Consider the following 227,849-nt stretch of genomic DNA (forward strand, 5'->3'; position numbering starts at 1 on the left):
AGTGGGAATTCTGAATGGGAGTGGGAATTCCAGCCTGGAATCCCTACTGGGAGAGGGAATTCTGACAGGGAATTCTGACTGGGAATGGGAATTCTGACTGAGAATTCCAGTGGGACTGGGAATTCCAGATGGGAATCCCTACTGGGAATTCCAATGGGAATTCTTGATTGGGAATGGGAATTCTGACTGGGAATGGGATTGGGAACGGGAATTCTGACTGGAACGGGAATTCTGACTGGGAGTGGGACTGGGAACAGGAATTCTGACTGGGAATTCCAATGGGACTGGGAACGGGAATTCTGACTGGGAACAGGAATTCTGAATGGGAACGGGACTGGGAATGGGAATTCTGACTGGGAATTCCAGATGGGAATCCCTGCTGGGAATTCCACGGGAAGTGGACTGGAAACGGGAATTCTGACTGGGAATTGGGACTGGGAATGGGAATTCCAACAGGAATTCTGACTGGGAATGGGAATTCTGACTCGGAGTGGGAATTCCGACTGAGAACTCCAATGGGACTGGGAATTCCAGATGGGAATTCTGACTGGGAATTCCAGATGGGAATTCTGACTGGGAATTCCAGTGGGAATTCTGACTGGGACTGGGAATTCCAACTGGGAATTCCAACCAGGAGAGAGAATTCCAGGCAGGAGAGGAAATTCCAGTTTGGGAATTCCAGCCGGGAGAGGGAATTCCAGCCATTAATTCCAACCAGGAGAGGGAATTCCAGTTGAGAATTCAACCAGGAGATGGAATTCCAGCCGGGAATTCCAGCCGGGAGAGGGAATTCCAGCTGGGAATTGCAGTTGGGAATTCCAGCCTGGAATTCCAGCCAGGAGAGGGAATTCCAGTTGGGAATTCAACCAGGGAGAGAGAATTCCAGTTGGGAAATTCCAGCCAGGAGAGGAAATTCCAGCCGAGAATTCCAGCCAGGAATTGCAGTTGGGAGCAAGAATTCCAGCCGGGGAATTCCAACCAGGAGAGGGAATTCCAGTTGGGAATTCCATCCAGGAGAGGGAATTCCAGCCATTAATTCCAACTGGGAATTCCAGGCAGGAATTGCAGTTGGGGAGCAAGAATTCAGTTGGGAATTCCAGCCAGGAGAGGAGAATTCAGTTGGGAATTCCAACCAGGAGAGAGAATTCCAGTTGGAATTCCAGCCAGGAGAGGAAATTCCAGTTGGGAATTCCAGCCATGAATTCCAACTGGGAGAGGGAATTCCAGCCTGGAATTCCAGCCAGGAGAGGGAATTCCAGTTGGGAATTCCAACCAGGAGAGAGAATTCCAGCCAGGAATTCCAACCCGGAGGAGAGAATTCCAGTTGGAATTCCAGCCAGGAGAGGAAATTCCAGTTGGGAATTCCAGCCATGAATTCCAACTGGGAGAGGGAATTCCAGCTGGGAATTCCAACCATTAATTCCAGCTGGGAATTCCTTCCAGTTCCATCCAGCAGTGGCAACCCCAGCTGGCAATTCCACCCAGAGCTATAATTAATTAATTACTCCACTTAATTACTAATGATTATTAACCCTGTTTGTATAAATCGCTGTGTCCGTACACACAGTTTTTATAAGAACGAAGTTTTAATTTAAAAAGTAATAAAAAAGAAATTAATAGTTAATAATTAATAATCACCAATAAATTGATTAATTTATGATTAAAAATAAGTAATAAGAATGAAATAACATGAAATAAGTACAGTTTAAAATTAATTAATGCGGTTAGTTATTAATAATTATTTGCTCATTATATGTATATATTTATATATAAAATACGCACATTTATTAATAAAATCTTACTGAAATTTTAATAATTATTGGATATCATTCATATTTTGTAACTGCTTAATTAGCATTATGAATTTAAATTAAGGATCTTATTTAAATGTATAAATTTAAATCTTATTTAAATTAATTAAATATTAAATTTAAATCTTATTTAAATGTCAGTTATTAATAATGAAAATAACATTAATTAGTTGTTACGGTTAGGGATTAATTATTATTAAACTTATTATTAAGCATTTATTGTTCCATACACGTATTTTTAATAAAATAAAAATTAAATTACCTTAGCCACAATTAATCAATACTCTGAATTATTGGTGTTAATCACTTTAATATATTTATATATAAATCTGCATATTTATTAATGAAATCTGAATTAAGTTTTAATTAACAGCAGTCATAAGTGATATTTTATCACCACTTAATTATCAGTAACTAATTAAAGTTAAGAATCCCATTCATAATTAATATCATTATTAATAAATCTCCATTTTTTCCCATTCCAGGCGAAAAAAACGGTGAAAAAACGAGTTTCTGAACCCCAAAAAAACTCCAACAAGCACCAAGTAAGACCCTCGTTAATTAATTAATGTTAATTACAATAAGTGGGAACCCAAGGGGCTCAAACTCTCACCTTTAATTGGGGGTTAATGATTAATAATTATTAATTAAATTGAATTTTTTGGTGGTTTTTTTATCCTCCCAGGAAAGTCCCGAGCAGCAACACCAAGAGCCCCAAAGTCCTGACAGGTGAGGTTGATCTTCATTAGCTAATTAAGAATTAATTAGTAATTAGTTATTAATTAACTAGCTTAATTCATTGGCTTTTAATAGGAAATTAGCTGGTGCCAAATCATTGATTTTCTTTCTCATTCCTGAGCTCGTTTAATTATTAATGAATTATTAATGAATTGTTAATGAATTATTACTCAACTTAATTAATTAATTAATTATTGGATTAATGAATTGGCTTCATTCATTTTAATTTCATTGGCTTTTAATAGGAAATCAGCTGGTGCTAAATCATTGATTTTCTTTTTCATTCCTGAGCTCGTTTAATTATTAATGAATTATTAGTCAGTTTATTAATTAATTAATTATTGGATTAATTAATTGGCTGAATTAGTTTTAATTTTATTGGGTTAGAATAGGAGATTCTTGGCTTATAAATGAATTGATTTTCATCCATTCCTGAGCTCAGTTTTCAGATTAATTCCAATTTTTGGATTAATTCCAATTTTGAGATTTATTTACCCTAAAAAAAATCTGAATTTCTCCTCCAGAATCCCCAATTTTTTTCAAAAAAATCCTCCTTTTTCTCCCCAAATCCAAATCCTTCTAAAATCCATTTTTTCACCTAAAATCCAATTTTTTTCACCCTAAAATCTTCTTTTTTTCCCTCCCAAAATTTGCCTGGATTTAATTGAAATTTTGGGATGTTTTATCTCCTAAACCCCACAGAATTAATTCAAATTTTGGGTTTCTTTTACCCCAAAAATCCAAATTTTTTCCCCCTAAAATCTCCTTTTTTCCCCATAAATTGCCCTGTATTTCATTGAAATTTTGGGGTTTTTTTTCCCTAAAAAAATAATTTTTTTTCCCCCAAATCCTTTTTTTTTTTTTTTTTTTTTTTTTTTTTGCTTCTATCCCTGGAATTTTCTTGGAATTTTTGGGAATTTGTTGCCTTGGGAAGGAATCACTGATGGGAATTGGGAATTTTGGGAATTTTGGGGATTTTTTTGCAGGGAAAAAGGAAAAAGTGAAGAAAACGGTGGGAGAGAAGAAAGTGAAGAAAGCCTCGAATGTGGAAGGTGAGGGGGAAAAAATGGGAAAAATTGAGAAAAATTGAGAAAAAATGGGGAAAAATCTTGGGGAAAAAATTAGGAAAAAATTAGGAAAAAATGGAAAAAATCCCATGGAAAACGGGAAAAAATGGGGGAAAAATCTCGGGAAAATGGGAAGAGAAAATGGAAGAAAAAACTCAGGAAATTGGGGAAAAAAGCTCTGGAAAATGGGGAAGAAATGGGGAAATGGAAAAAATCTTGGGGGAAAAAATTGGGGAAAATTAGGAAATGAAATTTGTGAAAATTGAAAAAAATCTTGGGGAAAAAGGGAAAAAATGGAAAAAATCCCATGGAAAAAGGGATGAAATGGGGGAAAATGGGGGAAAAAATCTCGGGAGAATGGGAAGAGAAAATAGAAGAAAAAAGTTCAGGGAAAATGGAAAAAAAGCTCTGGAAAATGGGGAAGAAATGGGGAAATGGAAAAAAATCTTGGGGGAAAAATGTGGGGAAAAATTGGGAAAATGAGGAAGTGAAATTTGGGAAAATGGGAAAAAATCTTGGGGAAAATTTGGGAAAAAATCCCTTGGAAAAATGGGAAGGAAATGGGAAAAAAACTTTGGAAAATGGGAAAAAATCTTGGGGAAATTGGAAATTAAAGTTTGGGACAAGAAAATGTGGGAAAATGGGAAAAGAAAATGGAAAAACACTTGAGAAGATTGAGAAAAATGGGAAAAATGGGAGGAAATGGGGGAAAAATTTGGGAAAATCAGAAAGTGAAATTTGGGAAAATGGGCAAAGAAAATGGAAGAAAAACCCTTGAGAAGATGGGGGAAAATGGGAGGAAATGGGGAAAAAACTGGAAAACGAGAAAGTGAAATTGTGGAAAATAGGGAAAAATGGAAAATAGGGAAAAATGGGGAAATGGAAAATAGGGAAAATGGAAAATGGGGGAAATGGAAAATGGGGGAAATGGAAAATGGGGGAAATGGAAAATGGGGGAAATGGAAAATGGGGAAAATGGAAAATGGGGGAAAATGGAAAATGGGGAAAAATGGAAAATAGGGGAAATGGAAAATAGGGAAAATGGAAAATGGGGGAAAATGGAAAATGGGGAAAATGGGGGAAAATGGAAAATAGGGGAAATGGAAAATAGGGGAAATGGAAAATGGGGAAATGGAAAATAGGGGAAATGGAAAATAGGGAAAATGGAAAATGGGGGAAAATGGAAAAGGATAAAAAAATGAATAGGATTGCAAAAAAAAAAAGGGAAAGGGGAATTTATGCTGTGCAGATCTGGAGGTGCTGCTGTTCTCTCCCCACAGGGAAAGAGGCCGGGGAAGATTCCGGGGCTGCGGCCGAGGAAATTCCGGAATCGGAGCCCTCGGATCCCAACAATCCCAAAAATCCCAAAATTCCCAACAATCCCAACAATCCCAATCCCAACAATTCCAAAAATCCCAAAAATCCCAATCCCAACAATCCCAATCCCAAAAGCTCCCCGGAGCCAGACAGACCGGGGGACGCCGGGACAGCGGCAGAGGCGGGGCCAGGTAATTCCAGGGAATTCATGGAATTCATGGAATTTTCCAATTGGTAATTCCAGGGAATTCATGGAATTCTGCCTTTGGTAATTCCAGGGAATTCAGGGAATTCTCATTTGGTAATTCCAGGGAAAGTTTGGAATTCTCAGTTTGGTAATTCCAGGCAATTCATGGAATTAATGGAATTTTCCCTTTGGTAATTCCAGGGAATTCATGGAATTCTCCATTTGGTAATTCCAGGGAAAGTTTGGTAATTCCAGGGAATTTATGGAATTCTCCCTTTGGTAATTCCAGGGAATTCATGGAATTTTCCATTTCGTAATTCCAGGGAATTCATGGAATTCTCCCTTTGGTAATTCCAGGGAATTCATGGAATTCTCCCTTTGGTAATTCCAGGGAATTCATGGAATTCTCCCTTTGATAATTCCAGGGAATTCATGGAATTCTCAGTTTGGTAATTCCAGGGAATTCATGGAATTCTCCCTTTGGGGTCATTCTGGGATTTTTGTGGGGCTGGGGGAAAAATAATGGGAAATAATTCCTTGGGGAATTGGGGTTTAAAGGGAATTTGGGAATTCTGTGGGGTTGAGCTGCTCCTTTCCCTTTCCAGAGCCTGCGGAGAGCGAGGAACCCACGGAGCCCGGCGGGAAGGTCAGCGGGGCCGGGAATTTTAGGGGATTTTGGGAATTTTGGGGGTCTGGGAATTGTGGGAATTGGGGAATTTTGGGGGTTTGGGAATTGGGGGATTTGGGGAATTTTAGGGGTTTGGGAATTGTGGGAATTTTAGGGGTTTGGGAAATGTGGAATTGTGGGATTGTGGGGATTTTAGGGGTTTGGAAATTGAGGGAATTGTGGGAATTTTGGGGGTTTGGGAAATGTGGGAATTTTAGGGGTTTGGGAATTGGGGGATTTGGGGAATTTTGGGGGTTTGGGAATTTTGGGATTTGTGGGAATTTTGGGAATTTTAAGTGTTTGGGAATTGTGGGATTGTGGGAATTTGGGGGGTTTGGGAATTGGGGGAGTTGTGGGATTTTGGGAATTTTGGGGGTTTGGGTATTGGGGGATTTGGGGAATTTTGGTGGTTTGGGAATTGAGGGAAATGCGAGATTTGAGGAATTTTAGGGGTTTGGGAAATGTGGGATTTGGGGAATTTTGGGGGTTTGGGAATTGGGGGAATTGTGGGGATTTTAGGGGTTTGGGAATTGGGGGATTTTGGGAATTTTCGGGGTTTGGGAATTGGGGGATTTGGGGAATTTTAGGGGTTTGGGAATTGGGGGAAATGTGGGATTGTGGGAATTTTAGGGGTCTGGGAATTGGGGGATTGTGGGAATTTGGGAATTTTAGGGGTTTGGGAAATGTGGGAATTGTGGGATTTGGGGAATTTGGGGGGTTTGGGAAATGTGGGAGTTGTGGGATTGTGGGGGATTTTAGGGATTTGGGAATTGGGGGAGTTGGGATTTGGGGAATTTTAGGGGTTTGGGAAATGTGGGATTGTGGGAATTTTGGGGGTTTGGGAATTGTGGGATTGTGGGAATTTTAGGGGTTTGGGAATTGGGGGATTTTGGGAATTTTAGGGGTTTAGGAAATGTGGGAGTTGTGGGATTGTGGGGATTTTAGGGATTTGGGAAATGTGGGATTGTGGGGATTTTAGGCTGACCCCACAGGAGGATGATGACCCCGAGCAGTGCTGCGTGCTGCTGGTGTCCAACCTGCCGGGATCGGGATGGGGATCGGGATCAGGATCGGGACTGGGATCAGGATTGGGATCGGGATCAGGATTGGGATCGGGATCAGGATTGGGATCGGGATCAGGATTGGGATCAGGATCAGGACTGGGATCAGGACTGGGATTGGGATCAGGACTGGGATATCGGGATCAGGACTGGGATCAGGATTGCGATCAGGATTGGGATGGGGATCAGGATTGGGATCAGGATTGGGATTGGGATCAGGACTGGGATCAGGACTGGGATCAGGAATTCCGTGCCCCCACAGGATGATGACCCCGAGCAGTGCTGCGTGCTGCTGGTGTCCAACCTGCCGGGATCGGGATGGGGATTGGGATGGGGATCAGGATCAGGATTGGGATCAGGATCGGGATGGGGATCAGGATTGGGATCGGGATCAGGATTGGGATCAGGATCAGGACTGGGATCAGGATCGGGATTGGGATCAGGATTGGGATCGGGATCAGGATTGGGATCAGGATTGGGATTGGGATCAGGACTGGGATCAGGATTGGGATCAGGATGGGGATCAGGATCAGGACTGGGATCAGGATTGGGATCAGGAATTCCCTGACCCCACAGGATGATGACCCCGAGCAGTGCTGCGTGCTGCTCATATCCAACCTGCCGGGATTGGGATGGGGATCAGGATTAGGATTGGGATCGGGATCAGGATCAGGACTGGGATCAGGATTGGGATCAGGAATTCTGTGACCCCACAGGACACTGACCCCGAGCAGTGCTGCGTGCTGCTGGTGTCCAACCTGCCGGGATTGGGATGGGGTTTGGGATCGGGATCAGGACTGGGATCAGGATTGGGATCAGGATCAGGATCAGGATCGGGATTGGGATCAGGATCGGGATTGGGATCAGGATTGGGATCAGGATTGGGATCAGGAATTCCGTGCCCCCACAGGAGGATGATGACCCCGAGCAGTGCTGCGTGCTGCTGGTGTCCAACCTGCCGGGATCGGGATGGGGATCAGGATCAGGACTGGGATTGGGATCAGGATTGGGATTGGGATCAGGATGGGGATCAGGATCGGGACTGGGATCAGGATTGGGATCAGGAATTCCCTGACCCCACAGGATGATGACCCTGAGCAGTGCTGTGTGCTGCTGGTGTCCAACCTGCTGGGATTGGGATGGGGATGGGAATGGGGATCAGGATTGGGATCGGGATCAGGATTGGGATCAGGATTGGGATGGGGATGAGGATCAGGACTGGGATCAGGATCAGGATTGGGATGGGGATCAGGATTGGGATCAGGATTGGGATCAGGAATTCCGTGCCCCCACAGGATGATGACCCCGAGCAGTGCTGCGTGCTGCTGGTGTCCAACCTGCCGGGATTGGGATGGGGATCAGGATCAGGAGTGGGATCAGGATCAGGTCTGGGATCAGGATTGGGATTGGGATCAGGATCAGGATTGGGATGGGGATCAGGATCAGGATTGGGATCGGGATCAAGATTGGGATCAGGACTGGGATCAGGATCAGGAATTCCGTGCCCCCACAGGAGGACGCTGACCCCGAGCAGTGCTGCGTGCTGCTGGTGTCCAACCTGCCGGGATTGGGATGGGGATGGGGATCAGGATTGGGATCAGGATTGGGATCAGGAATTCCGTGCCCCCACAGGAGGATGATGACCCCGAGCAGTGCTGCGTGCTGCTGGTGTCCAACCTGCCGGGATTGGGATGGGGATTGGGATTGGGATCAGGACTGGGATCAGGACTGGGATCGGGATTGGGATTGGGATCGGGATCAGGATTGGGATCAGGAATTCCGTGCCCCCACAGGAGGACGCTGACCCCGAGCAGTGCTGCGTGCTGCTGGTGTCCAACCTGCCGCCCAAGGGTTACTCCCCAGAGGAAATCTCCAACCTGGCCAAGCCCTTCGGGGGCCTGCGGGACCTGCTCGTCCTCTCCTCCCACAAAAAGGTGCGGGATCCCTGCCTGGGAGCGCCGGGAAACGAGAGAATTCCCCTTGGGAACTTGGGGAACGTCTGGGGGAATTCTGGGGGTTTTTGGGAGCTGTGGATTTGTGTGTTTGCCAGGCGTGCCTGGAGATCCCTGGGGAACATTTGGGGGAATTTTGTGGGAATTTTGGGGGTTTTTGGGAACCATGGATTTGTGCATTTGCCAGACGTACCTGGAGATCCCTGGGGAACGTTTGTGGGATTTTGGGGGTTTTTGGGAGCCGTGGATTTGTGTTTGCCAGGCGTACCTGGAGATCCCTGGGGAACGTTTGGGGGAATTTTGTGGGAATTTTGGGGATTTTTGGGAACCATGGATTTGTGTTTGCCAGGCGTGCCTGGAGATCCCTGGGGAACGTTTGGGGGGATTTTGGGGGAATTTTGGGGAACGTCTGGGGGTTTTTGGGAGCCGTGGATTTGTGTGTTTGCCAGGCGTACCTGGAGATCCCTGGGGAACGTTTGGGGGAATTTTTGGGGTTTTTTTTGGGAGCTGTGGATGTGTGCATTTGCCAGGCGTACCTGGAGATCCCTGGGTATTACCACACCTGAGTGGGTCGCAGCTGGTGATAGAGAGACGGTGAATCTTGTATCTTGATCAGAAGGCTGATTTTATTAAGATATGATATATAATACATTATTATACTAAATAAAATATAGAGAGAGGTTTGCAGAGCAGCTAGGCTAGCTAAGAATAGAAAGAAAGAATCTACAACAAAGTTGTGTTCAAGGACTCAGTCCCCTGGCTTGCACTGGTGATTGGCCCTTCATTATAAACATAGGAAATTATAAACATATTAATTAATTATAAACATAGGAAATTAATTATAAACAAAGGAAATGAGCCAATCAAGGTGTCCCTGTTGCATTCCCCAGCAGCTGATAACAATTGTTTACCTTGTCTTGTGGAGCCTCTGGCCTCCTGAAGACACAGAAATCCGAAAGAAAGGATTTCTGTGGAGAAATGTCTGCGACACCTGGGGAACGTTTGGGGGAATTTTGGGGGTTTTTGGGAGCTGTGGATTTGTGCGTTTGCCAGGCGTACCTGGAGATCCCTGGGGAACATTTGGGGGAATTTTGGGGATTTTTGGGAACCATGGATTTGTGTTTGCCAGGCGTACCTGGAGATCCCTGGGGAATGTTTGGGGGAATTTTGGGGGTTTTTGGGAGCCGTGGATTTGTGTGTTTGCCAGGCGTACCTGGAGATCCCTGGGGAACATTTGGGGGAATTTTTGGGGTTTTTTTTGGGAGCTGTGGATTTGTGCGTTTGCCAGGTGTGCCTGGAGATCCCCGGGGAACGTTTGTGGGAATTTTGTGGGAATTTTGGGGGTTTTTGGGAGCTGTGGGTTTGTGCATTTGCCAGGCGTACCTGGAGATCCCTGGGGAATTTTGGGGGAATTTTGGGGGTTTTTGGGAACCGTGGATTTGTGTGTTTGCCAGGCGTACCTGGAGATCCCCCGGCGAGCGGCCGAGTCCATGGTGAAGTTCTACGGCTGCTTCCCCATGTGCCTGGGCGGGAGCCAGCTCCGCATCCGGCACGAGCCCCGGCACCCGTCCCTGCAGGATGAGGTGGGCAAAAACGGGAATCCCCAAAAAAAATGGGGGATTTGGAGATCGAGGGGATTTGGGGAATTGTGGGGATTTGGGGGGTTTGGGGAATTGTGGGGATTGGGGGAATTTTGGGAGTTTGGTGATTGTGAGGAATTTGGGGATTGAGTGGATTGAGTGAAGTGTGGGATTGAGAGAGGTTGGGGGATTGGGGGAATTTGGGGGATTGGGGGAATTTGGGAATTGTGAGAAGTTGGGAGATTTTGGGGGATTTGGGGGGATTTTGGGGATTTGGGAATTGTGGGAATTTGGGGAATTGGGGAATTCGGGGATGGAGGGGATTTGGGGAATTTGGGGAATTGGAGGAGTTGGGAACTTGCAGGGTTGTGTTGGGAATTTTGGGAGTTTGGTGATTGCGAGGAATTTGGGGATTGAGTGGATTGAGTGAATTGAGAGAAGTTGGGGGATTGGGGGAATTTGGGAATTGGGAGGTTGGGAGAAGTTGGGGAATTTTGGGGATTTGGGAATTGTGGGAATTTGGGGAATTGGAAGAATTGGAGGAGTTGGGAATTTGCAGGATTGCGGGGATTGGGGGAATTTTGGGAGTTTGGTGATTGTGAGGAATTTGGGGATTGAGTGAAGTGTGGGATTGAGAGAAGTTGGGGGATTGGGGGAATTTGGGAATTGTGAGAAGTTGGGGGATTTTGGGGAATTTTGAGGATTTGGGAATTGTGGGAATTTGGGGAATTTGGGGATTTGGAGGAGTTGGGAATTTGCAGGATTGTGGGGATTGGGGGAATTTGGGAATTGTGAGATTGGGAGAAGTTGGGGGATTTTGGGGATTTGGGAATTGTGGGAATTTGGGGAATTGGAGGAGTTGGGAACTTGCAGGATTGTGGGGATTTGGGAATTTTGGGAGTTTGGTGATTGTGAGGAATTTGGGGATCGAGTGGATTGAGTGAAGTGTGGGATTGAGAGAAGTTGGGGGATTGGGGGAATTGTGAGAAGTTGTGAGAAGTTGGGGGATTTTGGGGATTTGGGAATTGTGGGAATTTGGGGATTGAGGGGAATTGGGGAATTGAGGGAGTTGTGGGGATTTGTGGAACTGTGGGGATGTGGGAATTTGGGAATTGGGAGATTGGGGGAAGTTGGGGAATTTGGGAGATTGGGGAAATTTTAGGAGTTGGGGGAAGTTGGCAATTTTGGGAATTTGGGGATTGTGGGGAATTGCAAGAATTTGGGGGATTGGGGGAGTTGGGAATTGTGAGGATTGAGGGGAATTTGGGAGATTGAGGGGAATTGGGGGAAGTTGAGCACTTTGGGAATTGAGGGACTTGTGGGGATTTAGGAGTTGGGGGGAAGTTGGGAAATTTTGGGATTGTGGGAATTGGGGGAGTTGGAAATTTGGGGGACTGTGGGGATTTTAGGAATTTTGGGAATTGTGGGAATTTGGGAATTTTAGGGATTGTGGGATTGAGGGAAGTGTGAGAATTGCAGGATTGAGGGAAGTTGGGGAATTGGGGGAAATTGGGGATTTTGGGGGATTGTGGGGATTTGGGGATTGAGGGAAATTGGGGAATTGTGGGAAGTTGGGGAATCTGGGAATTGAGGGAGTTGTGGGGATTTGTGGAACTGTGGGGATTGGGGGAATTTGGGAATTGGGAGATTGGGGGAAGTTGGGGAATTTGGGAGATTGGGGGAATTTTAGGAGTTGGGGGAAGTTGGGAATTTTGGGAATTTGGGGATTGTGGGGAATTGCAAGAATTTGGGGAATTGGGGGAGTTGGGAATTAGGGGGATTGTGAGGATTTGGGAATTTGGGGGATTGTGAGGATTTGGGAATTGTGAGGATTGAGGGAAATTGGGGAATTGAGGGGAATTGGGGGAAGTTGAGCACTTTGGGAATTGAGGGACTTGTGGGGATTTAGGAGTTGGGGGGAATTTGGGAATTCCAAATTGGGGGAAATTGGGAAATTTTGGGATTGTGGGAATTGGGGGAGTTGGAAATTTGGGCGACTGTGGGGATTTTAGGAATTTTGGGAATTTGGGAATTTTAGGGATTGTGGGATTGAGGGAAGTTGAGCATTTTGGGGATTGGGGGAATTGTGGGAAGTGTGAGAATTGCAGGATTGAGGGAAGTTGGGGAATTGTGGGAAGTTGGGGAATTTGGGAATTGAGGGAGTTGTGGGGATTTGTGGAACTGTGGGGATGTGGGAATTTGGGAATTGGGAGATTGGGGGAATTTTAGGAGTTGGGGGAAGTTGGGAATTTTGGGAATTTGGGGATTGTGGGGAATTGCAAGAATTTGCGGGATTGTGGGAAATTGGGAATTGTGAGGATTGAGGGAAATTGGGGAATTGAGGGGAATTTTGGAAGTTGAGCACTTTGGGAATTGAGGGACTTGTGGAGATTTAGGAGTTGGGGGAATTTGGGAATTGAGAGATTGGGGGAAATTGGGAAATTTTGGGATTGTGGGAATTGGGGGAGTTGGAAATTTGGGCGATTTGTGGGGATTTTAGGAATTGTGGGAATTTGGGGATTTTAGGGATTGTGGGATTGAGGGAAGTTGAGCAGTTTGGGGAATCTGGGAATTGTGGGTTTGGGGGAAATTGGGAATTAAGAGGATTTGGAAATTGTGGGAATTTTAGGAATTTGGGGAATTGGGGTTTTGTTGGGGGAAGTTGGGGAATTTGGGGAATTTCGTGATTATGGCAATTGTGAGAATTGGAGGTTTGTGGGAATTGGAGGAATTGTGGGAGAAACTCTGGGAAAAAAATCCCAATTTTCTGCTTCAAGCAAGATTTTAGTATTTAAATGGAATTTAAATAGAGTTTTTAGCACTTCCTGGAGTTTAAAACAAGAGATTTCTCCCTAGGAAAAATTTTTTTTTTGACATGACGAACACTTTAATGATGATTAATTATTGATCAATTATCAATTATTATTAACTAAACTCCAAACCCTTTTTTTTCTCCCTAAAGGAAGCCATTTTCATCTCTCTCATCAAGGAGTCTGATCCCAAGGTGGGTTTTCCCTCATTATCCCAAATTTTTCTCCTCATTGTCCAAATTTTTCTCCTCATTATCCCAAATTTTTCTCCTCATTATCCCAAATTTTTCCCCTTCCCTCCCCCTTTTTTTCTTTTCCCTTTTATCCCCTTTTCCCCCCTCATTTTTTCCCTTTCTTTCCCATTTCCCCCTTTTTTTTTGCTTTTTCTCCCCTTTTCTCCTTCCTTTTCCCCTACTTTCCCTTTTTCCTCTTCCCTTTTCCTCTTTTCCTCCCTTCACTCTATTCCCTCTTTTTCTCTTTTGTTCCCTTTTCTCCTTTCCCCTTCCCCCTTTTTTCCTCCTTTTTTCTTCCCTTTATTTTCCCTTCCCCCCCTTTTTTTTTTGCTTTTTCCCCCTTTTCCCCTTCCCTTTTCCCCCTTTTTTCCCCCTTTTTATTTTCCCTTTTTTTCCCATTTTTCCCCTTCCCCCCCTTTTTCTCTTTTCCCTTTCATCCCCTTTTTCCCCCCCTCATTTTTTCCCTTTCTTTCCCATTTCCCCCCTTTTTTTTTGCTTTTTCTCCTTCCTTTTCCCCTCCTTTCCCTTTTTCCTCTTCCCTTTTCCTCTTTTCCTCCCTTCACTCTATTCCCTCTTTTTCCCCTTTTGTTCCCTTTTCTCCTTTCCCCTTCCCCCTTTTTCCTCCTTTTTTCTTCCCCTTATTTTCCCTTTTTCCCCCCTTTTTTTTTGCTTTTTTCCCTCCCCCTCCCTTTTTTTTGCTTTTTCCCCCTTTTCCACTTCCCTTTTTTCCCCTTTCCCCCCTTTTCCTCCTTTTTCCCTTTCTTTCCCATTTTCCCCCTTTTTGTTTGCTTTTTCTCCCTTTTTCTCCCTTTTTCTTTTCCCTTTTTTCCCATTTTCCCCTTCCACCCCTTTTTCTCTTTTCCCTTTTATCCCCTTTTTTCTCCCCCTCATTTTTTCCCTTTCTTTCCCATTTCCCCCCCTTTTTTTTTTGCTTTTTCTCCCTTTTCCCCTCATTTTTACCCTTTCTTTCCCATTTTCCCCCTTTTTTTTTTTGCTTTTTCTCCCTTTTTTCTCCCTTTTTCTCCCTTTTCCCCTCATTTTTCCCCTCATTTTTCCCCATCACCCACGGCTGCTCTCCCTGCAGGTGGACGCCTCCTCTCTGCGCTCTCACCTGGTGCACCTGGGGAACCTCCCGGCCGAGGGTTACCGGGAGCTGGAGCTGGTGTGTGCGGGGCTGCGCTTCGGCAAGGTGGAGCACTACGCCGTGCTCAGCAACCGCCACCGGGTACAACAGTGGGGGGAAAATGGGGCAAAATGGGGGAAAAATGGGGGAAAAATGGGGTTTTTGGGGGGGTTTTTGGCAGAGGGATTCAGGGATTGGCACTGGTGTGCGCGGGGCTGCGCTTCGGCAAGGTGGAGCACTGTGCTGTGCTCAGCGACCGGCACCAGGTACAGCAGAGGAAAATTGGGGAAAATGGGAGAAAATGGGGTTTTTGGGGGGATTTTGGGGGATTTTTGGCAGAGGGGTTCTGGGAAGTGCAGCTGGTCTGTGCTGGGTGGAGCACTGCGCCGTGCTCAGCAACTGGCACTGGGTACAACTGGGGAAAATGGGGGAAAAATGGGAGAAAATGGGGTTTCTTTGGGAAATTTTGGGGGATTTTTGGCAGAGGGGTTCTGGGAAGTGCAGCTGCTCTGTGCCCCATTGTGCTTGGTGAGGTGGAGCACTGTACTGTGCTCAGCAACCGGCACCGGGTACAGCAGGGGAAAATTGGAGAAAATGGGAGAAAATTGGGTTTTTGGGAAATTTTGGGGGATTTTTGGATGAGGGGTTCTAGGAAATGGAGCTGGTGTGCGCTGGGTTGTGCTTGGCAAGGTGGAGCACTGCACCGTGTTCAGCAACTGACACCGAGTACAGCAGGGGAAAATGGGGGAAAATTGGGGAAAATGGGGTTTTTGGGGGATTTTGAGGGATTTTTGGCAGAGGAATTTGGGAGCTGGAGCTGGTGTGCGCGGGGCTGCGCTTCGGCAAGGTGGAGCACTGTGCTGTGCTCAGCAACCGGCACCGGGTAAAACTGGGGAAAATGGGGGGAAAATGGGAGAAAATGGGGGTTTTTTTGGAAATTTTGGGAGATTTTTGGCAGAGGGGTTCTAGGAAATGGAGCTGCTGTGTGCTGGGTTGTGCTTGGCAAGGTGGAGCACTGTGCTGTGCTCAGCAACCGCCAGCGGGTACAACAATGGGGGGAAAATGGGGCAAAAATGGGGGAAAATGGGGGAAAATGGGTTTTTTTGGGAAATTTTGGGGGATTTTTGGCAGAGGGGTTCTGGGAAGTGCAGCTGGTCTGTGCTGGGTTGTGCAAGGTGGAGCACTGTGCTGTGCACAGCAACCGGCACCTGGTACAACTGGGGAAAATGGGGCAAAAATGGGGGTTTTTGGGGGATTTTTGGATGAGGGGTTCTGGGAAGTGCCGCTGCTCTGTGCCCCGTTGTGCTTGGCAAGGTGGAGCACTGCACCGTGCTCAGCAACCGGCACCGAGTACAGCAGAGGAAAATGGGGGAAAAATGGGGGAAAATGGGGTTTTTGGGGGGATTTTGGGGGATTTTTGGCAGAGGGGTTCCAGGAATTGGAGCTGGTGTGTGCTGGGTTGTGCTTGGCAAGGTGGAGCACTGCACCGTGCTCAGCAACCGACACCGGGTACAGCCGGGGAAAATGGGGGGAAAATGGGGGAAAATGGGGAAAAATGGGGTTTTTTGGGGGGATTTTTGGCAGAGGGATTTGGGAGTTGGAGCCAGTGTGCGCAGGGCTGCGCTTCGGCAAGGTGGAGCACTGTGCTGTGCTCAGCAACCGGGCCCCGGGTACAGCAGGGGAAAAATGGGGTTTTAATGGGAAATTTTGGGGGATTTTTGGCAGAGGGGTTCTGGGAAGTGCAGCTGGTCTGTGCTGGGTTGTGCAAGGTGGAGCACTGTGCTGTGCTCAGCAACCGGCACCGGCTACAGCAGGGGAAAATGGGGCAAAAATGGGGGAAAATGGGGTTTTGGGGGGATTTTTGGATGAGGGGTTCTGGGAAGTGCAGCTGCTCTGTGCCCCGTTGTGCTTGGCAAGGTGGAGCACTGCACCGTGCTCAGCAACTGGCACCGGGTAAAACAGGGGGAAATGGGGGAAAAAATGGGGGAAAATTGGGTTTTGGGGGGTTTTTGGCAGAGGGGTTCTGGGAAGTGGAGCTGCTCTGTGCCCCATTGTACTTGGCGAGGTGGAGCACTGTACTGTGCTCAGCAACTGGCACCGGGTACAGCAGGGGAAAATGGGGCAAAAATGGGGGAAAATGGGGGAAAATGGGGTTTTTGGGAAATTTTGGGGGATTTTTGGATGAGGGGTTCTAGGAAATGGAGCTGGTGTGCACTGGGTTGTGCTTGGCAAGGTGGAGCACTGTGCTGTGCTCAGCAACCGGCACCGGGTATGGCCCTGAGCCTGGGGGGAATCAGAGTTTGGAGGAGAAAAAATGGGGGAATTTGGGGGATTTTTTGCAGAGGGGTTCCAGGAATTGGAGCTGGTGTGTGCTGGGTTGTGCTTGGCAAGATGGAGCACTGCACCGTGGTCAGCAACCGGCACCGGGTACAGCTGGGGAAAATGGGGGAAAAAATGGGGGAAAATGGGGTTTTTTGGGGGGATTTTGGGGGATTTTTTGCAGAGGGGTTCTGGGAAGTGGAGCTGGTTTGCGTCAGGTTGTGCTTGGCGAGGTGGAGCACTGCACCGTGCTCAGCAACCGGCACTGGGTACAGCAGGGGAAAATGGGGGAAAATTGGGGCAAATGGGGTTTTGGGGGGATTTTGAGGGATTTTTGGCAGAGGGATTTGGGAGCTGGAGCTGGTGTGTGCGGGGCTGCGCTTTGGCAAGGTGGAGCACTGTGCTGTGCTCAGCAACCGGCCCCGGGTACAGCAGGGTAAAATGGGGGAAAAAATGGGAGAAAATGGGGTTTCTTTGGGAAATTTTGGGGTATTTTTGGCAGAGGGGTTCCAGGAATTGGAGCTGGTGTGTGCTGGGTTGTGCTTGGCGAGGTGGAGCACTGCACCGTGCTCAGCTAACCGGCACCAGGTACAGCAGAGGAAAATTGGGGAAAATGGGAGAAAATGGGGTTTTTGGGAGATTTTTGGCAGAGGGGTTCTGGGAAGTGCCGCTGCTCTGTGCTGAGTGGAGCACTGCGCCGTGCTCAGCAACCGGCACCGGGTAAAACTGGGGAAAATGGGGGAAAAAAGGGGGGAAAATTGGGTTTTTTGGGGGGATTTTGGGGGATTTTTGGCAGAGGGGTTCTGGGAAGTGCCGCTGCTCTGTGCCCCGTTGTGCTTGGCAAGGTGGAGCACTGCACCGTGCTCAGCAACTGGCACCGGGTAAAACGGGAAAAATGGGGGAAATGGGAGAAAATGGGGTTTTGGGGGGATTTTGAGGGATTTTTGGCAGAGGAATTTGGGAGCTGGAGCTGGTGTGCGCGGGGCTGCGCTTCGGCAAGGTGGAGCACTGTGCTGTGCTCAGCAACCAGCACCAGGTACAACTGGGGAAAATGGGGAAAAAATAGGAGAAAAATGGGGGTTTTTTTGGGGGGATTTTTGGCAGAGGGATTTGGGAATTGGAGCTGGTGTGTGCAGGGCTGCGCTTCGGCAAGGTGGAGCACTGTGCTGTGCTCAGCAACCGGCACCGGGTACAGCCGGGGAAAATGGGGCAAAAATGGGGGAAAATGGGGCTTTTTGGGGGATTTTGAGGGGATTTCTGGATGAGGGGTTCTGGGAAGTGGAGGTGGTTTGTGCCAGGTTGTGCTTGGCAAGGTGGAGCACTGCGCTGTGCTCAGCAACTGGCACTGGGTACAGCAGAGGAAAAATTGGGGAAAATGGGGTTTTCTGGGGAATTTTGGGGGGTTTTTGGCAGAGGGGTTCCAGAAATTGGAGCTGGTGTGTGCGGGGCTGCACTTTGGCAAGGTGGAGCACTGTGCTGTGCTCAGCAACTGCCACCGGGTAAAACAGGGAAAAATTGGGGAAAATGGGGTTTTTTGGGAAATTTTGGGGGATTTTTGGATGAGGGGTTCTGGGAAGTGGAGCTGCTCTGTACCCCGTTGTGCTTGGCAAGGTGGAGCACTGCACCGTGCTCAGCAACCGGCACCGGGTACAGCAGAGGAAAATGGGGGAAAATGGGGTTTTTGGGGGGATTTTGAGGGGATTTTTGGCAGAGGGGTTCCAGGAATTGGAGCTGATGTGTGCTGGGTTGTGCTTGGCAAGGTGGAGCACTGTGCCGTGCTCAGCAACCGCCACAAAGTACAGCCCTGGGCCTGGGGGAAAACTGGAGCTTGAAGGGAAAAAATGAGGTTTTGAGGATTTTTGGGCAATTTTTGGTGGAATTTTCTAGATTTTTTTGGGAATTTTTGGGAGATTTTTTGAGGGTTTTATTAAAATTTATTGGGATTTTTTGGAAAATTTTGGGGGGATTGTGGAATATTTTTTTTTTTCTCTCCTTATTCCCATTTTTTCCTTTTCCCTCTTCCTTTCCCCATCCTTTCAGTTTTTCCCCTTTTTGCCCCTCTTTCCTCTGTCCCACTTTATTCCCCCTTTTCCCCATTTCCTTCTTTTCCTCTTCCTGTCCCTTTTTCCCTTTCCCCCCCTTTCTGCCCTTTCCTCTCTTTGGTCTTTTCCTTTGGGATTTTTGGGGATCTTTTTGGAACTTTTGGGAGATTTTTGGTGGATTTAGTTGGAAATTTTAGGGGATTATTTCTATTTTTTTTTATTGGGGGATTATTTTTAATTTTGGGAGATTTTTGTGGAAATGTGGGGGATTTTTTTTTTTTAATTTTTGTGGATTTTTTGGGATTTCTTGCAATTTTGGGGGGATTTTTTTTTAATTTTGGGGGAGTTTTTGGTGGATCTGGGGGAATTTTTTTTAAGTTTTTGGGAAGGTTTTAGTGGATTTTTGGGGGATTTTTTGGGGGAATTTTGGGGACTTGGGGATAAGGGGTTTGGGAGTTTTTGGGAATTGGTAAGAGTGGGAATGGCAGAATTGCTGAGGTTTGGGGGGGATTTTTTAGGTCTTTGATCCCAAAAAAAGAAGGAAATGGTCTTTAAATAAGGAAAAAAAATTAAGAAAATGTTTTTAAATCCCAAGAAAAACAAGGAAAATATCCTTTGAATCACAGAAAAGCCAAGAAAATGTTTTTCAAGTCCCAAAAACAAAAAGAAAAGACCCATAGAAATATTCTTTAAAATCCAAAGCAAATGTCCTTTAAATCCCCAATAAACAAGGAAAATGCCCTTAAAATCCCAAAATCCATTGAAAATGCTTTTTAAATCCTAAAAATCCAAGGAAGTAGTTTTTAAATTCCAGAAAACCCAAGAAAAATCCCCCAAAAATTAAAAAAACCCAGAATATATTTTGAAAATTGCCAAATCCAGGAAAAATATTTTAAATCCCAAAAATCCAAGTTAGTTCCACCTTTAGGACCCAAATTGAGCCATTTTAAAGTGACTTTTAACCCTTTTTACGCCTGGAAAATGACAGGGAAAAAACAAGACATTCCAGCAGGTTTAAAAATTCTCATTTTATCCATAAATTAAGGAATTACCAAGATTTTTTTTCCCTCAGGCAATCCTGCACCTGGACAGCCCCAAATCCGCGCGCTCCATGCACAGTTTCCTGCAGCAATATCCATATTCCATAGGAGAACACACACTCACCTGCTCCTTGTCCTCCCACGGAGACATTCCTGAGGTAAAAATTCCGTATTTTCCACCATTTGGGGTTTTTTTGGGGATGGGAGAACCTTCCTGCAAAGAGCTGTGGGATGGGATTTCCTTCAGGGTTGGGATTTTACCCTGAGGGCCAAGATTTTCCCTCATGGTTGGAATTCTTCCTCAGGGTTTGGATTTTTTTTTCCCTCGAGGTTGGGATTTCCTTCCCCGCCCCAGGGCTAGGATTTTTCCCCCTCAGGATTGGGATTTTTCCCCCTCAGGACTGGGATTTCCCTCTCAGGATTGGGATTTTCCCCCTCAGGGCTGGGATTTTCCCCCTCAGGATTTGGATTTTTCCCTCAGGGTTTGGGATTTTTCCCTCAAGAATGAGATTTCCCTCACAGTCAGAATTTTTTTCCCTCAGAATTGGGATTTTTCCCTCAGGGTTGGGATTTTTCCCTCAGGGTTTGGGATTTTTCCCTCAAGAATGAGATTTCCCTCACAGTCAGAATTTTTTTCCCTCAGGGTTGGAATTTTTCCCTCAGGATTGGGATTTCACCCTCAGAGTCGGGATTTCCCCCTCAGGATTGGGTTTTTCCCTCATGATTGGGATTTTTCTGTCAGGGTTGGAATTTTTCCCCCCAGGGTCAAGATTTTCCCTCAGGTTTGGGATATTCCCTCAGAGTTTGAGATTTCCTTCAGGGATTGGGATTTTTCCCTTCAAGGATGGTATTTTTCTCTCAGGATTGGGATTTTTACTCAGAGGTTGGGATATTTTCCCTCGAGGATAGGATTTTCTTCAGGGTCATGGTTTTTCTCTCAGGGTTGGGATATTTTCTCTCAAGGATGGGATTTCTCTCAGGATTGGGATTTTTCCCTCAGGGTTTAGGGATTTTTCCTTCAAGGATGTATTTTTCCCTTAGGATCATGATTTTCCTGTCAGGATCATGATTTTCCTGTCAGGGTTGGAATTTTTCCTCAGGATTTGGGACTTTTTTTCCCTCTGGGTTGGAATTTTTCCCTCATGATTGGGATTTCCCCCTCAGGATTGGATTTTTCCCTCAGGATTGCGATTTCCCCCTCAGGGTTAGAATTTTCCCTTAGGGTTTGGGACTTTTCCCTCAGGATTTGGGATTTTTTCCCTCAAGGATGGGATTTCCCTCAGGACCAGGATTTTCTCTCAGGTTGGGATTTTCTCCCTCAGAGCCTGATTTTTGCCTCAGGGTTGGGATTTTTCCCTCACAGTTTGGAATTTTTTTCCCACAAGGATGGGATTTCCTCCTCAGGGTTGGGATTTTCCCCTTCAAGGACGGTATTTTTTCCTCAGGACTGGGATTTCCCCCTCAGAGTTGTGATTTCCCTCTCAGGATTGGGTTTTTCCCTCATGATTAGGATTTTCCCTAAGGGTTGGGATTTTTTCCCCCCCCAGGGTCAGGACTTTCCACTCAGGGTTGGGATTTTTCCCACAGGGCTGGGATTTTTCCCTCAGAGTTTGAGATTTTTTCCCTTCAGGGTTGGGATTTTCCCCCTCAGGTTTGGGATTTTTGTCTCAGAGTTGGAGTTCTTCCCTCAGAATTGGGATTTTCCCCTCAGGGTTTGGGATTTTCCTCTCAAGGATGGAATTTTTCCCTCAGGGTTGGGATTTTTCCCTCAGAGTTTGGGTTTTTTTCCTAAAGGGTAGGATTTCCCTCAGGATCGTGATTTTTCCCTCAGGGTTGGGATATTTCCCTCAGGTCTGGGATTTCACCTCAGGGATTGGGATTTTTGTTTTCCAGGCTGAAACCGGGAAAAAGGAAGTGAAGAAAGAGGATGGGAGCAAAGGAAGGTACAGCCTGCGAGGATTTTTGGGAATTTTATCCATTTCTTTTCCCTCTTGGAATGTTCATCCACGATTAGGGATTGCTGAGCCTCCCTCCAGCTGTGTCCTGCTGCTCCTCCTTCCCACTCCATGTCCTCCAGAGCCAAAATATTTGGGATTCATTAAAAAATCATGGAAAAATGGCGTGAAACCCCAATTTCTGTGGAGTTTTTCCTTGTTTTTTCCCCTGCTCATGTCCTGGCTCCTCTTGTTGCTTTTATTCCATCCTGCAGCTCTTCCCTCTATCCCTGCCTCTGGAATGCCTTTTCCTGACTGCTGCATTCCCAGAAATTTTTAGGAATTTTTGTTAAATATGGCTTCGATCCCTTTTTTTCTGTGATTCCAACTCGGATTTCTGGATGAGTTTTGTTTTTAAAACCCGCAAATTGTGTAAGGATCATCCTCAAATTTAAGGAATTCTGTTATGGAAAAGCTCTGTATTCCCAGATCCCATTTCTTTCCTTGTCATTCCATGAAACTGCTGAATTTTGGGAGCATTAATTCCCAAATTAATGGGAATCTCTTCCTCACAGCCACTTCTTGATTCCAGACAAGTGGAATTAAAAATTAAAATTAAAATGTGGCTTTTCCATGAGTCCCAGCTTCTGAAAAGTTGGAAAGTTGACATTTCTCCCTGCTCCACATGCACACAATTAATTTATTCTATTTCTTAGGGAGCAGAAAACAGCTGAATTATTATTTTAATTATTAATGATTTTTCTGAAACTTTAATTAATTAAACTTCACCCCTGGGCTTTGCTTTTCCCAGGTCACATTTTCCATGAATCCGAGGTGGGGGGGGGGGGTTCCATTTAATCCCAGGAGTTTTCTGTGCATCCCAGTGGAAAACAAACTGAGCACAGTCAGAAGTGTTGAATTGATGGAAAAATCCCTTTGGAGGATCCCAAATCCCGCTCTCCTGGACATTCCTGATTTTTCCAGGTTTTGGAGCAGAAATTCCCTGCTGGAATTCTGCTGCAATGCGTGCTCCAGGCACAGCCATTGAAACACTTCCCAAGCTCATCCTATGGGATTCTTTCCCTCAGGGAAGTCTGAAATTCCCTGGAAAGCTCCATCCTGTGGCACCTTGGGCTGCGTTATCCCAGAGGGTTCTCCATGGAAATCAGGGATTTTAAACCCAAACGAAAACCTGATCCCAAATCCAAACCTGCTCTCTCGGGATTGGGAGCTGCAGACAGAGCAAAGCTCCTCTAATTCCCTTATCCAGGAGCATCCTTTTGGTGGGACACTCCCAATTTCCCTTCTGTGGGACGGAAATTTTCCGAGACATGAGGTCTCCAAAATGTGAATTATTCACCTCAAGTGTCGCCTTTTCCCACAGAATTCCCAATCCCATTTCCTCATGCTCCAGAAAAAACTCCCACCGGTGGCATCCGGAGCTTTCTGAGACTTCTGGAATTCTCTCCCCATGGTTTGATTTTTGTTTCTTTTAAATGCTTCTAGCTCTGGCTTGAAAAAAATCCCAGAGGGATCAGGAACGGTGCAAAAACCAGCTGGGAATCCATCGGGAGAGGCCAAGAAAGGCCAAATTCCCACCCCAAATGTCCCGGAGGAGATTCCAGCGGGACAACTGGAGATTCCCGAGTCGCAGGCCGGAGGAGCAGCGAGGGAATCACCCACAGGGATGGACGTGGAGGGGTTGGATCCTGGAATTCCTGTGGATCCTGCTGGCAGCAAATCGCCCGCAGCGGGGTCGGAGGAGAAACCGGCGCCGCTTTCCCGAGTGGGGACGGACAAATCTCGGGATGGGCCAGAGCTGGAAATCCTCCAAAAGGAGGATGAGGAACCCTCTGCTCCCGCTGTGGAACCTCTGGAATCATCCAGCAAGGCCACCCCAGCAGCCGGAGGAACGCCGGGAGCCATCCCTGGAGTGTCCCCGAGCTCGGAGGAGGCTCCCGCGGTGTCACCCGGTGTCACCCAGCCCAGCGCGGAGCCGGCTGCTCCGGAGAAAACTCCCGTTCCCGAGGCTGGGAAGAGCAGCCAGGAAACGTCCACGGAGAGGAAAGCTGTCCCAAAAACTCTGCACGCTCCAGGGAATAAACTGGATGTGGCTGGAGCAGAGAGAGAGGCGACAGCGGAGGAATCCGTGCCCAAACTTGGGGAAAATCCAGGGAAGACTGGGGGCAAGGCTGGGACAGAACTGGAGAAAACACCGGGAAAAACATCCTCCAAGGGTGGGGAGAGCCCTGGGAATGCTGTTGGTGAGACGCACGGGGGAAGTTTGGTTAAAATCCCACAAAATAAAGGGATGGGAGCTGCAAAATCAGAAGAAAACCACGCGGCCGCTCCGGTAAATCCCGCTGCGTCCCTGAAGGAATCTTGCATTGGGAAAACCCTGCTGAAGGCTGTGGTGTCTGTCCCGGACATCCTGAAACAGAAAATTCCCGTCAGGATCACCGAGCCTTCCCTGGGAAGAGCTGGGGAGCAGAAAATCCCCCCCAAAGCAGGACTGGAGAAGAAAATCCCACCCAAAGCCGCGGCTCAGCCGGGAGCCGGGAGCAGCCAATGGAAAGGGAACGGAAATTCCGGAGTGGAAGCACAGGGAGACGGCGGGAAGAGCTCATCCCAGCAGGAAAAGGATTCCCAGCTGGAATCCCCGACGAGTTCAAAGCAGAGCCAGCAGGGAGAGAGTGGAACTTCTGGCACCAAGGAAAATCCTGGTGGGAATCAGGTGAGGCGGGCAGGAGTGCCCAGGTGTTCCCTGAGCTTCTCCCACTCTGGGTTTCTGGGATCACCCCTTTTCCATAAATCCTGGGGCCACCAGAGGAGCTGCTGGGTAACCTGTTCCTTTCAGCTGCACCAGGAGGGTGGAGCTGGTTGGAAAATCCTATGGAAGTTGTTTTGGAAGCAAATCCAAACTGAATTCCTTGGAGCAGCTCCAAGTGGGAATAAACCCTGTGTCCTCTGGGGAGCTGAAATTTGCTTTTCCAAGCCCTGCACAGATGGAAAAGAGGCTCCTGAGCCAGGTGTCACCCGTTGGTGGCAAATCCCCGGAGCTGTGGGGACATCCCAGAGCAGCTCCTTGATCCAAACAAAGCTGTGCTCGGTGAGGATTGGGATTTCCTGGGATTTCATGGAATTTTTTGTCCCATTTTGCAGGCTCCTGGTGGGGGCGGTGCTGCAGCTTTGAAAAGCAGCGCCAGCAGCACTGGAAAACAGAAGGAGGTAAGGATGGAAAACCATGGGATTAAAAGGATGGATGGAGTGTATGGAAATGGGGATTTTTGATGTTCCAGGATGTGGGATTGGATGGGATTTAGGATCTTCTCCAACCCAAACCATTCCAGCATTCCATGATGTTCCTGCTCTCAGGAATCTTTCCCCTCTTCCCAAAATGGGATCACCAAATTCCTGCCCTTTTTCCTTCTGGTGTCCATGGATCCCGTGGGCTCTGGGATGCTGGAATCCCTTTGCATCCATTCCCTTTGGATCTCTCCAGTCCCTATTTCCAGGCTCACAGAGCCGGGACCACCAGTAAACCCCAGCTGGGATCAGATCCCATAAATCCATCCCCAAATCCCAGTTTCACAGTTTGTGTTAAATATCCATGAAAATGTGAGGGTAGGATGGAATAATTTGGCAAAAAAAGTAAATAAAAAATTCAGAATTCTCAATGGAAGAAATCAGAGGCATCATTTGGGATGGGGCACCCGTTCCTTTGGACCCAGAACTTTGAATTGGCAGGAATTTTATCCGTTGACTTTTATCTGTTGAACTTTACTGAATGAATTTTATCCACTAAGTTTTGTCCCTTCAGTTTTATCCGGTGGCCTTTCTCCACTGAATTTCATCCACTGAATTTTTTCCATTGAATTTCATCCACTGAATTTTATCCATTGAATTTTATCTGTTAAACTTTATCCCCTGAATTTTATCCCTTCAGTTTTATCCTTTGGCCTTTCTCCACTGAATTTCATCCACTGAATTTTTTCCATTGAATTTCATCCACTGAATTTTATCCATTGAATTTTATCCGTTAAACTTTATCCACTGAATTTTATCCCTTCAGTTTTATCCTTTGGCCTTTCCCCACTGAATTTCATCCATTGATTTTTTTCCACTGAATTTTATCCGTTGAATTTTGTCCCTTGAAATTCATCCACTGAATTTTACCTGTTGAATTTCGTCCCTTCAACTTTATCTGCTGGATTTTATCCAACTAATTTTGTCCCTTTAATTTTATCCACTGAATTTTGTCGATTGACCTTTATCCCACTGGATTTTATCCATTGATTTTTATCTCCTGAATTTCATCCATTGAATTTTACCCATGGAATTTTATCCTCTATTGACCTGCTGCGATTTTTCCAGAGGACTTTGGCTTCCTGAACTAAACCTGAGTTAATTTAAATTAATTACTCAGAAATGTTGAATTTCTGAGTAATTAATTTAAATTAACTCAGGTTTAAGGTGCAATTTAAGCCCTGACCAGTTTTTTTTTTGTTTTTCACTCTGAAATTAAATTTGGGGTTATTTTTTATATCCTGCTGGTGATGACAGTTAAATATTCCATTTCCAGGATGAAGAGCTCTTCCCATTTAACCTGGACGAGTTCGTCACGGTGGACAAGGTTAAACCTGAGTTAATTTAAATTAATTACTCAGAAATGTTGAATTTCTGAGTCATTAATTTAAATTACCTGAGGTTTAAGCTGCAATTTAAGCTCTGACCACTTTTTTTTTTTTGGTTTTTTTTCACTCAGATTAAATCTGGGGTTATTTTTTGGATCCAACATGTGTGGATGTTCCTCCTGGAGAAGATGACAGTTAACTATTCCATTCCCAGGAGGAAGAGCTCTTCCCGTTTAACCTGGACGAGTTCGTCACGGTGGACGAGGTTAAACCTGAGTTAATTTAAATTAATGACTCAGAAGTTCAACATTTCTGAGTAATTAATTTAAATTACCTGAGGTTTAAGCTGCAATTTAAGCTCTGACCGCTTTTTTTTTGAGTTTTTTTTCACTCAAATTAAATCTGGGGTTATTTTTTGGATTCAACATGTGTGGATGTTCCTCCTGGAGAAGATGACAGTTAACTGTTCCATTCCCAGGAGGAAGAGCTCTTCCCGTTTAACCTGGACGAGTTCGTCATGGTGGACGAGGTTAAACCTGAGTTAATTTAAATTAATTAATCCAAAATATTGAATTTCTGAGTCATTAATTTAAATTAACTGAGGTTTAAGCTGCAATTTAAGCTCTGACCACTTTTTTTTTTGTTTTGTTTTTTTTTCACTCAAATTAAATCTGGGGTTATTTTTTGGATCCAACATGTGTGGATGTTCCTCCTGGAGATGACAGTTAACTGTTCCATTCCCAGGAGGAAGAGCTCTTCCCGTTTAACCTGGACGAGTTCGTCACGGTGGACGAGGTGCTGGAGGAAGCCGAGTCTCCGGTGATGCCGCGGCGGAACCCCCCGAGGGGGAAGAGAAAAGAAGCGCCCAAAGCCAACCCTCCGGAGCCGGCGCCCAAGAAGAGGAAAGGGAAGAGTTGCGGAGCCGAAGGTGAGCTGTCCTTTGTCACCTTGGATGAGATCGGGGAGGAGGAGGAGGAGGCCCCGGTGCCGCTGCCGGGCGTCGACCCCCAGGGCCTGGTGGTGGTGGATGAGGTGGTGGAAGAGGAGGAGCTGTCGGAAGCGGTGAAGGATCCGCAGGCGCTGCTGACGCTGGATGAGATCTCGGAGCAGGAGGAGCCGGGCTCCCACGGGAACGGGCCCCGGGGGGAATTTGAGGAGCGGGATCTGAAGGCCGAGCCCTTGGTGACCGTGGATGAGATTGGGGAGGTGGAGGAGCTGCCCCTCAACGAGCCCGCGGAGCTGAGCGCCGCCGAGGAGGGGAAAACCAACGCCGGGGATGGCGCGGCCTCCCAGGTGCCCGACGATCCCAACGCCTTGGTGACCGTGGATGAAATCCAGGAGGACAACGAGGACAATCCTCTGGTGACTCTGGATGAGGTCAACGAGGATGAGGATGATTTCCTGGCCGACTTCAATCACCTCAAAGAGGAACTGAACTTTGTTACAGTCGACGAAGTCGGCGATGAAGAAGAAGAAAGCACTTTCCCAGGGAAGAACCCGCCCGAGGACGAAGATGACGAAGATATTGTTGCTGTTGCAGGACCAGAAGAAATGGGAATTCTAGGAGATACAAATCCAGAGGATGAAATGGCTGAAATCTCCAAGCCAAAAGGTGAGGAACATCAAGGCCAGCTTGGACGAGGCTTGGAGCCGCCTGGGCTGGTGGAAGGTGTCCATGTCTCTTAGGTGCCTCCCAACCCAAACCATGCCATGGTTCCATTCCATCATTCCGTGATTCTGTTCCATGCTTCCATTCCATCACTCCATGATTCCATGATTCCATCCCAACATGCATTTCTGTCTCCAGCAGCTCAGCTGGGATCAGAAGATGCAGAACCAAAGCCTCAGCAGAAGAAAACGACTTTTCCAGGTGTCCCCAAGACGCAGAGCACTCCCAAAGGTAAATCCAAAGGAATCCCCTGAAATGCTCCAGGTTTTCTTGGCTGGAAGATTCTTTCCTGCCCATTTGAAAACTCCTCCTGTGCCTCACCACCACAGAGAACCTCAAAGTCAGGGCCCAGAATCCATGGTTTTCCTTGGCTCCTCCAAATCCGTGTTTAACTAGTTGGTTAAACTCAGAAGCCTCTCACGGAAAGTTTTTTTCCGGAAATTTCCAAATCCAGGTGGAAATATTGATTATTAGTGGGGTGCAGTGTGGGGTGTCCTGAGGGTTCCCATCCCGTGGTGAGTTTTATTCCCAACATTCAGTGTCTGGAAAGGAGGAAATTGCTGCCAGGCCTGTGAAATGAGGATGTAGGGATATACTGAATTCTCCATGGGGTCAGGAATTGTTCCAGCTTCCTTGGGGTCAGTCCTTCAGGAGCTGCTCCAACATGAGTCACTTCCATGGAGTCTTTCCTTCAGCAGCTGCTCTGTTGTGGGTCACTTTTTCCGTGGGATCAATCCTTCAGGAATCAATCAGGTCCCTGCTCCAACTTCTGTGGGGTCAGTCCTTCAGGAACTTCCTGAATTTCCATGGGGTCAGTCCTTCAGGAGCTGCTCCCACTTCCATGGAGTCAGTTCTTCAGGAACTGCTCCACCATGGGCAGTCCTTCAGGAGCTGCTCCCACTTCCATGGAGTCAGTTCTTCAGGAACTGCTCCACCATGGGTCACTTTTCCATGGAGTCTTTCCTTCAGGAACTGCTCCAATGTGGGTCATTCTTCCATGGGGTCAATCAATCCTTCAGGAACAGACTGCTCCAACATGGGTCGCTTTTCCATGGGGTCAATCCTTCAGGAATTGTTCCTATTTCTGTGGGCTCAGTTCTTCAGGAACTGGCCCAACTTCCATGGGGTCAGTCCCTCAGGAGCTGCTCCAACATGAGTCACTTTTCCATGGAGTCAGTCCTTCAGGAATTGTTCCAACTTCCGTGGGGTCAGTCCTTCAGGAATTGTTCCATGGGGTCAGTCCTTCAGGAATTGTTCCAACTTCCATGGGGTCAGTCCTTCAGGAACAGACTCCAACGTGGGTCACTTTTCCATGGGGTCAGTTCTTCAGGAACAGACTGCTCCAGTAGGGATCATTTTTCCATGGGGTCAGTTCTTCAGGAACTGCTCCAACTTCCATGGGGTCAACCCTTCAGGAACAGACTGCTCCAGCATAGATCACTTTTCCATGGGGTCAGTTCTTCAGGAACTGCTCCACCATGGGCAGTCCTTCAGGAGCTGCTCCCACTTCCATGGAGTCAGTTCTTCAGGAACTGCTCCACCATGGGTCACTTTTCCATGGAGTCTTTCCTTCAGGAACTGCTCCAATGTGGGTCATTCTTCCATGGGATCAATCAGTCCTTCAGGAACAGACTGCTCCAACATGGGTCGCTTTTCCATGGGGTCAATCCTTCAGGAATTGTTCCTATTTCTGTGGGCTCAGTTCTTCAGGAACTGGTCCAACTTCCATGGGGTCAGTCCCTCAGGAATTGTTCCATGGAGTCAGTCCTTCAGGAATTGTTCCAACTTCCATGGGGTCAGTCCTTCAGGAATTGTTCCATGGAGTCAGTTCTTCAGGAATTGTTCCAACTTCCATGGGGTCAGTCCTTCAGGAACAGACTGCTCCAGTAGGGATCATATTTCCATGGGGTCAGTTCTTCAGGAACTGCTCCAACTTCCATGGGGTCAGTCCTTCAGGAACTGCTCCAGCAGGGATCATTTTTCCATGGGGTCAGTCCTTCAAGATCTGCTCCAACTTCAATGGGATTGGTTGTTTTATTCCCAGAAAATGGAGTGTTTATTGGAAATGGAGATGACCTGGGGATTGAAACGGGTCAGGGACCAGCTTGGGTGAAAAACCTGATTTTTTGGAATGTTTAAGAACTGTAATTTCCCCTTGAGGAATCACAGATTCCCCAGACTTGGCTAGAGGAAGGTGAGGTTGGAATATTTCTGGGAGCTGTGTGTGGTGACTGTGGTGTATCCTCAGCTCTGGACATCCTGGTCCCCAAGGCCGGATTCTTCTGCCAGATCTGCTCCCTCTTCTACGCCGACGAGCCCTCCATGATCAACCACTGCAGGACCCCCCTGCACCGGCAGAACATGGAGGTACCACCACCAGAAAAACGGAAATATCTCCCCAAATCCTTGGATTCAGGGGTGTTCACGTGTGATGGGGTTTGGGAATACAGTGGGAATGTGGAATATTTTTATTCCATGCCCAGATTGTGGGGAATCCTGACCCCTGAGATTTGGCCACGTTCCCCTCAGGAGCTTCCCATGTGGAACTTGGGGGGTTTTATGGGACAAATCCCACCTTGGCCGTGGGAGGAACTGACTGAACGTGGCCCAGATATTCTGGCCCAGGTTTTAGGGGATAATCCTGGAATATCCCTGCAGCACCATCTCTCTCTTCTCCCTTCTCCACAGAAATTCATGGCCAAGCAGCAGGAAAGCGGCGGGGAGGAGCCAAGCTCCAGGTGATGGAGCTTCCCAGGAACCACACTTGGGGGCCAGTCAGTTCTGTGTGCTCGGATCTCCTTCGTCATTCGGGGTCGGGAAGGAGCATTCACGGTGTAAAAAATCGGAGCCGGGAACAGACCAAACCCAAAGCAGGAGAGGGTTGGAATTGTGTCTCCGATCATCCGACGTGGGAGAGACTGTTCCAGGTGTCTCCAGGAAATAAATGTTCTTACTGTATAGTTACCCCAGGGCTCGTTGAGTTTGGGGTCGTTCCTTGGGGTTTGGTGACTCTGGATGGACATTGGAGATCCAGGCGATGGATGGAGAGAGTCAAGGGAAGGGGCTGGAGCTCCAGGAGCAGCTGGGGGAGCTGGGAAAGGGGCTCAGCCTGGAGAAAAGGGGGATCAGGGGGAGCTTCTGGCTCTGCACAACTCCCTGGATTCCTGGAGCCAGGTGGGAGCTGGGATCTGCTCCCAGGGAACAGGGACAGGAGGAGAGGGAACAGCCTCAGGCTGGGCCAGGTTGGATAATTTTGGGAAAATTCCTTCTTGGAAAGGGCTGTCCAGCCCTGGCAGGGGTGGAGTGCCCATCGCTGGGGCATTCACCAGCCCTGTGCATGTGGCACTTGGGGACATGGCAGTGGTGGCCTGGGCAGAGCTGGACTCGGTGGTCTCAGAGGGATTTTCCCAACCCAAACAATTCCATCAGTCCCTGCCCCCAGCCCCCTGAGTTCCGTGGTGACATTCCAAACTTGGGGACACCCCTGGAGCACTCAACCCCTCCTGGGGCTCATTAGCAGCCGACAGAGCCACAGGAATTCCGGAATTCCTTTAATTCCTTTAATTAATTCCTTTGCCTGTGGCTGGGCACCCCTGCCTTTTTTGGGGAGCACATGGGAACCATTTCCTGTGAACTTCAGGTGAGTCAGAAGGGGAAACTGGGAAACTCGGATTAACTCCCTGGGAATGCTGAACTTCTCTGAGGTGGGGTCAGTGCCGGGCTCCACGTGGCAAAGGCCCTGGAGGTCGGGATGGGCAGGGTGGAGGGAGCTGACGCCGGCACCCACGGTGTGGGTGAGGATGTGCCCCTGCTCTGTTGGGCACAGCTCCTGGTCAAGAAAGTCGTTCCCACTGGGACGTCTCTTGGTTGGTGAAGTCTTCCCATTGGGACAGAGTTTTGTGTCCCCTGACATTCCCGTGACACTGCTCTGGGTGTGTCTCGGTGTCCCCTTGGCACAGGTCTTGGTCAGTGAGTTCTTCCATTTGGGACATCTCGTGGTTGATGAATTCTTCCATCTGGCACATCTCCTGGTGGATTAAGTCTTCCCATTGGGACAGAGTTTTGTATCCATTGGTTTTCCCTTGGTGCTGTTCTTGGTGTCTCTTGGCTTTTTCTTGGCACGGGTCTTGGTTGATGGATTCTTCCATGTGGGGCATCTTGTTGATGGATCCTTCCATGTGGGACATCTCCTGATTGATGGATCCTTCCATGTGGGACATCTCCTGATTGATGGATCCTTCCATGTGGGACATCTCTTGGTTGGTGAAGTCTTCCATGTGGGACATCTTGCAGTTGATGGATTCTTCCATGTGGGACATCTCCTGGTTGATGGATCCTTCCATTTGGGACATCTCCTGGTTGATGGATCCTTCCATTTGGGACGTCTCATGGTTGACGGATACTTTCATCTGGGACATCTCCTGGTGGATTAAGTCTTCCCATTGGGACAGAGTTTTGTATCCCTTGGCGTTCCCTTGGCACCGTTCCTGGCATCTCTTGGCGTTCCCTTGGCACCGTTCTTGGTCAGTGAAGTTTTCCATGTGGGACGTCTCTTGGTTGAAGAGTTCTTCCATCTGGAACATCTCCTGGTTGATCAGATCTTCCCATTGGGACACACTTTTGTATCCGATGGCTTCCCCTTGGCGCCACTCTTGGGATCCATTGGATTCCCCTTGGCGCCACTCTTGAGATCCATTGGATTCCCCTTGGCACCACTCTTGGGATCCGATGGCTTCCCCTTGGCACCGCTCTTGGGATCCGATGGCTTCCCCTTGGCACTGCTCTTGGGATCCGATGGCTTCCCCTTGGCACCGCTCTTGGGATCCGATGGCTTCCCCTTGGCACCGCTCTTGGGATCCGATGGCTTCCCCTTGGCACTGCTCTTGGGATCCGATGGCCTCCCCTTGGCACTGCTCTTGGTTGGTGAATTCCTGCCATTGGGACAGATCCTGGCATCCGTTGCCTCGCCCCTGGCACAGCTCCTGGTCTCCCCAGGCTTTCTCCTGGCACAGCTCCTGGTCGATGAATTCTTCCACGTGGGACATCTCCTGGGTGATGAGGTCCAACCACCAGGAGAGATCTCTGTGCCCATGGGCTGTGCCCTGGCTCGTCCCTTGGGGACACCCTCGGGATCCCCGTGGGTCTCTGCCGTGTGCCCCCTGGCACAGCTCTGGGGGACAGCAGAGTTCCCACTGCTCCTGCTCCATGGCCAACATGCCCTGTCCCTCCTGGCACCGCAGCCCCCTCAGCCCCTGGGCCTGCCAGGAGTTGGGATTTGGCTTCTCCAGAGGGATCCGGCAGCTGCTGCTCCTGGGAATGGACCTGAACCCTTTGGGATCACGCTGGGACTGGAGCATGGCACAGCTCCGGTGACACAACGGGACATCCTGGCAACCATGGAGCCCTCTGGAACCTTCTGGAACCTTCTGGAGCTGCAGCTCTGGCTACACAACACCAGGGTGTGCCAAGGGGGTCGTCCCCCCCGGGTGACACTGGAAGGACACTGGTGGCACCCAGAGACACCTGGAGAAGTGGCACTGTCAGAACATGAAGAGATTCATCCAGGCTGGATGAGATCCCAGACCGGAGCACAGGCTGGGAGAGACTCCTTGGGACCATCCCTGCAGGAATGACTCGGGGACACGGGGACAGTGACACGGCCCTGGGCAGGACTGTCCCGGCACTGCTCGGTGGCTTCGATCCCGCTCCGGTACGGGGAACCGGAGCAGCTTCCCGGTGGGATTCCTGCCGGGAAAAGCCACGGCGCCTTTAAGGCACCTCCGCGCGGGCTCCGGCAGCCGCGGGCGCCGCACCAGGAAATTCCTGACATCCCGGGAAGTGCTGAGCCAGCGCGAATCGGGCCGGGAACGGCGCCAGGAGCGGGGCCGGGAATGCTGCAAACCTCGAAAGAGCCGTCACGGGGCCGAGACACGGCCAGAGCCTCGACAGAAGGCAGAGCTGCCTCAGCCCGGGACAAAACCCGTGCCGGCATCCAGCCCTGGGAACCGGGCACGGAATGCTCCGTCCCCGCTGTGCCCGCTGTGCCCTGCTGTCCCCCGGGATGGCGAAGGAGCGTCCCAGGGTGATGCGGATCCAAAGGATCCCGGAGCAGAGCACCGAGCCAGGGGGGTCTGTCTGTCTGTCCCCCTCGCTCCTCGGCCCCGCAGGGCTCTGGGACACCCCCAGGGACAGCACAGGGATGAGGACAAGGGACAGGGATGGCACCAGCCCTGCCCGCGGGAAATCCCAATAAAAGAAGGGAAAGTCGAGCCAGGAAAGTTCTTTGGGGGCGGAAAAAGCGCGTGTGAGCCCCCGCGCAGGGTGGGGGGGACAAGCAGGACCCACAGCCCGGACCCGCGCCCCGAGTCCCACCCGGGGCACCCCCGAGGGGTCGGGGCAGGGCCTGGGACCGCCCCTGGCCGCCGGGTTCGGCCCCGCTCCGCCCGCGCCGGCGGCTCCGGGACCTGCCGGGTCCCCGGGCTCGGCCGGCAACGCCGCTGCTGCGGCGGGAGGAGCCCCCGCGGACCCCCGGGCCACTCCCCGACCGGCGATGGGACACTGGGGACACTGCGGGGGGCTGGGGACAGCGGGGACGCAGTGAGGGGACAGCGGGACACGGTGATGGGACAGCGGGGACACGGTGGGGACACGGCAGGGACGCAGGACAAGACCCGCCGGTGAGCGGGCAGGACCCGCTGTCCCCCGTTCGAGGGGTCCGGTGTCAGGGAGAGCGGAACGGGGCCGGTTAACGGGGCGGGGCGGGCAGGGCGCGGCCGGGGGTCCCGGGCAGGAGGAGGGCGGGGGTCGGGGAGGGGCCGGGACCGGGACCGGGCCCAGGAGCGGGCAGGGACCGGCAGGAGCGGGCAGGGACCGGCAGGGCCGCGGCCATGCGGGGATCGCCCCTCGCCCCGCTGCCGCTGCTGCTGCTGCTGCTGCTCCTGCTGGGCCCCCCGGCGCCCCCCGCCCGCGCCGCGCCCCCCCCAGCCCGGCCGGCCCCGCGGCACCGGGGCGGGCACGGCCAGCGGGACCCCCAGAGCCGCCGGGGCCACCCCAACCAAGGGCACGGCCAGCGGGACCCCCAGAGCCGCCGGAGTCACCCCAACCAAGGGCACGGCCAGCGGGGTGTCCCCCAGAGCCACCGGGGCGACCCCAACCAAGGGCACCGCCAGCGGGACCCCCAGAGCCACCGGGGTCACCCCAACCAAGGGCACCGCCAGCGGGACCCCCAGAGCCGCCGGGGCCACCCCAACCAAGGGCACCGCCAGCGGGGTGTCCCCCAGAAAGGGCTCCACGACCGGACCCCCCAAAGGCAGCGGGGTCACCCCAACGAAGGGAACGACCAGGGGACCCCCCAAAGCCAGCGGGGTCACCCCAACGAAGGGCACCGCCAGGGGACCCCCCAAAGGCAGCGAGACGCCCCCCTGGCCGGGCACCACGGCGGGACCCCCCAAAGGCAGCGGGGCACCCCCTCCGAAGGGCACCACGGCCGCCCCCTCGAGGAGCAGCGCCACGACGGGACCCCCGAAGGGCAGCGCGACCCCCGCCAGCCCCGGGGAGCCCGCGGGCACCGGTAGGACCGGGGGGGACGGGGTGTGAGGGACGGCAGTGCAAAGGGGGTTCGTGGGGGGAAACGGGGTGCCAGGCTGTTCCCGTGTCCCCTCGCAGCCCCCGCGCCCTCGGTGAGCAAGGTGGCGGTGAGGAGGAGGAAGGTGGTGAGGAAGAAGGTGGTGAAGAAGAAGGTGCTGAGGAAGAAGCCGGAGGCTCCGGCCGCGCCGCAGGAGCCCCGTACGTGCGCTGGGCGCGGGTGGCACGGGCATTGTCACCTGCGCACGGGGCTGGCCGTGTCCTGGGGACACCTGGGGGCACCTGGGGGCACCTGGGGGTTGGGGTGGCGAGCCCAGGCTGGCACGGTCCCCATGGCACAGCTCGGTGGGGACACAGGGTGGGGACGGCCCCTGCTGCTCAGGGGTGGCGGTGTGAGCGCTGTCCCCGCTGTGTCCCCAGCGTGTCCCCCCCTGGGGCTGGAGTCCCTGCGGGTGCTGGACGAGCAGCTCCGGGCATCGAGCCACAAGCGGCACGGGCTGGGCGCGCACCGCGGCCGCCTCAACATCCAGGTACTGCCGGGAACATGCCAGGGGGTGCCAGGAGTGTGCCAGGGTGGGTCAGGGTGGGTTAGGGTGTGTCAGGAGTGGGCCAAGGGGTGCCAGGAGTGGGCCAGGAGCATGCTAGGAGTATGCCAGGGGGTGCCAGGAGTGTGCCAGGGTGGGTTAGGGTGTGCCAGGAGTGAGCCAAGGGGTGCCAGGAGTGGGTCAGGGTGTGCCAGGAGTGGGCCAGGAGCATGCTAGGAGTATGCCAGGGAGGGCAAGGGTGTGCCAGGAGTGTGCCAGGGTGGGTCAGGGTGTGCCAGGAGTATGCCAGGGTGTGCTGGGAGTGTGCCAGGCTGTGCCAGGCTGGAGGGATGTTTGGATGTCACACGAGGCATGCAGGTATGGCAAGTGCATGACAAACACAGAGTAGGTGTTGCCTGTTCGTGGCGAGTTTGTGGCATCTTCATGGCACGTGGGTGACATTTTGTGGCGAGTTTGTGGCATCTTCGTGGCTTTTTTTATTTTTTAACATTTTGTGGCGAGTTTGTGGCATCTTCATGGTACATTTTTGATATTTCGTGGCGAGTTTGTGGCATCTTCGTGGTACATTTTTGACATTTTGTGGCGAGTTTGTGGCATCTTCATGACGTGTCGGTGACATTTTGTGGCGAGTTTGTGGCATCTTCATGGCTTTTTTTTTTTGACATTTTGTGGCGAGTTTGTGGCATCTTCATGGCACGTCTGTGACATTTTGTGGCGAGTTTGTGGCATCTTCATGGCGTGTCTGTGACATTTTGTGGCGAGTTTGTGGCATCTTCGTGGTACATTTTTGACATTTTGTGGCGAGTCTGTGGCATCTTCATGGCACGTCTGTGACATTTTGTGCCGAGTTTGTGGCATCTTCATGGCACGTCGGTGACATTTTGTGCCGAGTTTGTGGCATCTTTGTGGCACGTCTGTGACATTTTGTGGCGAGTTTGTGGCACCTTCATGGCCCGTCTGTGACATTTTGTGCCGAGTCTGTGCCATCTTCACAGCCCGCGAGCGTCCCAGGCGCTCTCCAGCTCTGCCCGTGTGGCTCCCATCGATCTCGGTGCCACCACCCCGGTGCCACCCCAGGCTCGGGGGCACGGCGGGCGGTGGGGCCCTGTCCCTGAGCGTGTCCCTGAGCGTGTCCCTGTGCGTGTCCCCTCCTGTCCCCACAGTCAGGGCTCTACGACGGTGACTTCTTTGACGGCGGCTGGTGCGCGGGGCGCGAGGACACGCGGCAGTGGCTGCAGGTGGACGCGCGGCGCCTCACGCGCTTCACCGGCGTCATCACCCAGGGCCTCAACTCCATCTGGACGTAAGGGGACAACGGGGACAAGGGGGGGGACAGCGTGGGGGACCCCCTGACCCCCCCTGCGCCCCCCAGGTACGACTGGGTGACGTCCTACAAGGTGCAGGTCAGCAACGACTCGCACGCGTGGCTGCCGAGCCGCAACGGCACCGAGGAGGCGGTGAGTGGCACCGGGGGTGGCACCGGGGGTGGCATCCCCAGACGGGGTGGGGACATGGGGAGGTGACAGGGCTGGGGGGCAGGAATCACCTGGGGGGTTATGGTGGTGGGGGGGGTTGATGATGCTCTGGGGTTAATTGTGCCAGGTGGGCAATGATGCCAGGGTGGGGTTAATTAGGCCAGGGTTAATTATACTGGTGTTAATTGTGGTGAGTTAACCGTGCCAGGTGGGCAATGATGCCACGGGGTTTAGTTAGGCCAGGGTTAATTTGCCAGGTGGATTAACCATTCCAAGAGTTAACCGTGCCAGGGGTAACGATGCCAGGAGGGTTAATTAGGCCAGGGTTAATTATACTGGAGGTAAACCATGCCAGGGTTAACCATGGCAGGTGGGATAACCGCACTGGCAGGGCGTTAAACCACACTGGGTTAACCACACCAAGGAGGGTTAACCAGCCCAGGGAGGAGTGCCCATGCCGGGGTGCCCATCCCAGGGTGCCCATGCCGGGGTGCCCATCCCGGGGTGCCCATCCCGAGGTGCCCATCCCAGGGTGCCCATGCCAGGGTGCCCGTCCCAGGGTGCTCATCCCGGGGTGCCCATCCCAGGGTGCCCATCCCGGGGTGCCCATCCCAGGGTGCCCATCCCGAGGTGCCCATCCCAGGGTGCCCATCCCAGGGTGCCCATCCCGGGGTGCTCATCCCGGGGTGCTCATCCCGGGGTGCCCATCCCGAGGTGCCCATCCCGAGGTGCCCATCCCGGGGTGCCCATCCTGGGGTGCCCATCCCGAGGTGCCCATCCCAGGGTGCCCATCCCGGGGTGCCCATCCCGAGGTGCCCATCCTGGGGTGCTCATCCCGAGGTGCCCATCCTGGGGTGCTCATCCCGGGGTGCCCATCCCAGGGTGCCCATCCCGGGGTGCCCATCCCGAGGTGCCCATCCCAGGGTGCCCATGCCGGGGTGCCCATCCCGAGGTGCCCAATCCAGGGTGCCCATCCTGAGGTGCCCATCCCGAGGTGCCCATCCAGGGGTGCCCATCCCGAGGTGCCCATCCCGGGGTGCCCGTGCCAGCTGGCTCCGTGCCCGGGCTCTGTTGCCCTTGGCCTGGCCCCGCCGGGCGCCCTGCAGCATTTCCCCCCAGCACAAAGGCTGCTTGTCCCCACCTGGGCACCTGCCAGCCCCCCTGGCACGGCCGTGGGGACACGGGGACACGCGTGGGTGTGGCGTGGCACCGGGGACAGCACGGCAGCCTGGAGCTGGGGAGGGGCTGGGGTCCCTGTGCCAGGGCCGGGTTTGGGGTCCCTGTGCCAGGGATGGGTTTGGGGTCTCTGTGCCAGGGCTGGGTTTGGGGGTCCCTGTGCCAGGGCCGGGTTTGGGGGTCCCTGTGCCAGGGCCGGGTTTGGGGTCCCTGTGCCAGGGCCGGGTTTGGGGTCCCTGTGCCAGAGCCGAGTTTGGGGTCCCTGTGCCAGGGCCGGGTTTGGGGTCCCTGTGCCAGGGACGGGTTTGGGGGTCCCTGTGCCAGAGCCGGGTTTGGGGTCCCTGTGCCAGAGCCGGGTTTGGGGTCCCTGTGCCAGAGCCGGGTTTGGGGGTCTCTGTGCCAGGGCCGGGTTTGGGGTCCCTGTGCCAGGGCCGGGTTTGGGGTCTCTGTGCCAGGGCCGGGTTTGGGGGTCCCTGTGCCAGGGCCGGGTTTGGGAGTCTCTGTGCCAGGGCCGGGTCTGGGGTCTCTGTGCCAGGGCCGGGTTTGGGGGTCTCTGTGCCAGGGCCGGGTTTGAGGTTCCTGTGCCAGGGCCGGGTTTGGGGGTCCCTGTGCCATGGATGGATTTGGGGGTCCCTGTGCTGAGGTGGATTTGGGGGTTCCTGTGCCAGAGCTGGCTTCGGGATCCCTGTATCAAGGATGGATTTGGGGTCCCTGTGCCAGGGTGGATTTGGGGCTCTCTGTTCAGAGCTGTACCAGGATCAGATTTGGGGATCTCCATGTCAGGGGTGGATTTTGGGGTGCCCCTGCCAGGAACAGATTTGGGGCTCCCTGTGCCCATCCCGGCTGCCCTTGGGCTCCGAGCGGCGCCCGCGGCCCCGCCCAGGCTCTGCCCTGCCCATGCTGGAGGGCACCGGGCACACCCGGGCGGCTCTCCCTGACCCCGCTGTCCCCTCCTGTCCCCGCTGTCCCCGCTGTCCCCGCTGTCCCCGCAGGTGTTCCCCGCCAACACAGACCCCGAGACGCCGGTGCTGAACGCGCTGCCCGCGCCGCTCGTGGGGCGCTTCCTGCGCATCAACCCGCAGAGCTGGTTCCGCAACGGCTCCGTGTGCCTGCGGGCCGAGGTGCTGGGCTGTCCCCTGCCCGGTGCGTGTCCCCTGCCCTGTGGGGCTGTCCCCTGTCCTGTGGGGCTGTCCCCTGTCCTGTGGGGCTGTCCCCTGCCCTGCGGGGCTGTCCCCTGCCCTGTGCGTGTCCCCTGTCCTGTGGGGCTGTCCCCTGCCCGGTGTGTGTCCCCTGTCCTGTGGGGCTGTCCCCTGCCCGGTGTGTGTCCCCTGTCCTGTGGGGCTGTCCCCTGCCCGGTGTGTGTCCCCTGCCCTGTGGGGCTGTCCCCTGCCCTGTGGGGCTGTCCCCTGCCCGGTGCGTGTCCCCTGCCCGGTGCGTGTCCCCTGCCCTGTGGGGCTGTCCCCTGCCCTGTGGGGCTGTCCCCTGCCCGGTGCGTGTCCCCTGCCCGGTGCGTGTCCCCGCCTGTCCCCTGCCCTGTGGGGCTGTCCCCTGCCCGGTGCGTGTCCCCTGCCCTGCGGGGCTGTCCCCTGCCCTGCGGGGCTGTCCCCTGCCCTGTGGGGCTGTCCCCTGCCCGGTGTGTGTCCCCTGCCCTGCGGGACTGTCCCCTGCCCTGCGGGGCTGTCCCCTGCCCTGTGGGGCTGTCCCCTGCCCGGTGCGTGTCCCCTGCCCTGTGGGGCTGTCCCCTGCCCTGTGGAGCTGTCCCCTGCCCCGCAGTGACCCGCTGGTGTCCCCCCGGCTGTCCCCTGCCCGGTGCGTGTCCCTGGCTGTCCCCTGCCCCCTGGGGACCCGCTGGCTGTCCCCTGCCCGGTGCGTGTCCCCCCCGCTGTCCCCTGCTAGTGGGGCTGTCCCCTGTCCCGCAGTGACCCTGTGGCTGTCCCCATGCCCCGTAGGCACCCTCTGGCTGTCCCCTGCCCACCCTCAAGCTGTCTCCATGCCCCGCAGTGACCCTCTGGCTGTCCCCTGCCCACGCTCTGGCTGTCCCCTGTCCCTCGGGGACCCGCTGGCTGTCCCCTGCCCCGCAGTGACCCGCTGGCTGTCCCCTGCCCGGTGCGTGTCCCCCCCCGCCTGTCCCCTGCCCTGTGGGGATGTCCCCATGCCCCGTAGGCACCCTCTGGCTGTCCCCTGCCCACCCTCAGGCTGTCCCCTGTCCCTCGGGGACCCGCTGGCTGGCCCCCGCCCCACAGTGACCCGCTGGTGTCCCCTGTGTCCCGTAGGCACCCGCTGGCTGTCCCCTACCCCGCTGGTGTCCCCCTGGCTGTCCCCTACCCCGCTGGTGTCCCCCTGGCTGTCCCCTGTCCCGCAGTGACCCGCTGGTGTCCCCCAGGTCCCCACACGCCGCCCCGGTAGCGCCCAGCGGTGTCACCAGAGTGGCGCTCTGGGCTGCTCGCTGTCCCTGACCGTGTCTCCCCGGTGTCCCCCCGGTGTCGCCCCGGTGTCCCCGCAGACCCCAGCGATGCCCACGCCTGGCACCCCCCGGCCCCGCCCGAGCCGCAGCTGGATTTCCGCCACCACAACTACAAGGAGATGAGAAAGGTGCCACCCTCCCCGCGACCCCCGGGGTGGCTCCGTGTCCCCAAGCGGGGCCGGGGGGGGGCTGTGCCACCTCGGGGTGTCCCTGACGGTGCCACCACCCGCAGCTGATGAAGAGGGTGAGCGAGGAGTGCCCCGACATCACCCGCGTGTACAGCATCGGGCAGAGCTCCCGCGGGCTGCGCCTCTACGTGATGGAGATCTCGGACAACCCCGGGCAGCACGAAGTGGGTGCGTGCCCAGGGGACAGCTGGGGACAGCTGGGGACAGCTGGGGACAGCCGGGGTGGGACAACATGGGCCTGGGGACAGCGGCCAGGGATGCCCAGGTGGGGATGGGGCGACTGGGGGTGCCCAGGACGAGGACGGGGCGTCGGGGATGGCCGGGCTGGTGCTGGAGGGTGGGGACTGTCACCAGGGCTGGTACAGGATGGGGACAGTCACCAGGGCTGGCTCAGGATGGGGACAGTCACCAGGGCTGGTGCGGGAGGGTGGGGACAGTCACCAGGGCTGGTACAGGGGGTGGGGACAGTCACCAGGGCTGGTGTTGGAGGGTGGGGACAGTCACCAGTCACTGTCACGGGGACAGTGGCCAGGGTGGCACAGGGACAGGGACCAGGGCATTGCAGGGACACGGGGACAGTGACCAGGGTGGCACAGGGACACAGGCACAGTGGCCAGGGTGGCACAGGGACAGTGACCAGGGTGGCACAGGGACAGTGGCCAGGGTGGCACGGGGACACGGGGACGTTGGCCAGGGTGGCACAGGGACAGTGACCAGGGTGACACAGGGACAGTGGCCAGGGTGGCACGGGGACACGGGCACAGTGACCAGGGTGGCACAGGGACACAGGGACAGGGACCAGGGTGGCACAGGGACACAGGGACAGGGTGGCGCAGGGACATGGGGACAGTGACCAGGGTGGCACAGGGACAGTGGCCAGGGTGGCACGGGGACAATGGCCAGGGTGGCACAGGGACACAGGGACAGTGTCCAGGGTGGCACAGGGACATGGGGACAGTGACCAGGGTGGCACAGGGACAGTGGCCAGGGTGGCACAGGGACAGTGGCCAGGGTGGCACGGGGACACGGGCACAGCGGCCAGGGTGGCACGGGGACGCGGGCACAGCGGCCAGGGTGGCACGGGGACACGGGCACAGCGGCCAGGGTGGCACAGGGACACGGGCACAGCGGCCAGGGTGGCACGGGGACACGGGCACAGCGGCCAGGGTGGCACAGGGACACGGGCACAGCGGCCAGGGTGGCACGGGGACACGGGCACAGCGCACACCCTGGTGCCCCCAGGAGAGCCCGAGTTCCGCTACGTGGCTGGCATGCACGGGAACGAGGTGCTGGGCCGGGAGCTGCTGCTGAACCTGATGCAGTTCCTGTGCCGCGAGTTCCGGCGCGGCGATGCCCGCGTGGTGCAGCTGGTGACGGGCACGCGCATCCACCTGCTGCCCTCCATGAACCCCGACGGCTACGAGACCGCCTACAGCCTGGTACGGCTGGCACGCACCGGCCCCTGCTGCCCGTGACTGTGCCCATCCCAGGAACCCCGCTGCCCATCCCGGTGTCCATCCCCATGATCCCAGTGCCCATTCCGGTGCCCATCCCGGTGTCCATCCCCATGATCCCAGTGCCCATCCCGGTGCCCATCCCGGTGTCCATCCCCATGATCCCAGTGCCCATCCCAGTGCCATCCCGGTGTCCATCCCAGTGTCCATCCCCATGATTCCAGTGTCCATTCTGGTGCCCATCCCAGTGCCCATCCCAGTGTCCATCCCAGTGTCCATCCCCATGATCCCAGTGCCCATCCCAGTGCCCATCCCAGTGCCCATTCCGGTGCCCATCCCGGTGTCCATCCCCATGATTCCAGTGCCCATCCCGGTGCCCATTCCAGTGCCCATCCCAGTGCCCATCCCCACAATCCCAGTGTCCATTCCGGTGCCCATCCCAGTGCCCACCCCAGTGACCGCAGTGCCCATCCCAGTGATGCTGGTGCCCATCCTGGTACCCATTCTCGTGCCCATCCTGGTGATCCTGGTGCCCATCCTAGAGGCCGCAGTGCCCATCCTGGGGATTGCAGTGCCCATCCCAGTGCCCATCCCCATGATCCCAGTGACCCTGGTGCCCATCCCGGTGCCCATCCCGGTGCCCATCCCAGTGTCTATCCCCACAATCCCAGTGTCCATTCCGGTGCCCATCCCGGTGTCCATCCCAGTGACCCTGGTGCCCATCCTGGTGCCCATTCTCGTGCCCATCCTGGTGATCCTGGTGCCCATCCTGGTGTACTGGTGCCCATCCAGAGGATCCCAGTGATCCTGGTGCCCATCCCAGTATCTATCCCAGTGACCACGGTGCCCATCCCAGTGCCCATCCCGGGGATCCCAGTGCTCATCCAGGTGACCACAGGTTTCACCCAGGTGACCATCCCAGTGCCCATCCTGGTGATCCCAGTGCCCATCCCAGTGCCCATCCCAGTGACTGCTCTGCCCATCCCAGTGATCCTAGTGCCCATCCTGCTGCCCATTCTCGTGCCCATCCTGGTGATCCTGGTGATCCTGGTGCCCATCCCAGTGATCCCAGTGCCCACCCTGGTGCCCATCCCAGTGATCCCAGTGCCCATCCCAGTGATCCCAGTGCCCACCCCGGTGCCCATCCCAGTGATCCCAGTGCCCATCCCGGTGCCCGCGGTGCCCATCCTGGTGATCCCAGTGCCCATCCCAGTGATCCTTGTGCCCACCCCGGTGCCCATCCCGGTGCCCATCCCACTAACCCTGGTGCCTGCGGTGCCCATCCTGGTGATCCTGGTGCCTATCCCAGTGCCCATCCCGGTGACCCCAGTGCCCATCCCAGTGATCCCAGTGCCCATCCTGGTGATCCCGGTGCCCATCCCAGTGATCCTAGCACCCTTCCCGGTGCCCATCCGGGTGATCCCAGTGCCCCTCCCGGTGATCCCAGTGCCCCTCCCAGTGATACCAACGCCCATCCCGGTGCCCATCCCGATGCCCATCCCGGTGCCCATCCCGATGCCCCTCCCGGTGACCGCGGTGCCCGCGGTGCCCGGCAGGGCTCGGAGCTGGCGGGATGGGCCGTGGGCCGCTGGACGTACGAGGGCATCGACCTCAACCACAACTTCGCCGACCTGAACACGGCGCTGTGGGACGCCGAGGACAACGACCGGGTGCCACACGAGTTCCCCAACCACTACATCCCCATCCCCGAGTACTACACCTTCGCCAACGCCACGGTGAGACCCCAAAACGCCCCATCCTGTCAGGGTGACACCCCAAAACATCCCAGCCTGGGGGGGTGCCACGGTGAGACCCCAAAACATCCCTGTCCTATCAGGGTAAGACCCCAAACATCCCCATCCCCGAGTACTACACCTTCGCCAACGCCACGGTGAGACCCCGAAACATCCCTGTCCTATCAGGGTGACACCCCAAAACATCCCCATCCTGTCAGGGTGACACCCCAAAACATCCCCATCCCCGAGTACTACACCTTCGCCAACGCCACGGTGAGACCCCGAAACGCCCCAGCCTGGGGGGGGTGCCATGGAGAGACCCCAAAACACCCCAGCCTGTCAGGGTGAGACCCCAAAACGCCCCAGCCTGTCAGGGTGACACCTCAAAACACCCCAGCCTGTCAGGGTGACACCCCAAAACCTCCCCATCCTATCAGGGTGAGACCCCAAAACATCCCCATCCCCGAGTACTACACGTTCGCCAACGCCATGGTGAGACCCCGAAACGCCCCAGCCTGGGGGGGTGCCATGGAGAGACCCCAAAACCCACACCCTATCCGTGTGAGACCCCAAAACATCCCAGCCTGGGGGGGGTGCCATGGTGAGACCCCAAAACATCCCCATCTTATCAGGATGAGACCCCAAAACACCCCCATCTTATCAGTGTGAGACCCCAAAACATCCCCATCCTGTCAGTGTGACACCCCAAAACACCCCCATCCTATCAGTGTGAGACCCCAAAACATCCCAGCCTATCAGGGTGAGACCCCAAAACATCCCAGCCTGGGGGGGTGCCACGGTGAGACCCCAAAACATCCCCATCCTGTCAGTGTGAGACCCCAAAACATCCCCATCCTATCAGGGTGAGACCCCAAAACACCCCACCCTGCTGGGGGGTGCCTCAGTGAGACCCCAAAACATCCCCACCCTATCAGTGTGAGACCCCAAAACATCCCAGCCTGTCAGGGTGACACCCCAAAACATCCCCATCCTATCAGGGTGAGACCCCAAAACATCCCCATCCCCGAGTACTACACCTTCGCCAACGCCACGGTGAGACCCCAAAACACCCCATCCTGTCAGGGTGACACCCCAAAACATCCCACCCTGCTGGGGGGTGCCATGGAGAGACCCCAAAACATCCCCATCCTATCAGGGTGAGACCCCAAAACATCCCCATCCTATCAGTGTGAGACCCCAAAACATCCCCATCATCCTGGAGTGGTGCCACAGTGAGACCCCAAAACATCCCCATCCTGCTGAGGGGGTGCCATGGTGAGACCCCAAAACATCCCCATCCTGTCACATTGGGGAGAGACCCCCAAAACCCTCACCCTATAAGTTTGAGACCCCAAAACATCCCCATCCTATCAGTGTGAGACCCCAAAACATCCCCATCCTGTCAGTGTGAGACCCCAAAACATCCCCATCCTATCACAGTGGGGTGAGACCCCAAAACATCCCCATCCTGTCAGTGTGAGACCCCAAAACATCCCCATCCTGTCACATGGGGTGAGACCCCAAAACCCCCATCCTGTCACATTGGGGTGGGACCCCAAAACCCCCATCCTATCAGTGTGAGACCCCAAAACCCCCATCCTGTCACATTGGGGTGGGACCCCAAAACCCCCATCCTGTTACATCAGTGTGAGACCCCAAAACCCCCATCCTGTCACATTGGGGTGGGACCCCAAAACAGCCCAAAGTGCCCCTGAAACCGCCCTGAAACCCCTCAGAAAGCCCCAAACCCTTCCCAGTCCAGCGGGCGGGTGCTGCCCACCCACAGGGGCTGAGCCCGCCCAACCCAGGGCGTCACCAGAAGCCACAAGGACACGGCCACCACCACCACGAGTTGCTGGTGACAGTGGTGTCACCAGGCCCCAGTGGTGCGGGTGACAGCGGTGTCACTGCGTGGGTGGCCCCGGTGGTGTGGGTGACACCGCTGTCACCGCACAGGCAGCTCCGGAGATGTGGGTGACAGCGGTGTCACTGCACACGTGGCCCCAGAGATGCAGGTGACAGCAGTGTCATTGCGTGGGTGGCCCTGGAGGCACGGGTGACAGCGGTGTCACCACATACGTGGCCCTAGAGACGCAGGTGACAGCAGTGTTATGGCACCGGTCGCCCTGGAGGCAAGGGTGACGGCAGTGTCACCACACACATGGCCCCAGAGACACGGGTGATGGCAGTGTCACCGCACACATGGCCCCAGAGATGCAGGTGATGGTGGTGTCACCACACAGGTGGCCCCAATGGTGTGGGTGACTGCAGTGTCACTGCATGGGCAGCCCTGAAGATGCAGGTGACAGCGGTGTCACTGCACACATGGCCCCAGAGACGTGGGTGACAGTGGTGTGGTGTCACCGCACAGGTAGCCCCGGTGGTGTGCGTGACAGCGGTGTCACCGCGCACATGGCCCCGGTGGCGTGGGTGACAGCAGTGTCACCGCACAGGTAGTCCCAGTGGCGTGGGTGACAGCGATGTCACCGCGCACATGGCCCCGGTGGCACGGGTGACAGCAGTGTCACCGCGCACATGGCCCCGGTGGTGCGGGTGACAGCAGTGTCACCACGCACATGGCCCTGGTGGTGCGGGTCACAGCGGTGTCACCACGCACATGGCCCCGGTGGCATGGGTGACAGCGGTGTCACCACGCAGGTGGCCCCAGTGGCACGGGTGACAGCAGTGTCACCATGCACATGGCCCCAGGGTGATGCGGGTGACAGCAGTGTCACCACGCACGTGGCCCCGGTGGTGTGGGTGACACCAGTGTCACCACGCACACGGCCCCGGTGGCACGGGTGACGGCGGTGTCACCACGCACATGGCCCCAATGGTGTGGGTGACAGCGATGTCACCGCGCACATGCCCCGGGGTGATGTGGGTGACACCAGTGTCACCATGCACATGGCCCCGGTGGTGTGGGTGACAACAGTGTCACCGCATACATGGCCCCAGTGGTGTGGGTGACAGCAGTGTCACCATGCACATGGCCCCAGTGGCACGGGTGACAGCGGTGTCACCATGCACATGTCCCCGGTGGTGTGGGTGACAGCAGTGTCACCACGCACACGGCCCCGGTGGCACGGGTGACAGCAGTGTCACCGCATACATGGCCCCAGTGGTGTGGGTGACAGCGGTGTCACCATGCACATGGCCCCAGTGGTGTGGGTGACAGCAGTGTCACCACGCACATGGCCCTGGTGGCACGGGTGACAGCAGTGCCACCATGCACATGGCCCCAGTGGCGTGGGTGACAGCAGTGTCACCACGCACATGGCACGGGTGACGGCGGTGTCACCATGCACATGTCCCCGGTGGCACGAGTGACAGTGGTGTCACCGTGCAGGTGGCCCCGGAGACGCGCGCGGTGATCGCGTGGATGCAGCGCTACCCGTTCGTGCTGAGCGCCAACCTGCACGGGGGGGAGCTGGTGGTCACCTACCCCTTCGACATGAGCCGCACCTACTGGAAGGCGCAGGAGCTCACCCCCACCCCCGACGATGGCGTCTTCCGCTGGCTGGCCACCGTCTACGCCACCGCCAACCCCGCCATGGCCAGCGCCGAGCGCCGGCCCTGCCACCACGACGACTTCACGCGCTACGGCAACATCATCAACGGCGCCCACTGGCACACCGTGGCTGGCAGTGAGTGGGGACAGTCCCTGAGATCAGGGGGCATGTGGGGGGTGGCAGTGAGTGGGGCATGCCGTGAGACCAGGGGGCACATGGCAGTGAGTGGGGACACACTGAGACCAGGGGGCACATGGCAGTGAGTGGGGACAGTCCCTGAGACCAGGGGGCGCATGGCAGTGAGTGGGGACACACTGAGATCAGGGGGCACACCGTGGCTGGCAGTGAGTGGGGACAGTCCCTGAGATCGGGGGCACGTGGGGGTGGCAGTGAGTGGGGCACGCCGTGAGACCAGGGGGCACATGGCAGTGAGTGGGGACAGTCCCTGAGACTAGGGGGCACGTGGGGGTGGCAGTGAGTGGGGCATGCCGTGAGACCAGGGGGCACATGGCAGTGAGTGGGGACAGTCCATGAGACCAGGGGGCACATGGGGGTGGCAGTGAGTGGGGACAGTCCCTGAGACCAGGGGGCACATGGGGGTGGCAGTGAGTGGGGACAGTCCCTGAGACCAGGGGGCACATGGGGGTGGCAGTGAGTGGGGACAGTCCCTGAGATCGGGGGCACATGGGGGGTGGCAGTGAGTGGGGCACGCCATGAGACCAGGGGGCACATGGCAGTGAGTGGGGACAGTCCCTGAGACCAGGGGGCACATGGCAGTGAGTGGGGACACACTGAGACCAGGGGGCGCATGGCAGTGAGTGGTACACGCCATGAGACCAGGGGGCACACGGTGGGTGGCAGTGAGCAGGGACACTGAGCTCAGGTGGCACATGGCAGTGAGTGGGGACATTGAGCTCAGGTGGCACATGGCAGTGAGTGGGGACATTGAGCTCAAGGGGGCATATGGCAGTGAGTGGGACACACCATGAGACCAGAGGGCACACGGTGGGTGGCAGTGAGCAGGGACACTGAGCTCAGGTGGCACATGGTGCCTGGCAGTGAGCAGGGACACTGTGAGATCAGGGGGCACACGGTGGGTGGCAGTGAGTGGGGACACTCTGAGATCAGGGGGCATATGATGGGTGGCAGTGAGCTGGGACATTCTGTTAGCTCAGGCGGCACATGGTGGCAGTGAGTAGGGACACTGAGCACAGGTGGCACATGGCAGTGAGTGGGGACAGTCCCCGAGATCGGATGGCACATGGTGGCAGTGAACAGGGACGCTCTGAGATGGTGGCAGTGAGTAGAGACACTGAGCTCAGCTGGCACACGGTGGCTGGCAATGAGTGGGGACACCGTGTGAGATCAGGGGGCACACGGTGGGTGGCAGTGAGTGGGGACACTTTTAGATGGTGGCAGTGAGTGGGACACTCTGTGAGCTCAGGTGGCACACGGTGGATGGCAATGAGTAGGGACACTCCAGGAGCTCAGGTGTCACACCATGGCAGTGAGCAGGGACATTCTGAGATAGTGGCAGTGAGCAGGGACACTGAGCTCAGGTGGCACATGGCAGTGAGTGGGGACACTGAGCTCAGGTGGCACATGGCAGTGAGTGGGGACACTGGGCACAGGTGGCACACAGTGGCTGGCAGGGAGTAGGGACATTGAGCACAAGGGGGCACATGGCAGTGAGTGGGGACAGTCCAGGAGATCAGGTGGCACACGGGGGGTGGCAGTGAGCAGGGACACTCTGAGATAGTGGCAGTGCACAGGGACACTCTGAGCTCAGGTGGCACACGGTGGATGGCAGTGAGTAGGGACACTCCATGAGCTCAGGTGGCACATGGCAGTGAGCAGGGACACTCTGAGATAGTGGCAGTGAGCAGGGACACTGGGCTCAGGTGGCACACGGCAGGGAGTGGGGACACTGGGCTCAGGTGGCACATGGCAGGGAGTGGGGACACTGGGCTCAGGTGGCACATGGCAGGGAGTGGGGACACTGGGCTCAGGTGGCACATGGCAGTGAGCGGGGACACTGGGCTCAGGTGGCACATGGTGGCTGGCAGGGAGCAGGGACATTGAGCTCAAGGGGGCACATGGCAGGGAGTGGGGACACTCCATGAGCTCAGGTGGCACACGGTGGCAGTGAGTGGGGAGACTCTGAGGTGGTGGCAGTGCACAGGGACACTCTGAGCTCAGGTGGCACGCAGTGGCAGTGAGCGGGGACACTGAGATGGTGGCTGTGAGTAGGGACACTGAGCTCAGGTGGCACACAGTGGGTGGCAGTGAGTGGGGACACCTGGATTTTTGATTTTTTGTTTCTCTTTTGTTTCTTTTTTTGTTTCTTTTTTGCTAATTTTTGGGGGGGGGTGGTTATTTTTTGCTTATTTTTTGTTTCTTTTTTTTTGTTATTTTTTGGTTTTTTGTTTCTTTTAGAAAGATGGTTTTCTCCTTTGGACTCAGATATTTATCAGTTCTTACCTACAATACAGGATCACAAACAGTGAATTTTATAGTAAATTACTCTAACAAGCTGAAAGTGGAGCCCCATCTCTCCCTTTAGAAGGCTTTTTAAGGCTAAAGTATCCAATTAAGAAATGACACCTAAATTATTTTGATTTTTAAATAATTAATTTAGTTATTAATTAAATGAATTACCTGTGACTTGCAATGTGGAATTTTTTATCCACTTACACCAAACCACCCAAACCCATGGAGAAGAAGGTGATGTAGGACAGGACCAACCTCTGCCCTAAAACTTCTATTTTGCTTTATAGATATTATTATATTTTAAACCTTTAAATTGCAAGTTTTCCACCCTGTGATATCACACATTTCTAATCCAACTGCACATTCATAATTTTAGTTCTATTATTTAATTTTGGAAGCTTTCTCCAGGTTAAATGCAGTGTTCTCCTGGGGGGTCAGTGCTGCCAGCACAGAAAGTCTGAAATTCTCAGTATCCAGGGAATTTCTGGAATTTTCCTGTCACTCCGGGATTTTTCTGTCCCTTTGTCCCCTGCTGCCACCCTCGCTGTGCCCCCAGGCATGAACGACTTCAGCTACCTGCACACCAACTGCTTCGAGATCACCGTGGAGCTCTCCTGCGACAAATTCCCGCACGCCTCGGAGCTGCCCGCCGAGTGGGAGAACAACCGCGAGTCGCTGCTGCTCTTCATGGAGCAGGTGGGGCACGGGCTGGCACCGCGGTGGCACCGGCGGTGGCACCACCCGGGCCTTGGGGACACGGCTCGAGGGTGGCAGGAGCCACCGCGGGTCTGTCTGTGAGGAGGGGATGGGGTGGGATGGGGATGGGGAGGAATGGGGGGAATGGGGCGCTGGGATGGGGGGGCAGTGGGGAAAGGGGGGGCAGGATGGGGGATTTGGGGGGGTTTGGGACATGGGGACACTGGGGGGATCCTGGGGGTGCTGGGGGCAGTGGAGAATGAGGATCCAGGATGGGGGATTTGGGGGGATTTGGGACATGGGGACACTGGGGGGGTCTGGGGTCCTGGGACCAGTGGGACACTGAGGAAGAGGAGTCCAAGATGGGGGATTTGAGGGATTTGGGACATGGGGACACTTGAGGGGGTCCAGGTGGTTCTGGGATCATGGGGATATGGGGAAGGGAAGTTCAGGAGGGGGGATTGGGACATGGGGAGACTGGAGGGGGTCCAGGTGGTTCTGGGACCAGGGGGACACTGGGAGATCCAGGATGGGGGATTCGGGGGGATTTGGGACATGGGGACACTGAGGGGGTCCAGGTGGTTCTGGGATCGTGGGGACACTCTGGGAGTTCAGAGTGGGGGATTTGGGGGGCTTTGGGACATGGGGACACTGGGAGGGTCTGGGGTCCTGGGACTAGGGGGACACTGAGGAAGGGGAGTCCAAGATGGGGGATTTGAGGGATTTGGGACATGGAGACACTGGAGGGGTCTGGGGGTGCTGGGGGCAGTGGAGAATGAGGATCCAGGATGGAGGATTTGGGGGGTTTTGGGACATGGGGACACCGAGGGGATCCAGGTCATTCTGGGATCATGGGGATACTGGGAAAGGGGAGTTCAGGATGGGGGATTTGGGACATGGGGAGACTGGAGGGGGTCCAGGTGGTTCTGGGACCAGGGGGACACTGGGGGATCCAGGATGGGGGATTTGGGGGGTTTGGGGACATGGGGACACTGAGGGGGTCCAGGTGGTTCTGGGATCATGGGGACAGTGGAGAAGGGAAGTTCAGGATGGGGAAATGGGAGCTTTGGGACATGGGGACACTGAGGGGGTCCAGGTGGTTCTGGGATCGTGGGGACACTCTGGGAGTTCAGAGTGGGGGATTTGGGGGGCTTTGGGACATGGGGACACTGGGAGGGTCTGGGGTCCTGGGACCAGTGGGACACTGAGGAAGAGGAGTCCAAGATGGGGGATTTGAGGGATTTGGGACATGGAGACACTGGAGGGGTCTGGGGGTGCTGGGGGCAGTGGAGAATGAGGATCCAGGATGGAGGATTTGGGGGGTTTTGGGACATGGGGACACCGAGGGGATCCAGGTCATTCTGGGATCATGGGGATACTGGGAAAGGGGAGTTCAGGATGGGGGATTGGGACATGGGGGGACTGGAGGGGGTCCAGGTGGTTCTGGGATCGTGGGGACACTCTGGGAGATCCAGGATGGGGGATTTGGGGGTTTGGGGACATGGGGACACTGAGGGGGTCTGGTGTCCTGGGGACCAGTGGGACACTGAGGGAGGGGAGTCCAAGATGGGAGATTTGAGGGATTTGGGGCATGGGGGACACTGGGTGTGGTCTGGAGGGTGCTGGGACAATGTGGACACTGTGTCATGAGCAGGGCAGGGCCAGGGAACCCCCAGGGGTCTCTGTAAGGCTTTGGGGATGGGGGTGACACGCTGGGGACATTGCGGGGTGGCCATGGGCACGGCAGGGTGGGGGCTCAGCGGGATGGCAGCGGGACGTGGCTGTCCCCAAACGCTGAGGTGGCACCGGGAGCGGGGGACACACCCGTGCCACCTGTGCCACGCCCTGCAGGTGCACCGGGGGATCAAGGGCGTGGTCCGGGACAGTGACACCGAGCTGGGCATCCCCAACGCCATCATCTCCGTGGATGGCATCAACCACGACGTCCGCACCGGTACCGGGACACCGGGACACGGAGGGGCGGGGTTTGGGGGGACACCGGTACCGGGACACCGGGACATGGAGGGGCGGGGTTTGGGGGGACACCGGTACCGGGACACCGGGACACGGAGGGGCGGGGTTTGTGGGGACACCGGTACCGGGACAGCGGGACACGGAGGGGCGGGGTTTGGGGGGACACCGGTACCGGGACACCGGGACACGGAGGGGCGGGGTTTGGGGCGGGATCGGGATCGGGCTGGGAATGAGGGTGGGATGAGGACAGGGACGGGATGGGGATGAGGATGGGAATGGGGACGGGGACAGGGAAAAGAATGAGATGGGATTTGGGACTGGGAATTGCAGATGGGGATGGAAATAGGATGGGATGGGGACAGGGATGGGATTGGGATGGGGAGAGTAATGGGATGAGGTTGGAAATGGGGATGGGACAGGCATGGAGATGGCATTGGGGATGTGAATGGGACGGGGCTGGGACAGGGAAAGGAGTGGGATGGGATTTGGGGGTGGGATTGGGAATTGCAGGTGGGGATGGAAATAGGGCTGGGAAAGGGGATGGGAACAGGAATGGGATGGGGCTGGGGACAGGAATGGAAGGGGAGTGGGATTGGGGATTGCAGATGGCAAAGGAAGCAGGATTAGGTTGGGAATGGGGGTGGGATCGGGACAGGAATGGGATTGGGGATGGGGATGGGAATAGGGATGGGACAAGAACGGGACTGGGGCTGGGGACAAGGACAGGAATGGGATTGGGGATGGGAATTCGGGATGGGACAAGAACGGGACTGAGGCAGGGGACGAGGACAGGAATGGGATTGGGGATGGGAATTCGGGATGGAGATGGGACAGGAACGGGGCTGGGGACAAGGACAGGAACAGGACTGGGTCTGGGGACAAGGACAGGAACGGGGCTGGGGGCTGGGGACAAGGACAGGAACAGGACTGGGTCTGGGGACAAGGACAAGAACGGGACTGGGGCTGGGGACAAGGACAGGAACAGGACTGGGGCTGGGGACTCGCACAGGGTGGGGACAGCAGTGTGACACCCACCCCCGCAGCCTCGGACGGGGACTACTGGCGGCTGCTGAACCCGGGCGAGTACGAGGTGACGGCGCGGGCCGAGGGCTACGAGGCGGCCACGCAGCCGTGCCGGGTCTACTTCGAGAACGTTCCCACCCCGTGCAGCTTCCGCCTGGCGCGGGCGCGGGGCCGCCACCGGCCCGGGAGGCCCCGGCCGGGCCCGGACCCGGCGCTGCGGCTGCAGCGGCTGCGGCTCCGCCGCCTGCGCGCCCACGGCCGCGGGCAGTGAGCGGGGCGGCCCCGGGGCCGCGGGATCGGCCGGGGGCGCGGGAGAACGGGCGGGACAGATCCAGTAAAGTTTGGGTGCGCTGCGGCTGCGAGTGTGCGGGGCTGGAGCGGCGGAGGGACCGGGAACGGGAACGGGAATGGGAATGGGAGTGAGAAGGGGACCGGGAATAGGAACGGGAACGGGAATGGGAATGGGAATGAGAATGGGAATGGGAACGGGAATGGGAATGGGAGTGAGAAGGGGACCGGGAATAGGAACGGGAATGGGACCGAGAATGGGAATGGGAATGAGAATGGGAATGGGAACGGGAATGGGACCGGGAATGGGAATGGGAACGGGAATGGGACCGGGAATGGGAATGGGGACTGGAACAGGAACGGGAATGGGAACGGGAATGGGAATGGGGACGGGAACAGGAGCGGGAATGGGAATGGGACCGAGACCTAGAAAAGGACCGGGAATAGGAACAGGAGCGGGACCAGGAAAGGGACCGGGACCGGGGCTCGATTCTGTCCCGGAGCCTGCCGTGGGAACTCGGCGAGGCCACGCCCCTCACCAGGCCACGCCCATTCGGTGCTGACCAGTAGGAATTCCGCTCCGAGCCGCGCCCCTCATTAGGACACGCCCATTTCCGTGGTGTAAATATTCACCATGAGCCACGCTCGCTAAGCCACGCCCCTTTCTGTTGTCGAGTGCTCCGCACGGCCCCGCCCCCTTCCTCCCATTGGATAGCCTGGCCCCGCCCCTGATGGGCGCGTGAGCGCTTGTCCCGCCCCTCCCCTCATCCCTGGGCGCCTATTGGCTGCTGCCGGCGGCGGGGGCCAATAGGATGCGGGATTCATGGGCGGCGCGGAGGGGGCGGGGCTGGGGGGACACGGAGGGGGTCCCTGGGCAGCGGGGACAATGGGGACCTGCAGCGGGGGTGTCCCCACAGTGCTGGGGCTGCTCTGGGGGCTGCAGGGACCTGGGCGGGTCTGCGGAGCTCTGGGGACCCTGGGGACAATGTCCGGCAGGGCTGTGACACTGGGGGCGTCTCCAGGGTGGGGGTCCGTGGGTGTCCGGGCTGTGGGGTTCGGGAGGTGCCGGGCCATGGGTGCACTGGGAGGGTCCTGGAGGGCACTGGGGGGTGTTGGGACTTTGGGGACACCGAGAGAGGGTCGGGGATGGGGTCTGGGTGACCATGGGGTCAGGGTGGGGCGATGGGGCACCGCCATCAGAGCCAGCACCCCTGAGCCCCCAGGAGATGGGGGGCACCAGCATGGGGCACCCCGAGTCCCACGGGAAGCCGAGGGGGCACTGGGGGGTTGTAGGGTACAATAAAGGGGTTGGGGTGACCCCCCTTAGCCCCCCTGCGGTCCTGCAGGGTGGGGGGCTGTGCCCTGCTGGGCCCTGATGCCACCGTGTCCCCCTCCCCAAATGCGGGGCTGTCCCCAGCGCTGGGCTGAGCCGTTCATGGGGGTCCCCAACACACCCGGGCCCCCCATGACACCCCCAGGGAGGCTCCAGACCGGGGCTGGGGGGGCGAGCATCATCATGGGGACCCCCCAAGCCCCCTGGGGTGACGCTGGGCAGGGCTGGGGGGTCCCCACAATTGTGACACCAACACTGCGAGGGGCTGCACCCCCACCCCACTCCCCCATCGCTGCCCCACCGCCGCGATTTGGGGGTGACAGGGTCCCGTGCGGTGTCCCCCCGCCACTCCCCGGACCCCCCGTGCCCTGCGCTCCCCCAAATCCCCCTCCCCGTGACCCCACCACCTTCCGGGATCTCTTTACGGCATCATCGGCAGGGGCAGCAGCGCTTCCCGCTCGGCGCCTGCGCTCGCCGCTCACCGGAGCCTCCGCCGGCCTCGGCACGGCCCAAACCGGGGGTGTCCCCCCCGCTACCCCGTGCTGCCACCGGAGCCCCCCAAATCCTGCCGGGCCCCCACCCTGAGCGGCGCAGAACGATGGGCTGAACGCACCCGGCAAATCGCAGGCACAGGCCGGGCTGGGGGTGCGCCAAACAAAGACCCCCCACCCAAAACAAACCTCCCCTGGGGGTGCTCAGGGGGTCACCGAGCCCCCCTCGGGCCGTGAGGGACCCCCCGGTTGTCCCCGAGGAGCCGCCGGTGCCGGTGTGAGGAGCGACAGCGCCGGGAGCAGCAGGTGGGGGGGGCGGCCGGGAGCGATTTTGGGGGGTGGGGGTTGGGGCCGGGCACCCCCCGAGAGAGGGTTTGGGGCACTGTGGGGACCCCCTTGATGTGCCCTGCATGGGTCTGACCCCCCAAACCCTCCGGGGGGCTGTGCCCCCTTCTGTCCCCTCCTGTCCCCTGTGTCCCCGTGTCCCCCCCTGTCCCCTCCTGTCCCCGTGTCCCTCCTGTCCCCTCCTGTCCCCCCTGTCCCCTCCTGTCCCCTCCTGTCCCCGTGTCCCCCCCTGTCCCCTCCTGTCCCCGTGCCTCCCCCGGGCCCTTTGCCCCTTTGTCCTGTCCCGGGCACAGCTCGGTGCCCACGCTCTGCCCACCTTTGCCCGGGGCGGGTCGTGCCGCGGCTCCCGGTGAGTACCGGGGTTCCGGGGAGGCGGGCGGCACCCCCAGATCCTGCGGCTCTTCCCCTGTGCCCCCCACAGTTTTACCCCTTGTTTTTGGGGTACCCTTGGTGGGAGCGGCACTGGCACTGCCCTGATCCCCCTGTGCCATGCCAGGGATGGGTCTGGGGGCAGACTGGGGGTCCCTGTGAGGGCGGGCACTGCCCTGACCCCCCTGTGCCATGCCAAAAATGGGATCTGGGGGTATCCTGGGTGGTCCCCATCCATGGCACTGTCGTGACCCCTTGTGCCATGGCCAGGGATGGGTCTCAAGACACTCTGGCTGTCCCTGTGTGGGTGGGCACAGCTCTGACCCCCTGTGCCATGCAAAAGATGAGGTCTGGGGGTATCCTGGAGGGTCTCCATCCATGGCACTGCCCTGACCCTTTGTGCCATGCCAGGGATGGGTGTGGGGGCACACCGAGGGTCCCTGTGAAAGTGGGCGCTTCTGTGACCCCTTGTGCCATGGCCAGTGTTGGGTCTGGGGGTCCTCCATCCATGGCACTGCCCTAACCCTCCTGTGCCACACCAGGGACAAGCCTCTGGTCACTCTGTCTGTCCCCGACCCCTCTGTACCGCCCCAAGATCCATCTCCCCCTGCCCACCCCCCCTGTATCACCCCCTAACCCCTCTCCGTGCCCCCGCAGGTGCCCCCATGGCGTCGTTCCGCATCCGGCAGTACCAGGATCAGGACTTTGAGGCCGTGCGGGCGCTGTTTGCCCGCGGCATCCTGGAGCACGCCCCGGCCGGCTTCCGGCACATTCTGCGGGCGGCGCGGGTGCGCCTGGCACTGCTGGCCGTGTTCGTGGCGGCGCGGGCGGCCGCGGGCTCCTGGGTGCTGGGGCTGGGCGCGGTGGCGCTGGCGCTGGTGCTGCTCTGGGTGCTGGTGCGCTCGCTCAGCGCCGACTACGTGCGCGAGGCGCTGGGCACCGACCTGTGCGACGTGCCCGGCACGTACCTGCGCCCGCCCGACTGCCGCTTCTGGGTGGTTGAAGAGGCCGGCACCGTGGCGGCCATGGTGGCGGCGGTGCCCACGGGCCGTGGCGAGCTGGAGCTCAAGAGGATGTCGGTGAGCCGGGAGCACCGGGGCCGCGGGCTGGCGCGGGCGCTGTGCCGGGAGGTGCTGGCGTTCGCCCGTGCCCGCGGGTACGGTGCCGTGGTGCTCAGCACCTCCATGGTGCAGGTGGCGGCACAGCGGCTCTACGAGGGGCAGGGATTCCGCAAGGTGGGCGCCTCGTACCCCTCGCTGCTGGGCACCTTGCTGAACTTCCAGATCTTTCACTACCGCTGTGACCTGGGCGATGCCAATAAGTAGGGCCTGGGTGGCGCTGCCACGGTGGCATGGCACCCCAAACCTGGCACTGCTCCGGCCCTGGCACGGCACCGTGAGCCCGGGACATGAGGTGTTGCCACGGCACTGCCGTGGCACCCGAACCCTGGCACTGCCGCTGCCCGTGAACCCTGGCACTGCTATGGCACCCCAAACCCAGCCCCAGGACACCACCCCAGCACTCCGACCCCAATCCTGGCACAGCAGCACCAGCACAGCACCTCCATCCCAGGACACAGAGCACCACCGTGGCACCCCAACGTGGCACTGCCTTGGCACCGTGACACCGGGACATGTGGCGCCACCTTGGCACCGTGACACCAGGACGTGTGGCACCACCCTGGCACTCCAGCTCTGGGACTGCACCACAGCACTCCACCCCTGGCACGTGAAGCACCGCCATGGCACCCCTGATCCCCACCCCGGCACAGGGGGCACCTCCGTGGCCCTTCCTGGGTTTCCAGCAGCAGGAAATAAAGAGAGACCTGTGGGAACAGTGTGTGTGCCAAGGGACATCTTGGGGCATGGGGACATCCCCTGGGGGTAAGGAACAGCCTGGGGGACAGTTAACACGCTGAGGGAGGACGGATACCTTGAGGGACAACTCGGTGGAGCAGGGGACATCTTGGGCGACACCTCTGGGGATAAGAGGCCTCTTAAGGAACTAGAGACACACTGGGGGACAACGGAGATTGTGGGGGAGAGGGGAAACCTTTGGGGACAGGCGACACTTGAGGGACAAGGCCTGTGCCCTCACCCAAGATGTCGGCGGTTCCCCTTTCCCACAGCCCTCATCCAAGATGGCGGCGGTTCCCCTTTGTCGCTGCCCTCACCCAAGATGGCGGCAGTTCCCCTTTCTCGCTGCACTCACCCAAGATGGCGGCTGTTCCCCTTTCCCACAGCCCTCATCCAAGATGGCGGCGGTTCCCCTTTCTCGCTGCCCTCACTCAAAATGGTGGCGGTTCCCCATTTACTTGTCCGTGTCCTCACCCAAGATGGCGGCGGTTCCCCATTCACCTGCCCGTGCCCTCACCCAAGATGGCGGCGGTTCCCCTTTTTCGCTGCACTCACCCAAGATGGCGGCGGTTCCCCTTTCTTGCTGCCCTCACTCAAGATGGCGGCGGTTCCCCATTCACCTACCCGTGCCCTCACTCAAGATGGCGGCGGTTCCCCGTATACTTGCCCGTGCCCTCACCCAAGATGGCGGCGCCCGGCCTTGCGTCACGGCGCGACGCTCGGGGCGTGGCGCGCTGAGGGAAGCGCCGGGACCACCGGGTCCGGATCCCGGTCTCGGTCCCGGTTCCCCTCGGCCCATCTCGGTTCCCCCATCCCGGCCGCGCCATGGATTGTTACACGGCCAACTGGAACCCGCTGGGCGAGGAGACCTTCTACCGGTGAGGGGCGGCGGGGGCGGCACCGGCCTGAGGGTGCTCGGGAGTCCCGGGGCTGCTCGGGGGTCCCGGGGCTGCTCGGGGGTCCCGGAGCTGCTCGGGGGGCTCGGGGAGATGACAGGGCTGGAATGGGGATCCCGGAGATGGCTGGGGTGTGGTTATGGGGTTACTTTGGATGTTCTGGGGTAGCCACGGGGCTGGCTGGCGATGGGGGTCCCGGGGGATTAAGGGGGTCCCTGGGTGGACACGAGTCTTGGGGCTGGCTGGGGATGGGGGTCCCGGGATGGCTGAGGGGTCCCGGGGGTGGTTGAGGGGTCCCGGGATGGCTGAAGGGTCCCGGGGTGGCTGAGGGGTCCCAGGATGGCTGAGGGGTCCCATGGTGGGCTTGGGGTTGGCTGGTGGAGGGTCCTGTGGGTTGCTGGAGGGGTCCCGAGATGGCCCTGGCTCCTTGCGCTGGTCTGGGGGATTTCTGGGAATCTTTGGGGGTTCCCGGGGTGTCTGTGGATCTTGGGGCTCCTGAGGTTTCTTGGGGGTCTCAGGGCTGGTTTGGGGATGGGCATTGTCCATGGTTCTCCTGTCCCTGTATCTGTTGCATGTCCATCCATCCATCCATCATCCATCCATCCATCCATCCATCCATCCATCCATCCATCCCTCCATCCATCCATCCATCATCCATCCATCCATCCATCCATCCATCCATCCATCCATCCGTCCATCCATCATCCATCCATCCATCCATCCATCCATCCATCCATCCATCCATCCATCCATCATCCATCCATCCATCATCCATCCATCATCCATCCATCATCCATCCGTGTCCCACCAGGAAGCTGGAGCTCTACTCCATGGAATGGGGGCTGCGGGAGGATCTCCGTGACTGTGTGGTGGCAGCTGCCCCGTATGGGGGTCCCATAGGTGCGTGCAGCCCCCCGAGCCCCCCTCCCCGAGCCGGGGCTGTGCCACCCATGGCTCAGGGACTGTCCCCTCCTTGTCCTCGTCCCTGTCCCAGCTCTGCTGAGGAATTCCCGGCGGGACAAGACCCCCAGCGCCCGCCCGCTCCTGGAGATCTACTCGGCCTCAGGGCTGCTCCTGGCCAGTGTCCCGGTGAGCTGGGGGGGATGGACAGCCTGGGCGGGGGGACGGGGGTGTGGGAGCACGGGGAACGGGTGGCAGCTGCCCTGGGATGGGAGAAGAGGGTGGAATGGGTTCGGAGCAGGAGAATCCTCTCCCTGCTGATGAGGGATGGAAGAAGAGGATGGAAAAGGGTTTGGAGCAGGAAGGTCCTTTCCCTGCTGATGAGGGAGAATCCTTTTCCTGCTCCCCAGGAATGGGACAGGAGAATGGGATGGGTTTGGAGCAGGAAGATCCTTTCCCTGCTGATGAGGGATGGAAGAAGAAGATAGGGTGGGTTTGGAACTGGAGAATCCTTTTTCTGCTGCCCAGGAACGGGACAGGAACATGGGATGGGTTTGGAGCAGGAGAATCCTTTCCCAGCTCCCCAGGAATGGGACAGGAGAACGGAATGGGTTTTGAGCAGGAGAATCCTCTCCCTGCTGCCCAGGGATGGGACAGGAGAATGGGATGGGTTTGGAGCAGGAGAATCCTCTCCCTGCTGGTGAGGGATGGAAGAAGAAGATGGAATGGGTTGGGAGCAGGAGAATCCTCTCCCTGCTGGTGAGGGATGGAAGAAGATGGGATGGGTTTTGAGCAGGAGAATCCTTTCCCTGCTGCCCAGGGATGGGACAGGAGAATGGGATGAGGACTGGAGCCACAGGAACGTCCTCCTTCCCCCCTGCCTGGGGCTGAGGGGCACATGGGGCAGTTGAGGGACAGTGCCAGGACTGCAGGGACCTGCAGAGCCGGGTCAGGTGGGGTGCTGGACCTCTGGATGAGGTGCTGGACCTCTGGATGAGATACTGGACCTCCAGGTAGGGTGTCAGTTCCCTGGATGAGGTGCTGGATCTCTGGATGAGGTGTTGGACCTCCAGGTAGGGTGTTGGACCTCTGGATGAGGTGTCAGTTCTCTGGATGAGGTTTTGGACTTTTGGATGAGCTGTTGGACCTCTGTGTGAGGTGTTGGACCTCCAGGTGAGGTGTCAGCCCTTTGGATGAGATGCTGGACTTTTGCATGAGGTGCTGGACCTCTGGATGAGGTGTTGGACTTTTGGATGAGGTGTTGAGCCTCCAGGTGAAGTGTCAATGTTGGACTTCTGGGTAAGGTGTGGTGTCAGCCCTGTGGATCAGATGTTGGACTTTTGGATGAGGAGCAGTCCTCTGGATGAGGTGTTGGACTTGTGGACAAGGTGTTGAACCTCTGGATGAGAGGTTGGACCCTCTGGGTGAGATGTCAGTCCTCTGGGTGAGGTGTTGGACCTGTGGGTGAGGTGTTGGATCTCAGGATGAAGTGTTGGATCTCAGGGTGAGGTGTTGGACCTGTGGGTGAGGTGTTGGATCTCAGGGTGAGGTGTTGGACCTCTGGGTGAGGTGTTGGATCTCAGGGTGAGGTGTTGGATCTCAGGGTGAAGTGTTGGATCTCAGGGTGAGGTGTTGGACCTCTGGGTGAGGTGTTGGATCTCAGGGTGAAGTGTTGGATCTCACGGTGAGGTGTTGGATCTCAGGGTGAGGTGTTGGACCTCCAGGTGAGGTGTTGGATCTCAGGGTGAGGTGTTGGACCTCTGGGTGAGGTGTTGGACCTCCAGGTGAGGTGTTGGATCTCAGGGTGAAGTGTTGGATCTCAGGGTGAGGTGTTGGATCTCAGGGTGAGGTGTTGGATCTCAGGGTGAGGTGTTGGACCTCCAGGTGAGGTGTTGGATCTCAGGGTGAGGTGTTGGATCTCAGGGTGAGGTGTTGGATCTCAGGGTGAGGTGTTGGACCTGTGGGTGAGGTGTCCAAGCTGTGGAGAAGCTGTCGGAGCTCCGGCAGCCCCGGTGTGTCCCCGGAGGGCCGTCCCTGGCTCGGGCTGACCCTTCCGTGCCGTTCCCAGTGGAAGAGCGGCCCCCTGGTGCACCTGGGCTGGACGGCGGGGGAGGACCTGCTGTGCATCCAGGAGGACGGCACCGTCCTGGTCTACAACCTCTTCTGCGAGTTCAAGCGGCACTTCAGCATGGGAAACGTGAGGCAGCGGGGCGTGGGATGGATTTGGGGTGGGATTTGGGATGGGGCAGGTGGGAAGGGACCTCACAGCCCGTCCCATTCCACCCCTGCTCTGGGACACCTTCCACCATCCCAGGCTGCTCCAAGCCTGTCCAGCCTGGCCTTGGACACTCCCAGGGATCCAGGAGTGGAATTCCATCCAGATGGAATTCTCTGGGAATTCCATCCCAGCCCCTCTTCACCCTCAAACCAGGAATTCCTTCCCATAATCCCACCCCATCTCATCCTCTCCATTTCCTCCTCCTGAGATGCCCTGGGTGGGGTTTGGGGGATGCAGAACCGGGGCTGTCCCGTCCCTCGGGAAGGAGCTGGGATCCGTCCCGGAGAGCAGCACATTCACTGCCTGCCCCAGCCGAGCCCCGGTGTCCCCAGCGTGTCCCCAGCGTGTCCCCTCCCCGGCGTGTCCTGCAGGAGGTGCTGCAGAACCACGTGCTGGAGGCGCAGGTGTTCCACACGGAGTTCGGCACGGGCGTGGCCATCCTGACGGGAGCGCTGCGCTTCTCCCTCGCCACCAACATCGACGACCTCAAGCTGCGCCGCCTGCCCGAGGTCCCTGGTGGGTGTCACCATGTCCCTGTCTGTCCCTCTGTGTCCCCCTTTGTCCCCCTCTGTCCTCCCTGTTCTCCTTCTGTTTCTCTGTCCCTCTGTCCTCCCTATCCCCTTGTCCTTGTTTCTCTGTCCCTCTGTCCCCAATCCCTGCTGTCCCACTGTCCCACGTGCTCCTCTGTTTTGTCCCTCGTGTCCCCCTCTGTCCTTCTCTGTGCCCTCTGTCCTCCCTGTTCCCCTTCTGTTTCTCTGTCACTCTGTCCCCCCATTCCCTTGTCCTTGTTTCTCTGTCCCTCTGTCCCCAATCCCCACTGTCCCTCCTGTCCACCTCTGTCTACCCCTGTCCCCACTTTGTTCCATGTGTCCCCTCCTTGTCCCACCATCCCTCAGTGCCCTCTGTCCCCCGTCCCCCTCTGTCTCTCTGTCCGTCCCTGTCCTTCTCTGTCCCTTGTCCCCCTGTCCACTTCTGACCCCTCTGTCCCTCTCTGTCCCCTTTGTCCTCCCTGTTCCCCTTCTGTTTCTCTGTCCCTCTGTCCCAAATCCCTGCTGTCCCTCTGTCCCACATGTCCCTCTGTTCTGTCCCTCCTGTCCCCCTCTGTCTCTCCCTGTCCCTCTCTGTCCCCTTTGTCCTCCCTGTTCCCCTTCTGTTTCTCTGTCCCTCTGTCCCCAATCCCCACTGTCCCCTTGTCTCACATGCCCCTCTGTTCTGTCCCCACTGTCCCTCCTGTCCTTCTTTGTCCTTCTCTGTCTACCCCTGTCCCCACTTTGTTTCATGTGTCCCCTCCTTGTCCCACCATCCCTCAGTGCCCTCTGTCCCCAGTCCCCTTCTCTCTGTCCTTCCCTGTCCCTGCTGTCCCCGTGTCCCAGGGGTGTCACTGTCCCCGCAGGGCTGCAGAAGGCCCCGCCGTGCTGGACCGTGCTGGCCCAGGACAGGGTGACCATGGTGCTGCTGGCCATGGGACAGGAGCTCTTCCTGCTGGACAACACCTCCTGCTCCGTGCTGGTGAGGCCCTTTGGGAATTTGGGATGGGGCTGCACTGTCCCCACTGTCCCCACTGTCCCCACTGTCCCTTGGGGTGTGCCCAGCTCCTTCCCCTGTCCCCTGGGATGCTCCCAGCTCCTTCTCCTGTCCCATCCCAGGGGATGCTCCCAAATCCTTTCCCATCCTGGATGCCTCCGAGGTCCCCATTGGTGACCCCCCTGTCCTGACCACACCCTTGGTGTCACTCTGAGCCCCTGGTGGTGTCCCCTGGTGACCCCCCTGTCCTGACCATGTCACTTGGGGGTCACTCCAAGGCCTCCATTGGTGACCCCCCTGTCCTCACCATGCCCCTGGTGTCACTCTGGTCCCCTGCTGGTGTCCCCATTGATGACCCCCCTGTCCTGACCGTGCCCCTGGTGTCACTCTGGTGCCCCGTTGGTGTCCCCATGGTGTCACTCTGGTGCCCCGTTGGTGTCCCCACGGTGTCCCCACCGGTGTCCCTGGTGTCCCCACGGTGTCCCCACGGTGTCCCCACGGTGTCCCCACGGTGTCCCTGGTGTCACTCTGGTCCCCCGTTGGTGTCCCAATTGATGACCCCCCAGTCCTGACCGTGCCCCTGGTGCCCCGTTGGTGCCCCGTTGGTGTCCCCACGGTGTCCCCATTGGTCTCCCCCCGGTGTCCCTGTCCCCGCAGACGCCCCCCGGGCTGAGCCCCTCGGCGGGGCCGTTCCTGCGCGTGGCCGTGTCCTTCACGCAGCGGCTGCTGGCGCTGTTCTGCGACTCCGGCTGCGTCTGGATGGGAGCGGCCTCGCTCAAGGTGAGCCCTGGCCAGGGGAAAGCCCCTGCCTGCCCCTGAGAATCATTAATTAAAACTAAATTAAAAACCTTTGCTGCCGTTGATAATAATAATGATAATAATAAAAAAAAAAATCTTTGCCTGCCGTTGGTAGTAATAATAATAAATATTTCCTGCCATTGATAATAGTAATAATTTAAAAAAATCTTTGATTGCCATTGATAATAATAATAAAAAAGTCTTTATCTGCCACCGATGATGATTATGATGATGATGATAATAATAATAATAATAATAATAATAATAATAATAATAATAATAATAATAATAATAATAATAATAATAATAATAATAATAATAATAATAAATCTTTGCCTGCTGTTGATGATAAAAAATATAAAAATTTTTGACTGCCATTGATAATAATAATAATAATATTAACAATAATAATAATAATAATAATAATAATAATAATAATTTAAAAATCTTTGCCTGACATCGATGATGATAATAAATAATAAAAAAATCTTTGCCTGACATTGATAATAGTAAAAAAAATGTTTTCCCCATCTTGCTTGGAGCCCTGGTTGCTCCCAGAGCTGGATCTGGAAGTTCCTGTGGGACCTTCTGGTGGCCCAGCACCCACCCCATTCCCAGTTCCTCCATTCCCAGTTCCCCCATTCCCAGTTCCCCCCATTCCCAGTTCCCCCATTCCCAGTTCCCCCATTCCCAGTTCCCCCCATTCCCAGTTCCCCCCGTTCCCAGTTCCCCCATTCCCAGTTCCCCCATTCCCAGTTCCCCCATTCCCCCCCAGTTCCCTCCATTCCCAGTTCCCTCCATTCCCAGTTCCCCCCATTCCCCCCCAGTTCCCCCATTCCCAGTTCCCCCATTCCCAGTTCCCCCCATTCCCCCCCAGTTCCCTCCATTCCCAGTTCCCCCCATTCCCAGTTCCCCCATTCCCAGTTCCCCCCATTCCCAGTTCCCCCCATTCCCAGTTCCCCCATTCCCAGTTCCCCCATTCCCAGTTCCCCCCATTCCCAGTTCCCCCCATTCCCAGTTTCCCCCATTCCCAGTTCCCCCATTCCCAGTTCCCCCATTCCCAGTTCCCCCCATTCCCAGTTCCCCCATTCCCAGTTCCCCCCATTCCCAGTTCCCCCATTCCCAGTTCCCCCCATTCCCAGTTCCCTCCATTCCCAGTTCCCCCATTCCCAGTTCCCTCCATTCCCAGTTCCCCCCATTCCCAGTTCCCCCATTCCCAGTTCCCCCCATTCCCAGTTCCCCCATTCCCAGTTCCCTCCATTCCCAGTTCCCCCATTCCCAGTTCCCCCATTCCCAGTTCCCCCCATTCCCCCCCAGTTCCCCCATTCCCAGTTCCCCCCATTCCCAGTTCCCCCATTCCCAGTTCCCCCATTCCCAGTTCCCTCCATTCCCAGTTCCCCCATTCCCAGTTCCCCCATTCCCAGTTCCCCCCATTCCCCCCCAGTTCCCCCATTCCCAGTTCCCCCCATTCCCAGTTCCCCCATTCCCAGTTCCCCCATTCCCAGTTCCCCCCATTCCCGGTTCCCTTCATTCCCAGTTCCCTTCATTCCCAGTTCCCCCATTCCCAGTTCCCCCCATTCCCAGTTCCCTCCATTCCCAGTTCCCCCATTCCCAGTTCCCCCATTCCCAGTTCCCCCCATTCCCCCCCAGTTCCCCCATTCCCAGTTCCCCCCATTCCCAGTTCCCCCATTCCCAGTTCCCCCATTCCCAGTTCCCCCAGGGGTGTCCCTGACCTCTCTCCTCTCCCACAGGAGAAGTTCTGCGAGTTCAACACCGGCATCCGAACCCCGCCCAAGCAGATGGTTTGGTGAGCTGCCTGTCCCTGTCCTTGTCCCCGTGTCCCCTGTCCCTGTGCCCGTGTCCCTGTGCCCGTCCCTGTCCCCATCCCCGTCCCCGTCCCTGTCCCTGTGCCACCCCCAGCCCCGTGGGACCCCCGCGTGTCCCTGTCCCCGTTTGGGGTCCCAGGGCTGTGGTCGATGTTGGGGTCCCAGGCTGGGGCTGATGTTGGGGTCCCAGGGCTGTGGCTGATGTTGGGGTCCCAGGCTGTGGTCGATGTTGGGGTCCCAGGGCTGTGGTTGATGTTGGGGTCCCAGGCTGTGGTTTATGGGTTGGGGTCCCAGGCTGTGGTCGATGTTGGGGTCCCATGGCTGTGGCTGATGTTGGGGTCCCAGGGCTGTGGTTTATGGGTTGGGGTCCCAGGCTGTGGCTGATGTTGGGGTCCCAGGGCTGGGGCTGATGTTGGGGTCCCAGGGCTGTGGTTGATGTTGGGGTCCCAGGGCTGTGGTTGATGTTGGGGTCCCGGGGCTGTGGTTGATGTTGGGGTCCCAGGCTGTGGTTGATGGGTTGGGGTCCCAGGCTGTGGTTGATGGGTTGGGGTCCCGGGCTGTGGCTGATGTTGGGGTCCCAGGCTGGGCTGATGTTGGGGTCCCAGGGCTGTGGTCGATGTTGGGGTCCCAGGCTGTGGTCGATGTTGGGGTCCCAGGGCTGTGGTTGATGGGTTGGGGTCCCAGGCTGTGGTCGATGTTGGGGTCCCAGGCTGTGGTAAATGTTGGGGTCCCAGGGCTGGGCTGATGTTGGGGTCCCCAGGCTGTGGTCGATGTTGGGGTCCCGGGGCTGTGGTCGTTGTTGGGGTCCCAGGCTGTGGCTGATGTTGGGGTCCCAGGGCTGGCGCTGATGGTTTGGGGTCCCAGGGCTGGGGCTGATGTTGGGGTCCCAGGCTGTGGTTTATGGGTTGGGGTCCCAGGCTGGGGCTGATGTTGGGGTCCCAGGGCTGTGGCTGATGTTGGGGTCCCAGGCTGTGGTCGATGTTGGGGTCCCAGGCTGGGGCTGATGTTGGGGTCCCAGGCTGTGGTCGATGTTGGGGTCCCGGGCTGTGGTCGATGTTGGGGTCCCAGGGCTGTGGTTTATGGGTTGGGGTCCCAGGCTGAGGCTGATGTTGGGGTCCCGGGCTGGGCTGATGTTGGGGTCCCCAGGTGCACGCGGCCCCGCAGCCGGCAGCGCGCCGTGGTGCTGGCCTGGGAGCGGCAGCTCATGGTGGTGGGCAACTCGTCGGAGTGCATCCGGTATCCTTTGGGGACAGGGACACGCCCGGGGCGCTGCCACCTCCCCTGGCACCCGCGCTGCTGCCCCCCTTGCTGCTCTGTCACCAGCGATGTCCCCAGGTCCTTCCCTTGTCCCACGGGCTGCTCTCGGGTGGGCTGGAATCTCCAGGTACCTTTCTGTCCCGTGGGATGATCCCAAGTGTCTTCCCCGTCCCATGAGATGCTCCCAGATCCTTTTCTGTTCCCTGGGATGTTCCCAAATCCTTTCCCCATCCCATGGGATGCTTCCAGGCCCTTTTTCCATCCCATGGGATGCTCCTGAGTCCTTTCCCTGTCCCATGGGATGCTCCCAGGTCCTTTTTCTGTCCCATATGATGTTCCCAGCTCCACTCTGGTTTCCAGATCCTTTTCTGTCCCATGGGATTCTCCCAAGCCCCACAAAGGCTCCCAGGTCCTTCCCTTGTCCCATGGGATGTTCCCAAGTCCTTCCCCATCCCATGAGATGCTCCCAAGTCCTTCCCCATCCCATGGGATGTTCCCAAGTCCTTCCCCATCCCATGGGATGTTCCCAAGTCCTTCCCCAACCCATGGGATGCTCCCAAGTCCTTCCCCATCCCATGGGATGTTCCCAAGTCCTTCCCCCCTCCCGTGGGGTTCCAGTCTGTCCGCGCTGTCCCGGAGCCGTGTCCATGGGCACCCTTAGCAGGATCCCAGCTTTGTCCTGGATGAGGATTCCTACCTGGTGCCCGAGCTGGACGGGGTCAGGATCCTGTCCCGCAGCACCCACGAGTTCCTGCACGAGATCCCCGGTGAGTTCCCTGCCCTCCTGGGCCCCCGGGGTGTGGGATCCTGGCACAGGAATTCCCTGAGGAGCTGTGGATGCTCCGTCCACGGGAATGTCCCAGGGCAGGTGGGACGTGGGGCTTGGAGCACCCTGGGATGGTGGGAGGTGTCCCTGGTGGGGATGAGTGGGATTTAAGGTCCCTTCCCACCCAAACCTGTCTGGGATTCTGGAGCCAGGCTGGCAGAGCTGGGAATGTTCCCCTGGAGAAGGGAAAATTCCAGGGAATCCTCAGAGTGCCTGCAGGGGCTCCAGGAGAGCTGGAGAGGGACTGGGGACAAGGCCTGCAGGGACAGGAGCCAGGGAATGGCTCCCACTGGGAAAGGGCAGATTGGGCTGGGATCCTGGCAAGGAATTGCTGTCTGGGAGGGTGGGCAGAGGCTGGGCTGGAATTGCCAGATTTTCTGTGGCTGCCCCTGGATCCCTGGCAGTGCCCAAGGCCAGGCTGGATCCACCAGGGACAGTGGGAGGTGTCCCTGCCCATGGATGGGGTGGGAATGGATGGGATTTAAGGTCTTTTCCAACCCAAACCATTCCAGGATTGTGGAGCTCTTTTCCTCTGGGAGAGCTGGGAATGTTCCCCTGGAGAAGGGAAAATCCAGGGAATGCTCAGAGTGCCTGCAGGGGCTCCAGGAGAGCTGGAGAGGGACTGGGGACAAGGCCTGCAGGGACAGGAGCCAGGGAATGGCTCCCACTGGGAAAGGGGAGATGGGGCTGGGATCTTGGCAGGGAATTGCTGGGCTGGAATTCCCAGATTTGCTGTGGCTGCCCCTGGATCCCTGGCAGTGCCCAAGGCCAGCTTAGATAGACTTGGATCCACCTGGGACAGTGGGCACTGTCCCTGCCCATGGATGGGGTGGAATTATTGGGCTTTAAGATCCCTTCCCACCCAACCCATTCCACGATCCCGGTGCTGGAGGGGGATCACGGAAGGAGCTCATGGGAGCTGCAGGGCGCTGCCAGGTGCTGGCAGTGGCGCCGGGTGCCACCGCCAGGCTGGAGCAGCCCCTGATGCCCGCTGTGTGCCCGTCCCACAGAGGCCAGCCAGGAGATTTTCCGCATCGCCTCCATGGCGCCGGGCGCTCTGCTGCTGGAGGCCCAGAAGGAGTACGAGGTACATCCCCCTCCCAGAGAGCCCCCCTGGGCTGGCATCCCCAGGGATCTGCGTCCCAGGGCTTCTCCTTTCTCCTCGTCCTGCAGAAGGAGAGCCAGAAGGCCGACGAGTACCTGCGGGAGATCCGCGAGCAGCAGCTGCTCCCCGAGGCCGTGGGCCAGTGCATCGAGGCTGCGGGCTACGAGCACGAGCCCGAGACCCAGAAATCCCTGCTGAGGGTGAGCCAGCTGCAGGAGGAGGAGGAGGAGGGAGCTGAAGGATGAAGGATTTTCCCTGATTTCCCCCCCCGATCCCACAGGCAGCTTCCTTTGGGAAGTGTTTCCTGGATAAGTTCCCTCCGGAGGGGTTCGTGCGCATGTGCCAGGAGCTGCGGGTGCTCAACGCCGTCAGGGATTACCAGATCGGGATCCCGCTCACCTTCACCCAGTATCCTCTGCCTGCCGTGGGGTCGGGGCCTTCCCGGGCTGCCGTGATCCCAAACGTGCCTTGACTGTCCCTGCAGATACAAGCAGCTCACCATCGAGGTGCTGCTGGACAGGTGAGAGCATCCCGAGCCTTCCCGTGGTTCCCATCCCGAATTCTGTGTGTCACAGTCCCTGCCCTGACGTCCTCATCCTGTATTGCATAGCCCAAAATCCCCACCCCACCTTCCCCACCCCACCTTCCCCATTCCGAGGGTCCCATCTTTCAATCCCTATCCCAAATTCCCCATCCCAAATTCCCCATCCCACAGTTCCCATGCCATTCCCATATCCAGGGGCTGAGCAGCTCCCAGCACCCCAAATTCCCTATCCCACATTTCCCATCCCAATACCTCCATCCCACATTCCCCATCCCAAATTCCCCATCCCAAATTCCCCATCCCAAATTCCCCATCCCAAATTCCCCATCCCAAATTCCCCAACCCACATTCCCCATCCCACATTCCCCATCCCACAGTTCCCATCCCAAATTCCCCATCCCACATTCCCCATCCCAATACCTCCATCCCACATTCCCTATCCCAAATTCCCCATCCCAAATTCTCCATCCCAATGCCCCTATCCCACATTTCCCATCCCAAATTCCCCATCCCACATTTCCCATCCCAAATTCCCCATCCCACATTTCCCATCCCATATTCCCCATCCCACAGTTCCCATCCCATTCCCATGTCCAGGGGCTGAGCAGCTCCAAACACTTGTGGACCCCTCTAAATCCCCTCTGTCCCACCTTCCCCATCCCACATTCCTCATCCCAAATCCCCCATCCCAAATCCCCCATCCCACATTCCCCATCCCAATGCTCCCATCCCAAATCCCCCATCCCAAATCCCCCATCCCAGTGCCCCCATCCCAAATCCCCCATCCCAAATCCCCCATCCCAAATCCCCCATCCCAAGTTCCCCATCCCGTTCCCATATCCAGGGGCTGAGCAGTTCCCAGCACTCGGGGATCTCCCAAACCCAACCCAACTCCTCCATTCCCTGTACCCTCCCTGTGTGTCCCCCTGTCCCCCACTGGTGTCCCCCTGTCCCCCACTGGTGTCCCCTGACCCCTCCATGTCCCCCCCTTGTGTCCCCTTGTCCTCTATCCCCCTCGGTGTCCCCTTGTCCCCCCATGTCCCCTGACCCGTCCCTGCCCCCTGACCCCTTGTGTGTCCCCCTGATCACTCCATGTCCCCTGTCCCCCTGTGTCCTCCTGTCCCCTCCATGTCCCCCAACCTTGTGTGTCCCCTGTCCCTCCTGGTGTCCTATGTCCCCCTGTCCCCCATGTCCCCTGGCCTCTCCATGTCCCTGTGTCCCCCATATCCCCCTGACCCTTCCATATCTCCCTGACCCCTCCATGTCCCCTGACCTCACCATGTCCCCTGGTGTCCCCTGAGCCCTCCATGTCCCCCTGAGCCCTCCATGTTTCCCTGGTGCCCCCTGTCCCCCTGTGTCTCCTGTCCCCCCTGATGTCCCTTGTCCCTCCTGTGTCCCCTGACCCCTCCGTATCCCCCTTTCCCCCCATATCCCCCTTTCCCTCCCTGTCCCCCTCTCCCCCCATGTCCCCCTGACCTCTCCCTGTCCCCCTGATGTCCCCGTCCCGCTGTCCCCCCTTTCCCCCTGTATCCCCCTGACCCCTCCATGTCCCCCTGATGTCCCCTGATCCCCCTGTGTCTCCTGTCCCCCCTGTTGTCCCCTGATCCCCCTGTGTCTCCTGTCCCCCGATGTCCCCTGTCCCTCCTGGTGTCCCCTGACCCCTCCATATCCCCCTTTCCCCCCATATCCCCCTTTCCCTCCCGGTCCCCCTGATGTCCCTGTCCCCCTGATGTCCCCTGTCCCTCCTGGTGTCCCCTGACCCCTCCCTCTCCCCCTGATGTCCCCGTCCCCCTGATGTCCCTGTCCCCCTGATGTCCCCGTGGTGTCCCCGTCCCCCTGATGTCCCTGTCCCCCTGATGTCCCCGTCCCCCTGATGTCCCTGTCCCCCTGATGTCCCCTGTCCCCCCTGATGTCCCCGTGGTGTCCCCGTCCCCCTGATGTCCCCGTCCCCCTGATGTCCCCCTGATGTCCCCGTCCCCCTGACGTCCCTGTCCCCCTGACGTCCCCGTCCCCCTGATGTCCCCCTGATGTCCCTGTCCCCCTGATGCCCCCATGTCCCCGTCCCGCTGTCCCCAGGCTGGTGCTGCGCCGCCTGTACCCGCTGGCCATCCGCGTCTGCGAGTTCCTGCGCCTGCCCGAGATGCAGGGCGTCAGCCGCATCCTGGCACACTGGGCCTGCTACAAGGTGAGGGCACAGCCCAGGACAGCCCGCCCCGCCTCGGGGACACCCGGGGACGCTCCTGGCTGTCCCCACAGGTGCAGCAGAAGGACAAGTCGGACGAGGAGGTGGCCCAGGCCATCAACCAGAAGCTGGGGGACGCCGCGGGCATCTCCTACTCGGACATCGCCACGCGCGCCTACGACTGCGGCCGCGCCGAGCTGGCCATCAAGGTGGGCGGGTGGCACGGGGAGGGGACCCGGGGTGGCACTGCCACCACCCCCCCCGGGTGACAGGGTGACAGCGCTGTGCCCCGGGCAGCTGCTGGAGTACGAGCCCCGGAGCGGGGAGCAGGTGCCGCTGCTGCTGAAGATGAAACGGAGCAAACTGGCCCTGGGCAAAGCCATCGAGAGCGGGGACACCGACCTGGGTGAGGGGACAGGGCGGGCCTGGGGGGGGAGTGGGGTCTGGGGGAGCCTTTTGGGGTGTAATGGGGTCTGGGGGAGCCTCTTGGGGTGTATTGGGGTCTGGGGGAGCCTTTTGGGGACATTTCAGGGTCTGAGGGAGCCTCTTGGGGTGTTTTGGGGTCTGGGGGAGCCTCTTGGGGGTGTTTTGGGGTCTGGGGGGGCCTTTTGGGGGCATTTCAGGGTCTGGCAGAGGCTCTTGGGACCATTTTGGGGTCTGGGAGAGCCTCTTGGGAGTGTATTGGGGGGTGTATTGGGGTCTGGGGGAGCCTTTTGGGGGCATTTCAGGGTCTGAGGGAGCCTTTTGGGGTGTATTGGGGTCTGGGGGAGCCTCTTGGGATGTGTTGGGGTCTGGGGGAGCCTCTTGGGGGTGTATTGGGGTCTGGGGGAGCCTCTTGGGGGTGTATTGGGGTCTGGGAGAGCCTTTTGGGGTGTATTGGGGTCTGGGGGAGCCTCTTGGGATGTGTTGGGGTCTGGGGGAGCCTCTTGGGGGTGTATTGGGGTCTGGGGGAGCCTCTTGGGGGTGTATTGGGGTCTGGGAGAGCCTTTTGGGGTGTGTTGGGGTCTGGGAGAGCCCCTTGGGACCATTTTGGGGTCTGGGAGAGCCTTTTGGGGACATTTCAGGGTCTGGGGGAGCTTCTTGGGGTGTATTGGGGTCTTGAGGAGCACCTCGGGAAAGTAATAGGGTCTTGGAGAGCCCCTTGGGAACATTTTGGGATCAGGGGGAGCCTCTTGGGAGCATTTTGGGGTCTTTAAGGAGTCCCTTGGGAACGTTTTGGGGTCTGGGAGAGTCTTTCAGGAGCATTGTGGGGTCTGGGAGAGCATCTTGGGAACATTTTGGGGTCTGGATGAATTCTTTGGGACCATTCTGGGGCCTTTGAAGAGTCCCTTGGGACCATTTTGGGGTCTGGGAGAGCCTCTTGGGAATGTTTTGGGGTTCAGAGGAGCCTTCAGGGGGGCATTTTGGGATCCTGGGGAGGCTCTTGTGAACATTTTGGGGTCTGGTTGAATCCCTTGGGACCATTTTGGGGTCTGGGAGAGCCTTCTGGGGACGTTTTGGGGTCTGGGAGAGCACGTAGAGGATCAGGGGGCACAGAGGGGATTGGGAGGCGCAGGAGAAAACCCCAACAAAACCCTTCTGTCCCCTGTCCCTGTCCCTGTCCCTGTGTCCCTGTGTCCCTGTGTCCCCTGTCCCTGTGCCCGTGTCCCTGTGTCCCCTGTCCCTGTCCCTGTCCCTGTGTCCCTGTGTCCCCTGTCCCTGTGCCCGTGTCCCTGTGTCCCCTGTCCCTGTCCCTGTCCCTGTCCTGTCCCCTGTCCCTGTCCCCTGTCCCTGTCCCTGTCCCTGTCCTGTCCCCTGTCCCTGTCCCCTGTCCCTGTCCCTGTGCCCTGTCCCTGTCCCTGTCCCCTGTCCCTGTGTCCCCTGTCCCTGTCCCTGTGTCCCCTGTCCCTGTGTCCCCTGTCCCTGTCCCCTGTCCCTGTCCCTGTCCCCTGTCCCTTTGTCCCCTGTCCCTGTCCCCTGTCCCCTGTCCCCTGTCCCTGTGTCCCCTGTCCCTGTGCCCCTGTCCCTGTCCCTGTGTCCCCTGTCCCTGTCCCCTGTCCCTGTCCCTGTCCCCTGTCCCTGTCCCTGTCCCCTGTCCCTGTCCCCTGTCCCCTGTCCCTGTGCCCTGTCCCTGTGCCCTGTCCCTGTCCCCGTGTCCCCTGTCCCTGTCCCTGTCCCTGTCCCCAAACCCTGTCCCTGTCCCTGTCCCTGTGGCCCCTGTCCCTGTCCCCTGTCCCTGTCCCTGTGTCCCCTGTCCCTGTCCCTGTCCCTGTCCCCTGTCCCTGTCCCTGTCCCTGTCCCCTGTCCCTGTCCCCTGTCCCTGTCCCTGTGTCCCCTGTCCCTGTCCCTGTCCCTGTCCCCTGTCCCTGTCCCTGTCCCTGTCCCCTGTCCCTGTGCCCTGTCCCTGTCCCTGTGTCCCTGTCCCGTCCCTGTCCCTGTCCCGTCCCTGTCCCTGTCCCTGTCCCTGTCCCCTCAGTGTACACCGTCGTGCTGCACCTCAAGAACGAGCTCAACCGCGGCTCCTTCTTCATGACCCTGCAGAACCAGCCCGTGGCCCTGAGCCTGTACCGCCAGGTGGGCACCTCAAAAACCCCAAAACACCCCAAAAACACCCCAAAAACACCCCAAAGACACCCCAAAAACACCCCAAAAACCCCTGAGCACCCCAAAAACCCCCTGAGAGCACAGCCTGCACCGCCAGGTGGGCACCCCAAAACACCCCTGAGCACCCCAAAAACCTCCTGAGAGCACAGCCTGTACCGCCAGGTGGGCGCCCCAAAAACCCCTGAGCACCCCAAAAACCTCCTGAGAGCACAGCCTGTACCGCCAGGTGGGCGCCCCAAAAACACCCCAAAGACACCCCAAAAACATCCCCAAAACACCCCAAAAACCCCCTGAGAGCACAGCCTGTAGTGCCAGGTGAGCACCCCAAAAACCCCAAAAACACCCCAAAAACACCCCAAAAACCCCTGAGCACCCCAAAAACACCCTGAGTGACCCCAAAACACCCTAAGCACCCCAAAAGCCCCTTGAACAACACGCTGAGCATCCCAAAAACCCCCTGAGTGACCCCAAAACCCCCTGAATAACCCCAAAATCCCTGAGAGACCCCAAAAACCCCCTGAGAGCACAGTCTGTACCGCCAGGTGAGCGCCCCAAAAACCCCTGAGGGACCCCAAAACCCCTGAGCACCCCAAAAACCCCCTGAATAACCCCAAAACCCCTGAGTGACCCTAAAAAACCCCTGATTGATCCCAAAAACCCCCTGAGAGCACAGCCTGTGCCACCAGATCAGCACCCCAAAAGCCCCAAAACACCAAAAAACCCCAAGTGACCCCCAAAAAAACCCTGAGTAACCTCAAAACCCCCTGAATGACCCTAAAAACTCCTGAGCACCCCAAAAACCCCCTGAGAGCACAGCCTGTACCGCCAGGTGAGCGCCCCAAAAACCCCAAAAACATCCCCAAAAGCCCCTCGAACAACCCTAGAAACACGCTGAGCATCCCAAAAACCCCCTGAGTGACCCCCAAAATACCCTGAGCACCCCCAAAAACCTCCTGAGAGCACAGCCTGTACTGCCAGGTGAGCGCCCCAAAAACACCCCAAAAACCCCTGAGCACCCCAAAAACCCCTGAGAGACCCCAAAATCCCTGAGAGACCCCAAAAACATCCTGAGAGCACAGCCTGCACCACCAGGTGAGTGCCCCAAAAACCCCTGAGCACCCCAAAAACACCCTGAGGGACCCCAAAAACTCCCTGAGAGCCTGCACCGCCAGGTGAGCACCCCAAAAACCCCAAAAACACCCCAAAAACACCCCTGAGAGCACAGCCTGTACTGCCAGGCGAGCGCCCCAAAACACCCCAAAAACACCCCAAAAACACCTGACTGACCCCAAAAATACCCTGAGCAACCCAAAAACCCCCTGAGAGCACAGCCTGCACTGCCAGGTGAGCACCCCAAAAACCCCTGAGCACCCCAAAAACCCCAAAACACCAAAAAACCCCAAGTGACCCCAAAAAAAACCCTGAGTAACCTCAAAACCCCCTGAATGACCCTAAAAACTCCTGAGCACCCCAAAAACCCCCTGAGAGCACAGCCTGTACCGCCAGGTGAGCGCCCCAAAAACCCCTGAGCACCCCAAAAACCCCAGGAACCCCATAGCACCCCAAAAACACTGCACACCACAGCCTGTACCGCCAGGTGAGTGCCCCAAAAACCCCTGAGTGACCCCCAAAACCCCTGAGCACCCCCAAAACCCCCTGATGCCACAGTCTGTGCTGCCAGGTGAGCACCCCAAAAACCCCAAAACACCAAAAAACCCCTGAGTGACCCCACAAAACCCCATAGCATCCCAAAAACCCCCCGAGTAACCCCAAAAACCCCCTGAGAGCGCAGCCTGTACCGCCAGGTGAGCGCCCCAAAATCCCTGAGCACCCCAAAAACCCCTGAATAACCCCAAAATCCCTGAGAGATCCCAAAAACTCCCTGAGAGCACAGCCTGTACCACCAGGTGAGCACCCCAAAAACCCCAAAAACACCCCAAAAACATCCTGAGGGACCCCAAAACACCCCAAAAACACCCCAAAAACATCCCCAAAACACCCCAAAAACCTCCTGAGAGCACAGCCTGTAGTGCCAGGTGAGCACCCCAAAAACATCCCCAAAAACACCTCAAAAACCCCTGAGCACCCCAAAAACCCCCTGAGAGCACAGCCTGTACCGCCAGGTGGGCACCCCAAAAACCCCAAAAACACCCCAAAAACATCCCCAAAACACCCCAAAAACCCCTGAGCACCCCAAAAACACCCTGAGTGACCCCAAAACACCCTAAGCACCCCAAAAGCCCCTTGAACAACACGCTGAGCATCCCAAAAACCCCCTGAGTGACCCCAAAAACCCCTGAATAACCCCAAAATCCCTGAGAGACCCCAAAAACCCCCTGAGAGCACAGCCTGTACCTCCAGGTGGGCACCCCAAAAACCCCAAAAACACCCCAAAACACCCCAAAAACCCCTGAGAGCACAGCCTGCACCACCAGGTGAGCGCCCCAAAAACCCCTGAGCACCCGAAAAACATCCTGAGGGACCCCAAAAACACCCTGAGAGCACAGCCTGCACCGCCAGGTGAGCGCCCCAAAAACCCCAAAAACACCCTGAACACCCCAAAAGCCCCTCGAACAACCCTAGAAACACGCTGAGCATCCCAAAAACCCCCTGAGTGACCCCCAAAAACACCCTGAGCACCCCAAAAACCCCAAAAACATCCCCAAAACACCCCAAAAACCCCCTGAGAACACAGCCTCCACTGCCAGGTCAGCACCCCAAAAACCCCAAAAACACCCCAAAAACACCCTGAGCACCCCAAAAGCCCCTCGAACAACCCTAGAAACACGCTGAGCATCCCAAAAACCCCCTGAGTGACCCCAAAAACACCCTGAGCACCCCAAAAACACCCTGAGGGACCCCAAAAACCCCCTGAGAGCACAGCCTGCACCGCCAGGTGAGTGCCCCAAAAACCCCTGAGCACCCCAAAAACCCCTGAATAACCCCAAAATCCCTGAGAGACCCCAAAACCTCCCTGAGAGCACAGCCTGTACCGTCAGGTGAGCGCCCCAAAAACACCCCAAAAACATCCCCAAAACACCCCAAAAACACCCTGAGGGACTCCAAAAACCCCCTGACAGCTCAGCCTGTACCGCCAGGTGAGCGCCCCAAAAACACCCTGAGCACCCCAAAAACACCCTGAGTGACCCCAAAAACCCCTGAGCACCCCAAAAACACCCTGAGGGACCCCAAAAACTCCCTGAGAGCACAGCCTGTACCGTCAGGTGAGCGCCCCAAAAACCCCTGAGCACCCCAAAAACCCCAGGAACCCCATAGCACCCCAAAAACACTGAACACCACAGCCTGTACCGCCAGGTGAGCGCCCCAAAAACCCCAAAAACACCCCAAAAACATCCTGAGGGACCCCAAAAACCCCCTGAGAGCACAGCCTGTACTGCCAGGTGAGGGATAGAGACACCCTAAAAACCCCAAAAAATCTTCTGAGCACCCCAAAAACCCCCTGAGAGCACAGCCTGTACCGCCAGGCGAGCGCCCCAAAAACACCCCAAAAACCCCTGAATAACCTCAAAATCCCTGAGAGACCCCAAAAACACCCTGAGAGCACAGCCTGTACTGCCAGGTGAGCGCCCCAAAAACCCCAAAAACACCCCAAAAACACCCTGAGGGACCCCAAAAACCCCTGAGCACCCCAAAAACATCCCCAAAACACCCCAAAAACACCCTGAGCACCCCAAAAACCCCCTGAGAGCACAGCCTGCACTGCCAGGTCAGCACCCCAAAACCCCTGAGCACCCCAAAAACCCCTGAATAACCCCAAAATCCCTGAGAGACCCCAAAAACCCCCTGAGAGCACAGCCTGTACCGCCAGGTGAGCGCCCCAAAAACCCCTGAGCACCCCAAAAACCCCAGGAACCCCATAGCACCCCAAAAACACTGGACACCACAGCCTGTACCGTCAGGTGAGCGCCCCAAAAACACCCTGAGCACCCCAAAAACACCCCAAAAACATCCCCAAAACACCCCAAAAACACCCTGAGGGACCCCAAAAACTCCCTGAGAGCACAGCCTGCACCGCCAGGTGAGCGCCCCAAAAACCCCTGAGCACCCCAAAAACCCCAGGAACCCCATAGCACCCCAAAAACACTGGACACCACAGCCTGTACCGCCAGGTGAGCGCCCCAAAAACCCCAAAAACACCCCAAAAACATCCTGAGGGACCCCAAGAACCCCCTGAGAGCACAGCCTGTACCGCCAGGTGAGCACCCCAAAAACACCCTGAGTGACCCCAAAAACACCCTGAGTGACCCCAAAACACCCTGAGTGGCCCCAAAAACACCCTTAGCACCCCAAAAATCCCCTGAGCCCCCCCCAAAAACCCCTGAACACCCCCAAAACCTCCCTGAGTGGCCCCAAAAAACTCCCTGAGTGACCCCAAAACCCCCTGAGTGACCCCAAAACACCCTGAGCCCCCCCCAAAAACCCCTGAACACCCCTAAAACCTCCTGAGTGGCCCCAAAAACTCCCTGAGTGACCCCAAAAACTCCTGAGCCACCCTGAAGCGTTTTGGGAAAGCCATTCTTCCAAAACCCCAAAAGTATCCCTTGACCCCAAAAAGCGTCCCTTGATCCCTAGGATGTCCCCTTGACCCCAAAAGTGTCCCCTTGACCCCCTGGGTGTCCCCCTGAGCCCAAAGGTGACCCCAAATGTCCCGTGTGCCCCCCAAGTTCTGCCGGCACCAGGAGCGGGAGACGCTGAAGGATTTGTACAACCAGGACGACAACCACCAGGAGCTGGGCAACCTGCACGTGCTGGGGGGGTACGGCCAGAAGGTCTGTGGGGGCTGGGGTTTGTGGGGTTTGGGGTCTGGGATTTGGGGTTTGGGGTCGGGGATGGGTGAATTGTGGGATTGGGGTGGAGAATGTGGGGTTTTGGGGGGGTTTTGGGGGTGCTTGGGGTTATCAGGAGCTGGGCAACCTGCACTGCTGGGAGGCTTTGCCAGAAGGTCTGTGGGGTTTGGGGTTTGGGATTTGTGAGTTTTGGGGTCAGGGATTTGGGGTCTGGGATTTGGATTTGGGGTCTGGGGTTTTGGATTTGACGTTTGGGGTGGGTGAATTGTGGGATTGGGGTGGAGAATGTGGGGTTTTGGGGGAGTTTTGGGGGTTTTGGGGGTGCTCGGGGGTTACCAGGAGCTGGGCAACTGCACGTGCTGGGGGGTACGGCCAGAAGGTCTGTGGGGTTTGGGGTTTGTGGGGTTTGGGGTCAGGGATTTGGGGTTTGGGGTCAGGGATTTGGGGTTTGGGGTGTGGGATGGGGGAATTGTGGGATTGGGATGGAGAATGTGGGGTTTTGGGGGGGTTTTGGGGGTGATCAGGGTCACCAGGAGCTGGGCAAGATGCACGTGCTGGGGGATACGGCCAGAAGGTCTGTGGGGTCTGGGGTTTGGGATTTGTGGGGTTTGGGGTCAGGGATTTGGGGTTTGGGGTTTGGGGTGGGTGAATTGTGGGGTTAGGATGGAGAATGTGAGTTTGGGTGTGGAAATGTGGGGTTTTGGGGGTGTTTTGGGGATTTTGGGGGTGATCAGGGTTACCAGGAGCTGGGCAACCTGCACGTGCTGGGGGGTACAGCCAGAAGGTCTGTGGGGTCTGGGGTTTGGGGTTTGTGGGGTTTGGGGTCAGGGATTTGGGGTTTGGGGTGTGGGATGGGTGAATTGTGGGATTGGGATGGAGAATGTGGGATTTTGGGGGGGTTTTGGGGAGTTTTGGGGGTGCTCGGGGTCACCAGGAGCTGGGCAAGCTGCACGTGCTGGGGGGGTACGGCCAGAAGGTCTGTGGGGTCTGGGATTTGGGATTTGGGATTTGTAGTTTGGGTTTGGGATGGGGAAATTGTGGGATTGGGATGCAGGAATGTGGGGATTGGGATGGATCTGGGAATTGTGGGATTTGGGATGGAGGGAATTGAGGGATTTGAGGTGGGGGAATGACAGGGATTTGAGATAGAGGGAGTTGTGGGATTTGGGATGGATCTGGGAATTGTGGGATTTGGGATGTGGGAATGGCAGGATTGGGATGGATCTGGGAATTGTGGGATTTGGGATGGTGGGAATGTGAGATTTGGGATGGATCTGGGAATTGTGGGATTTGGGATGTGGGAATGTGGGGATTGGGATGGATCTGGGAATTGTGGGATTTGGGATGGATCTGGGAATTGTGGGATTTGGGATGGATCTGGGAATTGTGGGATTTGGGATGTGGGAATGTGGGGATTGGGATGTGGGAATGGGGCTCTGGGTGTGGGAATGGGGACCCCCAGGGCTGTGGGGGACCGTGCCCATCCCGTGCCACCTGTGCCAGGTTTGGGATCCTGCCCAGGGAGTCAGGGTCAATCCAGGGATCCCACCCAGGGAATGACGTGTCTGTGCCATGTCCCCGTGCCATGTCTGTACCGTGTCCTGTGCCATCCCTGTGCCATCCCCGTGCGTGTCCCCATGTCCCCGTGCCATCCCTGTGCCATGTCCGTACCATGTCCTGTGCCACGTCCCCGTGTCCCCGTGCCATCCCTGTGCCATGTCCTGTGCCATGTCCTGTGCCACGTCCCCATGTCCCCGTGCCATCCCTGTGCCATGTCTGTACCATGTCCTGTGCCATGTCCCCATGTCCCTGTGCCATCCCTGTGCCATGTGTGTACCATGTCCCCATGTCCCCGTGCCATCCCTGTGCCATGTCTGTGCCATGTCTGTGCCATGTCCCCATGTCCCCGTGCCATCCCTGTGCCATGTCCGTGCCATGTCCCCATGTCCCTGTGCCATGTCTGTGCCATGTCTGTGCCATGTCCCCATGTCCCCGTGCCATCCCTGTGCCATGTCCGTGCCATGTCCCCATGTCCCTGTGCCATGTCTGTGCCATGTCCTGTGCCATGTCCCCATGTCCCCGTGCCATCCCTGTGCCATGTCTGTGCCATGTCCTGTGCCATGTCCCCATGTCCCCGTGCCATCCCCGTGCCATCCCTGTGCCATGTCCCCATGTCCCCGTGCCATCCCCGTGCCATCCCTGTGCCATGTCCCCATGTCCCCGTGCCATCCCTGTGCCATCCCAGCGGATCGAGGGCCGCGTGGCCGCCCTGCAGAACGCCCTGGATGAGTTCTACAAGGCCAAGAACGACTTTGCTGCCAAGGTGAGAGTGCCCAGGGGACAGCGGGGACACCGGGGACACCAGGGACAGCAGGGACACCAGGGACACTGGGGACACTGGGGACAACAGGGACACCGGGGACACCAGGGACAGCAGGGACACCAGGGACAGCAGGGACAGCAGGGACACCAGGGACACTGGGGACACCGGGGACAGCAGGGGACACCAGGGACACCAGGGACACTGGGGACACCAGGGACACTGGGGACAGCAGGGACACCAGGGACACCAGGGACACTGGGGACACCGGGGACACCAGGGACACCAGGGACACTGGGGACACTGGGGACACCAGGGCACCAGGGACACCGGGGACACCAGGGACACTGGGGACACTGGGGACACCGGGGGCACCAGGGACACCGGGGACAGCAGGGACACCGGGGACACCAGGGACACCGGGGATACCAGGGACACCGGGGGCACCAGGGACACCAGGGACACCGGGGACACCAGGGACACCGGGGGCACCAGGGACACCAGGGACACCGGGGACACTGGGGACACCGGGGATACCAGGGACACTGGGGACACCGGGGATACCGGGGACACTGGGGACACCAGGGACACCGGGGACACCGGGGACACCGGGGACACCAGGGACACCGGGGACACCAGGGACACCGGGGACACCAGGGACAGCAGGGACACCGGGGACACCAGGGACACCGGGGACACCAGGGACACCAGGGACAGCAGGGACACTGGGGATACCAGGGACACTGGGGACACCGGGGACACCAGGGACACCAGGGACAGCAGGGACACCGGGGACACCGGGGACACCAGGGACACTGGGGACAGCAGGGACACCAGGGACACCAGGGACACCGGGGACACCGGGGACACCAGGGACACCGGGGACACCGGGGACACCAGGGACACCGGGGACACCGGGGACACTGGGGACAGCAGGGACACCAGGGACACCAGGGACACCGGGGACACCAGGGACAGCAGGGACACGAGGGACACCGGGGACACTGGGGACACCAGGGATACCAGGGACACCAGGGGTACCAGGGACACCGGGGACACCAGGGACAGCAGGGACACCAGGGACACCAGGGACACCAGGGACACCAGGGACAGCAGGGACACCGGGGACACCAGGGACACCAGGGATACCAGGGACACCAGGGACACCGGGGACACCGGGGACACCGGGGATACCAGGGACACCGGGGACACCAGGGACACCGGGGACACCGGGGACACTGGGGACACCGGGGACACTGGGGACACCGGGGACACCAGGGACACCGGGGACACCGGGGACACCAGGGATACTGGGGACACCAGGGGACACCAGGGATACCAGGGACACTGGGGACACCAGGGACACCAAGCAGGGACACCAGGGACACCAGGGACAGCAGGGACACCGGGGACACCCGGGACACCAGGGACACCAGGGACAAGGCCACCTGTGCCTGCCCTGGGGACAAGGCTGGGGGGGTGGCTGCCTGTCCAGGGGCATGGCTGGAGTGGGGACACTGAGGATGGGACAGGGACATCAAGGATGGGACAGGGCTGGGACAGGGCTGGGATGGAGACCCTGGGATTGGGACAGGGACCCCAAGGGTGGGACAGGGACATCAAGGATGGGACAGGGCTGGGAAAGGGACCTCAGGTTGGGATGGGGACTCTGGGGCTGGGATGGGGACATCGAGACTGGATCAGGGACCTGAGGGCTGAGACAGGGACATCAGGATGGGATGGGGACTCTGGGGCTGGGCTGGGGACATTGAGGTTGGGACAGGGACACCAAGGTTGGGACAGGGACACCACGGCTGGACTGGGGACCTCAGGACTTGTGCAGGGACCCCAAAGCTGGGATGGAGATCCTGGGACTGTGACAGGGACCCTGGGGCTGGGACAGGGACCCTGGGGCTGGGACAGGGACACCAAAGCTGGGATGGAGATCCTGGGACTGTGATAGGGACCCTGGGGCTGGGACAGGGACCCTGGGGCTGGGCTGGGGACATTGAGGTTGGGACAGGGACACCAAGGCTGGATTGGGGACCTCAGGGCTGGGATGGGGATTGGGCTGGTACAGCCACTCCAAGGCTGTGACAGAGCTGGCAAAGGGACCCCAAGGGTGGGACAGGCCCGGGGAAGGGACCTCAGGTTGGGATGGGCACCCTGGGGGTGGACTGGGGACATCGAGGCTGGGACAGGGAACTTAGAGATGGGACAGGGACATCAAGACTGGGACAGGGACCTCAGGATGGGATGGGGAGTCTGGGGCTGGGCCAGGGACATCGAGGCTGGGACAGGGACTCTGGGACTGGACAGGGACATTGGGGCCGGATCAGGGACCTCAGGGCTGGGACAGGGACTCTGGGACGGGGCTGGGGACATTGGGGCTGGGACAGGGACCTCAGGGCTGGGACAGGGACTCTGGGGCTGGGACAGAGGATATTGAAGCTGGGACAAGGACATCGAGGTTAGATCAGGGACCTCAGGGCTGGGACAGGGATATCCAGGCTGGGACAGGGACTCTGGGACTGGACAGGGACATTGGGGCTGGGACAGGGACCTCAGGGATGGGACAGGGACTCTGGGACTTGACAGGGACATTGGGGCTGGATCAGGGACCTCAGGGCTGGAACGGTGACATCGAGGCTGGGACAGGAACCTCAGAATGGGATGGGGACTCTCGAGCTAGGCCAGGGACATCAAGGCTGGGACAGGGACTCTGGGGCTGGGCCAGGGAACTCAGGGATGGGCCAGGGACATCGAGGCTGGGCCAGGGACCCCTCAGCTGTCCCCGTGTCCCCAGGCCACCGAGGAGCAGATCAAGCTGCTGCGGCTGCAGCGGCACCTGCAGGAGGAGCTGGACAAGCCCTACCTGGACCTGTCCCTGCACGACACCGTGGCCACCCTCATCCTGGACGGGCACCACAAGCGCGCTGAGCAGCTCTACCGGGACTTCAGGATCCCCGACAAGAGGTGGGGACAGCCCTGGAGGAGCTGGGACAGCCCTGGAGGGGTCGGGGACAGCCCTGGAGGGGTCGGGGACAGCCCTGGGGGGGTCAGGGACAGCCCTGGGGGGGTCAGGGACAGCCCTGGGGGAGCTGGGGGCACTCAGGGACAGCCCTGGGGGGGTCAGGAACAGCCCTGGGGGCTCAGGGACAGCCCTGGGGCACTCAGGGACAGCCCTGGGGGGGTCAGGGACAGCCCTGGGGGCTCAGGGACAGCCCTGGGGGGCTCAGGGACAGCCCTGGGGGCTCGGGGACAGCCCTGGGGGGCTCAGGGACAGCCCTGGAGGGTCAGGGACAGCCCTGGGGGGGCTGGGGGCATTCAGGGACAGCCCTGGGGGGCTCAGAGACAGCCCTGGGGGATCTGGGACAGCCTTGGGGGGCTCAGGGACAGCCCTGGGGGCTCAGGGACAGCCTTGGGGGGCTCAGGGACAGCCCTGGAGGGCTCAGGGACAGCTCTGGGGGCTCAGGGACAGCCCTGGGGAATCTGAGGGGCTCAGGGACAGCCCTGGGGGAGCTGGGGGCATTCAGTGACAGCCCTGGGGGCTCAGGGACAGCCCTGGGGGCTCAGGGACAGCTCTGGGGGGGCTGGGGACACTCAGGGACAGCTCTGGGGGCTCAGGGACAGCCCTGGAGGGCTCAGGGACAATGCTGGGGGGCTCAGGGACAGCCCTGGGGCACTCAGGGACAGCTCTGGGACACTCAGGGACAGCCCTGGGACACTCAGGGACAGCCCTGGGACACTCAGGGACAGCCCTGGGGGGCTCAGGGACAATGCTGGGGGGCTCAGGGACAGCCCTGGGGCACTCAGGGACAGCTCTGGGGGGGTCAGGGACAGCCCTGGGGGGCTCAGGGACAGCCCTGGGGGCATTCAGGGACAGCCCTGGGGGGGTCAGGGACAGCCCTGGGGGGCTCAGGGACAGCCCTGGAGGGCTCAGGGACAATGCTGGGGGGCTCAGGGACAGCCCTGGGGGGCTCAGGGACAGCCCTGGAGGGGTCAGGGACAGCCCTGGGGTGGTCAGGGACAGCCCTGGGGTGGTCAGGGACAGCCCTGGGACACTCAGGGACAGCCCTGGGACACTCAGGGACAGCCCTGGGGGTGTCAGGGACAGCCCTGAAGGGCTCAGGGACAGCCCTGGGGCACTCAGGGACAGCCCTGGGGGCTCAGGGACAGCACTGGGGGGGTCAGGGACAGCCCTGGGGGCTCAGGGACAGCCCTGGAGGGGTCAGGGACAGCCCTGGGGGGCTCAGGGACAGCCCTGGGGGGGTCAGGGACAGCCCTGGGGGGCTCAGGGACAGCCTTGACCCCCTGTGCCCCTGTGCCAGGTACTGGTGGCTGAAGATCAACGCCCTGGCCACCCGCGGGGACTGGGAGGAGATGGAGAAGTTCTCCAAGAGCAAGAAGTCGCCCATTGGGTACCTGGTGAGAGCTTGGGCTGCCTCAGTCACCCCCTCCCTGCCCTCCCATCCTCTTCCTCCCCATTCCAGTTCTCCCCCTCCTTCCTCCCCATTCCCACTCCACCATCCTCTTCCTCCCCTCTCCAGCTCCACCATCCTCTTCCTCCCCTCCCTGCCCTTCCCACCCTTTTCTTCCCCTCTCCAACCCTCCCGTAATCTTCCTCCTTCTCTAGAGGTCCCATTCTTCCCATCATCTTCCTCCCTGTTTCTGTTCTCCCATCCCCTTCCACCCCTCTTGAGCTCTCCCATGCTCTTCCTCCCCTCTTTATCTCTTTCCATCCTCTTCCTCCCTTCTCCATCTCTCCCGTTCTCTTCCTCCCCTCCCCAGCTCTACCATCTCCTTCTCTCCTTCTCCCTCTCCCCATCCTCTTCCTCCCTTCTTTCGCCCCCATCTTCCTCCCTCTCCAACCCTCCCATCCTCTCCCTCTCATCCTCTTCCTCCTCCTCCTTCTCCAGCCCTCCCATCCTCGCCTTCCCATCCTCTTCCTCCCCTTTCCACCACTGCCATCCTCTTCCTCCTTCTCCATCTCTCCCATTCCCATTCCTGCTCTTCGACCATTTTCCTTCCTTCTCCATCTCCCCATCCTCTTCCTCCTTTCTGCACCCCCATCTTCCTTCTCCAAGCCACCCATCCTCTCCCTCTCATCCTCTTCCTCCCCTTTTCACCTCCACCATCCTCTTCCTCCTCTCTCCAACCCTCCCATCCCCTTCCTCCTTCCCCAACCCTCCCATCCTCTTCCTCCCTTCTCCATCTCTCCCATTCTTCCTTCTCCAGCCTTCCCATTCCTGCTCTCCCACCCTCATCATCCTCTCTCCAGCCCTTCCACTGTTTTCCTCCCTTCTCCATCTCCACCATCCTCTTCCTCCTTCCCCAACCCTCCCATCCTTGCATTCCCATCCTCTTCCTGTCCTTTTCACCTCCACCATCCTTTTCCTTCTCTCTCCCACCCTCCCATCCTCTTCCTCCGTTCTCCATCTCTCCTGTTCTTTTCCATTCCTGCTCTTCCACCATTTTCCTTCCTTCTCCATCTCCCCATCCTCTTCCTCCCTTCTGCCCTCCGATCTTCTTCCCTCTCCAACCCATCCATCGTCTCCCTCCCATCCTCTTCCTCCCCTTTTCACCTCCACCATCCTCTTCCTCCTCTCTCCAACCCTCCCATCCTCTTCCTCCCTTTCCCAGCCCTCCCATCCTCTTCCTCCCTTCTCCATCTCTCCCATTCCCATCCCATTGCTGCTCTTCCACCATTTTCCTTCCTTCTCCATCTCCCCATCCTCTTCCTCCTTCTCCAGCCCTCCCATCCTTGCATTCCCATCCTCTTCCTCCCTTCTCCAACCCTCCCACCTCCCTCCTCTTCCTCCCTTCTCCATCTCTCCCATTCCCTTCCCATTGCTGCTTTTCCACCATTTTCCTTCCTTCTCCCTCTCCCCATCCTCTTCCTCCCCTCTCCAGCCCCTCCATCCTCCATCCTCCACCTCTCCCTGCTCTTCCTCCCCTCTCCCTGCTCTTCCTCCCCTCTCCCTGCTCTTCCTCCCCTTTCCCTGCCCTTCCTCCCCTCTCCCTGCTCTTCCTCACCCCTCGCTGCCCTTCCTCACCCCTCGCTGCCCTTCCTCACCTCTCCCTGCTCTTCCTCACCTCTTCCTCCCCTTTCCCTGCTCTTCCTCCCCTCTCCCTGCTCTTCCTCACCCCTCCCTGCTCTTCCTCCCCCCCAGCCCTTCGTGGAGGTGGCGGTGAAGCACCACAACCGCTACGAGGCCAAGAAGTACGCGCCGCGAGTGCCGCCCGAGCAGCGCGTCAAGGCCTTCGTGCTCGTGGGGTGCGTGGGGACAGCCAGGGACCCGAGGGGACACCCTGGGGGACATCCAGGGACCTGAGGGGACACCCTGGGGGACATCCAGGGGGGACATCCAGGGACTTGAGGGGACATCCTGGGGGACATCCAGGGACCTGAGGGGACACCCTGGGGGACATCCAGGGACCCAAGGGGACACCCTGGGGGACATCCAGGGACCTGAGGGGACACCCTGGGGGACAGCCAGGGACCCGAGGGGACATCCAGGGACCCGAGGGGACACCCTGGGGGACAGCCAGGGACCTGAGGGGGACATTCTGGGGGACATCCAGGGACCTGAGGGGACACCCTGGGGGACATCCAGGGACCTGAGGGGACATCCAGGGACCCGAGGGGACATCCTGGGGGACATCCTGGGGGACATCCAAGGACCCGAGAGGACATCCTGGGGGACATCCAGGGACCTGAGGGGACATCCTGGGGGACATCCAGAGACCCGAGGGGACATCCTGGGGGACATCCAGGGACCTGAGGGGACATCCTGGGGGACATCCTGGGGATCCTCAGTGGGGGGACATCCAGGGGATGCTCAGGGAGTAGATCCAGGGGACCCTTAGGGGGTATCCCGGGGACCCTCAGGGGACATCCAGGGGACCCTCAGTGAGGGGACATGCAGGGGATCCTTGGAGGACATCCTAGGGACACTCAGGGGACATCCTGGGACCCTCAGGGGACATGCCTGGGATACTTAGGGGGGGACATCCAGGGGACCCTCAGGGGACATCCAGGGAATCCTCAGGGGACATCCCCGACATACCCAGGGGGACATGCAGGGGACTCTTGGGGTGGCAACCAGGGACCCTTGGGGGGGACATCCTGAGGACACTCAGTGGGACATCCTGGGGACCCTTGTGGGGACATCCTGGGGACTCTTGGTGTGGCATCCAGGGACCCTTGGGGGGGACATCCTGAGGACACTCAGTGGGACATCCTGGGGACCCTCAGTGGGACATCCCGGGGACCCTCAGGGGGACATGCAGGGGACTCTTGGTGTGGCATCCAGGGACCCTTGGGGGGGACATCCTGGGGACCTTCAGGGGGACATCCCGGGGACCCTCAGGGGACATCTGGGGACCATCAGGGGGACATCCTGGGGACCCTGGTGGGAACATCCCGAGGACATTCAGGGGACATCCAGGAACCCTCGGGAGGGGACATCCTGGGGACCTTTGCAGGGACATCCAGGGGATCCTTGTGGGGATGTCCAAGGGACCTTTGTGGGGACATCCAGGGGATCGTTCCAGGGACCCTCAGGGGGACATCCCAGGGACCCTCATGGGGCATCCCAGGACACTCAGGGGGACATCCCAGGGACCCTCAGGGGGCATCCCAGGGACACTCAGGGGACATCCCAGGGACCCTCATGGGGACATGCAGGGCACCCTTGTGGGGACAGGGGATGTGGCAGCACGCAGTGGAGCTCCCTGTGGGGCAGCAGTGGGGATTTGGGGGTGACCCTGTGGGAGGCTCTGGGGACACCGGGAGCTGCCGGGGCAGTGGGACAGCGGTGGGAAGGCGGGGCTGCCCTGTGTCCCCGTGCTGTCCCCTCTGCGCTGTCCCCTCACGGCCGTGTGGTGTCGCAGGGACCTGGAGCAGGCGGCCGAGGCGGCCGTGGAGCGCAAGAACGAGGCCGAGATGAGCCTGGTGCTGTCCCGGTGCTCCCCCGGCACCGACGGCGCCCTGGCTGAGAGGCTGAACCGCGCCCGGGCACAGCTCCTCAAAAAGTGACACTGGGGACACGCCGGGGACACCACCGGGACATTGCAGGGACAGCACCAGGGACACGCCGGGAACAGCACCGGGACACTGCAGGGACACGCCAGGGACAGCACAGAGACACCACAGAGACACCACAGGGACACCACCAGGGACACCCCAGGGACACTGCAGGGACACCCCAGGGACACTGCAGGGACAGCACAGGGACAGCACAGAGACACCACAGAGACACCACAGGGACACCACCAGGGACACCCCAGGGACACCACCAGGACACTGCAGGGACACCCCAGGGACACTGCAGGGACACGCCCAGGGACACCCCCATGGATTCCCCCCAGGACATCCCCGTTGACGCCCCCATGGACACTATGGGGATATTCCATGGACACCCCAGGGACACCCCAAGGACACCCCGGGGACACTGCAGGGACACCCCAAGGACACTCCCAGGGACACCACAGGGATACTCCATGGACACCCTGGGGACACACCATGGACACCCTGGGGACACACCAGGGACAGTCCATGGACACCCCAGGGACAGTCCATGGACACCCCAATGACACCCCCATGGACACCCCCATGGACATCCTAGGGACACCACCAGGGTCAGCCCAGGGACACCCCAAGAACAGCCCAGGGACACCCCAGGGACACTGCAGGGATGCCCCAAGGACACCCCAGGGACACCCCATGGATATCCCGGGGACACCCCCAGGGACAGCCCACGGACACCCTGGGGACACACCAGGGACACTCCATGGACAATGCCAGGGATAGCCCATGGACACCCTGGGGACACCCCAGAGACACCCCATGGACACCTTGGGGACACCCCATGGACACCCTGGGGACACCCCCAGGGACACCACCAGGGATGCCACCAGAGATGCCACCAGGACACCTCAAGGACACCCCAGGGCTACCCCAGGGACACCCCAAGGACACCCCAGGGCTACCACATGGACACCCCCATGGACACACCAGGGACACCCCTAAGGACACCCCAAGGACACCCCAGGGACACCCCAAGGACACCCCCAGGGACACCACCAGGTACGCCACCAGGGATGCCACCAGGACATCCCAAGGACACCCCAGGGCTACCCCATGGATACCCCCAAGGACACACCAGGGACACCACCAAGGACACCCCCAAGGACACCCCATGGATACCCCCATGGACACACCAAGGACACCCCCAAGGACACCCTGGGGACACTCCATGGACACCCCCAAGGACACCCTGGGGACGCTCCATGGACACCCCCAGCCCCCCTGGTGTGTCCCTGTCCCCTGGCAGCTGCTCCCGGCCGTGTCCCTGCTGGATGGGTGGCAGAGGTGGCGCCGCTGGGGACAGCAGGGTCCCCTCCCTGCCTGTTCAATAAAGACAAGAGCTCTGTGTCCTGTGTCACCAAGGAGGGCTGGGGACACTGGGGACACCGGGATGGGTGGCAGGGGACGGGAGGGGACACAGCGGGGTTCAGGAGCGGCTCCGGGGGCCTGGAAGGTCACTGGGTGTCCCCAAGGGTCACGTGGGGGGACATTGTCGGGGTCATTGCAGGGACATTCGGGATCCCTGGGGGGACATTAGGGGGACATTGGAGGGGTCCATGGGGACACTGGGGGGATATTGAGGAAGTCCCAGGGGGCACATTGGGGAGACGTTGGGAGGGTGACAGGGGGACATTGTGGGACATTGGGTGTGTCCCAGGGGGTTATTGTGGGACACTGGGGGGGTCCCGGGGGGACACTGGGGGGACATTGGAGAGGTTCCCTTCCCTTGGGGGAATCCTTGGGGGGACATTAGTGGGGTTCCCAGGGGGACACTGGGGGGACATTGAGGAGGTTCCAAGGGAGACACTGGAGAGACATTGTGGGGGTCCCAGGGGGACACTGGGGGGACATTGAGAATGTCCCAGAGGGGACACTGGGGAGTTCCTGAGGGGACACTGGGGGAGGTCCTTGTAGGTATACTGGGGACTCCCTGGGGGGACATTGGGTGGGTCCCAGGGGGACACTGGGGGGTCCCTGGGGGACATTGAGGGGATATTGTAGGGGTCCCAGTGGGACACTGTGGGACACTGAGGGTGTCCCAGGGGACACTGTGGGATATTGGGGGTGTCCCAGGGGACACTGTGGGACACTGAGGGTGTCCCAGTGGGACACTGTGGGACACTGGGGGGTCCCCGGGGGACACTGTGGGACACTGAGGGTGTCCCAGGGGACACTGTGGGACACTGGGGGGTCCCAGTGGGACACTGAGGGTGTCCCAGGGGACACTGTGGGACACTGGGGGGTCCCAGTGGGACATTGGGCGGTCCCGGGGGACACTGTGGGACACTGAGGGTGTCCCAGGGGACACTGTGGGACACTGAGGGTGTCCCAGGGGACACTGTGGGATATTGGGGGTGTCCCAGGGGACACTGTGGGACACTGAGGGTGTCCCAGTGGGACACTGTGGGACACTGGGGGGTCCCCGGGGGACACTGTGGGACACTGAGGGTGTCCCAGGGGACACTGTGGGACACTGGGGGGTCCCAGTGGGACACTGAGGGTGTCCCAGGGGACACTGTGGGACACTGGGGGGTCCCAGTGGGACATTGGGCGGTCCCGGGGGACACTGTGGGACACTGAGGGTGTCCCAGGGGACACTGTGGGACACTGAGGGTGTCCCAGTGGGACATTGTGGGACACTGAGGGTGTCCCAGTGGGACATTGTGGGACACTGAGGGTGTCTCAGGGGACACTGAGGGACATTGAGGGGGTTCCCGTTCCCGCGCTCTCTCGCTCGTCCGCCAGGGGGCGCCACATGCCCAGCGAGGCCCCGCCCCATGACGTCACTCCGCGCCCCGCCCCCTGCCCGCGGTGCACTCTGGGCTGGCAGCGATGGCGGCGCTCAGCGCGGGCCGGGCGGCGGCGGCGGTGAGGGGGGGACGGGACACGGGCAGCGAGGGGACAGCGGGCTCAGCCGCGGGGACTGAGGGCACGGAACGAGCGGGGACATCGCTCTGGGGGGGGACACCGGGTGTGGGGGCGCGGGGCAGGGTCAGGGGGGTCAAACGGCGTCTGACCTCTTCGTTCTCTGGGCTAGGAGGGGTCAGTGAGGGCTGGGACGGTCTGGGGGGGTCCGTGAGGGGTCACTGAGGGCTGGGGGGGTCCGTGAGGGCTGGGGGGGTCCGTGAGGGGTCAGTGAGGGTTGGAGGGGTCAGTGAGGGGTCAGACGGGTCTGAGTGGTTCAAATAGGTCTGGGGGGTCCGTGAGGGGACAGTGAGGGCTCAGATGTGTCCGGGAGGGTCAGTCTGGGTGGTTCAGACTGGTCTGGGGGTTCAGATGGGTCGTGGGGTTCAGTCGGGTCTGGGGGGTCAGTGTGGGGCAGAGTGTGAGGCGAGAGCCGGGGGGCTTCGCTTTGGGGTGGAGGAGTTTCATGCTGGCTTGTGGGGGTGTCATTTTGGGGGTGACATTTTTGGCTTGGGGGGGAATTTTGGGGGTGGGGGTGGGCACCCCCTGATGGGACTCTGTGACCTGTGGGGGATTGGGGGGCACCCCCTGTTGGGACTCTGTGACCTGTGGGGGATTGGGGGGCACCCCCTGTTGGGACTCTGTGACCTGTGGGGGATTGGGGATCCCCTCTCTGACCTGTGGGGATTGGGGGGCCCCCTCTCTGACCTGTGGGCATTGGGGATCCCCCTCTCTGACCTGTGGGCATTGGGGATCCCCTCTCTGACCTGTGGGCATTGGGGATCCCCTCTCTGACCTGTGGGGTTGGGGATCCCCTCTCTGACCTGTTCACCCCCAGGGGCTCCTGCGTGCCCAGAGCCTCGGGGCATGGCGGGCGCTGGGCACCTCGGCCACCCTCCTGCAGCAGGCACAGGCCAAGGTGAGCAGGGGATCTGGGGGGACCAAAGAGGCTCAGGGGGGAACTTCTGACCCCCCAGAACCCCCTGAGAGGACGGGGGAGGTTTGGGGAAAGGCCTCAGGGGAGGTTTGGGTGGGATGTTGGCAATTGGGACATTCCTGGGAAGGGCAGTGGGGTGTGACATCCCCTGGGGACGTGGCCGGTGGTGGCCCTGGCGGTGCTGGGGGGGTCTCTGAGGTTTTTCCCAGGCAGGAAATTCCCTGATTCCGTGGGAACATGGCTGAGGGAAGGGCTCAGTGTGACCTTGAGGCACTGCCCTTCCCTCAGCTCTGCCTGCTGGCATTTCACATTTGTGCCCTGGACATTTGATTCCAGCTTATTTAAAGCTCCTCTTTGGTGACTCTCAGCTTTCCTTCCCTCCCTCCTTCCCCGTTCGCTCTGGGGGTTGGAGTTTCCCTGGCATTGCTGGCAGGGAATTCCAGGCTGGGCAAGGAGGGGAGGGGTGGGTGGGACAGCCCAGGAGTGATCAGTGAGGTTCTGTTGTGGTCTGGGCCATGAAAATGGGGCTTGGCAAAATTCCAGGTGCTCCTGAGGGCAGGGAGAAGGAATGAGGGGATTTAGGAACACAGGGCTGTGCTGGGATATTGGGGAAAATTGAATATTGGGGAAATTCCTCCTGGAAGGAGAAGTGGGGAGTTGCCAACCTTGGAGAGATCTAGGTGGGATATTGGGGAAATTCCTCTTAAAATGCCTGTCCAAAATTCCAGGAGGTGCTGAGGGCAGGGATGGGTTGAGGGGATTTAGGAACACCAGGCTGTGCTGGGATATTGGGGAAAATTGGGTATTGGGGAAATTCCTTCTGGAAAGAGAAATGGGGAATCCTCATCCCTGGATTTGGGTGGATTATTAGGGAAATTCCTCCTGAAATGCCTGTCCAAAATTCCCTGGGATCCTGAGGGCAGGGAGAAGGAATGAGGGGATTTAGGAGCCCGGGCTGTGCTGGGATATTGGGGAAAATTGGGTATTGGGGAAATTCCTCCTGAAAAGAGAAGTGGGGAGTTGCCAACCTTGGAGAGATCTGGGTGGGATATTGGGGAAATTCCTCTTAAAATGCCTGTCCAGAATTCCATGGGATCCTGAGGGCAGGAATGAAGGGATTTAGGCACACCAGGCTGTGCTGGCATATTGGGGAAAATTGGGTGTTGGGGAAATTCCTTCTGGAAAGAGAAATGGGGAATCCTCATCCCTGGATTTTGGTGGGATATTGGGGAAATTCCTGCTAAAAATGGCTGTCCAAAATTCCATGGGATCCTGAGGGCAGGGAGAAGGAATGAGGGGATTTAGGAGCACTGGGGTGTCCCTGGATATTGGGGGAATTCCTCCTGCAAAGAGAAGGGGAGAATCCCCATCCCTGGCAAGATTTTGGGGTTGGATATTGGGGAAATGCCCAGAATTCCAGGAGATCCTGAGGGCAGGAATGAAGGGATTTAGGAACACCAGGCTGTGCTGGGATATTGGAGAAATTCCTCCTGGGAAGAGAAATGGGGAGACCTCATCCCTTGAGAGATCTGGGTGGGATATTGGGGAAATTCCTCCTATAATGCCTGTCCAGAATTCCCTGGGATCGTGAGGGCAGGGATGAAGGGATTTAGGAACACCGGGCTGTGCTGGGATATGGGGTTGGATATTGGGGAAATTCCTCCTGGAAGGAGAAGTTGGGAGTTGCCAACCTTGGAGAGATCTGGGTGGGATATTGGGGATATTTCTCCTAAAAATGAGTGTCCAGAAGAATTCCAGGACATCCTGAGGGCAGGAATGAGGGGATTTAGGAACCCCAGGCTGTGCTGGCATATTGGGGAAAATTGGGTGTTGGGGAAATTCCTTCTGGAAAGAGAAATGGGGAATCCTCATCCCTGGATTTGGGTGGGATATTGGGGAAATTCCTGCTAAAAATGGCTGTCCAGAAATTCCATGGGATCCTGAGGGCAGGGGGAAGGAATGAGGGGATTTAGGAACACCGTGCTGTGACTGGATATTGGGGAAAATTGGATATTAGAGAAATTCCTCCTGAAAAGAGAAGTGGGGAGTTGCAAACCTTGGAGAGATCTGGGTGGGATATTGGGGAAATTCCTCTTAAAATGCCTGTCCAAAATTCCATGGGATCCTGAGGGCAGGAATGAAGGGATTTAGGAACAGCAGGCTGTGCTGGGATATTGGGAAAATTCCTCCTGGGAAGAGAAATGGGGAGTTCCCAACCTTGCAGAGATCTGGGGGGGATATTGGGGAAATTCCTCTTAAAATGCCTGTCCAAAATTCCAGGAGATCCTGAGGGCAGGGAGAAGGAGTGAGGGGATTTAGGAACACCAGGCTGGGCTGGGATATTGGGGAAAATTGGGTATTGGGGAAATTCCTCCTGGAAGGAGAAGTGGGGAATCCTCATCCCTGGATTTGGGTGGGATATTGGGGAAATTCCTCCTAAAATGGCTTTCCAAAATATCAGGAGTTCCTGAGGGCAGGGAGCAGGAATGAGGGGATTTAGGAGCACTGGGGTGTCCCTGGATATTGGGGAAATTCCTCCTGGGAAGAGCAGGGGAGAGTCCCCATCCCTGGCAAGATTTTGGGGTGGGATATTGGGGAAATTCCCAGAATTCCAGGAGATCCTGAGGGCAGGAATGAAGGGATTTAGGAACACAGGCTGTGAGTGGATATTGAGAAAATTCCTCCTGGGAAGAGAAATGGGGAGTCCCCAACCTTGGAGAGATCTGGGTGGGATATTGGGGAAATTCCTCTTAAAATGCCTGTCCAAAATTCCAGGAGATCCTGAGGGCAGGGATGAAGGGATTTAGGAACACCAGGCTGTGCTGGAATATTGGGGAAAATTGGGTATTGGGGAAATTCCTCCTGAAAAGAGAAATGGGGAATCCTCATCCCTGGATTAGGGTGGATTATTGGGGAAATTCCTGCTAAAAATGGCTGTCCAGAAATTCCCTGGGATCCTGAGGGCAGGGAGAAGGAATTGGGGGATTTAGGAGCACTGGGGTGTCCCTGGATATTGGGGAAATTCCTCCTGGAATGAGAAATGGGCAGACCTCATCCCTTGAGAGATTTGGGTGGGATATTGGGGAAATTCCTCCTATAATGGCTGTCCAAAATTCCAGGAGTTCCTGAGGGCAGAGGGAAGGAATGAGGGGATTTAGGAGCACTGGGGTGTCCCTGGATATTGGGGAAATTCCTCCTGCAAAGAGAAGGGGAGAATCCCCATCCCTGGCAAGATTTTGGGGTGGGATATTGGGGAAATTCCCAAAATTCCAGGACATCCTGAGGGCAGGGATGGCTGAGGGGATTTAGGAACACAGGGCAGTGCTGGGAGCTCTCAGCAATCCCTCCAGGATATTGCTGCAAGTGCTGGGCACGACAGGGCCCCAACGTGGTGTCAGGGGTGTCACCCCTGGGGGACAGGGACAGGGACAGGGACAGGGACAGCTCTGTCCTGGCTGGCTCTGGGCCCCTCAGGACAGGGACAGGGACAGGGACAAGGACAGGGACAGGGACAGGGACAGTGACAGGGACAGGGACAGTGACAGGACAGTCACAGCTCTGTCCTGGGCTGGCTCTGGGCCCCTCAGGACAGGGACAGGGACAGGGACAAGGACAGGGACAGTCACAGCTCCCTCCTGTGCTGGCTCTGGGCCCCTCAGGACAGGGACAGGGACAAGGACAAGGACAGGGACAGGGACAGGGACAGGGACAGGGACAGGGACAGTGACAGTCACAGCTCTGTCCTGGGCTGGCTCCGGGCCCCTCAGGACCAGGCTCCAGGCTCTGCAGCACGTCCAGGATGGATTTGGGGAGGGGGCTCAGCCTGGAGAAAAGGGGGGATCAGGGGGGACCCTGTGGCTCTGCCAGGAGGGGACAGCTGGGGACAGGGACAGGACAAAGGGACGCGGCCCCAGGCTGGGCCAGCAGAGGTTTGGGTGTCCCCAAGGGTCCCTTGTGGGGACATTGTGGGGATTTTCCTCCTGTCCAGCCCTGCCCAGCTGTGGAGTGTCCATCCCTGGGGGCATTTCCCAGCCCTGTGACACTTGGGGACAACGCTCAGTGGTGGCCTTGGCCCTGCAGGGCTCTCCCAACCCAAACATCCCACGTCCCCACGTCCCCATCGCTCCGTGTCCCCTGGGTGTGCCGCGGCTCAGGTCCCTGGGGGTCACTTTGTCCCACTTTGGGGTGACCCTGCTGTCCCCTCCCCGGTGCCAGAGGGCTTTGGGGTGACCCCGCTGTGTCCCCGCAGTGCCACAGGGCGGAGGGGACATTCCAGGTGACAATGCTGCCGGGGGACGGCGTGGGCCCGGAGCTCATGCACGCTGTCAAGGAGGTCTTCAAGGTACGGCCTGGCCTGGGGACACCAGCAGCAGCTGGCCCCGAGTGTCCCCGAGTGTCCCCGAGTGTCCCCAAATGTCCCTGGGAGTTCCTCAGTGTCCCTGAGTGTCCCTCAGTGTCCCTGTGTGTCTCTGAGTGTCCCTTAATGTCCCTGCGTGTCCCTATGTGTCACTTGGTGTCCCTAAATGTTCCTGCCTGTCCCTGAGTGTCCCTGAGCATCCATGTGTGTCCCTAAGTGTCCCTAACTGTCACTGTGTGCCACTTAGTGTCCCTAAATGTCCCTGAGTGTCCCTGCATGTCCCTGAGCAAGACTGTGTGTCCTTAAGTGTGTCTAAATGTCCCTGAGTGTCCCCGAGTGTCCCTAAATGTCCCTGGGAGTTCCTCAGTGTCCCTGAGTGTCCCTCAATGTCCCTGTGTGTCCTGAGTGTCCCTAAATCTCCCTGCTTGTCCCTGCATGTTCCTGAGTGTCCCTGAGTGTCCCTAAATGTCCCTGCCTGTCCCTGTGTGTCACTTAGTGTCCCTAAATGTTCCTGAGTGTCCCTGAGCATCCATGTGTGTCACTTAGTGTCCCTAACTGTCACTGTGTGTCACTTAGTGTCCCTAAATGTCCCTGAGTGTCCCTGCCTGTCCCTGTGTGTCACTTAGTGTCCCTGAGCATCCCTAAATGTCCCTTTGTGTCCCTGAGCGTCCCTGCGTGTCCCTAAATGTCCCTGGTGTCCCTGCCTGTCCCTGCTTGTCCCCAAGTATCCTGCCTGTCCCTGTGTGTCCCTGCTCATCCCTGCCTGTCCCTGTGTGTCACTTGGTGTCCTTGCCTGTCCCCGTGTGTCACTTGGTGTCCCTGCCTGTCCCTGTGTGTCTCTGAGCATTCCTGAGTGTCCCTGTGTGTTCCTGAGTGTCCCCAAATGTCCCTCTGTGTCACTTAGTGTCCTTGAGCATCCCTAAATGTCCCTGAGTGTCCCTAAATGTCCCTGCTTGTCCCTGTATGTTCCTGCATGTCCCTGTGTGTCCCTGCATGTCCCTGAGTGTCCCTAAATGTCCCTGTGTGTTCCTGAGTGTCCCTGCTTGTCCCTGTGTGTCCCTGCTTGTCCCCGTGTCCCCCTGAGTGTCCCTGGTGTCCCTGCATGTCCCTGAGTGTCCCTAAATGTCCCTGTGTGTTCCTGAGTGTCCCTGCTTGTCCCTGTGTGTCCCTGCTTGTCCCCGTGTCCCCCTGAGTGTCCCTGGTGTCCCTGCATGTCCCTGAGTGTCCCTAAATGTCCCTGTGTGTTCCTGAGTGTCCCTGCTTGTCCCTGTGTGTCCCTGCTTGTCCCCGTGTCCCCCTGAGTGTCCCTGGTGTCCCTGCATGTCCCTGTGTGTCCCTAAATGTCCCTGTGTGTCCCTGAGTGTCCCTGCTCATCCCTGCCTGTCCCTGTGTGTCACTTAGTGTCCCTAAATGTCCTTGAGTGTCCCTGCATGTTCCTAAATGTCCCTGCATGTCCCTGCTCGTCCCTGTGTGTCACTTAATGTCCCTGTATGTCACTTAATGTCCCTAAATGTTCCTGAGTGTCCCTGCATGTCCCTGTGTGTCCCTGCTTGTCCCTGTGTGTCACTTAGTGTCTCTGTGTCCCCCTGAGCGTCCCTAAATGTCCCTGGTGTCCCTGCCTGTCCCTGAGTGTCCCTGCTCATCCCTGCCTGTCCCTGTGTGTCACTTAGTGTCCCTACATGTCCCCGTGTGTCACTTAGTGTCCCTGCATGTCCCTGTGTGTCCCTGTGTGTTCCTGCCCGTCTCTGAGTGTCCCTAAATGTCCCTGACTGTCCCTGAGTGTCCCCACATGTCCCACAGGCAGAGGGTGGGTCCCCATTCCTGCAGGGATTTGGGATTTGGGGTAATTCCTCCTCAGAATGGCTCTCCAAGGCAGTGGGGGAGTCCCTGTCCCTGGAGGGATTGCCAGCCCTGTGCATGTGACACTTGGGGACATCCCAGGGGTGGCCTTGGCAGTGCTGGGGTCACCTCAGAGGGGTTTCCCAAGGGAAATGTCCCACAGTTCCATCAGTGCCACTGAGGTGACCCCTCCTGTCCCTGAGCCTGGGCCTGGCTGCCTCAGGGCTCCTGCGGTGTCCCCTGCGGTGTCCCCTGTGTGACCGTGGTGGCCCTGTCCCTGTCCCTGTCCCTGTGCCAGGCTGGCAATGTCCCCGTGATCTTTGACGAGCACCACCTGAGCGAGGTGCAGAACACAGCGTCCGAGGAGAAGCTGGACCGGGTGGTGGACTCCATGAAGGAGAGCAAGGTGGCCCTCATTGGTGAGCACCTGGCCAGGGTGGCCTTGTCCCTGTCCTTGTCACCCCTCGTCCCCTCAGGCTGTGCCAGGGGAGGGTTCTGTGGGACACTGGGACAATGCCCCTGTCCTGACCCCGCTCCGTGTCCTGCAGGGAAGATCCACACACCCATGGAGTACAAGGGAGACCTGGCGTCCTACGACATGAGGCTCAGGTGGGGCAAATTCATTCATTCATTCATTCATTCATTCATTCATTCATTCATTCATTCATTCATTCATTCATTCATTCATTCGTTCGTTCGTTCGTTCGTTCGTTCATTCATTCATTCATTCATTCATTCATTCGTTCATTCATTTGTTCATTCATTCGTTCATTCATTCATTCATCGGTAATGAGTTAGGGGGCAGAGGAAAAGGCTGAGGGATTCTGTGTGGGCTGCGAAACAAAATTTCAGTGGGACCCTGAGGGGTTCTGCAGGGGGGGTGGCCCCAGTTGTGTCCCCTGGCACTTGGAGGGGACAGTCACTGGGGAAAAAAACATTAATTATTGTTATTATTAATGTCATTATTAATTAATGAGTTATTGGGAGGCAAAACTGCTGAGGGAGCATCCCTGGCCAGGAGCTGTCCCTGCTCACCCTGGGCTCCTGCAGAGGGGAGTGACCCCAGGGACTTGCAGGGGACAGTCACTGTGGATAAAACATTAATTAATGTTATTATTAATGTCATTATTAATTTATGAGTTATTGGGAGGCAAAACTCCATAGCCAAGAGCTGCCCCTGCTGACTCATCCTTTTTCCCTGGAAATTCTGGAGGTGGTGAAGTGGCTTTCAGAATTTGTCACTGGGAGAACCCTGTTAATTAATAATTAATGAGTTATTGGGAGACAGAACTCCATAGCCTGGAGCTGCCCCTGTGCTTCTCTGGAAGTTCTGGAGATGCTGGGGTGGATCCCAGAACTCCTCACTGGAAAAACCCCATTAATTAATAATTAATGAGTTATTGGGAGACAAAACTCTGAGGCCAAGAGCCGTCCCTGCTGACTGATCCTTCTTCCCTTGAAATCCAGAACTCCTCACTGGACAAACCCCATTAATTAATAATTAATGAGTTATTGGGAGACAAAACTCCATAGCCTGGAGCTGCCCCTGTTAACTCATCCTGCTTCCCTGGAAGTTCTGGAGATGCTGGGGTGGATCCCACAATTTGTCACTGGGGAAACCCCATTAATTAATAATTAATGAGTTATTGGGAAGCCAAACTCCTGAGGCCAAGACTGATCCTTCTTCCCTGGAAATTCTGGAGATGCTGGGGTGGATCCCAGAATTTGTCACTGGGAGAACCCTGTTAATTAATAATTAATGAGTTATTGGGAAGCCAAAACCCTGTTAATTACTAATTAATGAGTTATGGGTCCTGAGGGACCATCGGTGTCCAGGAGCTGTCCCTGCTCACCCTGGGCTCCTGCAGAGGGGGGGTGGCCCCGCCGTGTCCCCAGTGCCCAGAGGGGACGCGGTGACCGTGTCCCCGTGTCCCCATGATGTCCCCATGATGTCCCCATGATGTCCCCATGATGTCCCCGTGTCCCCAGGAGGAAGCTGGACCTGTTTGCCAACGTGGTGCACGTGAAGAGCCTCTCGGGCTACCAGACCCGCCACAACAACCTGGACCTGGTGATCATCCGGGAGCAGACCGAGGGCGAGTACAGCTCCCTGGAGCACGAGGTGGGGACATGGGGACAGCCTGGGACAGCTGCAGTGCCACCTGCACAGGGGACAGCTCCAGGGGCTCCTCAGAGTCCCCAAAAGGGCTCCAGGGGCTCCTCAGAGTCCCCAAAGGGCTCCAGGGAGTCCTCAGAGACCTAAAGGGGCTCAAGGGAGTCCTCAGAGTCCCCAAAAGGGCTCCAAGGAGTCCCCAAAGGGGCTCCAGGGGGTCCTCAGAGGCCCCAGAGTGGCACCAGGGAGTCCTCAGAGTCCCCAGAGGGCTCCAGGGGGTCCTCAGAGTCCCCAAAGGGCTCCAGGGAGTCCTCAGAGTCCCCAAAGGGCTCCAGGGGCTCCTCAGAGTCCCCAAAGGGCACCAGGGAGTCCTCAGAGACCTAAAGGGGCTCCAGGGGCTCCTCAGAGTCCTAAAGGGGCACCAGGGGGTCCTCAGAGTCCCCAGAGGGGCTCCAGGGGCTCCTCAGAGTCCCCAAAGGGGCTCCAGGGAGTCCTCAGAGTCCCCAAAGGGCTCCAGGGGCTCCTCAGAGTCCTAAAGGGGCTCCAGGAGAGCTGGAGAGGAAGGAGGAAAAAGGGGAAAAAATGGAAAAAGGAATGGTTGGGTTTTAGGGATAGGGGTCAGGGATTATAAAACAGGGGATAAGGGATGGAGGGACAGGAGCCAGGGAATGGCTCCCACTGGGAAAGGGCAGATTGGGCTGGGATCTTGGCAAGGAATTGCTGGCTGGGAGGGTGGGCAGGGGCTGGGCTGGAATTGCCAGATTTGCTGTGGCTGCCCCTGGATCCCTGGCAGTGCCCAAGGCCAGGCTGGATCCACCTGGGACAGTGGCACACAGAGCAGGGGGACAATGCCTGGCAAAGGGACAGTGGCACATGGAGCAGGGGGACAGTGCCTGGCAAAGGGACAGTGGCACACGGATTGTCCCTTTGGGTGAACCCTGGCCAGGATGGAGACACCAGTGGGAGGAGAACTGGGCAGAAAAGGGCAAATCTGGGCTGAGATTAGAACAAATTTATAATTAAAACCAAATTATGATGAGAAGAATTCAATAACTGAAACAAAATGGTGATGATGAGAATAATTTAATAATTGAAATAAAACTGATGATTAGAAAAATTCAATAGCTGAAACAAAATGGTGATGATGAGAATAATTTAATAATTGAAACAAAACAATGATGATTAGAAAAATTCAATAGCTGAAACAAAATGGAGATGATGAGAGTAATTCAGTAATTAAATCAGAGTGGTGATGATGATGAGAACAAGTCAATAATTGAAACAAGATGATGATGATGATAATTCAATAATCGAAACAAAGGGGTGATGATTAGAAAAATTCAGTAATTGAAACAAAATTATGATAATGATAAGAACAATTAAATAATTGAAAAAAGATGATGATGCTAATTCAATAATTGAAACAAAAAGATGATGAGAACAATTCAATATTTGAAACATAATGGTGATAATAAGAAATATAGTAATTGGAATAAAATTTTAATGATAAGAAATATTTAATTGTAAAAATCCCGATGATAGGAATTAATAATAAATATAAATACATGTAAGAATAACAGATACACCAATACATGTAACACATAAATGTGGTCAATAATAATAATTATAATGGTAATAATAATAGTAATAATGAATATTAGGATAAGGAGAGGGAAGGGGTTGTTATTATTGTTATTATAATTATTATTGATAATTATTATTGTTATTGATAATTATAATTATGACACTTATAATTATGATAATGATAGGGAAGGGAAGATAATTATTATTAATAATAACAATAATGATAATAGGAGAGGGAAGGTAATATAATAATAAATAATAAAATTAAAATAATAAAAATAAAATAAAATATAGTAATAGTAATAGTAGTAGTAATAATAATAATAATAATAATAATAATAATAATAATAATAATAATAATAATAATAATAATAATAATAATAATAATAATAATTTTATAATGAAGGTAAGAGAGGCCATAGCAGCCCAGGTGTGAGGGCCAGGCAGGGTGGCTGTGCCCAGGCTGTGTGGCTGTGCCCAGGCTGGGTGTGAGGGCCAGGCTGAGGTGGCCGTGCCCAGGCTGAGGTGGCTGTACCCAGGCTGGGGTGGCTGTACCCAGGCTGAGGTGACCGTGCCCAGGCTGGGTGGCTGTACCCAGGCTGAGGTGACCGTGCCCAGGCTGGGTGGCCGTGCCCAGGCTGGATGGCTGTACCCAGGCAGGGTGGCTGTGCCCAGGCTGGGGTGGCTGTGCCCAGGCAGCGTGGCCGTGCCCAGGCTGGGTGGCTGTACCCAGGCTGGGTGGCTGTACCCAGGCAGGGTGGCCGTGCCCAGGCTGGGTGACCGTGCCCACCTGTGACACCCCCGTGTCCCCAGAGTGCCAAGGGGGTGATCGAGTGCCTCAAGATCATCACCAGGGCCAAGTCCCAGCGCATCGCCAAGTTCGCCTTCGACTACGCCACCAAGAAGGGCCGGGCCAAGGTGACAGCTGTGCACAAGGCCAACATCATGTGAGTGCCACTGCCACCCTCAGCCCTGCGCTGTGACCGCGGTGCCACCTGCCAGTGTCACCTGCCAGTGTCACCTGCCAGTGTCACCTGCCAGCGCTCCAGGACACCTGGAGGGACCTGCAGTGGGGGAGAGGGGGAAGGGCTGCAAGGTGGAAATAAAAGATTGGGGTGAGGGCTTGGGAAGGAATTGCTGGCTGGGCTGGAATTGCCAGATTTGCTGTGGCTGCCCCTGGATCCCTGGCAGTGCCCAAGGCCAGGCTGGATCCACCTGGGACAGTGGGAGGTGTCCCTGCCCATGGGATGGGAATTTTTGGGATTTAAGGTCTTTTCCAACCCAAACCATTCCAGGATTGTGGAGCTCTTTTGTTTTGGGAGAGCTGGGAATGTTCCCCTGGAGAAGGGAAAAATTCCAGGGAATGCTCAGAGTGCCTGGAGGGGCTCCAGGAGAGCTGGAGAGGGACTGGGGACAGGGAATGGAGGGACAGGAGCCAGGGAATGGCTCCCACTGGGAAAGGGAAGATGGGGCTGGGATCTTGGCCAGGAATTCCTGGCTGGAATTGCCAGAGAATCTGTGGATCCCTGGCAGTGCCCAAGGCCAGGCTGGACATTGGGGATTGGGGTGAGGGAGATCAGGATTTCCTTGGCATTGGGGTTTTTCCCTCGCTCTGCTCCCAGCCAGGAGTGAGCAGACCCTGATCAGATTTATTGATCAATCAGTGCCCAGATATTCCCAGGGCAGCATCTCCATAACAGCCCTGTCCCCATGGATTGTGGGATCATTGGCTTGGGGTCATTCCTGCAGAATCCCAAGCTCTGGAATCATTGATGGGAGCCCCTGGACAGCTCCACCTGGGACAGATCCCCTTCCCATCAGGGAGAGGAGGGGGGAAGCAGCATGAGGAGCCCCAAAGGGTGTCCCAGATCCCCATTCCTGCTGGATCCCTGCAGCCTTTGGGATTTCCCTGCTGTCCCCAACCCTTGCTGGTGTTCCCTGTGCAGGAAGCTGGGGGATGGGCTGTTCCTGCAGTGCTGTAAGGAGGTGGCCGAGCTGTACCCCAAGATCAAATTCGACACCATGATCATCGACAACTGCTGCATGCAGGTCAGCCACAGCCCTGAGGGTGTCCCCAGCCCCTGTCCCTGTCCCTGTCCCTGCTCCCTTCCCAACCCTCCCTGAGCAGCTGCAACCTCCAGGCCTTGGCACACCGAGCCCGCCTGGCCCCAGCATTGTCCCCTGTGCCAGGCAGGAACCCCCCCAGCATTGCCAGCTCTGTCTCACCTGGGCCCTGGGGCCATCTCAGTGCTGCTCCTGGGGGGGATTTGGGGGGACCTGGATTCCTGCAGCCTCACTGGGGCTGGGCGTGTTTCTATCCCTAAAAATTCCCTTTTAAATCCCTAAAATCTCCCCTTTATATCCCTAATAATTCCCCTTTATATCCCTAAAAATTCCCCTTTATATCCCTAAAAATTCCCCTTTAAATCCCTAAAATCTCCCCTTTAAATCCCTAAAAATTCCCCTTCACATCCCTAAAAACTCCTCAATCCCCTCTCTGCTGCCCCAGGTTCCTGCAGCCTCACTGGGGCTGGGTGTGTTTCTATCCCTAAAAATCCCCTTTTAAATCCCTAAAAATTCCCCTTTAAATCCCTAAAAATTCCCCTTTAAATCCCTAAAATCTCCCCTTTATATCCCTAAAAATTCCCCTTTATATCCCTAAAAATTCCCCTTTATATCCCTAAAAACTCCCCTTTATATCCCTAAAAATTCCCCTTTATATCCCTAAAAATTCCCCTTTATATCCCTAAAAACTCCCCTTTATATCCCTAAAAATTCCGCTTTAAATCCCTAAAAATTCCCCTTCACATCCCTAAAACCTCCCCAGTCCCTCTCTGCTGCCCCAGGTTCCTGCAGCCTCACTGGGGCTGGGCATGTTTCTTTCCCTAAAAATTCCCCTTTAAATCCCTAAAATCTCCCCTTTATATCCCTAATAATTCCCCTTTATATCCCTAAAAATTCCCCTTTAAATCCCTAAAATCTCCCCTTTAAATCCCTAAAAACCCCCCTTTAAATCCCTAAAAATCCCCCTTTATATCCATAAAAATTCCCCTTTAAATCCCTAAAAATCCCCCTTTAAATCCCTAAAAATTCGCCTTTATATCCCTAAAAACCCCCCTTTAAATCCCTAAAAATTCCCCTTTATATCCCTAAAAATCCCCCTTTAAATCCCTAAAAATTCCCCTTCACATCCCTAAAAACTCCTCAATCCCCTCTCTGCTGCCCCAGGTTCCTGCAGCCTCGCTGGGGCTGGGTGTGTTTCTATCCCTAAGAATTCCCCTTTAAATCCCTAAAAATTCCCCTTTGTATCCCTAAAAATCCCCCTTTATATCCCTAAATATTCCCCTTTAAATCTCTCAAAATTCCCCTTCACATCCCTAAAAATCCCCCTTTAAATCCCTAAAAATTCCCCTTTATATCCCTAAAAATTCCCCTTTATATCCCTAAAAATTCCCCTTCAGTCCCTGAAACCTCCCCAGTCCCGCTCTGCTGCCCCAGGTTCCTGCAGCCTCACTGGGGCTGGGTGTGTTTCTATCCCTAAGAATTCCCCTTTATATCCCTAAAAATTCCCCTTTACATCTCTAAAAATTCCCCTTTATATCCCTAAAAATTCCCCTTTAAATCCCTAAAAATTCCCCTTTATATCCCTAAAAATCCCCCTTTAAATCCCTAAATATTCCCCTTTAAATCCCTAAAAATTCCCCTTTACATCTCTAAAAATTCCCCTTTATATCCCTAAAAATTCCCCTTTATATCCCTAAAAATTCCCCTTTAAATCCCTAAAAATTCCCCTTCACATCCCTAAAACATCCCCAGTCCCGCTCTGCTGCCCCAGGTTCCTGCACCCTCACTGGGGCTGGGTGTGTTTCTATCCCTAAAAATCCCCTTTATATCCCTAAAAATCCCCCTTTACATCTCTAAAAATTTCCCTTTAAATCCCTAAAAATCCCCCTTTAAATCCCTAAAAATTCCCCTTTATATCCCTAAAAATTCCCCTTTAAATCCCTAAAAATTCCCCTTCAGTCCCTAAAACCTCCCCAGTCCCTCTCTGCTGCCCCAGGTTCCTGCAGCCTCACTGGGGCTGGGTGTGTTTCTATCCCTAAAAATTCCCTTTTAAATCCCTAAAATCTCCCCTTTATATCCCTAAAAATTCCCCTTCACATCCCTAAAAATCCCCTTTTAAATCCCTAAAAATTCCCCTTTACATCTCTAAAAATTCCCCTTTATATCCCTAAAAATCCCCCTTTATATCCCTAAAAATTCCCCTTTAAATCCCTAAAAATCCCCCTTTAAATCCCTAAAAATCCCCCTTTATATCCCTAAAAATTCGCCTTTAAATCCCTAAAATCTCCCCTTTATATCCCTAAAAATTCCCCTTCACATCCCTAAAAATTCCCCTTCACGTCCCTAAAAATCCCCCTTTATATCCCTAAAAATCCCCCTTTAAATCCCTAAAAATTCCCCTTCACATCCCTAAAAACTCCTCAATCCCCTCTCTGCTGCCCCAGGTTCCTGCAGCCTCACTGGGGCTGGGTGTGTTTCTATCCCTAAAAATCCCCTTTTAAATCCCTAAAAATTCCCCTTTATATCCCTAAAAATTCCCCTTTATATCCCTAATAATTCCCCTTTATTTCCCTAAAAACTCCCCTTTATATCCCTAAAAACTCCCCTTTATATCCCTAAAAATTCCCCTTTGTATCCCTAAAAATTCCCCTTTATATCCCTAAAAATTCCACTTTAAATCCCAAAAATCTCCCTTTTATATCCCTAAAAATTCCCCTTTAAATCCCTAAAAATTCCCCTTCACATCCCTAAAAATTCCCCTTTATATCCCTAAAAATTCCCCTTTAAATCCCTAAAAATTCCCCTTCACATCCCTAAAAATTCCCCTTTATATCCCTAAAAATTCCCCTTTAAATCCCTAAAAATTCCCCTTCACATCCCTAAAAACTCCTCAATCCCCTCTCTGCTGCCCCAGGTTCCTGCAGCCTCACTGGGGCTGGGTGTGTTTCTATCCCTAAAAATCCCCTTTATATCCCTAAAAATTCCCCTTTATATCCCTAAAAATTCCCCTTTAAATCCCTAAAAATCCCCCTTTATATCCCTAAAAATTCCCCTTTATATCCCTAATAATTCCCCTTTAAATCCCTAAAAATCCCCCTTTATATCCCTAAAAATTCCCCTTTATATCCCTAAAAATTCCCCTTTATATCCCTAAAAATTCCCCTTTAAATCCCTAAAATCTCCCCCTTTATATCCCTAAAAATTCCCCTTTATATCCCTAAAAATTCCCCTTTAAATCCCTAAAAATTCCCCTTTATATTCCTAAAAATCCCCCTTTAAATCCCTAAAAATTCCCCTTTATATCCCTAAAAATCCCCCTTTAAATCCCTAAATATTCCCCTTTAAATCCCTAAAAATCCCCTTTATATCCCTAAAAATTCCCCTTTGTATCCCTAAAAATCCCCCTTTAAATCCCTAAATACTCCCCTTTAAATCCCTAAATATTCCCCTTTAAATCCCTAAAAATCCCCCTTTATATCCCTAAAAACCCCCCTTTAAATCCCTAAAAATTCCCCTTCAGTCCCTAAAACCTCCCCATCCCTCTGCTGCCCCGGGCAGTTCCAAGCATGGAACGATCGGGGTTGGAGCCCCCTCAGATCTCACCCAGCCCCGCCACACCCGGGCTGTGCCCCCTGTGCCAGGGCAGGGCTGAGCCTCCCCCCAGCTGTTCCAGGCCTCAGTGCCCCATTCCCATGCCATTCCCCTGCCATTCCCATGCCAGCTGGTGCAGAACCCGTACCAGTTTGACGTGCTGGTGATGCCCAACCTGTACGGGAACATCGTGGACAACCTGGCGGCGGGGCTGGTGGGCGGCGCGGGCGTCGTGCCCGGCGAGAGCTACAGCGCCGAGTACGCCGTCTTCGAGATGGTGAGCGGGCACGGGCACCCCCGCGCCACCCCAGGGCGGCACCCCCGAGGCTGGCAGGGTGGCACCGCCCCGTCACCGTGCCCCGTGTCCCACAGGGAGCCCGGCACCCCTTCGCCCAGGCCGTGGGCAGGAACATCGCCAACCCCACGGCCATGCTGCTCTCGGCCTCCAACATGCTGCGGCACCTCAAGTACGTGCCGGGCACCCAGGGGGGGTTTGGGGGGTCTGGGGGGGCTCCTGAGGGGCTGACCCCCTGCTTGCCCCCCTTTTCCAGCCTGGAATACCACTCCAACATGATCTCGGACGCGGTGAAGAAGGTGATCAAAGGTGGAAAAGTGAGTGTGGGACACAGGGTAGGGCTGGTGGTGCCTGGGTCACCTTCTCGGGCTGCTTTCTTCTTCCCAGCTGCAGTTCTGGTTCCTCTCCTCAGCTGCAATTCGGGTTCCTCTCCTCTTCCCAGCTGTAATTTGGGTTCCTCTCTTCTTCCCAGCTGTAATTTGGGTTCCTCTCCTCTCTCCAGCTGGAATTGGGGTTCCTCCCCTCTCTCCAGCTGCAATTCAGGTTCCTCTCCTCTTCCCAGCTGGAATTGGGGTTCCTCTCTTCTTCCCAGCTGGAATTGGGGTTCCTCTCCTCTCTCCAGCTGCAATTCTGGTTCCTCTCCTCTCTCCAGCTGGAATTCTGGTTCCTCTCCTCTCTCCAGCTGCAATGCCAGGCCCACAGCTGTGTCCAGCCCCTGTGCTCATGTCCTGGCCCAGGAGGGATTTCTGGCAGGGCTGGAGGATCTGCCATGGCCTTGTCTCCATTTGGGTTCTTGGCAGGGACCTTCCATGGCCCCATTCCCACGCCAGGTCCTGGCAGGGCTCTCAGGGACCTCTCCATGTCCCCATGTCCACCCCAGGTCCTGGTATGGTTCACAAGGGATGTTCCACAGCTCCCTTCCCACACCAGGTCCTGGCAGGGCTCTCAGGGATCTCTCCATGTTCCCATTCCCACCCCAGGTCCTGGAAGGACTCTCAGGGATGTTCCACAGCCCCATCTCCACCCCAAATCCTGACAGGGCTCTCAGGGATCTCTCCATGTCCCCATTCCCACCCCAGAGCTCTCAAGGACGTTCCACAGCCCCATTCCCACCCGAGCTCTCAGGGACCTGTCCGCGTTCCTGTTCCCACCACAGGTCCTGGCATGGTTCTCAAGGGACATTGCACAGCCCCATTCCCACCCCAAATCCTAACAGGGCTCTCAGGGATCTCTCCATGTCCCCATTCCCACCACAGGTCCTGGCAGGATTCTCAGGAACCTCTCCATATCCAGATTCCCACCCCAAGGCTCTCAGAAACATTCCACTGACCCATTCCCCCCACAGGTCCTGGCAGGGCTCTCAGGGATGTTCCACAGCCCCATCTCCTCCCCAGATCCTACCAGGGCTCTCAGGATCTCTCCATGTCCCCATTCCCACCACAGGTCCTGGCAGGGCTCTCAAGGTACATTCCACCGCCCCATTCCCACCCCAGGTCCTGGAAGGACTCTCAGGGATGTTCCACAGCCCCATCTCCACCCCAGATCCTAACAGGGCTCTCAGGGATCTCTCCATGTCCCCATTGCCACCACAGGTCCTGGCAGGATTCTCAGGAACCTCTCCATATCCAGATTCCCACTCCAAGGCTCTCAGGGATGTTCCACAGCCCCATCTCCACCCCAAATCCTAACATGGCTCTCAGGATCTCCATGTCCCCATTGCCCCCACAGGTCCTGGCAGGGCTCTCAGGATCTCCATGTCCCCATTGCCCCCGCAGGTCCTGGCAGGGCTGTGGAGGGTCCCTGCTGCCTGTCCCTGCTCTGCTGTCCCTGTCCCAGCCGTTCCCCCGGTGCTCACCAGAGCCTTTCCCCGTTTCTCCCCTCCCTGTGTTGGATTTGCAGGTCCGGACCCGGGACCTGGGCGGTTACTCCACCACCTCCGACTTCGTCAAGTCCGTCATTGACAACCTGCACCCCAACTATGGGGCTTAGGGCCCCCTGCACCCCAACTATGGGGCTCAGGCCCCCCAGCAGCTCCCCCTGCACCCCAACTCTGGGGCTCAGGCCCCCCTGCACCCCAGCTATGGGGCTTAGCCCCCCCCCCAGCGCCTCAACCCCCTCCCCAAACCCCTCCCAACCCCAGGAACCTTCACCCTTCCCCATCCCCACAGGAGGCGACCAGTGCGGAGTTTGGGGTTTGCTGGGTGGTTCTGGGGGGATGTGGCAGCGCCCCGAAATCATTGGCAGCTCATTGGGACCACCCACCATGGCTCTGGGGCCCCCCAATTCCCATGGGATCCCCATTACTGGATTATCATTGCTGTGGGACCAGTGGGATTCCCAGATCCCTGTGAGAGCAGGACCTTGGACTGGGGACCCCATTCCCACGGGATCCCCTGACTGTGGGACCACCACTCCCACGGGATCCCTGACTATGGGACCCCCATTCCCACGGGATCCCTGACTGTGGGACCCTCCCTTTTCCATGGGGTCATTTTGGCTGTTGGACCAGTGGGATTTGTGGGATCCCTGTGAGAATGGAACCTTGGACTGTGGGACCCCCATTCCCACGGGACCCTTGTAACTGTTGGACCAGTGTGGGATTTTTGTGGGACCTCCATTCCCGTGGGACCCTCACGAATGTGGGACCCCAGTGCCCCCATTCCTGTGGTGCCCACCTCATGCAGCTTTCAGCAATACCCAGGGTGAGTTCCCCACCCTGCACCCCCTTGGCAGCTGCTGGCACAGGGTCCCCATGCCACGAGGTGACCCTGGAACACTCCAGAGCTGGCACAGGGTGGGGGGGTGACCCTGTGCCCCCCAATCCATGGGCATTGGGAAGCTGGGAGCCCATCCCGTAACGCTGTGCCCGTGGGCCGGGCCTGGTGCCACCCCGGGCTGTGCCATCGTGTCGTGCTCTGTACTCTGCTTTGCTAATAAAGGGTCCAACGCTTCCCTGCAGCCCTGCCCTGCCCTGGGGGACCCGGGGCAGCTTTTGGGGTGCTGAGCTGGGGGGGCAATGCAGTCCTGCCCTGCCCTGGGGGCACCCGGGGCTGCTGAGCTGGGGGGCCCTGCTGGAAGCAGAGCCCACGCCGGACTCTGGGGCACAGGGCTCAGCAGCCCCTCCACATGTCCCCAAGGCACAGGACAGCTTTGGGGGTGCACAGGGCTCCAGGGAGCCCAAGCCCCAGCGCCACAGCCCAGCCTGGGGCCGGGGGGACCCCGATTGTGCAGGTCCCCCGTCGGTGCCCCCCTAACCTCCGGTCTCCTTGCAGGTGCGCACGGCGGACATGGGGGGCTACTCCACCTCCATGGATTTCACCCAGGCCGTGATAGATGCCCTGGAGGTGCACTGACCTCAGCCCCGCCCCTGGCGACTCCAATAAAGTGGCCTCAGGTGTGACCGTGCTGCTGTCAGTGTCCCCCGGGCCGGGCAGGCTGCTGGTGACAGGGTGACCCCCGTGGGGACAGCCTGGGCACCCCCTGCCAGCCACGGAGCACGACAGGAGGGATCAGCAACAACCTCAGCCCTTTATTGGGGTGTGGGCAGCCCTGCACTGCACGGGCATGGGGACACGGCCTGGGGACAGCCCCACACACTGGGGACAGCCCCTCACGGCCCCATGTCCCCAAGGAGGGGACACAGATGGCCTGGGGACAGCCCCACACGGCCCCATGTCCCCAAGGAGGGGACACAGACAGGCCTGGGGACAGCCCCACACGGCCCCATGTCCCCAAGGAGGGGACACAGACACGGCCTGTGGACAGCCCCACACGGCCAAGGAGGGGACACAGACAGGCCTGTGGACAGCCCCACACTGGGGACAGCCCCACATGGCCCGGGGACAGCCGCACAGCCCAGGCCCCAGGGAAGGGACAGGGGTTGGAAGTTCCACTCGGTAAGGCACAGTCCAGGGGCTGCTGCTGGCCACAGGGACTCACCCAGGCCACCAGGGGCTGTGACACGTTCCAGGTGGCCACGGTGGCACAGCACACAGCTGGGGCCACCAGGGGAGCAGGGGAGTGGCCACTCCTGGCTCCTGCCTGTCCATCAGTCTGTCAGTCCGTGTGCTGACTCATCTCTGCTCCCTAATCCTCCTCTGAGTCCTGAGCCGCTGCCTTCTTCTTCTTCTTCTTTTTCTTCTTCTTTTCCTCCTCCTCCTCCTCCTCAGGCTCTACCACGACTTTCCTTTTCTTCTTGGGCGATGGCTCCTCCTCTTCCTCCTCCTCCACCCCGTTCTCCTCGGGCTCTGCTTCTGACTCCTCTGGCTGCTGCTGCTGCTTCTTCTTTTTCTTCTTCTTCTTGGTGCCCACATCGTTCTCCTGCAGGGAGGGGAGCCCCACATCAGCTCTGAGCCCATCCTCCCCTCCTGGGGCACAGAGACCCCTCCAGGACCCCCCAAAAGGGTCTCAGCCCCTCCCCTCACCTCTGTCTCCATCACCGAGTTCTCTGCTGCCTCCTCAGCAGCTGCTGCCAGCGCCTCCAGCCGCCGCTTCTCCCTCTTCTTCCTCTTCTTCTCCTTCTTCTCCTGCCTCCTCTTCACCTCAGCCACCACCTCGCTGGCCTGGGGACACGCAGGGCACGTGAGCCAGGGCAGGGTCCCGGGGTTTGTCCCCACACCCGGCCCCGGTCGGATCAGACTCATTAAATCAGTCTTTGGCCTCCACAGTGGGTCAGGATGGCACAGTGACATCACCTCCGACAGGGCCCTCACCTTCATCTTCATCCCCCCAGCACCTGAGCATCGTCTGCATCACCACAGCATCTCACCGTCACCTTCATCACCACAGGATCTCTGCTTCATCCCCCCAGCAACACCCTTATCACCAGAGCATCTCACCATCACCTTCATCACCCCCAGCACCTCACCTTCACCTTCATCCCTCCAGCATCTCACCATCACCTTCATCACCACAGGATCTCGCCATTATCACCCCAGCACCTCACCATCATCTTCATCACCTCCACCAGCACCTTCCACCATCCCAGCACCTCCACCCCCTTACACCTCCCATTCCCAATCTCCATCCTCTGGTACCTCATTGCTGCCATCTTTATCTCCCCTAAGGCCTCACCTCCATCATCTTCATCACCCCAACACCTTCATCGTTTTCATCTCAGCACCTCACCTCGGTCACTTCCTTCACTCTTCCTGCACCTCACCTCCATCTTCACTGCCCTGGCACCTCACCATCTTCATCTGCCCCAAGACCTCACCTCCTCCTCCATTTGTCACCCTCACCCCTCTTCTTCATCCCTCACCATCCTCACCTCCACCACGGCCTCCTTCATCACCTCCAGGTTCTTGCGGGGCGGCTCCCCGGTCTCGTAGAAGGCCAGGCGCTCCTCCACCTGCTCCCGCAGCTTGTCCCCAAAGACACTGGTGGGGACTTCTGTGGGGAGGGCACGGGGGGGGCTCAGCACCGACCCTGCACCCCCAAACCCCCCGAGAGCCCCCCGCGCTCTGCTCAGCCCACAGGAGTCACCATTCACCGGGGTGAGATGCTGTTGACGAAAAATGTTCCCATCACGGCAGAGCGGCCCCGAATGCCCTGAGCGCCCTCCCGTGCCCACCTGGCACCGAGTGACAGTGCCCACCGTGACAGTGCCCACCCTGTTTGTGCCCCCCAGCCCACCTGAGAAGCAGTCGATGCGCGAGGCGATGGTGCACTTGTTGGCCAGGTAGCGCGAGATCCGCCCCTTGTTCTTGGCGGCGGCGCGCCCGATGAAGGTGGAGTGGAAGATGAGGCCGTACTTGGGGGTGTTCCCCCGCGTCTTCAGCGCCCTGCGAGCGCCCAGGGAGGGGTCAGGACCCCCGAGTGCCACCCCCACCCCGGACAGCCCCTCCCCAGCCCGCCGTGCTCCGGGGGTCGCTCAGACTGGGGCCGGCTGCTCACCCCCGGCGGGTCACGGCCGCTGCCCCTCGGCCGCCATCACCGCGACCGCCCCGGGTACCTGAACAGGGCCTTCTCCGCCCCCAGGATCTGCACCGTCGATGCCGGGTACTTGGCCAGGTTGGTCAGGCTGCCAGCGTGCGAGATGAGGCGGGCACCCACCTGGGGGACGGCACAGGGGGGGTTACAGGGGGCTCTGAACCCCCCGAGGGCACAGGGAGTCCCCCCAGGCCGGGATCAGCAGTGCAAGTGTCAGCAGCACAACTCAGTGGATTGACAGATTCACTCTGACATCATCTCCAAGCCGGGGAGGTGACAGGGGAGACACTCTGGGGACACTCACCACCTCCCCGATGAGGGCAGACAGGCTGGGGGCCACCTGGCTCATCTTGGAGCGCAGGTACTCCTGCAGCCCCTTGCGGTAGTCGGACAGCGAGATGACGCGGCGCGAGAAGCTCTCGATGTTGATGAGGTCCAGGGGAGAGATGTCCATGCCTGGCGGTGGCACGGGGTCAGTGGCAGCGCTGGGCACCTGGCCAGGCCCCCCCGGTGTCCCTGAGAGCCTTTCTCACCCATGGAGGAGCGGGAGGCCTCCAGGATGGCCTGGGCCTTGGCGCTGTCCATGACGATCTCCTCCAGCCCCTCGAGGCTCTCCTCGCTCAGCTCGCGGCGGTTCCCGATGAATTTGGCCACCCGGCAGTACATGGAGTTCTCGGGCACGATCTTGATCAGCTCGGGGAAGTGATACCCGTACCACTCCCTGCGGGGACAGCACACGGTCACCGCTGCCACCCAGGCCCAGCCGGCTCCGTGTGTCCCCGCCACGTCCCCGATGTCCCCCCTGGTCCACGCCGTGGCCCTGAGGCCCGGCCAGTGTCCCCTGGGGAGCTGCTGTCCCTCCCCGGTCTGTACAGGCGGCCGGAGCAGCAGCAGCCGCCTGTGGTAAGCATGGGGAGGGCAAAGGGGACCCCCAAACCCTTCAAACCCCCCAAAACCCATCCCCACCGACCGGACACGCATGGAGAAGGTGTTGATGTCCTTGTCCAGCTGGTCCAGCAGGCTGATGGACTGGATGATCATGTTGTCCACCCGGTGCACGTTGAACTTCACCTTGGCCCGGGAGTAGCTGTGGCCGAGCCCCAGCTGGGCCTTGGCCGCCGACTGCGCCGTGAGGCCCCGGACCAGCGCCGGGAAGTGCAGCCGGATCCCTGCGGGGACACGGGGGACAACGGTGCCACCACAGGGGACAACAGTGCCACCACGTGCACCCCAGGGACACCTCACAGCCACAGCACCGCGTCCCCCCGCTCCTTACCCCTCCCAGCACCCCAGAAACGCCCCCTGTCCCCTCTGTCCCCTCTCACCTCGCATGAGCTCGGCCACGACGCCCCCGGTCTGGCACTGCACCCCCAGCTCCTCCAGCACGGCCGCGCCCATCTTGGCATCGCCCACCCCCAGCAGCACCTTCTTCCTCTTGGGGGGCAGCGCCGTGTCCAGCAGCAGCCGCAGGTCCTCGTGCAGGACTCCTGCGGGACAGGGGGGGCTCAGCGCGGTCCCCGCGGTACGGGGGGGGGCTCCCGGTGTCCCCGGCCCCGCCGCGCTCACCCTCGGACACGGCGTTCATGTTCTCCAGCGCGCTCTGCGCCGAGCGGAACGGCGAGAACGCCACGAGCTTCACCACGTTGTGGAACTTGCCCAGCGTGAGGACGCTCTCCTCCACCTGCAACCGGGGGCAACCGGGACGGGGGCTCCGGTCACACCGGGCACGGGGAACGGCCCCGGCACCGCCACCACCCCGCCTCCCCGGTCCTTCCGCCTCTCTCCGTCCCTGCTCCCGGTGTGTCCTCTCCTGGCCCCCCCGTCCCCGCCTCCCCCCGCCGTTCCCGCCTCTCCCCCCCGTTCCCCTCCCGTTCCTCCCCGCTCCCGCCGTTGCGGTACCTGCGGCAGCAGCATGCCGATCTCCTCCACCTCCCGCACGGCGAACAGCGCGTACCCGGCCGCATGTTCGAACAGCACGTGCAGCAGCACCTGCGGCACCGAGGGCTCCGTTCACCGGGGGCGGCACCGGCGCCGCGCTCCCGCCCATCCCCGCGCCCGGCCCGGCGCGATGCGGCTCCCCCGGCCTCCCGCCGGTCCCGGCGCGTCCCGATACGGTCGGAGGGAGCTCCTGGGTCCCTCCCCACGCCCGATGGCGGCGGATGCGGCCCGGGCCCGTCCCCTCACTCACCATCGTCCTCCCGCCGCCGCCGCCGTCCGGAACTGACGCGCTCTCCCCGCCGGAACTCCGTCTCCTCCCTCCTCCACCAATCATCGCCCACTGCGCCGCGCTCTCCGCCAATCACCGCAAGCCGCCCTCAATGGGCCCGCCCCGCAGCCAATCAGGCAGAGGAGGGACTAACCCCGTCCCCTCAGCGGCGCCTGCCAATCAGAGCCGGGAGGGGGCGTTCCCTCCCGCCTTTTCCTGCGCGCCAACCAATGGCAGCCTCGCGCGCGAGCCCCTGCCCCGCCCCTTCCCGCGCTGCTCGGTGCGCGCGCGGCCGCACGTGGCGGGAGCCGCCCCCCCACAATGTCCCAATGTCCCCGCGGTGCCACCCCCGGACCCCCAATGTCCCTGCGGTGACAACCCTGAACCCCCAATGTCCCCGCGGTGCCACCCCCGGACCCCCAATGGCCCTGCGGTGACAACCCTGAACCCCCAATGGCCCTGCGGTGACAACCCTGAACCCCCAATGGCCCCGCGGTGACACCCCTGAACCCCCAATGGCCCCGCAGTGCCCCCCCCGGACCCCCAATGGCCCTGCGGTGACACCCCTGAACCCCCAATGTCTCCGCGGTGCCACCCCCGGACCCCCAATGTCCCCGCGGTGCCCCCCCCGGACCCCCAATGGCCCTGCGGTGACAACCCTGAACCCCCAATGTCCCCGCGGTGCCAACCCTGAACCCCCAATGGCCCTGCGGTGCCCCCCCCAGACCCCCAATGGCCCTGCGGTGCCACCCCCGGACCCCCAATGGCCCCGCGGTGACAACTCTGAACCCCCAATGGCCCCGCGGTGCCACCCCCGGACCCCCAATGGCCCCGCGGTGACAACCCTGAACTCCCAATGGCCCTGCGCCTCCTCCCGGTGCCCTCTGGGGACCCTCAGTGCCCTCCAAGTGTCCCCTGGTCCCACCCGGGACCCCCAAATGTCCCCCAGCACTCCCGGTGCCACCCCAGGATCCCCAAATGTCCCCTTGGTTCCATCCTGGAGCTCTCTGTGACAGCCCGGGGGTCCTCAGTCCCCTCCGGGACTCCCAGTGCCCCTCTCGGGTCCCTCCTGTGACCCCCGGTCCCCTTCCGTGACCCCCCCAGTCCCTTTTATGCTCCCCCGTGTCCCACCCGAAGCCCCTCGTGTCCCCTCCCGTGTCCCCGCCCGGTGCCCGGTTCCAGGCGCAGGCAGCGCGTCCAGGGGAGTTTTATTGGATGCCGGGAGCGCGGGGGGATCCGGGGGGTCCCGGGGGGTTCCGTAGTGTCCGAGAGCAGCGCGGGGGGCCCGGATCGCCCCGGGGGAAGCGGCTCCGGCTGCCGCCGCGAGCGGGGCCGGGCAGGGGGGAGCGAACGGAGGGTCCCGAGGGAGGGGACGGCGGGCCGGGGTCCCTCGGGCCGGTCAGGCCACGAAGTGCTGGCGGAGGTGCTGCAGCAGGTCCGGGGTGAGCAGCACCCGGTGCGCCTGGCCGTGCCCCGGAGCGCACGGGATCGTCACCCGCCCGCACAGCGCCGGGCCCTGCGCCTGCTCCTGCTTGGCCTGCGGGGACAGCCACGCGCTCAGTGTCCCCAAGGGGACAGTGACACCCTCACGGTGTCCCCAAGGGGACAGTGCCATGCTCACAGTGTCCCCAAGGGGACAGTGACACGCTCACGGTGTCCCCAAGGGGACAGTGACACGCTCACAGTGTCCCCAAGGGGACAGCCACACGCTCACACTGTCCCCAAGGGGACAGCCACACGCTCACGGTGTCCCCAAGGGGACAGTGCCATGCTCACAGTGTCCCCAAGGGGACAGTGACACGCTCACAGTGTCCCCAAGGGGACAGTGACACCCTCTCAGTGTCCCCAAGGGGACAGTGCCATGCTCACAGTGTCCCCAAGGGGACAGCCACACGCTCAGGGTGTCCCCCAAGGGGACAGTGACACGCTCACAGTGTCCCCAAGGGGACAGCCACATGCTCACAGTGTCCCCAAGGGAACAGTGACACCCTCACAATGTCCCCAAGGGGACAGTGACACGTTCACAGTGTCCCCAAGGGGACAGTGACACCCTCACGGTGTCCTCCAAGGGGACAGTGACACGCTCACAGTGTCCCCAAGGGGACAGCCACACGCTCAGGGTGTCCCCCAAGGGGACAGTGACACCCCTCACAGTGTCCCCAAGGGGACAGTGACACCCTCTCAGTGTCCCCTTGGGGACAGTGCCATGCTCACAGTGTCCCCAAGGGGACAGCCACACGCTCAGGGTGTCCCCAAGGGGACAGTGCCATGCTCACAGTGTCCCCAAGGGGGTGGGACCTGGGGGGCGGTGCTGGGTGGAGCAGGGGGTCCTCACCCACCCCATGCCCCGGAATGGGGGATCCCTCGGGATTGGAGTTTGGCAGAACAGGGGGTGCCTCAAAACTGGGGATTGGGAACAGGGGTACCTTGGCATGGATTGGGGCCCCTCAAGAGTTGGAGTTTCTTGGGACTGGGGTCCCTCAGGATTGGGGTCACTCAGAACTGGGGGACTCTCAGGAACGAGAGTTTTTGTGACTGGCATCTCTTGGAATTGGGGTTCCCTCAGGATTGGGTGTTCCTTGAGATTGGGGTCCCTCAGGACTGGGGGTTCCTTGACATTGGGGTCCCTCAGGAACAGGGTTTTTTGTGACTGGTGTCTCTTAGAATTGGGGGTCCCTCAGGACTGGGGATCCCTTAGAGATTCAGGGTTCCTCGGGACTGGGGTCCCTCAGAATTGGGGGACTCTCAGGAATGGCAGTTTTTGTCACTGGCGTCTCTTGGAATTGGGGACCCCTTAAGATTGGGGTCCCTCAGGATTGGGGGTTCCTCCAGGATTGGAGTCCCTTGGAATTGGGGGGCTCTCAGGAATGGGGGGATTTTGTGACTGCCGTCTCTTGGAATCGGGGTTCCCTCAGGAATGGGGGTCTCTCGAGATTGGGGGTCTCTTGGGATTGGGGTCCCTCACGTACAGGGGATCCCTTGAGATTTGGGGTCCCTCAGGACTAGGGTCGTTCAGAATTGGGGGGCTCTCAGGAATGGGGGTTTTTGTGACTGGCATCTCTTGGGATTGGGGTTCCCGCAGGATTGGGGATTCTTTAAGACTGGGGTCCCTCAGGATTGGGGCTCCCTCAGGACTGGAGTCCCTCGGAATTGGGGGGCCCTCAGGAATGGGGGTTCCTTGAGATTGGTGATTCCTTGGGATTTGGGTTCCTCAGGTACAGGGGATCCCTTGATATTGGGGTCCCTCAGGATTGGGGCGATTCCTTGGGACTGGGGTCCCTCAGGATTGGGGCGCCTCAGAGCTGGGGTCCCTCAGGAATGGGGGTTTTTGTGACTGGCATCTCTTGGAATTGGGGCTCCCTCAGGAATGGGGGTCCCTCGAGATTAGGGGACTTCTTTTGGATTGGGGTGCCTCAGAGCTGGGGCCCTCAGAGCTGGGGGGTCCCTCAGGACTGGGGTCCCTCAGATTGGGGTCCCTCAGGACTGGGTCCCTCAGATTGGGTCCCTGAGGATTGGGTCCCTCAGGATTGGGTCCCTCAGGATTGGGGTCCCTCAGGACTGGGGTCCCTCAGGATTGGGTCCCTCAGGATTGGATCCCTCAGATTGGGGTCCCTCAGGATTGGGTCCCTCAGATTGGGGTCCCTCAGGACTGGGGTCCCTCAGATTGGGGTCCCTCAGGATTGGATCCCTCAGATTGGGGTCCCTCAGGATTGGATCCCTCAGGATTGGGTCCCTCAGGACTGGGGTCCCTCAGGATTGGGTCCCTCAGGATTGGATCCCTCAGATTGGGGTCCCTCAGGATTGGGTCCCTCAGATTGGGGTCCCTCAGGACTGGGGTCCCTCAGATTGGGGTCCCTCAGGATTGGATCCCTCAGATTGGGGTCCCTCAGGATTGGATCCCTCAGGATTGGGTCCCTCAGGACTGGGGTCCCTCAGGACTGGGTCCGTCAGGATTGGGGTCCCTCAGGATTGGGGTCCCTGAGGATTGGAGTCCCTCAGGATTGGGTCCCTCAGGATTGGATCCCTCAGATTGGGGTCCCTCAGGATTGGGTCCCTCAGGATTGGGGTCCCTCAGGATTGGATCCCTCAGGACTGGGGTCCCTCAGGACTGGGTCCCTCAGGATTGGATCCCTCAGATTGAGGTCCCTCAGGACTGGGGTCCCTCAGGACTGGTGTCCCTCAGGATTGGGGTCCCTCAGGATTGGGTATCTCAGGACTGGGTCCCTCAGGATTGGGTCCCTGAGGACTGGGGTCCCTCAGATTGGGTCCCTGAGGATTGGGGTCCCTCAGATTGGGTCCCTCAGGACTGGGGTCCCTCAGATTGGGTCCCTCAGGACTGGGGTCCCTCAGGACTGGGGTCCCTCAGATTGGGGTCCCTCAGGACTGGGGTCCCTCAGGATTGGGGTCCCTCAGGATTGGGTCCCTCAGGACTGGATCCCTCAGGACTGGGGTCCCTCAGGATTGGGTCCCTCAGGACTGGGGTCCCTCAGGCTGGGCTCTCACCTTCAGGAAGGAGGAGGACGGGAAGGTGCCGAAGGTGGTGGAGACGCCGGCGCCCGGCTGCTGCTGAACCATCTCCCGCAGCGTGTCGTCCTGGGGCACAGCAAGGTCACCCCAAAACCCACCCCGGGGGACCCTCCTCACTCACCCCCCGAGCCCCAAAACCCACCCTGGGCAGGAACCAGAGGGGTCAAACCCCACTGCTGTGGGAGGAGAATGGGAACGGGAATGGGAACGGGAATGGGCAGCACCTCGTCCCCTCACTGCCACCAGGTGCCACCAGCCCCAGCCTGGGGACTGCAGGGCTGGGCTGGGGGTGCCCCCAGGTCCCCCCAGTGCTGGAGAAGGCCCTTGCTCACCTTCAGGGCGTCGATGGAGTTCTTGAGGGCGCAGAGCCGGGCTGTCTGCTCCAGCAGCCGCGCCGAGGAGCTCCTCGCTGCGGACAACGGGAAGGGAGGGATGGGCCGGGGGGGCACGGACACAGCTCAGCACTGGCACCCCCTCAGGCTGGCACCCCCAGGGTTCTGGGGGGATTGAACTCCTCACATCGGTACTGGGCAGGTTTTTGGGGATTTTTACCTCCTCAGGTTGGTACCGCGTGGGTTTTGGGGAGTTCGACCCCCTCGGGTTGGTACCAGGGGATTTCATGGGGTTTGATCTCCTCAGGCTGGCACCCCCAGGGTTCTGGGGGGATTGAACTCCTCTGGCTGGCACCAGGTGGGTTTGGACCTTCTCAGGTTGGCACTGGGTGGGTTTTGGGGGTTTGATCTCCTCAAGTTGGTACCAGGTGGGTTTTGGGGGTTTTCACTTCCTCAGGTTGGTACCAGGTGGGTTTTGGGGAGGTTTGACCCCCTCAGGTTGGTACTGGGCAGGTTTTGGGGGAATTTTACCTCCTCAGGTTGTTACTGGGTTGGTTCTGGGGGGGTTTGACTGTGTCAGGCTGGTACCAGGGGATTTCAAGGAGGTTTGATTTCCTCAGGCTGGCACCCAGCGGGTTTTGGGGGGTTGGATCTCCTTGGGTTGGCACTGGGTAGGTTCTGGAGGAGTTCTGACCCCCTTGGATTAGCACCAGGGCGATTTCAGGGCTTGGGGGGCTCCCCAACAAGGAGAGGCTGAGCCACCCTGGAGCAGCTCATCCCCTGGACACTGAGCCATGTCCCCAACACAGGGACTGTCCCTCAAGCCAAACACCCCAAAGCTGCTGGCAGCAGAGCAGGTGCCACCCCGCAGCGAGCCCCACCACAGGCAGAGGGACCACACAGGGGTGCCCCAGACCCCCCAAACCCCAAGGAAAGTTTTTGTAGGACCTACTGGACTTGCTCTGCCTCATGTCCAGCACCTTGGCGTTGGCGCTGAGCTGGTACAGGGTCTCCAGCAGCTGCGTGGTCTTGCGGTACAGGCTCTGCGTGGGCAGCGCCTCGGGCGGCCGCTCCCGCGCCACGGCCACGCGTGGCACCTGCAGGGGTGCCAGGCTGGCCAGCTCCAGCTTCATCTGGGCACCCTGGCACCACAGAAACCACAGTGAGGGGCACAGGAAATGGGGAAACAGCGGGCAAAGGGGGAAATGGGGGTGAAACGCTGTGCCGTGGCCACACGCGGCACCTGCAGCGGTGCCAGACTGGCCAGCTCCAGCTTCATCTGGGCACCACAGAAACCACAGTGAGGGGCACAGGAAATGGGGAAACACCGGGGAAAGGGGGAAATGGGGGTGAAACGCTGTGCCATGGCCATGCACAGCACCTGCAGGGGTGCCAGGCTGGCCAGCTCCAGCTTCATCTGGGCACCCTGGCACCATGGAATCCCAGTGAGGGGTGTGGGAAATGGGGGAAACACCAGGGAAAGGGGGAAAGCAGGAAAGCAGGGGGGGAAACGCTGCCAAGGACAGCAGGGATGGGCCCCATGGGGATTCCTTGCATGTGGGGCCGGATGGATTTAACGAGCTGCTCCATCCCATCCATTACAATTAATATCCATTAGAATAGTTGGTTAATTGGGTTATCTGCTGCTGTGCCCCATGGGTGGGGTGTTCATTAATCAATCAATCAATCAATGAATCAATCAGATTGTGCCGGTGGCTTCTGCACTGAGGGGACAGGGCTGGCAGGGACAGCAGCAGCACCCCCAGTTCCACCAGCACGCCCAGCTCCCAGTGCTGACCCTGCCCTCAGCCCCTTCCCCTGGAGCACTCCTGATGAGAGCCTGTTCTCCAGCTCATCCCACATCCCACAAGGATCACATCCCACCTGGATCTCATCCCATGGGGATCCCATCCCACATGACACATCCCACCCAGATCCCATCCCACGGGGACCCCATCCCACAAGGACCCCATCCCACAAGGATCACATCCCACAAGGATCACATCCCACCTGGATCTCATCACATGGAGATCTCATCCCATGGGGATCCCATCCCACATGGCACATGCCACCCAGATCCTATCCCATGGGGATCACATCTCATCCAGAACACATCCCACATGGACCCCATCCCACAGGAATCACATCCCACATGGATCACGTCCCACATGGATCTCATCCCATATAGATCCCATCCCACCTGGATCCCATCCCGTGGAGATCCCATCCCACAGGACCCTATCCCACATTTATCCCATCCCACAGGAATCCCATCCCACATTTATCCCATCCCACATGGATCCCATCCCACATGGATCCCATCCCACATTTATCCCATCCCACAGGATCCCATCCCACAGGAATCCCATCCCACAGGAATCACACCCCACATGGATCCCATCCAACATGGACCCCATCCCACATTTATCCCATCCCACATGGATCCCATCCCACATGGATCCCATCCCTCAGGACCCCATCCCACATGGATCCCATCCAACATGGACCCCATCCCACATTTATCCCATCCCACATTTATCCCATCCCACATTTATCCCATCCCACATTTACCCCATCCCACAGGACCCCAGCCCGTTCCCCCACCTTGAGCAGGTTGTTCTCGTTCTTGAGGTGTTTCAGGGAGAGCTGCAGGGCGTCGATCTGCTGCAGCAGCAGGGGAGAGTCCTTGACCTGCACGGGGCCAGAGCCACCGCCCGGCACCTGCCCGGCACCGACACCTGCACAGGGACACGGCCACACGGCCATCACACACAGGGCACTGCCACCAACACAGGGCACTGCCACCAACACAGGGACACGGCCATCAGCACTGCCACCTGCACAGGGACACGGCCACACAGCCATCAGCACTGCCACACACAGGGACACACACTGCCACCTGCACAGGGACACGGCCATCAGCACTGCCATCTGCACAGGGACACGGCCACACGGCCATCACACACAGGGCACTGCCACCAACACAGGGACATGGCCATCAGCACTGCCACACACACAGGGCACTGCCACACACAGGGACACGGCCATCAGCACCGACACCTGCGCAGGGCACTGCCATCAGCACTGCCACCAACACAGGGACACTGTTGCCAACACAGGGACATGGCCATCAGCACTGCCACACACGGGGACACACACTGCCCCAACACAGGGACACGGCCATCAGCACTGCCACCTGCACAGGGACACGGCCATCAGCATTGTCACCCATGATGGTGGCACAGGGACACGGCCATCAGCACTGCCACCAACACAGGGCACTGCCACCAACACAGGGACATGGCCATCAGCACTGCCACACACAGGGCCATCACTGCCACACGCGGCACTGCCACCAACACAGGGACATGGCCATCAGCACTGCCACCTGCACAGGGCACTGCCATCAGCACTGCCACCAACACAGGGACACTGTTGCCAACACAGGGACATGGCCATCAGCACTGCCACCTGTGACGGTGGCACAGGGCACTGCCATCAGCACTGCCACCTGTGACAGTGGCACCACCAACAAAGGGCAGTGACATCAGCACTGTCACCAACACTGCCACCCCTGTCACCAACACAAGGCACTGCCATCGGTGCTGCCACCCCTGACAGTGGCAGAAGGCACTGCCATTAGCACTGCCATCAGCACTGCCACCTGTCACAGTGGCAGAGGGGCACTGCCACCCCGACGGTGGCACAGGGCACCGCTATCAGCATTGTCACCAACACAGGGCACTGTCACCAACACGGGGCCCTGCCATCAGTACTGCCACCAACACAGGACACTGCCATCAGCACTGCCACCCCTGTCACTGGCACAGGGCACTGTCACCAACACAGGACACTGCCATCAGCACTGCCACCCCTGTCACTGGCACAGGGCACTGCCATCAGCACTGCCATCAGCACTGCCACCCCTGTCACTGGCACAGGGCACTGCCATCAGCACTGCCATCAGCACTGCCACCCCTGTCACTGGCACAGGGCACTGTCACCAACACATGGCACCCCCCTGGAGCAGTCCCAGCACTCCCAGTGCCCCTTCCCAAGCTCTCCATCTCCACACCCATCACAGTTCCATGCCCATCCCTCCCTTCCCGGCCCCCTGGAGCCCCCAGGCCCAGCAGGCTCCCAGCAGGACCTGGATCCATCCCTGGCCCCCCCGGAGCTCCCAGGGTTTGGGGGGCTGGGATTGCACCCCCCGTGCTGCATGCAGGTGTGTCCGTACCTCGCTGCTGCTCCTCTGCAGCACAGGGAGAGACGAGAGAAATCAGGGTTAAATCCCGGGATTGGGTGGGAGAGGAGCTGTGCCTGGAGCAGCTCCGGGCTCCCAGGGCCACACCTGGGGCTGACCCCGTTGCCAGCAGCTGGCAGTGCCCCCAGCAGGGCCCTGCAATGCTGGCCCAGAGCCAGGGCTCAGCACGGAGCCGCTCCTGCTCCCTTGGGAATGAGAAGGTGCCAGCACCATTGCCCGGAGGCAGCACTGGGAGTGCGGCAGAGGCTGCGGCTCTGTGGGAGCTCCATTCCCACACTCCCGGTCCCCCACCAGCCCGGCAGGAGCACACCCCGGCCCCGCGGCTGTCCCTCACCCCCGGCGATGCCGGACACGATGGAGGCCACGCCCGAGGGCGGAGCTCCCCGCAGCCCCTCGATCGTCCTCTTGGACTGGCTGTTGAGGCGCTGCTTCAGCTCCACCTTCTCCGACTCCAGCTGGTCGATGTCAGCCTGGAGAGCGTCCATGGTCTCCTCGAACTCCCTGGGGAGAGCACACGGAGAGAGGGAGGGAGGGAGGGATGTGTGAGGCCAGGGATGCTGCTTGGCCGGGACCCTTTATCCTGTCTCTGCATCCCTTGTCCCCCCTCCAGCTCTCCTGGAGCCCCTTCAGGCCCCAGAGGAGCCTCTGAGCTCTCCATGGATCCTTCTCCTCTCCAAGTGAGCATTCCCAGCTCTCCCAGCTGGCTCCAAGCAGAGGGAACCCAGCTCTTGGAGCAGCTCCGTGGCTTCCCCTGGATGAGCTCCACACCCCCAGCCCCGTTCCAAACTCACTTCTCCTTCTTTTTGAGCAGCGTCTGGGTCTCGTCCAGCTTGGTCTGGATCTTTTCCACGCGGTCGTCGGCGTCCTTGGAGGCGCTGTCCAGCTTCTTCTCCAGCAGGCTGAGCCGCACGTTGGCCTCGCTGAGCTCCTCGCCCTGCAGGGGCAGCAGGGAGGGAATCGGGGAGCTGGGGGAGCCCCTAAATCACCAGCACCCACAGCTGGAGCCCAGAACAGCTCCTGAGAGACCCCAAATCACCAGCACCCACGGCTGGAGCCCAGAACAGCTCCTGAGAGACCCCAAATCACTGACACCCAGCTGGAACCCAGAACAGCTCCTGAGAGACCCCAAATCACTGACACCCAGAGCTGGAACCCAGAACAGCTCCTGAGAGACCCCAAATCACCAACACCCACAGCTGGAACCCAGAACAGCTCCTGAGAGACCCCAAATCACCAGCACCCACAGCTGGAACCCAGAACAGCTCCCCAGAGACCCCAAATCACTGACACCCACAGCTGGAACCCAGAACAGCTTCCCAGAGATCCCAAATCACCAGCACCCATGGCTGGAGCCCAGAACAGCTCCTGAGAGCCCCCAAATCACTGACACCCACAGCTGGAACCCAGAACAGCTTCCCAGAGACCCCAAATCACCATGGCTGGAACCCAGAACAGCTCCTGAGAGCTCCCAAATCACCACAGCTGGAACCCAGAACAGCTCCTCAGAGCCCCCAAATCACCAACACCCAGAGCTGGAACCCAGAACAGCTCCCCAGAGACCCCAAATCACCATGGCTGGAGCCCAGAACAGCTTCCACCCTGAGCACCCCAAGATCTGGACGGCAGCACCTCCCTGCCCATGGGAAAAACATCCCCAGGAGATCTGGATGGGGCTTGGGATCAGCATCTCCACAGGTAGGAAGTCAGAAGGAGTGTGGAGATGAATCCCACAGCAGCCAGGAAGGTGGGGATGGGTGAGGGACAGCAGGGATGGGTGAGGGACAGGCAGGGATCAGTGAGGGACAGCAGGGATGGGTGAGGGACAGCGGGGATGGGTGAGGGACAGGCAGGGATGGGTGAGGGACAGCAGGGATGGGTGAGGGACAGCAGGGATGGGTGAGGGACAGGCAGGGATGGGTGAGGGACAGCGGGGATGGGTGAGGGACAGCGGGGATGGGTGAGGGACAGGCAGGGATCAGTGAGGGACAGCATGGATCAGTGAGGGACAGCAGGGATGGGTGAGGGACAGCAGGGATGGGTGAGGGACAGCAGGAATGGGTGAGGGACAGCGGGGATGGGTGAGGGACAGGCAGGGATCAGTGAGGGACAGCGGGGATGGGTGAGGGACAGGCAGGGATCAGTGAGGAACAGGCAGGAATGGGTGAGGGACAGGCAGGGATCAGTGAGGAACAGGCAGGGATGGGTGAGGGACAGCAGGGATGGGTGAGGGACAGCAGGGATGGGTGAGGGACAGGCAGGGATGGGTGAGGGACAGCATGGATCAGTGAGGGACAGCAGGGATGGGTGAGGGACAGCAGGGATGGGTGAGGGACAGCAGGGATGGGTGAGGGACAGGCAGGGATGGGTGAGGGACAGGCAGGGATCAGTGAGGGACAGCAGGGATGGGTGAGGGACAGGCAGGGATGGGTGAGGGACAGGCAGGGATGGGTGAGGGACAGGCAGGGATGGGTGAGGGACAGCAGGGATGGGTGAGGGACAGGCAGGGATCAGTGAGGGACAGCAGGGATGGGTGAGGGACAGCAGGGATGGGTGAGGGACAGCAGGGATGGGTGAGGGACAGCCGGGATCAGTGAGGGACAGCAGGGATGGGTGAGGGACAGCAGGGATGGGTGAGGGACAGGCAGGGATGGGTGAGGGACAGCAGGGATGGGTGAGGGACAGCAGGGATGGGTGAGGGACAGCAGGGATGGGTGAGGGACAGGCAGGGATGGGTGAGGGACAGCAGGGATGGGTGAGGGACAGGCAGGGATGGGTGAGGGACAGCAGGGATGGGTGAGGGACAGCAGGGATCAATGAGGGACAGGCAGGGATGGGTGAGGGACAGCAGGGATGGGTGAGGGACAGCAGGGATGGGTGAGGGACAGGCAGGGATGGGTGAGGGACAGGCAGGGATGGGTGAGGGACAGGCAGGGATGGGTGAGGGACAGCAGGGATGGGTGAGGGACAGCAGGGATCAGTGAGGGACAGCAGGGATGGGTGAGGGACAGCAGGGATCAGTGAGGGACAGCGGGGATGGGCAAGGGACAGCAGGGATGGGTGAGGGACAGGCAGGGATGGGTGAGGGACAGCAGGGATCAGTGAGGGACAGGCAGGGATGGGTGAGGAGGAGCCAGGAAGGCAGGGGTCAGTGAGGAACACCTCACCTTGATCTTGAGGGACTTCTTCAGCTCCTTGATGACCGTCTCCCTGTCCTCCAGCTTCAGCCCCAGCCCCTCAGCATCCGTGATCTCCGCCCGGAGCGCGGCCGCCCGGAGCTCCGCTGGCGGCGTGGGCTGGACCAGGGGGACAATCGGGGTTTTAGGGAGAATCCCAGACACCCCAGCTGCCCAACTCCCCGTGCTGGCCACCCAGAGCCTGCTGGTGACCAGAACAGAGCCCAGCCCACCTTGTTCTGCGGGCGGTCGGCGTCGTACTCGCCCTCCTGCATGGCCGTGGCCATCTTGTTCATGGTGGCCATGAGGATGCTGCAGGACTGGCGCAGGCACTCGTAGGGATTGATGCCCTGGGAGCCATAAATCTGGGAAGGACAGGAAGGAGCTGGCTGCTGGCCCTGGGCTGGGCTCACAGTCCCCACATCCCACAACTGGTGTTTCCCTCTGATGGTTAAAAGTGTCCCTTGGATGTTTAAGATATCACTCTGATATTTAAGGATCTCCCTCTGATGTTTAAGGGTGTCCCTCTCGTGTTTAAGATGTTCCTCTGATGTTTAAGATGTCCCTCTGATGGTTAAGGATGTTTCTCTCATTTTTAAGGATGTCAGCCTGGCATTTAAAATGTCCTTCTGATATTTAAGGATGTCTCCCTGAAGTTTAAAAGTGTCCCTCTGATGTTTAAGGATATCCCTCTGGTGTTTAAGGATCTCTCCCTGAAGTCTAAGGGTGTCCCTCTGATGCTTAAGGTGTTCCTCTGATGGTTAAAGACGTTCCTCTGATTTTTAAGGATGTCCCTCCGGTGTTTAAGATGCTCCTCTGATGGTTAAAGATGTTCCTCTGATTTTTAAAATGTCCCACTGACATTTAAGATGTTCCTCTGCTTTTTAAGGATGTCCCTCTGGTGTTTAAGGATCTCTCCCTGATGTTTAAGGGGGTCCCTCTGATGGTTAAGGATGTTCCTCTGATTTTTAAGGATGTCCCTCTGGTGTTTAAAGATGTCTCTCTGATGTTTAAAAGTGTCCCTGTGATGTTTAAAATGTTTCTCTGATGTTTAAGGGTGTCCCTGCGATGTTTAAGATGTTCCTCTGACGGTTAAGGATGTTCCTCTGATTTTTCAGAATGTCCCTCTGGTGTTTAAGGATCTCTCCCTTATTTTTAAGGTGTCCCTCTGATGGTTAAAGATGTTCCTCTGATGGTTAAGATGTTCCTCTGATTTTTAAGAATGTCTCTCTGATGTTTAAGAATCATCCTTAAAATCCACATCCAACACAAACCTTCACTTCCATCAACAAATCCAACCAACAAAATGCAGAAAAAGCTGCACACACAAAAATCCAAGCAACATGAAACAGAAGGGGATGATTTACACAGAACCCACTCCTTGTCCCTTCACCAAGGATGTCCCAGCTGGGAATGGTGGGAAGGGTGCTCCAGCTGGGAATGGTGGGAAGGGTGTTCCACCTGGGAATGGTGAAGGATGTCCCACCTAGGAATGGCGGGAGGGATGTCCCACCTGGGACTAGTGGGAAGGATGTTCTACCTGGGAATGGTGAAGGATGTCCCACCTGGGAATGGGGAAGGGTGCTCTAGCTGGGAATGGTGGGAAGGACATCCCACCTGGCAATGGTGGGAAGGGTGTTCTACCAGGAATGGTGGAGGACGTTCCACCTGGGAATGGTGAAGGATGTCTCACCTAGGAATGGTGGGAGGGATGTCCCACCTGGGAGTGGTGGGAAGGATGTTCTACCTGGGACTGGTGAAGGACATCCCAGCTGGGAATGGTGGGATGTTCCACCTGGGAATGGTGGGAAGGATGTCCTGCCCAGGAATGGTGAAGGATGTTCTACCTGGGAATGGTGAAGGATGTCCTGCCCAGGAATGGTGAAGGATGTCCCACCTGGGAGTGGTGGGAAGGATGTTCTACCTGGGACTGGTGAAGGACATCCCAGCTGGGAATGGTGGGATGTTCCACCTGGGAATGGTGGGAAGGATGTCCTGCCCAGGAATGGTGAAGGATGTTCTACCTGGGAATGGTGGGAAGAATGTCCCACCTGGGAATGGTGGGAAGGGCATCCCAGCTGGGAATGGTGAAGAATGCCCCACCTCAGAATGGTGGAGGATGCCCAGCTGGGAATGGTGGGAAGAATGTCCCACCTGGGAATGGTGAAGGACATCCCACTTGGGAATGGTGGGAAGGATGTCCCACCTGGGAATGGTGAAGAATGTTCTACCTGGGAATGGTGAAGGACATCCCACTTGGGAATGGTGGGAAGGATGTCCCACCTGGGAATCATGAAGGATGTTCAACCTACGACTGGTGGAAAGGATGTCCCACCTGGGAATGCTGGAGGATGCCCAGATGGGAATGGAGGGAAGAGTGTCCCACCTGGCATGCTGGAGGATGCCCACCCGGCATGCTGGCGGATGCCCACCTGGGAATGCTGGAGGATGCCCACCTGTACTGCTGGCGGATGCCCACCTGTACTGCTGGAGGATGCCCACCTGGGAATGCTGGCGGATGCCCACCTGTACTGCTGGCGGATGCCCACCTGTACTGCTGGAGGATGCCCACCCGGCATGCTGGCGGATGCCCACCTGGGAATGCTGGCGGATGCCCACCTGTACTGCTGGCGGATGCCCACCTGTACTGCTGGAGGATGCCCACCCGGCATGCTGGCGGATGCCCACCTGGGAATGCTGGAGGATGCCCACCTGTACTGCTGGCGGATGCCCACCCGGCATGCTGGAGGATGCCCACCTGTACTGCTGGAGGATGCCCACCCGGCATGCTGGAGGATGCCCAGCTGGCACGCTGGCGGATGCCCACCTGCTCGCTGACTTTGAAGGCCAGCTCCTCGAGGCGCGGCGCGGGCAGCCCCTCGTTCTCGGCCAGCGGCGCGATCAGCTGCGCCCCGGCCGCCGCCACCTCCTGCAGCACGGCCACCACCCACGTCAGGTGCTTGCGGCACTCCAGCAGCGTCTCCGACACCTGCCAGGGCACAGAGGGTCGCTGGGGAGGGCACGGACACGGGGGCTCCTGGAGTCCTGGGATTGTCACCAGGATTGGGGGAAATAACGGGAAGATGGAGGGGATGGGTCTGGGTGTGAATCCAGGTCTTTATCAGAGACGGGAACTCAAAATCCAGGTGCCACATCCATCGTGTCCAGGCAAGGAGCTCCAGGAGCAGCTGAGGCAGCCTGGAGCAAAGGAGGCTCAGGGGGACCTTGTGGCTCTGCACAACTCCCTGACAGGAGGGGACAGCCAGGGGGGGACAGATTTGGGATCTTATCCCAGGGAACGGGGACAGGGTGAGAGGAACGGCCTCAGGCTGGGCCAGGTTGCATATTGGGAAAATTCCTCCTGGGAAGAGTTGTCCCCAACCCTGGGGGGATTTAACATCCACTTGGGGACATGGTCAGTGATGGCCTTGGCAGTGCTGGGGCATGGTTGGACTCAGGGATCTCCCAGGGATGGCCTTGGCAGTGCTGGGGCACTGCTGGACTCAGGGATCTCCCAGGGATGGCCTTGGCAGTGCTGGGGCGTGGTCGGACTCAGGGATCTCCCAGGGATGGCCTTGGCAGTGCTGGGGCATGGTTGGACTCAGGGATCTCCCAGGGATGGCCTTGGCAGTGCTGGGGCATGGTTGGACTCAGGGATCTCCCAGGGATGGCCTTGGCAGTGCTGGGGCATGGCTGGACTCAGGGATCTCCCAGAGATGGCCTTGGCAGTGCTGGGGCACTGCTGGACTCAGGGATCTCCCAGGGATGGCCTTGGCAGTGCTGGGGCACTGCTGGACTCAGGGATCTCCCAGGGATGGCCTTGGCAGTGCTGGGGCACAGTTGGACTCAGGGATCTCCCAGGGATGGCCTTGGCAGTGCTGGGGCACAGTTGGACTCAGGGATCTCCCAGGGATGGCCTTGGCAGTGCTGGGGCACGGCTGGACTCAGGGATCTCCCAGGGATTTTCCAACCTAAACCAATCCCTGATTCCACGATCCCAGCTCAGCTCACACCACCTCCCTCTGCCCTGAGCTGCTGCCCAGCTTCCCTGGGGTGTTTGCTGCCGGCCCAGTGCATCCCACAGCTCCCAGTTGGTGCCTGAGGGGTGGCCTGAGGGTGTCCCTGTCCCCTCACCTGTGGCCCGAAGCCCAGGGCCGCCGGGATTCCCGGCGCGTCCGTGCCCGGCATGCGGCGCCGGATCTTCTTGCAGAACTGGCGGATGTCGCTGCAGGACGTCTCCAGGTCCTTGAGCAGGATGGCCAGGTCTGCTGCCTCCTGCCCGGCCTGGGGACACAGAGGCACCTCAGAGGGACACGGGCATGTGGGGACATCAGAGGGGCGTGGGGACACAGAGGGGCACAGGGATAGAGGGACTCAGATGGATCTCAGAGGGACACTGGGACGTGGGACATGGGGACACAGAGGGACCTTAGAGAGAGGGACCTTAGAGGGACACAGAGAGAGAGCAGGACCTTAGAAGGACACAGGAATGGGGGAACTTGGGGACACAAAGGGACCTCAGAGAGAAGGAACCTCAAAGGGACACAGAGAGAGTGAGGGACCTCAGAAGGACACAGGAACAGAGGGACATGGGGACAGAGAGGGACCTTGGAGAGAGGGAACCTCAGAGGGACATGGGGACAGAGAGGGACGTTAGAGGGACACAGGGAACAGAGGGACATGGGGACAGAGAGGGACCTTGGAGAGAGGGAACCTCAGAGGGACATGGGGACAGAGAGGGACCTTAGAGGGACACAGGGAACAGAGGGACATGGGGACACAGAGGGACCTTAGAGAGATGGACCTCAGAGGGACATGGGGACACAGAGGGACTGTAGACAGAGTGACTTCAGAAGGTCACAGGGAGAGAGAGGGACATGGAGGGACCTCAGAGGGATAAGGGGACACAGAGGGACCTTAGGGAGGGGGAACTCTGACAGACACACGGACAGAGAGCGACCTGAGAGGGACATGAGAGACAGGGAAGGACCTCAGACAGAGGGACAAGAAGGGATCTCAGACAGAGGGACACGGGGACAGCAGGAAGCTGGCATGTGCCCAGCCATGCTGGCAGGTGCTACCTGGAGGAAGATCCTACCTGGAGGAAGATCCTACCTGGAGGAAGGCCCGCAGCCGGCACACCTCCACCCCCATGCAGTCCAAGGCACTCTGAGTGAACTGTGGGCACAGGCACAGGGACCCTCAGCACAGGGACAGGGACAGGGACAGGGGTCCCAGGGCACACCAGGGTTTCAGTGCCAGGAATTCCAGCATGTACCCTGCCACCACCCCATGATTTCCAGGAGCAGGGACACGGGCTGAGGCAGTCAGGCTGTTTCTGGTCTGGTTTGGTTTTATCCAAGGGTGCAGGACTCTGGTTCTTCCCTTGGGAAATCCAGGATACAACCCCCACCCTGAGACAGGAGTGTCCCCACATTCCCGCTCCCGCTCTTCTCGTCCCCATGTCCCCATTCCCTGACCCCAGTGCCATCACCGGGGAAGAGTGGCCGTACTGGGGAGTGGCAGCAGGGGCACCTCCCCTCCCACAGGGATCCTGTGGACACAGAGGTGGGGTTGTCCCCACTCACCTTGATGTGGTCAGCCAGCTGCAGGGTGCAGTCCTCAGCCTGGTCAGCCAGGTGGATGCTGTACAGGTGCTGTGGGAATGGCAGGATCAGCACCCACATGGAAAAAATCCAATGTGGGAACACTCAAAAAAACCCCCCAAATTTTGAGGGTTTGGGCCATTTTTAAAATGGAAGTAACAACAGTGCCCCAAAAGAGCTGGGGGTGCTTAACCCCACAGGTGAGCAGCGTGGAAGGGAGGAATGTGGGATGGACACAGAGCAGGGGACACAGCCATGGTCACCTTTGGGTGACAACACCCAAAGGAAAGGGCTGCCAAAAGGAGCTGATCCACGTCCAACAGGTGAGGTGGCACCTGCCCCCAGTGCCACCAGCCCCACCTGGTAGTACTTGATGGCCTTGGTGAGCGGCTCCACGTTGACGGTCTCGTCCAGCTGGTCCTTGTGGAGCAGCTCGATCAGGAAGTCCAGGGAGCGCTCGTGGACGCTCATCTCGGGGTACAGGGTCCCCACCTTCTTGTACACCTCCACACTGCAGCGGTTCAGGGCCCTGAGGGGACAGGGACAAGGGGCTGGGGGCACCTCTGGGCAGGGCGTGGGAAATCAGAGCCCTGAGGCGTCGCTGGCCTGGGGACAGGGACACGGCTGTGACCTGGCTGGGGCTGGAGCTCCTTCCCAGGAGGACACCAGGAGGGTCATGGAGATGGGAACCCCCACCAGGGAATAAGGGGATCCTGAGGCTTCTTTGTAGCCTGGCTCCCAAAATTCCTTCATGTGTCACCTCTTGAGAAGGAGAATGGGAACCCATCCTTCTTCTCTAGCCTGGATCCCAAAATTCCTTCATGTGTCACCTCTTGGGAAGGACACACAGAGGTCACAGAGAAGGGGATCCTGCTGCTTTTTTCTAGACTGGATCCCAGCATTCCTTCATGTGTCACTCTTGAGAAGGAGAATGGGAACCCATCCTTCTACTCTAGTTTAGATCCCAAATTTCCTTCATGTGTCATCTCTTGGGAAGGACACGCAGAGGTCACAGAGAAGGGGATCTTCACAAGGAAATAAAGGGATCCCACTGCTTTTTTTCTAGCTTGGCTCCCAAAATTCCTTCTCATATCACCCTTTGGGAAGGACAGAGAAGTCACAGAGAAGGGGATCCTGCTGCTTTTTTCTAGACTGGATCCCAGCATTCCTTCATGTGTCACCTCTTGAGAAGGAGAATGGGAACCCATCCTTCTTCTCTAGTTTAGATCCCAAAATTCCTTCATGTGTCATCTCTTGGGAAGGACACGCAGAGGTCACAGAGAAGGGAACCCTGCTGTTTTTTTCTAGCCTGGCTCCCAAAATCCCTTCCCAAGTCACCCTTTGAGAGGGACACAAAGAGGTCATGGAGAAGGGGATCCTCACAAGGGAATAAAGGGATCCCGCTGTTTTTTTTCTAGCCTGGCTCCCAAAATCCCTTCCCAAGTCACCCTTTGAGAGGGACACCGAGGGGTCACAGAGAAAGGGATCTCAGAACTTTTTTCCAGCCCAGTTCCCAAGATCCCATGTGATCTCTTGAGGGACACAGAGAGCTCATGGAGAAATGGATCCCACTGCTTCTTCTCCCCACATCCCTTCCCATGCCATCCCTTGGGAAGGACACACAGAGGTCACAGAGAAGGGAACCCTGCTGGTTTTTTCTAGATTGGCTCCCAAATTTCCTTCATGTGTCATCTCTTGGGAAGGACACACAGAGGTCACAGAGAAAGGGATCTTCACAAGGAAATAAAGGGATCCCACTGCTTTTTTCTAGCCTGGCTCCCAAAATTCCTTCTCATATCACCCTTTGGGAAGGACAGAGAAGTCACAGAGAAGGGGATCCTGCTGCTTTTTTCTAGACTGGTTCCCAAGATTCCTTCACGTGTCACCTCTTGAGAAGGAGAATGGGAACCCATCCTTCCACTCTAGTTTAGATCCCAAAATTCCTTCATGTGTCATCTCTTGGGAAGGACACGCAGAGGTCACAGAGAAGGGGATTCTCATAAGGTTATAAAAGGCTGTCCCTGCTTTTTTCTAGCCTGGCTCCCAAAATCCCTTCCCAAGTCACCCTTTGAGAGGGACACTGAGAGGTCACAGAGAAAGGGATCTCAGAACTTTTTCCCAGCCCAGTTCCCAAGATCCCATGTGATCTCTTGAGGGACACAGAGAGCTCATGGAGAAATGGATCCCACTGCTTCTTCTCCCCACATCCCTTCCCATGCCATCCCTTGGGAAGGACACACAGAGCAAGGACCCCATGGCAAGGCAATAACAGCGACCCCACCGGCCTTTCCCAGCCCGGCTCCCCGAACGCCCGGAACTCCGCCCGGGAGGGCGGGACGGGCGGGGCCGGTACTCACTGCTCGTATTTGTGCAGCGTGGCCTGCAGCAGGCTCAGCGAGTAGACGAGGCCGGCGGCGAAGCTGAGCTGCTCCCCGGGGGCTCCGCGCAGCCCCGCCCGCTCCGCGCAGCTCTCGCTCAGCTCGAACCTCTCCTGCGCCTGTTTGCTGATCAGCTCGGCCTGGGGGGGCACAGGGAAATCCTTCAGGGCATCATCCCGTGCTTCCCTCCCTGCTGTGTCCTGCTGAGCCGTGGGTAACAGCCCTGCAGCCCCAAAATGCCACCTGTCCTGGCAAAGTGACCCTGAGTGCTCCCACCACCCCTGGCTGCTTCCTCCCCTTCCCTTGTCCCAGACCATTTTATAAGTGTGGAATCATGGAACTACTTAGGTTGGAAAAGTCCCTTAAGACCACAGAGTCCAACTGTTCCCCCAGCGCCACCACTGACGATGTCCCCAAGTGCCACATCCACAGGGTTGTTAAATCCCCCCAGGAATGGGGACTCCACACTGTCCTGGGGACTCCACACTGTCCCCAAGTGCCACATCCACAGAGCTGATAAATCCCCCAGGGATGGCGACTCAACTGTCCTGAGCCACATCCACAGAGCTGCTAAATCCCCCAGGGATGGGGACTCCACACTGTCCTGGGGACTCCACACTGTCCCCAAGTGCCACATCCACAGGGCTGCTAAATCCCCCAGGGATGGGGACTCCACACTGTCCTGGGGACTCCACACTGTCCCCAAGTGCCACATCCACAGAGCTGTTAGATCTCCCCAGGGATGGGGACTCCACACTGTCCTGGGGACTCCACATTGTCCCCAAGTGCCACATCCACAGAGCTGTTAGATCTCCCCAGGGATGGGGACTCCACACTGTCCTGGGGACTCCACATTGTCCCCAAGTGCCACATCCACAGAGCTGTTAGATCTCCCCAGGGATGGGGACTCCACACTGTCTTGGGGACTCCACATTGTCCCCAAGTGCCACATCCACAGGGCTGCTAAATCCCCCAGGGATGAAGAATCCACATTGTCCCCAAGTGCCACATCCACAGGGCTGCTAAATCCCCCAGGGATGGGGACTCCACACTGTCCTGAGCCAGGCCTGCACACCTCTTTCCAGAAGGAATTTTCCCATTATCCCACCAGAATCCCTCCAGGGATGGCACCTCCACTCACTCCAGAACTCTGGCAAGTTCTCCAACACTAAACACCCCAAATCCCCTGGGGACAAAGGTGTTGTTTCCCATGCAGGGGCTGTCCCCAGGCTGTCCCACCTTGCAGATGAGGCGTGGGATGAGCAGGAGCACCAGGACGCAGTCGTGGTCGCCGCCGTGCCGCAGGAAGCTGTCGGGCATGAAGGAGGTCAGCAGGGACACGTGGCGGTTGGCCTGCTGCACCTCCATCTGCCGCAGCTCCATCTCGATGGCCTGAGGGACACTGAGAGTCACCCGCCTGCTCCAGGGCCTCCCTGGCACAGCCCAGCCCAGGGGGATCAATCATGGAATGCTGCTCCTTGGAGAATGCCTCAAGGCATGGCTGGGATCTCCCAGCCCACCCAGTGTCACCCCACGCCATGGGCAGGGACACCTTCCTCCATCTCAGGGTGCTCCAGCCTGGCCTTGGGCACTTCCAGGGGTGGGGTAGCCAGGGTTTCTCTGGGAAATCCCTTCCAGGGCCTCACCATCTCAACTTTTCCCCAATACCCCATCTAAATCTCCCCTTCCCCTGTAGAAGCCATTCCCTGTGTCCTGTCCCTCCAGGCCTTGTCCCCAGTCCCTCTCCAGCTCTCCTGGAGCCCCTTTAGCCCCTGCAAGGAGCTCTGAGCTCTCCCCAGAGCCTCCCCTTCTCCAGGGGAACATTCCCAGCTCTCCCAGCATCACTCCAGAGCAGAAGGGCTCCAAAATCCTGAAGGTTTGGGCTAGAAGGACCTTAAAGCCCATCTCATTCCAGCCCCATCCATGGGCAGGGACACCTCCCACTAGCCCAGGTTGCTCCAAGCCCTGTCCAGCTTAGCTTTGGGCACTTCCAGGGATCCAGGGACAGCCACAACTCTGGGAATACCCTGGAGCCTGTCCCAGTGCATGGATAAGCCCACCCAGGTCTCCTGCTGGCCCTACCTTGGCGTGAGCTTTTGTCTCCGCAAATTTGATCTTGAAGTCGAACATCTCGGGGGGCGGCTGCTGCTGCTTCTCTGCAGACGCTTCCTGCTGGCTCATCAGCTCCCGGTTCACATCCTGGCCATGGGGACACCATGGGGACACCATGGGGACATCATGGGGACATCATGGGGACACGGAGATCAGGGAGCCCACGCCCCCAGCAAGCCCCTCCCAGCACCTCCTCCTTGGGGGGCTCCTTGTGCAGCACCCAGTGAAGGCGGAGGGGAGAGGCACCAAGAGTGTTCCAGCCCAGGAATATCCACAGGCTCCTTCCCCAGCTGCCTCCCCTGCCAGCAGACCTGAGCCCAGGGCTGGGATAACCCCACAGGGAGGAAATTTTTCCCAATACCCCACCTAAATCTCCACTTTTCCAGTAGAAGCCATTCCCTGCGTCTTGTCCCTCCAACCCTTGTCCCAAGTCCCCCTCCAGCTCTCCTGGAATATCCACAGGCTCATTCCCCAGCTCCCTTCCCTGCCCAGAAGACCTGATCCCACGTCCCCCTCCAGCTCTCCTGGAGCCCCTTTAAGGCACTAAAAGGGGTTTTGAGGTCTCTTTGAAGCCTTCAAGGACATTCCCAGCTCTCCCAGCCTATCCCTGTGGGAGAAGGCACTGGGGGGGTCCCTATGGAAGCTCCACAAGGAACCCACTCAGCTCCAAGCTGTATCCTGCCATTCCCAGGGGATGCTCCCTCTGGCTCTCCTGGTCACCAGGTGAGCTCCAGGTAGCCAGAGTTTCTCTGGGAAATCCCTTCCAGGGCCTCACCATCCTCACAGAGAAGAATTCCTTCCCAAGATTCCATCTAAATCTCCACTTTCCCAGTGGGAAGCCATTCCCTGTGTCCTGTCCCTCCATCCTTTGTCCCACGTTCCCCTTCAGCTCTCCTGGAGCCCCTTTAGGGCACTAAAAGGGGCTCTGAGGTCTCTTTGAAGCCTTCATGGACATTCCCAGCTCTCCCAGCCTATCCCTGTAGGAGAAGGCATTGGGGGGGTCCCTATGGAAGCTCCACAAGGAACCCACTCAGCTCCAAGCTGTATCCTGCCATAGCCAGGGGATGCTCCCTCTGGATCTCCTGGCCACCAGGACACTCCCAGGGGATGTTCCCTGTGGCTCTCCTGCCCACCAGGACACTCCCAGGGGATGCTCCCTCTGGCTCTCCTGCCCACCAGGACACTCCCAGGGGATGCTCCCTCTGGCTCTCCTGGCCACCAGGACACTCCCAGGGGATGTTCCCTGTGGCTCTCCAGGCCACCAGGACACTCCCAGGGGATGCTCCCTCTGCCTCTCCTGGCCACCAGGACACTCCCAGGGGATGTTCCCTGTGGCCCTCCTGGCCACCAGGACACTCCCAGGGGATGCTCCCTCTGGCTCTCCTGCCCATCAGGACACTCCCAGGGGATGCTCCCTGTGGCCCTCCTGGCCACCACGACACTCCCAGGGGATGTTCCCTCTGGCTCTCCTGGCCACCAGGCGAGCTGCAGGAGGGGCTGGAGGTGGGGACCCACCTGCAGGTGAGCCGTGAGCTCCCGGTACTTTTTGATGGTCTGCTGGTAGTCGGCCACGGTCTCCTGGGCGGCCTCCACGCGCTTCTCGGCCTGGCGCACGCGCGCCGTGGCCATGTCCAGCTGCTCCCGCAGCTCCAGCTCCGTCTCCCGCGCGTTCTCCTGCAGCTCGTCGTTCATCTCGTTCATGGCTTCCTGCAGGGAGGTGGCACCGAGGGGATGGTCACACAGCGTGGCTCAGATGTGTCCCGGTGCTCTGGAGAGCTTTCATGGATCCTGCTGGTGCCATCACTGCAGCTCCCCGGACCAGGAGCGGGAATTCCTGGGGTAAGAGCTGCTGCTGGAGCAGCCCCTTCCCAGGAATTCAGCAGCCGTTATCCCAGGGAATTGAGCAGTTGTTATCCCAGGGAATCAGCAGCCCTTATCCCAGGAAATTCAGCAGCTCTTATCCCAAGGAATTCAGCATTTGTTATCCCAAGGAATTCAGCAGTGTTATCCCAGGAAATTCAGCAGCTCTTATCCCAGGAAATTCAGCAGTGTTATCCCAGGAATTCAGCAGTTGTTATCCCAGGAATTCAGCATTTGTTATCCCAGGGAATTCAGCATTTGTTATCCCAAGGAATTCAGCAGTGTTATCCCAAGGAATTCAGCAGCCCTTATCCCAGGGGATTCTGCAGTGTTATCCCAGGAATTCAGCAGCCCTTATTCCAGGGAATTCAGCAGTTGCTATCCCAGGAATTCAGCAGCCCTTATTCCAGGGAATTCAGCAGTTGCTATCCCAGGAATTCAGCAGCCCTTATCCCAGGGAATTCAGCAGTTGCTATCCCAGGAATCTAGCATTTGTTATCCCAAGGAATTCAGCAGCTGTTATCCCAGGGAATTCAGCAGTGTCATCCCAGGGAATTCAGCATTTGTTATCCCAGGGAATTCAGCAGTGTCATCCCAGGGAATTCAGCAGTTGTTATCCCAGGGAATTCTGCCTTACCAGGTCTCCGACGGTCTCACGCAACTCCCGGACCTTCTCCTCCAGATCCAGGTTTCTCTCTGTCAGAGTCTCCACCATCTCCTCAGCACCCAGCGCTGCATCCACCTGCCAGGACACACATCCCAGTCCATCTGTGTGCCAGGACACACATCCCAATCCGTGTGCCAGGACACACATCCCAATCCATCTGTGTGCCAGGACACACATCCCAATCCGTGTGCCAGGACACACATCCCAATCCACCCCTGCACCAGGACACACATCCCAATCCATCCCTGCTCCAGGACACACATCCCAATCCATCCCTGTGCCAGGACACACATCCCAATCCATCCCCTGCCATCCCAGGCCATCCCTGTGCCAGGACACATATCCCAATCCATCCCTTCTCCAGGACACACATCCCAATCCATCCTGCCAGGACACACATCCCAATCCATCCCATCAGGACACACATCCCAGTCCATCCATCCCCCAGGACACAAATCCCAAATCCCAATCCATCCATCCCCCAGGACACACATTCCCCCCTCCAGGCACAGCTCCACTGCTGGAACAGGGTTTGGAATTAGGGAATATGGGACCAGGAGTGTTGGTCCCTGCAGTGGGATCTCCAGGAGTCTCAATGCCCCAAATGTCCCCAAACTGCCCACAAACATCCCAAATATCCCATCCCACCTGCCCCTCACCTGCTCCTTGAGCTCATCCACCGTTTTCTCCGCCTGCTTCACCTCCTCCTGCAGCTTCTCCCGCTGCTGCCGCAGCGACTCCAGCTCCGTGTTCTTCTTCTCCATCTGCTTCTGGAGCTTCACGTGCTCCTGCTTCTCCGAGGCCGACAGGTCCCTCATCCTGGGACAGCCACAGCTCCTGTCAGGGCCCTCCCAAGAGCCCCAGTCTGCCCCAGCCAGGATAACAGAGCTCATCCCTCCCAGGTGGGGACATGAGCAATGTTCCCAAAATCCAGCTCATTCACACCAAGGGATGGGTCCCACCTGAACTTCTTGGCTGTGGAGTCTCAAATAAAAAGCCCATGAGCAGCCAAGCCCTGGAAGGTGGGATCATCCAGGGAGAGGGAGATCCCAGGGCTGGGCAGGGTCTGGAGAACAGTGCTGGGATACCAAGCACCACATCCATCCATAGGGAATGAGGCTGGAGTGGCTCATTGTCCCCATCCCCACCACTCCCCTGTGACAAGGGACTCTCCCTTCCCTGTGGATGCTTTAAGAGCTCGGCAAAGATCCCAAAGACATCAGCAGGAATGACACGGGCTGCTCCAGAGGAGGACTGGGATTGGTGTTCTCAGACTGAGGGAGCACAAGAGGCCTGGGAAGGAATTTGGGTGAGCTCCCACCTGACAAGAGCCTCCTTGAGCCTGGCATTCTGCTCCTCCAGCTGTTTCACCTGGTAGCTGGATGCTGCTCCATCAGAGCCTGTGGAGGAAAGGAGGAATCAGAATCCCATAATCTCAGAATCCCAGACTGATTTGGGTGGGAAGGGATCTTAAATCCCACCCATTCCCACCTCCTGACATGGGCAGGGACACCTCCCACTATCCAGGGTGCTCCAAGCCCCATCCAGCCTGGCTTTGGACACTTCCAGGGATGGAGCAGCCAGAGCTTTTATGGAATAATTCATTCCAGAGCCTCGGGACCCTCACAGAGAATTCCTTCCCAACATCCCACCTAACCCCACTCCCATTCCCCATTCTCCAAGCCCAAAGTCCTTTTCCCTTCCCACCTTTCTCCTCAATCTCATGCTTGAGGATCTCCAGGTCCATGGTGAGGTATTCCACCTTCTCCTTGAGGGAATCCACCTCCTGCTGCAGGGACTCTGCCCTCTCCTCGGCCATCTCCTTGTCCAGCGTGGCCATCTCGATGGCGTCGGCCGTGTCTGCCATCTCCTCCATGTACCTTTCCTTGGCTTCCAGGGCATCCTTGGCTTCCTGCGGGCAAGCACAGCAGCTGAGGGGACCCCACAACTCTGGAGAGACCCCACAGCAGCTCTCAGGAAATTATTGTCCCTCAAGGCTCCCCCAGATCCAATGGACACCAGGTTATTATCTGGGATGGGAGGGGACGGCCCAGCGCTCCAGGGTGTCCCACTCCTCTCTTCCCTGCTTCACACCCAGAGCCAGGCAGGAGAAGCAGGTGAGGACAAAGGTAAGGAGACAGGGAATGCTGGAGCAGACAGGTAAATCCCTGGGGAAAGAAACCAGGAATCCACTGTGGAAAGTAGGGCAGGGAGAAGGAAACACTCCTTGGATGGAATCCTGGGAGCTGCAGGCACAGCTGAGGGGAAAGGGAAGCACCTGGAACTCCTGGAGAGAGAGAGAGAGGGAAGGAGGAAGCACCCGGAGACACACAGAGAGAAGAGGGAAACATCTGGAAAGAGAGGGAATAAGGAATTCAAATCCCACCTTGGCTCAGCCTGATTCCCCAACACACCTGACATCAATTCAGAGCAAAGGCTTTGAATTGCACCAGGGGAGCTTTAGCTGGACATTGGGAAAATTTCCTCCCAGAAAGGTTTGTCAGGGCTGGAATTCCTCCTGCAGTCACCTCTCCAGGCACTGCCCCATTCCCAGGACACTCACTCACCTTCTTGGCCTCCTTCAGGCGCTTCTGGAGCTCAGCCTGCTGCTCCTGCATTTTGCTCTTCCATTCCTGCACCTGCTCCAGCTGGATCTTGTACTTCTCCAGCTCCTTGAGCTTCGCCTTGTCCTCATTCCTCTTGATTTTCAGTGTCTCCAGCTTCTCCTCAAGGTCCCTGACCTGAGCACGGAGATTCTCCTCCTCCTACAACACCGAGCCAAGAATTAGGGAAGGAGCAGGGACATCCTTGGACAGAGCTCTGGGGAAGTTTCTGGAGGCCCAGGGAACCTGGCCTGACTTTGGTCATTGAAATTGGGGCAGTTTGAGAAAAGAGGGACTCAGGACAAGGGCCTGGAGTAGCAGGATTAGATGGGATTTTGGGAAGGAATTCCTGGCTTGCCCAGGTTGCCCAGGGAAGCTGTGGCTGCCTGATCCCACTGCAGCATCCACATCATCCCCAGGTGATCTCCCCCCAGGGAAAACTGATCCAGCTCCTTTTCCAGCAGCTCAGCTCCCGGGGCAGGGAAAGGCTGATGCCAGCATTCCCCAAAGCAAGGGCTGCAGGGACAAAGGGATGTCACCTCCCTCCCTGGGAGCAGCCACAGGGGCCAAAGCTTCAAATCCCAAAGCTGGGTGACAGCAAGGAACAGGTCTTGGAAAAATCCAGAACCTCCCATGGATTCCACCTCTGCTGCTTTCCCAGCTTGGACATTCTGATGTCCCCAAAAAAGCCACTTCTGCACCCAGCTGCAGAAACCAGAGAGCTCTGGGCATGGGGACACAGGTGGGGACATCCCCTGTCCCCAGCCTGGGGCGCCCTCCCCAGCTCTCCGTTCCACACACAATCCCAGAGCCTTGTCCTCTCCTGCCATTCCCTCCCTGGCCTTGTGCCCCAAATCCCTCCCAAGCTCTAATTAACTCATTAATCAAAGCAGGATGGAAGTGATGAAAAAGTATTTTAAAGATCAAAACGGGAATAACTCTTGTAATGATTAAAAATCCCTGAATTTGGGGAATATTGCATCTTTCTGGGTGGGCTTTGCATCCCAAGGCTGGAGGGTCCTCAGTGCATCCCTGCTGGTCCCTTCACCCCAATCCCCCAAGTTAGGGAAATCCTGAACCTCTCCAAGGGGTCTTTCCATCCCAAAGGAGGATGCCCCAGTGCATCCCTGGGCTCTCCACCCCAGTTCTCCCAGTACCAGTGGGTGCTGCCAACTGGACCCTCTGGATTTAACAGGATCAAGCTCTGCCTCAGAGCCTCAGCCCTGCCAAACTGCTCTGATGCCACCCGTGTCCCACAGGGACCCTGCCAAACTGCTCTGATGCCACCCGTGTCCCACAGGGACCCTGCCAAACTGCTCTGATGTCACCCGTGTCCCACAGGGACCCTGCCAAACTGCTCTGATGCCACTCATGTCCCACAGGGACCCTGCCAAACTGCTCTGATGTCACCCATGTCCCACAGGGACTCTGCCAAACTGCTCTGATGTCACCCGTGTCCCACCTGGACCCTGCCAAACTGCTCTGATGTCACCCGTGTCCCACAGGGACCCTGCCAAACTGCTCTGATGCCACCCGTGTCCCACAGGGACCCTGCCAAACTGCTCTGATGCCACCCGTGTCCCACAGGGACTCTGCCAAACTGCTCTGATGCCACCCGTGTCCCACAGGGACCCTGCCACACTGCTCTGATGCCACCCGTGTCCCACAGGGACCCTGCCAAACTGCTCTGATGCCACTCGTGTCCCACAGGGACCCTGCCAAACTGCTCTGATGCCACTCGTGTCCCACAGGGACCCTGCCAAACTGCTCTGATGTCACCCATGTCCCACAGGGACCCTGCCAAACTGTTCTGATGTCACTCGTGTCCCACAGGGACCCTGCCAAACTGCTCTGATGCCACCCGTGTCCCACAGGGACCCTGCCAAACTGCTCTGATGCCACCTGTGTCCCACAGGGACCCTGCCAAACTGCTCTGATGTCACCCATGTCCCACAGGGACTCTGCCAAACTGCTCTGATGTCGCTCGTGTCCCACAGGGACTCTGCCACACTGCTCTGATGCCATTTATGTCCCACAGGGACCCTGCCAAACTGCTCTGATGCCACCCGTGTCCCACAGGGACCCTGCCAAACTGCTCTGATGTCACTCGTGTCCCACAGGGACTCTGCCAAACTGCTCTGATGCCACCCATGGCCCACAGGGACCCTGCCAAACTGCTCTGATATCACCCGTGTCCCACAGGGATTTATTTGGGAAGGGATGGAGGTGCACAAGGAATTCTCTCTGGAAATGAAGGGAGGGTTATTTGGGAATTCTCTTTGGAAGTGGCCTCGCAGCTTTGCTGGCTCTGTCCTGGCCAGCTCGGACCTGTCCCAACGCTCCTTCCACAGCCCAGTGACCACCCCCAGGAGCCTTCAGGGCAGCTCCTCCTCCTCCTCTTCCTCCTAGTGCTGGGTGCAGTTTTCTCTCCTGCCGGCTGGGGAGCACCGGCAGAGCCCAGCGCTCACCTGGGCAGGGCTGGGGGCAGAGCTCACCTGGGCAGGGCTGGGGGCAGAGCTTACCTGGGCAGGGATTGGGGCAGAGCTCACCTGGGCAGGGATTGGGGCAGCGCTCAGCTGGGCAGGGCTCGGGGCAGCGCTCACCTGGGCAGGGCTGGGGGCAGAGCTCACCTGGGCAGGGCTGGGGGCAGCGCTCACCTGGGCAGGGTTCGGGGCAGAGCTCACCTGGGCAGGGCTCTGGGCAGAGCTCACCTGGGCAGGGCTGGGGGCAGAGCTCACCTGGGCAGGGCTCACCTGGGCAGGGCTGGGGGCAGAGCTCACCTGGGCAGGGATGGGGGCAGCGCTCACCTGGGCAGGGCTGGGGGCAGCGCTCACCTGGGCAGGACTCACCTTGGTGGGCGAGGGGACCGGCGGTGCCCCCGGCGAGCCGAGGGAGGGCGTGGGGATGACGGGGGCCACCAGCGGGGTCTGGGCGGGCGTGCCGGGCTCGCTGCTGCTCATCTCCCCGCCCGACGCCGAGGCCGAGCCCGAGGGCCCCGCGGTGCCGCCGGACGCCGAGGATGTGGGGGTCCGGGTGGGCTGCAAAACACCGGCACGGGTGAGGGGGAGGCAGGGGGGGACATCCCTGATGTGCTCCCACAGGTCCCACCCTGACACCTCTGGTGACTCCCTGATTCCCGTTTCCAGCAGTGCCACTGATTTGTGTCACTGTCCCTCAGGAATTCTGCTCTGGAGGAGCTGGGCTCGGAAAGAATTCAGGGATAATCCATTGGGGAAGGTCTCCACACGTTTCCCAGAGAAGCTGGGGGTGCCTCACATCCCTGGAAGTGGCCAAGGCCAGCTGGGAGCACCCTGGGATAGTGGGAGGTGTCCCTGCTGTGGCACTGGGTGATGTCCAAGGTCCCTCCCAACCCAAACCATTCCAGGATTCCATTTCCCAGCTCCAGAGCTCCAGATTCCATTCTCCCTGAGCAAAACCTCAGAGCCCACCAAGATGAGAACCCAGATTTAGGGGAGCAACAAGAAAACCAACAAGGAGTGAGTTCCCAGAGTCCAGCGGGGCCTGGTGCTGCTTCATTAGCACTTATGAGGCTGTTAATTAACCACTGTCTGAGCCCAGGCAGTGGGAAAAGGGGTGAGGGAAGCACCAGGACCCCCCAGGTTCCCACTGGTCTCCTCATGGACTTTATTTCTGGACCAATCACCTCTTACTGTAAATTAAATTTCCTGACTTGATTTTATTTCTAGAAATGGGATTTTTGGTGCCATGAGGGTTCACCTAGTGTGTGGTTTCACCCATGGGTACAACTGAGAAAGAGAAACATCCACCCTCTGCCCTTATTTTCTCTAAAATGGAGGCAAATCTGAGTTAACTCGATGGCAGAAAGTCCAGCACCCCTCAGATAGGCCCAGCCTGCCCTCCTGAGATGACCCCAGCTCTCTCAGGCACAGAAAATGGGGGATTTCTGGGTAGCACCAAGCCCCAAGTGCTTTCTTTCAGATACAGCTCAAAGCAAAGACGTTTGTTATTCCTGCTGCTTTTGGGGTCACAGATCCCCCACAGAGAGCAGAGTTAGATGGGATATTGGGAAGGAATTCCAGGGTGCTGAGGTCCTGGCACAGGGTGCCCAGAGCAGCTGTGGCTGCCACACCCCTGGAGGTGTCCAAGGCCGGGTTGGATGGGGCTTGGAGCCACCAGGGATAGTGGGAGCTGTTCCTGGGCGGAGCTGGATGGGCTTTAGGTCCCTTCCAACCCAACCCATTCCGTGATTCCAGGATCCCAACTCCACCTCCCTGCCAAAGGTGTGAGGGCAAAGGAGCAGGAGGTCCCATGGGACATCCCTGCAGAGACACCAACAAGAACCATCCAAAGCCAGGGAATGGGGGCATCCCAAAGCCCTGGGGCTGGTGGAATCCACCCCTGCCTGGGGCTGGGAGCGTCTGCTGAGCATGGAGCCCTCTCTGCAGGAGAGTTCTCCACCTCCAAACTCCATCTTCAAGGATTTCTCTCCCACATCTCCTCCCTTCAAGCCACAAGTCCCTTCCCAAGATGAATGCTGGTGGCTGGAGCAGCCCCCGAGGGCCAGCTGGGACCACACAGCCCTGCCTGACACCTCAGGCTCTCCCAGATCCCACTCAGATCCCACCTGAGGTCTCTCAGATCCCACCTGAGGTCTCTCAGATCCCACTGATCTGATCTCTCAGATCCCACTCAGATCCCACCCCAGGTCTCTCAGATCCCACCTCAGGTCTCTCAGATCCCACTCAGATCCCACCTGAGGTCTCTCAGATCCCACCTCAGGTCTCTCAGATCCCACTGATCTGATCTGTCAGATCCCACTCAGATCCCACCTCAGGTCTCTCAGATCCCACCTCAAGTTCTTTTAGATCCCACTCAGATCCCACTGGTCTGATCTCTCAGATCCCATCTGAACTCAGATCCCAAATCCCAGCACAAACTGGGACAGTCAGGGAGCAGCAATGCCCACAGGGACCCCCTGGCACAGCCTGGGCACTGCCACGTGGATTTCATGCTGTTCCATCCTGGGAGAGGGTCCCCAAGGATCTGGATCTGCTCCAGAGGAGCCCATCACCGCTGGGAGCTCCTCTGGGCTCTGCACAATGAGGTGGAAGGACAACGGTGGGGATGGGAACCAAGGGGTCGTGTTTGGGTGGGGTTGGCCACCAGTGGATCATGTTTGGGTGGGGTTGGCCACCCGTGGATCATGTTTGGGTGGGATTGGCCACCCGTGGATCATGTTTGGGTGGGGTTGGCCACCAGTGGATCATGTTTGGGTGGGGTTGGCCACCAGTGGATCATTTTTGGGTGGGATTGGCCACCAGTGGATCATGTTTGGGTGGGACTGGCCACCAGTGGATCATGTTTGGGTGGGGTTGGCCACCAGTGGATCATGTTTGCATTGGCATCCACAAGAATGGCCACGTTTGAGTGGGGCTGGCAATGAATGGGTCATGTTTGGGTGGGGTTGGCACCCAATGGATTCTGTTTGAATGGGGTTGGTATCAAATGCATCCTTTTTGTGGTGGGATTGGCACCCAATGGATCGTATTTGAGTGGGACTGGCAAAGAATGGATTGTTTGTCAGTGGGGTTGCACTCAATAAGTTGTGTTTGAGTGGGGTTGGCACCCAGTGGATCATGTTTGAGTTGGCATCCACAAGAATGGACACATTTGAGTGGGGTTGGCAATGAATGGATCATGTTTGGGTGGTGTTGGCACCCAACAGATCATGTTTGGGTGGGACTGGGAACCAATGGGTTGTGTTTGAGTGGGGTTGGCAACCAACAGCCCATGTTTGAGTGGGCTTGGCAATGAATGGGTCATGTTTGGGTGGGGTTGGCACCCAATGGATTCTGTTTGAATGGGGTTGGTATCAAATGCATCCTTTTTGTGGTGGGATTGGCACCCAATGGATCATGTTTGAGTGGGACTGGCAAAGAATGGATTGTTTGTGAGTGGGGTTGCACTCAATAAGTTGTGTTTGAGTGGGGTTGGCACCCAGTGGATCGTGTTTGAGTTGGCATCCATGAGAATGGACACATTTGAGTGGGGTTGGCAATGAATGGATCATGTTTGGGTGGTGTTGGCACCCAACAGATCATGTTTGGGTGGGATTGGTAACCAATGGATTGTGTTTGAGCTGCATTGGCAATGAATGGATCAGGTTTGGGTGGTGTTGGCACCCAACAGATCATGTTTGGGTGGGACTGGGAACCAATGGGTTGTGTTTGAGCAGGGTTGGCAACCAACAGCCCATGTTTGAGAGGGGTTGGCAATGAGTGGATCATGTTTGAATGGTGTTGGCAAACAATGGGTTGTGTTTGGGTGGGGTTGGCACCCAGCAGCTTGTGTTTGGGTAGGGCTGGCAATGAATGGATCACGTTTGGGTGGGACTGGGAACCAATGGATCGTGTTTGAGCTGGGTTGGCAATGAATGGATCATGTTTGGGTGGTGTTGGCAAGCAACGGATTGTGTTTGGGTGGGGCTGGCACCCAACAGCTCGTGTTTGAGTGAGGTTGGTACCTAATGTACCATGTTTGAGATGGTGTTGGCATCCAATGTGTTGTGTTTGAGTGGGGTTGGCATCCAAAGGCCCATGTTTGAGGGCGGCTGGCAATGAATGGAACATGTTTCAGTGGGGTTGGCACCCAATGGCCCATGTTTGAGTGGGACTGGCACCCAATGGCCTGTGTTTGAGTGGGGTGGGCACTCAATGGCCCATGTTTGAGTGGGGTTGGCACCCAATGAGTGGGGTTGGCCATGAATGGATCATGTTTGAGTGGAGTTGGCACCCAATGGCCCATGTTTGGGTGGGGCTAGCACCCAATGGCCCATGTCTGAGTGAGGTTGGCACCCAATGGCCCATGTTTGAGTGGGGTGGGCACCCAATGGCCCATATTTGAGTGGGGCTGGCACCCAATGGCCCATGTCTGAGTGAGGTTGGCACCCAATGGCCCATGTCTGAGTGAGGTTGGCACCCAATGGCCCATGTTTGAGTGGGGCTGGCACCCAATGGCCCATGTCTGAGTGAGGTTGGCACCCAATGGCCCATGTCTGAGTGAGGTTGGCACCCAATGGCCCATGTTTGAGTGGGGTGGGCACCCAATGGCCCATATTTGAGTGGGGCTGGCACCCAATGGCCCATGTTTGAGTGAGGTTGGCACCCAATGAGTGGGGTTGGCACCCAATGGCCCATGTTTGAGTGGGGCTGGCACCCAATGGCCCATGTTTGAGTGAGGTTGGCACCCAATGAGTGGGGTTGGCACCCAATGGCCCATGTTTGAGTGAGGCTGGCACCCAATGAGTGGGGTTGGCCATGAATGGATCATGTTTGAGTGGAGTTGGCACCCAATGGCCCATGTCTGAGGGAGGTTGGCACCCAATGGATCCTGCTGTTGGCACCCAGTGATCCATGCTCGTGACGGGGCTGGCACCCGATGCTCTGAGTGGCGCTGGCACCCCCGGGGCCGCCGGTGCCCCCCGCGCTCGGTGCCCCCACCGTGGCTGCTCACCTTGGGCCGGCGGGCGGTGCTCTGGAGGGCAGCGGGAGCGGAAGCAGAGAGGACAGACAGTCACACAGGGACAGAGGAGCAGAGAACAGCCGGCGGCGGCCGGAGCGGCAGAGCAGGGAAAGGAGACAAAAGACAGCACGGCATCGTTAGTGTGCCCGGCATCGTCAGCGTGCCCCGTGGCACTGAGTGATGTGGCATCGTTAGCCTGGGCGCTCGTTAACCTGCTCCACGGGCAGAGATCCCATGGGATCCCCTGGCACAGCTCCCACGGGCCCACAGGAACAGAGCCCAGCACCAGCCCTTGCCCCATCCCTGCCCCTCCAGCCGAGTGTGGGGACAGAGCTGGGCACAGAGGGCACATCCTGAACCCCCAGCCCGACCCTACTGATACCCCAGGGCAGATCCACCCTGTAATTCCAAGGAATTTTGGTCTTCAGAGGCAAAGCCTGGTTCAGGTTGGCTGGGCATTCCGTGGGCACGGGGGGTTTGACCTCCCACGCCTTTCCCAGAGACCCCAGAGTAGGAGATGGAAAGGATTTAATCTTAAACGTGAGTTTTCTCCTCTCCTCATCCCTCTGGTTTTCCAAAAGGCCCAGAGCACCCTGAGCAGCTGCCTCAGAGCCCCCAGGCTCTGCTTTGTTTAACCAGAAATTCCAGGGACACCACAGAGCTGATCCCACACTCCCAGCTTCTCCTTTCATGGCTGGAATTAAATCATCCACGATTTTGGGGCAGGACCCCCCCACACCCCTCCATGCACATGCAGCAGCTCCCAGCAGCTCAGGGAGGGGAGGCCACAGGGCTCAGCCTGGAACAGAGACAAATACGAAATTATTTAATATTTTTCCCCTTAAAAACAATCCCTAATGGATGGAAAAGGAGGAGTGACCAGGCTGGTCCTGGGGGGCAGCGGGTGGGCATTGGGAACATCTGTCCAGCTGCAGCCTTGGAGCACTTCCACACTCTCCCTCATGTCTGATTCCATGACCTAATCCCAGCTGGGAATAAACAGGAGCAGAACAGATGGAAAATGGCACTGCCACATGATCTCATGTCCAGGATGGGGACAGGAGGCACATGGAGCCCACCAGGGACCAGCAGCTCCAGCTGATCTCCAACACGGCCGTGTTCCCTCCCGAGGCCTCAGGAACCTTGGAGCTTTATTTCCCTGTTTTCAGTATCAACCTGGATGTGTTTGCACTTCCAAACTTGTCAATCCTGAGGAAAGACATTCCCATCTCCCACAACATCGGAGTGACCAAATTGGCCAGGAAAATGGAATTGCAGCAGCACAAGTTCCAGACCTTCAAGTGAAACCCTCAGGATGCCCTTCAGGAGCTCTCCAGCATCTTCCCAAAGTCCAAGTAAGCAACATGGAGCAGCAACAAAAATCTGGGAAACACTTGGAAAACGTCTTCTTCAGGAACTCCACATGTGGGGGGACTCAGGAGTGGGGCAGGGCTGGGGGGGTCCCACATCGACTCCTGAGTCCTTGGACATGGGGAAATGTCACCTGGTCCTGGATGGGGGACACTGAGCCCTGTCCCAGGAGACACCGAGCCTTGTCCTGGGGGACACAGAGCCCCAAACTGGGGGACAGTGAGCCTTGTCCTGGGGGAGAGTGAGCCCCAAACTGGGGAACAATGAACCTTGTCCTGGGGGACACAGAGCCCCAAACTGGGGGACACTGAGCCCCAAACTGGGGGACACTGAGCCTTGTCTTGGGGGACACTAAGCCCCAAACTGGGGGACACAGAGCCCTAAACTGGGGGACACTGAGCCCCAAACTGGGGGACACAGAGCCCCAAACTGGGGGACAATGAGCCTTGTCCTGGGGGACACTGAGCCCCAAACTGGGGGACACTGAGCCTTGTCCTGGGGAACACAGAGCCCCAAACTGGGGGACACTGAGCCCCAAACTGGGGGACAATGAGCCTTGTCCTGGGAACACAGAGCCCCAAACTGGGGGACACAGAGCCCCAAACTGGGGGACACTGAGCCTTGTCTTGGGGGACACTGAGCCCCAAACTGGGGGACACTGAGCCCCAAACTGGGGGACAATGAGCCCCAAACTGGGGGACACTGAGCCTTGTCCTGGGGGACAGTGAGCCCCAAACTGGGGGACAATGAGCCCCAAACTGGGGGACACCGAGCCCCAAACTGGGGGACAATGAACCTTGTCCTGGGGGACACTGAGCCTTGTCCTGGGGGACACAGAGCCCCAAACTGGGGGACAATGAGCCTTAAACTGGGGGACACTGAGCCCCAAACTGGGAGACACTGAGCCTTGTCCTGGGGGACACAGAGCCCAAACTGGGGGACAATGAGCCCCAAACTGGGGGATAATGAGCCTTGTCCTGGGGGACACTGAGCCCCAAACTGGGGGATAATGAGCCTTGTCCTGGGGGACAATGAGCCTTGTCCTGGGGGACACTGAGCCTTGTCCTGGGGAACACCAAGCCCCAAACTGGGGAACACTGAGCCTTGTCCTGGGGGACACTGAGCCCCAAACTGGGGGACAATGAGCCTTGTCCTGGGGAACACAGAACCTTAAACTGGGGGACAATGAGCCTTAAACTGGGGGACACTGAGCCCCAAACTGGGGGACACTGAGCCCCAAACTGGGGGACAATGAGCCTTAAACTGGGGGACACTGAGCCCCAAACTGGGGGACACTGAGCCTTGTCCTGGGGGACACCAAGCCCCAAACTGGGGGACAATGAACCTTGTCCTGGGGGACACAGAGCCCCAAACTGGGGGACACTGAGCCTTGTCCTGGCTGTGGGGTGAGGGACACCAATTCAAACCCAGCCTCAAACCACACCAAACCCTAAAACCAGGGAGAAGCCTCCTGGTAACCATCCCTAAAGCCACGTGGAATGACAGGGAATAATCCTGCTTTGTGCATCCTTGGGAGTTCTGGTCCCCTCCATGTGATGACCACGGAAAGTTGAAGTTCCAGGACGCCTGAGATTTGTGGCAAATGCATGTTCTGGGATGCTCCAGCTGCTCTCTTCATCAGGAATGGGGGATGTCTGGGCTCCCCTCCATGGTGGCACCATCTGTCCCCCAGCCAGCCATCCCTGGGCTCTGGAAAAGTCAGTGACCAGGATGGGACGTGGATTTTCTGGTGTTTGTCATCGTGCCAGCACTGGGAGCAGAGGCTCCAGCCCCACCTGGATCCAGGATGCTCCAACCCCCCTGCTGGGGATGGATGGACGGACGGATGGATGGGGATGGATGTTCCATGGAGGTTCTGCTCTGCTGTGTAATGCTGCTGCATCAATATTTGATGGAATTACAAAACCTCAGCTCCCAGGGGAGCCTTGGGGGCTCCGAACTGGCGCGCTCCGAGATGGACTCAGCTCCTGGCAGCAAAAACTCTGGAAAAATCCTCCTGGACACCAAGGACTGACTGTGGTGGGGTCAGCACTGCCTGCTGAATGTGGGGTCCCACAATCCCTCCTAATTTGGTTCTGCTCCAGGTGTGGGAATCCTGATCCAGGCAGGAGCAGCGAGTGCTGGATGGATGAGCAGGAATGTGTGAATGTCACCTTCCAGCAGGCAGGACAGGGGAGGTGTCACTGGAGCCTTCTCCTGGATTGAGTTTCAAGGCTTCAGGTCTGAACTTCACAGCCTGTGGCTGCTGCTGTGGAGGATTCCCAGAGTTTCCAGGAGGATTCCAATAGGCAGCAGCTCCTGAGTGGGGTGGGCAGTGCTGGGGGTGATGCCCGGGCACTGATCCAGTGCTTCTCCATGCTGATGCCATCCCACTCCATTGCCAGGAATTTGGCCCCTTTGGAGGCACCTCCCCTCTGCTGGAGCTGAGTCTCAGCCCCAGGATGAGCCCCTCAGGGTGTGGTTCCCTGGGATACTGCTGGGAATTCTGCATTTTAAACAACCAGCACCACCCAGGTCTCACAGGTGTGATTCCACGGGTGAGGAGAGGAGCAGCAGGAAAAGCAGGAAGGAATCCAGGCGTGGGGCTGAGCTCCAGCAGCCCCCACCACCCCCTCCAACGGGGCACAGGGAAAGCAGCATCCGTGAAACTTTCCACGGGGAATAGGATTAACAGGGCCACGTGACGAGGAGCGTCGGTGTCTGAGCTCAGGGAGTGCAGGGGTAAATCAGGAGCATTTCCTGCCAGGTACAGACCAGCTCAGGTCTATTCCCTGCCATCAGCCAGATATTCCCAGGATTTCTCTTTAAGCTGAGCAGTGACATCGTGGTTACACTAAAAATAAACATATAGGCCAGTGCCCGCGCTGTCACCTGCGGGAATGGCAGCCTGGCAGGGACTCGGGCACTGCCAGCCCCTGGGAATGCCAAAGGCTGAACCCAGCAGCGTGGCTGGCAGGAAAACCGGGATTGTGGGCACACAGCTTCCCCAGGGTGGGCACCGCTGGCACTGGAAGCAGGGATGGCACCGGCAGCAGGAACAGCACTGACACTCTCAGGCTGTGGGGACAGGGACAGCAGCAGGGATGGCATTGGCACCCCTGGAGCGGGAATGGCACCAGCCATGGGCACAGGGACAGCAGCAGGGATGGCACTGGCACCCCTGGAGCGGGAATGGCACCAGCCATGGGCACAGGGACAGCAGCAGGGATGGCACTGACACCCCTGGAGTGGGGATGGCACCAGCAGCGGGGACAACACAGGCAGCAGGGACAGCGCTGACACCCCCAGGCAGAGGGGATGGCACCGGCAGAGGGGACAGGGATGGCACCGGCAGCGGGGACAGGGCCCCGGCAGAGCCGCAGAGGCGCTGCATTGGCCGGGTGACACGGAGAGGGGACTCCGGGAGCTCGGAAGGCAAAGCCAGCCATGAACCGATGCTCACCCACCGCCCCCCTCCTCCCCGAGCCCGTCACGCTCCCAATTACAGCCCGGCAGCACCAACGCGGGGAAAACGGGCAAAACCAGCGAGGAGGCGGCCGGGAAGCGGGGACGCGATGCCGGAGCGGGGGATGCGGGCGCGGAGCGTACCTTGCGTGTGGCCGGGGCCTGCCTCATCGTCGCGCAGGGACGGCCGGAGCGGGAGGAGACGGAGCAGCGGGTCAGTCAGCGCGGCCGGACACGGCAAATGGCCGCGGCCTGCCCGGGGGCTCGGCGGGGGCTCAGGGGGTCCGGGGCAGCCCCCCCCGGCCGCGGCCGCTCGTCCCCGCTCCGCCGGTGGCTCCAACCACCGCCCCGGCGGCTCATGACATCACCGCGGAGGGGCCGCACCGCCGGGCGCTGCACCGAGCCGGGCGGATGGGGATGGGGATGGGGATGGGGATGTGATGCTGCGCTCGGGGAGGGTCTCAGCGCCTCGGAGCCCCCCCGGTGTCAGCTCCGCGGTGCTGGCGGCTCCGTGGCTGCGCTCGGTATCGCCGCCGTGCCCGCAGCCAAACCCGCCCCGCGCCGGCAAACCCCCCCGGGAGCGGACAGACGGACGGAGCGGAGCCCGGATGGACAGATGGACGGCGCCGAGCCCCGAGGGATGGACAGATGGACAGAGGGATCATCTTGCCGCGCCGCCATCCAGCGCCAGCTCCGCACCGACACGGGCGGATCGAGAGAGCTCAGGGTGTGGAGAGACCCCCCCGAGCCTCGGAGAGCCCCTGCCCCAAAATCCCTGCCCGAAAAATGCCCCTCAGGGCGGCGTCCAGCACGCCCTGAGCCTCGCTGCCCTGCCAGGACCGTTCCTGCAATTCCTGCCCGGCATTCCCGGTGTCCCTGGACAAGAACTCTGCTGGGAACCCACAGGATGTCACCAAAAACTCTCCATGAATCCATGGAGTGCCCCACGGAGTGCTGGAAAGCAGGAGAGCAGCTTCCTTTACACGCACACATCTTAAATCCCATCCATTATATGATTGTTGTATTATGTAACATGAACACAGACTCATCCAGCTCCCATTCCAACCGTGTTATTTCCCAAAATTCCCACACTGTGAGGGGAGAGGAGCTCAGGGTGCCCCAGGCTCACACCCAACCCTCCACACACAGAGGGAATTTTACCTCCAGTGTTTCCAGTCCCTCACCACAATCCTGCCAATCTCCTAGAAAAAGCATTTAAAGGCCTCTTTGGCATTCCCTGGAAGCAGCCCCCCGAGGATGTCAGGCTGGGGACATCCTGTGTCCAACTGATCTGTGCTGGGATCTGATTCCTGAAAAACCCCTGGATCAGGGAATCAGGGGTGGGGGAAGTGTCCAAGGCCAGGCTGGATGGAGTTTGGAACAGCCTGGAATAGTGGGAGGTGTCCCCTTGCCCGTGGCATGGGATAGAACTGGATGGGCTTTAAAGTCCCTTACAACCCAAACCATCCCATAATTCTGGAGCCCCTCTGCTCTGGAGTCAGGGAGAGCTGGGAATGGAAAAGGGAAAAATCCAGGGAATGCTCAGAGTCCCTGCAGGGGCTCCAGGAGAGCTGGAGAGGGACTGGGGACAAGGCCTGCAGGGACAGGAGCCAGGGAATGGCTCCCACTGGGAAAGGGGAGATTGGGCTGGGATCTTGGCAAGGAATTGCTGGCTGGAATGGAATTCCCAGATTTTCTGTGGCTGCCACTGGATCCCTGGCAGTGCCCAAGGCCAGGCTGGATTCACCTGGGACAGTGGGAGGTGTCCCTGCCCATGGATGGGGTGGGAATGGATGGGATTTAAGGTCTTTTCCAACCCAAACCATTCCAGGATTCTGGAGCTCTTTTGCTCTGGGAGAGCTCGGAATGTTCCCCTGGAGAAAGGAAAATTCCAGGGAATGCTCAGAGTCCCTGCAGGGGCTCCAGGAGAGCTGGAGAGGGACTGGGGACAAGGCCTGCAGGGACAGGAGCCAGGGAATGGCTCCCACTGGGAAAGGGCAGATTGGGCTGGGATCTTGGCAAGGAATTGCTGGCTGGGCTGGAATTGCCAGATTTTCTGTGGCTGCCCCTGGATCGCTGGCAGTGCCCAAGGCCAGGCTGGACACTGGGGTTGGAGCCACCTGGGACAGTGGGAGGTGTCCCTGGATGGGTTTAAGGCCCCCTCTAACCCAGCCCATTCCATGATTCCTCTCCTGCAGCTCCCTCTGGCTGCGTGCAGGCGCTGGGGGCAGGGCAGCATTCCCAAGGGACAATTTTGGGCACTGGAATTGCATCTCCAAACAAAGAAACCCGGAGCTCCACCAGCCTGAGCACCACAAACCCAGAGCTGACAATTCAAATCCATTCCAACGCTCCAACAGAATCTCCCTCCCATTCCCACTGCTCTGGCCCTAAACAGAAATCCCTTCTGAAGCATTTCCAGATGAAATCATCCTGGATCCTTGGCTTTAAGCCCCTGAATGATCCCAGGGCTGTGTCCATTTCTGGAGGAGCCACGTGCAGGCTCACACGGATTTAGGTTTAAGATAATTATGGGTATTAGAGCTGCTCTAATGAACCAGCTCCTCTCCTCTCGCACAGCTCTGCTCCCTAAATCCAGAATATATCAGCTCTTCCCACACAAAGATCCAATAAATGCAGCAGCAGGGAGAAAATGCAATTAACCCCAGGGAAATGGTGTCAGGTGCTTTGGGCTGTCCCTGAAACTCCTCAGGGACGGGTAAGGGAGGTTTTTTATCCTAAATCCATGAGAAGGAGGTGGTGGCACCAGCACAGATGGGAGAATTCCTGGTTCTTTAGAGGATTGGAGAGGAGATGCCAGGTTAACTCCAGCTCTTTTCCGTGGAGTCATCTGTTTGCAGCACCAGCTGCTGCTCAGCTCCTGTCCCCAGAGGGTGACATCAAAATAATCCCCACAGGCTCCCTTGGGGACACACAGAGCTGTCACAGGGGTGTCACCAGGCCTGAGGAACAGCAGTGCCTGGCAAATCTGCCCTGGGATCATCCAGGCCCTGCCATGGACACGGTTTGGGCAGCGGGGGTGAGCTGGGGTTTGGGAGCTGATGGATTATCTGCTCCTCTAAAGGATTAACGGGGCTTGGGGTGGCCCCTCTGGGTTCAACAGAACAGCTGGGACCTGCTCCGGGCTGGAATGGGCCAGCTGCTCCTGCATGGAGACTGGGATAGCACCAGGATAACACTGGGATGACACCGGGATAACAACCTGGCCATTCCTGCATGGAGACTGGGATAGCACCGGGATAACACCGGGATGACACCGGGATAACAACCTGGCCATTCCTGCATGGAGACTGGGATAGCACCAGGATAACACCGGGATAACACCGGAATAACACCAGGATAACAACCTGGCTATTCCTGCATGGAGACTGGGATAGCACCGGGATAACACCGGGATGACACCGGGATGACACCAGGATAACAACCTGGCTATTCCTGCATGGAGACTGGGATAGCACTGGGATAACACCAGGATAACAACCTGGCCATTCCTGCATGGAGACTGGGATAACACCAGGATAACAACCTGGCCATTCCTGCATGGAGACTGGGATAACACCGGGATAACACCGGGATAACACCGGGATAACACCCAGACACTGACCTGGCCACTCCTGTATGGAGACTGGGATAGCACCGGGATAGCACTGGGACAACAACTGGGTACTGACCTGGCTGCTCCTGCAGAGACCGGGATAACAACCAGACACCGACCCCACCAATCCTGCATGGAGGCCAGGATAACACTGGGATAACACCGGGATAACAACCAGACACTGACCCAGCTGCTCCTGCACAGAGACCGGGATAACACTGGGATAACACTGGGATAGCAGCTGGACACTGACCTGGCCACTCCTACATGGAGACTGGGATAACACTGAGATAACACCAGGATAACACCCGGACACCAACCCAGCCACTGCTGCATGGAGACCGGGATAACACCGGGATAACACCGGGATAACAACCAGACACTGACCTAGCTGGTCCTGTATGGAGACCGGGATAACACCAGGATAACAACCAGACACTGACCCTACCAGTCCTGCATGGAGACCAGAATGAGACCAGGATAACACTGGGATAACACCCGGACACTGACCTGGCTGCTCCTGTATAACACCGGGATAACACCGGGATAACATCGGGATAACACCCGGACACTGACCTGGCTGCTCCTGTATAACACCAGGATAACACCGGGATAACACCGGGATAACACCCGGACACTGACCTGGCTGCTCCTGTGTAACACCAGGATAACACCAGGATGACACCAGGATAACACCCAGACACTGACCTGGCTGCTCCTGTATAACACCAGGATAACACCGGGATAACACCGGGATAACACCCGGACACTGACCTGGCTGCTCCTGTATAACACCAGGATAACACCTGGACACTGACCTGGCTGCTCCTGTATAACACCAGGATAACACCGGGATAACACCTGGACACTGACTTGGCTGCTCCTGTATAACACCGGGATAACACCGGGATAACACCGGGATAACACCTGGACACTGACCTGGCTGCTCCTGTGTAACACCAGGATAACACCCGGACACTGACCTGGCTGCTCCTGTGTAACACCAGGATAACACCGGGATAACACCGGGATAACACCTGGACACTGACCTGGCTGCTCCTGTATAACACCGGGATAACACCAGGATAACACCGGGATAACACCAAGATAACACCCAGACACTGATCCAGCCACTGACGGGTCACCCTGGGATGGGATGGCAGCAGGTGCCCAGCAGAACTGGCCCAGCCCCAGGGCACAGCAGGAATGCAGCCCTGGCACATGGAATGCCACTGGGAGGATGGAAGAACAGCGATGTCACTGCAGAGGGACAAACCTGATCATCCAGGGACGATCCCAGGATCAAACTGGCTGCAGCAGCGGGGGACAGGTGACCTGAGGTGGCAGGACAGGATTTAACAGCAGCGTCACAGCACCAGCACATGCCACCTGTGCTTGTGGCACTTGGGGACACTTGGCAGTGTCAGGGGACAGTGGGACTCAGGGGTCTCAGAGGGCTTTTCCAACCTAAATATTCCACAATTCCAGGATCCCTGAATGGATCAGACCCTGGCAGCTCCCAAGTGAGGCAGAGCTTTTGCTGGAGCCTTTCCCTGCATCCCTGGGAGTTCCCTGTTCCCATCACAGCCCTGCCACCTCCGTGTCCCTGGGAGGTGACATCCATGACGCAGTGTCACCCAGCACTGCAGCAGGAGACACATTGTCATGGGGATGAACACAGCACAACCTGCTTCATCCCAAAAATGACCTGGGAAAGAAAGAACCTTTTCCTGCTCTTTAACCAGATTTTGGGGTCCTTCCCAGGCAGCCTGGCCCAGGACAGAGGCCAGCACCCCGCGAGGACAGCATGGACCTCCTGCTCCAAGATCAGGGACACCCAACACAGTGTCACAGGCAAGGGACAGGGCCCCCAGTGTCCTGCAGCCCCTGCTGCGAGCCCTGGCAACAGCACGACCCAAAGGCCACAGCATCCCAAATCCATGGAAAACAGGGAAGGGGCACAGCAGGGGTGAAGGCCCATCTGGCAGCAGCTCTGCACAATAAAGTCTGTAGATTAAAGTCTATATTTGACACACAGGAGCCGCCCTAATCTCCAGAACGAGGATTTACCCGCTAATTACTCTCATTATCCAGGTCCCCCCCCCGCAGATGGCACAGCCCCGTGTGGGGGCAGGGCGGGCTCTCAGGGCCATGAGTGGCTGAAAGGGTAAATTGTGAGGGGACAGCAGGGCCTGGCAGGGGGCTGTGCCTCAATGGGGATGTCCCTGTGTGAGGTGTGTCTGTGCAGCCAGGACGAGGGGCAGGACAGTGACAGTGACAGATCCCCAGGACAGTGACAGTCACAAATCCATGATCCCCAGGACAGTGACTGTCACAGAGCCACAGTCCTCAGGAGAATGACTGTCACTACAATCGCCAGGACAGTGACAGTCCCAGATGCTCAGGACAGTGACTGTCACAGATGCATGATCCTCAGGACAGTGACAGTCACAGATCCTCAGACAGTGACTGTCACTCAAACAGGATCCCCACAACAGCAACAAATCCATGACCCCCAGCACAGTGACAGTCACAGCCCCAGACCCCAGGGCAGTGACAGATCCATGATCTTCAGGACAATGACTGTCACAGCCCCAAGACAGTGACAGCCCCAAATCCCCAGGACAGTGACAGTCACAGATCCCCATGACAGTGACAGTCACAGATCCAAGATTGCCAGGACAGTGACAGTCACAGATCCCCAGCACAGTGACAGTCACAGATCCCCAGGACAGTGACAGTCACAGACCCTCATGGCAGTGACAGTCACACCCCCATGACTGCAGGACAGTGACAGTCACAGATCCCCAGGACAGTGACAGTCACACCCCCATGATTGCCAGGACAGTGACAGTCACAGATCCCCAGCACAGTGACAGTCACACCCCCATGATTGCCAGGACAGTGACAGTCACAGATCCCCAGCACAGTGACAGTCACAGATCCATGATTGCCAGGACAGTGACAGTCACAGATCCTCAGGGCAGTGACAGTGACAGTCACAGATCCCCAGGACAGTGACAGTCACAGATCCATGATTGCCAGGACAGTGACAGTCACAGATCCCCAGCACAGTGACAGTGACAGTCACAGATCCATGATTGCCAGGACAGTGACAGTCACAGATCCCCATGACAGTGACAGTCACAGATCTATGATTGCCAGCACAGTGACAGTCACAGATCCCCAGGACAGTGACAGATCCATGATTGCTAGGCAGTGACAGTCACAGCCCCAGGACAGTGACAGTCACAGATCCATGATTGCCAGGACAGTGACAGTCACAGATCCCCAGCACAGTGACAGTCACAGATTCATGATTGCCAGGACAGTGACAGTCACAGATCCTCAGGGCAGTGACAGTGACAGTCACAGCCCCAGGGCAGTGACAGTCACAGATCCCCAGCACAGTGACAGCCACAGCCCCTGATCCTAATCCCAGCCGCAGCTCCGAGCAGACAGCGGGGACACAGCGGGGACACGGAGCAGCTGCCAACCCACCAGAACAGGGACGGGGAAGGCAGAATCCAACATTCCCAACAGGAATCCCATCCCAGCAGAGCCCCTGATGAGGGATCCACACGGCCCCTGAAGCCTCGGGGACACGGAGACACCTGGATCTGGGGGACACAAGGAGGGGACACTTGGGGACAGGTGCTCCTGGCCTCTCTCCACAGGCTCTCAGCAGATTCCACATTGCTCCTCTCCTCTGGACTTCCCATGGACAAACAGAACTTTTTGGATCATTTTTCCACCCAAAAATCAACACAGAGGCAGCTGGAAAGCAAATCTGGACCAAAGGGAGCACAGGTAACACCTCCCTCCCCTCTCCCATGGTTTCAATGCCCACCTTGGCTTTTCTCTGGGCACAATTCCCAAGAGGGGAAAAAAAATCCCCAAATTTCCTGCAGGGAATGATGATTCCCTGCCCGTGGTGTGCAATGAGATGGGCTTTAATGTCCATCCCAACCCAAACCATTCTGGGATTCCTTCCCAGGACCTTTGGAGTTTCAGCTCATCCTTGCATGAAAGATTTCTGCCTCCAGTAATTGTCACAAACCAGGGGGGTTTGAGTGTCCCCAAAAGGCGCCAGAGCCCAGGGACAGGACAGCCCTGAGAAGGTGCCACTTGTCCCCAGGTCACCGAGGGTTTAGGGGTTATAAAAATATCCGAGAGAGTTGTGCCAGGGGAGATTCAGGCTGGACAGTGGGAAAATTCCTTCGTGGAAAGAGCTGGAAAACAATGGAAGAGGCTGCCCAGAGCAGGGGACAGTCCCCATCCCTGCAGATGTGACACTTGGGGACAGCACTGCCAACTCGCCGCTCTCCGAGGCATTTCCCACCCCGACATTCCACGATGGCACGGTGATGTGACCCCACCCTGAGCCGTGTCCCCTCCCGGGCTGGCAGCACATGCAGGGACAGCCATGCAGCACCAGCATGGGGACGGTGAGGGTGACGATGGCCCCGGCATGCGGCCGCGCGCGGGGGAGGGAGGGACGGACGGACAGACAGACGGACAGCACCTTTTTGGGCTTGGCTCCGCGCTGCGTGAGGAGGGAACAGAAGGAAGGTTAGACAGCCCTGGGGGGCTCTCCTAGGAACCCCCTGCAGGCTGCAGGAAAGGCAGGAGGGGAAACAGAAACAGGGAAATTGGAGGAAATGAAGGAGGAAACAGCCCTGGAGTCACCCCCGTGCTCTGGGGTCACCTCCTGTCCCCCACCCCCAGCACGGAGGATGGGGGGAGTCAGGACAAAGGGGAATAAATCATTTCAAGGTGCACAGACAGGGAAAAGGATTGGGGGCCAGGGGAAGAGATGTGAGGACAAGGGGGAATGGTTCCCACTGCCAGAGGGCAGGGATGGGTGGGACACTGGGGAGGAATTCCTCCCTGTGAGGGTGAGGAGGGGCTGGGATGGAATTCCCAGATTTGCTGTGGCTGTCCCTGGATCCCTGGAAGTGTCCAAGGCCAGGCTGGATGGGGCTTGGAGCCACCTGGGATAATGGGAAATGTCCCTGGATGGGCTTTAAGGTCTCTCCCACCCCAAACCATTCCAGGATTCCATGGCAAACCAGCAGGAATGCTCTGGAATGCAGCTGCCCATGGAGCAGCATCTCCTGTCCTGACCCCTTCCCCACATCAGCAGCACAAAAGAATTCCAAGAGCAATCCCCATTCCCTGATTTCAAGAACGTTGAGGTTCTCTAAATATTCTCTTTGTCTTCTAATGAATTCCAGGGTGGAATTAAAGCAGGAGGATCAGGCAGGGAGCACATGGAGCACAGGCTCCAGCAGTGCCAGGGCTTGATGGATCACACCCCACACAGCAGGAAAAGCCCAAAAACCTTCCAAAATCCCTCTGACACAGGGCAGGGAATCCATTTCCATCCTCCCCTCTGGCTGGAGCTCACATTCACCAGGGTTTGAGCACAGTGAACCCCCAGGTGCTGCTCCATCCTCATATCCAGCACCCACAGCGGGGTGAGGAGCACAATTCCCACTCCTGGGAATTATCTGGAATGGCAACTCCAGCCCCACAGGTGCCACAGAAGCTCCTTGTCCCCACCATTTCCTTTCCCACACTGCCCACATCCCAGCTGGGCCAGTTTATCCCCATGGAAAACCCAATTCTTACCCCAAACCACCCAAACCCACCCACAGGATCACCCAGTTCCATCCCTGCTCCCAGCACCGGTGGCCTGGGCAGTGCTGGGGGAACTGCTGGACTTGATGGTCTCAGGGAGTTTTTCCAGCCTCAGCATTCCATAATTCCTCACTGCCCCACACCTGTGTGGCCATTCCCAAGGACAGGAACCTGCTCCAGATCCTCATTCCTTAGGAAATATCCCTCACATTTGGGTACAACACGTCCCTATCCGTGTCCCAGGAGCCTCTGGAGCTCCTGGATGGAGGCACTCAGAGGGGAGCTGCCCCAGCATCCCTGGAAATGTCCAAGGGCAGGTTGGAAGGGGCTTGGAGCACCCTGGCATAGTGGAAGGTGTTCCCTGCAGGATCTGGGGGGCTTTGAGGTCCTTTCCAGGATTGCAGGATTCCAGGAGGGTCAGGGTTTGGAAGAAGCAGCCAGGGAACGCTGCTGAACTCAGATTAAAATGTGTGACACGGGATTTGTGCTGGATAATCCCTCAGGAAGCCACCGATTCCTGGCTGAAAATGACATTTTGTACACCTTGTTTCCCATGGGTTTTAGGAGAAATTCCCTTTTCCATGGGCATTTTATCCCTATGCAAGTGTCCACGTGCTCTTCCTGAAGGGATGGAAACCTCTCCGAGGTGACAAAAGTGCTGGGGTCACTCACCAGTTTGCTGGCCTTGGTGGCATCCAGGGAATCTGTGGAGAGAGCAGAAGCAGAGCCATGAGCCTGAGGGACAGCCCTGTCCCCACCCCAGTGTCCCTGCAGCCACAGGACACCCAGCAGGGCAGGGCAGGAGAATTTGGGGAAGGGGGAGTGAAGGAGAGTCGGGAAATGGTGGCACAGTGGGGTGTGGGTTTGGGGGCACAGTGGGGTGTGGGGTTTGGGGGCACAGTGGGGTGTGGGGTTTGGGGGCACAGGGAATTCCTGATGGGAGCTGAGGAGGGCAAACACTTGGATACAGCTCAGAACTGGGGGGCACTTCCACTGGCCTCCTTGGGCTGAACCCCTGGATTTCAGGGATTCCTGACTGGCACAGGCTGAACCCCTGGATTTCAGGGATTCCCGACTGGCACAGGCTGAACCCCTGGATTTCAGGGATCCCTGAGTGACTGGCACAGGCTGAACCCCTGGATTTCAGGGATTCCTGAGTGACTGGCACAGGCTGAACCTCTGGATTTCAGGGATCCCTGAGTGACTGGCACAGGCTGAACCCCTGGATTTCAGGGATCCCTGAGTGACTGGCACAGGCTGAACCCCTGGATTTCAGGAATTCCTGAGTGGCACAGGCTGAACCCCTGGATTTCAGGGATTCCTGACTGGCACAGGCTGAACCCCTGGATTTCAGGGATCCCTGACTGGCACAGGCTGAACCCCTGGATTTCAGGGATCCCTGACTGGCACAGGCTGAACCCCTGGATTTCAGGGATTCCTGAGTGACTGGCACAGGCTGAACCCCTGGATTTCAGGGATTCCTCAGCAACTGGCACATGCTGCTCAGGGACTGGGATGGGTGAAATCCATGTGTGGGTGGCATTTGGGGACACACAATCATGGAATGGCTTGGGTGAGAAGGATTTTAAATCCCATCAGCCCCACCTCGTGCCATGGACAGGGACACCTCCCAGAGTCCCAGGTGGCTCCAGGGACACTCCCAAGTACCCGGGGGCAGCCACAGCTTCTCTGGGCACCCTGTGCCAGGGCCTCTCCACCCTCACAGGGAGGAATTCCTTCCCAAAATCCCACCCAAATCTCTCCTCTCCCATTGGGAAGCCATTCCCTGTGTCCTGTCCCTCCCTGGCAGGTGTGCCTGCATTCCCAGGTGTCACCAGGTGTCCCCTGCTGCTCTGCCACCTCCCACTGCAGTGCTGCTGCAGCAGCTGCTGTTTCCATGGCAACCCCTGGCAGGCAGCCACATCCCAGCCCTGCATCCCTGACAGCATCATCCCACACCCCACCCGCAGCCCGGGCTCCTCCTGCTGTCTGTCTGTCCCAACCCAGCGGCCAGGGAAGGGGCTGGAGCTCCAGGAGCAGCTGTGGGAGCTGGGAAAGGGGCTCAGCCTGGAGAAAAGGGGGATCAGGGGGAACTTTTGGCCCTCCAAAACTCCCTGGATTCTTGGAGCCAGGTGGGAGTTGGGATCTGCTCCCAGGGAACAGGGACAGGAGGAGAGGGAACGGCCTCAGGTTGAGCCAGGTTGGATAATTTTGGGAAAATTCCTTCTTGGAAAGGGCTGGATTTCAGGGATTCCTGAGTGACTGGCACAGGCTGAACCCCTGGATTTCAGGGATCCCTGACTGGCACAGGCTGAACCCCTCGATTTCAGGGACTCCTGAGAGACTGGCACAGGCTGAACCCCTGGATTTCAGGGATCCCTGACTGGCACAGGCTGAACCCCTGGATTTCAGGGATTCCTGACTGGCACAGGCTGAACCCCTGGATTTCAGGGATTCCTGAGTGACTGGCACAGGCTGAACCCCTGGATTTCAGGGATGCCTGACTGGCACAGGCTGAAGCCCTGGATTTCAGGGATCCCTGAGTGACTGGCACAGGATGAACCCCTGGATTTCAGGGATTCCTGACTGGCTGGCACAGGCTGAACCCCTGGATTTCAGGGATCCCTGAGTGACTGGCACAGGCTGAACCCCTGGATTTCAGGGATTCCTCAGCAACTGGCACAGGCTGAACCCCTGGATTTCAGGGATTCCTGACTGGCACAGGCTGAACCCCTGGATTTCAGGTATTCTTGACTGGCACAGGTTGAACCCCTGGATTTCAGGGATCCCCGACTGGCACAGGCTGAACCCCTGGATTTCAGGGATTCCTCAGCAACTGGCACATGCTGCTCAGGGACTGGGATGGGTGAAATCCATGTGTGGGTGGCATTTGGGGACACAGAATCATGGAATGGCTTAGGTGAGAAGGATTTTAAATCCCATCAGCCCCACCTTGTGCCATGGACAGGGACTGTCCCAGGTGGTCCCAGGTGGCTCCAGGGACACTCCCAAGTACCCAGGGGCAGCCACAGCTTCTCTGGGCACCCTGTGCCAGGCCCTGCCCACCCTCCCAGGGAGGAATTCCTTCCCAAAATCCCACCCAAATCTCTCCTTTGCCATTGGGAAGCCATTCCCTGTGTCCTGTCCCTCCCTGGCAGGTGTGCCTGCATTCCCAGGTGTCACCAGGTGTCCCCTGCTGCTCTGCCACCTCCCACTGCAGTGCTGCTGCAGCAGCTGCTGTTTCCATGGCAACCCCTGGCAGGCAGCCACATCCCAGCCCTGCATCCCTGACAGCATCATCCCACACCCCACCCGCAGCCCGGGCTCCTCCTGCTGTCTGTCTGTCCCAACCCAGCGGCCAGGGAAGGGTTTGGAGCTCCAGGAGCAGCTGGGGGAGCTGGGAAAGGGGCTCAGCCTGGAGAAAAGGGGGATCAGGGGGAACTTTTGGCCCTCCAAAACTCCCTGGATTCCTGGAGCCAGGTGGGAGTTGGGATCTGCTCCCAGGGAACAGGGACAGGAGGAGAGGGAACGGCCTCAGGCTGGGCCAGGTTGGATAATTTTGGGAAAATTCCTTCTTGGAAAGGGCTGGATTTCAGGGATTCCTGAGTGACTGGCACAGGCTGAACCCCTGGATTTCAGGGATTCCTGAGTGACTGGCACAGGCTGAACCCCTGGATTTCAGGGATTCCTGAGTGACTGGCACAGGCTGAACCCTTGGATTTCAGGGATCCCTGACTGGCACAGGCTGAACCCCTGGATTTCAGGGATCCCTGACTGGCACAGGCTGAACCCCTGGATTTCAGGGATCCCTGAGTGACTGGCACAGGCTGAACCCCTGGATTTCAGGGATTCCTGAGTGACTGGCACAGGCTGAACCCCTGGATTTCAGGGATCCCTGACTGGCACAGGCTGAACCCCCGGATTTCAGGGATCCCTGACTGGCACAACCTGAACCCCTGGATTTCAGAGATTCCTGACTGGCACAGGCTGAACCCCTGGATTTCAGTGATTCCTGAGTGACTGGCACAGGCTGAACCCCTGGATTTCAGGGATTCCTGACTGGCACAGGCTGAACCCCTGGATTTCAGGGATTCCTGACTGGCACAGCCCTGGCAGGGGTGGAGTGCCCATCCCTGGGGGATTCAGCAGCCCTGTGCATGTGGCACTTGGGGACACGGTCAGTGCTGGGAATTCAGGGCTGTCCGAGGGCTTTTCCAGCCTGAATTATCCCACGATTCCACTGCAGCATCCAAAGCAGAGAGCAAGGAAGGATCCACTCCAAAACAGAGAGCAAGGAACAGTCCATTCTGTTTTTCCCGACTAATTCTACCTCCTACTTCCTTGGAGAGGAGAAATCCCTCCCACAAGCGACACCCACCGCCCCCAGCCCACCCCGAGCCGCCAATCCCGGTGGCACAAACGCTTCCCACAGGGAGCTCCCGGCTTGGCACACGGAGCCGAGCCAGCAGCCAAGGCAGGAAGCTGGCAGAGCCCCCTCCGGCAGCTCCGGGATCCCGCAGCGCCCGGGGAAAACATTCCCGACAAAGCCGAGCCCACGGGGAGGGAGGGAAGCCCGGGTGGGATCAGAGCCAGGGACGGCGGGTGTGGGAAATGGGGGAGGAAAACTCAATCCCTGCCTTGGGAAATGGGGGAGGAACGCTCAATCCCTGCCCTGGGAAATGGGAGAGGAACGCTCAATCCCTGCCCTGGGAAATGGGGAAGGAACGCTCAATCCCTGCCCCGGGAAATGGGAGAGGAACGCTCAATCCCTGCCTTGGGAAATGGGGGAGGAACGCTCAGTCCCTGCCCCGGGAGGAACGCTCAGTCCCTGCCCCGGGAAATGAGGGAGGAACGCTCAATCCCTGCCCTGGGAAATGCGGGAGGAACGCTCAATCCCTGCCCTGGGAAATGGGGATGGAACGCTCAATCCCTGCCTTGGGAAATGGGGATGGAACGCTCAATCCCTGCCCTGGGAAATGGGAATGGAACGCTCAATCCGTGCCTTGGGAAATGGGGATGGAACGCTCAGTCCCTGCCCTGGGAAATGGGGATGGAACGCTCAATCCCTGCCCCGGGAAATGCGGGAGGAACGCTCAATCCCTGCCTTGGGAAATGCGGGAGGAACGCTCAATTCCTGACCCGGAAAATGCAGGAGGAACGCTCAATCCCTGCCCCGGGAAATGCGGGAGGAATGCTCAATCCCTGCCCTGGGAAATGCGGGAGGAACGCTCAATCCCTGCCCTGGGAAATGGGGGAGGAACGCTCAATCCCTGCCCCGGGAAATGGGGGAGGAACGCTCAATCCCTGCCTTGGGAAATGCGGGAGGAACGCTCAGTCCCTGGCCTGGGAAATGCGGGATGAACGCTCAATCCGTGCCTTGGGAAATGGGGAAGGAACGCTCAATCCCTGCCCCGGGAAATGGGGAAGGAACGCTCAATCCTTGCCCCGGGAAATGGGGAAGGAACGCTCAATCCCTGCCCCGGGAAATGGGAGAGGAACGCTCAATCCCTGCCCCCAGGGAACGGGCACGGCAAAGGGATGGACACGGGGATGCTCCCGTTCCACTGGGATGGGCAATTCCACAGGCTCGGAGTGCTGCAGTGACCACGGGGAAATATTCCACGGTTTGCCCCTTCCTTCAGGATTTCCCACCTTTCCAGGAAGGATTCCCACCCTTCCAAGGGAGATTTCCCCTCTCTACAGGAAGGATTTCCCATCCCACCTGGGAAGGACTTCCCACTTCTGCAGGAGGGATTTCCCATCTCTCCAGAAAGGATTCCCAACCTCTCCAAGAGAGATTTCCCTTCTTTCTAGGCAGGATTTCCCATCCCACCTGGGAAGGATTTCCCACCTCTGCAGGAGGGATTCCCAATTTCTCCAGGAGGGATTCCCACCCCACCAAAGGAGATTTCCCATTTATTCAGGAAGAATTCCCACTCCTCCAAGAGAAATATCCCATTTCTCCAGGAAGGATTCCCAATCCCCCAAGAGAGATTTCCCATTTATTCAGGAAGGATTCCCAGTCCTCCAAAAGAAATTTCCCTTCTCTACAGGAAGAATTCCCACCCTTCCAAGGGAAATTTCCCATTTATTCAGGAAGGATTCCCACTCCTCTAAAAGAGATTTTTAATCTCCCCCAGGAAAGATTCCCAAACCCTCCAGGAGAGATTTCCTGTCTTTCCAGGAAGAATTCCCATCCTTCCAAGGGAGATTTCCCATCCCCTCCAAGAGAGATTTCCCTTCTCTACAGGAAAGATTTCCCATCCCACCTGGGAAAGATTTCCCATCTCTCTCCGGGAAGGATCCCCACTCCTCAAGAGAGATTTCTTGTCTTCCCAGTAAGGATTCCCAACCCCTCCAGGAGAAACTTCCTGTCTTTCCAGGAAGGATTCCCAACCCTCCAAGGGAAATTTTCAATCTCTCCAGGAAGAATTCCCACTCCTCCAAGGGAGATTTCCCTTCTATTCAGGAAGGATTCCCATTCCTCTAAAAGAGATTTTTAATCTCCCCCAGGAAAGATTCCCAAACCCTCCAGGAGAGATTTCCCCTTTCTACAGGAAGGATTTCCCATCTCACCTGGGAAGGATTTCCCACTTCTGCAGGAGGGATTCCCCATCTCTCCAGGAAGGATTCCCAACCTCTCCAGGAGAGATTTCTTGTCTTTCCAGGAAGGATTCCCACTCCTCCAAGGGAGATTTCCAATCTTTCCAGGAAGGATTCCCAACCCCTCCAAGAGAGATTTTCTTTCTCCCCAGGCAGACTTTCCCATCTCACCTGGGAAGGATTTCCCACCTCTGCAGGAGGGATTTCCAATCTCTCCAGGAAGGATTCCCAACCCCTCCAAAAGAAATTTCCCTTCTCTACAGGAAAGATTCCCACTCCTCCAATTTCCAAATCTCCAATGGGAGATTTCCAATCTTTCCAGGAAGGATTCCCACTCTTCCAAGAGAAATTTCCCATTTATTCAGGATGGATTCCCACTCATCCAAGGGAGATTTCCAATTTCTCCAGAAAGGATTTCCAGTCTCTCCAGGAAGGATTCCTACTCTTCCAAGAGAGATTTCCCATTTCTCCAGGAAGGATTCCCAATCTCTCCAGGAGAAATTTCCTGTCCTTCCAGGAAGGATTCCCACCCAACCAAAGGAGATTTCCAATCTTTCCAGGAAGGATTTCCTGTCTCTCCAGGAGGAATTCCCACTCCTCTTCTCTACAGGAAGGATTTCCCATCTCACCTGGGAAGGACTTCCCACCTCTGCAGGAGGGATTTCGAACCTCTCCAGGAAGGATTCCCACTCCTCCAAAAGAAATTTCCCTTCTCTACAGGAAAGATTCCCACTCCTCCAATTTCCAAATCTCCAATGGCAGATTTCCAATCTTTCCAGGAAGGATTCCCACTCTTCCAAGAGAGATTTCCCTTCTCTCCAGGAAGGATTCCCACTCCTCCAAGAGAAATTTCCCATTTTTTCAGGAAGTATTTCCCCACTTCCAGGAGGGATTTCACACTCCTCCAGGAGGGATTCCCCATCCCCTTCAGGAATAATTTCCCATCCCCTCCACCAAGGATTCCCCACCTCTCTGGGAAGGATTCCCCACCTCTCTGGGAAGGATTTCCCAGCTGATCATACCTCTCTTAGGGACCTTCATGGCAGCAGATTCTGGGGTTTCTGGCGATGTTGTGTCCGCTCCATCCTCAAACACCTGGATCTGTTAAAAACACAATGACAATCCTTGCCCAAAATTCCCAAACTGGGAGACCAGGGAAACAGATCCCTCTGGGAGTGGCTTCAGCAGAGCAGATCCCATGGTTTTCACACAGATTTTTAATTTTATCTTTCTGGCTTTGCCATCAGCCCTTCTGAAACAGCCACACACTCCTTATTTTCAGAGGGAACGTGGAATATTCACTCAGGCAATGAGGAAAGTCAAAGCTCTGGGTTTGACAGCCTGAAACATCCACAGCAGATTCAGGGATTTTTCTTTTGAACTATTTTTAGCTGCATTTTTGCTGGATAAACATGGAAAATGAGGTTGGGACGGATTAGATCCCTGAGAGAGAATCATCCCTGTGCCTCCGATCAGCACCCCCAAATTGTTGCTGCAGGAATTTGCCTTTTCCATCACACCTCCCACCTGTGAGCTCAGCTTAAAAATCAAAATAACCTGGGAAGCTGTCAGACAGGAACTCCATTTTGGGAAGGTTCCCGACACCAGGAATGATGAAATTTGAATTAAAAGCCACAAAGAGACCAAGGAGAAGATGATGCCAAGGAAATCATGACACCTGCAGCCATGCAGGGTGGGAATTCTGAGTGGTCTGGGGGTTTCCCAGCAGGAACAGCCCAGGAGGGAATTCCAGAGCTGCTGGAGAGGCTGGGGACAGGGACAGAGAGGGGCTGGATCTGGGGTGACACTGGGAAGTGCCACCACAGACTGGGCACACGGTGGCCATTGAGCTCCTCTGCCAAAGCAGCTCCAGGTGGTGCCAAAATTAGGGATTTAAAATCAGGGATTTCCACACACCAGGAAAGGAACAGCCGTGCTTGGAATTGCCAGCCTGGGTAGAATCAGGGAATCCTGGAATGGCTTTGGTGGGAAAGGACCTTAAATCCCACTCAGTGCCACCCTCAGGGACACCTCCCACTGTCCCAGGCTGCTCCAGCCCTATCCCTGTCCCTTGGACACTGCCAGGGATGGGGATGCACCCAGCCCCATCCAGAGCCTTGTGCCCAGCACCCTCTGCCCCTGCTCTGTCCATCTGTCCATCCATGAATCCATCCATCCATCCATGGATCCGTCCATCCATCCATCCATCCATCATCCATCCATGGATCCATCCATCCATCACCTGTAGAACCTCAAGATCTGTGCACAGGGTGAGACTCCACCTGGTTTTAAACACAAGTTAATGAAAATTATTTGGAGTTTGGAATTGATCTCCAATGTGTTTACCTGGAAGCAGATCCACCTGCTGCAGGTGCTAAATACAGAACAGCAGAATGGAACATCCGGGAATACAGCACAGTTATCATTGCAGAACCTCAAGATCTGTGCAGAGGGTGAGATTCCAACTGGTTTTAAACACTAATTAATTAATTAATTAAAATTCCTTGGATCTGCTTCCAGGCAAACATCTGAGATCCATCCCAAACTCCACCTGCTGCAGGTAACAAATACAGAGCAGCAGAATGGAACAACTGGGAATACAGCACAGTTGTCACTGCAGAACCTCAAGATCTGTGCAGAGAATGAGATTCCACCTGTAGAACCTCAAGATCTGTGCACAGGGTGAGATTCCCCCTGGTTTTAAACACAGTTTAATCAAAATTCCTGGATCAGCTTCCAGGTAAACATCTGAGATCCATCCCAAACTCCACCTGCTGCAGGTGGCAAATACAGAGCTGGACAGCAGAATGGAACAACTGAGGATTCACCACACTGCTTTCATTGCAGAACCTGTGCAGAGAATGAGATTCCACCTGCAGAACCTCAAGCTCTATGCAGAGAATGAGATCCCACCTGCAGAATCTCAAGCTCTATGCAGAGAATGAGATCCCATCTGCAGAACCTCAAGATCTATGCAGAGAATGAGATCCCACCTGCAGGACCTCAAGATCTCTGCAGAGGGTGAGATCCCACCTGCAGAACGTCAAGATCTATGCAGAAAAAGAGATTCCACCTGCAGAACCTCAAGGTCTATGCAGAAAATGAGATTCCACCTGCAGAAACTCAAGATCTATGCAGAAAAAGAGATTCCACCTGCAGAACCTCAAGATCTGTGCAGAGGGTGAGATCCCACCTGCAGAACCTCAAGATCTGTGCAGAGAATGAGATCCCACCTGCAGAACCTCAAGATCTGTGCACAGGGTGAGATCCCACCTAGATCTGGAGCGAGCTCTTCCCTCCCCTATGAGCGATGGAAAATCCCAAAATTCCCATTATTTACCCCCCACCCCACCACCCCAGGAGCCCAGAATCGTGGAATCCCACCCACCTGGGACTGCCTGACGAAGATGCCGTGGTTCTCCTCGCAGGTGAAGTACTTCCTGCCCTGCACTGTGCCATCATTCTTGCCCTTGGCCTCGTCCAGGATGACGCCGACCCACTTGCCGGTGGCGAACAGCGTGGCGCCCACGTAGGCCACGGTGCCCCGGTGGCCCTTGCCAATGACCTCCACGCGGGAGCCCACCTTGAGGGGCTTGCTGCTGCTGTCAGAGCTCATCCTGGCCGTGCTGGAGGCCTGGCAATGAGAAAAGAGACCCTCAGAAAGGTGGGGTGGACACAAGGGTGAGTGTCGGGATGGGTCACCTCTGTCCGGCCCTGCTCGCCTCCTCCAGCTTTTTATTTTGGGTGATTCCTTCTGCTCCCTTAACCATGCCTTAACCATGTTGCACCTTTTCCCATTTTATCAGCATTCCCTTGTGTTTCCAGGCTGGGAATGCTGTGCCCAGGAGCACACAGAGGTCACTGTCCCACCCCAGGAACACACAGAGGTCATTGTCCCATCTGGTGGCTCCCTTGTGTCCATATTGGGATGGTTCAGCTCCCTCCAGCCCCAGTCACCTCCTCCAGCCCTTTTTATTTTGGGTGATTCCTTCTCTCTCTTAACCAAGCATTAACCAGCTCATGCTCCATCTTCTCCCATTTTATCAGCATTCCCTTGGGTTTCCATCCTGAATATTCTGTGCCCAGGAGCACACAGAGGTCACTGTCCCACCCCAGGAACACACAGAGGTCACTGTCCCATCCCAGGAGCACACAGAGGTCACTGTCCCATCCCTTCACACTGCTAGGACCTGGTGGCTCCCCATGGTCCATATTGGGATGGTTCATGTCCCTCCAGCCCTTTTTATCTTGGGTGATTCCTTCTGCTCCCCAACAGCAGCCACAATCCATGGCAGTGGCTCACAAACCTGATTTAACCCCTTTTATAACATTTTTATGAACCTTGAGAGGAAAAAACCCACAAGAGCAGCACAGTCAGTCAGCCCTAACCAGCTCATGGTCCATCTTCTCCCATTTTATCAGCATTCCCTTGGGTTTCCATGCTGGGAATTCTGTGCCCAGGAGCACACAGAGGTCACTGTCCCATCCCAGGAGCACACAGAGGTCACTGTCCCGTCCCAGGAGCACACAGAGGTCACTGTCCCACCCCTTCACACTGCTGAGACCTGGTGGCCCCCATGGTCAATATTGGGATGGTTCATGTCCCTCCAGCCCTTTTTATCTTGGGTGATTCCTTCTGCTCCCCAACAGCAGCCACAATCCATGGCACAGCCACCAGCAACGGCTCACAAACCTGATTTATCACTTTATAATATTTTTATCAGCCTTGAGAGGAAAAAACCCACAAGAGCAGCACAGTCAGTCAGCCCTAACCAGCTCATGGTCCATCTTCTCCCACTTTATCAGCATTGCCATGGGAATTCTGTGTCCAGGAGCAGACAAGTTGTTGTCCCATCCCAGGAGCACACAGAGGTCACTGTCCCATCCCAGGAGCACACAGAGGTCACTGTCCCATCCCAGGAGCACACAGAGGTCACTGTCCCACCCCTTCACACTGCTGAGACCTGGTGGCCCCCATGGTCAATATTGGGATGGTTCCTGTCCCTCCAGCCCTTTTTATCTTGGGTGATTCCCTCTGCTCCCCAATAGGAGCCACAAACCATGGCAGTGGCTCACAAACCTGATTTAAACCCTTTTATAACATTTTTATGAACCTTGAGAGGAAAAAAACCACAAGAGCAGCAATCAGTCAGCCCTAACCAGCTCATGGTCCATCTTCTCCCATTTTATCAGCATTCCCTTGGGTTTCCAGGCTGGGAATTCTGTGCCCAGGAGCACACAGAGGTCACTGTCCCATCCCAGGAGCACACAGAGGTCACTGTCCCATCCCTTCACACTACTGGGACCTCCTCCAGCCCTTTTTATTTTGGGTGATTCCTTCTGCTCCCCAACAGCAGCCACAATCCATGGCAGTGGCTCACAAACCTGATTTAGCCCCTTTTATAACATTTTCATGAGCCTTGGAATCCTTGGTGGAATCCCCACCCCTGGAGGGATTTGAAACCTCAGCAATTCCACGATTCCATCGACGTTCCATCCATATTTGTGTTTCAGCAGGCACCAGGACACTCCAGGTGGGACATCCTGGGGTGCCCCTGGGTTCAGGTGGGGTTATCCAGGTGATCAATGCTCTTGGAGCAGCAGTGAGCTGATGGATGTGAGGAACTCCACGGCTACTGGAGACCCTCAGGATTATTGAAATCCCAGGGAAATTTGTTGGGATTCACCCGCAACACCTCCTGCTCTGCAATCAGCCTGAGCAAAACAGATTAATCACGGAATTCTGGAATGGTCTGGGTGGGAAGGGACCCTAAATCTCAATATTCCACCCCCTGCCATGGCAGGGACAGATTCCACCATCCCAGGGTGCTCCAAGCCCTGTCCAACCTGGCCTTGGGCACTGCCAGGGATCCAGGGGCAGCCCCAGCTGCTCTGGGCACCCTCAGAGGGAAGGATTCCTTCCCAAAATCCCAAAATCCCACCCAAATCTCCCCTTTTCCATTGGGAAGCCATTCCCTGTGTCCTGTCACTCCAGATCTTCTGGAGACCCTCAAATCCCTGATGGAAACCTTTCCATCCCCCTGCCTCTATCCCAGAGGGGACTCAGATGTTCCCTGTCCTGCTCAGCTCCATCCTCCCACTCATCCCAACCTCCCAGCAATCCCCAAAACGGGACCAGTTTGGCATTTCCCCCCTCCACGTGTCCCTGGTTCTGCTCATGGGGCAGAAATGTGGAATTTTGGTCGCTCTGGGCCTGGTTTCAGCCACAGAATCTGCTCTTTATCCCAGGAAAACAGAGCCTCTCTCAGCCTGCAGACAAATGTCAGCCACAGGGGTTTGGGAGAATCAGGGAATTCTCAGCCTGTGGAAGAACCCTGGGGGCTTTGGAAGCTTCTGGAATCCAAGCAAAGCACTGCCTTCCCCTGCACATCACTTCCCAAGGCTGGAATGCAGTGTGAACCCACCCAGTTTGGGGTTTGGGGACTAAAATCAGGGGTGTGGGTGCTCCCACGAGCCTGACTTCCAGGTTTTGTCCAAACACAACTGGCAGAAATCAACTACCATGAAATAATCTTAGATTAAGACCAAAAATCCATCAAACAGCAAAGAAACCCAACACCTCAAAAGAAAAATTGATGCTCCAAATATCTCCCAAAGTTCAGGCAGCAACATCCTGAGAGCACCTGGAAAATCATGTCCCAGGTGCTACAGAAAATGAGAGCAGAGCCCAAAGGAAAATCCCAAATCCCCAGGACGTGGGAATGTTCCTGGAGCAGGAGATTTTATCCATTTGCCACCTGCAGCCAGGTAAGGTCCCTTGGATGTGACACACTCCAAGCCTGGGGTACCTCTGGCCATTCCCTGTGTCCTGTCCCCCCAGCCTTGTCCCCAGTCCCTCTCCAGCTCTCCTGGAGCCCCTTCAGGCCCTGCAAGTTCTCCCTGGAGCTTCTTCTTCTCCAGGGGAACATTCCCAGCTCTCCCAGCTTGGCTCCAGAGCAAAAGAGCTCCAGAATCTTGGAATTATTTGGTTTGGAAGTGACCTTAAATCCCATCCCACCCTATCAGGTGTTCTAGGGACACCTCCCACTGTCCCAGGTGGCTCCAACCCCAGTGTCCAGCCTGGCCTTGGGCACTGCCAGGGATCCAGGGGCAGCCACAGCAAATCTGGGAATTCCAGCCCAGCCCCTGCCCACCCTCCCCACCAGGAATTCCTTGCCAAGATCCCAGCCCAATCTCCCCTTTCCCAGTGGGAGCCATTCCCTGGCTCCTGTCCCTGCAGGCCTTGTCCCCAGTCCCTCTGCAGCTCTCCTGGAGCCCCTCCAGGCACTCTGAGCATTCCCTGGAATTTTCCCTTCTCCAGGGGAACATTCCCAGCTCTCCCAAAAGAAAAGAGCTCCACAATCCTGGAATGGTTTGGGTTGGAAAAGACCTTAAATCCCAAAAATTCCCACCCCATCCATGGGCAGGGACGCCTCCCACTGTCCCAGGTGGATCCAGCCTGGCCTTGGGCACTGCCAGGGATCCAGGGGCAGCCACAGCAAGCCCGGCAATTCCAGCCCAGCCCCTGCCCACCCTCCCAGCCAGCAATTCCTTGCCAAGATCCCAGCCCAATCTCCCCTTTCCCAGTGGGAGCCATTCCCTGGCTCCTGTCCCTCCATTCCCTGTCCCCAGTCCCTCTCCAGCTCTCCTGGAGCCCCTCCAGGCCCTGGAAGTTCTCCCTGGAGCCTCCTCTTCTCCAGGTGGACATTCCCATCTCTCCCAGGCTGTCCCTGACAGACATTTGCCAACCAGCACCAATTTCATTGAACTTTTCCCGAGTTTTTCACACTTGGGAAAAGAAGGAGAGCCCAGAATGAATCTGTCCCACCCCATTCCACCCCTCAGGATCAGCCCCTGAGTCTCTTCTGTCTCCAATTCATCAGGAATTGGTCAGTGAGACACCTGGATGGATGAAATCCCTTTCTGGAATTGCCAAGAAGATTCAAACCAAGATCAATCCAGGATTTACAAGAGGATGAACTCTCCCAGCTGGGAGCAGGTGGGATGATGACAGACACACCCGTGGCTGTGGTGACAATCCCTGAGGGACACACCTGGGGACAGTCATTGTTGGGGACACCGTGGCACAGCCCAGAATTCCCAGGGCAGCTCCTCATGGATCCCCTGTGCCACACCAACATTCCCAGGGGAACTCCCTTGGGATACCCCAGTCCTGGGACACCAAAGGAAGAGGAGCAGAACTGTGGGAAGCCACAAGGGCTGAGGACAGTGACAGCCCTGTCACCCTCAGTGTGCAAGGGGACAAAGCTCCTAAATGCCAGGAAATGACAAATCCAGGGATTGCCAGTGAAGGCCAGCTGAGGAGATGCAGGTGGTGGGAACAGGACAACCAGGAATGCTGAAGCTCTGGAGCAGCCCAGGAGGAGCCTGGGCCACATCCCAGGGACACCAGGTGATGGACAAGCACGTGGCTGTGCTGCCACCACCACCAGAGACTGCTCCCCACAACTGGAACCACTCCCAAATCCAGCATTCCCCCCTTTTTGAGGCATGACAGACACCCACAGACTGTCTGCTCTGCTATGGGAAGGTCCTGGTGCCAGGGCAATGAAAATGGGATGAATTCCCAGTGATTTGGGAATTTTGGAGCTCCACCCAAACCTGAGGGCTCCAGGGTTCTGCTCCACCTCAGGAATACTCAGCGTTCCTCCAGGAGCTCCTCCCCCACTGCTGGAGCCTCAAACTGCCACTCAAAGCTCAGATCAAAAGTTTCAGGAGAATCCCCAGCAGCCAACTCTGCCAAGATCCAAATTCCAGGTGCTGGAATTTGGAAAGACTTGGGAAGAATTCCTGGTTTAATCCTGAAGATCCAAATTCCAGGTGCTGCCCACAAAGCTGGAATTTGGAAAGACTTGGGAAGAATTCTGGGTTTAATCCTGAAGATCCAAATTCCAGGTGCTGCCCACAAAGCTGGAATTTGGAAAGACTTGGGAAGAATTCCTGGTTTAATCCTGAAGATCCGAATTCCAGGTGCTGCCCACAAAGCTGGAATTTGGAAAGACTTGGGAAGAATTCCTGGTTTAATCCTGAAGATCTGAATTCCAGGTGCTGCCCACAAAGCTGGAATTTGGAAAGACTTGGGAAGAATTCCTGGTTTAATCCTGAAGATCTGATTTCCAGGTGCTGCCCACAAAGCTGGAAGAGGGAAAGACTTGGGAAGAATTCTGGGTTTAATCCTGAAGATCCAAATTCCAGGTGCTGCCCACAAAGCTGGAATTTGGAAAGACTTGGGAAGAATTCCTGGTTTAATCCTGAAGATCTGAATTCCAGGTGCTGCCCACAAAGCTGGAATTTGGAAAGACTTGGGAAGAATTCTGGGTTTAACCCTGAAGATCCAAATTCCAGGTGCTGCCCACAAAGCTGGAATTTGGAAAGACTTGGGAAGAATTCCTGGTTTAATCCTGGAGCTGCTGCCCTGGGACTGAGGGTGGCTGCCCTGGGTGACACCAGGATGTGGCACTGGCATGAAGTCATGGTGCCACTGGGTTCCAGGCTGCCGAACTGGGAGGTGTGGGTGTCCCAGGACACCAGGAGCAGTGTCCCCAAAACCCAGCGGGGACACGGCCAGGGTGGCCAGTGGCTCCAGCCCCAGGAAGGGCCAGCACAGCCGTGGCCTCTGCAGTGCCCATTCCAAAATCCATAGATTATCCAGGGATAATCCACTCACAGTGCTGCCCTGGGACCCCCAGGACCCCCAATCCTGCCACATCTCCCTCCATCAGCCCAGGCTGTTGTGACAGAGCTGTCACAGGATCCAGGCTGGAATTTCACCCCCTCCTCCTGCTCCCCTATGGAAAACAGGGAGCTTTGAGGGGCTCCAGCCCCCAAAATCCCATACAGATACACACTCAGACCCTGCTGGGGTGGGCAAAAAAGGCTCCAGGCTGGGAAGTTTTCCCTGCACAGCCAAATCCCTTCAGCCACAGCCCAAACCCCAGCGGCTCCAGGCCCGGTGGATCCCAGAGCAGGCAGGACCCGGTGCCCACCGAGGGTCTGCCCTGCCCAGCTCCACCCTTGCCAAGTTGGCACAGCCAGGCCCGAACGCTCCGGCGGGGCTCTGGGACACAATGTCACCGTGGTGGCCGCGCGGGGACACAGCGACAGGGACAGGAGCTCCCGGGAAAGGCCCGGCCGGGCCCGGGGGGGCCGCTGGCACCGCACAGCCCAGGGGGAGCTGCAATACGGAAAAAGCTGGAAGCGCTTGCCAGGCCCGCGGGAGGCAGCTCGGCACGGCCCGGAGGGAGGGAGGGAGGGCAGCAAAACACGCCGGGATCTTTGTGCTGAGCCGGGAGAAGGGGAAATAATTAATTAATTAATTAATGGCTGTAATGAATTGGGGTAATCACCCACACGAGCAGAGAACTCCGGCCCTGGCGCACGCCGGAGCATCCCCCTCCTTCCCGGCGTTATTGTGCCACATCCCGGGGATCCACAATCGAGAATCCCTTATAAACGCGGCTGTTTTGGCTGCGATCTGTCGCGACAGGAGCCAGCCCTCCCCCTTACCCGGCCGGACGCGTGCCGCCTGCCTTGGGCCATGCCGAGCGCTCCGGAGATCCCGATCAGCTCCCGCCGCTCACGGCCGCATCCAGCAGCATCCAGCGCCTTTTCCCGGTGTCCCGAGCGAGCCGAGCATCCCCCCGCACCTCCCGCGGGGCTCCGGGAGGGAGGGAAGGCAGGGAAAATCCCTTTTTAGGGCGAGGATGCTCCGGCAGGGAGGAGGATACAGAGAATTCCAGCGCTGCCGATGGAGCCACTCTGCGCCAGTGCCGCTCCAGACTTGTCACGGCGCCGCCGCCTCGCTGGGTCCTAACGCGCCCCGCCGCAACCGGGGCCGCTCCAGGCCTCGCCTCCGGTGGCACCGGGCGGGGACACCCCGGGTTCCTCCCGCTGTCACCCCCGCCAAGGTTTGTCCCGTTTGTTTTTCCATTAATGAAGGATTTTAGGTAAAAACAACGGGCGGGAGGAGCGGGGTTTGTCCCGAATCCCCCGCGGGGGCATGGAGCGCAAAGGGTTAACGGCGGGTTGGAATTGTCGCGGATTGTCCCGCTCCGGGCGGTGACAGGTGACAGCGCGTGTGTCCCATTGTTCGGGCGCAGCGACAGAGCCCAAATTCAGCGCCTCGGCCTCCTCTGGGCAACGCTCCCGGGGCCAATCGGGCTGCCCAGGGGATCTGGGAGCCACCGGGACTGGGCACCAAAAAGGGGATTTGGGAGCCAAAATTCCATCCCCGGGGACACTGCCCAGGGGATCTGGGAGCCACCAGGACTGGGCACTGCCCAGGGGATCTGGGAGCCACCAGGACTGGGCACTGCAGAGGGGATTTGGGAACCACCAGGACTGGTCACTGCAAAAGGGACTTGGGAGCCAAAATTCCATCCCCTGGAACACTGACCAGGGGACTTAGGAGCCAACAGGATGGGGCACTAACAAGGGGATTTGGGAGCCACCAGGACTGGCCACTAACGAAGAGAATTTGAGAGCCAGCAGCGCTGGCCACTGCAAAAGGGATTTTGGAGCCAAAATTCCATCCCCTGGAACACTGACCAGGGGATTTCGGAGCCACCAGGAATGGCTGCTGCTGAGAGGATTTGGGAGCAAACACAACTGGTCACCAAAAAGGGGATTTGAGAGCCAAAATTCCATCCCCTGGGGCACTGCTGAGGGGATTTGGGAGCCACCAGGGCTGGGCACTAACAAGGGGACTTGGGACCCACAAGCACTGGGCACTAACAAGGAGATTTGGGAGCCAACAGCACTGGGCACTGCTGAGAGGATTTGGGAGCTACCAGGGTTGGCTGCTGCCAAGGGGATTTAGGGGCCACCAGCACTGGCCACTGCCAAGGGGATTTGGGAGTTACCAGGACTGGGCACTGCCCAGGGGATTTGGAAGCCACCAGGACTGGTCACTTCAAAAGGGATTTGGGAGCCACAAGCACTGGGCACTGCTGAGGGGATTTGGGAGCCACCAGGAGTGGGCACTGCAGAGGGGATTTTGGAGCCAAAATTCCATCCCCTGGAACACTGACCAGAGGATTTAGGAGCCACCAGGAATGGCTGCTGCTGAGAGGATTTGGGAGCAAACACAACTGGTCACCAAAAAGGGGATTTGGGAGCCAAAATTCCATCCCCTGGAACACTGACCAGGGGACTTAGGAGCCACCAGGACTGGCCACTAACAAGGGGATTTAGGAGCCACCAGGACTGGGCACTGCTGAGAGGATTTGGGAGCCACCAGGGTTGGCTGCTGCCAAGGGGATTTGGAAGCCACCAGGACTGGCCACTGCAAAAGGGAATTTGGAGCCAAAATTCCATCCCCTGGAACACTGACCAGGGGATTTGGGAGCCACCAGGACTGGCCACTGCCGAGGGGATTTGGGAGCCATCAGGACTGGCCACTGCAAAAGAGATTTAGGAACCACCAGGACTGGCCACTGCAAAAGGGATTTTGGAGCCAAAATTCCATTCCCTGGAACACTGACCAGGGGATTTGGGAGCCACCAGGAGTGGGCACTAACAAGGGGAATTGGAGGCACCAAGACTGGCCACTAACGAGGGGATTTGGGAGCCATCAGGACTGGCCACTGCCAAGGGGATTTAGGGGCCACCAGCACTGGTCACTTCAAAAGCGATTTGGGAGCCACCAGGACTGGGCATTGCCAAGGGGATTTGGAAGCCACCAGGACTGGTCACCAAAAAGGGGATTTGAGAGCCAAAATTCCATCCCCTGGAACACTGACCAGGGGATTTGGGAGCCACCAGAAATGGACACTGCAAAGGGGATTTGGGAGTCACCAGGATAAAGAACTGGGACAAACCACACAAAAGGCAGCTGGAAATTGGGAATTTCTCCCTGGGAGCAGCAGGAACTCCAGCAGAGTCACCTCAGAGTCACCTCAGGCCACTGCAGCTCCAGCTGCCTCCCCTCTCCTGCTGCTCTAAATGCACAAAAATCCACACCAAATTCTCCAAAAAAGCTCCGCAGAGGATGAGCTCCTCAGCCTCAGATTCTAAAAAAAAGTTTAAAATATTTGCAAAATCTGAATTATTTTATCCACAGAAGGAGAAACCACCTCCTTGCTTCCCTGCCAGAACCTGGGAGCAAATGTCACCCGTGTCACCTACTTACAGAGCCGTGGAACGCTTTGGGTGGGAAGGGACCTCAAATCCCAAAAATTCCATTCCCCTGGGACACTGCCAGGGATCCAGGGGCAGCCCCAGCTCCCCTGGGCACCTGTGCCAGGGCTCAGCACCCTCACAGGGAAGGATTTCCTCCTAATTCCTAAACTTTGAAGGATTTCTGCTCTTCCTCTCCCCTGCAGGATCCTCCTGTGGGATCCTGGCAGATCCCAAAGGCAGCAGCAGAACAGGAGCCACACAAACACTTGCAGGGCGCTCCAAGGAGAGGCTGGAATGACAAGAGGGAACTCAAATTCCAAAAAAAAAAAACTTGAAGAGGAAACTCAAATTCCCAAAAGTTTGAAGAGGGAAATAAAATCTCAAAACGTTTGAGGAGGGAACTCAAACTGCAGAAAGTTTGAGGAGGGAACTCAAAATCCAAAGAGCTTAAAGAGGGAACTCAAATCCCAGAAAGCTTGAAGAGGGAATTCAAATCCCAGAAAGCCTGAAGAGGGAAATCAAATTCCAAAAAGCTTGAAAACTCAGATTCTGAAAGCTTGAAGAGGGAACTTAAAATTCTAGAAAGCTTGAAGAGAAAAAAAATTCTAGAAAACTTGAAGAGGGAATTTAAATTCCACAAAGCTTGAAGAGAAAACTCAAATTCCAGAGAGTTTGAAGAGGGAATTTAAATTCCAAAAATCTTGAAGAGGAAACTCAAATTCCAGAAAGCTTGAAGAGGGAAATAAAATCTCAAAACATTTGAGGAGGGAACTCAAACTCCAGAAAGTTTGAGGAGGGGACTTAAAGTCCAAAGATCTTAAAGAGGGAACTCAAATCCCAGAATGCTTGGAGAGGGAATTTAAATTCCAGAAAGCTTAAAGAAGGAAATCAAATTCCAGAAAGCCTGAAGAGAAAACTCAAATCCCAGAAAGATTGAAGAGGGAATTTAAATTCCAGAAAGACTGAAGAGAAAAAAAATCCAGAAAACTTGAAGAGGGAATTTAAATTCCACAAAGCTTGAAGAGGAAACTCAAATTCCAGAAAGTTTAGAGGGAATTCAAATTCCAGAAAGCTGAAGAGGACACTCAAATTCCAGAGAGTTTGAAGGGGGAATTTAAACTCCAAAAATCTTGAAGAGGGAAACTCAAATTCCAGAATGCTTGAAAAGGGAATTTAAATTCCACAAAGCTTGAAGAGAAAACTCAAATTCCAGAGAGTTTGAAGAGGAAACTCAAATTCCAGAAAGTTTAGAGGGAATTCAAATTCCAGAAAACTTGAAGAGAAAAAAATCCCAGAAAACTTGAAGAGGCAAACTCAAATTCCAAAAAGATTGAAGAGAAAACTCAAATTCAGAAAGCTTGAAGAGGGAAACTCAAATCCCAGAGAGCTGAAGAGGGAATTTAAATTCCACAAATCTTGAAGAGAAAACTCAAATTCCAGAAAGATTGAAGAGGAAACTCAAATTCCAGAAAACTTGAAGAGGGAATTTAAATTCCAGCAAGCTGGAAAGCTTAAATTCCAGAAATTTAAATTCCAGAAAGCTAAATTCCAGAAATAAATTTAAATTCCAGAAGGAAATCAAATTCCAGAAAGCCTGAAGAGAAAAAAAATCCAGAAAATTTGAAGAGAAAATTCAAATGCCAAAAAGCTTGAAGCGGGAACTCAAATTCCAGAAATATTGAAGAGAAAACTCAAATCCCAGAAAACTTGTAGAGGGAAAATCAAATTCCAAAAAGCCTGAAGAGGAAACTCAAATTCCAGAAAGCTTGGAGAGGGAATTTAAACCCCACAAAGTTTCCTCTAAGGGCAAGGAAAAGTAGGAAATTGCAGCCATGGAATTTCAGCAGGAATTCCCAATGCCACCCCCTCAGAAAATGGGAATTCCTCGCTGCCCTTCCCACAGAGCTCTGGGAACAGCAGGAAAACCCCAAAAGCAGGAAAATCCCAGATTTTGCTCCCAGGTGAAGCAGAAAAGTTGTTGTTAATTTAAAATAAAATTATGAATATCACACAGCTCCTGCTCCTCCTCAGTTGGAGTTTTCCACGTTAAACTGAAGCACAAGGAATTTTTTCCCCACACAAACACAATTTTATAGGATCACAGGATGGTCACAGGGACATCAAAGGCCACCAGTGCCACCCCACCATGGACAGGGACACCTCCCACTGTCCCACTGCTCCAAATCCCATAAAACCTGGCTTGGAACATTCCCAGGGGCTCCTCTGGGCACCCTGTGTTGGAAATCATGGAATTACTGAACAAAATCAGGGAATTCCATAAGCTGGAAAAGCCTTTTGGAGTTTCAGAAATCCCATTAATCCCATTTCTAAACGTCCCAGGCACCACTCCCCACCTCCTGCTTGGATTTGGGGTTGCAATGAAATCCTGAGGGGAAAAATCCTGAGCTGGGAAAAAACCCCAAAGGATCCTGAGCCTAAAGAAGGAGTTGAGGTGGGACAGGAGATTTGTGAGGGCCTGAAATTTGTTAAGGGCCTGACCTGTGTTGGAAATCATGGAATTACTGAACAAAATCATGGAATTCCATAAGCTGGAAAAGCCTTTTGGAGTCCCAGAAATCCCATTAATCCCATTTCTCAACATCCCAGGCACCACTCCCCACCCCTGCTTGGATTTGGGGTGGAAATGAAATCCTGAGGGGAAAAACCCCAAAGGATCCTGGGCTTAAAAAAGGAGCTGAGGTAGGACAGGAGATTTGTAAGGCCTGAGATTTGTTAAGGGCCTGACCTGTGTTGGAAATGATGGAATTACTGAACAAAAACATGGAATTCCATAAGCTGGAAAAGCCTTTTGGAGTCCCAGAAATCCCATTTCTCAACACAGCAAAGTCCCAGGCACCACTCCTCACCTCCTGCTTGGATTTGGGGGGGAAATGAAATCCTGAGGGGAAAAATCCTGAGCTGGGAAAAACCCCAAAGGATCCTGAGCCTAACGAAGGAGCTGAGGTGGGACAGGAGATTTGTGAGGGCCTGAGTTTAGGGAAAATGGGAAATTTTGGGAATTAAAGCTCTCAGGAACACCCCAACAACCCCAAGGCTGCTCCACCCTTGCCACAACCTTTGGGTTTGGGGTTAAAAGAGAGGGAAAATCCCAATTTGGCCCTAAACTCAGGCACTGCCATGTCAGGATGAGAAAGTGCCAGGATAAAGAAATCTTCCTGAGTCTGCAAAAAACTATTCCAGGGAAACACACCCAGATTAAATCTGATTTCAATTTCCTGCTGCCACCCATTGCACTGCCAGGGATTCCCAGTGCCACTCCCAGGGATTCCCAGTGCCACCCATGCCACTCCCAAGGATCTCTTGTGCCACTCTCAGGGACTCCCAGAAATTGGTGTTGAAATTCATTGAAATTCATTAAATTCACTGAAATTAATTGAAATTCACTGAAATTAATTGAAATTCATTGAAATTCATTAATAAGGAATTGGTGTTTAAATTCATTGAAATTCACTGAAATCCACTGAAATCTACTGAAATTCATTAATAAAAATTGGTGTTGAAATTCATTAAAACTCATTGAAATCTATTAATAAAAACTTCGTGTTTCAATTCACTGACCCATCAGATCTGTCTGTAAGAGTAAAAAGCTTCTTAAGATGGCATAAAAGAATAAAGTATAAAGAATGGAATAGTATAAAGTCCAAAGCTTCTTAATATAAAATAACAGAATAAAGTAATTAATCAATCTTCTAGAACCATCAAGCCAATACTAATTATTACCCAGCCAAAATAAAAACCATTCCAGCCAAAAAAAAAAACAATTTCATTTCCCTCTCATCCTATCCAGGCTCCACCCCGACCCCACCCTCCTGCTTTTCCTGATTTTCTCCTGATTTTCCCCAGTTTTTTCCCCGATTTTTTCATTATTTTTTTCCCAATTTCTTTCATGATTTTTTCCAGATTTTTCCTGATTTTACCCCGATTTTTCCTGATTTTTTTTCTCGATTTTTTAACAATTTTTCCCTATTTTTTCACTATTTTCCCCGATTTTTCCCGATTTCTTCACGATTTTTCCCTGATTTTCCCCATTTTTTTCACTATTTTTCCCACGATTTTTCCCTGATTTTCCCGATATTTTCACTAATTTTTTCCGATTTTTTCACTATTTTTTCCCAAATTTTTTCCCGATCTTCTTCCCCCGATTTTTTTCTCCGATTTTTTTCCCTGATCTTCCCCCGATTTTTTCCCAATTTTCTCCCGATTTTTTCCTTGATTTTTCCCCGATTTTCTCTGTTTTTTTTCACGATTTATCCCCGATTTTTTCCCCGATTTTTCTCCCTGATTTTCATGATTTTCCCCCGATTATTTCACGATTTTTCCCCCAATTTTCCCGATTTTTCCTGATTTTTTCACGATTTTTTTCCCCGAGTTTTTCCCCAATTTTTCCCCCCACCCCGATTTTCTTCGCCGATTTTCTTTCCCTGCTTTTTCTTTCCCGATTTTTTTTTCCGCCGATTTTCTTCCCCAATTTTCTTCCCCGATTTTTTCCAGATTTTCTTTCCCCGATTTTTTCTCTAATTTTTTGCTCCGATTTTCTTTCCCAATTTTCTTCCCCGATTTTTCCCTGATTTTTTCCCTGATTTTTCCCCGATTTTCCCCCCAATTTTTTCACTACTTTTTCCCCGATTTTCCCCAACTTTTCCCCTGATATTTTCCCGATTTCTTTCCCGATTTTCCCCTGTGGAGCTGCATGGGGCGCTAGGACCCACCCGGCGCTGCGGCTGCACCGCGGCACCACCGCAGCCCCCGCACCCTCCTCCTCCTCCTCCTGCTGCTCCTCCTTCCTCGTCTTCCTCCTCCTCCTGCTCCTCTTCCTCCTCCTTCCTCCTCCTCCTTCCTCCTTCTCCTCCACCTCCTCCTGCTCTTCCTTCTCCTTCCTCCTCTTCCTCCTGCTCCTTCCTCCTGGCTCCTTCCTCCTCCTCCTTCTCGTCCTCCTCCTCCTTCTCCTTCCTCCTTCTCGTCCTCCTCCTCCTCCTTCCTCCTCCACCTTCCTCCTGCTCCTTCCTCCTCTTCCTCCTTCCTCCTCCTCCCTCCTCCTACTCTTCCTTCTCCTTCCTCCTCCTCCTTCCTCCTCCTCCTCCTTCTCCTCGTCCTCCACCTTCTCCTTCCTCCTCCTCCTCCACCTTCTCCTTCCTCCTGCTCGTCCTCCTCCACCTTCCTCCTGCTCCTTTCTCCTCCTCCTCCTTCCTTCCTCCTCCTCCTCGTCCTCCTCCTCCTGCTCCTGATCCTCCTTCTCCTTCCCCATCTTCCTCCTCCACCTTCTCCTTCTCCTCCTCCTCTCTCCTCCTCCTCCCGGGATCGCTGCTCGGCCCCGCAGCCAGGCCGGACCCGCCGCAGGTCAGTGGGATCCCTCACGGGGTGAGCGGATTTAGGAGCTCGGGGGTCAGTGGGATCTCTCACGGGATGAGCGGATTTAGGAGCTCGGGGGTCAGTGGGATCTCTCACGGGATCAGTGGATTTGGGAGCTCGGGGATTCTCAGGAGTTTTTGGGGTGGTGGGAGGGAGCAGAAATGTCGGGGTTTGCAGCATCTCAAAGCCTCGGGTTTCAATTCCGAGGTTTCACCTTCATTCCCTGGTGCTTGAAGGGATTGCTGAGCTGGCTCTGCCCTCGGAGGGTTTTGGGGAATGAGGGCAGGGAGAGGGGGGAAAGCAGGGGGGGAGGCATTCCATAATCCATGGACCCAAATTCAGCAAAACTTCAATCCATCACAATCCCAATCCATAAAAAAAACCCCAATCCATCAAAAAAACCCAAATCCATCACAATCCAAATCCATCAAAAAAACCCCAATCCATCAAAATTCCAATCCATCAAAATCCCAAACCCCAATCCATCAAAACCCCAATCCATCAAAACTTTAATCCATCAAAATCCCAATCCATCAAAAAAACCCCAATCCATCAAAATTCCAATCCATCAAAACCCAAATCCATCCAAACTTCAATTCATCACAATCCCAATCCATCAAAAAAACCCAATCCATCAAAACTTCAATCCATCAAAACCCCAATCCATCAAAAAAACCCCAATCCATCAAAACCCAATTCCCTCAAAAAAAAAAAAAAAAAAAAAAACCCAACCCATCAAAACCTCAATTCATTAAAAAGCCCCATTCCCTTAAAAAACCCCAATGCATCACAATCCCAATCCATCAAAAAAACCCCAATCCATCAAAACCCCAATCCATGAAAAAAACCCAAATCCATCAAAACTTCAATCCATCAAAACCCCAATCCATCAAAACTTCAATTCATCACAATCCCAATCCATGAAAACTTCAATCCATCAAAATCCCAATCCATCAAAAAAACCCAAATCCATCAAAATTCCAATCCATCAAAACCCCAAACCCCAATCCATCAAAATTCCAATCCATCAAAACCCAAATCCATCCAAACTTCAATTCATCACAATCCCAATCCACCAAAAAAACCCAAATCCATCAAAACTTCAATCCATCAAAACCCCAAACCCCAATCCATCAAAACTTCAATCCATCAAAATCCCAATCCATGAAAAAAACCCAAATCCATCAAAACTTCAAACCATCAAAAAAACCCCAATCCATGAAAAAAACCCCAATCCATGAAAAAAACCCCAATCCATGAAAAAAACCCCAATCCATGAAAAAAACCCCAATCCATGAAAAAAACCCCAAACCCCAATCCATCAAAACCCCAAACCCCAATCCATCAAAATTTCAATCCATCAAAACCCCAATCCATGAAAAAACCCCATTCCATCAAAACTTCAATCCATCAAAATCTCAATCCATAAAAAAACCCAAATCCATCAAAATTCCAATCCATCAAAAACACCCCAAACCCAAATCCATCAAAACTTCAATCCATCAAAATCCCAATCCATGAAAAAAACCCAAATCCATCAAAACTTCAATCCATCAAAATCCCAATCCATCAAAAAAACCCAAATCCATCAAAACCCCAAACCCCAATCCATCAAAAAGCCCCAATCCCTCCTAAAAATCCCATTCTATCAAAACCCCAATCCCAGGAAAAAAAAAATCCCAATCCCTCAAAAAGCCCCAATCCATCAAAACCCCAATCCAGCCAAAAAAAAACCCCCAATTCATCAAAACCCCATTTCCTCCAAAAAAACCCATTCCTTCAAAACCCCAATTCCTCAAAAAACCCCAATCCATCAAAACCCCAATCCATGAAAACCCAAATCCCTCGAAGCCCCAAACTATCAAAACCCCATTCCCTCCTAAAAACCCCATTATTTCAAAACCCCGTTTCCTCAAAAAAACCCCCAATCAACCAAAACCCCAATCCCTCCAAAAAATCCCAATCCATCAAAACCCCATTTCCTCAAAAACCCCCAATCCATCAAAACCCCATTTCCTAAAAAAACCCCACTCCATCAAAACCCCAATCCCTCCCAAAAATCCCATTCCATCAAAACCCCAATCTCTGCAAAAAATCCCATTTCTTCCAAAAACTTCAATCCCTCAAAACCCCAATCCATAAAAACCCCATTCATAAAATCCCAATCTCTCAAAAAAAAACCCCATTTCATCAAAACCCAAATCCATCCAAACCCCAATCCCTCCTAAAAATCCCATTCTATCAAAACCCCATTTCCTCAAAAACCCCAATCCCTCAAAAAAAAAATTTCCTAAACAAAAAAAAAATCCTCAAAAACCCCAATCCCTTAAAAAAAACCTCGATCCCTCCAAAAAACCCCAAAAAATCCTGATCCTTCAAAAATAAAACCCACTTCCAGCCAAAAAACCCCAATCCAGAGAAAAAACCCCAATCCCTCCAAAAAACCCCAATACATCAAAACCCCAATCCCTCCTAAAAACCCCATTATTTCAAAACCCCATTCCCTCAAAAAAACCCCACTCATAAAACCCCAAATCCCTGCCCAAAATCCCATTCTATCAAAACCCCATTTCCTCAAAGAAACCCATTTCCTCAAAAACCCCAATCCCTCCAAAAAAAACCCATTTCATCCAAAAACCCCAATCCATCAAAACCCCATTTCCTTAAAAAAAACCCAATCCATCAAAACCCCATTTCTTCAAAAAACCCCAATCCTTTAAAACCCCATTTCTTTAAAAAACCCCATTACTTCCAAAAAAACCCAAATCCCTCAAAAAACCCCAAATCCCAGAAAAACAGGGCAGAGCTCTGCACCCCCAGGCCCTGCAGAACCTCCCTGAAATCCCATAAATCCCATAAATCCCATAAAATCCCTCATTTCCCCTTGAAATCCCCTAAAATCATCAATTTTGGTGCTTGATCCCAAAAGCTCCGAGTTTGGGAACGGAGGGAGCAAAAAGAAACCCCAAAATCCCAAAAAAAACCCCAAAAAATTCCAGGAATTCTTTGGGATTTTTGAAAACCCTACAAGAAAACCCCAAAAAACTGCTGGAAATTGGGTGGGGATTTGGGATTTCTCAGTGGGATTTGGGATTTCCTGAAGGGATTTGGGATTTCTCAGTGGGATTTGGGATTTCCTGAAGGGATTTGGGATTTCTCAGTGGGATTTGGGATTTCCCAGCAGGGATTTGGGATTTCTCAATGGAAATTTGGGATTTCCTGGTGGGATTTGGGATTTCTCAATGGGATTTGGGATTTCCCGGTGGGATTTGGGATTTCCCAGTGGGATTTGGGATTTCTCAGTGGGATTTGGGATTTCCCAGTGGAAATTTGGGATTTCTCAATGGAAATTTGGGATTTCCCGGTGGAATTTGGGATTTCTCAGTGGGATTTGGGATTTCCCAGTGGAAATTTGGGATTTCCCGGTGGGAATTTAGGATTTCATTATTGGCAATTAATTATGGGGTATTAATTAATGGGAATTGATTATTGGGAATTAATTAACGGGAATTCATTGTTTATATGGGGTTAATGAGGGCGGGGTCACACAAAATCCCAAAATCTCCTGGATTTTGAGTGGGAATTTCCCCATTGTCACCCTTAATGAGCTCCCCCTAATTAGCCCGGGTGTTAATTAGCTCCAGGCTGGGTCATTGCCACCTTGTCAATCCCAAACCTAAATCCCATCACTGACCCCTCACACAGAACCCAAACTGCCCTAAATGCCCCAAAAGAGCCCTAAACCCCCCACAAAATCCTTAAATTCCCCCCAAAAACAGCCCAAAATGCCCCTAAAATCCCCTAAATCCTCCCCAAACAGCCCTAAATGCCCTCAAAACACCCCAAGACCCCTAAATCTCCCTGCAGACCCTTCCACCACCCCAAACTACCCCTAGGAACCCCTAAATCCCTTTTCAAATGCCCCTAAATCCCCCCAAAACATCCCTAAATCACCTCCAAACAGCCCCGAATCCCCCCAAAACCCCTACAGACTCTCCCACAACCCCAAAAAGCCCCAAGCAACCCTAAATGGCTCAACACACCCCTAAATATTCTACAAACAGCCCTAAATGCCCCCCCAAAAAACCTAAATCCCTTTCAAATAGCCCTAAATGCCCTCAAACAGCCCTAAATCCCCACATTTATCCATATGGACCCTCCCAGAAACCCTAAATGCCCCTAAAAACATCTAAACCCCCCCAAAACAGCCCTAAATGACTCAACACGCCCCCAAAGACCCCCCCCAAGACACCCCCACACCCCATAAATCGCTCCCAGCCCCCAAATACCCCCAGATCCAACCACACAGCCCTAAATCGCCCCCACAACCGCGTCAGGATCCCCCAAAACCCTTTTAGAGCCCATAAACCCCAAATCTCTCGTGCATCCCTCAGAAAAACCCCATAAACCCCTCACAAATCTCTTATGCATCCCTCGGTACACCCCTAAACCTCCTCGAACGCCCTAAAATCCCCTAAAATCCCCTAAAATCCCCCTTAGCCACAGGCAGATCCTTTGAAGCCCCTCAGAGCCCCCCAATCCCCTCACGGACCCCCTCAGAGCCCTCACAACGAAGGACCCTCGACCTCGCGCCGCCACCGCCGCTCCTCCCTGCGTCTCTCCCGCCCCAAATCCGCATCCCCGCCATTCCCGGGAGCCCCCGACCCCCCTCAGGCCTTCCCCCGGTACCTCCGGCCCGGCCGCTCCCGGTACCGTCGACCCCGCCCGGTGACAAAGCCCCCGCGGGCTGCCCCTCGCTATGCCTGACTCATCGGGCACCCCCGCCCTGCCTGTATGGCCGCGCTGGGAGTCAGGCAGGGCTTTGGGCAGCCCGTGAGGGCAGTAAGGGCGGAAGGTAACAAAGCCCCCGCGGGCTGTCCCGCGCTATGCCTGACTCATCATGCCCCCCGCGCCCTGCCTGTATGGCCGCGCTGGGAGTCAGGCAGGGCATTGGGCAGCCCGTGAGGGCAGTAAAGGCGGAAGGGTCTTCACGCTTTGCGCATGCGCAGTGAGCAAAGTGAAGGCAGCGAAAGTGATGGCGGGGCCAGGCCCGGGGAGGAGGATGAGGAGGAAAAGGAGACGGAGGAGGAAGCAACGCGGCGGGACGGGATCGAGCGGCTCTCGGTGAGTGCTCCCGGGCTGGCGCGGCTCGCCCGCAGCAATGAGGGGGTGGAGGGAGGTGTTGCCATGGGAACGGCGTGGGTGTTCTTGGGGTTTGGTTGGGTTCTGGTCGCGGTTCTGATTGGGATTTTGGGGTTTGGGGAGGGGAGCGGGCAGAGGGGACCCCAAAGTGCGGGGGGGGGTCTCAAGGTCAGCGAGGGTCCCCAATGGAAGGGGCCGATGGAAGGGGGGAATTGCCTCCCTTGGGATTTCCCTGATGGACCCGATCCGGAACCTCCGGGAAGGGTTTGGGCCCGTCCCCGTGATCGCTCCCATCCCCGTGTCCCATCCCCGTGTCCCATCCCCGTGTCCCATCCCAATGTCCCATCCCCGTGTCCCATCCCAATGTCCCATCCCGTGTCCCATTCCTGGTGTCCCTTCCCCAATGTCCCATCCCAGTGTCCTATCCACGGTTTCCCATCCCGTGTCTCATCCCTACTGTCCCGTTCCCGGTGTCCCATTCCTGGTGTCCCATCCCAATGTCCCCTCCTGATGTTCCACCCCAGTGTCCCATAACCGCTGTCCCATCCCCGTGTCCCAGTCCCGGTGCCCTATCCCCATGTCCCATCCCGTGTCCCATCCCAATGTCCCCTTCTGGCGTCCCATTCCCAATGTCCCATCTCCTGTGTCCCATCCCCACTGTCCCATTCCCGGTGTCCCATCCCAGTGTCCCAACCCCAATGTCCCATCCCTGGTGTCCCATTCTAATGCCCCCTCCTGGTGTCCCATCCCCAGTGTCCCATCCCCAATGTCCCCTCCTGGTGTCCCATCCCCGCTGTCCCATCCCAATGTCCCTTCCCGGTGTCTCATTCCCTATGTCCCATTTCCAATTTCCCATCCCAATGTCCCGTTCTAATGTCCCCTCACGGTGTCCTATGCCCGGTGTTCCATTCCTGGTGCCCTATCCCCATGTCCCATCCCAATGTCCCCTCCTGGTGTCCCATCCTAATGTCCCATCCGCACTGTCCTGTTCCCGGTGTCCCAATGCCAATGTCCCATCCCTGGTGTCCCATCCTAATGTCCCCTCCTGCTGTCCTATCCCCACTGTCCCAACCCCAATGTCCCATCCTAATGCCCCCTTCTGTTGTCCCATTCTAATGTCCCCTCCCAGTGTCCCATCTCCTGTGTCCCCATCTCCTGTGTCCCTTCCCAATGTCCCATCCCCGCTATCTCATCCCAATGTCCCATCCTAATGTCCCATCCCTAGGATCCCATTCCCAGTGTCCCATTCCAGTGTCCCATTCCCAATGTCCCCTCCTGGTGTCCCATCCCCATTGTCCCATCCCCAATGTCCCATCCCCATTGTCCCATCCCCAATGTCCCCTCCCCAATGTCCCATTCCCAATGTCCCATCCCCAGTGTCCCATCCCCAGTGTCCCATTCCCAATGTCCCATCCCCATTGTCCCATGCCCATGTCCCATCCCCAATGTCCCATCCCCGGTGTCCCATCCCTGGTGTCCTATCCCCATGTCCCATCCCAATGTCCCCTCCTGGTGTCCCATTTCCAATATCCAATCCCATTGTCCCATCTTAATGTCCCCTCACAGTGTCCCATTCCCAATGTCCCATCTCCTGTGTCCCATTCCCAGTGTCCCATCCCCAATGTCCCCTCCTGGTGTCCCATTCTAATGTCCCATTCCCAATGTCCCATCCCCAATGTCCCTCACAGTGTCCCATCCCCAATGTCCCATTCCCAATGTCCCATCCCCAATGTCCCTCACAGTGTCCCATCCCCAATGTCCCATCCCCAATGTCCCATCCCCAATGTCCCTCACAGTGTCCCATCCCCAGTGTCCCATGCCCCATGTCCCGCAGCTGCCCGTGGCAGTTCCCATTGGACCTTGCCCCGGTGACAGTGACACGGCCCTGCCCTGGTGACAGTGACAGTGACAGTGACAGTGCCACAGCCCTGCCCTGGTCTCTCCCCGTGTCCCAGAGCTCTCTCCCTGTTCCTCAGCCGCTCCTGGAGGGGCTTTCCCCATTCCCGGGATCTCCTCCTGTCCCACCACCGGCTCCTTTCCCAGTACCTGAACTTTTCCCCCATTTCCCATTTTTTTTCCCCATTTCCCGGGGCTCTTTCCCCATTTCCCGGGGCTCTTTCCCCATTTCCCATTTTTTTTTCCAATTTCCCAGGGCTCTTTTCCCCATTTCCCTGTTTATTTTCCCCCCCTGTCCCAGGGATGTCCTGGTGGCACAGTGCCCACAGTGACTGTCCCTGTGCCCATGCTGGGATGTCTCAGCAGCGGGCAGTGCCCACAGTGACTGTCCCTGTGCCCATGCAGGGATGCCCCACTGGCGGGCAGTGCCCACGGTGATTGTCTCTGTCCCAGGGATGTCCTGGTGGCATGGTGCCCATGGTGGCTGTCCCTAACTGTCGCTGTGCCCTGCAGGGATGCCCCAGTGGCAGGCAGTGCCCACGCTGACCTCGCTGTGCCTGTCCCTGTGCCCTGCAGGGATGCCCCAGTGCCCACGGTGACTGTGCCTGTCCCTGTGCCCTGCAGGGATGCCCCAGCGGCGGGCAGTGCCCACGCTGACTGTGCCTGTCTCTGTGCCCTGCAGGGATGCCCCAGCGGCGGGCAGTGCCCACGCTGACCTCGCTGTGCCTGCAGAGCCTGGCACAGCACATGCAGAGCCTCTGGGCCAAGGACTACAGTGACAATTACCTGGACGAGTACCAGTTCCGCTTCCTCGTGGGGCCCTTCAACGACCTGGGTGAGCTCTGGGGGTGCCCCGTGGCACCGGGAGCCCCGTGGGGGGTGGCAGGGGGCGTCCCCATGCCCGGCTGACCCCGCTGTGCCCCCCAGACTGCGGGCTGGTGCAGGAGCTGCTGCGGCTGCTGGGCACGAGCCGGCGGCTGTCGAGGGCAGCGCTGCACCTGCTGCTGCTGCCACACCTGCGCCAGCTCAGCCTCACGGCCTGCCCGGGCCTGGCCAACAATGCCCTGGGGCACCTCATCGTGCTGCGCTGCCAGGTGGGCACGGGGCGGGGCTGGGAGAGAGGGCAGGGGGATGGGGGTGCCCATATTCTGTGGGGTAATGGGGTGACGGCACTCTGGGGAGCAGGGCTGAGGGGCAGGGGGAGTGGGGCTGCGTGTGACCCCCTCTAGGGGATACGGTGGCACGGGGGTGCCCATCCTTTGTAGGGCTGGGGGTGCCCACCTTCCATAGGGCAGGGGGATAGAGCTTGGGGTGGGTGCTCACTGTCCATGGGGGCAGGGGGTGACAGCACTCTGGGAGTGCCAAGGTGTGTGGGGCAGGGAGTGAGACTCTCTAAGGGGATGAGACAGTGGGAAAGGGGTGCCCATGCTTTGTAGGGCCGGGGATGCCCACCTTCCGTGGGGTAAGGGGGATAGAGCTTGGGGTGCCCACCATCCATGCGGCTGGGGGTGCCATCATCCCTGTGCCAAGGCGCTGGGACAGTGGGAGCACACAGTGCCTGCCCACCCTCTCCGAGTCTCGCCGGGGGTGAGGCTGGCACAGCGCGCCCTGCCCGCCCCTGAGGCTGTGCCCGTGTGCCCGCAGGGTCTGACGGTGCTGGATGTGGGCGGCTGCGGGCGCCTGTCCCCGGCCGTGCTGGTGGACGTGGCCGAGGGGCTGCCCCGCCTGCGCCGCCTGGGGCTGGCCCACACCCAGGCCAACCTGCAGGTGCTGTCGGCCGTGGGCTCCTGCTGCCGCCACCTGCGGGAGCTCGATGTCAGCGGCTGCAGGAAGGTGACCCCGCGCGCCCTGCGCCACCTGGGCTACGACCCCGCCGAGCGCAGCCCGGGCTGCCCCGCGCTCCGCGTGCTGCTGGCCCGCGACCTGGAGCACGCCGGCGACGGCGACGCGGCGGCTGCCGTGGCCTTCCTGCTGCTGGCGCTGCCGTGCCTGGAGGTGCTGGCACACGGTGCCCTGCAGGATGCCCTGTGCCTGCTGCGCTCGGGGCGGCTGGGTGGCACCGAGGACTCCGAGGGATTCCCCTCGCTGGAGGAGCTGGCGCGGAGCCGGGGGGCGGCGGGGGAGGGAGCCCCGCTCACGCTGCCCCTGCGGCAGCTGGAGGAGGTGCGGGAGGACGCCCTGAGCGCCGTGCACGCCGTGTGTCCCCAAGCCGAGGAGCTCAGCGTGTGGCTCGGGGACAATCCCGGCTCCTCGGGGCTCCGGGAGCTGCAGGGCTGGCGTTGCCTGTCCCGAGTGACTCTGGGCTGCTCCGGGCGGCACGGCCGGGCGCTGGCAGCGCTGCTGCCCCTGGCGCAGAGCCTGGGCACCCGCCTGCGCGCCCTGACCCTGCACGGCTTCACCTGCTGGGACCCTCTGTCGCTGCCCGCCCTCCTCGCCAGCTGCCCCGGCCTGCAGAGCTTCACCGCCGAGCTGGAGGCACCACCAGACCCCCACGCCCACCAGGAGCCCCCCGAGGAGGAGGAGGAGGAACCCCGTGCCCCACCACCGCGCTGGGCCACCGACCTGCTGCCCCGGGGGCTGCCCCGGCTCCAGAGCTTCACGCTGAGCCTGGCCGGGCCCCTTCCAGCCTCGCACGGGCCCGTGCTGAGCTCCACGCTGGCCTCGCTGCTCTGCGGGGCCCCCCAGCTGCAAACCCTGCGCCTGCTGGCGCTGCCCTTCCCGCTGGACTCGGTGCTGGAGCCGGCGCTGCCGGGGCTGCGGGAGCTGCGGGAGCTGTCGCTGGCCGGGAGCCGCGTGTGCCCGGGCACCGTGTGGCACCTGCTGGGCACCGAGGGGCCCCTGCGGCGCCTGGAGCTGGCGCGCTGCCCCGACATCCACCGGCGCGACTACGACGGCTTCCTGCACCAGGTGAGGAGGCAGCGCCTGGAGCTGGACATCACCTGGGAGTAGCGACGGGGTTTTTAATAAAAGTGTCGCTGTCACAGCTGGACAGCGCCGCGTTGTCCCCTCGGCAGCACAGGGCGAGCAGAGCAGCAGTGTCCCTGTGCTCCCGTTGAGGGGTGACATCCCAGCGGCTCAGCCCCGCTCTGCGAGCCCTGTCAGCCGCTCCCATGCCTCCCCAAGCTTCCATGTCCCCATTCCCATGCTGAGAGGTGACATCCCAGCGGCTCAGCCCTGCTCTGTGAGCCCTGTCAGCCGCTCCGATGCCTCCCAGAGCTTCCGAGCCAGGGCAGCGTCGCGGGCCAGCTCCGAGGGCAGTGCCAGCCGGCAGCTGCTGTCGAAATATTTCCCGCTGATGCCCTCGGCTTCCTCCGAGACGGAGCAGAAAATGGTGCTGGCAGCGCCCTGCTCGGGTGACTGTGGGGAAATGGGGGTGAGGAGGGGGCTGGCACCACCCTGCCACCCACCCTGCTGGCCCCGGGATGGGCAGGACCGGCCCCACTCACCTTCATGAAGGGCCGGAGGAGGGCGAAGAGCGCCCGCACGGGCCGGCTGAAGTGGCGCATGATGCTGGTGCTCACCACGCCCGGGCTCAGCGCGTTGGCCGTCACCCCTGCCAGGCCACACTGTCAGCAAAGTGGCACCCCAGGGACCCCAAATCCCACCATACCCAGGCTCAGCACATTGGCTGTCACCCCTGCCAGGCCACACCATCAGCAGGGTGGCACCCCAGTGTCCCAGACCCACCACACCTGAGCTCAGCGCATTGGCTGTCACCCTTGCCAGGTCACACCATCAGCAGGGTGGCACCTCAGGGACCCCAAATCCCACCATACCCAGGCTCAGTGCGTTGGCTGTCACCCCTGCCAGGTCACACTGTCAGCAGGGTGGCACCCCAGAGACCCCAAACCCCTCAGGAAGCAACGGGAGCAGCCCCCAGCCTGAACTCCCACCCTTGGGGCATCCCAGCGAGTCTCTCAGAACCCCCAGCTCTGCCGGCAGCCCCTGAGATCTGGCACAAGGTGGCACAGCCCAGCACCCACCTGTGCCCTGCAGGCGCCGTGCCAGCTCGGCGGTGAAGAGCACGTTCATCAGCTTGGTGCTGTTGTAGGCGGCGTCGTGCCCGCCCGGGCGCCGCTGCCCCGTCAGGTACCCGCTGTCGGCCGTGCCCACGCTGTGCCGGAACGACGACACGTTCACCACCCGGGCGGGCGCCGAGGCCTTCAGCAGCTCTGCGCCAAGCAGGGGTTGGTGTTGTGGTGCCACGCCGTGGTTTGCATCAATACCCCTGATAATCCCCTGCCAGGTGTGCCAGTCTCCTCTCCTGACCCCTCCCAGCACTGTCTGTCAGTCCTGGCATTCCAGAAGAGAATTGGCAGAATTCAAAAGATGCCTCCAGCCCTGGGGGGCATTGGGCCATCCAGGTGTCCTTTGTCCCTTGAGAGCTCCTTCTGTGTACCTGGTTGGTGGCTCCTACCCTTTCCCTCCTCCCCTCCCTCGGGTAAAAGAGCAGCCACGTGTTTTGGGGAGTTCTGTTGGAGGAGTTGTTGGATTCAGAGGCCTGTGGGCCAGAATAAAGCTCTGGATCCAAACCCTCCATCAGAACAGACTCCTTTCCTTCACCATCACCTAAAGCTTCTCTGGCAGAGGGAAACCTGAGGAGCAGATCCTCTGTGAGAGGAAGCTCCATCCCACCACCACCAGAGCCCTGGCATGTCTGGACTTCTCTCCACGTGCCCAGCTCCAACTTCCAGCCAGCCAAAAGTGTCTCTGGGGTGAAACACCACACACCCAGCCAGCCAAAAGTGTCTCTGGGGTGAAACACCACACATCCAGCTGGCCAAAAGTGGCTCTGGGGTGAAACATCACACATCCAGCCAGCCAAAAGCGTCTCTGGGGTGAAACACCACACATCCAGGCAGCCAAAAGCGTCTCTGGGGTGAAACATCACACATCCAGCTGGCCAAAAGTGGCTGTGGGGTGAAACACCACACATCCCACAGCCAAAAGTGTCTCTGGGGTGAAACACCACACATCCAGGCAGCCAAAAGCGTCTCTGGGGTGAAACACCACACATCCCACAGCCAAAAGTGGCTCTGGGGTGAAACACCACACACCCAGCCAGCCAAAAGTGTCTGTGGGGTGAAACACCACACATCCAGCTGGCCAAAATGTCTCTGGGGTGAAACACCACACATCCCACAGCCAAAAGTGTCTGTGGGGTGAAACACCACACATCCAGCCAGCCAAAAGTGTCTCTGGGGTGAAACACCACACATCCAGCCGGCCAAAAGTGTCTCTGGGGTGAAACACCACACATCCAGCCAGCCAAAAGTGTCTCTGGGGTGAAACACCACACATCCAGCTGGCCAAAAGCGTCTCTGGGGTGAAACACCACACATCCCACAGCCAAAAGTGTGTCTGGGGTGAAACACCACACATCCAGGCAGCCAAAAGCGTCTCTGGGGTGAAACACCACACATCCCACAGCCAAAAGTGGCTCTGGGGTGAAACACCACACACCCAGCCAGCCAAAAGTGTCTCTAGGGTGAAACACCACACATCCAGCTGGCCAAAAGTGTCTCTGGGGTGAAACACCACACATTCCACAGCCAAAAGTGTCTCTGGGATGAAACACCACACATCCCACAGCCAAAAGTGTCTCTGGGGGGAAACACCACACATCCCACAGCCAAAAGTGTCTGTGGGGTGAAACACCACACACCCAGCCAGCCCAAAGTGTCTCTGGGGTGAAACACCACACATCCAGCTGGCCAAAAGTGTCTCTGGCTGAAACACCACACATCCAGCTGGCCAAAAGTGGCTGTGGGGTGAAACACCACACATCCCACAGCCAAAAGCCTCTCTGGGGTGAAACACCACACATCCAGCCGGCCAAAAGTGGCTGTGGGGTGAAACACCACACATCCCACAGCCAAAAGCGTCTCTGGGGTGAAACACCACACATCCAGCTGGCCAAAAGTGCTCTGGGGTGAAACACCACACATCCAGCTGGCCAAAAGTGGCTGTGAGGTGAAACACCACACATCCAGCTGGCCAAAAGCATCTCTGGGGTGAAACACCACACATCCAGCTGGCCAAAAGTGTCTCTGGGGTGAAACACCACACACCCAGCTGGCCAAAAGAGTCTGTGGGGTGAAACACCACACATCCCACAGCCAAAAGTGTCTGTGGGGTTAAACACCACACATCCAGCTGGCCAAAAGTGGCTGTGGGGTGAAACACCACACACCCAGCTGGCCAAAAGAGTCTGTGGGGTGAAACACCACACATCCCACAGCCAAAAGTGCTCTGGGGTGAAACACCACACACCCAGCTGGCCAAAAGCATCTCTGGGGTGAAACACCACACATCCAGCTGGCCAAAAGCATCTCTGGGGTGAAACACCACACACCCAGCTGGCCAAAAGTGTCTCTGGGCTGAAACACCACACACCCAGCCAGCCAAAAGTGTCTGTGGGGTGAAACACCACACATCCCACAGCCAAAAGTCTGTCTGGGGTGAAACACCACACACCCAGCTGGCCAAAAGTGCTCTGGGATGAAACACCACACATCCAGCTGGCCAAAAGTGGCTGTGAGGTGAAACACCACACATCCAGCTGGCCAAAAGCATCTCTGGGGTGAAACACCACACATCCAGCTGGCCAAAATGTCTCTGGGGTGAAACACCACACATCCAGCTGGCCAAAATGTCTCTGGGCTGAAACACCACACACTCCACAGCCAAAAGTGTCTCTGGGGTGAAACACCACAGTGCCGCTATTTGGTTCGTGCCAGACAATCCAAGGCACATCCCTCCAACTATATTGGTAATTATACCAATAATGACCAATTATTAATTGGTAATTATACCAATGCGGAGTCCCCAGAGCCCCCCTGACTCCCCCAAGCCCTGCACTCACCCAGGAGCAGGTTGGTGAGCAGGAAGTGGCCCAGGTAGTTGGTGGCAAAGGTTTGCTCCAGTCCTTCGGACGTGATGGCGAAGGGCAGCCCTGAAAGGAGGGTGGGTGAGGAAACCCAGGGCACTGGGAATATTTAATATTTCTGTGTCTGCTCTGGGGTGCCCTGACCCCAGGGCAGCACTGACTCCGACCCTCATTCATGGAGAAAGTTTCTCAGACTCCAGAATAGACTGGAATCCACAAAAGTGTGAAATAGATTATAGGGAGGAGTGTAGGTGTATCACTGGGTGAGAAATTTGGGGGTTGGGATTTTTAGTGTGTGGTGGATGGAAGCAAGATGGAGGGCACAGGGTGTCATCCTGGGTTTCTTCTTCATGCTGCTTCTTCCTCCTTCTTCTTCTTCTTGAGTTTGGGTGGCATTTTGTGATTGGGCAGAAAAGTCCATGTTGGGATCAGCTATTGGGTTAAAAGGGAAAATAATCCAGGTGTCAGCTCTTAATTGGATAATTTAGTCTTAAAGGACCTTGTAACAGGAGATTGTTGGCCATGTTGTGCCTTCTAATGAAAAACTGCCCAATTCACAGTAGTGAGATTGTTTTACTGATAAGAAATAATAAACACCTGAGTCTGAACACAGAATCACAGAATGATGAGGTTGGAAGAGACCTCTCAGATCATCCAGTCCAACCCATGCCCTCACAGCTCACCCAGACTACAGCACCAAGTGCCATGGCCAGGCTTTTTTAAACACATCCAGAGATGGTGATTCCACCACCTCCCTGGGAAGAGCATTTCAGTGCTTTATTATTATTTTGGTGAAAAATTTGTTCCTAATATCCAACCTATCCCTTCCCTGATGTAGCTTGAGGCTGTGTCCTCTGGTTCTGTCAGAGACCGACCCCAGCTGTCCAAACCTCCCTTCAGGAAAGTGTAGAGAGCAATAAGGGCATCCCTGAGCCTCCTCTTCTCCAGGCTGAACAGCCCCAGTTCCTTCAAATGTTCCTCACAGGGTTTGTGTTCCAATCCTCTCACCAGCCTTGTGTTTGAGCATCTCAAACTGAAGGGACAAAACTGGACACAGCACTCAAGGTGTGCCCTCACCAGTGCCCAGGAAAAGGGCAGAATGACCTCCCTGTTTCTGCTGGGCACAGAACTATTCAAGGCAGAATGACCTCCCTGCTCCTGCTGGCCACACAATTCCTCAGGGGCAGAATGACCTCCCTGCTCCTGCTGGGCACAGAACTATTCAAGGCAAGAATGACCTCCCTGCTCCTGCTGGCCACACAATTCCTCATGGGCAGAATGAGCTCCCTGCTCCTGGTGGCCCCACCATTCCTCAGGGCCAGAATGACCTCCCTGTTCCTGCTGGGCACACAATTCCTCATGGGCAGAATGACCTCCCTGGTCCTGGTGGCCCCACCATTCTACAAGGGCAGAATGACCTCCCTGCTCCTACTGGGCACAGAATTCCTCAGGGGCAGAATGATCTCCCTGCTCCTGCTGGGCACAGAATTATTCAAGGCAGAATGACCTCCCTGCTCCTGCTGGGCACACCATTCCTCAGGGCCAGAATGACCTCCCTGCTCCTGCTGGGCACACAATTCCTCAGGGGCAGAATGACCTCCCTGCTCCTGCTGGGCACAGAATTATTCAAGGCAGAATGACCTCCCTGGTCCTGCTGGCCACACCATTCTTCAAGGCAGAATGACCTCCCTGCTCCTGCTGGGCACAGAATTCCTCAGGGGCAGAATGACCTCCCTGTTCCTGGTGGCCCCACCATTCTTCATGGGCAGAATGACCTCCCTGGTCCTGCTGGGCACACAATTCCTCATGGGCAGAATGACCTCCCTGCTCCTGCTGGGCACACCATTCTACAAGGGCAGAATGACCTCCCTGGTCCTGGTGGCCCCACCATTCTACAAGGGCAGAATGAGCTCCCTGCTCCTACTGGGCACAGAATTCCTCAGGGGCAGAATGATCTCCCTGCTCCTGCTGGGCACAGAATTATTCAAGGCAGAATGACCTCCCTGCTCCTGCTGGGCACACCATTCCTCAGGGCCAGAATGACCTCCCTGCTCCTGCTGGGCACACAATTCCTCAGGGGCAGAATGACCTCCCTGCTCCTGCTGGGCACAGAATTATTCAAGGCAGAATGACCTCCCTGGTCCTGCTGGCCACACCATTCTTCAAGGCAGAATGACCTCCCTGCTCCTGCTGGGCACAGAATTCCTCAGGGGCAGAATGACCTCCCTGTTCCTGGTGGCCCCACCATTCTTCATGGGCAGAATGACCTCCCTGCTCCTGCTGGGCACACCATTCTACAAGGGCAGAATGACCTCCCTGTTCCTGCTGGGCACACCATTCTACAAGGGCAGAATGACCTCCCTGTTCCTGCTGGCCCCACCATTCCTGACCCAGCCCAGGAGCCATTTGCCTTCTTGGCCCCCAGCACACATTTCTGCCTCATGTTCAACCAGCTGTGGACCAGCACCCCCAGGTGCCTTTCTGCCTGAACACCGTCCCCAGTTTGTAACACTGTAGGGGATTTTTGTGCCCAAAATGTAGAATTCTCAGTCAGACTCATTAAACTCCATGCTGCTGCACTCTGCCCATCCATCCAACCCATCTGAGTCTCTGCAGAGCCCTCCTTCCTTCCAACACCAGCTCCCAGCTTAGAATTACCGTCTGAAACACCTTCAGTGCAGACAGACAAACGGACAGCTGGTGCCCCCATAGTGGGGCAGCGCCGTGGGCATCGGGACGGGGCTCTGCGCCCCTGGAGGGTTTTGCCCGGTTGGCACCTACCGGTGACTCCGGCGTTGTTGACCAGCACGTCCAGGCGCGGCTCCTCCCGCAGCACGGCGGCGGCGAAGGCTCGCACCGAGGACATGCAGCCGGTGTCCAGCAGCCTCAGCAGCACCGCCGGGTTCCCGGTGGCCGCCCGGATCTCCCGCACGGCCTCCTGGCCCCGCTCCGGGCTCCGGCACGCCAGGATGGTGCGGGCATTGCGGCGGGCCAGCTCCATGGCCACGCGCTTGCCGATGCCTGCAGGACATGGGGAGGGTGTGGAGGATGCCAGCCGCGTCCCGTTGGTCCTTTGGGGTCGGTGTCCCCGGGTTTAGGCAGTGCCTGGCACAGCCAAAACCGCCCAGCAGGGAATGGAGGGCGCTGGGGAGGGGATGGAGCCCAGCTCGTGTGGGGTCACTCTGTCCCTAAATGTGTGTGGACATCCCAACCCCAGCCTGGGGGTCCCAGCAGCGGAACAGAGGTGGGAGCAGTGACCCCACCCCTGGTGTGACATGGTGGCCGTGGTGGCCTTGTCCGTCGGTCATTGACAGTCCCGAGCGAAGGAAGGTGAGCAGGGGGCACCAGGAGCACACTGTGAGTGCCCAGGGGTGGCCACCAGCTTCTTCTGCAGCCAAAGCAGGGACTGGGGTCCTGGGCTGGCCAAGGGACACCCGTGTCCCCTGCAGGTCACCCCGCAGCCATCACGCCGCCTCCCACACGCGTGTCCCCGCCGTCCCTCCCTGCTCACCGCTGTTGGCTCCGGTGACAATCACTGTCTTGCCCGTCAGGTCGGCGGGACACTTGCGGGGGTCCCAGGGGCTCCTGCGGGTGGCCCGGAGCAGCAGGGCCAGCAGCAGGAGCAGCAGGAGCCACCACGGGGGGCTCAGAGCCCCCAGCAGCTCCATGGCCGGGAACGGGGTGGCGCTGGGGACAGAGGTCACAGCGGGACCTTTGCCCGGCAGGTGGCACGGCACGGCACGGCACGGCACGGCACGGGTCCCTCTGCTCCGGGAGGGAGCCGAGAGGGGACAGCAGAGTGGCTGGAGCAGGCAGGAGGGTGAGACACGTGTCCCCCGTGCCACCCCACTGTCCCCAGGGCCACCCTGTCAGGAAATTACACCTCATTTATTCCTTTTAACAACCTGTGGTGTTGTAAAAACACCTGGGCTTTGCTTTCCTCCACCAACAGTTTCTGCCAGGCTGGACCCGACACGTTCCTACGGTGCTGAGTAACACGGGAGGAACGTTCCTCTGTCGTGTTGAGTAACGCGGGAGGAATTGTACCAGCGCAAAAATGGGGTCACGAATAGGATGGGTGATTTGGGGGTTCCCTGTTATGTAGGGCCGCCAGATTGAACCCTCGATGAGCGCTCATTTAAGTGGTGAACGCGCTCTGGCGCTAATTAGGAACTGAAAGCCACGCCCACATAATTATCTCTGCTAATGAGGAGCGGAAATCCGCGCCTGAGGCCTCGCCTGGTGCCGAACAGGAATAGCAAACCCCGGGGGGCGTGGCACATCATGCTAATGAGCTGAAACCACGCCCACGAATATGCTAATGAGGGTCTCTATGGATGCCACTCGGGGGACAGGTAAAGCTCCCCGTGTCACATCGCTGTCCTCGGTGCCACCTCAGCGTCCCCAGGGCTGTTGGCCCGCGCCGCCTCGGACTCTCTGCAGGAGGGGCGATGTCCCCCGATGTCCCCTTCGGGCAGTGCGGGGACACTCCAGGGCTGGAGCAGGTCCCTGTGGGGTGGGGACAATCCCAGCGAGGGACCCCGAGCTCCCGGGAATGCAGAGGAGGCTCCGGGCACCCTCTGCCCGCCCCGTCCCCGTTCCCCAGGACGGGATGTCGCCGGCCAAAGCCATACGTGTCACCGTGTCACATCGCCCATTTGGGGACAAAGGGGCTGCGGGGACTCGCCAAGTGCAGGTGGCACCGTCATCTCCGCAAAACTCATTCCAGTGGATTTTTTATTTACTTCTGAGAAAAAGACCCCCGATCTCCGGGAGGGTCCCCCGAGGCCGCAGCCTGTTCCAGCCACTGCACCGGCGACACCCGGGGTGACACGGACCCCCCCAGGGCGGGACCGGGCGCCGGGAGGAGCGGCCCCGGGGGCCGCTCCGTTTCCAGCGGGCTGTCCTGCCACTCCTCCGCCTCTCTGTACTCCGAGAGCCGGCACTCCGGGTAGGGCAGGATGGGCTTCAGGTCCTTCTCCGCCCTCCTCAGCGCCTCGTCCCCCTGCTCGTCCCCGGCGTGCCCCGCCAGAGCCGGCCCGCGGCGCTCGCAGTGTCCCCAGCGCACGGTGACACCGGGGGCCAGGCGCACCGAGGCCAGCCAGGGGTCGCAGAGCTGCGGCTCGGCCCTGGCGGCGCGGGCCGTGCCCGGGATCACCTGCACGAGGGATCCCGGCAGCGGTAACCGGCTCCGGGACGCTCCCAAGCGCGGCCGCTCGGCCTCGGTGCTCACGTCCAGCACCTTGACCTCGGGCAGCACCCAGCGGGAGGCGCCGCGCCGGGCACCGAGCCGGGGCACGCCGGGGCTGCGGGAGGGGCGCCGCGGGGGCACGGACGCCGCGCTGGAGCGGGAGGATGATGATGGTGGTGGCGGTGCTGCCTCTTGCTCGCGGGGCTCCGGTGCTGCCGGTGCTGCGGGTTCCGGGGGCGCGGCCGGCGGCGGAACCGGGGGAGGGGGCGCGACCGGACGGGGAACCGGGGGTGGCGGCGCGACCGGCGGGGCCGCCCGGGGCTGCGGGGGCCGGCAGGGTTGGCGGCGCCTCCCGGGGGACCGGGAGCGGCGGCGGCCGCGCTCGCGGGGCTGCGGAGCCCTGGGCGGCTTCGGGCGGGGCGGCGGTCGCGGACCGGGAGGCTGAACGGGAGCGGCGGCGGAGCGGGACTGGAACGGCGGGCAGAGGGACCCGGTGTGGGTGCGCGGTCATCCCGGTGTGGGTGACACCGCTGGGGCTCAGCCCGAGGGGTCTCGGAGAGGGGGAATCGGGGCACGTCTCACCTGGCCCGGGGACAGAGGGACACCCACGGCGGTGTCGCGACCGACGGGACCTTTGGCTGTCACCGGGAGAGCCCCGGACGGGACCGGACCGCAGGGCCGAGGGGAATCCACGGCGGGAGCAGCACCGGGAGCCTCACCGGGCCCCACGGGCGGACTTTGAGCCTCTTCTGCCTCGGAGAGCTCCTCGGACGAGAGCTGGACAGAGGGGACAGACGGGACAGAGGGGACAGAGGGGACAGAGGGGACAGAGGGGACAGAGGGGACGGGTGCGGTGACACCGCCATCCCGCGGCCCGGGCGGCCTCCGGGGCTCGGGGACCCTCTCACCTCTTCCGAGGCCGGAGACGCCTCGGCGACGGCGACAACGCCCGGTGTCCACGAGTCCCAAACGCCGGCCGGGGGCTCCGCGTCCTCCTTCCAGGCCCCGTCCCGCTCGGGCTCCGGGTCCCCCTCGGGCTCGGGGACTTTGTCATCGCGCACCAGGAAGCGCCACTCGGCCACGAACAGGATGGCATCCCGCGCCCGCGCCACCGCGAACGGCACCCGCTGGGCACGGGGACACGGCGCTGAGAGCCCGCCCGCGGCCCCGGCCCCCCGAAACCCCCGAATCACGGCGGGGAGGGGTCCCTCACCTGCCGGGCCACGGCCGCCAGCGCCACCTCGGCCAGGACGCGCTGCAGGAGCTCGTCCAGGAGCGGCTCCACGTCCAGCGGCTCCGGCGGCTCCGGGGACGGGCTGGGCTGCGGCGAGGGGCGGCCCGAGCCCCGCGGGGAGCCCCGCCGGGACGGCCGCGCCCGGGGCTTGTCCTGCTTCGATCGGGCCCCGGCGCCGCGGGACTTCCCCTTCTGTGCGGGGACAGAGGCACCGAGAGATGCTGTGTGCCCCGGGAGCGGCCCGGTGTGTCCCAGTGCGGCCCGGTGTGTCCCGGGAGCGGCCCGGTGTGTCCCAATATGGACCGGTGTGCCCCGGGAGCGGCCCGGTGTGTCCCAGTATGGACCAGAGTGTTCCAGTATGGACTGGTGTGTCCCAGTACGGACCGGTGTGTCCCAGTACGGCCTGGTGTCTCCCAGTATGGACCAGTGTGCCCCGGGAGCGGCCCGGTGTGTCCCAGTACGGACCAGTGTGTCCCAGTATGGATCGGTGTGTCCCAGTATGGACTAGTACACTGTCATGCAGCCCAGTGCACCCCAGTATGGACCAGTGTGTCCCAGTATGGACCGGTGTGTCCCAGTATGGACCGGTGTGTCCCGGGAGCGGCCCGGTGTGTCCCAGTGCGGACCAGTGTGCCCCGGGAGCGGCCTGGTGTGTCCCGGGAGCGGCCCGGTGTGTCCCAGTATGGACCAGAGTGTCCCAGTACGGCCCGGTGTCTCCCAGTACGGACCGGTGTGCCCCAGGAGCGGCCCGGTGTGCCCCAGTATGGACTGGTGTGTCCCAGTACGGACCGGTGTGCCCCGGGAGCGGCCCGGTGTGTCCCAGTATGGACCAGAGTGTTCCAGTATGGACCGGTGTGTCCCAGTATGGACCAGAGTGTCCCAGTGCGGACCGGTGTGTCCCAGTGCAGCCCGGTGTGCCCCGGGAGTGGCCCGGTGTGTCCCAGTATGGACCGGTGTGTCCCAGTATGGACCGGTGTGTCCCAGTATGGACCAGTACACTGCCACACAGCCCAGCATGGCCCCTCAGCTCATCCCAGTACATCCCAGTATAGCTCAATACATCCCAGCCCACCTCAGCATGGCTTCCCAGTACATCCCAGCTCATCCCAGTACATCCCAGTACACTCCAGTATAGCCCAGTCCCTCCCAGTCCCTCCCAGTCCATCCCAGTTCCCCCCAGTCCCTCCCAGTCCATCCCAGGCCATCCCAGTCCATCCCAGTCCCACCTCCGCCATCTCCGCCCCTTTGGCGTCCTGGGCTCCACGGCAACGCGACGTAATCACCGTGCGCCGGTTGCCTTTACGTCATCACGCCGCGACGCGTCTCCATGGCGGCGGCAAGCACCGGGTGAGCGGGGGGGGGGGCGGGAACGGCGGGGAACCGGGGGGGACTGAGGGGAAACCGAGAGGGAACCGGGGGGAACTGAGGGGAAACCGGGAGGGAACCGGGGGGGACTGAGGGGAAACCGGGAGGGAACCGGGGGGGACTGAGGGGAAACTGGGAGGGAACTGGGGGGGACTGAGAGGGAACGGGGGGGGGCTGAGGGGAACCGGGGGGGACTGAGGGGAAACCGGGAGGGAACCGGGGGGGACTGAGGGAAAACCGGGAGGGAACCGGGGGGGACTGAGAGGGAACGGGGGGGGCTGAGGGGAAACCGGGAGGGAACCGGGGGGGACTGAGAGGGAACGGGGGGGGACTGAGAGGGAACCGGGGGGGTCTGAGGGGAACGGGGGGAACTGAGGGGAACCGGGGACATTGAGGAGGACGGGGGGCGCTAGAGGGGAACAGGCGGGCACTGAGGGGAAACCGGGGGGAACCGGGGGGCACTGAGGGGAAACGGGAGGGGACCGGGGGGCGCTGACATTGAGGGGAACGGGGAGAACCGGGGGGCACTGAGGGGGGGCAGGGGCACTGAGGGGATCGGGGGGCGCTGAGAGGAACCGGGGGAGAACCAGGGTCACTGAGGGGGGACGGGGGGGGCTGAGGGGAACCGGGGACATTGAGGGGGAACGGGGGGCACTGAGGGGAACGGGGGGAGAACCGGGGGGCACTGAGGGGAACCGGGAGCACTGAGGGGAAACCGGGGAAGAACCAGGGGCACTGAGGGGGCTCGGGGGCACTGAGGGGAACCGGGGACATTGAGGGGGAACGGGGGGCGCTGAGGGGAACGGGGAGAACCGGGGGGCACTGAGGGGAACGGGGGGCACTGAGGGGAACGGGGAGAACCGGGGGGCACTGAGGGGAACGGGGGGCGCTGAGGGGAACGGGGGGAGAACCGGGGGGCACTGAAGGGGAACGGGGAGAACCGGGGGGCACTGAGGGGAACCGGGAGAACCGGAGGGCACTGAGGGGAACCGGGAGCACTGAGGGGAAACCGGGAGAGAACCGGAGGCACTGAGGGCGCTCGGGGGCACTGAGGGGAACCGGGGGGCACTGAGGGAGAACCGGGGGGCACTGAGGGGAACAGGGAGAACTGGGGGGCACTGAGGGGAACCGGGGGCGGGACGAGCAGGGCGTGGGGCTCGGGGAGGGCTCGGGGAGGGCTCGGGGGGTCCGTGAGGTGGGGCTGGGCTGGGGTCCCTGGCACAGGAGATCGGGCCGGGGGTTGTGGGGGGCGCTGGGAGGGGAGAGGAGTGGATCTGCCCCCAGAGTCCTGGATCTGCCCCTCTCCTCCCCTTGATCTGCCCCCTGCCCCCTGGATCTGCCCTCAAACCCCTGGATCTGCCCCCCCTCCCCTGGATCTACCCCCAGACCCTGGAGCTCCACAGACCCCGGAGCTCCACAGACCCCCTGGGAGCTGTCCCCCACTCTCCCGGATCTACCCCCAGCCCCCTGGATCTTCCCCCTGCTCCTCTGGACCTACCCCCAGCCCCCCTAGATATACCCCCAGCCCCCCTGGATTTGCCCCTCTCTCCCTTTGATCTGTCCCTCCCCTGCCCTGAACCTACCCCCAGCCCCCCCATCCTGGAGCTCCCCACACCCCCTTGGATCTGCCCCCGGCCCCCCCAGATCTGCCCCTCCCCATCTGGACCCATCCCCAGCCCCACACCAGCCCCTCCTGAATCCTCCCCGTTCCCTCCCCACCCCTCAGATCCGCTCCGGCCCCCCCTGGCGGTGCCCCCTGGTGCCCCCCGGTGCCCGTTTGTGAAGGTCTGCCCGAAATGAACGGGTGATGAATGATTTTTGGGTGCAAAAATAACCAACAAAAGGCACAGGGGTTTTGCAGTAACAAATCAACAAGGTGCAGTTTTATTGATTATAACCACAGCTAAATATGCGTTTGGTGAAGGGATCCGGGGAAGAGAAGGGTAGGACAAGGAGAAAAAAGGGAGGAAAGGAGGTCAGGGAATGGGGTGTAGCTACCAAAACGTGATGTCTTCGGGGTCCCACCACCAAAACTCGCTGGTACATGTCTTGGGGAGTACTCAAAGGGCAGTTGGACCGAACCCCAATATTTATACTGTTCTTGGTTGGGGGAAGGTGGCTGAAATTAGGTTTCCATGGCGGGGAGAAGAGTAGGAACAGGAGGGAGGGGTGAGACAGTTCCATTGTTTTCATGGCCGAATGCTCACAGGTAAGGAGGTTGCCATGGGGGTGTCAATAGGGTGCCAGAGGGGTTCTTGGTTCCTTGATGAGGGCATTCTCATCTCTGTTGGTCCATCACGGTGGTTGAAGACAGGCAAGAGGGGTCTTCTCATGGAGCGGGGGGGAGCCACCCCAGAGCTCAGTCCAGCCAGTTCAAGGGTTTGGAAGAAAGTCCACATCCATTGTCCAGAAAAGGGCAGCATGTCCCCTTCGAGTGTTCTGCAGACACCACCTGTGAACACTCTAGAGAAGCAGGAGACTTCCTTTCCTGTTGCTTTCTGATGCAAGGCCAGGCGACCTGGTTCTGAGGAAATGGCACGGCGACCCAAACTCTCCAGGGTCACTCGGGCCAAGAACACACACAGACACCAGTATGGCGGACGGTTCAAGGCTTTTATTGTCTTGTCTCGTCGGGTTTTATACTGGGAAAGTTTTTTCTCTACGTCAGGGGGTCTTACCTTACTGTAATTGGTTAGTAAGGAGTCGGAAGTTACTAATGTTAGGGGGGACTACATTCTTGGGTGATCCTTTATCACTAGGCGTTAGGGGGAGAGGAATCCTGCTGCTTTCCGTGACATTGCGACATTTTCCGAGCGCCCAACCCTATCTACTACAGGAAAGTTTCTTCTCTGCGTCAGGGGGACTTACTTTACTGTAATTGGTTAGTAAGGAGTCAAAAGTTACTAATGTTAGGCGGGACTACATTCCTGGGTGATCCTTTATCACTAGGTGTTAGGGGGAGAGGAATTCTACTGCTGGGGAGAGGAATTCTACTGCTTTCCGTGACATTGCGAGATTTTCCGAGCGCCCAACCCTATCTACTACAGGAAAGTTTTTTCTCTACATCAGGGGGTCTTACCTTACTGTAATTGGTTAGTAAGGAGTAGAAGATTACTAATGTTAGGGGTGACAACATCCTTGGGTGATCCTTTATCACTAGGCGTTAGGGGGAGAGGAATTCTACTGCTTTCTGTGACATTGCGAGATTTTCCGAGCGCCTGACCCTATCTACTACAGGAAAGTTTTTTCTCTACGTCAGGGGGTCTTACCTTACTGTAATTGGTTAGTAAGGAGTCGAAAGTTACTAATGTTAGGGGGGACTGCATTCTTGGGTGATCCTTTATCACTGGGCGTTAGGGGGAGAGGAATTCTACTGCTTTCTGTGACATTGCGAGATTTTCCGAGCGCCCAACCCTATCTACTACAGGAAAGTTTTTTCTCTATGTCAGGGGGACTTACTTTACTGTAATTGGTTAGTAAGGAGTCAAAAGTTACTAATGTTAGGGGGGACAACATCCTTGGGTGATCCTTTATCACTAGGAGTTAGGGGGAGAGGAATTCTAATGCTTTCCGTGATATCGCCAGATTTTCCAAGCGCCCGACTCCATCTACTACACTTTCCCAACCGGCTCAGCAGCTTTAACCCTTCGGCAGTTATTGGAAAAAAGGCTCCCAGTATTCCCAGTTAGATTGTGCCTGGGCCAGTCTGACCCTCGCTGCCAGGCCAAAGGCAGCAACTGTGGTGTATCACCCCAGAGATACCTTGGCTTGCTGGTGGTTGCAGCTGGGCACTGAACAAGTCCAGGCTTGTTAGGAACCCCGCTTACCTCAGGAGGAATGGCTTCAGGCGATGGTGAAGAGAAAAAGGAGAGGATTCTGCTGGAGGGTTTAATGTCCAGAGGTTTATTCCATGGTTACAGAGGTCTGAACGTGAGGAACTGCTCCAACAGAACAACCGGCCACATGGTCTGATCACCTTTTTAAGCTCAGGGACAGGGGGAGGGGAGGTACAGGTGAGCCACCAACCAGGTGAGAGGGGCAGGGTCTCAGGGGAAGATGACACCCAGAAAGGCCAATGACCCCTGGGCATAGGGGCACCCTTTGAACTTGACCAACCACAGCTGGAATGTTGAGCCTGATTGACAGGACTCACTCAGCAAGGGGGAAGGGAGAGAGGCACAGGCACACCTGGGGGAATGACCTGGAAGGCCAAAATGGGGCATTACAGCACACCACAACAGGCAGTCTTTTCTCATGACAATTATGAGGCAAAAACATGAAGGATTTTCACATGGACTTGTACCCCGTGCCCGCTGTGTGCCCGCAGGCCGTACCGGCGGGAGCGCAGCCTGGCAGGTGAGCCACCAACCAGGTGAGAGGGGCAGGGTCTCAGGGGAAGATGACACCCAGACAGGCCAATGACCTCTGGGCATAGGGGCACCCTTTGAACTTGACCAACCACAGCTGGAATGTTCAGCCTGATTGACAGGGCTCACTCAGCGAGGGGGAAGGGAGAGAGGCACAGGCACACCTGGGGGAATGACCTGGAAGGCCAAAATGGGGCATTACAGCACACCACAACAGGCAGTCTTTTCTCATGACAATTGTGAGGCAAGAAACGAAGGATTTTCAGATGGACTTGTACCCCGTGCCCGCTGTGTGCCCGCAGGCCGTACCGGCGGGAGCGCAGCCTGGCACTGCGCAGCAGCAGCTCCGCCCTGTACAACAACCTGGCCGTGCTGTGCCCGCCCGGCCGCGGCCCCGCCTTCGGCGCCGTGCACGGCTCCAGCCTCAGCCTGCTGGGCACCGAGGGGCACCCGCGGCAGCTGCAGGCGCGGGGAGGGGGCTCTGCCCTCAGCACCCCCCTGCTGACACAGGTGAGGCGCGGGGACAGCCCGGGCTGGGTGCTGATGGCAGCGGGCAGGGGGTGGCACCTGGGTCTGGCACCGCCTGGCACTGGGGAGGGGGCGTGGCACAGCCGGGGGGAGGTCGTGTCATAGCCCTGGCACTGAGTGGGGGTCGTGTCACAGCCCTGGCACTGAAATGGGGGTGGGGGGGGGTCGTGTCACAGCCCTGGCACCTCCCTCGCACTGGGGAGGGGTTGTGGCACAGCCCTGGCGCTGGGGAGGGGTCGTGTCACAGCCTTGGCACCTCCCTGGCACTGAGTGGGGGTCGTGTCACAGCCCTGGCACCTCCTGGCATTGGGTGGGGGTTGTGTCACAGCCCTGGCACCCCCTGGCACCTTCCTGGCACTGGGTTGGGGTCGTGTCACAGCCCTGGCACCTGCTGGCACTGAGGAGGGGTCGTGTCACAGCCCTGGCACCTCCCTGGCACCTCCCTGGCACCTCCCTGGCACTGGGTTGGGGCCGTGTCACAGCCCTGACACCCCCTGGCACTGAGGAGGGGCCATGTCACAGCCCTGGCACTGGGTGGGGGCCGTGTCACAGCCCTGGCACTGGTTTGGGGTGTGGGGTGTTCAGGATCCTGGGGGGCTCCGAGTGTGGGCAGGGGAGGGGAAGGAGCCCCCTGAGGGGTCTGGGGGGATTTGGGGGGTCCTTGAGGGCACAGGGATTGACCTGGGGGGCACCAAACACACCTGGGGGAGGGGCTGGGGGCTCCAGGAGGAGACTGGGGGGGCTCCTGTTTCAGGAGGGGTTTGGGGGGCTCCAGGAGGAGATTGGGGGGGCTCCTGTTTCAGGAGGGGTCTGGGGGGCTCCAGGAGGAGATTTGGGGGTTCCTGTTCTCGGGGCAGGAATTTGGGGTTCTGGAGGAGCATTTGAGAGGTTTCAGGCCGGGATTTTGGGGGGTTCTCCGGGGGAAGACCCCCAGGAGGTGGGGTTGGAGGACAGCGGGGTCCCTCAGTGTCCCCAGGGGAGGACAGGGGGGTCTGTCAATGTCCCCATGAGGGAACAGGGGGGTCCCTCAGTGTCCCCAGGGGAGGACAGGGGGTCCCTCAGTGTCCCCTCTGTGTCCCCACAGGCTGCATGGTGCGAGCTGCCATCGCGGGTGCTGCTGGTGCTCACGTCCCAGCGTGGGGTGCAGGTGAGGCCTGGGGGTGCTGGGGGGTCCTGGGGGGCACTGGGGGGGTCCTGGGTGTCCCCCTGTCCCCCCAGAGTGTCCCAGCTGTCCCTCCATGGCAGATGTACGACGCTGATGGCTCCACCATGGTGTTCTGGCACGCCCTGGATGTCCCAGAGCTCCCAGCAGGTGAATCCCCCCGAGCCCCCAGCCCTGGCCAGGCCACCTCTGACCCTGTCCCCAAGTGCCACCTGCCCAGGGCTGGGAGTCCCCCAGGGATGGCACTGCAGCCGTGCCAGGGTGGGAATTCCAGCCCTTCCTAGGAGGGAATTTTACCAATGTCCAACCTAAACCTCCCCTGGCACAGCTTGGGGCTGTTCCCTGTCACCCTGTCCCTGTTCCCTGTCACCCTGTCCCTGTTCCCTGTCACCCTGTCCCTGTTCCCTCTCACCCTCTCCCTGTTCCTCTCACCCTGTCCCTGTTCCCTGTCACCCTGTCCCTGTTCCCTGTCACCCTGTCCCTGTTCCCTCTCACCCTCTCCCTGTTCCTCTCACCCTGTCCCTGTTCCCTGTCACCCTGTCCCTGTTCCCTGTCACCCTGTCCCTGTCCCCTCTCACCCTGTCCCTGTTCCCTGTCACCCTGTCCCTGTCCCCTCTCACCCTGTCCCTGTTCCCTGTCACCCTGTCCCCTCTCACCCTGTCCCCTCTCACCCTGTCCCTGCTCCCTGTCACCCTGTCCCTGTCCCTCTCACCCTGTCCCTGTCCCCTCTCACCCTGTCCCTGCTCCCTCTCACCCTGTCCCTGTCCCTCTCACCCTGTCCCTGTCCCCTCTCACCCTGTCCCTGTTCCCTGTCACCCTGTCCCTGTTCCCTCTCACCCTGTCCCTGTTCCCTCTCACCCTGTCCCTGTCCCCTCTCACCCTGTCCCTGTTCCCTGTGTCCCCTCCTGGCAGGAGTTGTGCAGAGCCACAAGGCCCCCATTTGTCCAACCCTTCTGTCAAACCCTAAAACTTTTCTCCAAATCCATTTCCCACAGGCCCCGATCCCCCTTTGCTCCAGGCCGAGCCCCTTCCCCACCTCCTGCACACCAACACCTCAAAATCTTCTTGTGACAGAGCCAAAAATGTGCCAGGACTGGGGTGTGACCCCCAATCCCTGTCCCACAGTGACACAAACCTGTTCCCATCCCCAGTCTCTGTCCCAGGGTGACACAAACCTGTTCCCATCCCCAGTCCCTGTCCCAGGGTGACACAAACCTGTTCCTTGTCCCAGGGTGACACAAACCTGTTCCCATCCCCAATTCCTGTCCCAAACCTGTTCCCTGCCCCAATCCCTGTCCCACAGTGGCACAAACCTGTTCCCATCCCCAATTCCTGTCCCAAACCTGTCCCAGGGTGACACAAACCTGTTCCCATCCCCAGTTCATGTCCCAGGGTGACACAAACCTGTTCCCATCCCCAGTTCCTGTCCCAAACCTGTTCCCTGTCCCACAGTGACACAAACCTGTTCCCATCCCCAGTGCCTGTCCCAGGGTGACACAAACCTGTTCCCTGCCCCAATCCCTGTCCCAGGGTGACACAAACCTGTTCCCTGCCCCAATTCCTGTCCCAAACCTGTTCCCATCCCCAGTTCCTGTCCCAAACCTGTTCCCATCCCCAATTCCTGTCCCAAAGCTGTCCCAGGGTGACACAAACCTGTTCCCATCCCCAGTCCCTGTCCCAGGGTGACACAAACCTGTTCCCATCCCCAATTCCTGTCCCAAACCTGTCCCAGGGTGACACAAACCTGTTCCCATCCCCAGTCCCTGTCCCAGGGTGACACAAACCTGTTCCCTGCCCCAATCCCTGTCCCACAGTGACACAAACCTGTTCCCATCCCCAATTCCTGTCCCAAACCTGTTCCCATCCCCAGTCCCTGTCCCACAGTGACACAAACCTGTTCCCATCCCCAATTCCTGTCCCAAACCTGTTCCCTTTCCCAGAATGACACAAACCCGTTCCCTTCCCAATTCCTATCCCAAACCTGTTCCCATCCCCAATCCCTGTCCCAGGGTGACACAAACCTGTTCCTTTCCCCAATTCCTGTCCCACAGTGACACAAACCTGTTCCCTGCCCCAATCCCTGTCCCAGAATGACACAAACCTGTTCCCTTCCCAATTCCTGTCCCAAACCTGTCCCTGGGTGACACAAACCTGTTCCTTTCCCCAGTTCCTGTCCCAAACCTGTTCCCATCCCCAATCCCTGTCCCAGGGTGACACAAACCTGTTCCCTGCCCCAGTTCCTGTCCCACAGTGACACAAACCTTTCCTTTCCCTTCCAGCACATTCCGTGTTTGCCCGAGGCATCGCCGCTGCCGGCGGCCGCTTCGTCTGCGTGGGTGAGCCCAGGTGTGGGCAGGGGGGTGGCCCTGGGCTGGCCCAGCCCCTGCTGACCCCCCTGAGCCCACAGGGACATCCTTTGGGGCCGTGCTGGTGTTTGACATCCCCCCTAAAGGGACCAACGTGACGCTGAGCGAGGTCCTGGAGCAGCACCGGGATCCCATCACCGACATGGCGGCCGAGCAGGGCCAGGCCCCGGTAAGGGGGGACAGGGGGACCCTGAATCTCATCAGGGACATCTTCCACTGTCCCAGGTGGCTCCAAGCTGGTCTTGGACACTTCCAGGGATCCAGGGGCAGCCACACCCTCACAGGGAAGGATTTCTTCCCTAAATCCCACCCAAATCTCCACTTCTCCTGTGGGAAGCCATTCCCTGTGTCCCATCACCCCATCCTTTGTCCCAAATTCCTCCCATCTCTCCTGCAGCCTCCTGGAAGCTCCCAGGGCAGGTCCCTGCAGACTCCCCAGGCACTTTCCTCCCACTCAGCACTTTCCCTGATGAGTCACTGAACTTTCCTTGCTCTGGGATCCCCAAGGAATTCATCCCCCAGATGCCATTCCCGAGCTGCAGTGTCACCATGGGGACACGGAGCTCTTGTGTCACCTCCCACTGCCACCCCGGGCTTTGCTCCCAGGCTTCCCAGGACTGCACTGGGGCATTCCCAGGGCCGGGAATCCTCACAGAGGGAGGGAGGGGTGCCCTGATCCTTCCTCAGAATCCACCCTGGCCTGGCAGCCTGGGCAGGGCCGGGCGAGTCCCAGCCCATCAGCTCTTCAGGAGCTGTCCCAGCTTGTCCTGGTGCCCGTGGGACAGTGCCATCCCCAAGCGGGGACACCGCCCGGTGTCCCTGAGCCGCCTGTCCCCACAGGACGGCGCGGGGGACCTGGTGACAGCCGATGACTCGGGGACGCTGTGCCTGTGGAGCAGCGGGGAGGAGTTCGCGCTGCTGGGGAAGATCCCGGGCTCCGGGTGAGCGCCGGGGGTGCCGCGGGGTGTCGGACACGGGGCGGGGACAGCCCTGCGGTGGTGACACCGGCCCCGTGTGCAGCTGCACGTGCTCCTCGGTGGCGCTGTGGAACGGGATCGTGGCCGCGGGCTACGGGAACGGGCAGATCCGGCTGTGGGAGGCGGGCTCGGGGCGGATCCGCGCCCAGCTCAGCGCACACGCCCGCTGGATCTACGCCATCGACCTGGCACCGCTCACCGGCAAGGTACGGGGGGACGGGCACAGCTGGGGGCACAGCTGGGGGCACCCAAAGCATCCCATGCTGGCATCCTGCCCAATATCCCAGCCTGCATCCCACACCGACATCCGCCTGGCATTCCAACCTGAAATCCCAACCTGACATCCCACCTTGAATTCCATCCTGAAATCCCAACCTGGCATTCCAACCTGAAATTCCAATCAGGCATCCCACTTTGAATTCCATCCTGAAATCCCAACCTGAAATCCCAACCTGGCATTCCAACCTGAAATTCCAATCAGGCATCCCACTTTGAATTCCATCCTGAAATCCCAACCTGAAATCCTAACCTGGCATTCCAACCTGAAATTCCAGCCTGGCATCCCACCCTGACATCCCACCTGGCATTCCTACCTGAAATCCCAACCTTTCATCCCACCTTGAATTCCAGTCTGAAATCCCAACCTGCATCCCACCCCAACATCCACCTGGCATTCCAACCTGGCATTCCAATCTGAAATTCCAACCTGGCATCCCACCTTGAATTCCATCCTGAAATCCCAACCTGGCATTCCAACGTGAAATCCCATCCCAACATGCCAACTGGCATTCCAACCAGAAATCCCAGTTTGGAATTCCATCCTGAAATCCCAACCTGACCTCCCACCTGCCATTCCAACCTGAAATCCCAACCTGGCATCCCAGGTGGATTCCTGTCCCAGAGTGACAAGAATTCCAACCTGAAATTCCAACCTGGCATCCCAGGTGGATTCCTGTCCCAGAGTGACAAGAATTCCAACCTGAAATTCCAACCTGGCATCCCAGGTGGATTCCTGTCCCAGAGTGACAAGAATTCCAACCTGACATCTCAACCTGGCATCCCACTCCGCATCCCACCTGGCATCCCAACCTCAAATCCCACCCTGCCAGTGGCGCTGCCACCTCCGTGGTGTCCCCACTGTCCCCCTGCTCCCCTGGCAGCTGCTCTCGGGTGCAGAGGATTCCTTTGTCCACGTCTGGAAGCTCAGCAGGGACCCGGACAGCGATGACATCGAGGTCAGCCCGGGCTTGGGACAGGGACAGGGGACAGGGATGTGGCCCTTGGAGCTGTGGCCATCCTCGGGATCCGCTGCCCCCGCAGGTGCAGCACTGCCACGCCGAGTGTGTGACGGACACTCAGGTGTGCGGCGCCCGCTTCTGTGACCCTGCTGGGGACACCTTCGCTGTCACCGGCTACGACCTGAGCGAGATCCTGTGCTACGGCCCCGCCTGAGCCGGGACAACGGGAACGCCGGGAACGCCGGGAATGCCGGGACAATCCACCGGGAATGCCGGGACAATCCACCGTGGGTGAGGGCTGAGCACAGACCCCCCCCTGCAGCCCCGGCCGGGATCCCCCCCGTGCCCCCCGAAACTCTCCCGAGGGCCGGGAGCGGCTCCCGCAGCCCCGAGGGGATCCTCGCATGGCTCCCACCGGTCCCGAGGGGATCCTCGCATGGCTCCCACCGGCCCCGGGATCCTCCTGTAGCTCCCACCGGCCCCGGGATCCTCGCATGGCTCCCACCGGCCCCGGGATCCTCCCGTGGCTCCCACCGGCCCCGAGGGGACCCTCGCATGGCTCCCACCGGCCCCAGGACCCTCCCGTGGCTCCCACCAGCCCCGGGATCCTCGCATGGCTCCCGCAGCCCCGAGGGGATCCTCGCATGGCTCCCACCGGCCCCGGGATCCTCGCACGGCTCCCACCGGCCCCGGGATCCTCCTGTGGCTCCCACCGGTCCCGGGATCCTCGCATGGCTCCCACCGGCCCCGGGATCCTCGCGTGGCTCCCACCGGCCCCGGGACCCTCGCATGGCTCCCAGCGGCCCCGGGACCCTCCCGTGGCTCCCGCCCTTCCCGGAGGGCGGCGTGGCTGGGAACGGAGCCGGCTCAGACGGGAGGATCCCGGCAAACCTGTGCTGCCTGCTGCTCCTGCCCCCAGAGCCCAGCCCGGTGTGCGGCATCTGCCGGGCACAGCTCCTGGGGAGGGCACAAAATGGGGGACACAACCCATGGGGACACGGGGGACATGGGGCATCGTGCATCCCAACCCCCCCAGGATCCCAAAGCCCCGTGGGATGCTGCGGTCCCATGGCAGCTGGCCAGATGTTTGCGATGTTTCCAGCTGTGCTGCGGGGCTGGAAGGAGCAGCAGCAGCTGCAGCGGGACCCCAGAGACAGCCCCAGGTCCCCCCCCCGATGTCCCCGAGCCCCCCACGGGAGCTGAGGTGACCCCGGGCTCTGCTCACAGGGAGGGGGAAATGGGGGGCTCAGGCCCTGAGCTGGGGGGAACCCCCCGAACCCCTCCCCACCCCTCCTGTCGGGGGGTCTCCCCCACCCATAAATGATCCCCCCACCCTTTATGTCCCACTCGTGTCCCCCCAATGTGTGGGTCAGGTCCCCCCATTTTCTGTTCTCCCCACAATAAATCCACCCCAGTGAACCCCCCCCGTGTCACTCCTTCCTGGGGGGCTCAGCCGGGTTTGGGGGGGCTCAGCAGAGTTTGGGGGGGCCCAGCAGAGTTTGGGGGGCCCAGCAGAGTTTGGGGGGCTCAGCAGGGTTTGGGGGAACCCAGCAGGGTTTGGGGGGGCTCAGCAGGGTTTGGGGGGGCCCAGCAGGGTTTGGGGGAACCCAGCAGGGTTTGGGGGGGCTCAGCAGGTTTGGGGGGTCCAGCAGAGTTTGGGGGTGCCCAGCAGAGCCCGGCTCCGTTACAAAAAGCTTTATTAAAGGTTAAAACAGCCGCTGCTGAGGTGGGGGGGCCCCGCTCCGGGCCGGGTGGGACCCCGAGGCCGGGGGGGGGGGGGGGCCCCGCTGTGCTCCTGGGGTAAAAAAGTGTAAAAACGGTAAAAGGGTTGTGCAGTTCAGCCGGGGGGAGGGGACAGCGACAATGCCACACCCCCGCGACAGGGACAATGATCCCTCCCCCGTCCAAGGCACAGAGATGAGCCGGGGGCTCTGCAGCCACACAAGCACCCAGGGACCCCTCCCCGCGCCCACCCACCCACCCACCCACCCGCCCGCCCTGCTCACAGCTTGGACCCCCCCGTGAAGACGGGGGGAAAATACAGCACCAGAGAGCCCTACGGGGGTGGGGACCCCCCAGAAATGAAAGGGGGAGCGGCAGAGCCCCCGCTGCCCGCGCGCCCCCAGCCCCAAACACTGCTCGGTCAGAGGTAGCACCAGCCATGGGGAGGGGGCCCTGCCGGGGCAGGGGGCTCAGCACGGCCCCCCCAACCCTCACCGGGGAAAGGCACGGTGGCACCGGGGGGCTGCGAGCCGGCAGAGCCTGTAAACAGCCGGGGACGGGGGGGTAAACAAGCCCTTGGGGACCCCCACCCCGGC

General features: G+C 57.6%; 11 protein-coding genes, 1 long non-coding RNA gene and 2 other non-coding genes across 29 annotated transcripts; 8 read left to right on the forward strand and 6 right to left on the reverse strand.

The window, feature by feature from the left end:
• Window positions 1-2,315: 2,315 nt before the first annotated feature.
• ZNF638 (zinc finger protein 638) lies at window positions 2,316-31,148 on the forward strand (the record flags this gene model as incomplete). Its single annotated transcript, XM_058025200.1, has 18 exons — window positions 2,316-2,356; window positions 2,497-2,540; window positions 3,536-3,601; window positions 4,897-4,993; window positions 5,042-5,124; window positions 5,726-5,766; window positions 8,642-8,782; window positions 10,255-10,383; window positions 13,343-13,384; window positions 14,508-14,648; window positions 19,980-20,105; window positions 21,841-21,890; window positions 23,388-24,615; window positions 25,044-25,109; window positions 27,260-28,127; window positions 28,323-28,415; window positions 30,433-30,551; window positions 30,873-31,148. Coding segments are annotated over 18 exons (3,429 nt in total), but the record flags the coding sequence as incomplete, so codon positions are not given.
• Window positions 31,149-34,245: 3,097 nt separating this feature from the next.
• CPXM1 (carboxypeptidase X, M14 family member 1) lies at window positions 34,246-54,772 on the forward strand. Its single transcript, XM_058025201.1, has 15 exons — window positions 34,246-34,266; window positions 35,169-35,754; window positions 35,850-35,969; window positions 36,189-36,298; window positions 37,477-37,616; window positions 37,686-37,770; window positions 39,957-40,107; window positions 41,468-41,556; window positions 41,661-41,784; window positions 42,859-43,055; window positions 44,627-44,806; window positions 48,156-48,453; window positions 51,365-51,504; window positions 53,356-53,458; window positions 54,522-54,772. The coding sequence occupies exons 1-15, from the start codon at window positions 34,246-34,248 to the stop codon at window positions 54,770-54,772; spliced, it is 2,595 nt and encodes an 864-aa protein (XP_057881184.1).
• Window positions 54,773-56,535: 1,763 nt separating this feature from the next.
• On the forward strand, window positions 56,536-59,163 carry NAT8 (N-acetyltransferase 8 (putative)). Its single transcript, XM_058024579.1, has 2 exons — window positions 56,536-56,919; window positions 57,985-59,163. The coding sequence occupies exon 2, from the start codon at window positions 57,993-57,995 to the stop codon at window positions 58,650-58,652; it is 660 nt and encodes a 219-aa protein (XP_057880562.1). The 5' UTR covers window positions 56,536-56,919; window positions 57,985-57,992; the 3' UTR covers window positions 58,653-59,163.
• Window positions 59,164-59,917: 754 nt separating this feature from the next.
• VPS16 (VPS16 core subunit of CORVET and HOPS complexes) lies at window positions 59,918-91,216 on the forward strand. Its single transcript, XM_058024329.1, has 24 exons — window positions 59,918-60,061; window positions 60,891-60,979; window positions 61,074-61,168; window positions 63,048-63,176; window positions 63,629-63,773; window positions 64,651-64,766; window positions 65,439-65,561; window positions 67,331-67,386; window positions 68,552-68,641; window positions 69,335-69,429; window positions 70,499-70,575; window positions 70,662-70,793; window positions 70,874-71,001; window positions 71,078-71,113; window positions 73,214-73,322; window positions 73,394-73,528; window positions 73,617-73,725; window positions 75,775-75,872; window positions 80,588-80,692; window positions 82,956-83,033; window positions 85,837-86,006; window positions 87,362-87,458; window positions 89,204-89,307; window positions 90,927-91,216. Exons 1-24 carry the CDS (start codon window positions 60,009-60,011, stop codon window positions 91,069-91,071), a joined length of 2,514 nt encoding a protein of 837 aa, XP_057880312.1. The 5' UTR covers window positions 59,918-60,008; the 3' UTR covers window positions 91,072-91,216.
• Window positions 91,217-93,927: 2,711 nt separating this feature from the next.
• Window positions 93,928-114,206, forward strand: IDH3B (isocitrate dehydrogenase (NAD(+)) 3 non-catalytic subunit beta). Of its 2 annotated transcripts, none has more exons than XM_058024677.1 (12): window positions 93,928-93,990; window positions 94,865-94,945; window positions 99,213-99,305; window positions 101,458-101,578; window positions 101,708-101,768; window positions 103,149-103,281; window positions 105,670-105,803; window positions 106,803-106,905; window positions 110,642-110,788; window positions 110,884-110,978; window positions 111,063-111,123; window positions 114,079-114,206. In XM_058024677.1, exons 1-12 carry the CDS (start codon window positions 93,955-93,957, stop codon window positions 114,157-114,159), a joined length of 1,146 nt encoding a protein of 381 aa, XP_057880660.1. In that variant the 5' UTR covers window positions 93,928-93,954; the 3' UTR covers window positions 114,160-114,206. The 2 variants fall into 2 exon arrangements, with proteins under 2 accessions (XP_057880660.1, XP_057880659.1); XM_058024676.1 differs by lacking the exon at window positions 114,079-114,206 and adding an exon at window positions 112,706-112,879.
• LOC131083748 (uncharacterized) lies at window positions 111,141-112,698 on the forward strand. The gene is made up of 3 exons (XR_009114475.1): window positions 111,141-111,636; window positions 111,787-112,534; window positions 112,582-112,698. It is a non-coding gene; the product is annotated as an uncharacterized LOC131083748 (long non-coding RNA).
• A 449-nt stretch (window positions 114,207-114,655) lies between the features above and the next one.
• On the reverse strand, window positions 114,656-118,968 carry NOP56 (NOP56 ribonucleoprotein). Its single transcript, XM_058024675.1, has 12 exons — window positions 118,926-118,968; window positions 118,637-118,726; window positions 118,304-118,418; window positions 118,063-118,224; window positions 117,708-117,906; window positions 117,271-117,458; window positions 117,042-117,193; window positions 116,760-116,860; window positions 116,441-116,589; window positions 116,076-116,197; window positions 115,231-115,368; window positions 114,656-115,126 (listed from the first exon to the last, which is right to left on the reverse strand). Exons 1-12 carry the CDS (start codon window positions 118,926-118,928, stop codon window positions 114,893-114,895), a joined length of 1,653 nt encoding a protein of 550 aa, XP_057880658.1. The 5' UTR covers window positions 118,929-118,968; the 3' UTR covers window positions 114,656-114,892.
• Window positions 115,437-115,505, reverse strand: LOC131084188 (small nucleolar RNA SNORD57). The gene has a single exon (XR_009114528.1). It is a non-coding gene; the product is annotated as a small nucleolar RNA SNORD57 (small nucleolar RNA).
• Window positions 116,269-116,340, reverse strand: LOC131084189 (small nucleolar RNA SNORD56). Its single transcript, XR_009114529.1, has one exon. It is a non-coding gene; the product is annotated as a small nucleolar RNA SNORD56 (small nucleolar RNA).
• A 1,292-nt stretch (window positions 118,969-120,260) lies between the features above and the next one.
• DCTN1 (dynactin subunit 1) lies at window positions 120,261-197,953 on the reverse strand. Of its 6 annotated transcripts, none has more exons than XM_058024686.1 (32): window positions 197,866-197,953; window positions 178,055-178,300; window positions 175,689-175,767; window positions 168,736-168,767; window positions 166,946-166,966; window positions 158,949-158,966; window positions 153,960-153,980; window positions 149,315-149,503; window positions 146,430-146,627; window positions 145,570-145,774; window positions 145,184-145,262; window positions 144,522-144,681; window positions 143,833-143,937; window positions 142,851-143,042; window positions 141,306-141,422; window positions 140,463-140,615; window positions 139,203-139,363; window positions 137,206-137,374; window positions 136,828-136,896; window positions 136,355-136,417; window positions 135,374-135,523; window positions 134,067-134,228; window positions 131,473-131,604; window positions 131,231-131,359; window positions 128,858-129,000; window positions 128,401-128,567; window positions 128,040-128,054; window positions 126,407-126,540; window positions 124,755-124,944; window positions 123,803-123,879; window positions 123,447-123,536; window positions 120,261-120,480 (listed from the first exon to the last, which is right to left on the reverse strand). In XM_058024686.1, exons 2-32 carry the CDS (start codon window positions 178,280-178,282, stop codon window positions 120,343-120,345), a joined length of 3,786 nt encoding a protein of 1,261 aa, XP_057880669.1. In that variant the 5' UTR covers window positions 178,283-178,300; window positions 197,866-197,953; the 3' UTR covers window positions 120,261-120,342. The 6 variants fall into 6 exon arrangements, with proteins under 6 accessions (XP_057880669.1, XP_057880664.1, XP_057880665.1 ...); XM_058024681.1 differs by lacking the exon at window positions 197,866-197,953 and adding an exon at window positions 185,194-185,460; XM_058024682.1 differs by lacking the exons at window positions 128,040-128,054; window positions 197,866-197,953 and adding an exon at window positions 185,194-185,461.
• LOC131083751 (uncharacterized) lies at window positions 160,697-164,056 on the reverse strand. 9 transcript variants are annotated; one of them, XM_058024694.1, is made up of 5 exons: window positions 163,535-164,056; window positions 163,348-163,457; window positions 163,239-163,281; window positions 162,486-163,194; window positions 160,697-162,351 (listed from the first exon to the last, which is right to left on the reverse strand). In XM_058024694.1, exons 1-5 carry the CDS (start codon window positions 163,641-163,643, stop codon window positions 162,255-162,257), a joined length of 1,068 nt encoding a protein of 355 aa, XP_057880677.1. In that variant the 5' UTR covers window positions 163,644-164,056; the 3' UTR covers window positions 160,697-162,254. The 9 variants fall into 9 exon arrangements, with proteins under 9 accessions (XP_057880677.1, XP_057880671.1, XP_057880670.1 ...); XM_058024688.1 differs by having other exon boundaries at window positions 160,697-162,306; window positions 162,352-163,194; XM_058024687.1 differs by having other exon boundaries at window positions 160,697-163,194.
• On the forward strand, window positions 193,085-203,197 carry LOC131083752 (uncharacterized). The gene is made up of 5 exons (XM_058024697.1): window positions 193,085-193,164; window positions 198,186-198,300; window positions 200,897-201,049; window positions 201,142-201,308; window positions 201,859-203,197. The coding sequence occupies exons 3-5, from the start codon at window positions 200,899-200,901 to the stop codon at window positions 203,161-203,163; spliced, it is 1,623 nt and encodes a 540-aa protein (XP_057880680.1). The 5' UTR covers window positions 193,085-193,164; window positions 198,186-198,300; window positions 200,897-200,898; the 3' UTR covers window positions 203,164-203,197.
• A 78-nt stretch (window positions 203,198-203,275) lies between these two features.
• LOC131083753 (retinol dehydrogenase 13-like) lies at window positions 203,276-210,771 on the reverse strand. Its single transcript, XM_058024698.1, has 6 exons — window positions 210,615-210,771; window positions 209,885-210,124; window positions 207,080-207,169; window positions 204,198-204,386; window positions 203,661-203,767; window positions 203,276-203,571 (listed from the first exon to the last, which is right to left on the reverse strand). The coding sequence occupies exons 1-6, from the start codon at window positions 210,769-210,771 to the stop codon at window positions 203,383-203,385; spliced, it is 972 nt and encodes a 323-aa protein (XP_057880681.1). The 3' UTR covers window positions 203,276-203,382.
• A 4,052-nt stretch (window positions 210,772-214,823) lies between these two features.
• WDR54 (WD repeat domain 54) lies at window positions 214,824-225,872 on the forward strand. Of its 2 annotated transcripts, XM_058024270.1 has the most exons (11): window positions 214,824-214,875; window positions 219,563-219,770; window positions 220,873-220,935; window positions 221,034-221,100; window positions 223,230-223,286; window positions 223,358-223,485; window positions 224,157-224,257; window positions 224,337-224,499; window positions 225,454-225,528; window positions 225,614-225,745; window positions 225,781-225,872. In XM_058024270.1, the coding sequence occupies exons 1-10, from the start codon at window positions 214,856-214,858 to the stop codon at window positions 225,743-225,745; spliced, it is 1,014 nt and encodes a 337-aa protein (XP_057880253.1). In that variant the 5' UTR covers window positions 214,824-214,855; the 3' UTR covers window positions 225,781-225,872. The 2 variants fall into 2 exon arrangements, with proteins under 2 accessions (XP_057880253.1, XP_057880252.1); XM_058024269.1 differs by lacking the exon at window positions 225,781-225,872 and having other exon boundaries at window positions 225,614-225,764.
• The last annotated feature ends 1,977 nt before the right edge of the window (window positions 225,873-227,849 follow it).

The sequence above is a fragment of the Melospiza georgiana genome, chromosome 5 (genome assembly GCF_028018845.1).
Source record: "Melospiza georgiana isolate bMelGeo1 chromosome 5, bMelGeo1.pri, whole genome shotgun sequence".
In the NCBI taxonomy this organism is placed as follows: Eukaryota; Metazoa; Chordata; class Aves; order Passeriformes; family Passerellidae; genus Melospiza; species Melospiza georgiana.

Coding starts and splice junctions, on each gene's coding strand:
- DCTN1 (XM_058024681.1), bottom strand. CDS start 185,226: ATGGCCCAAGGCAGGCGGCACGCGTCCGGCCGG. Junction 143,938..144,521: donor TGGATGAGCTCAAGGAGCAG/GTGAGGGGCAGG, acceptor GTGTCCTGGCAG/GTGGATGCAGCGCTGGGTGC. Junction 143,043..143,832: donor GTGAGACCGTCGGAGACCTG/GTAAGGCAGAAT, acceptor ACCTCCCTGCAG/GAAGCCATGAACGAGATGAA.
- NAT8 (XM_058024579.1), top strand. CDS start 57,993: ATGGCGTCGTTCCGCATCCGGCAGTACCAGGATCAGGACTTTGAGGCC.
- LOC131083753 (XM_058024698.1), bottom strand. CDS start 210,771: ATGGAGCTGCTGGGGGCTCTGAGCCCCCCGTGGTGGCTCCTGCTGCTC. Junction 210,125..210,614: donor TGTCACCGGAGCCAACAGCG/GTGAGCAGGGAG, acceptor CATGTCCTGCAG/GCATCGGCAAGCGCGTGGCC. Junction 203,572..203,660: donor TCCTCCGGCCCTTCATGAAG/GTGAGTGGGGCC, acceptor ATTTCCCCACAG/TCACCCGAGCAGGGCGCTGC.
- VPS16 (XM_058024329.1), top strand. CDS start 60,009: ATGGATTGTTACACGGCCAACTGGAACCCGCTGGGCGAGGAGACCTTC. Junction 64,767..65,438: donor ACACCTCCTGCTCCGTGCTG/GTGAGGCCCTTT, acceptor CTGTCCCCGCAG/ACGCCCCCCGGGCTGAGCCC. Junction 75,873..80,587: donor CCCTGAGCCTGTACCGCCAG/GTGGGCACCTCA, acceptor GTGCCCCCCAAG/TTCTGCCGGCACCAGGAGCG.
- LOC131083751 (XM_058024687.1), bottom strand. CDS start 163,643: ATGTGCCAGGGCTGCATTCCTGCTGTGCCCTGGGGCTGGGCCAGTTCT. Junction 163,458..163,534: donor GTGGCTGGATCAGTGTCTGG/GTGTTATCTTGG, acceptor GTCAGTGTCCAG/GTGTTATCCCGGTGTTATCC. Junction 163,282..163,347: donor GCAGCCAGGTCAGTGTCCAG/GTGTTATCCCGG, acceptor GTCAGTGTCCAG/GTGTTATCCCGGTGTTATCC.
- NOP56 (XM_058024675.1), bottom strand. Junction 117,907..118,062: donor CGTGGCCGAGCTCATGCGAG/GTGAGAGGGGAC, acceptor GTGTCCCCGCAG/GGATCCGGCTGCACTTCCCG. Junction 116,198..116,440: donor GCGCATCGACTGCTTCTCAG/GTGGGCTGGGGG, acceptor CCCTCCCCACAG/AAGTCCCCACCAGTGTCTTT.
- CPXM1 (XM_058025201.1), top strand. CDS start 34,246: ATGGCGAAGGAGCGTCCCAGG. Junction 41,557..41,660: donor ACTACAAGGAGATGAGAAAG/GTGCCACCCTCC, acceptor CACCACCCGCAG/CTGATGAAGAGGGTGAGCGA. Junction 51,505..53,355: donor TGCTGCTCTTCATGGAGCAG/GTGGGGCACGGG, acceptor CACGCCCTGCAG/GTGCACCGGGGGATCAAGGG.
- LOC131083752 (XM_058024697.1), top strand. CDS start 200,899: ATGCCCCAGCGGCGGGCAGTGCCCACGCTGACCTCGCTGTGCCTGCAG. Junction 201,050..201,141: donor GGGGCCCTTCAACGACCTGG/GTGAGCTCTGGG, acceptor TGTGCCCCCCAG/ACTGCGGGCTGGTGCAGGAG. Junction 201,309..201,858: donor TCATCGTGCTGCGCTGCCAG/GTGGGCACGGGG, acceptor GTGTGCCCGCAG/GGTCTGACGGTGCTGGATGT.
- WDR54 (XM_058024270.1), top strand. CDS start 214,856: ATGGCGGCGGCAAGCACCGG. Junction 220,936..221,033: donor CGTCCCAGCGTGGGGTGCAG/GTGAGGCCTGGG, acceptor CCTCCATGGCAG/ATGTACGACGCTGATGGCTC. Junction 224,500..225,453: donor TGGCACCGCTCACCGGCAAG/GTACGGGGGGAC, acceptor CTCCCCTGGCAG/CTGCTCTCGGGTGCAGAGGA.
- IDH3B (XM_058024676.1), top strand. CDS start 93,955: ATGGCGGCGCTCAGCGCGGGCCGGGCGGCGGCGGCG. Junction 101,769..103,148: donor TCCTACGACATGAGGCTCAG/GTGGGGCAAATT, acceptor CCGTGTCCCCAG/GAGGAAGCTGGACCTGTTTG. Junction 110,789..110,883: donor AGTACGCCGTCTTCGAGATG/GTGAGCGGGCAC, acceptor CGTGTCCCACAG/GGAGCCCGGCACCCCTTCGC.